This window comes from Oryctolagus cuniculus, chromosome 8 (assembly GCF_964237555.1).
Source record: "Oryctolagus cuniculus chromosome 8, mOryCun1.1, whole genome shotgun sequence".
In the NCBI taxonomy this organism is placed as follows: domain Eukaryota; kingdom Metazoa; phylum Chordata; class Mammalia; order Lagomorpha; family Leporidae; genus Oryctolagus; species Oryctolagus cuniculus.
In genome coordinates, this window is record NC_091439.1 from 948,337 (window position 1) to 1,193,996 (window position 245,660).

The 245,660-nt window shown below is 55.0% G+C and overlaps 10 protein-coding genes across 23 annotated transcripts in view; 5 read left to right on the forward strand and 5 right to left on the reverse strand.

The window, feature by feature from the left end:
- Positions 1 to 907, reverse strand: part of SLC39A14 (solute carrier family 39 member 14) — a 45,856-nt gene extending 44,949 nt beyond the window's left edge. For 2 of the 3 annotated variants that reach the window (XM_051836781.2, XM_051836780.2), the window contains exon 1: positions 728 to 907. In XM_051836781.2, the coding sequence (XP_051692741.1) occupies positions 728 to 892 (165 nt within the window). In that variant the 5' untranslated portion in view covers positions 893 to 907. Of the gene's footprint in view, positions 1 to 535; positions 581 to 727 lie in introns of those variants that run through there. The other variant, XM_070047324.1, reaches the window with a different exon arrangement.
- Positions 908 to 11,926: 11,019 nt separating this feature from the next.
- Positions 11,927 to 103,252, reverse strand: PIWIL2 (piwi like RNA-mediated gene silencing 2). Of its 3 annotated transcripts, none has more exons than XM_008249876.3 (23): positions 103,144 to 103,252; positions 101,497 to 101,738; positions 98,672 to 98,759; positions 98,392 to 98,530; positions 97,714 to 97,920; positions 97,055 to 97,165; positions 91,727 to 91,844; positions 85,620 to 85,744; positions 84,727 to 84,807; positions 84,378 to 84,491; positions 76,779 to 76,967; positions 76,194 to 76,278; positions 75,446 to 75,535; positions 72,977 to 73,117; positions 60,194 to 60,307; positions 59,053 to 59,241; positions 57,051 to 57,152; positions 56,440 to 56,556; positions 55,248 to 55,336; positions 54,296 to 54,401; positions 15,824 to 16,077; positions 14,315 to 14,422; positions 11,927 to 13,783 (listed from the first exon to the last, which is right to left on the reverse strand). In XM_008249876.3, the coding sequence occupies exons 2-23, from the start codon at positions 101,686 to 101,688 to the stop codon at positions 13,627 to 13,629; spliced, it is 2,916 nt and encodes a 971-aa protein (XP_008248098.1). In that variant the 5' UTR covers positions 101,689 to 101,738; positions 103,144 to 103,252; the 3' UTR covers positions 11,927 to 13,626. The 3 variants fall into 3 exon arrangements, with proteins under 3 accessions (XP_008248098.1, XP_051692693.1, XP_051692694.1); XM_051836733.2 differs by lacking the exon at positions 103,144 to 103,252 and adding an exon at positions 102,838 to 103,122; XM_051836734.2 differs by lacking the exon at positions 103,144 to 103,252 and adding an exon at positions 102,016 to 102,263.
- A 23,934-nt stretch (positions 103,253 to 127,186) lies between these two features.
- POLR3D (RNA polymerase III subunit D) lies at positions 127,187 to 133,925 on the reverse strand. Of its 2 annotated transcripts, none has more exons than XM_017338327.3 (9): positions 133,792 to 133,925; positions 133,388 to 133,557; positions 132,220 to 132,263; positions 130,734 to 130,885; positions 130,501 to 130,625; positions 130,232 to 130,400; positions 129,641 to 129,906; positions 127,990 to 128,142; positions 127,187 to 127,881 (listed from the first exon to the last, which is right to left on the reverse strand). In XM_017338327.3, the coding sequence occupies exons 2-9, from the start codon at positions 133,550 to 133,552 to the stop codon at positions 127,759 to 127,761; spliced, it is 1,197 nt and encodes a 398-aa protein (XP_017193816.2). In that variant the 5' UTR covers positions 133,553 to 133,557; positions 133,792 to 133,925; the 3' UTR covers positions 127,187 to 127,758. The 2 variants fall into 2 exon arrangements, with proteins under 2 accessions (XP_017193816.2, XP_017193817.2); XM_017338328.3 differs by having other exon boundaries at positions 133,750 to 133,884.
- A 10,455-nt stretch (positions 133,926 to 144,380) lies between these two features.
- Positions 144,381 to 154,620, forward strand: PHYHIP (phytanoyl-CoA 2-hydroxylase interacting protein). Of its 3 annotated transcripts, none has more exons than XM_008249880.4 (5): positions 144,381 to 144,944; positions 148,050 to 148,235; positions 149,305 to 149,479; positions 151,076 to 151,193; positions 152,609 to 154,620. In XM_008249880.4, exons 2-5 carry the CDS (start codon positions 148,071 to 148,073, stop codon positions 153,141 to 153,143), a joined length of 993 nt encoding a protein of 330 aa, XP_008248102.1. In that variant the 5' UTR covers positions 144,381 to 144,944; positions 148,050 to 148,070; the 3' UTR covers positions 153,144 to 154,620. The 3 variants fall into 3 exon arrangements, with proteins under 3 accessions (XP_008248102.1, XP_008248101.1, XP_008248099.1); XM_008249879.4 differs by lacking the exon at positions 144,381 to 144,944 and adding an exon at positions 145,101 to 145,264; XM_008249877.4 differs by lacking the exon at positions 144,381 to 144,944 and adding an exon at positions 145,693 to 145,883.
- A 4,640-nt stretch (positions 154,621 to 159,260) lies between these two features.
- Positions 159,261 to 197,985, reverse strand: BMP1 (bone morphogenetic protein 1). Of its 4 annotated transcripts, none has more exons than XR_011378151.1 (21): positions 197,678 to 197,985; positions 189,701 to 189,796; positions 189,401 to 189,493; positions 188,003 to 188,179; positions 187,725 to 187,842; positions 187,348 to 187,526; positions 186,901 to 187,006; positions 185,578 to 185,702; positions 185,234 to 185,349; positions 175,604 to 175,706; positions 174,084 to 174,200; positions 173,813 to 173,958; positions 173,511 to 173,706; positions 172,247 to 172,372; positions 171,571 to 171,731; positions 171,128 to 171,308; positions 167,647 to 168,453; positions 163,678 to 163,805; positions 163,228 to 163,441; positions 161,143 to 161,393; positions 159,261 to 159,878 (listed from the first exon to the last, which is right to left on the reverse strand). XR_011378151.1 is itself a non-coding variant. In XM_017338316.3 (21 exons), the coding sequence occupies exons 1-21, from the start codon at positions 197,847 to 197,849 to the stop codon at positions 159,744 to 159,746; spliced, it is 3,066 nt and encodes a 1,021-aa protein (XP_017193805.3). In that variant the 5' UTR covers positions 197,850 to 197,985; the 3' UTR covers positions 159,261 to 159,743. The 4 variants fall into 4 exon arrangements, 2 of the variants coding, with proteins under 2 accessions (XP_017193805.3, XP_051692725.2); XM_017338316.3 differs by having other exon boundaries at positions 167,647 to 167,772; XR_011378152.1 differs by lacking the exon at positions 189,401 to 189,493.
- Positions 197,986 to 198,708: 723 nt separating this feature from the next.
- SFTPC (surfactant protein C) lies at positions 198,709 to 201,760 on the reverse strand. Of its 2 annotated transcripts, none has more exons than XM_008249865.4 (6): positions 201,609 to 201,760; positions 200,149 to 200,307; positions 199,760 to 199,882; positions 199,449 to 199,550; positions 199,039 to 199,186; positions 198,709 to 198,905 (listed from the first exon to the last, which is right to left on the reverse strand). In XM_008249865.4, the coding sequence occupies exons 1-5, from the start codon at positions 201,648 to 201,650 to the stop codon at positions 199,046 to 199,048; spliced, it is 567 nt and encodes a 188-aa protein (XP_008248087.3). In that variant the 5' UTR covers positions 201,651 to 201,760; the 3' UTR covers positions 198,709 to 198,905; positions 199,039 to 199,045.
- Positions 201,761 to 207,046: 5,286 nt separating this feature from the next.
- On the forward strand, positions 207,047 to 214,282 carry LGI3 (leucine rich repeat LGI family member 3). 2 transcript variants are annotated; one of them, XM_051836768.2, is made up of 8 exons: positions 207,047 to 207,388; positions 208,088 to 208,159; positions 208,800 to 208,871; positions 209,173 to 209,244; positions 209,322 to 209,408; positions 209,951 to 210,120; positions 210,307 to 210,471; positions 213,181 to 214,282. In XM_051836768.2, the coding sequence occupies exons 1-8, from the start codon at positions 207,183 to 207,185 to the stop codon at positions 213,996 to 213,998; spliced, it is 1,662 nt and encodes a 553-aa protein (XP_051692728.1). In that variant the 5' UTR covers positions 207,047 to 207,182; the 3' UTR covers positions 213,999 to 214,282. The 2 variants fall into 2 exon arrangements, with proteins under 2 accessions (XP_051692728.1, XP_008248103.2); XM_008249881.4 differs by having other exon boundaries at positions 209,337 to 209,408.
- A 5,767-nt stretch (positions 214,283 to 220,049) lies between these two features.
- Positions 220,050 to 223,218, forward strand: REEP4 (receptor accessory protein 4). The gene is made up of 8 exons (XM_051836762.2): positions 220,050 to 220,301; positions 221,057 to 221,129; positions 221,560 to 221,636; positions 221,722 to 221,842; positions 221,929 to 222,042; positions 222,312 to 222,453; positions 222,563 to 222,717; positions 222,811 to 223,218. Exons 1-8 carry the CDS (start codon positions 220,270 to 220,272, stop codon positions 222,874 to 222,876), a joined length of 780 nt encoding a protein of 259 aa, XP_051692722.2. The 5' UTR covers positions 220,050 to 220,269; the 3' UTR covers positions 222,877 to 223,218.
- A 2,993-nt stretch (positions 223,219 to 226,211) lies between these two features.
- On the forward strand, positions 226,212 to 229,000 carry HRURF (HR upstream open reading frame). Its single transcript, XM_051836763.2, has 2 exons — positions 226,212 to 226,353; positions 228,544 to 229,000. The coding sequence occupies exon 2, from the start codon at positions 228,896 to 228,898 to the stop codon at positions 228,998 to 229,000; it is 105 nt and encodes a 34-aa protein (XP_051692723.1). The 5' UTR covers positions 226,212 to 226,353; positions 228,544 to 228,895.
- A 56-nt stretch (positions 229,001 to 229,056) lies between these two features.
- On the forward strand, positions 229,057 to 243,549 carry HR (HR lysine demethylase and nuclear receptor corepressor). Of its 2 annotated transcripts, none has more exons than XM_051836760.2 (19): positions 229,057 to 229,187; positions 230,285 to 230,938; positions 231,538 to 232,297; positions 233,423 to 233,573; positions 233,657 to 233,844; positions 235,188 to 235,355; positions 236,102 to 236,191; positions 236,303 to 236,418; positions 237,688 to 237,769; positions 238,104 to 238,267; positions 238,393 to 238,629; positions 238,791 to 238,956; positions 239,089 to 239,158; positions 239,309 to 239,439; positions 239,580 to 239,699; positions 239,798 to 239,913; positions 241,526 to 241,690; positions 242,089 to 242,217; positions 242,373 to 243,549. In XM_051836760.2, exons 2-19 carry the CDS (start codon positions 230,324 to 230,326, stop codon positions 242,436 to 242,438), a joined length of 3,534 nt encoding a protein of 1,177 aa, XP_051692720.2. In that variant the 5' UTR covers positions 229,057 to 229,187; positions 230,285 to 230,323; the 3' UTR covers positions 242,439 to 243,549. The 2 variants fall into 2 exon arrangements, with proteins under 2 accessions (XP_051692720.2, XP_051692721.2); XM_051836761.2 differs by having other exon boundaries at positions 235,191 to 235,355.
- Positions 243,550 to 245,660: the final 2,111 nt, after the last annotated feature.

Sequence of the window (245,660 nt, forward strand, 5' to 3'; positions counted from 1 at the left end):
CAGCTCTGGCCGGCACCGATCCGTCAGACCCCCACGCCCACCCCGGGGGGCACTCGGCCCTCACCGGCTCAGGCCGGGCGCCCTCTCGCACGTCCAGGCCACCCAGGTCGGACCCCAGATCCTCAAAGAACCTGCAAGCCGGAGCTGAGCACAGTGTGGCTTGAGCGGAACTCGGGGTCCCAGGGCGACCTCCGGGATGGGTCCAAGAGGGGGCAGCCTGAGCCGGACCGCCGAACGCGCTCGGCACTGGCCAGAAATAGCCCAGAGCCTCCCTCCCGGGTCGGGCGGGGTGGGGGCGGGGTGGGGGAGCGCGGGTCGCCTCCGCCGCTCTCCGGCTCCAGCTGCCCATCCGCCGATCACCTGCAGCCGGAACGTGGCCTGGGAGGGAGCTGGGGGGAGGGGATACCGGTCCTGGAAAGCAAAGTCCAGGAGGCGCCGGCCCCCCCACCGTCCACGGCAGCGGCCCCCGGGGCTGCCCATCCGCCCCGCGTGCCCCCCGCACGCCGGGTCCCCGCCTTCCAGCGCCGGTACCCACGTTCCGGGTGCCCGTCTCCGGCTCACGCATCTCGCGCCCCGCAGCAGAACCGGCCGCGCGCCTGTGACCTCGCCGCCCTCCATCGCAGCACACGGGGACGCGTCCACGCGCGCAGCCAGGCTCCGGGTCCCAGGCACCGCGGAGCCCCCACTCCCCGCCCCCAGCCGGCCGCGCGCGCGCGCTCCCGCTCACCTGCAGCTCCGGCGGCCCCGCGCACTCGCCCGCCAGGCCCCGGCGGCCGGCGACAGCAGCAGCAGCAGCAGCAGCACCAGCAGCCGCGGCGCGGTCCGGCCGTGCGTCCCCGAGCCCTGCCCGCGCCAGGCCCCCTCCCTGCGTGCGGCCGGCCCCGCCGCGCATGCCCGGCTATATACCCCGCGCGTCACGGCGCGCCCCGCCCTCGCCGGGGCTGCCACGTGGGGCGGCGCTCGGAGGCCGCTCGGCCCGGTGCTGCCGCCCGGCCCGGCCCGCAGGCCCCGCCTCCCGCGGAGTCCCGCCCCGGAGACCTTGGCCCGCGGCGGCGCCCCACCTGCGCCGTGCATGCGTCTGGACACGTCTTCTTAACGAGCCTCGCGCGCGCTGCCGGCGCCGGGATGCGCTCCCGGCAGGCGGCGGCGCCCCGGGGTGCTGGCTCTTTTGCCTCTTGCAGCCGGCCGAGAGTTCAAGTTCCGGGCTCACTTTTCAGACTAGCCAGCCCTTGCGGGCAGCCGGATCTACTAGCCCGAAGCCTGGGCACGTGGGTCTCTGGGTGCGGGATGCCCCGGGGATGGCGCGGAGCGGGCCTGCTGAGGCGGGTGGCGGGCCTGGGAGAAGTAAACTTGCTGGGAAAACGAGCCGCCCCTTGAACTTGCCCTGGTCCGGTTCCCTGAGCGGCCAAGCCCGCCGGCGCCTGGCCTGGGAGGCCCGCGGGGGGGTGGGGGGCGATCCGGCCTGGCTGCGGGCAGCCCAGAGGCGCCCAGCTGGCTGCGGCTGCAGGCAGGGAGGGTCCGGGGGACGGCCCCCCACGATGGCGGTGGGGCGGGTCCCGGCTCCCCCACCTCCCGCCCCGCCAGTGGCAGGAAGGCCCTGGGGCTGGGGGGAGAGGGGGGAGAGCCAGCCCTGGAGCCAGGAGAGAGGGCAGACCAGGTTCTTTGTCTCCGGGCAGAGGCACTAGCTGGGTGCTGAGTTTCAAAACTCAATTATCCTCGCCCTGTAATTACGGTGCTGCAGTGGGCACGGCCGCAGTGATGAAACCCGGCTCGTTGCAGAGTAATGATACCTCTCGCAGCGTTTCCCTCGGAGCCCCTCATCTCCCAGTAACCCTTTCAGCCTTTAACGTTGCGTGGGCCCTCAGTGATCCAGTGCCCACTACCGAGATACAGTAACCCCCCCCCCAGGCCCCCAACCCACGGAGCTCGGGGCCTCCCCCGGCCTTCGCAGGCGGGGTGTCCACACGCCCCTCCCAGGGCCTCTCACAGCATCCGCACTTGTTTGCCACCAGGCTAGAGGTACCGCTGCTAAAGTCCACATACGCAACCCCGAAGCCGATAAGCTATCAGTAACCCATTAGGGGACGACAATTAATTATTAACACGGCAGCTCCAAATTAAAAGGTCTTCAACTCTGCCCCTCCACCCCCGCGAAATCCTTTATGTCCTCTGAAAATCCTACCCGGTTGCCACGTTCTACTACTGGGTGTTTGGTGCCTGCTGCCAGCTTTGGGGCCCCAGTCGCTCTTCTCTCCACTTAAAGCGCTGCCTGTGCTCTAGCCACTCCCTCCCCTTCGTCGGAATTCTCACTCTCCACGCACTTCTAACTCCCCAGCGCTTCCTGAATCTTCCCAAGGATATTCGATCCACTCTTACACGTTTTTCTTTCCTCTAACCCACATTCTAAATTATTTAACACTGGGGCCGGGGCTGTGGCACAGTGGGTTAAGCCTCCGCCTGCAGCACCGGCATCCTACATGCGTGCCAGTTCCTATCCCGGCTGCTCCTCTTCCGATCCAGCTCCCTGCTAATGGCCTGACATAGCAGTGGAAGATGGCCCAAGTGCCTGGGCCCCTGCACCACATAGGAGACCTGAAAGAAGCTCCTGGCACCGGCTGTTTGCAGCCATTTGGGGAGTAAACCTGTGGATGGAAGATCTTTTTCTCTGCTATTCTACCTCTCAAATAAATAATCTTTAAAAAAATTTTACACTGCAACTCCAGTATAAATAACACCACAGTGGACAAACATTTCACAATGCCCCTTAAATGTGCACTGCATTAGTATCTTACATTGTAGTTCAATTTTTTACAAAAGTGGTGGGGCCAGCACTGTGGCATAGCAGGTAAAGCCACCGTCTGCAGCACCGGCATCCCATATGGGCACTGGTTTGAGATCCGGCTGCTCTGCTTCCCATCCAGCTCTCTGCTATGGCCTGGGAAAGCAGCAGAAGATGGCCCAAGGCCTTGGGTCCCTGCACCCACGTGGGAGAACAAAAGGAAGCTCCTGGCTCCTGGCTCCTGGCTCCTGGCTCCAGGCTTCAGCCTGACCCAGCCCTGGTCATTGCAGCCATCAGGGGAGTGAAACACAGGAAAGATCCTTCTCTCTCTTTCTGTAACTCTTTCAAAATAAATTAATTTGTTTTAAAAATGGTGTTAAACCCACTCCAATGATTCACGATCATTGTTGGGTTGCAGCCATAAAGCTGAAACTATATAGTTTGAGGGCCAGCGCTGTAGTGCAGTGGGTTAAAGCCCTGGCTTGCAGTGCCGGCATCCCATATGGATGCTGGTTCAAGTCCCGGCTGCTCCACGTCCAATCCGGCTCTCTGCTGAGGCCTGGGAAAGCAGCAGAAGATGGACCCAGGTGCTTGGGTCCCTGCACCCACATGGGAGACCCAGTGAAGCTCCTGGCTCCTGGCTTCAGATCAGCTCAGCTCTGGCTGTTGCAGTCATTTGGGGAGTGAACCAGCGGATGGAAGACCTCTCTCTCTGCTTCTACCTCTCTGTGTAACTTTTTTTTTTTTTAAAGATTTATTTATTTGAAAGACAGAGTTACAGAGAGAGGTAGAGGCAGAGAGAAAGGTCTTCCATCTGCTGGTTTGTCGCTCCCCCTCTTCGTGGAGGAGCAACACAGGACCCTGCGCTGTTCTTTCGTCCGCTCGGCCCTCCCCGGGTTTGCTGCTGGTTCTTCCCGGGTTGGCTACTATCCCTTCCACCTCCGTGGAAGGGCAGTTCCCCCTGGCCACATTCCCCACTTCCGCAGGGGAGCGGCACACCGCCAGCCGGCTCTTCTCGGGGGCTGCACAGGTGTTCCTTCAGCTAGATGTTCCCCTTAGATGTTCCCTAGATGTTCGCCTTAGATGTTCCCCTTAGATGTTCCTGGTGCATGCCGTCTCTCTCCTCCTTTATAGTCCTCCTCTGCCAATCCCAACTCGGCTGCCCACACGCCGAGTACGCTGCTCTCCTCCAATCAGTAGCAAGTCCTACAGTTTATTGGTTGAACTGGAGGCAGCTGTGCGGAAGCTGTTTACTTCTCTCCCAGCGCCATATTGTGGGAGAGCAGATGCATAGAATAAGTCTTAATTCCAGTAACTCAGTCTAGTCCGGTTTGCTCCCCACACTGGTTCACTTCCCAGATGGCTGCAATGGCAAGAGCTAGGCCGATCTGAAGCCAGGAGCCAGGAGCTTCTTCCAGGTCTCCCACATGGGTGCAGGGGCCCAAGCACTTGGACCATCTTCTGCTGCTTTCCCAGGCCACAGCAGAGAGCTGGATGGGAAGCGGAGCAGCCAGATCTCAAACCAGTGCCCATATGGGATGCTGGCACTTAGGCCAGGGCGTCATCCCACTGCGTCACAGCACCGGTCCCCAACTCTTTCAAATAAATAAAATAAATCTTTAAAAAAAACTATATAGTTTACTTATTCTTTTTCCTTAAAATTACTTTAGCTATTATGTCCCGGTTGTACTATACCCTGAGCAATAAATGTACCCTTTATGGACATTCTGAAATGTTTTTAAAGTTCTATTCTTTTGAGAACGGTAACAGGTGAATGACTAGAGCATTTCTGATATTTTTAAATCTGTGAAAATTTCATGAACCTACAGCAAAAGTTACTTTTCCTTAATATTCAGTTGAGCAAAGATTAGGTACACAACTGATGTGTCACATAAGAAGTGCATGCATGAAAGTGCTTTCTAGAACCAGTTTGTCACTGTATCTCAAAGTCGGCACTGTGTTTCAAACGGTCAGTGTTGGCAAGCAGCCGTGCTATGACAGGACCCCGGACAATGCACAGTGACCGTCGAGACCTGTGTTTCGAGCTTTCGCGTACAATTCCCACACTCGTTACTAGAGCCGAGAAACGCCCATGCGAGTGATCGCCATGTGTACCACGTATGGCTTACTCACCAATCTGAACTACGGCAAGAAAGATCCCCTAAGTGTGTACGTGTGCTGCGTGTGAAGAGACACCTGCTCAGCACGCCCAAGACGACGCAGTGAGAAACCTCAGGGGGAAGCAAGCCTCGTGCTCCCGGACCTGCTGCGTCCGAGCTCACACATGACTTGACAAGGGAAGCCGTTTTGTCAGGCAGCGAGAACTGTGGCGAGGCCAACAAGCCAGGCCATGCCAAGCCGAGAACACACTGTGAAGAATGTACCGGAACCTTCCCAGGTATTTTGCTGCTTTCCATCAAAAATAGTCAACATGACACAAAAGCCACTTTGTCTGTTATGCAATGAATGAGAGGGTTTGTGCACTCAGTGACCTATCTGTAGGTGTAGGACAAACCTGTCTCTTCGTTCTGCATGCTAGAGGCTGTGCAAGCTCTCAGTGGTGGCTTCCAACCTATTGCGTGCGCTCGTGTCAATTTCTTTGGTGCAGTTGCAGAATCGGAAGTTTGAGACCCAGCAGGTTAAGTCACCTTGATTACAGGAGGCTCCTGCACAGACCCGACGCCCTAACGCAACACCTTGCACATAACAGAGTCTCAATAAATATTTGCTGGGTGGGAGAACAGGCCAGCTCACTGGAGGTTTCACGTTGGGCAATATTTAAGGGAACGGAGCACAGAAATCGGGCACTTTTGCTGTTCCCGGTGCCCTTCCGATAAGATCCCCCAGCTGCCTGCCAAGAGATGGAGACAGACTTCCCATAGATGAGGAAGGGAACGGCTTTGAGCAAGAGGCCAGAGCAGGAGACCCCAGCCCTGACTGGCAGCTGGCGAGGGTGGAGCCTCCTCGCTGGTTTATTCTGCCAAGGTGGACAAGTGGATCGCTGGGTGGGGTGGGGACAGGGACTCTTCCCCTCCCCAGCTCTTGGGCCAGCTCAAGGCTGAGCTGGGTGAGCTGGGTTCGGCTGCAGACAGGTTACAGCTTTCCTTAACAAGGAAGAAAATCACGTCGCTTTGTATTAAAATGTACACACACCGGGGTTTGCAGAAGACAGGTCCCTACAAAGGAAATAAGAAAATGAGGTTTTATGAGGGGCTGTTGTGTGGAGTGACCGAGCCAGAGCCACAGCCACAGCGGAGTTACTGGAGCTCAACACAGTGGAATCAAGCAACTTGTAAAACGGGCCAGTTTTCCTAGAAACAGAGACTCATAGCAGCCTCTCCGAATGGGCCACATCGACCTGGGCCAGCGTAAAGAAACCTCCTGTAGGACCACCTTGGGAATGATTCCAGAAAGAGCCCATTCGAGGCCGGCGCCGCGGCTCACTAGGCTAATCCTCTGCCTTGCGGCGCCGGCACACCGGGTTCTAGTCCCAGTCGGGGCGCCGGATTCTGTCCCGGTTGCCCCTCTTCCAGGCCAGCTCTCTGCTGTGGCCAGGGAGTGCAGTGGAGGATGGCCCAAGTGCTTGGGCCCTGCACCCCATGGGAGACCAGGATAAGCACCTGGCTCCTGCCATCGGATCAGCGCGGTGCGCCGGCCATTGGAGGGTGAACCAACGGCAAAGGAAGACCTTTCTCTCTCTCTCTCACTGTCCACTCTGCCTGTCAAAAAAAAAAAAAAAAAAAAAGTCCATTCGACCATGAACCCGACTTGTTTTTTCTTTTTGGTAACGCTAGCCGACTTCAAGTCACCGATGAGCATGGACATCTATGGTGAGGCGGTAGGAGTGTGCTTCCCACCATTCACTCCAAATCCTTGCCCCCATGTGAGGCGAGAATTCAAAGCAGAGGCCTGAGGCTGGTGTGTGAGTGAGAGCAGGATTATGTAAAGCGAGAATACATTCGGGCTGAGTGTGGGAGGAGAGATGCCTGCAGGGAGAGGGCGCAGAAGGCACGAGGGGCGCTCCCAAGCCCACACCCCACTACGGCACGGAGGTGGTGCCGTAACTGGGCAGACGCGCAGGCTGGAGTGTGGGCTGCGTCCCAGGAACCCAGGCTTTCTAGGAGCTCATTATTAAGAGATTTGTGGATTGACTCGAAAGCCAGAGGGAGAGACAGACACAGATCTCCCATCATTCCCCGACAGCTGTGCAGTAACCAGGTCTGGGCCAGGCCCCCCATCTGGATCTCCCGTGGGTGACAGGGGCCTGAACATCCGGGCCACACCACCTGCTCTTTCTCAGATGCATTAGCAGGGAGCTGAATCGGAAGTGGAGCAGCGGAGACTTGAACGGCCGCTTCAACACGAGATGTCCCAGGCAGCGGCTAACTCCCTGCGTGTTCTCCACATTACAGTGGTGGGAGAGAAGGGACGTTTCTAAGGTTTGCCTACATCCACATTTATTGGCATTGGCCCCCACTCTGCAAGGAGAACAGCTCCTCAGAGGGCAATCCATGCCTTGGTTTTAGGCAGGCAGACATTCCCCAGTATTTAGCTCCAAAGACTCCCCATGCTACGGCGGCTCCTTGGGGTGGCACGTTCTGAATCCTTCCAGATGAGCTCAGGCAGATCGCACAACGAGCCCGAAACAAAAGCCAGCAATTGTCACCCCACAACTCCGATGAGCATTGATTATCCTCGGGAGGAACCGTGGCCTTCACGGCAGCTTTCCTGAGCAGGGCCACAGCCTTTCCTGCAGCCTACCGAGCAGATTTCTCGGGTACCTGCTGGGGGCGGGCTGATTTTCTATGTCCTGGCTTTCCAAGTGTGTGTGGGGGGTCTGAAGTAATACAGAAGGGTCTATGTAACTCAAGTCCAAGGACTCACGTCCTACTACCCCACCTCCTGTCAGCCAGTAGTTCGACAGCAACACCTTCAGAAGCCCCCACTGTTAACCCTGTTACCTGATAGCTTCAGCCACTCCCCTCCCGCCCCCTCAAAATACTGGAAAATAAAACTGGGCTCTACGGCACGTAACCTACAGCAGTTTGTGCATGTCCCCTAGTTTGTGGGTGTCCACTTGCTCAGAATGTGCCCTGCGGTCCCTGCGTTCTGTGACGCTGGTAGTGATGTCTCCAGTCATTTCTGGCTTCAGCTAACTTTTTTCTTGGCCACTCTAGCTAAAGGTTTGCTCACTTCGCTACACTTTTTGAAGAACCAACTTGCGGTTTCGTTCATTTTTCTTCTGCTGGTCTGTTCTCTATTACTTCCTGCTCGGATTGTATTTTTTGAAAACATGCTTTTTGTCCTTGCCTGTGAGTGTGTAGCCGGCCAACAGAAGCACGCTGCCGGGTGGGGGACATTTTCATTACCCCTTTGGTCTTTTTTTAAAGATTTATTTATTTATTTGCAAGTCAGAGTTACACAGTGAGAGGTCTTCCACCCACTGGTTCACTCCCCAGTTGGCTACAATGGCCGGAGCTGCACCGATCAGAGGCCAGGAGCCAGGAGATTCTTCCAGGTCTCCCATGTGGGTGCAGGGGCCCAAGGACTTGGACCATCCTCTACTGCTTTCCCAGGCCACAGCAGAGAGCGGGATTGGAAGTGGAGCAGCCAGGACTTGAACCAGGGCCCGTAGGGGATGCCGGCACTGGAGGCGGCAGCTTTACAGACTACGCCACAGTGCCAGCCCCAGTGCCGGACCTCCTCTTCCCTGGTTCTCCTTTCTACCGTTCTGTGATACAAGCCTCAGGAGCTTCTGCAGTCTGGGCCATTTTTTTTTAAACATTTATTTACTTGTAAGGCAGAGAGAGTGAAAGGGAAGGAAAATCTTCATCCACTGGTTCATTCCCAAAATGGCTGCAGTGGCGGGGGCTGGGCCAGGCTGAAGCCAGGCGCCAGGAGCTCCACCCGGTCTCTCACACGGCTGGCAGGGGCCTTCTCTGTTGCCCTCCCAGGCGTGTTAGCAGGGAGCTGGATCAGCAGCAGAGCCACAAGGCCGGCCCCCTGTGCCAATCCTGATGTTTGTCCTTCCACGCGCTGGTCATAAAAGCCCAGAATACACGGGTTTGCGTGGCTCAGGTTAGGGACTCTCGTGGGCGCCTTTTGGCCCCATCCACATCCCTGGCCACACAGCCGGTTTCCTGGCTGTCCCGGGGTGGCTGGCAGGAGTCTCCTCATCTCCTTCCAGGTCCGGCTCTCTTCCCCCAGGAGACAGGACTCATGCAGCCATTCTGCACCTGGCAGGGTCACGGCCACTCTCACATCCTCGCCTGCAAGGCCTCAGGGCCCCCGGGGGCAGTGTTGGCATCGACTGCTACCACTCCGGCTCTTTTCTTGTCCTTGAATTTTCTTCCTCCCCCTCCTCTCCCTTCTCCCACCTGCCCGCCAAGCTCGGGTACACTTGAAAACGTGTTTGTTCTGTCCTGGCCACAGTTTCCTTGTCGGGCTGGCCAACGTAGTTTGCCACATTGTCAGAAGTCTCCTTAGCTCCGTCTAGAGCAGTCTTAGGTCCATGACAAAACTGAGAAGGGACAGAGATTTCCCAGCTGCCCTTGGCCCTCACATACAGAGCTCCACCGTCAACACCACACCGAGCGTGGTAACACCGGTTACAGCTGAAGCAGCCTCACCAAAGCCCACGGTTCACGGCGGGGTTCATTAGTTGAGCCGTAGGTTCTGTGGGTTTGGGCAAATTCCCGATGTCACGTGCTGACACTCATGGCTTCACTGCCCCCCCAACCCTCTGTGCTTCACCCATACGCGGTCCACGGCCGCTGGAATCACACAGTATGTGGCTTTCCCAGGCGGGCTTCTCTCCCCAACTTGCTAGCACTGAGCAATGCTGTCTGGACGCCCGGCAGCTTCTCCAGTCACTGCAGGATGTCTTGGGCACTTCCAAGACTGGGCAGTTACGAACAAAGCTGTGTAGACACGTAACACGTGTGCAGGGCCTTGTGTGGACGCCGACTTCCGCTTCCTTTGGGTAAACACTGAGAACTGTAACTGCTGGCTCCTACGCCAAGCGCACCGTTCCTGTGGCTCCACATCCTCGCCAGCATCTCCCGCTGTCGGCCGTCGGCGCGGGACTGCAGCCACTCTAACAGGCGTGCAGCGGCGTCTCGCCGCCCCCGTCTGCGGTGTCCCGAGAGCCGTATGGCGCCCAGGTGTTCCCTGGCTCGTCTGCCCGCCGTGTGTCTTCTCTGGTGGACCGTCCAGCTGTGCTGCTCATTGTACATTTGCTTATTATTCTTACTGCTGCGTCGGAAAGAGGTCTCTAGCCTGAATGACGGCACTCGCTCAGCGGTGGTTTGCAGCATGTTTTCTCCCGGTCTGTGGCTTATCTTCTCATTCTCTTAATTTTCATTTATTTTTTTTTTTTAAAGAAAGAAAGAAGGAAAGAAGCCTAGACAGGCAAAGTTACTAAGAAATTCACAGACGTCTAGGCACAGAGCCAGATAGAGACAGAGTCTCCTCCAGAATCCAAGTGTCTGAATCGTTCACTGCAGGTCCAAATTTTGAGGCGTTTCAATACAAAAAGCTAGTCGTTTCTGAAATTCCTTCTTTCTGACACCATTCACAAACCGTCCAAGTGAAAAGGGCCTCACAGCACTGTGTGGACGTCACGTTCCTTCCTGCGAGTTCAAGAAAGGCTGTGCCGTGTCCGCGCGGGACCTCTAACCCGCGGAAAAGCTGTCGCGCTTTAAGCAGTCGTGGTGCTGAGCAGCCATGGTGTTTGGGGAAGGCAACCACAGGGTTACAGGCGCCACGGGGTGCACGTCACACAGCGTGTACGTCACACCGAGTGTACGTCACTCAGAGCGTACGTCACACAGCGTGTACGTGACACAGCGTGTATGTCACAGGGAGTGCACGTCACACAGAGCGTACGTGACAGAGCATACGTCACACAGCGTGTACGTCACACCGAGTGTATGTCAGAGTGTACGTCACACCGAGTGTATGTCACACCGAGTGTACGTCAGAGAGTGTACGTCACACCGAGTGTACGTTACACAGAATGCATGTCACACAGAGTGTATGTCATACCGAGTGTACATCACACTGAGTGTACGTGACAGAGTGCATGTCACACGGAGTGTACGTGACAGAGTGTACGTCACACAGCGTGTACATCACACAGCGTGTACGTCACAGTGCGTACGTCACACAGAGTATATGTAAAGAGGAGGAGGCATTAAAAAACCAGAGGGGGGCCGGCGCCCCGGCTCACTTGGTTAATCCTCCGCCTGCGTTGCTGGAATTCCATGTGGGCACCGGGTTCTAGTCCTGGTTGCTCCTCTTCCAGGCCAGCTCTCTGCTGTGGCCCGGGAGTGCAGTGGAGGATGGCCCAAGTGCTTGGGCCCTGCACCCCATGGGAGACCAGGAGAAACACCTGGCTCCTGGCTTCAGATAGGTGCAGCGCCGGCCATAGCGGCCATTTGGGGAGTGAACCAACGGAAGGAAGACCTTTCTCTCTGTCTCTCTCTCTCACTGTCTAACTCTGTCAAATAAAGTTTTAAAAAATTTTTACCAAACCAGAGGGGGCCGCTGTCGTGGCGTGGTGGGTCAGGCCAGCACCTGCAACGTGGGCCTCCCGCTCTGGAGCACTGGCTCCGGTCCAGCTGCTCTGCTTGTGATCCAGCTCCCTGCTAACGCACCTGGGAAAGCAGCAGAGGACGCCCACGTCCTGCACCCACATGAGAGACCCGGATGGAGCCCCTGGCTCCTGGCTTTGGCATGGCCCAGAACTGGCTGTTGTGGCCACTTGCAGAGTGAAACCAATGGATGGGAGATTCCTTTCTGCCCTTTTCTCTCTGCCCTTCAAATAAATCATCTTAAAAATAAAAAATAAATTTAACAAGCAGTGAGAAAAGTGGATCTTTAGGAAGCTGGATCTCCACTCCTCAGGCTAATAAACAACAAAAATACCTGTGTGAGAGAAGAAGTCTAAAGAACACAGACGTGAAATGCCGCATCCCAGAGAGAGCCTGCTGCGGTCTTTCCAGTAAGTTCACTGCCCCAGGTCACCAGGGAATCACCTGGCTGTGCCCGGGGCTGTGCCTTCCGCTGAGAGTACCGCATGGGGGGTTCTGGGAAGTAAAGGGCTCTCAGCGCGGTAAACGGATGGCACTACTTCAAACACGGGGCCACGTTTCTACAGTCTTTTTTATTTCCCACCTCATGATACAATCATTTGGCATTAAAACTGAAAAACAAGGCAAGAAAACCAGGAATAAAAAGTGAAGACATTTTTCTATTATAGTCAAGCATTTGTCTGGGCTGATTAGCTAACAGAAAAAGAATAGTAGGAAACCCAACTTCAAATGTGAAATTCAAAATGCTTCCAAAGAAAATCAGAAATCAGCTCTGCTCACCCCGAGACCAGGAGCTCAATGAGTGTGAGGCCACAGGGTCTGAAGTCCAGGGCTTAGCCTCACCCCTGTCCCAGACTCCAAACCGACCCGGAGAACCGGCCAGACTCACTCCTCCCAGGCCTCCGCCGGGCACTGCAGCAAACTAAAGACCTTCTTCTTGGTTTTCTTGTTTTAAGCTGAAGTGTCTCTTCTCACACACTGTCACATAAAATGGGGATTTCCACTCTGTTCTCCTCCCTGCCACCTCATCCAAAAATAAAAACAAATCTGAGAAGCTTACATAAAACTGGCTTTTAAAACTCAATAAGGCAAGATGTGTCAGAGTTACACCTGACGGGTTTGAAAGAAGATTTTAAAACAGGGAGATGGGGGGTAGGGGACCAACCCAGAAAAACAGTGCTTCCCCAAAACACTGAGACCGGCAGGCATGGTGACAACCACAATTTCTAAATTGTGATGTTTGGACTTCGGTAGCAATGCCGTGTTTTTCCAAAGCCAACTTCTGGAAATCTCAACCTGGATTCCCAAAAACTCCTAGCAAAACGAACCAGCCGCCAGTTAGAGGCTGTTGTGCAAGACAGATGGGCAATTCCACTTGCAAAGGTTCACCAACAGAAACCAAGGCCGCACACGGGGGCCGGTCCAGAGCACCTCCCGCTCGCCCCAACGCTGCCGCTCTGCGTTTCTCCCTGCGTCCTGGCTGCAACTTAATCAACTGAGACTCACGAAGATCCGCCACGAGGAGGAAACTTTGGCGTCTGCATAGCAGGAGCAAAGCAAGAAATCAACACGGGCTCCCGTAAAGTGACCGAAAGGTTAAAAAAAAGCCCAAAACCCAAAACCAAAGAACCTTCATCTGGATCCTCTCAAGAGGCCAAGGAACAGCTGAGAGCCACCTTCAACCCCAGCTCGAGTCGCAGGCCAAAGTCACCGAGGCCTGGCCGCGCCACAAGCTGGTTTCGCTCCATGCCTTTCCCAACAGCCACCGCTCGCAGCGGGGCCGGGAATGTGCTCCGCAGGCCTTTTCCATCGCTGCTCCAAGCTGCCTGGATCCAGCACCTCGTGCGCTAAGAAGCTTGCAATGACTTCATCTATTCTCACCTCTGGTGCCAGAAATGGGAATGGCTTAGTAAGCACAGCTTACGGGTGCCACAGCGCTTCTGCAGGCTTCACAGCTCACGCCGGCCTGGGGGGTTCTCAATGGTTCCCCTGTATTTGCTCACTCCATCTGCCAGGCAGGACTACTGCCCTTTGCCCGACAAAGGACACAAGGAAATTTCTAGCTGAGACTTAGAAAGAAACTTGCCTCCTGGTGACACCAGGTTTAAAAGAACAAAAGAAAGCTTATTCTCCAGGGCTGGAGAGAGGGAAAACGCCAACACCAAACTCCACTTGAGCCTCTGTGGGTTCTGCAAGAGTCAAGCTGAGTTCAGAAGCCGGATCTCTTCCGACCAGCCGAGACCCAGTGTGCAGTCACAGGAAGAACAGGTTCTCACACAGCTGGATGGCCGGCTCATGGTGCAGGATCTGTCCAGACAGGAAGGCTAGCTTGTGGGCATATTTGCAAGGAGCTGGGACTCGGATGGTGCCGGGCCAATTCCAGTACATGTGGCACAGTTTGAACGTCAACCTGTAGGCCAAGAAGAAGACACGATCCTTATCACCCTCCGCCGTCAATCTGGGCAATGCTTACTGCCTTCGGGGATGCTGCTGCTGCAGCCGACTCACCCGGACGGGCATCGAGGAATCCACGCTACTGCTAAGTGCAACAGCTCCTACTGCGCTGTTCGTGAGGCAGAGGACGTGGGAGAACTCCCTTGGGGCGTTTCCCTATTTTTATGTCGCAACGAGGAAAATAACACAAAAAGTCTATTTTGTCTACAACAATGGCTGCAGAAGGGTGAGCCCCCGGCAGAGTGACGTCAGGGGCTGTGCGGCTCCGGGGCAGCTGTATGCTCTCATCACCCGGAGCAGCCTCCTACAACACCAGTGACCGGCGCGTCAGAGTCTTTGAAATTTCTTAAGTGATCTCACTGCAAGACTAGGCTAACTCTTGGGAGAGGGATGAGCCAGTGTCGTCACCGGGGCAGGCAGTGCCTCACCTCAGCCAGCTGCCAGAATTACGTCCAAGTGAGAAAGAGTGAGTTACTCATCAACTCACCTCTGCATGTGGTCAGGGCTCAGGTTCGCCGTGTTGAGCACGCAGACATAATGTGTAGGAATGCCACAGCCCTGCCGCACATGGTGCGCCAGAAGGTAGAAGTCCACCCTAGCCAGGGAAAAGCGCAAATTAGCGATATGGCCAACGCGCACAGACAGAGCTACACAAGTCTCAGAGGTCATTCTAGTTCCTCTGCTGACGCTCAGAGAGGTCAAGTGAGTAGACCAAGGACATGTCAAACCGAAAGACCAAACCAAGATCAAAAATCAGGTCACTTTTGGCCAGCGCCATGGCTCACTAGGCTAATCCTCCACCTGCGGCGCTGGCACACCGGGTTCTAGTCCTGATTGGGGCTATGGATTCTGTCTCGGTTGCTCCTCTTCCAGTCCAGCTCTCTGCTGTGGCCCGGGAAGGCAGTGGAGGATGGCCCAAGTGCTTGGGCCCTGCACCTGCATGGGAGACCAGGAGAAGCACCTGGCTCCTGGCTTCGGACTGAGGCAGCGTGCCAGTCGTAGCGGCCATTTGAGGGGTCAACCAATGGAAGGAAGACCTTTCTGTCTTTCTCTAACTCTGCCTGTCCAAAAAAAAAAAAAAAAAAAATCAGGTCACTTCATTCAACAGACTATTTAAGAATGGTGGTTGGGGGGCTGTCGCCTAAGATGCTGGAAACCCATACTGGTGTCAGTTTAAGTCCCAGCTGCTGCACTTCTGATCCAGGTCCCTGCTAATACACCTGAGAAGGCAGCAAAAGACGGCCCAAGTACTTGGGCCCTGCACCCACGTGGGAGACCCAGGTGAAGCTCCTGGCTCCTGGCTTAGGCCTAGCCCAGCCCCAGCCATCGTGGCCATTTGGGATGGCCAGCAGATGGAAGATCTCTCTTTCTCTCCCCCTCTATGTAACGCTGATTTTCAACATAAATGAATAAATTTTAAAAAGGAAAAGAGAAAGAATGGCGGCAGGGCCTTTGCATAGTGGTGCACACGGTACTTGGGAGGCCTACATCCTGTATCAGAGCGCTGGTTTCAAGTCCCGGCTCCACTTCTTGTTCTAGTTCTCTGCGAATGTACACCCCAGGAGCAGCAGGTGACAGCTTGGATCACTGGTTCCCTGCCACTGACTTGGGAGACTGGACTGAATTCCCAAGCCCAGCTTTGGCCTTGCCCAGCGCTGGCTGTTGCTGGCATCTGGGGAGTGAACCACAAGATGGACGTTCTCTCTGTCTCTGTCTTTCAAAGAAATAAAAATGAGTTCTGACACCTTTATAAAGCAGCGGCAGAAACCACCTCCCCCGCGTGTAGAAGGGTGAGCCTGCGCTGGGTTCCATATTTGGTCCCTAAGACGTGAAGCGGTTATGGCTGCTGTTGTTAGACTTGCTTTCTCACCAGTAGGACCTCTGGGATTTCACTCCACACCTCTCCAGGCAACCTCCCTCCCCATTCCAGCACCCAGGAAGCAGATGGGCACCCACACTCGGCCTTCCCCAGACGCCTGCTCTTCCGCCCACTCACCACTCGCAGCTGGTGATGGTGTGGTCGACCACAGTGCCAGGGGCGGGCGTGACGAAGTGCTCGGCCGCAGCCAGGTACAGGTTGGTGCTGATTTTCTTCTGCACCACGAACACCACCATCTTGGGCTGGTAATTCTCAAAGGCCTCAAAGCACTTCTGCAGCTGAGGAATCTCATAGTTGGCCACGGTCTTCAGCTGCCCGTCAGACACCCCATCGCGGTACACCACGATCTTCTCCGGCAGGCAGTGGTTCACCTGAAACGACACTGTCCGTGAACAGCCTCCCGGGGCCCGGGGCTGAGCTCCGCAGAGACAGGCTCACTCCGATCGCTCGCACGACCTGGGGACGCAGCAGCCTGCCCAACGCTTCAGTGTCTGCAGAGCGGGGGGAGCCTCTGGGCATTCCTAGCCTGGTCTAAAACAGGCCTGGTGCAGCAAGGGTGTTGCAAAACAAAGCAGGCAAGGATGAGTCACAGCTCCACAGCTCCCCTCAGACAGAGTGGACAAAGTTAGGGGTGGTGGTCAAATGACAGGCTGAACCATCTTCCTTCTGCCTGGACTGAACGCTAACAACTGCTTCGGCAAAGAACAAGATAGGTGTTAGGGAAATGCTAACATCTCACCACGGTACTAGAGTAAGTTCAGTTGCTTTTGACATGGGAAGTTCCCTTAACAGTTCTTTGGGTTCTTTAGTTTTGGGGGTGGGTGTTGGGCACAGTGGTTAAGATACAGTGTAGGGGTGGGCGCCGTGGTGTGTAGGTTAAGCCGTGGCCTGGATGCCCACATCCTGTGTCAGAGTGCCTGGTCTAAGTCCCGGATATTCTGTTTCTGATCTACTTTCCTGCTACTGTGCAACAGACGAGGGCTCAAGCAGTCGGGTCCCCGGCACCCACGTGGGAAGCCGAGATTGAATTCCGGGCTCCTGGCTTTGGCCTGGCTGTCGCAGGCAACTGGGGAGTGAACCAGCAGATAAAAGACCTCTCCCCGTCTGTCTTTCTCCCTCTACCTCGCAAATAAAAATGAAAAGAAAAAATACTCTTTTGATTCTACGTGAATGTGGTTCATTCTAGGTTTTTGTTCACAACTTCCCTCAAAAACTTACAGTATGCATTAAGTTTCAGTATGAATTAAATATGTACATAGTATTCTTATGTTACTGATAGGAAAATTTTATTTCAAAGAACCTTTTTAGGAATAAATAGCTGGAATCTTCTTGAACTTGACATTCACCGTTCCAAATATCTCACAAAGGCCCCCTTTTCTCCTGAGTCTTCAAGGCCTACATTTCCAAACACCTAATTCATCTCCACAGCCTTGAGACTCAACTCACTGCCCTACTTTCCACGTTTCTTCATGTCTAGCACCTGCTGCACATTTCGGGGATCACAGCACTTGAGGCTCCTCTGCCTGCACTACGACACAGTCTGCTGCGACTGCTGGTTCAGGCGTCCTGCCCTAGCGAAGGGCTGCGCGCCCTCAGCACTAAGGCACCTGGGCAGGTAACTCCTGCAGTGTTGGGGCACTACCGGGCAGGTAACTCCTGGGCTGGGAGCTGTCCTGTGCTCGTGACACCCACGGAAAGCAGCGCCCATGGTCCTCTACACTGAACGCCAATGGCAGTCTCGCAGCTCCGGCCAGAAATGTCTCTAGACCTTTCCCACTGGAAGGACAAGGCTGCCCTCAGGTGAGAAGCACCAGAGGAAGCCACCACACATAGACGACGCAGCCACGTGACCCTCCATGCTCTCAGTCTCCAGGAGCAGCGCTGGGCTCGCTCTTTGAGTGGCAGCGCTTCCTCGGGAGCCAGCCCCACTCGGGCCCTTTCCCACGGGCTCCGCCTCCCACCAGCATTGAGTTCCCCAGATCCCTCAGTTTCCCTCCTGCACACTCACACACTTTCTCGTAGACCCCCAGCCGACAGCTCTGCTAAGAGGGTGGTACCACGTACTCAGGTCTGGAAGGCACAGCCATTTTACAGAGGAGGAGACAGTACAGTGGATCCAGTCAGAAGACCTAGAACCGAGTCTGACTCCATGGCTCCTTAACTATGACCTTGGAGACTCCTAACTATGACCTTGGAGACCTATGCTCCTAACTCTGACCTTGGAGACCCCATTTCCCCAGCTGAAAAAATGGAAAAAAATTATCTCTTCACCTTTGTATCACGGCTAAGGGGGATAAAGTAAAATTATATATACCACCCATATATTTTCATATAACTAAAAAACTGTATACGAAGTAGAAACAGGGCTTGATCAGGGAACTACAGATATTCTGAAGTACAGAGCAGAGCTATAATGAAATCAATGGAATGAAAAACAGAAATTAAATCTGTCAGAATAGTCACTGACATCACCCCCTTCTCTGACATGTGCTAACTAGATACTGAGTGTGAAGCACTACATTAGGCCTTATGAAAGCTTCCAGCAGAACACCAAAGACATGGCTTCAGGTACCAAGGAGTAGGAAAACTAAAAATAATCAAGGGTTTGATTTGCTGGGTCATCCAGTCTACTTCACTCCACAAAAAGGCTTAAGCAAGACGAACCACAAGACCCAGACGTAAGTGCTAAGTTTGTGTAATAAAACCACTTCAGCGCTCTGCAGATACAACAGTAAGGTGGCGAACTCCTGGAGAGCAGCCAGTGTTGAGGTCTCCCTGTGTGGCTCCATTCGTTCACAGAACACACACTTGATGCTGACCTGGTAAGAGCCGCGCACCTGTCTCAGAAACTTAAAGCATGATTTCGATACTATACAAATCCTCAGGGAACTCAAGTTAGAACTAGGGAGACAGATCAGTAAACACCCTTCCTAGACAACACACGGGGGTAGGTGTTTGTGGGGCAGCAGGTTAAGCTGCCGGCTGCAAGTCGGCATCCCACATGGGCACGGGTTCAAGTCTCAGCTGCTCCACGTCCAATCCAACTCCCTGCTAAAGTGTCTGGGAAAGCCAGCAGGAGACAATTCAAGTCCTTGGGTCACTGCACCCACATGGGAGACCCAGATGGGAGTTCCAGGCTCCAGGCTTTGGCCTGGTTCACCCCAGCCACTGTGGCCATTTGGGGAGTAAACCAGCAGGTAGAAGATCTCCTCATTCTCCAAATAATTCTTCCATTCTTTAAAAAGAAGTTAAAACACCACCATAAAGGAGTTAGTTAAACTGCTGTGGGAATGGAAGAGTGGAAGGGATTAACTCCCTGGTGAAGAAACGGTGCCATGGAAGAACGAGGCAACAAGTTGGGTGGCAAACAAGGATGAAGGAGTAGGAGGGGCAGAGGTCTAAATGATGCTTAGACGGGTTAGGAAATCAATGGCGCTCAACCTGTGTCATCCATCGGTCCTACTTCAGAAACATTACTCTAGCAACAAACTACGAAACAAACTGAAGTGTAAGAATCGATAGTAAGAGATCACCTCCAGTTTAAGATGTTAAGACAGACAGTCTTCATTTTCAGGGTAACATCATAGAAATAAAACAAAAATCACACATATCTGTGGGACTACTGCAGACACGCCAATGCAAGACAGGCTTGATATAACAATCTCTGGAGAGAGGAGCTTTCCCAGGGCAGCAGTGAACCTCTGAAGCTCCCAGGGCCAACGGCAGAGGAGAATGTAGGCAGGAGAGGCCCGAGCACGGAGAAACGGTACCAGGTCAGAAAGAGGCCAAACTACTAGCAACGGTGGGGGCCGGAAAGGCAGACTGGAGTCTGGAAGATCACCCAAAACAATAATCATTAGCTTAAGGTAACCCTCCACCCAAACCTCCTCCCATTTCTGCCAAGAAGTGAGGCTGAAACTGAGCAAGAATCAACACAGTCTCACATACTCCCGGCTGCCTGGATAATCCAATGTCAAAAGCAAAACCTTGGCCCACTTCCTCCCTGCTCCAGGGCCAGACGCCAGTCTCGTCTAACTCCTAGGAAACAGCAGCAGAGACCGAAATAACCAGAGCTGAAGTCAACATTCTTTCTTTAAGATTTTTATTTATTTGAGAGGTGGTCTACAGAGAGGGAGACAGCAAGAAAGGTCTCCGTCTGCTGGTTCACTCCCCAAATGGCCCCACCTGCCAGAACCGGGCCGATCCGAAGCCAGGATCCAGGAGCTTCCTTCAGATCTCCCAAGTGGGTGGGTGGGGGCCAAGTACTTGGGGCATCTTCCACTGCTTTCCCAGGCCATTAGCCGGGAGCTAGCCTGGACTTGGACCATCATCCACATAGGATGTTGGAGGCGGAGGCTTAGCCTACTACGCCATAGCGCCGGCCCCCAGAGGTCAATATTCTATGGATCAAATCACACGTGGTCACTAATGCTCCATGGAAGACAAGGCAGACGCAGCCGTCAAGGACGTACTGTTTTGATTTTCACACCCAAATGGGAGGAAGCACTGACGTTCAGAGTTACAAGCTGGGTATGAGCGTCCCCCAGATGCAAGGCAGCCAAGTGGGCAGCTGGACACATGGTCCAGGAGCTCCGTGGGCAGCCGGACACATGGTCCAGGAGCTCCGTGCATGTCGTGAGCTGGAGCAGTGATTCCCACTGCATACTCCGGGGAGACCCATCCCAGCCCCTGCTCCAGAGGGGTCCTAAGACATTGTCACAAACTCCACAAGAGCCAAATTCCTTCCGTCATTCTGGCAGCATCTCCCTGGCCTTTTCCCTTTCATTCTTTCACACACACACGACAGGATTTTCCAGACAGTAAATGGTGCACGGCATCACGGCAGGTTAAATGTGGAAGAATATTTATCCACATTTTATTAACTGGTCACTAAAGGCATTTGGCTAAATTTTTTGCAAAATGTCAAACAACAGCACCGTTCTCATCAAAACTTATTAAAAATGGTCTCTGTATTAACATGTACTAAGTTCACTGCTTTTTGTTTAAAGATTTTTTTACACACCTGAAGGCAGAATGACAGAGCGAGAATCAGAAAGAAAGAGAGGTATGTTCCTTTGGCTGGATCACTCCCCAAATGGCTACAACAGGTAGGTCTGGGCCAGGCTGAAGTCAGGAGCCAGTAACTCCACCCATGACTCCCATCTGGGGTGGTGGGGATCCAAGCACTTGGGACATCTTCTGTTTCTTTCCCAGCTGCATTAGCAGGGAGCTGGATTGGAAGCTGAGCAGCCAGCACCTAAATCCAACAGTCTTACATGGCACCACAAGTGGTGGCTTAACCAGCTATGCCACAAGACTGGCCACTCTACTACCACCACCATTTAAGATCTATTTATTTGAAAGGGATAGAGAGAGGGAGAGGGGAGAGAGACGGGAGAGGAAGGGGAGAGGGAAGGGAAGGGAAGAGAAACTATTATTTTTAAGGAAATTAATAAACAGTGAAAATTTTAACTTCTAATGTGATTAATTATTGACATAGGCTCACACAGTCCTCAAAAATACACGAGATGCTAAAGGGGTCCTTGGACCCAAAATTCTGAGAATTGCTGGACTTCTAGATGTAACTCTAAATACAGATATTAAAGAAAATTCCTATGTGAGCTTAAGGATGATTCGGATATCAGACCAAGACTCCTGAGGACTTCTGAGGGACTCGCGACAAGCGGAAAAGCCGGGCAGCCTATAAAAGGACCCTCCCCTCAGAGCAGACAGCTGGGGGCCGGGGAATCAGCCGAGCCTGTGAAGCCATTTCCCCTGGCGGTGTTTGCCGAGTCCACAGCGGCAGCTGAGCGCCGAGGGCGCACAGCATTACTGAGATGTCACCTGACACGCTGTAAAACTCAGCCTGTTGAAGTGGACGTTCAGGGGCGGGTATTGGTGCTGTGGGTAAAATGCCACTTGGGCCATCCTCTGCTGCTCCCAGGAAACATAGCAGGAAACTGGACTGGAAGTGGAGCAGCTGGGCCATGAACAAGGACTCCTGCATGGGATGCCCGCTCCCAGTATCTAACTTCAGAACACACCTAGCAGTCAGTCCCCACTGCCTCCTCCACACACTCCTGGAAGCACTAATGTAGCTTCTGTCTGTGGAGTAGCCTCTACTGGACAATAAAACCGTGTAATACACGATCTCTTGGACCTACGTTCACTTAGCATGATGTGTTCACAACTCATCTACGTCGAACTATGTCTCAGTTGCTCACTCCACGGCACAGACATAATCACATTTTGTGTATTCAGCAGTTCATGGGCATTTGGACTGTCTCCATTTTTGGAGACAACGGTGCTTGGAACATCTGTATACAAGTGTCTGTGTGGACATCTGTTTTCAGTTCTCTTGGGTATATATCTAGCACTAGCATTGCAAGCTCATAGGGTTAATCTGTTTATCCCTCCATCAAGTTTTTATTATTTCCTAGTTTTACTGCATTGTGGGCAAAATAAAAAACACTCTCAAGGTTACTTCTATTTCTTAACATTTACTGAGATTTGTTTTGGGAGCTACGACGTGATCCTGGAGAAGGCCCCGGGGGTTACTGAGAAGACATCTCTGCAGCTGTTGGCTGGAATGTTCTATGATGTCTGTGAAGTCCAACTGTCCTAGGGAGCAGTTTACCTCAGCTGCAGCTTTCTTGATTTTCTGTCTGGATGACCTGTCCAGTGCTGAAAGTGGTATGTTAAAGTCCCCTGTTGGAGTATGGATGTATGTATATACATATGTATGTGTGTGTGTGTGTGTGTGTGTGTGTGTGTATGGAGAGGGGAGAGGGAGGTCTTCCATCTGCTGGTTCACTCCACCAAATGGCTGTAACAGCTGAGGCTGGGCCAGGCTGAAGCCAGGAGCCAGGAGCCTCTTCTGGGTCTCCCATGTGGATGCAGGGGCCCCAAGCACCTGGGCCACCTTATGCTGCTTCCCAAGGCGCATTCGCAGGGAGCTGGGTTGGAAGAGGAGCAGCTGGGACTTGAATCGGCACCCATGTGAGATACCAGCACTGCAGGCAGAGGCTCAGCCTACTTCACTACAGCACTGGCCTCCTCTCTAGCAGTTTTGACTTCTTATTATTTTAGGCAAGTCTATTAAAGATTTTTGTTTTATGGTTGCCATGAACCTCATAAAAAACATCTTTTGGTTAACAAGTTATTTTGAAATGACAGCAACCTAAGATGGATTACAAAGAAATCTTTAACAAAAATTCTACTCTTGCACTTCCTTTCTCCCCACTTTGGGAATTCTTGTTGTGATTGTAAAATTATATAATGCCTCTCTTTTTTGGCGAGGGAGGGAGGGAGGGAGAGAAAGAGAGAGAGAAACAAGAGAACGCCCATCACTGATTCACTGTGTAAACGCCCACAAAGGCTGGGGTGGGCCAGGCCAAAGCCAGGAACCCAAGTAGGGGACTCAACCCAGTGTCCCACACTGTCAACAGTGACCTAAACACTCGAGCCTTCACCTGCTGGCTTCCAGGATCTGCATTAGCAGGAGGTTTGACTCCGGAGCTGGAGCCAGGACTGCACAGTCAGTTCTCCAATACGGGACACAGGCGTGCCAACTGACATCTTAACCACTAAGCCAAACACCTGCCCCATAGAAGGTCTGTTTAATGACGCTAGCTATTTTTAATTGTTTTTTCAGTCTTCACACTAAAGAGATGAATGGTTCACACACCATGTTTCTAACTGCACAGCACTCAATTTTTGTGTAGTTACTCTTACCAGTGAGTTTTCAACCTTCTGATATTTTATTCTTATTCATTTGCATCCTTCAGTTTGAAGAATTTCTCTTAGCAGTTTTTTTCCCAAGGCAGGTCTGGTAGTGATAAATTCAGCTTTTGTTTTGGAATGCGTTTTTCATCTTTTTAAGATTTACTTATTCATCTGAAAGGCAGAGTTACAGAGAAAGACAGAGAAAGAGACAGAGGGAGAGAGGAGAGAGAAAGCGAGAGGTATTTTCCACCCACTGGTTCATTCATGTGGAATACGGTGTCGCAGCACAACGCTGGCCCTGTCTGGACTGTCCCCTCGCTCTGTTGTGTCCAAAGGACAGCTTTCATAGGCCCAGCATTCTGGGCTGATGGTTTTTTCCCTTCAGTGCTCATCCCATTCCCTCCCGGCCTATGAGGTTGCTGCCAACAAGTCTGCAGACAAACTGAATACCCTCATGTGTGCAGCTTTTCTCCTGTGGCACTGTGAATCCTTCAACTTTGGAGAGCTTGAGGACAGTAAGCTCTGAGGTAGGGCTGGTGGAGTTCAATCTGCCTGGTGACCTCCGCCCTTCCCCGAGGCATGGAAAGTTCTCTAATGCCTCTCTGAATTCGCTTTCTACCCCTCTGGCATCCTTAACTCCCTCTTGTATCTGATTAACTCAGATATGTGCTCTTTTAATGTTGTTCCAAAATTCCCATGCGCTTTCTTTGTTCTCCTTGGCTCTTTTTCTCCTACACCTGTGTGTTTTCGAATAGTCTGCTGTTTAAATTCAATTGATTCTTTATTCTGTTTGATCTATTCTGCTATTGATGCCTTCTGAGTCACTTTCAATTGCACTCAATATATTTTTAAGTTCCAAGGATTTTATAAATACACTTAAAATTTTTTATTAATTTGAAAGTGAGACAGAAATTTCCCATCTACTGGTTCACTCCCCAAATGCCTGCTACAGCTGGGGATAGGCCAGGATGAAGACAAGAGTCAGGAACTCAATCCAAGTCACCTACACGGGAGGCTAATGCCTCCAGAGTGCACAGTAGCAGGAAGGTGGAATCGAGGTGAATGGGATGTGGGCGTGGCACACGGCAGCCTCACCGCTGTGCCCATGTCCACCCTGACTTAATCTCTTCATTGGGCTGGCATAGCACAGCAGGCTGACCCACTGCTTGCGGCGCTGGCGTCCCCTATCAGAGCACCAGTCTGAGTCCAGGCTCCCTGCTACTGTGCCCTGGGGAAGCAGCGGAAGGTGGCCCAAGTACTTGGGCCCCTACCACCTATGTGGGAGCCCCGGATGGAGTTCTGGGCTCCTGGCTTTGGCCTGGCCCAATCCGGGCCATTTGGGGAGCGAATCAGCAGATGCAGGATCTCGATCTAACAAAATAAATAAATCTTTTAAAAATGTTTTCTTCCATCTCTCTTTTAAGTCTATTACAGTATTAAATTGTTTCTCTGTGTTCTCTTTAAGCTTGTTGAGTTTCCTTTAAGAAAGCTGCTTTGGATTTCCATCCTAGACTTGGCAAACGTCCGTTGCTAGCTGCTGGCTTCTAGCACCTTGTTTTGCCAGGTGGGGTCACGGTTCTCGGGAAGGCCTTGATGCCTGCTGGCATACAGTGTCATGTACTGTGCAGGGTTAGGTGTCTTTTCCAGTCTTTCCAATCTGGCTTTGGGACTGTCCTTCCAGAACCCAAGCAACCTGCTCACTTGCTGTAAGCCTATGGACGGCTCTGCCGGATCAGCAATAGGTGGCATCCTGAGCCGTGGTGTGCCACAAGTCTGCTACTGGTGTGTTGTCACTGTTTCAGACCGGTAAGGTGACCAACCCAGATCTGACCCAGATTTACAACTGATGTGATGGACAGAATGAACTAGGCCATGCTACTAAGAAGGAACAGTCAGTCCCTGAAAGCCTTCTCCATAGACAAGGGTAGACCCAGACACCTAGTGCTGTGGTTACCAACACAATGCCAGGTCATCCCTGGAGCCCACGGCCCTCGAGGACTAGGGACAGGAACAAAGTCCACACTACTATGGGCTGTCTGCTGCTGAGGTGGACTCACAGCCCCAGGGCCCCTGCAGTTAGTCACGGGTGATGCTAGCTGGGATCTAAGTCCAATCAACTGCACCCATGGCACTCTTCTATGCACCAGGGTGGGGCCAGGGGCTCTACAGGCATTGGCCTGGGGACAGGAATGACTATACCTGCCAACACCAGGCAGTGAGTCCCAAGACACAGCTGGGTGGCTTCTTGCTGTCTGCCCAAGTTTGGAGGTGGGATGATAAAGGCTGCCTCTTCCGTACCCAGGCTAGCACTACCCTGGGCTACACCTAGACTTCACAGTCTTGAGGCTGCACGCCAGGCAACCACGAGGCCAGTGGTGACGCACATCGCACCTGATGCCAAGGCGAGCCCAGAGGCTTTGTCTGCAAGCACGGGACTGTGTTTAACTCTCTCAGGAACTGCCAAGCTGCTTTCCAAAGCAGCTGCACCGTTTCTCAATACCAACACCACACGAAGGTTCTAATTTCTCCACATTGGCAGTAAACTTACTATCTATCTTCCTTATTTTGGCCACCTTAATGTTTGGGAAGAGGGGTCACTGTATGTTTTCAGATTAACAGACTGTTTTCCAAGAGAACTTTTCAAGGTTACCGAAAAACTGGGGCAACAGTATAGAGCTCCTATAAACACTCCACTCGTCAAACTGCTTTCCTTACTATCTCCATGCTGCCTTAGGATGGTATATTTGTTAACAACTGATGAACAAATATTAGTACATTAGTATTAATTCAAGCACACAGCTTATGTCAAGATTCACTCTTTGCATAGTCCAGCTGTATAGTTTTTGACAAACAGAATGTCATGTATTCATCATTACTGTGTCATACAGAATATTTCTACAGCTCTAAAACAAAACACCTGTGCATCCCCTGTCACTCTCTCTCTCATCTCGAACCCCTGACAACTACTGCTCTCATTACTGTCTCCAAACAATGCGCCTGTCAGGAAAGTCACTGTTGGCATCACATACGTTACCTTTCCAGATTAGCTTTTTTTCACCTTAGCAATAAGCATTTAAGGTTCTTCCATGGCTTTTACAGGTTGGATACCCATTTCCTTTTAGCACTAAGTCAGAATAACTGCACAGATGTGCCAGGTTATTCACTCACGGTATCCAAGGATACCCTGGCTGCTTCCCAATTTTGACAACTCTGAGTCAAGCTGCCAGATCATTCACGTGAGGGCTCCTGTGCTGATACTGTCCTCCATTCATGTGGGGAAGAAACAAGGAGCACGACCACTGGGTCGCTTGTTAAGATTATGTTTAGGTCTTTTTTTTGAAAGATTGATTTATTTGAAAGTCAGAGTTACAGAAAGAGAGGGAGGGACAGAGAAAGAGAGATCTCTACTATGGTTCACTCCCCAAATGACTGCCATGGCCAGGGCTAGGCAAGGCAGAAGCCAGGACCTTCACCTGGGTCTTCCTTGTGGATGGCAGGCACCCATGTACAGGGAGCTGAATCAGAGGTGGAGCAGCCAGGACACCAACTGGCGTCCATACTGGATGCCGATGTTGCAGGCAGTGGCTTCACTCACTATGCCCAATGCCAGCCCCAGGGTTGTGGTTTTTTGCTTTTTTCTCTTTTAAATTTTAGTTTCATTTTACTTAAAAGGGAGGGAAAGAGATAGTTCTTCCATCTGCAGGTTTACTCTCCAAATACCAGCAACAGCCAGGGCTTGGCCAGGCTGAAGCCAGAAGCCCAAAACTCAATCCAAGTCTCCCACAGGGTGGCAGGGGCCCAAGTAACTGAGCCATCAGCTGCTGCCTCCCACCGTGGACACTGGCAGGAAGCTGGAATCAGAAAGAGGCAGGACTCGAACCCAGGCAGTCTGATTTGGGATGTGGGCATCCCAAGTGGCATCTTGACTGCTTTGCCAAATGTCTGTCTGTAGGAGTGTTTGTTTTAGTTTGGGAAGAAGACACACACACACACACACACACACAGCTCCTATTTGCTGGTTTACCCCTCAAATGTTTGCACAGCAAGGACTGGGCCAGGCAGAGGCAGGAGTCAGACCTCAACCTGGCTTTCCCACATGGGTGGTAGGGACCCAGCCACTTTGGTATCATCTAGTACCTCCCCTAGGGTGTACACCAGCAGGAAGCTGCTGCAGCAGGACTGGGAGGACAAATACAGACATTCCAACAAGGGACGTGGGCTCCGCAGGCAGTGCTCCGGCCATGCTCGTGGCCGCCAACCCCCCCTTACACACACATTACACGCGTCTCACTTTCATAGTCAGCTGCCCAAGTAACTGTACCAGACACCGTGTGAGTGAGACCCCACGGCTCTGCGTGCTCACCAGTATTCGGCACTGTCAGCAATGGAATTCTGACCACTTTCACGGACATGTCATTTTATTTCCCTGTAGTTCTGACTTCCAGTTCCCTAAGAACATAGAATGCTGGGCATCCATTCAAACGCTTGCTTGCCATGTGTCAATATTCTTCGAGAAGTCTGTCCCAGTCTTTTGGCCATTTTCCAGTCAGGTTGTTCATTTTTCAATGCTGAGTTTTAGGAGCACTATACCTACTTTGGTAATCGTCCCTTATCAAGAACACGCGTCACCACACTTTCTCCGGTGCACGGCTTGTCTTTTCATATTGTACCAGTGTCTTTTTTTTTTTTTTTTTTTTTTTTTTTTGACAGGCAGAGTGGACAGTGAGAGAGAGAGAGAGAAAGGTCTTCCTTTGCCGTTGGTTCACCCTCCAATGGCTACCGCAGCCGGCACACCGCGCTGATCCGATGGCAGGAGCCAGGTGCTTATCCTGGTCTCCCATGGGGTGCAGGGCCCAAGCACTTGGGCCATCCTCCACTGCACTCCCTGGCCAAAGCAGAGAGCTGGCCTGGAAGAGGGGCGACCGGGACTAGAACCCGGTGTGCCGGTGCCACAAGGCGGAGGATTAGCCTAGTGAGCCGCAGCACCGGCCTTACCAGTGTCTTTCCCGCAGTTTTAATTTTAATGAAATCCACCTATCGTGTGCTGTCTCTAGTCTCATATCTAAAAATAAATCACCAAACCCAGGGTCACCTAGATCTTCTCCAGTTACCTTCTGGAAATGCTAGTTTTGCATTTTCAATACGTGTATGTGGCCAATTTAAATTAATTTTAATTTTTGTGAAAGGTCAGAGGTTGGTGAATACAATCTTCTCCACACGGACGGCCAGTTTTTACAGAACCATCTGCTGAAAAGACCCTGGTTTTTCCATTCAACGCTTGTTCGGCTTTGTCAAAAGCTCACTCAACTCTGTGTGGGTCAACTTCTGGACATTCTGCTCTCTCCCACTGACCCACTTGTCTGTTCGCTGACACCCTGCAATCCTGATTACTGTGCTTCGTAGGTAAGTGTGGTGGAATGAGGTGAAAAGGTCATGCCAAGATGGCCACTGACAAAAGAAACTGCCTGACAACAGGCCATGATTGGATGGCTTCGAAAACCACATGACAACAGAGGAAACCACATGATAACAGAGCCTGACTGACAGCAGGCCGTGACTGAATGGTTTCAGAAACTGCCTGGCGACAAGAGCCTGACTGGCAACAGGCTGTGATTGGATGGCTTTGGAAACTACCTGGCAACAGGCTGTGATTGGTTGGGGCATAGACTGCCCCTCGACTGGATTGGCTGGTCTTGGCTATATAAGCTGTTGTACTAACTCAAATAAACGAGTCTGCGGGCTGCTCGCCTCAAGCCTGCTTTCACCTGACTCCCAGGGTCTGTGTGGTGACCTCTTGCCCCCACCACGCTGCTCCTCTCAGAAAGGAATCCACCGCAACATTGTTGAGAAATCAACTGCAACAGGTAAGTACTTCACTTGGTGTTATCAGCCCTCCAACATTGTTCTTTCAAATTACACCTGCCACCCTGCATACTTTGTTCTTCCTGATTGTGCTGTTACCCTTTGTCTTTTGCCTCTTCATATCAACCTTAGAATCAGTTTGTCGACATCTAAAAACCCAACGGCTGGGACCTTGACTGGGACTGTGTCAGGGAACACTGAATCTATCCATCTAAGTTGGAAAACGAGTTCTCAACTTCATGCTACTGAGTTTTCCTGTCAATGAACGTGGCGTAGCTCTCCATTTTTTAATTTTTTTATTTTGCCAGGCAGAATTAAAACAGTGTGAGAGAGAGAGACAGAATTATAGACAGTGAGGCCGAGACAGAAAGAAAGGTCTTCCTTCCGTTGGTTCACTCCCCTAATGGCTGCCACAGCCAGCGCGGCGCTGTGCCGATCTGAAGCCAGGAGCCAGGTGCTTCTCCTGGTCTCCCATGGGGTGCAGGGCCCAAGCACCTGGGCCATCCTCCACTACACTCCTGGGCCACAGCAGAGAGCTGGCCTGGAAGAGGGGCAACCGGGACTAGAACCTGGGGTGCTGGCGCCACAGGCCTAGTGAACCACGGCACCAGCCTAGCTCTCCATTTATGTATTCTCTTTTTAAATGTGAGTGCTCTAGCTTTATTTACATTAGTCAATCTGGCTTGTAATTTGTTAGACTTTATACCTAATTATCCTAATTTTTGTGCTGATATAATTGATATTTATTTTATGGCATTTTCGTTCCACTCCAACTGTTCATTGCTAGAACATAGGAAAACTGATTCTCTATATTAACTTTGTGGTTTAATTCTTCTTAGCTTATTTATTTGAAAGGCAGAGAGACAGAAAGAAGGGAGGAAGGAGTAAGGGAAGGAGAAAACAAGGGAGGGAGGAAGGGAGTCTCCCTTCCACTGGTTCATCCCCAAATACCCACTGAAGTCAAAAGGGGGAACTCAATCCAGGTCTCCCACATGGGTGGCAGGGAGCCAGTTACTTGAGCCACTATCTGCTGCCTCCCATTAGCAGGAAGCAGAAATGGAGACTGGAGCTGGAACTTGAACCTCACACTCCAACACAGGATGTGGGTGCCCCAAGAATTAGCTTAGCTGCTCTGTTAGGTATCCACCCCTGTATGTTAACTTTGTACCCAGAGTTCTGAAGATTGCATTTCTCACTAATGTAGCAGGATTTTTTGTTTTGATTTCTTAGGATTTTCTATATAATCACACTATCTATAAACAAAGCTTTCTTTACACCCTCCCAATCTGTATACCTTTAATTTCCTTTTCTTATTGTATTTGACTTTTTTTTGTTGTTGTTCATTTGACAGGTAGAGTTATAGAAAGTGAGAGAGACAGAGAGAAAGGTCTTCCTTCCACTGGTTCACTCCCCAAATGGCCACTATGGCTGGGGCTGCGCCTATCCGAAGCCAGGAGCCAGGTGCTTCTTCCTGGTCTCCCATGCGGGTATAGGGCCCAAGCACTTGGGCCATCCTCTCCTGCCTTCCTGGGCCACAGGAGAGAGCTGGACTGGAAGAGGAGCAACCGGGACTAGAACCCAGTGCCCACATGGAATGCTGGCAACACAGGCGGAGGATTAACCAAGTGAGCCACGGCACCAGCCCTTCTTATTGTGTTAGTTGGGACTTCCAGTGTGAAGTCAGACAAGAGTGGTAAGAGGGGATATTCTTTGTCTAGTTCTCCATCTTAGGGGGAATGCATGTAGTTTATCACAATTAAGTACATGTGAGGTTGGCCAGCTGTAGAATTTTTGTTGTTTTTTAAAAGACTTGTTTGATTTGAAATGGAGAGAGACAAACAGGCAAACCTTTCATCTACTGATTCACTCCCCAAATGGCCCCAGTAGCCAGAGCTGGTCCAGGCCAAAGCCAGGAGCCTGGAATTCCATCTGGGTCTCCCACATGGGCGGCAGTGGTCCCAGTACTTGAGCCGTTAAGTGTATCTGATGGCTCCCTGAGGGAACCTTAACAGGAAGTCTGAATTGGGAGCAGCACTGGGACCTGAATGCAAGCACTGGGCTATGGAAGGCAGGCATCCCAAGATGTCTTAACACTGCACCAAACTCCCAGTCCTCCACGAACTTCCTGGGGTGCCCCTGACGGGGGTCTAGCGTCCAGAATACATAAAGAACTTAGAAATCCACCAGAAGAGACAACTTAAACTTGGACAAACATTTGAACAGACATTTCTCCCAAGCTTATTATGCACACAGACGACACACACTTGAAAAGAAGCTAAATACCATTAGTCATTAAGGAAATGGAAATAAAAACCACAATGAAGTTCTTCATGTTAAAACCAGATAAAAACATCACAAGAAAGTTACGAGCCAATATTTCTCAAGAGCACAGATTGCTAACGCGACTTTAATAGTATAAACAGAATCACACACTAGGCCTGTGCCAAGCTGAATAATGCCCCTCCAAATTCATGCCCACCTGGAACCTGTGCATGGGACCTGAGTGGGAAGCAGGGTCTTTGCAGGCATAATCAAGTTAGGACGGGTGAGACTGGATTAGAGTGGGCCCTAATCCAATGACTGGTAACCAAAGAGGGAATTCAGACACACGTGCGTTTGCAGGAAGCTGAACTGGCATCCCAAATGTGCCATACCTCCCACCCTCCAAGTTATATCATAATCTCCCTTTCACCTCTTTGACTCACCGGTTATCCAGAGGTTCTGTTCAATTCCAAGATGTTAGTGAATCTCTCAAATTCCCCCTATTATAATCACATTCTACATTAAGAATGTATTTTGTATGATTTTAATCTTTCAAGTACTCTGGGTCTTGTTTTATGACCTAATAGGTAGTGCACCATGAAAATGTACCACATACTTTCAGAAGGAATGTACTCTGCTGTTGAGTTGAAGGCCCTACAGATGTCTGTGGGTACAGCAGGAGCACAGTGCTGCTCAGGCTGTCCACTTCCTTGTTGGTATTTTATCTAATCACTCTACCCAACAGTCAAAGTAGAGTTCCAAGGTTTCTAGTTATTGTTGTTTGCACTGTCTACTTATCCTTTCAATTGTGTTAACTTTTGTTCTGTAGATTTTGTGGTCTCTGCTTAGATATACATATGCTTACAACTGTTATATCTTCCTCTCTTTAATTACCAGCTTCTGTTAATACCTACCACAGGCTAATTATGAAAGGAGTTTATTTTGGCCTATGGTTTTGGAGGTTTACAATCCAAGATCAGGCAGTACCACGGGTCTGGCCTGTGATGAGGAAGGTGGATGCTGACAGCCATGCAGAGGAAGAATCACATGGTAAGCCAGGAAGCAGAGAGAGTATGGTGGCTAGGCCAAACTCAGAATCACACAACCAACCTGCTCATGAGAACAATCTTCCAAGGGCAATGCCCCCAACTACCTAAAGACTTCCCACTAAGCAACTGGAAAACATCACCAGTGAAATAAGCCAGTCCAAAGGACCATATGTTCTCCCTGAACCATGATCATTAACAGAGCATCTAAAAGGCAATCTACAGAAGTGAAGTTGACACTTGGAGATGCAATGACTTTGAACAGTCCTTGTCTCAACTGTTGAGATTTTTTTTCCATAATTTTTTGAACTCTTTACTTAGAACAGAGTTAATCATATGTGTATAAAGTTAATTGAAAATAGGCCTTGGTAAAAAATAAGAATGGGAATAGGAGAGGGAGGAAGAAGTAGGGTGGGAGTGTGTGTATGGTGGAAAGAATCACTATGTTCCTAAAGTTGAACTTCTGAAATGTATGAAGCTTATATTCCTTAAATAAAAGGTTTCTGGGGGAAAAAATTCAAAGGCCCAAGAACATTGGGATACCATTACTTCCTATTAAATACAGTATGTTAAGAAATTTAAGTTGTTCACAATCATACACAATACATATATTTGCACACAACATTATTTAGGTGGTATGTATTCATTTAAATTTGCCCTCATATTTTTCCCTTTCATTGCTATTTATTCCTTGAGCCATTTCTCAATTTCTATCTTGGACAATTTACCTTCTATCTAAGCAACGACTTTTTGTATTTTCCTTCAGTGGAAGCCTCCTGTTGCCCACATTCGTGGATTCCTGCCATCCGTGTGGGAGATCTAGATGGAGTTCTCAGCTCATGGCTTTAACATGACCTAGCCCTCGCTGGTCAGGCAAGTGGGGAGTAAACCAGAGAATGAAAGAACTCTCTCCTTCTCCCTCTCTCTCTGGCTCTACTCTCTCTCATTCTGCCTTTCAAATAACTAAGTAAATATATTTTTAAGGATTTATTTTATTTACTTGTAAGGCAGAGTTAGAGAGACACAGAGATCTTCTATGTGCTGATTTACTCCCCAAATGGTTGCAACAGCTGGGGCTGGGCCAGATCAATGCCAGAAGCCAGGAGCTTCTTCCAGTTCTCCCATGTGGATGGCAGGGGTTCAAGCACTTGGTTCATCCTCCTCTGCTCTTCCAGGTGCATTAGCATGGAGCTGGATCAGAAGTAGAACAGCTGGAACCTGAACTGGCGCCCATATAGGATGCCAACATCGCAGGCAGCAGCTTAACCAGCTACAACACAACTCCAGCCTCTAAGTAAATATTTTTTAAGAAAAGTCCAGTTTTCAACAAAGAATTGTAGAGCATGCCAAGAAGTAGGACAGTATAATCCATACTTTTTAAATTTTTTTAAAAGATTTATTTATTTATTTGAAAGTCAGAGTTACACAGAGAGAGGAGAGGCAGAGAGAGGGAGAGGTCTTCCATCCGATGGTTCACTCCCCAATTGGCCACAATGGCGGGAGCTGTGCCAATCCGAAGCCAGGAGCTTCTTCTGGGTCTCCACATGGGTGCAGGGGCCCAAGGACTTGGGCCATCTTCTACTGCTTTCCCAGACCATAGCAGAGAGCTGGATCGGGAGTGGAGCGGCCAGGACTAGAACCAGCGCCCATATGGGATGTCGGCGCTTCAGGCCAGGGCATACCTGTCGTGCCACAGCACCAGCCCCCATCCATACTTTCAAAAAAAAAAAAAAAAAAAAAGGCAGGCAATAGACAGAAAATGTCCTACAAAAAACCAAGATGCTATTACTAAAAGTTTTACATTGAAGTATGTTATTGCAAAATTAAAAAGAAAAAAAGGAGGATGAGGGAGGGAGAGAAGTATCACTATATTCTTTGATTTGTATTTATGAAATAAATGAGCAGCCAGCACTGTGGCGCAGCAGATTAAGGCCCTGGCCTGAAGCGTCGGCATCCCATATGGGCGCTGGTTCAAGTCCCGGCTGCTCTTCTTCCAATCCGCTCTCTGTTATGGCCTGGGATAGCAGTAGAGGATGGCCCAAGTCCTTAGGCCCCTGCACTGCATGGGAGACCTGGAAGAGGCTCTTGGCTCCTGGCTTCAGATTGGCGTAGCTCCGGCTATTGCAGCCATCTTGGGAGTGAACCAGCAGATGGAAGACCTCTCTCTCTGTCTCTACCTCTCTCTGTAACTCTGTCTTTCATATAAATAAAATAAATCTTTAGGAAAAAAAAAAGAAATACATGAAATCTGTTCTCATTATATCAATAAAATTAAAAAGATTTTAGGGATGGTGTTGTGGCCTAACGGGTTAAGCAGCCATCTGTGATACTGGCATCCATATGGTGCCAATTCATATCCCAGTTGCTCCACTTCTAATCCTGCTCCCTGATAATGGCCTTGCAAAGCAGTGGAAGATGGCCCAAGAGCTTGGACCCCTGCACTCTTACAGGAGACCTGGAAGCAGCTCCTGGCTCAGCCTGACTCAGCCCTGCTGTTGTGGCCATCTGGAAAGTGAACCAGTGGATGAAGATCTGTCTCTCTAATTCTGCCTTTCAAATAAATAAATCTTAAGAAAATATTTTTAAAATATTGTTCAAAGAACAAAAGGAAATCATATCTTAAGATCTTACAGAATGTATGAGAACATATTTTACCAAATGAAGACTAAAAATAGATAAAAATTACAAGAAAGAACCAAATGGAATTCTTGGACAGCAGAGAGTAATAATTGAGAAGAAAAATTCACTAGAGGGACCTGACAGCAGATCTGAGTAGGCAGATAAAATAGCCAGTGAACTGGAAGATCTGTCAATGGAGATTTTATCTGCTATGAGGAAGAGCTAGGAGGGAGGAGGAGGACACTGCCCTTGAGGCCTTCCAGGCCCAGCAAGCACAGCTACATACAAATACCCGGAGTCTGAGGGGGCAGCAGGCGGGAAAGAACAGCTGAAGAAACAGACAAGAACTTCCCAGTGTCGAGGAAAACATCAACCCACACGTCCACGAAGATGAGGAACACAAAGTGGGATAAACCAAAGCTCCTCCGTGGCCTGCAGCCTGCTAGACCATTCTGCAGAGACCGGACTTCCCGGCCTGCTCAACTGCAAGAAACCTCACACCCTCCACCCACTGGCTTCAGTTCTTGGGGGAACTCTACCGCACACTTATCACAGAAAGCAAGAGACAACAGAGCTATAGAAAACCAAAGGTTTATGGCCGGCACCATGGCTCACTACGCCAGTCCTCCACCTGCAGCGCTGGTACCCCGGGTTCTAGTCCTGGTTGGGGCGCCGGATTCTGTCCCGGTTGCTCCTCTTCCAGGCCAGCTCTCTGCTGTGGCCCAGGAAGGCAGTGGAGGATGGCCCAAGTGCTTGGGCCCTGCACCCACATGAGTGACCAGGAGAAGGCACCTGGCTCCTGGCTTCAGATCGGTGCAGCGCCGGCCGTAGCAGCCATTTTGGGGGTGAACCAGTGGAAGGCAGACGTTTCTCTCTAACTCTCTCTGCCTATCAAAAAATAAATAAATAAAAGGAAAAAAAACCCAAAGGTTTTTATATACTATTAAAATGTGGTATTAATCTGAACAAAATTGCTACAAATTAACATGTCAGGAAAAGCATCAGATAAAATTTAACTTTTTTTGATTATAAAACACTCAGGAAATTAGGAATAGAAGGAAATTTACTTAACATAATAAAAGGAATTTATGGGAAATCCACAGTTAAAATGATACACAATGGTGAAAGCGTTGCCTTTCAGACCAGGAAAGACAAAGGTGCCCGTTCTCACCGCTGCCGTCACACACTGTAGTAGAAGTCTCAGCCAAAGCAAGTACGGAACAAACTAAGCATGTGGGCAAGCAGGGGAAGGAAAGAAACAGCGTCCAAACTGCAGAGAACACTCTCTGCAGACGACACAACGCTGTCATAGAAAGCTGCAAAGAACTCTCAAAACTACTCTAGAGCTCATACACAAATTCAATAAAGCTACAGAGTACAAACCCCACACACAAAACCCGCTGTGCTCTGACAGACCAGCAAAGAATAAGCCAAAAATACAGTGGTATCCAAAAAAATACACTAAAAATATGTAAGAATAATTCTAACCAGGGAGATGAAAGACAGACATGGAAGCTAAAACACTGCTGAAACAGAAAACCTGAGTAAATGGAATGGTGTTCTGTGTCCTTGTACAGAAGATTCGCTGTTATTGTACTAAATATATTATTACTGTACTCTGCAAGTGATCTACAAACTCAAGAAAAGTGCTATCAGAATTCCAATGGTAATGCCTATTCTCAAATTCATAAGGAACTCAAAAGGATCCTGAAGAACTAAACAATGCTGAAAATAAAATACAAAGTAGGAAAGGTTTCATTTTCCAACTTCAAAACATTCTACAGGGGCCAGCGCTGTGGCACAGCGGGTTAACGCCTTGGCCTGAGGTGCCCGCATCCCATATGGGCGCCGGTTTGAGACCCGGCTGCTCCACTTCCCATCCCTGCTATGGCCTGGGAAAGCAGAAGAAGATGGCCCAAGTCCTTGGGCCCCTGCACCCACATGGGAGACCCAGAAGAAGCTCCTGGCTTCAGATCGGCGCAGCTCTGGTGGTTGCGGCCATCTGGGGAGTGAACCAGCAGATGGAGGACCTCTCTCTCTGCCTCTGCCTCTCCTCTCCTCTGTGTAACTCTGACTTTCAAATAAATAAATATTAATAAAAATACTACAAAGCAACAGCAACTACAGCAGTGTGGTGCTGGCCTAAGAAGACACATATACAATGAGACAGACGGAAGAGTCCAAAAAGAAGCCCAAACACCAGAGATGCTTGACAAGGATGCCAAGGTCACACAATGCAAGAAGAGAAGTCTCTGCAACAAACGGTGCTGTGACAAGCAGACACCCATGTGCAGAAGAGCAGACTTGCACCCTATGCTGCCCTCAGGGCGGACCAATGACTAAACATAGAAGGTAAAATCATAAAAGTTAGAACACAACACAGGGATGGGGCAGGCATCTGGCATTTGCGAGTGAACCAGTAGGTGGAAGATCTCCATCCATCTTCCCCACCACCCCCTATCAAGTAAAGATACATTAATCAATCAAAAAATGGGCAATGGAACTGAGTAGATATTTCTTTATTCGAAAGGCAGAGCTACAGAAAGAGAGGGAGAGACAGAGAGAGAGAGAATCTTCCATAAAATGGTTACTCCCCAAATGGCCGCAACTCCCTAAATGTCAGGCTGAAGCCAAGAGACTGGAACTTCTTCCGCATCTCCCGTTAGGCAGCAGAGACCCAATCCCTTGGGCCACCTTCCACTGCTTTCCTAGGCACATCAGCAAGGAGCCAGATGGGAAGTGGAACAGCCAGGTCTCAAACTCGTGCCCGTATGGGATGCGGATGCACAGGTGTCAGCTTTACCTACTACGCCACAATGCTGGCCCCTTGAAGAGATTTCATCAAATAATGATACAAATGGCCAAACAGGCACACGGAAGCCATCAGCAGCACTGGTCATTAAGAAAGGCATGTCAGTGAGACACAGGTAGATCTGGCCCCGTGGTTGAGATGCTGATCAGTGCACCTCTACCTCGCATCACGACTCCCACTTCTGGCTCCTGAATCCCCTTCCTGCTAGTGTGGACCTGAGGCAGCAGTGAAGGCTCCAGTGGCTGCATTCCTGCCACCCATGTAGGAGACCTGGACTGTACCCCTTGCTTGAGTTTCAGCCCCTTGGTCGACGCAAGCATTTAGGGCATGAACCAGTGGACTGGAGCACCCTACCCCCGACACATAAATAAATTTTTAAATGAAACTCAAAATTTAATTTCATAGTGGCTATTTAAAAAAATCAGTGGGCCTCTGCTGGGGATGCTGCCATGCCACACCAGTTTAAAGCAGTCACTCTGCTTCCAATGCAGTTTCTTGCCAATGCATCCAGGAAGGCAGCAGGTGAGGGCTGCTATCAGCCATGGGGGAGACCCAGATGGAGTGTCAGACTCCTGGCCTGGCCCGGCCCAGGCATTTGAGGAGTGAACTGGTGGGTGGGAGATCTCTCTCATGTACTCTTGCTCCACCTTTCAAGTAGATGAAAAAATAAACATGAAAAATATTACTTTTGAAAACCACCAGAAAACAGCTAATACTGGAAACGATGTAAAGAGACTGAACATTGTTGGTAGGAATGGACGAAGGTACAGGCCACTGTGGAAAATGGCTTGGTGGTTCCTCAAAAGTTAAAGATTAGGGGCCGGTGCTGTGGCACAGAGAGTTAAAACCCTGGCCTGAGCGCCAGCAATCCATATGGGTGCCAGTTCAAGTCTCAGCTACTCCTCTTCCAATCCAGCTCTCTGTTATGGCCTGGGAAAGCAGCAGAAGACAACCCAAGTACTTAGGCCTCTGCATCAACGTGGGAGACCTGGAAGAAGCTCCTGGCTCCAAGATTTGGATCAGCTCAGCTCTGGCCATTGCAATCATTTGGGGACTCAAGCAGTGGATGGAAAACCTTTCTTTCTCTGTCTCTACCTCTGTAACTCCTTCAAATAAATAAAATAAACCTTAAAAAAAATAATCACTAGGGGTCGGTGCTGTGGTATATGGGGTAAAGCTGCCGCCTGCAGTGCCGGCATCCCATATAGGTGCTGGTTTGAGTCCCAGCTGCTCCACTTCCGATCCAGCTCTGCTATGGCCTGGGAAAGCAGTAGAAGATGGCCCAAGTCCTCAGGCCCCTGCACCCATGTGGGAGACCTGGAAGAAGCTCCTGGCTCCTGGCTTTGGATCGGTGTAGCTCTAGCCATTGCTGCCATCTGAGGAGTGAACCAGAGGATGGAAGACTTTCTCTCCCTCTCTCTCTGCCTCTCTGGGAATCTGCCTTTTAAATAAATAAATAATTAAAAAAAAAAAAAAAAGAATTACCAAGTGCTCCAGCAATTTCATACCTAGATACATGTACACAAGAGGATGAAAACAAGTACCCAACAAATGCACGTGCAGGCAAACTCACAGCGGCATTCTCTACGATAGCAAAAAGGAGGGAACAGGGCAGACGCTGGTGCGACAACGTAGATGCCACTTGGTACGCCCACAGCCCCGATCCCAGCGCCTGGGCTGGACTCTCAACTCCACTCCTGGACCCAGCTTCATGATGCTGTGCACCCAGGAGGGGGCAAGTGATGGCAGAAGTAGGCGGGTCCCTGCCATCCACATGGGAGGCTCAGGCTGCATTTCTGGCTCCTGACCCAGTCCCAGCTGTTGTGGGCATTTGGGGAGTGAACCAGTGAGTGAGCAATCCCTGTCGATGACTTCCTCTTTCTGAATGTCCAACACGTGAATAAATAAATAAACTGCGGAATAAACTTATAATGGAATATTACTCAACCACGAAACAGAATAAAGGATTGATAAATGCTCCAATGTGGATGAACCTTAAAAACATCATGCTTGGTGTAAGGTCACATATTTTATAATTACTGGTGTAACATATGCTCAATTAGGCAAAGCCACAGAAAGAAGATTAGATACTACCAGCAGTAGGGGAGAGGTGAATTGGGAATGATTAGTTAACAGGTACAGGGCGTTTTTTTTGGGGGGGTGATGAGAGTTTTGAAGTTAGGGTTGGTCACTGTACAACACTGTAAATACACTAAATGTAACTGACATGTATTTTGTATCCTTTTTGTTTTTTCTCCATTGTATGTCCTAAATTACATGTTAGTTACATGTTATTTTATTTCACTGCAATTCAGAAAAAATAAGAAATCAGGGCACGTCCAATGCTCACGTGGAATACCTCCTTCTCGGGTGGGAAGGTGACTGGAGGTGGCGCCTGTCCCCATGAAATGAGTGTTTGTGGGCAGCTATGGCAACAGGGCAATGGGCTGAACCCAGACCTCCTCTCACACCCGCTCAAGCACAAGTGCTGACCACATGCAAGCGCAGATGGCCATGGGCAGATTCCCAGGGAAGGCCCCCCGAGTACATGGCAAGCTGAACTGACCATGCTAACTCCAGGGGCCACAAGAGCTCCTGCCAGGGACACTGATTCTGGCCTGGCCCTTGCATACCTGCTGGTGGATGCACGTGCACAAACTAGTTTATAAAAGGACTAGCACAGAAGCCACTGCACCAACCTTTCTTCAGACCAAGGAACACACGTGCATCCTCACAGAGACCGCCTGACAGAGACCTAGTACGGGAACTGCAACACTTGTTGAAGGTCTAGAACGTGAAGAACTGGCGGACATGCTCCCATGACTGCGTGCTCACACACAGCATGAGTGGGGCTACACGACTGTCCCCTCTCCTGCTGGATCTAGGGCAAAGGGGTTGGAAGGCCGGTGGTATGTCTACGTACTCCTTTTCACAGGGCCCTGACACTGGCACAACTAGAGCCGGCTCTTCCGTTCTTTAGTCCCCTCTGCGTGACCTCGGCACTTTTTCCCTGCCTGATACTGTGGTCCTGGGACCAGGGCTGTAACTGCAGGAGCCAGAAGCTGGGAAGATCACTCTGAGTGACTAGGGTTGCCATAGCAACATAGCAAACTTGCTGGTTTAAACAACAAAGGAAATCTTTTGTCTCAGTTTTGTAGGGCGGAAGGTCAAGGTCAAGTGCCGACAGAGCCGCTTCTTCTGAGGGCCCTGAGAGGCCCTGCTTCTCCCCCTCCTGGTTCCCGTGGTCTCACAGGCGGTGTATGTTCTGTGTCTTCCGTCATCCTTCCTCTGTGTCCAAACTTTTCCTAAGGACACAGTTACACCGGATTAAGGTTCACTCCAATGACCTCCCCCTCACTTGACCATCTGTAAGGATCTTATTTCTTCTTTTAAAGAAATATTCATTTATTTTCATTTACTTGAAAGGCAGAATGAGAGATGGGGGCGGGCAGAGGGAAGGAAGGAGGGAGAGACAGAGACAGAGAGAGACAGAGAGAGACAGAGAGAGAGAGAGAGAAATCTTTCATCTGCTGCTTCACTCCCCAAATGCCTGAAACCACCAGGGCTTGGCCAGGCAGAAGCCAGGAGCATGGCACTCCATCCGGGTCTCCCACGCAGGTGCAGGGCCCGAGCACGCAGGCTGCTGTCTGCTGCCTCCCAGGACGTACCAGCAGAAAGCTGGGTTAGAAGCAGTGTAGCCAGGACTTGAGCCAGCTTTCTTATATGGGATGTGGGCATCCGAAGTGGCAGCTCAGCCCACTGTGTCACAGGCGTGCTTTTTTCCACCACAGACCCTATTTCTCAATAAGGTCACATTCACAGGTACTGCAGATAGGATTTCATTTTCTTGGGGATACAATTAAACCCACAATAATCCCTAAGCAAGCAACTCCACCTCCACCTGACACTGTGTTAGAGTGGCTAAGGGCCTTCACTCCATCTGGCCAGGTGAGGTGCGCAGGGATTTCAGCGATACCGCCTTGGTCACACAGCCCACTGGTCTCTACTTACATTACCCTGCTGTTGTATGGATGGGAGCGACCCGAGGGAGAGAGACTCGGCTGCACTAGCAGCAAGTACTGCCGGCAATCTAGAGCAGCACAACGGCCAAAGCTAATGCCCGTCCAAAGGTGCAAAGGCCCGGATGTCAGTGGAGAAAAGGAAGGTTGCTGGGCGTACACACAGGAACAGACAGCCATGCAGTGAGAGAAATACAGTGTTACACTGGTGGATCAGGAGATGACACTGTCTGGTAAGCCAAGAAAATCAGACGCCTAAAGAACTAAAGCCACGTTGCCGAGAGGACTACTATCCGGGAACCTGCCAATGCCAAGCGGAGCCTGCAAACCCAGGTGGCACAGCTCTGGGAGATGTTTTGGCTGTGCAATGTAATGATGAACTGGACTAATTATTCATACTGTATCACTAACCGCATGATGCTAATCATGTTAGTCAGAGTCAACTAACTCATGTCAGCAGGTCTTTTTTTTTTTTTTTTTTTTTTTTTGACAGGCAGAGTGGACAGTGAGAGAGAGAGAGAGAAAGGTCTTCCTTTACCGTTGGTTCACCCTCCAATAGCCGCCGCGGCCGGTGCGCTGCGGCTGGCGCACCGCGCCTATCTGAAGGCAGGAGCCAGGTTCTTCTCCTGGTCTCCCATGGGGTGCAGGGCCCAAGCACTTGGGCCATCCTCCACTGCACTCCCAGGCCACAGCAGAGAGCTGGCCTGGAAGAGGAGCGACCGGGTCAGCAAGTCTTAGGGTGATACTGATCATTGACTGTACTGGGAAACGGGGGCAAAGCTCCCTCAGGCGGTTGCACTACAGGAAGCAAACCTGGCCCGAGCAGACTGCACGTAGCTAACCTCTATGCACAGGTTTACTGAAGTTCCCATGCTGGTTAGTCAGGGTGAAGTCATCACATTAGTACAAAAATTTAAGAAGGGGGCAGGTGTTTGGTGCCAGTTCAGCTGCCAGTTGGAAAGCATATATCCCAAATCAGAATGCCTAGGTTCCAGCCCCTGCTCCACCTCCAGCTTCCTGCTAATGCATACCCTGAGGCAGCAGTCGGCCCCTGCTACCCACACGTGAGCCCTACATTGAGTTCTGGCTTCCAGCTTTGACCTGGACTAGCATTAGCTACTACAAGCATTTTGGGAAGTGAACTAGCGGATGGGAGCCTTCTCTGGTTTTTCTTTCTCCCTGTCTCTCAAATGAATATAATTTTAAGTGTGCATTCATGTGGGCCAGTGCTGTGGTGTCGTGGGGTAAGCCTCTGCCCACGGCGCCAGCACTCCATATGGGCACTGATTCGAGTCCTGGCTTCAGATCGGCCCGGCTTAGGCTATTGAGGCCATTCGGGGAGTGAACCAGCAGATGAAAGATCTCTGTCTCTCCATCTCTCTAATTCTCTCAAATAAATAAATAAAATATTTAAAAACAAACAGGCCAGCACCGTGGCTCACTAGACTAATCCTCCACCTTGCGGCGCTGGCACACCGGGTTCTAGTCCCGGTCGGGGCACCAGATTCTGTCCCGGTTGCCCCTCTTCCAGCCCAGCTCTCTGCTGTGGCCCAGGAGTGCAGTGGAGGATGGCCCAAGTCTTGGGCCCTGCACCCCATGGGAGACCAGGATAAGTACCTGGCTCCTGGCTTCGGATCAGCGCGGTGCGTCAGCCGCTATGCACTGGCCGCAGCGGCCATTGGAGGATGAACCAACGGTAAAGGAAGACCTTTCTCTCTGTCTCTCACTGTCCACTCTGCCTATCAAAAAATAAAAAAAATAAATAAAAAACAAACAAACAAGAGTATATTCACGGAGGGGCTGGTGCCATAGCCTAGCAGGTAAAGCCACCGACTGCGGCACCAGCATCAGGTACTGGTTCGAATCCTGACTGCTCCACTTCTGATCCAGCTCCCTGCTATTATGCCCAAGAAAGCAGCAGAGGAATGGCCCATGTACTTGAGCCCCTGTACTCACATGGAAGACCTGGAAGAAGTTCCTGGCTCCTGGCTTTGAATCAGCCCAGAGCCAACCATTGCAGCCATTTGGGGAATGAGTCAGAGGATGGAAGATCTTTTTCTAACTCTGCCTTTCAAATAAATAAATACATCTTTTTTTTAAAAAGTGTATTCATGGAATAAAAATTGTTAAAAATTGAAAATGTGTGCAATGGCTTCTTAGCAAAGATTGGCTGCTGGCTGCTGTTGTTTCAATCTTTCCCTCCTTCATACTGGCTCCTCCACACGTCAGGCATGTTTGTGATGATACTATGACTGGGTGTATCACATAAATGCTACACTAAATGTAGACTGCCAGACAAGTATGGCTGTGCTGTACGAGAACTCTAGTCCAAGTCAGGGGGTGACTACAGGGAAGAATTTACCTCACATATAGAGAAGTCTGCCCTTTGTCCATGGCTTCTGGAAGCTGCCTCTAAGGTCTAGAAACAACACTTCAGTGGTGCCTTGGGTAACACACAGAGGGTTGAGAAGGATCACACCTGTGTACTGAGCCCCAGGGAGCCTCTGTGCACCCAGGCTGAGGGGGAGGACTATCCATGTGCCACGCACAGGACTCCTCCTGGACTCAGGTACACACTTCTTCCCTGGGCTAACTATAATCCACACCCTCTTCCTAGTATGAACACAACCACAAGGACAGCTCTCAGGGAGTTCTGTGGACTGCCTTCAGTAAGTCATCAAAGCGAGCACGGGGGTGGGCATTTGGCCTGGGGATTGGAATGTCCACATGCCTGGGCTCCATTCCTGCTCCTCTCCTGATTCCAGCTTCCCAGTGATGAGCACCTGGGGAGCCGTTAGCTGACGGCTTGAGTTAGCGGAGTCCCTGTCCCCGCTGTGGGAAACTTGGATTGAATTTAGCTCCTGCCTTTGGCCCCAGCTGGGGGCTATTGTGAATGTCGGGGGTGGGGGGTTGGTGATGGTGGTGGTGGTGGTGGTGAACCAGTGGGGTCTTTCCCTGCCTCTAAATAACCCAAGCATGGAGGCTGATGCTGTGCTGTTCTGGGTGAAGAGGCTACCTGCGATGCCAGTATCCCAAATGGGCACCAATTCACACCCCAGCTGCTCCACTCCCATGCCAGCATCCCAAATAGGCATCAGTTCATGTCCCGGCTGCTCCACTGCTGATCCAGCTTCCAGTTAGTGGCCTCGGAAAAGCAGCAGCAGATGGCCCAAGTGTCTGGAACCCTGTCATATGCATGGGAGATCTGGATGAAGCTCCTGGCCCAGCGCTGGCTGTTGTGGTCATCTGGGGCACAAAACAGAGGATGGAAGACCTCTCTGTCTCTCCCTCTTTCTCTGCAACTCTTTCTAAATAAATAAAATCTTAAAAAAAGCGAGCATGATTTTGGGAAATGTCCTGCCCCACCTTGCAACTGGTATCAGATACAGTGCAGAGGGTCACTGTGACACCTACACCCCATATTGTGTCCAATCCTGCTCTCTACTCACAACCTAGTGGGTAGCAGATGATGGCCCAAGTAGCTGGGCCCTTGCAACGGATGTGGAAGATTCGGATGGAGTTCAGGGCTCCTGGCTTTGGCCTGGCCCAGCCTGGCTGTTGAAGGCATTTGGGGAGTGAACCAGCAGATGGAAGATGATCTCTCTCATTCCCACCCTTCTTCTCTCACTCTTTTAAATAAATAACCGTGAACAAAATTTTAAAAAGCAGTCTCTAGGACTGTTCCCTTTAACTTCATTGTTGGTTCCTAAACTCCCACATTAACAACCAGATCTCTAAAATTAGTATTTACAGAAAGGAAAATAAAGGAAATTACAAAGAAACTAGAATTAGAGAAAGATATGAAAAACATGAGAGACATTAGAGACTTAGGGGCCGGCGCTGTGGTGTAGTAGGTGAAGTCGCCACCAGCAGTGCTGGCATCCCATATGGGCACCGGTTCGAGACCCAGCTGCTCCACTTCCAATCTAGGTCTCTGCTATGGCCTGGGAAAGGAGAATAAGATGGCCCAAGTGCTTGGGCCCCTGTACCCGCTTGGGAGACCCAGAAGAAGCTCCTGGCTCCTGGCTTTGGATGAGTGCAGCTTCAGCCATTGCGGCCAACCTGGGAGTGAACCAGGGGATGGAAGACCTCTCTGTCTCTCTGCCTCTCCTCTCTCTGTAACTCTGACTTTCAAACAAATAAATAAATAATTTTTAAAAATTAGAGACTTAAATATACAAGACCAGAAAGAGCAACCAGGAATCATGAGAAGAAAGCATCAAAGAACTCGCAGAAGAAGAAAATTCGGTAGAACCACAGGAATATTTCCAGATTAAAAGGGCCCAGTAAATGCCCAGTATAATAAATGATAAACACCTACCCAAAGGCACATTGTGCCATTCCAGAATGCTGAGAATAAACAGATAAACAGAAAGAGACAAAAAAAAAAAAAGTCACACACAAGGCATCAGAAGTAAGCTGAAGACTGTTAACAATACTAGAATACAGAAGACAGGGAAGCCATGCCTTCAAAATTCTGAGCAGAAATGACTGACAACCCCAAATCCTATATAACAAACTATCAACCTAGCATGTGGGATGGGTAAAATAAAGGTAGCTTTAGACATTTAAAAACCTCTATTTTTTCAAGAAGCTACTGGAAGAATCATTCAAAAACAATAAAATAAACCAAGAAATGTAAAGATATTTCCACACAGAAAACAATCAAAAGAAAGCTCTCAGATGGTAAAGGAAAATCCCAAGCCAATATATAAGCATGGAAAGTAAGCAGTTAGGTCAGACTGCTCTAGGATAATGAAGAGTTCTAGTAAGGAGATCTCCAAAATAATAAGGAATTTATGGATTACTAGGTGTGGCTGCACTGTAAGGAAAGTTCTGAAGTTCTCGGTAAATAGACAGAAAACTAGGCAGAGAAAAAGTGAGGCAATTACTAACTCCAGGGAAAAAAGCCAAAAACCGTACACCATTTGCAACCATAGTATGTGATTTAAGGGTAATAATACCATGAACACTAACAAGCGATCTAACTAGATTTTACAGCACAATCTTCTGGTCACTCCAGGGAAGGAGTGAGGGTGTGACTGCCAGTGCCGTGGGAGCCACATCCTCATTTCCACAGCAGGAGGATCAATGCCTCAAATCAAAAGAGCAAAGAATGTGTGATTTAAGGGTATGGAGACGCATGCCAGAAGAAAGCTACAACAAAGCTGAAAGTGTTGCCTCTGGAAGCTGAACAAGGAGGTGGGAAGGAACAGACTGGGAATCTGCTTTTCTTTATATGCTTTTTTGACATTGTTACAGGTTGAACTAATCCTCCAAAAACTACGTTCAAGTTCTAATCCTCAGTACCTGTGAATGTGTCCTTATCTGGAAACAAGTCTTTGTAGATATAACCAAAGTAAGATGAGGTAACACCAGATTAGGTTGGTCTTAGATCCAATGACTAGAGTCATTCTAAGGAAAGCTACAAGGACAATGCAGAGACACAGAGAAACACTGCTATGTAACCGTGAAGGCTGAGTCTGGAACATTACCAAAGAATGCCAAGAGTGGCTAGCCACAACCCGAAGCCAGGGGAAGTAAGGAGCATTCAGAGGGACCACGGCCCTGCTGACTCCTGCATTTTGGACTTGTAGCCTCAGAGCTGGGAGACTGCATTTCTCTTGGCTACCCAGTTTGTGATATTTGTTACAGCAACTCTAGGACACTAAAACAAACGATTTGACACTTAGACTACATATATGTGAACACGTACTGTGATACTGTGAAACACATACATCCAATTCTCATCCTTTTTCCTGGCACACAACTCCTAAAATCCTTATGCTCTCCACTGTGATGAGTGTCTTTTTATATGCTAATGAGTTGACCAGCAGCTTCCAGGCAGGCTCAGGATGGTGGCCAGTCAACAGAAAGGTGACAGCATCACAGCTCGGACTTTCAGCTCCATCCCCAAACCACCAGGGAGGGGCTGTAGGTCGCTCTGATCGCCAACAGCTGATGATTCCATCAATCATGACTACGTGATGAAGCCTCCATAGGAATCCAAGAGGAAAGGGTCCAGAGCGTCTCAGTAAGTGAACAGGTGGAAGTGCCTAGAGAAGACAGGAAGCTACATGACCCACCCCCCATAAATCGCCCTATGCATCTGTAGCCTTTGTGACGTCCTTTGTAATAAACCAGCAAACGTCGTTTCCCCGCGTTCTGTGGGTCATTCAAGCAAGTCAATCAACCCCAAGGAGGGGACTGTGGAAACCCTATTCACAGCAGGTTTATCAAAAGCACAGATAAAACGTGGTATCTGAAAGGGGTGTAGACTTGGGAACCGAGTGCTTGAACCGTGGGATCTGATGCTATCTCTGGTAGGCAGTGTTAAAACTGAATTGAATTAGAGGACAGAACTCCTCTGCAGAATTAACTGCATGTGTGGTATGTGCTGAAAAGCCATACACATCTGGTATCAGGGTGATCCGTTTTAGGAGTATACAAGAAACTGGGTTTGTTTTTTTCCCTCTGTATCATCTCTCTCTCTCTCACTCTCTCTCCCTCCCTCCCTCTCTCTCACATACACACACACACACACACACACAATTCTGATGAAAAGAGAAAAGTGTTTTCCACAGAATAAAAAAGCCTGTGTTGCCATCTCTAATTCTCCTCTTGTAATTTCTCGCCACCCATTGCAATCAGGGTCCCACCCTCACCGCCTCCCACCATGTTGACAAATCCAACAGTTACTTTTCTGTTCTGATCTTATCCACTCACCAGAAGTACCTGTAAGAGTTGTCACCTTCCCCTTTTACAATGCTTTCTTTTACTGGCTTCTGTGACGCCCTCTCCTTGTTTTTTGTTTTGTTTTGTTTTGTTTTGTTTTTCCTTAGTCTTCAGCTACTAAATAGGAGTATTTAAGTGCCCAGGTCTTGGGCTGCCTTTTCTTCATCTAATTTTCTCTCTGGGTGAGGTAGCTATATCTAAATGCAGATGGCTCTTCCCAGAACCCCACACTACCCTACCTCACAGCTCCACAGAGAGGCCAAACCCAGCAAACCTAACAAAATAAAAACATAAACTCTTGACTTTTTCTCAATTTTACATTTTCTAAGAGAATGGCACTAGTAACCAAGTTCAAGCCAAACATTTAGAAATTACTCCTCATGCCTCGTGCACTCTTCTCCCACTGACATTTGCAAGGTCAACAAATACTGGCACTTCCACCCCAAGAACAGCCCTTCAGGCAGTATTTTTCTTTCCATCACTCCCAACCCAAGCTACCTGTTTTTGCCTAAACTCAAAAACAGTAAAATCCCAACTAAGAGACAAAAACATAATCTGACCACTTCTTGCCCTACCAGTGCCTTGAACTTGTTCAGTCCCTGAACACACCACACCACCAAGCTTATTCCCACCTTAAAGCCATTGAAGTGCCAGCCATTCCTTTTGCCTGTGTGCCTCCCTGCACATGGCTGGCTCTTCCTTGTTACTCAGATATCAGAAAACAGGCCCTCCATGACAACCCAACCTAGAGCAACTACCTAGCCACTTCTTTTACCATATCACTTTTTTTTAAAAGATTTATTTTTATTTATTTGAAAGACAGAGTTACAGAGAGAGGTAGAGACAGGTCTTCCTTCCGCTGGTTCACTCCCCAGGTGGCCGCAACGGCCAGAGCTGCACAGATCCAAAGCCAGGAGCCAGGAGCTTCTTCTGAGTCTCCCATGTGGGTACAGGGGCCCAAGCACTTGGACCATCCTCTACTGCTTTCCCAGGCCATAGCAGAGAGCTGGATTGGAAGAGGAGCAGCTGGGACACGAACCAGACTAGAACCAGCGCTGCAGGCCAGGGCTTTAACCCACTGTGCCACAGCACCAGCTCCACTATATCCCTTTTGAAGTGTACCAAACAACAATTCAAAATCTACACCTAGGGGCAGGCATTTGGCACAGCAATTAAGTCGCTGCTTAAGATGCCTGGATCCCATATGGAAGTGCTAGTGTAAGAACCAGCTGATCTACTTCTGATAGAGCTTTCTGCTACAGCACAGCCTGGCCGGCAGCAGATGGCCCAAGTACTTGGGTCCCTGCCACCCATGTGGGAGACCCCGCTCGAGCTCAGGCTCCGGGCTTCAATGTGTCCAAGTCCTGACTGTGTTGGGAATGTAGGGATCTCTGTCTCTTCTTCTCTGCCACTCAGCCTTTCAAATAAGATGAAAACAAATATTAAAAAATTATACATTATTATTATTATTATTATTTATTGACAAGCAGAGTTAGACAGTGAGAGAGAGAAACAGAGAAGACGGTCTTCCTTTTCTGTTGTTCACCCCCCAAATAGCCGCTACAGCTGTCGCGCTGCGCTGATCCAAAGCCAGGAGCCAGGTGCTTCTCCTGGTCTCCCATGGGGTGCAGGGCCCAAGCACCTTGGCCATCCTCCACTGCCTTCCCAGGCCACAGCAGAGAGCTGGCCTGGAAGAGGGGCAACCGGGACAGAATCCGGCGCCCCGACCGGGACTAGAACCCGGGGTGCTGACGCCACAGGTGGAGGATTAGCCTAGTGAGCCTCAGCGCCGGCCCATAATTATTTTTAAATGTACATAACGCACATCATTATATAACATACAGACAACTACATAAACAAAAAAAAATCACCCCCAGTAGAACAGAAGCCGTGGGAAAGCGTGGCCTCACCTTTTCTGTCCATCATTGTTTCTCCAGTGTCTAGAACAGTGTCCAGGGCCCAATAATCATTTACTAAACAGTTACGTAATGAATGAATATGGACCGTGTGCCAAAAAGGAAAATGTTACTGGTAAAGCAACTTCTGAAAATTCAAGTGCCTGGCTTCAGACAGGACAGCCATCACAACTTGAAGCTTTGTTGTAACTTTAGAGACAGCAAGAGAGAGTACACACAAGAGCAAGAACAGACTCCCCCCTGTGCTGGTTCATTTCCCAGAGGCCCACAACAGCTGGGGCTGGCTCAGGCTGGAGCCAGCATCAGGAACTCAATTCAGGTTTCACGCGGTAGTCTGCACTGCGGCCTCCCAGGGTCTGCACCAGCAGGAACCTGGAGTCAGGAGCCAGAGCTAGATACGAACCCCAGGGACTGTCTTCTGGGGGGCGTGGCATCCTAACCTGCATCTTAGCTGCCAGATAAACACCTGTCCTATATATATAACTTACACACGTTTTATATATGTATAAAAGATGCGTATTCGTTTGAGAGAGACAAGAGCTCCCACTGCTCTCGTCACACCTCCTGCCCACCACAATGGGCCAGGAACTCAGTGCAGTTCTCACTCATACGTGGTAAGAACCCAGCTACTTCAGCACCACCACTGCCTCCCAGGATCCACAATTGCAGGAAGCTGGAGTCAGGAGCTACGGCTGGGTCTGTAGGTATCTTAACTACTAGGCTAAATGCACCCCCTTCTCCATGGCATGCTTTTAAGGGAAGTGTATCCACCAAGGAAAATCCCAACACAGCAAAGGGAAATTAGAAAAATCAACTATTTAAGGAAAGGATAGAGGTGTGGGCCCGGCGTTGTGGTGTAACAGAGCCACTGCCTGCAATGCTGGCATCCCATTGACGGTTTGAGCCCCGGCTGCTCCACTTCCATCCAGCTCCCTGCTCATGTGCCTCAGAAAGCAACAGAAGGGGACTACAGTGTTTGGACCCCTGCAACCCACATGGGAGACCTGGAAGAATTCCTGACTCCTGATTCCTGGCTTTGGCCTGGCCCATCCCTGCCCATTGTAGCCAGTTGGGGAGTGAACCACTGGATGGAAGACCTGTGTGTGTGAGTGTGTGTGTGTAACTCCTACATATAAAAAATATTTAAAACAAGATATTTAGGTGCATTTTATTATTAAACATGAATCGAGTGGACAAATCAAAGACGCAGAGTGGAGAAGATGCACCCAGACTAGCAATCAATGATGTAAATGGAGACAAAGGGGCCGGCGCTGTGGCTCGCTTGGTAATCCTCCACCTGTGGCGCCAGCATCCCATTTGGGCACCGGGTTCTAGTCCCAGTTGCTCCTCTTCCAATCCAGCTCTCTGCTATGGCCTGGGAAAGCAGTGGAGGATGGCCCAAGTGCTTGGGTCCCTCCACCCGCGTGGGAGATCAGGAAGAAGCTCCTGGCTCCTGGCTTCAGAGCGGCATAGCTCCAGCCATTGCGGCCATTTGGGGAGTGAACCAATGGAAGGAAGACCTTTCTCTCTGTCTCTCTCTGTCTCCTCTGACGAAAGAAAGAAAGAAAAGAAAGAAAAGAGAAAAGAAAGGAAAAGGAAAAGGAAAAGGAAAAGGAAAAGGAAAGGAAAGGAAAGGAAAGGAAAGAAAAGAAAAGAAGGAAGGAAGGAAAGAAAGAAATGAAAACGTGTAAAACGAGAACTATTTAGAGGTATGGGAACATCAGATAAAACAGGCAACCCAGAGGAGTCAGAACCGTACACAAGGGCATATAATATGCTTTTGGACCACGATGGAATGAGAGAAGTTCTGGAAGAAACATGATGAAAACAATTTAAATATGAAGATTTGTTCTGCTAAGGGCAGAACAGTTGGTAAAGTAGCAAAAGCAGGTACAAGATGAGGGTAACAGTAAGGGTTTGAATCAAATGAAACTTGTTGATCCAGAAAACACTTGGGTGACTAGTGTTATTCTAGACTTAGAATAAATATATTTTCTCTTTGACTTGGTTCAATGGAGCTTAATAAATATTATTTAAGTTCATAGCTAAGCTAAAAAAAAAGGCAAAACAAACTGTTATTACACTTAGGACAGATATGTGGCACTAGAAATTCTATGTAACACATCAAGAGGAACGTCCCCAAGAGGCAGCTGTGTGCGCGGCACTGTAGAGAACGGAAAAGTAACCGAGCCAATGCCTGTGCTGCGGCAGAGCGCGCCCTCGGAAAGCAGCCATGACATCTCCAAGAGCTCATGTTCTTCTAGATCCTTGCCACCCTCAACTTGCAAGTGGGATCTATCCCTCTCCTTCAACCGAGGTATAGCTCAACAAGCAGAATGCAAGAATAACACTGCAGCACTTTCATGGCAATGGCATAAAAAGCAACATGACTTCCACTTGGCTCTCTCCATCTCACCGATTCCTCCTGTTTGAACCCAGCCACCATAGTGTAAGGAAGCCCAAACAGTCCGTGAGGAAAGAGCTGGAGTCCACTGTGCACTGCCCAAATTCCTGACCATGAACATCACCCCAGCTCAGTGTACACCACTAAGTTTTAGGTTGAGGTGGTACAGAGTCATCAATAACCAACCAGTGCTCAACTAATTCACAACTCAGGAGGAGAAACAAATAAGAACACAAATAACAACCCTGGCAGGAAACAGTAACTACTCACAGAACACACCCCTGGGCCGGGGAGAGGAGTATAAAGCAACAATTCTAGCTAGGGATGGAAAATGGGGTTTCATGGAGGTCATCTCAAAGCTGGGTCCCAGACCACAAACAGGACCCAAAGGAAAACAAGAAGAAACGGGAAGACCCGGCAGAACTCGGAGACAAGGCAGCATATCACATGGACCCTCTTGCAGACAAGTGTGAATTTTTTTTTCTTTTTACAAACTCTGTAACACCTACACAGCATCAAACTGTTTGCAGAACACTGTGAGGAATAAAGCATAAAAAGACGAGGTGGATTCTAGAGACTGACTCAATGATACCAAACCATAGATTTCTTGCTGTTCGATCTCCATGCAAGGGGCTGACCCTGACCTGACCCTGAGAACGAAACCCACTTATCAGAGCTTCCTTTGATGTACTGGCCAAGACAAAAACCCATGCTTTGCAAGCTCACTGTTCGACCCAGTATCAGATTAATGACAGCAATTCTCCAAGGTTCACATTCCTTGGAGTTCTAGGGGGTGACTGACAGGGAGGCATTTGTCTTGAACTAAAATGAAAAGAGCCAGCGCCTAATGACGGCCATAAAAAGCTGAGTACACGCATAGCTTCTTTAATTGCTGAAACCTACCCCAACTTCCCTGATAAGGGTATGAAGATTGTGGCTGCAGGCATCCCGCTGACAACTTGGGAAATAAGAATTACTTACCAAACCAAGGCAAAGCATGTAGTTCTTTGAGCTGTTCTGGACAAGTGGACGGCTGAAGGCCGCACCTTTGCGCTGTGGGTCAGCAACGACACTGAAGACACTGACCTCTGACTCCCGATCCCGCTCACTGCATCCAACTTCCTGCTGAAGTGTTCACCCAGGCAGGCCTTTCTGTAAGACCCAGCAACTACACGACTTCCGTTCTCACCTCATAGAACTTTTTTAAGGAGCCCACCAGGCACAGCTTCAGGCTGTCGACAATCTCCTGATGCGGCATCTGGAATACCACTCGCGAGTACCACTTTGTAAGGGTGCTGGGGCAGGCGAGTGGAGAGAGACAAAGATGAACAAGCAGTCACAGGGGAGGCCTGTGTCTGAGTGTCAGCACACACAGGTTTCTCTGTGAGTCAGTCCACCAACAGACATCCAATAAACACATTCATGTTACACGAGAAACATGCAGTGATGGGGGTTATGTGTATTTAAGCCATGTTCTAGAATGCAACAATGCACATATGACTGCAAATATTAGCTACAAAACTGCATCCCATAGAGAAACTTTAAATTTAACTACCTACCTTAGATAGCCACCAACACAGGAGGAGTTAGTGACATAGCCTAAAATAAATTCTATGCAGCAGTTAAGAAAGAACTGATTGAGATATATTTGTATCGACAAGAGAACGTCCAACATATCATCACTTAACTGAATAAAACAAGCTGGGGAACAGTATGTACAGTAATATTCCATTTGTGTAGACAGGAAACACACACATGCATCTGTATGGTGCATATATAACACATACAAGCAAACGTGCTAACGTACGCACAGAGAATCTGAAGCATACATGCATTGACCCTTTGGTGATGGTTAACAAAAGGTGGATCCTAAAGAAGTTTCACTTTCCAATCTCCACAGGTACTTGGAATGAGCATATTTTATTTTTATAATCAGAGAAAACAAAAGAAAATCATTTCTGGGGGGGGGAGCCAACTCTAAGGGACAGCCCCCTCCTTGGAAGAGGCAGCACTGCAGCTGGGAACAAACCTACACCCGTGCCAGTCTGGTAACCAGCAGTCACAACAAGAGAGGCACGAGGGACCCAGAGCCCCTCACACCACACTACAGACACCTGAAACAGAACGGCAGCAGCACTTACAGATTGATGCTCGCAACGAAGCCCACCACGGAGCGCATGCCCCTGCTGGGGTCGTGGTAGACGTCCATGCCAATCACCATCAGCTGTTTCTGGGGGTGAGACAAGACAAAGGCAACCTCCAAACCCAACTCCATCACCCCATGCTTAATTACTATCCACAGCCCAAAGCAAACTCTCCCTACTTTCACACATAACGTAAGTTCTGAAAAGGAAAAGACAGACTGCAAGCAATCTGACAGTTTTTTAAGGCTTATTTTTTTTACTTGAAAGGCAGAATTACAGAGAGAGAAGGACAGACAGAGCAGCTGGGAGTTGAACTGGAGCCCATACGGGATGCCTGAGTCACAGGTGGCAGCTTAACCTGGCAGCCCCAATCTGACAATTGTTCAACACAATAAAACGTCACAGTTCTGCCCGGGGATCAGCTAACGTCTCCTGCAGAGAGGACGCACAGTGCCTGTGGGCCTTGTGGGCCTTGAGGTCTCCAGGCACTCTTCCACCCGGCAGCACAGACAGCACAGAAATGAGGGTAGCTGTGTTCCAAAGAAACTCTGTTTAAGGACACTGAAATACACTAAAAACTTTGCTTCACATAATTTTTACATGTCATGAGCCATTAGTCTTATTTTAATTTTTTTTTCAGCATTTAAAAATGTAGAAATACTTTAGTTCCTGGGCATGGATCACACACAGGCAGGGAGCCACCCAGACTTCTGGGTAAGCGCTGATGAACGGAAGGAAGGGTGACCAGATGAGGAAGACCAGGAAAGAGCTGGCAGAACTCTCTGGGGAACTGAGGTGAATCAGGACGCATCCCAGGGGCCGGCGCTGTGGCACAGCGGGTTAATGCCCCGGCCTGAGGCGCCGGCATCCCATATGAGCGCCGGTTCTAGTCCCGGCTGCTCCACTTCCAATCCAGCTCTCTGCTACGGCCTGGGAAAGCAGTGGAAGATGGCCCAAGTCCTTGGGCCCCTGCACCCACGTAGGAGACCTGGAAGAAGCTCCTGGCTCCTGGCTTCAGATTGGTGCAGCTCTGGCTGTTGGCGGCCAATTGGGGAGTGAACCATCAGATGGAAGACCTCTCTCTCTCTCTCTCTCTCTGCCTCTCCTCTCTCTGTATAACTCCGACTTTCAAATAAATGATTAAATCTTTATTAAAAAAAAAAAAAAGACGTATCCCAACATCACTCACCAGAGGAATATCCACTCCCCACAGCTCACCACCCAATTTACAGTTAATCTGAAGTAGAATTTTCTGGGCCACACTCCGGAGTCTGGTGGGCTGGCCGATGGTCCGGACATTGATGACCTACAATGAAGGGACCAAAAGGCATGAGGAAAAGCAGGGCATGAGTAACCTCACAGAGAAGGCAGACAAGTCTAAAGCAAATACCACACTTTCTTAGAAAGGCAAGTTAGCAGACGATAGCTTTTAAGTCAGTAAGTCTAATTCTAGGGCTTCCAGCCTGTGCACACACACATACAAAACACAAACCCAAACAAGCAGCCAGCTGACAAATAAAAACTTTCAAAAGGGTATGTGCATAGCGGAACTGTAAGTCCCTTAGGGAAACAGCTTTCCCCTTTCAGAACAAACTGCTCGCAGAACCCAGCCCGTGAAACCACCCGGTGACTCAGCCTCTCAACAAGCAAGTCGGTCCTGGGGAGCGTGAGGGCAACACTCATCAGGAGAGATCTGCAGTTTTCCAGGCTCCTCTAAGCAGCTGAACCTCTCGCCAGAAGGCTCTCCACAGCCTGGCTTCTGCCAGCTACTTCAGCTCCTCCCGCCCCAGTGGCACTCACCTGTGAGGGCACGGGGGCCTGCACACAGCACAGCTTCTTGATGGCCCCGTAGAGGTCATCGCGGGTGCCCATGATGATGCACACGACCATCTGGATCTTCCCCTGCATGAAGCACAGCACAAGCTGAGTCAAGCTCGGGGGCTCTCGGGGACTCCACAGGAATCCAGTCAGGGGCTGTCTAGGAGACGGGGGACACGGACCCAGGAGAAGGTCCTGCAGTCTGAAGTAGCACTTGTGTGGCTCAGGGCTGCTCTGTGCTGATAGCTAATGTGTTGCCATTGACTACCCAGAGCTGGCTGTGATTACTGAAGATTTACTCACTAGTAGATCTGAGATGTCTGGAAAAGGAGGAGGCTTCAAAGCATGCAAGGCTTACATTACTTACTGCTTTCAGTTCTCGCCAGAGTTGTTAGCACTCTAACTAGGCAACTTGTTAGATTCATTCCACACAACTGAGAAAAAATGGGATGCAACACTCAGGACGGGCTCCGCGCCCAGTGCAGGAGGGAAGCTGCTGCCAAGTCCCTCAGTGTGCAGTCCTCACTCTAGTCAGGAGAGTTTACCACTGCTAGCAGCCTCCGTCACCCAGCCTCCTCATCCCTCACTGCTCAAGACCAAACACAGGGCCTTCCGGAGTCTAAGAGACGCAGCGCTCGGCAAGCTGCCAGCCCTCGGTGCTGCAAAACGCGTGAATGAGAAGTCAGGAACGACGGCTCCAACTCCAGACTGGAGTTAGGTCAGACTTCTCAGAGGACACATGTCCCAGAATTACATCACAGTCATGTGGCCCGCTGTGCACTGGGAGCTGATGGGGGACCCAGCAAACAGGCGTGTTTGTTTCAGGCCCTACGAAGATAATACATTTGTTTGTTTAAATCAACCTGTAAGCACACACTGCTGTACACATATGCAAATCCAGACTTGACGATGCTGGGTTCCATCTCCGGTTCACTGCAGTAGCCCCGTACAGGCCCGCTTCATCCACTGATGTTACTCTTCTATCTGATGTAGACATCGGCATTTGTGATCTCTCAGAATATATATTAAAACCAGAATGCCCTGAAGGTGGCAGAGAGACAGCAAGACCAATACAAGAAGTTTGGTAGACATTATGAATGAAACCCATGTCCACCAACATGAAAATTGCTGACTGTAGCTCTCATAAAGGAAACATGAGAAGTTATGAATGGAATGAGCTGATGTACCAAGCTGAGTTATTCCTCTGAGAGCGGACCAGAAAGTATCAACCAGCAGGCCCCAGGGAAGCTATGACACAGTGTGGCTGCGAGGTAAGGAGGAAACTGGAAACAGAACAGAACCCGAGAAAGCAAGCACACAATAGCGCTGCTATGAATGAAAGACCCAGAGTAACGGAGCAGAGAGAGAACACAATCAGATTCTAGCACTGCTCTCCTGAACAATTCTCTCCACCAGTCTGTAACTCAAGGGCGAGTGACTCCCCAGAACTTTCCATCTGCCTTTGTTCTCTCCATAATCGTCTTACTTTTATTTACTAACAGATAAGAACAGAAAGACCTCAGCTACTGAGCTGTGAGTGCTATGACCCGCTCAGCCCCAGCACCCTCGTCAGTTAGTAGGGCCCAACTGATGGGCCACCTGCCAAGTTTATCACCAAAGCAACTGGACTCTTGAGCCAGACCTCACTGTGACAGCTCAGTACTGAATCGTGCAAGATGGCACCTGGCCCAAGGAGTTGCTTTCTGAGTACAACATGTTCTACAGATAATGAACTAAAGTTACGTCAGCCTTTCTCACAGCCAATTCTGTGAGAAAAATAGTGCTAGAGTGGGAGAGAGTGCCAACATAGAATGAAAGAAGCAAAAGTAACCAACAGGCACAAAGAATACTTTTTCAGTCCAGTATTTCATGTGTACATGAGTGAGACAGAGGTTCCTAGACATCAATAACAGACAAATAACTGAGTAATTATAATCAACTATCCAAGCACTTGACAGCAGGGATCCTCAGATCCATTAGTTACCTCGACTCCCAGCATGGACTGGATGGTTCTGATATAGGTCTCGATTCGGTCATCCTTCAGTTCAACCCAAGCCGGAGGGCTCATGCGCATGCCAATGGGGCCGGCTATCTTCTCTAACATGTTAACCAGTTCTCGGGCCTGATCCGTCGCTCTCTTTGGGTAAAAAAGTGCCCAGAAATGCATGGGGATCTAGGAACAACCACAAGCTAATTTGTAATACTTCTCACAACTTAAGACATTCTAAACTTACACTCAGGAGATTTCACTCTAAAGAATAAATCATTCTTCGCTCCCTCTGCTTGAGTTCTGCCGTATCTAACTCGTATATTAACAGGGACACAGGTGATGAGCAAACTGTGGCATAATATGAACCAGCACACAGACGCTGAGAATGAAAGCTTGACAATCATGTCCACAGTCTGGATAAAAATCCCCAACACAAGGCTGCACAAGGAGAAGCCAGACACAAAAGTATACGCTTCGACTCCATGTCATATGTGGAGTACAAAAATAGCTGAAAACAATCTATGCAATTAGAAGTCAGAGAGAGGTTATTCTGTGTGTGTGTGTGTGTGTGTGTGTGGTGAGTGGCAAGAAGCAACTGGCAGCATGGAGGGGGAAGCCTCTGGGACTGGGAAGGCTGTTTCTTAACCTTGTTATTATACACGTTTGTGAAAATCCATCAAGTTATACACTGGTCAGTCTATCTTTTATTGTATTTCAGTATAAATTAAAAGAAAAAAGATACCAGGTTCATGAAAAACATTCAGTAATAATTACACTTTATTATTATATTATTATTATATACACATATATTAATGCAAATAGCTAATATATTAGTTGCCCTGGTGGGGCACTGTTGTAATCAAATTTGACTTCTTTCCTGGATAAAAACACCCTCCAGGAACTCTTGGGAGAAAGAAGAAAGGGAGAATGGGTAACAGGCTGGCATTTTAGGAGTTACCATAGCAACCTACTTCCTGTTCCTGTCTGAAGTTAGGCAAAGGGCTTAGCGCTAACCACTTACCAACCGCACTGCTCAGTGGTAATTCACACTGGGGTTTTACTGGGCACTTTCAACAAGGACACCCTAATTTCCACATCTATAGGAACACTGGGTCTCTCTACCCAAGTCACTTACGGTCAAGATGGAAAGGTCTCTGGTTACTTCCTTAATCCAGTTTAGATCCTGGGATGTGATAAATGAAGTATTTCTTAAATTAATTCTTTCCATGGGTAGAACACGCCCTTCAATCTAAACAGAAGATATGAAACAATTACTATTTTGAAAAACACTGCTTCTGTTCTCTTGGGGTCTGGTCATCTCCACCACAGACCCCGTCCCTATTAAAACTTTTCAGAGTAGCAGCAAGAAGCCCCTAGCAGTGGAGTCCACTCCAGTAAAAACCTGCACATATACAGACAAGATCTTAGAGGCACTGCTTTCTCTATTGAAGCTTCCAGCATGTACAAGAAAGAACTCAAAAACATTGTCTCCTTAGAACCATGGATGCAGAGAAATAACCTTTGACAACTTTTCAAATCTTCACTTACTTATTCCTACTGTGTTTGAGAGCCAGACAGATATATTCCATCTGCTGGGTCATTCCCCAAATGCCCACAACTGCCAGGGCTGGGGCAGGCCAAAGCCAGAAGCCCAGAACTCACCCCAGGTCTCCTATATGGGTGGCAGGGATCCAACTACTTGAACCAGCACCTGCTTCCTCCCATGGTGAGCACTAGCAGGAAGCTGGATCAGAAGCAGAACTCGGCATTCTGATAGAGGAGGTGTGCATCACAAGTGGCGTCTTTAAGATTTTATTTATTTGAAAGGTAGTGGTAGTATGGGGGGGGGGGGGAGGGAAAGAGATCTTCCATCTCTGGTTCACTCCCTGACTGGCCACAACGGCTGGAGCACACCGATCTGAGGCTAGAGCCAGCAGCTTCTTCAGGGTCTCCCACACAGGTGCAGGGGCCCCAGCACTTGGGCCATCTGCTGCTGCTTTTCCAGGCCATAGCAGAGAGCTGGACTGGAAGAGGAGCAGCCAGGACACTTAAGCGGCACCCATATAGGATGCCGGCACTGCAGGCAGAGGCTTAGCCCACTACACCACAAGGCTAGCCTCATTATTTTTGTAAGATTTTATTTACACAAGTGGCACCTTAACTGCTTTATCAAATGTTGGCTCCAAAAAGACTAAGATTTTTTTTATCATCTTTATTTGAAAGGCAGAATTGCAGAGAGAGAGAGAGAGAGAGAGAGATATCCATCCATCCATCCACTGGTTCATTCCCCAAATGGTTGCAATGACCAGAGCTGGGTCAGACCAAAGCCAGGAGCCAGGAGCCTCTCCTGGGTCTCCAACATGCATGCAGGGACCCAAATTCTTGGGCCATTCTCCACTGCTTTCCCAGGAGCAATAGCAGGAAGCTGGATCAGAAGTGGAACAGCTGGGACTGGAACCAGCACCAGAACGGGATGATGGTGTAGCAGGTGGCACTTTACCTACTATGCCACAACACTGGCCCCCAAAGTTCTGCTTCTTTAAAATTGTGGGTTTCAGATGCCAAATTTCTTAACCCACTATGCCACAGCACCAATCCCTCCAAAGTTTTTTTTTTTTCAATACATTAAAAAAATTATTTGAGAAACAGAAAGACAGACACGTGAGACAGAGAAAAGAGTGAAGTCTCATTCACTGGCTCATTCTCAAATGCCTGCAACAGCTGGTACTGGGTCAGGTCAAAGTCAGGAGCCAGGAATTCAGTCCCGGAGCTCCTCCATGGGTGGCAGGAACTCAAATACTTGAGCTATCACCTGCTGCCTCCCAGGGTGTGCGTTACCAGGAAGCTGGAGTGGAGAGTGAAGCCCTGGCTACAACCAGGCACCCTAATATGACAAGTGGGTGTCCCAGTCAGCATCCTGATTGCTAGGACAAACCCCTCCCTGCCCCTGAAAAGTATTTTAGGGGAAAAACATCTATTTAAGGGAAAAACTGAAAGCAGAAAATTCAAGGCAGGATTTTTTAATAAGGCTAACCACAGACTAATATTTTACTTTACACAGGAAAAAAAAAGAGAAAGAAAAACATATATAACGAAAGAACAAATTAAAACAGGGAAAATATATCAGTTAGATCTAAATGTCCAAAAACAGGAAATAAGCTGATACATGAATATACGGTTTACTCTGTGATCACTAAATCCACTTTTTAACTGCACATAATACAATCCTGTTCTTACAAAAATAAACAGTAATGCATAGATCATAAAAACCGAATGAGCCCAAGCTTACCAGTAATTATCTCTACAGGAAGTGTAATTACGGAGAACTTTGACTTGTTCTGACCTCTACTGTCTGCTTTTTTTTTATGATTTATTTATTTACTTGAAAGGCAGAGAGACAGAGAGAGAGGGAGATATGGAAAGGCACAAAGAGACACAGAGAGATCTTCTATCTGCTGGTTCACCCCTAAAATGGCTGCCAATAGCCAGGTCTGTGGCAGACTGAAGCCAGGAGCCAGGAACTCCATCTGCTCTCCAATGTGGTAGCAGGAGCCCAAGTACTTGGGTCATCATCCACCGCTTTCCCAAGTGCAGGGAAAGCAACACAGTGGCGGTGTGTGGGAAGCAGAGCAGCCAGGATTCAATCAGCACTCCAATACGGAATGCCAGCATTGCCAGAGCTTAGTCCACCTGAGCCACATCAGTCCCTGTGTGCTTTTCTCACTTAATGTAACACTTTATCTACAATAAAAAAATTTAATTATTTCTTAATTTGTCTACAAATAGAAAAATATATTAACAAGGGTGTAAGAACCATACTCACATTCTTAAAAGTAACTTCTAGGGGGCAACTGGCAGTAGAAAATAAAAGCACTAAAGTACAAGTCCCTTAATTATTTTAGTCTCATAAAAGTGACCTCAGAAAATAAGTAATAACATATGCAAAGATTTAGTTACAAATATGTTCACTGCCCCACTATTTATAATAGGAAAACACTAAACTCACTTTGCATGTAAAAGGATAGGGAATTGTTGCTTAAATCCATAAGGCAGTCATTAACAATCTTTAGAAGAATGTTAACATGGAAAACCATTCAGAGTGTATCAATAAGAAAACCTTTGACTACATACCATGTGCATGCTCACACATGAGAGACTGACGGGTATTTTCCGAAATGTTAACAGTGGCAATCCTGATGTAGAAGCAACACAGGTAGACTTTTTTCTTTGGCTTATTTTTTTGCATGTTGGAATAATATTAAACAATATGAAAACTTAACCAAGGTGTTATACTAAATTAAAGAAGACACAAGGAAGGGCACTGTCACACAGAGTCCTGGCTATTCTGTATTTCTGATGCAGCTCCCTACTACTGCACCTGGGAGGCAACAGGCGATGGCCCACAGGTAGTCGGGCCCCTGCCACCTACACGGGAGACCAGAATGGAGTTGCTGAATGGAGCCTAGACCAGAATGGAGCCGAGCCTAGTCCTGCTGTTGCGGCCATCTGAGGAGTGACTGAGCAGATGGAAGACCTCCCACTGTCATTCTGTTTCTCAAATATATAAATAAATCTTCAAAAACAAGATGCAAACAAGCAGTACAATCATAATTTTACAAAAAAGTTATTCTCAGAGAAAATAATTTTAGAGGAAGTAAATACAATGAAAATATTTTTTGTATGTGCCTAAAATAAATTTTTCTGAGATAGCACCATTGGGTTTTTCTGTGTTCATATTAATTTTTTAAAAATTTTTTCCCAGAAAACTTATTTAAGGTATGCAAACTTTGATGCACTTAATAAATACAACTTTAGGAACAGTGATTCCTCCCACCGTACCCACCCTCCTACCCACTCTCTTAACCTTCTTCCTCCCTCTCCTCTTCCCATCCATACTTTTTACTAAGATCTATTTTCAATTAACTTTATACACATCAGATTTACTCTATACTGAGTTCAACAAACAATAGCATCATTGGGTTTTATCATTTTTATTTATTATTTAATACATCAATACTGTATTTTCTTCTGTACATTTTCCAATGTCTCCACATTTTCCTTATTGACTGCAATTTTAGAACTATTTTTTAACATTTACTCTTTAAAGATTATTTATTTGAAAGGTTGAGAGAAAAGAAAGAGAAGGAGCAAGAGAGAGATCTCCCACCCACTGATTCACATTCCCAAATGCCTGCAACAGTCAGAGCAGGGTCAGGATGAAGCCAGGAGCTGGGAGCTCCACCCAGGCCTCCCCTGTGGGTGGCAGGGACCCAAGCACTTGAGCCATCACCAACTGCCTCCCAGGGTGTGCATTAGGAAGTGGAGGTGGGATCTAATCTCAGGCACTTGGATATGGCCTGCAGGCATCCCAGGCAGCAGCCCAACCTGTTGCAACACAGTGTCTACCATACTATGTGTTATTTTTTGAATGAAGAAAAAAAAAAAAAAGAAACAAGGAGTCAGTACAGAGTGCAAGAGGACTACACAGTAAGGAAAGAAGTAATTATTTTGGTATAACCTCAAAAGAAAAGGGGAAATAGCAAAAATTTATCAAACACACTTGCTGTATGTCAGATAATACACTGAAATATTACCATTTAATTATTTTAATTCAACTACTACCCTTACTTTATTATTAACTTTAATTTTTTTAACCTAGAAACCTTGTATAAAGTATACAAACTTCATGCATTTCATATATACAAATTTAGGAATACAGTGATTCTTCCAACCCACCCTCCCTCCCACCATTCTTACTTCCTACTGAGATCTATTTTCAATTAACTTTATACATATAAGATTAACTCTACACTAAGAATCCAAAAAATAGTATGAAACAACAACGAAACTGTTCAACAGTCAAGACAAGGACTGTGCAAAGTCACTGCATCTCAAAGTATCAATTTTACTCCTAGAGATTACCTTTTAGGCACTGTATTTGTTGTCAGGGAGAACACATGGTGCTTGTCCTTTTAGGACTGGCTCATTTCACTTCTAAATGTTTTCTAGTTGCATCCATTTTGTTGGAAATGACAGGATTTTTTTTGCCACTGTGTAGTTTTCCGTGGTGTACATACACCATAATTTCTTTACCCAGTCTTCACCTGATGGACATTTGGGTTAACCCCATCTCCTAGCTATTGTGAATTGTGCTGCAATCAACATGGAGGTGCAAACAACTCTTTAACAGGCTGATTTCATTTCCCTTGGGTAAATTCCCAGGAGTGGGGTGGCTGGTCATGTGGTAGGTCTGCTCAGATGTCTGAGGTTTATCTCCATACTGTCTTCCACAGTGGCTGTACCAGGCTACATTCCCACCAACAGCAGATTAGGGTACCTTTTTCCCCACCTCCTTGCCAGCATTTGTTCTTTGTTGAATTCTGTAGAAAGACATTCTAACTGAAACCTCATTGTGGTTTGATTTGCATTTCCCTGATAGCTAATGATCTTGAGCATTTTTTCATGTGTCTGTTGGCCATTTAGATTTCCTCTTTTGAAAAATGTCAGTTCAAGTCTCTCCCCATTTTTTAACTGGATTTTTTCGTTGTTGAGTTTCTTGAGCTCCTTACAGATTCTGGATATTAACCCTTTATCAGCTGCATAGTTTGCAAATATTTTCTCCCATTCTGTTGGTTGCCTCTTCACTTTGTTAAGTGTTTCTTTTGCAGTGCAGAAGCCTCTCAAGTTGATGTAATCCTATTTGTCAATTTTGGCTTAGATTGCCCACACTTCTGGGGTCTTTTCCAAGAGGTATCTGCCTATGCCCATGTCTTACAGGGTTTCCCCAGTGTTCTCTGGGTAGTAGAGTTAGGTCTTTCGTCCATGTCGAGTGGGTTTTTGTGTAAGGTGCAAGGTAGAGGTCTTGACGCATACTTCTGCAGGCAGAGATCCAGCACCACCTCTTGAAGAGACTGTCCTTGCTCCAAGGAGTGGTTTTAGCTCCTCTGTTGAAGATAAGCTGGTTATACATAACTGGACTGATTTTAGTTGTTTCTACTCTATTCCATTGGTCAAACCACCTTTTTTTTTTCCCCCAGCACCAGGCTGTTTCGATTATAACAGCACTGCAGTATGTCTTGACATCTGCTAATATGATACCTCTGGCTTTGTTTTTGTTGTATAAGATTGCTTTAACTACTCAGGGTCTCCTGTGTTTCCATATGAATTTCAGCATCATTTTTTCTAGATCTGCTTGGCCCAACCAACCAAAAAAAATTGTATTTTTTCTGGTTTAGGAATTAAGGTGATGCTGGCTTCACAGTAGGAGGTGGAAGATTCCCTCCCTTTCAATTGTTTTGTATAGCTTGAGAAGAATTGGAGTTCTTTAAATGTCTGGTAGAATTCAGCAGTGAAGGGGCTGGTGTTGTGGCGTGGCAGGTAAAGCCGCCGCCTGCAGTGCTGGCATCCCCTATGGGCACCTGGTTTGAGTCCCAGCTGGTCCACTTCCAATCCAGCTCTCTGCTATGGTTTGAAAAGCAGCAGAAGATGGCCCAAGTCCTTGGGCCCCTGCACTTACATGGGAGACCTGGAGGAAGCTCCAAGCTCCTGGCTTTGGATCGGCGCAGCTCCAGCTGTTGAGACCAACTGGGGAGTGGACCAGCAGATGGAAGACCTCTCTCTGTGTAACTCTTTCAAATGAATAATTACATTAAAAAAAAAAAAAGAATTCAGTAGTGAAGCCTCCAGGACTGGGTTTTTCTTTGTTGGGAGGGTCTTTATTACTGATTCAATCTCTGTCTTGGTTATTGGTCTGTTTAGGTTTTCTGTGTCTTCATGGCTCAATTTTGGTAGATTGTATGTGTCCAGGAATCTATTCATTTCTTCTAGGTTTCCCAATTTGTTGGCATACAGCTCTCTGTAGTAATTCCTGATAATTCTTTTTATTTCTCTGGTATCTGTTATTACATTTCCTTTCTCATCTCTGATTTTATTAATTTGTGTCTTCTACTTTTCTTTTCTTTGGTTAGTTGGGCCAATTGTGTATCAATTTCATTTTTTCAAAAAACCAGCTCTTCATTTCTCTGGTTTTTTGGATTGTGTTTTAGGTTACAATTTTATTTACTTCTTAATTTTTAAAAAAATTTGAGAAGCAGAGTTACAGAGAGAGACAGACAGAGAGAGAGGTCTTCCACATACTGGCTCACTCCCCACATGGCTTCAACAGTCGGAGCTGAGTCGATCTGAAGCCAGGAGCCTCCTCTGGGGCTCCCACATGGGTGCAGAGCCCCAGGCATTTGGACCATCCTCTACTGCCTTCCCAGGCCACAGCACAGACACTGATCAGAGGAGAAGCAGCCGGGACATGAACCAGGGCCTCCATGGGATACTGGCGCTGCATGCCGAGGCTTAGCCCACTATGCCACAGCACTGACTCTTCTAATTTTAATTATTCCTTTCTCCTACTAATGTGGGGTTTCGTTTGCTGTTTTTCTAGACCCTTGAGATACATTGATAGCTTATTTGGTGCCTTTCCAATTTTCTGATGTAGGCACGAACTGCTATAAACTTCCCTCTTAAAATTGCTTTTGCTGTATCCCGTAAGTTTTGATGTCATATTCTTATCTTCATTTGTTTCCAGAAATATGTTGACATCTGATTTCTTCTATAACTCACTACTCATTCAAGAGCATGCTGTTTATTCTCCATGTGTTTGATATGTCCTAGAGACTTGAGTTGTTCATTTCCAGATTGCACTGTAGTCAGAGAAGATGCATGGTATGACTTTGAATTTTCTGAATTTGCTGACTTGCTTTATGGCCTAGCATGTGGTCTATCCTAGAGAAAGTTCCATGCGATGGTGAAAGAATGTGTATTCCGCAACTGTACAATGAAAAGTTCTGTATATATCCATTAGGTCCATTTGGTCTGTAGTGTTGATTAATTCTGTTGTTTCTTTGCTGATTTTTTTCTGTTTGATCTGTCCATTGCTGCAAATTGGGTACTGAAGTTCCCCATTACTACTGTGTGTGTGGAGTCTATGTCTCTCTTTAGACATTAACATTTCTTTTAAATAGCCAGGTGCCCTATAACTGGGTGCATATCTGCTTATTATGATCACATTTTCCTGTCACTACATAGTGCCCTTCTTTGTCTCTTTTAACAGTTTTTTGTGTTAAAGCCTATTTTGTCTGATATTAGGATGGTTATATCAGTTCCCTTTTTTTTGGTTTCCATTAGCATGGAATATCTTTTTCCACCTTTTTTAAAAAAAACCCAAAGATTTATTTATGTATTTATGCAGAAGGTAGAGTTATAGAGGCAGAGAGAGGCACATAGACAGGCACAGAGAAATCTTCCATCTGCTGATTCACTCCCCATATGGCTGCAATGGCTGGAGCTGGGCTGATCTGAAGCCAGGAGTCAGGAGCTTCTTCTGGGTCTCCCAAGTGGGTGCAGAGGCCCGAGGACTTGGGCCATCTTCTACTGCTTTCCCAGGCCATAGCAGAGAGCTGGATCGGAAGTGCAGCTGCCTGGACTAGAACCTGTGTCCATGTGCAAGCGACGACTTTACCTGCTACGCCACAGTGCCAGCCCCTTTTTCCATCCTTTCACTCTCAGTCTGTGGATATCTTTGTTGTTAAGAAGTGTTTCCTGTAGGCAGAAAAAATAGATCTTGTTTTTCAAACCATTCTGCCAGTCTGTATCTTTTAAATGGAAAGTTGAGGCCATTTTCATTCAAAGTTACTACTGGTCCTAACATTTTTGCATAGTTACTCCTTTTATTTACTTTGAATTTCCTTTGTACTTTTACCGGGAGATTTTTCTACCTTCACATTCTTTCATAGTGATGGCCATATTTTTGTGTGTAGCACATCCTTAGCATCTTTTGTAAGGCTTGGCGGGTGGGACAATTTCTTTCAATTTCCGTTTATCATGGAAGGTCTTTATTTCACCTTCATTCATAAATGAGAACTCTGCAGGGTGCAGTATTCTGGGCTGATAGTCCTTTTCTCTCAAGACTTAGAATATATCTCATCATTCTCTCCTAGCCTGTAGGGTTTCTGATGAGAAGCTGGCTGTGGGTCTGACTGGAGGTCCTCTGAAGTAATTTGGTGCTTTTCTCATGCACATTTTAGAATCTTTCCTTTAGGTTTTTCCTGTGGAGAACTTGACTGTAAAGTGTCAGGGGGAAGATCCTTTCTGGTCATGTCTATCTGGAGTTCTATGTGCTTCCTGTACTTGGATATCCCCTTCTTTCTCCAAATTGGAGACGTTTTATGTAATTATTTCACTAAAATAGGCCGTCTAATCCATTCTCTTTCCATGCATTCCGGAATTTCTAAGATTCAGATATTGGGCCATTTGATAGTATTCCATAAGTCTCAAAAACTGTTTTTAATTTTTTTTTTTTTTTTTTTTGGTCTGACTGTAAAGTTTCCAGAGATTCACCTTCTAACTCAGATATTCTTTCTTCTGCCTCACTGAGTCTGGTGTTAGGGTTTTCCACCACATTTTTTATTTGATCTACTGAATTCTTCATTTCTAATATTTCAATCTGATTTCTCTTTAAAAATCTCAATTTCATGGGAAAATTTTTATTCATGTTATGTAAGGATTTCTTAAATTCATGAACTTGCTTCTCATTACTTCCAAGTAATCCTGTGATTAATTTTTTGAATTCTGTTTCTCGCATTTCATCAATCTCTTCATCTTCACATTCCACTACTATAGTGTTGTGGTGTTCCTTTAGGGGTGCATCATGTTGTCGTCCTTATTCTTGTTTCTTGAATTTCTGGGTTTATTTTTAGGGATTTGTGGAGATACTTGGTTTTTCTGTTTGTTTGTTACTCTGATGACTTTTACCTTTGGTCTATTCCTCTGTGGCTTAGTGGAGTGTCTGCTCTCTCTGTGCATACCCAAAGGCATGTGCTGGGTGTGGCCAGGGAGCTCTGGTTAGTGCTCCAGGGTGAGGGGAGTGTCCAAGGTGAAACTCAAGTTGGGTGCTGCAGAGCTCTGTTTTCATCAGAGGGGAGGTTTTGATCAGCTGTACTGGTACAGTCTAATCATCACCTCCCCGCCTCCAAGGTGACCAATGCCCGGATGCTAGCCTCAGTGGGTGTGATATTCATACGCACTCCAACAAGGACCACCCAAAGGATCTGTGCAGTCCTCAGTATGAGCATAGATCCCATTGCACTGACCCACTCCGGGCAATCAGGGAGCCCCGCCTGTTAAACAGAGGCAGAGACTCTTCCAGATGCAGCCGCTTGTGGGTACTCGGTCCAGGTAGCCTAAGTACCAGAGCCTGTGACGTGCTGGGAGCCTGGGGGCACCTCACAGTCCTCTGTGAGCACTCAGACTTGTCAATCCTCCCAGCCAGACTCAGGTGTCTCCTCTCAGCTGGTTGCTGGGCGCACGGACTGAAGCTTGCACAGCTGTTACATGTGTCCAAGATGGCGCCCACCCTATCTCTGCTAGTTGCAGGTCGCTGCTGCCAAGGGGGCGGTGAGATAGACGTGCCCCTTTTCTCCCTCTAGGTTGGCAGGTACACTGTCCCCCACAGGGTCCAGGCTGGACTCATGCCAGGCTCTTCCCGCAGCTTTATCACCAGTGGCTTGGGCCGCTGCTGCAGGCCAGCACTCACCTCATCTCCGAAGCTGGTGCTGGGGCTCTCGGCTGCTGGGGCCAGTGGTGTCTGTGCTCGTGCTACGCGTCTGCACCCTCCACGCAGACCCACAGCATCTCTCTAACTTCCATGGAGTTTCCACTGCAGTTTTCCTGCTAACCCTTCCCCAAGATTACACTCTGCACCACCTTCTCGTAGACTAGAGCAGTAAGCTCCCTCCCTTTCCGCCATCTTGGAACCCCCCCTTACTTTACAGACATGGAAATGCAGAGGTGCTACATAACTTGCTCAGAGTGAGGGTTCTCTGAAAAGTTCATAGAAAGTGAAATTAAAGGTGAGTTCAAGGACAGGCGTTCAGCCTGGAGTTGAGACACCCACATCCCACAGTGCAGTTCTCTGGGTTCAATTCTACGCTCAGGCTCCTGACTCTGGCTTCCTACCAATGCAGACCCTGGAGGCAGTGGGGATGGCTCAAGTAATCGGGTTCCCACTGCCCGCCTGGGAGACTCGGGTTGCATTCCCAGTTCCTGGCTTGGGGCCAGCAGCCAAGCCAAGATTCTGGAGAGTGAACCAGCAGGCAGGAACACTCTCTACTACCCACTCTAAATACATTAATCCTCTTCAAAAAGATAAGCTTATTTGTTTATTTTGAAGTCTAAACATATGGGAATCACTGAAAATACACATTAAGAAAACCTATACGTGGATTTCAAAACACTGTTGCACCCAAGTAAACTCATCTTTTAATTCCATTTTCCCATAAACCTTATGAAACATCCTTATAATCAAAGTGGCAAATGGTAGAATTAAAATTTGAAGTCCCAATACCTCTCCACCAACCCCGCTGTCTGCCCTATGGAATACATCAGCACAAGTCAACAGCCCACTCAGGCAAGCCTCAGGAAGAAAGTGCCCCTAGATGATCACATCTTACAAATGCAAAATTCTTATGGAAAGAACAACAGTAGTTTAGTCAAGGAAACACAGGGTAATTATTTGGGGGGGAAACTTGAAAAGAAAAAGGAAAGACATATAGCACCTTAAGAATAATTGGGGGCCGGCGCCGCGGCTCAATAGGCTAATCCTCCACCTAGCGGCGCCGGCACACCAGGTTCTAGTCCCGGTCGGGGCGCCGGATTCTGTCCTGGTTGCCCCTCTTCCAGGCCAGCCCTCTGCTGTGGCCAGGGAAGGCAGTGGAGGATGGCCCAAGTGCTTGGGCCCTGCACCCCATGGGAGACCAGGATAAGCACCTGGCTCCTGCCATTGGATCAGTGCGGTGTGCCGGCCGCAGCGCGCAGGCCACAGCAGCCATTGGAGGGTGAACCAACGGCAAAAGGAAGACCTTTCTTTCTGTCTCTCACTTTCAACTCTGCCTGTCAAAAAAATAAAAATAAAAATAAAATAAAAGAATAATTGGGGAGCCCAGCAGCATTGTAGCCCTTCAGGATAAGCCTCCACCTGCGGCACCGACATTCCACATGAGAGCTGGTTTAAGTCCTGGTTGCTCCACTTCCAAGCCAGCTCCCTGCTAATGCACTTGGGAAAGCAGCAGAGGGTGGCCCAAGTGCCTGGGTCCCTACCACCCACATAAGAGACCTGTATGGAATGCCAGGCTCCTGGATTTGGCCTGGACCAACCCTGGCCATTGAGGCCATTTGGGGGAATCAATCAGTGATGGAAGATATTACCTCTCTCTAATGCTGCCTTCCAAAGAAATCTCTCTCTAAAAAAAAAAAAAATAGGTATAGGGACCAGTGCCTGTGGCTTAGTAGGCTAAGCCTCCACCTGCAGTACCAGCATCCCAAATGGGCACCAGTTCGTGTCCCAGATGCTCCTCTTTTGATCCAACTCTCTTCTACGGGTTGGGAAAGCAGGGGAAGATGGCCCAAGTTCTTGGACCCCTGCACCCGGGTTGGGGACCCAGAAGAAGCTCCTGGCTCCTGGCTTCAGATGGGTTCAGCTCCGGCCATTGAGGCCAGTTGGGGAGTGAACCAGCAGATGGAAGGCCTCTTTCTCTCTCTTCCTCTCTATCTCTTAAATAAATAAAAAAATCTTTTTTAAAAAAGATATAATTAGGGTTGGGACCCTGAAAATAAGCAAATGTTAGTCAAAATTCCTTTTGCTATTTAGCCAGAAATGAGTACCTCCTTCTCTTGGGAAATGATACTAGCAAATTAAGTCAAGACAATTTAAGAACCATGACTGGAATCGAGAAACAAAAAAACAAAACTAGAATGTAAGAACAAAGCAAAGCTTCGAAAGTCAGAGTACATCAGGAAGTCATTATCCAGTGTCACGAAGCTCTGAACCTTTGGGTACACTGTCTGCTACCCCACCCATCGCCTGGTTTACCTTATGCACATCCTTTTGAAGACAGAGGCCCCAGCGTGTCAGCTCACTGTTGGCTGTCTCATTCTTCGAAATTCTCTGTAGCAAGCATTCTAATGCATTGTGGTGCTGCTTTGGGCTCAGGTTGATCTGCTGGGTCAAATCCTAAACAGAATCCAAATGGGGAGAGTAAGTTTTAAGTATTCACTTCTCCAGTTGAGGGTAACAAACCCCAATGTCACTATGATGCTATCAGGAAGCAGCACTCAGGCTTGCAGTCTAGACTGTTCTGTCCTACATCTCAATGCCAGGTTTCCATTCCCAGGACTGGCTCCTGACCCAGCTTCCCACACTGGGAGACAGCAGTGATGGCTCCAGGAACTGGATTCCTGTCACCCAAGTGGGAGACCTAGATTGGGATCCTGGCTCCTGGCTCCAGTCCTGGTCCAGCCCGGGCTGTGGTGAGCATTTGTGGATTAAACCACATGACAGAAGCTTTGTCTCTCCAATAAAAAAAAAAAAATTGTTTCCAGAAGAATCTCCTTCCCACTGAAACCATCAGAAACTTTTAAATATCGCCAAGGAAAATATCTCAGGAATACAAATGAGGTAAAAAGTTAAAATTTACTAATAAAAGAATTTTAAATATTATTGATGCTTCCTTGTGACATCTGAACTTTCTATCTTTCTCAAAGTGAATTTGAAATTCCAAGATATTCCATGAGACAGGAGCAAAAGAGACTTGATTTAAAATTAAAGAGACCTGTTTAAAATTTGCGAGGAGAAATATCACAGGCCAGTCATCCAGCTTTACATAACAGAAAAGTATCTTCACTTTTTTAAAAAAGATTTATTTATTTATCTGAAAGAGTTACAGAGGCTGGTGCTGTGGTGTAGCTAGGGTAAAACTGCTGCCTGCAGGGCCAGCATCCCATATGGGTGCCGGTTCGAGTCCCAGCTGTTCCACTTTTGATCCAGCTCTCTGCTATGGCCTGGGAATGTAGTAGAAGATGGCCCAAGCCCTTGGGCCCCTGCACCCACTTGGGAGACCCCGAGAAGCTCCTGGCTCCTGGCTTCAGATTAGTGCAGCTTTGGCCACTGAGGCCAATTGGAGAGTGAACCAGTGGATGTAAGACCTCTCTCTCTGCCTCTCTTTCTCTCTGTGTAACACTGACTTTCAAATAAGTAAATAAATCTTTTAAAAAAAAGTTACAGAGAAGGAGAGGTAGAGGCAAAGAAAGAGAGTGAAAGTAAGCTTCTACCCACTGGTTTACTTCTCCATTGGCCAGGTCAAAGGGAGGAGCCAGGAGCTTCTTCCAGTCTCCCATATGGGTGCAGGGGTACTAGGACTGGGGCTATCCTCTGCTGCATTCTCAGGCACATCAGTAGGGAGCTGGATCAGAAGAGGAGTATCCAGGACTATGGGAGTAGTCCATATGGGATGCCGGTGTTGCAGGCGGCAGCTTTACCCACTAAACCATAGCACTGGCCCCAACTATCTTCACTCTTAGGCTTTATGTCATGCTATGCTAGCCATTCGGTGCCACCATGATTTGCCAGTGTTTGATGTATAGCAGGTGCCTGCTCCATGTGTAACTGAGAAGTATCTAACAGGTACATGAAGAGTTGGAATCACATGGTGAGTTCTTTGTTGTTTTAGGACCCATGAACTGTATGGCCACGGTTCAGTAAGTCCACGAGGTTACAAACAGAGCACTGTGACCATAAAATTATTAGGCAACTGGGAGTCATAAGGAAGGGGACTTGACCCACACAGTCAAAGCAGAAGGACTGCAAAGCAAACATGACTGAAATCTCCTCCACGAACTTTGAGCCATACTTCAGGCTCATTATGATGTTAAAAATCCTATCTATGTGGCATAAGGGTCCAGGACGGACAAGGGCTGGAAAGCGAGGCAGCAGAGCGCGGCTCTTCCAGAACAGGAAGACAGCATTTGTGGAGGTCCAGCACCCACACCACCTGCTGCACGCTGCCCACCACCCCTCCCCATCTCTGCTCTCGGCTCTGTCCTACGGGAGCTGACGCAGCGTCCCCAGAGCCTCAGCACCCCATCCATGGCCCCTGACTCGTTGGTGGTGTGCCCCATTATCTCTTCCACACCTTCAAATAAACCGAAGGTTTAGAGAAATGTTAGAGTAATGCCCCTCTCTCAAAGAACCTCATCTATGGTCCCATGACCAGTCTACAATCAGCCATCTACTCAGTGAGGATGAAGACAGAGTTGTTGGTTTCCTCTTGCCTTACAATTCAGTCCCTCAAAGGGAGCTGCGATGTGCCTTTACACACTGGCGTAGAAAGAGACAGGTAAGACGTTTCACAGAGAGGAAGGGTAGGAGCTGAAGAACAGATGTGTCCAGGTAACAGTTCAAGCCAGTGTCACAGCCGGAACTGGCCTGGCTCTAACTCAAACTGCCATCCAAAACGCCGCTGCTCAGAGCAGGGGCTCCCTGCCGAGAACAGCAGACTCCAACCTTCATGGCTCTGAAGTCCTTCTTCATCTTCTCTGGGATTCCAGTCATGAAGGAAAGCTCAGGCAGCAGCAGGATTTCACCTTTCAGCAGCTTTGGGGAAAGAAGAGAGGGCAAAGTAAAGGAGTAGAGAGAGGATGCGTGGTTCCTTGACCCATATGAGATGTGCCACAGCCCAGGGCTGGCCCTCAGTGACCCGACTTGTACACTGAGGAATCTAAAACCCTGGAAATGAGGGCAGGGGATTCGAGAAGCATTTTCCTGTGCTCAGTGAGAATACATATAGCCTGCCAAATTGTGGAAAGGGGCATATATTGAAATTGTCCAAAGGAAATGAAAACTAGAAAAAAAATTGTCTCTCTTAGACCTCCAGACAATGGTAGGAATACAGCTGATGAGGTTGTGTGTCTCTACCTCATCTTACTCCGCTCTTCCTTTAGTCTTAGTAGCTCAGCACAGGGGAGACAGGAGACAAGAGACTTCCCCCAGCCTGTACCTGTCAAAAGAAATGTCTATACTCCCGCCCGAATGAACCCAAAGCTTTAATCCTGAATCACAGGAAGCTATCCGTTCCTTCTATCCAAACTCTCAGGTGGCTAGTGAGCTCCTCCTGTAGGGACCTGAGAGACAAATGAATGGCACAGCCACGAACAGCCTTCCCCAACTGTGCTGCAGTCACTGCTCTCCAGCTCTCACAGAGCTGATGGACAGATGAAGACCGGGGTGGGAAGTGCAAGCTGACCCCACTCACCATGCCATGGTTATTCTGTCTCTCACTGGGCCTGTGAATCAGCAGTGGCTGGTCCTCTTCCTTCACCGTGATCCCGTAGTTTTTGCTAAAGCAAGGTGGAGGCAAGAAAACATTTCAAAAGCGACATACCATAGCAACACAGTCCAAGTCTCTTAACAGGACTGAGGTACACATCCACATAACAGCCCTGTCCAGGATCCATGGGAAAGGTCATAATATATTTGTAAGTGGGAAAAGCAGACTCATATTACACCACCAATTAAGCAGAAGAGCAATAAGGCTAAATTACAGGGTGTAGGGAATGGAGAAGTAAAATGAGACACATAACTTGAATTTTGTCTCTCCAAACGGACACCTAACAGAGTCAGCACAAGACAATTCAAAACCCTGAGACCAATTTATATGCAGTAACTTTCAAAGGCACTAAAAGAAAATTGTAAGGGTAATATATTCAGGTCAATTCCCACCAATGAACACATCCAACATCACTAATTCAAGTGCTGTGGAAGTGTCAGGCTGAGTGCTGTCACAGAGCTCAAACACCCTGCTGAAGGATGGGGCCCGACTCCCCCGCCCTTCTCCTACCTGTAGTACTCCAAGAACGTGATCTCCTTGCCGTCAGACATCGTGAAGCTGTCTTTGGGAGTCTTATTCCAATCCACATCATCAATGCGATAGGTACGATTGTTGTATCGGGTGATAACAATATTGCCCACCAGCAGCTTACTACACTCATCCTGGAAGTTTTCCTTGTTCTGCTGATACATGGCATGCCTTTGAAAAGGAAGAAAGCCCTGTGGGTTATGTTTGTTTACACAAAGAAATAATACCGGGATGGAAACTTAAAAAATAATAATTTAGGGGTCTAATCACAGTGAGCCTGTGGCACCACAAAGCTCCAACTGTGTTTTCTGATAGACTTCTTGATTTCTTGATGCTTTTATTTTTTAAACATAAAACTGTCAACAAAAATAGTGAAATAAATCATTAAGAGCAGCAACCACATATTAAAATATTCTCTGTCTTCTTTAAGGTACTTTTATTAAAACAAGCACTGGTTTTCATCATTACTAGGATACAGCTACAGGAGGCACAGTGACAGTATTCTTTTTAACTGTATTTGCTGGAGGAAAGCACCAAACCTGTACCTATCAGAACATACTTGGTAAGATGCTAAAGATGAAGAACGAGATAGCCCACACAGACACCTTGCGGAGAGTGCCATGAACAGGCAACGGAGGAACTCACAGAAACCACACGGAAAGACACGCAGGGAGCCAAGGAGTGTCAGAGGCAGCTGATGGCTGGAGGAGGAACCTGCCCAGCAGACCGGCTGGGGCTGGGGAGTGAGCAACAGCCCAGGCAGAGGAAGGTAGGAAGGGGTAATCTTGCAACTGCAGTCGGGAAAGTCAGTGGGAAAATGGAGTAAAAACTGACGTTTATCCTGGTACAGACTTCTTCAAATCCATGCAGAGTTTTTCCTAATACATATTTTCCATGAGATTTACAAAAATCACTTAGCACTGTGATAGAACTGGGTGTTTGCCTTATACATTGTTGATGGGATGTAAATGAGTTTAGAAAACTCACACTGTGGAAAACCGTGTGGAAATTTCTTTTCTTTTTTTTTGACAGGCAGATTTAGACAGAGAGAGAGACAGAAAGAAAGGTCTTCCTTCCGTTGGTTCACCCCCTAAATGGCTGCTATGGCCAGTGCGCTGCGCCGATCCAAAGCCAGGAGCCAGGTGCTTCTTCCTGGTCTCCCATGCGGCTGCAGGGCCCACGCACTTGGGCCATCCTCCACTGCATAAAGAACTCTGACAACTCAATCATAAACACACAAGCCGATTAAAAAATAGGCAGAGGATCTAAGTAGACATTTCTCCAAAGAAGATACACAGATTGTCAACAGGGATATGAAAAATACATGGTATCAAGGGTCACCAGGGAAATCCAAACCCAAATCACAAGAAGGAAGCACCTCACAATGACTAGCATAATTAACAAGTGTTGACAAGAAGGCAGACAAACTACAATCCTCATATACTGTTGAGTGGGAATGTAGCCTGGTATAATAACTGGTCAACGGTCTGGCCACTCCTTAAAAAGTTAAACATACACCCTATCATCTGTTCCTAGCATTTCTGTTCCTAGATAGCTATGCAAGAAAACTAAAAACATATAGCCCAAAAATACCACACACCAAGGTTCATAACAGCATTAATCATCATAGTCAAAAGGTGAAAACAGGGCCAGCTGTGGTATAGCAGGTGGGGCCACCGCCTGCAGTGTTGGCATCCATATGGGTGCTGGTTCAAATCTCGGCTGCTCCACTTCCATTCTGGCTCTCTGCTGTGGTCTGGGGAAGAAGAAGATGATCCAAGTTCTTGGGCTCCTGTACCTTCATGGGAGGCCCAGACGAAGCTCCTGTCTCCCGGCTTCAGATCAGCACAGTCTGGCCACTGCAGCCATCTGGGAAGTGGAGCAGCGGATGGAAGACCTCTCTCTCTTTCTCTCTCTCTCTCTGCCTCTGCCTCTCTGTAACTGCCTTTCAAACAGATGAATAAATCTTAAAAAAAAAAAAAAAAAAAAAAGTGAAAACAACCCAAATTTCCATCAACTGATGGAATGGGTAAACAGAAGTCAGTATACCTGGGGTCGGCACTGTGGCAAGCAGGTGAAGGCGCTGCCTGCCAGCTCGGCATCCCATATGGGCAATGGTTCATGTCCCGGCTGCTCCACTTCCAATCCAACTCCCTACTATGGTCTGGGAAAAGCAGTGGAAGATGGGCTAAGTGTTTGGCCCCTGCCACTTATGCAGGAGACCTGGATGAAGCTCCTGGCTCCTGGCTGTCTGCAGAATGAATGAGTAGGTGGAAAATGTCTCTGTCTCTCCCTCTTTTTTTTAAAGATTTACTTATTTATTTGAAAGAGTTACACAGAGAGAGGAGAAGCAGATAGATAGGTCTTCCATCCGATGGTTCACTCCCCAGTTGGCCGCAATGGCCAGAGCTGCGCCGATCCGGAGCTTCTTCCAGGTCTCCCACGTGGGTGCAGGGGCAAGGACTTGGGCCATCTTCTTCTGCTTTCCCAGGCCATAGCAAGGAGCTGGATCAGAAGAGGAGCAGCCGGGACTAGAACCAGTGCCCATATGGGATGCCAGCGCTTTAGGCCAGGGCATTAACCCACTGTGCCACAGCACCAGCCCCTCCAACTCTTTCAAACAAATAAATCTTTTTTAAAAATATGGTAATATCCATTCAGCAGACTAGTATTCCATGATAAAAAGGAATAAAATATTCTTACCTATTACTACACAAATGGATTTTGAAAACATGATGTCAGGTTTATCTGAAATGTTTGGAATATGAAATTAGTGGTTCCTGAGGTCTAAGGGGGCAGGATAAGAAATTGGAAAGTGATGGCTAAGAATTGCAAAGTTTCTTTTTGAGATAACAAAAATGTTCTAAAATTGACTATGGTGATGGATGTACAACTCTGTGAATCTGAAAACCACTGAGCTTTAAATGGGCAGACTGTACAGTATGTGAAGTATATCTCAATAAAGCTATTAAAAAGATGAGGCATATTCACATTACCTTACATATATATTTATATTAATAGATCCATCACCTTAGTTTCTATGGGTTGAGGACTTGAGGGAGAGGGGCCAGCGCTGTGGTGTAGTGGGTTAAGCCACTGCCTGTGATGCCAGCATCTCATATAAGCAACAGTTAGTATCCTGGCTGCTCCACTTCTGATCCATCACCCTGCTAATGCCTGGGACAAGCAGCAGAGATGGCCCAAGTGTCTGGGCCCCCGGCACACATGTGGAAGACCTGGATGACGCTCCTGGCTTTGGCCTGGCCCAGCACTGGCCAGTTCAGCCATCACCAGGTGGGAGATCTCTCTCTTTCTCTGTCTTCTCCCTCTCTAACTCTGACTTTCAAAATAAATTTGGGGCTAGCGCTGTGGCGCAGCGGGTTAACACCCTGTCCTGAAGCACCAGCATCCCATATGGGCGCCAGTTCGAGTCCCAGCTGCTCCATTTCCGATCCAGCTCTCTGCTATGGCCTGGGAAAGCAGTAGAAGATGGTCCAAGTCCTTGGATCCCTGCACCCATGTGGGAGACCCAGAAGCTCCTGGCTCCTGATCAGTGCAGCTTCGGCCAGTGCAGCCAACTGGGGAGTGAACCGTAGGGTGGAAGACCTCTTTCTCTCTGCCTCTCCTCTCTCTGTGTAACTCTGACTTTCAAATAATTAAAATAAATCTTTAAAAAAATAAAATAAATTAATAAGTCTTTTAAAAAGAGACTGACAGAACATGGGAGGCTTAGCTGGGTGCCCCTGGTTTGGTCTCACACAGCTGCAGGCATCTCCAGGAGCAACCGAGGATGTTTCTAGACTCGCTTCAGTGCACTGAGCAGCAGTCTGCTGTACGGATTTGTCACCTTTTGCTTACCCACTCATCAACTGATAGAATTTCAGGTTGTCTCCACATATTGGCTATTTTGAATATTTTATGCTGTTTTGAACCTTGGTGCACAGTTTTGTTTCTTTTGTTTTGTTTTGTTTTTGGCACCTGGCTTCCCCCAGGGTGAGTACTCAAGTACACAGCACGGCAGGGGCACACCATACTGAAGTCCCAACCTCCACACTAGGGAAGAGGATCACACAGAGGCGGCCACGTTAGGTACTGGGAAACAAGGACGCCCTCCTTGACCCAGGTCTAGTCAGGCTCTTCTGAATCCCCTTGCCAACCAGGCTTCTGTGAACAACTCTCGACTGACTGATCTAGCAAGAATGGCTCTCCATATCTGGTCCAAGTCCTCATTCCCCACCACCCTCCCAGGGATACGTGATTACCCTGGCCTGCAGGTACAAGGAATTCAGTCAGGTCAGTTCAGCAGAAATCCCCTGCCTGCTCAAGTTTCCCACTGATAACTCTCCACCCGCTGAGCTCCACTCTGCCTCTGGGCTCTCAGCACCACTTCCTCCTTGGGGCTGTATTTGGAGCTAAGTCTAATCCCTCTCCCCAACTACACATCCCCCCTACCATGGTTCTGACATCTACAGTAATGTGCCTGAAGAAAGTCTGCCTTACTTTTCTTTAGTATGTGCCATGACCATTCTTTAACAGAAACTCTACCTAGATACATTATAATAGCAAAATTTCTGAAAACCAAAAATAAACTTTTTAAGAAAATTAGAGAAAACAATTAACACTGGTAGCTGATTTGTCAATGGAAACAATACAAACCAGAAGATAACAAAGTTTTCAAAGTGCTTAAAGAAAGTAACTGCCAAATCCCAAATGCTATATTAAACACAAGATAAAAAGATGGTTTTAGATAAAAACCAAAGGAAGGGGCTGACGCTGTGGCCTAGTAGGTTAAACATCAACCTGTGGTACTGGCATCCCATATTGAGTCCTGGCTGCTTCACTTCCAATCCAGCTCCCTGATGATGGCCAAGGAAAGCAGGAGAAGATGGTCCAAGTACCTGGGCCCCTGCAACCACATGGGAGGCCTGGAAGAAACTTCTGGCTCCTTGCTTCAGATCAGCCCAGCTCCGGCTGTTTTGGCCATTTGGGGAGTGAACCAGCAGATGGAAGACCTTTCTCCATCTCTCCATCTGTAACACTACCTCTCAAGTAATAAATAAATCTTTAAAAATAAATAAATAAATAAACTGAAAAAATTTATCAACAATAGATTCCCTCTGTAGGACATACTATCAGTCATTTTTAAAGCTTTATTTATCTACTTATTTATTTATTTATTTATTTATTTGAGGGACAGAGTTACAGAGAGGCAGAAGCAGAGAGAGAGAGAGGTCTTCCATCTGCTGGTTCCCTCTCCAAATGGCCACAACAGCCAGAACTGAATCTATCTGAAGCCAAGAGCCAGGAGCTTCCTCCAGATCTCTCACATGGGTGCAGGGGCCCAAGGACTTGGGGCATCCTCTGCGGCTTTCCCAGACCACAGCAAGGAGCTGGATGGGAAGTGGAGCAGCCAGGACTCGAACCAGTGCCCAGATGGGATGCTGGCGCAGCAGGCTGGGGCTTCAGCCCACTGTGCCACAGTGCCAACCCCGAAACAAAGCTTTTCTTAACTTCAAGAAAATAACTGCTCTGGATTTATCAGGGAAGCAAAGCCTGGTTGAATACAGCTGGTGGGAAAATCAACTGAATAAATCGTATACAGGGTAATTTGTCATAATACATTTAACTATCATATAAACATGCAACTCCTCCAGATAGTTCACTGCAAAGGAAATTAAAAGGTAAATTTATTATAACATAACAATTTTTTAAATCCATTATTTTTTTATAGTAAGTTATTTCTCATGGACTTTTTAAAGACCTCTCATATGCATGGATTTTAAATATTTGCACCAAAATAAACTTATTTTTTAATTCCATTTCCCAAAAAGTTTTAAAAATTTTTAATTTTTTTTTATTTGAAAGGCAGAGTAACAGAGGGAGAAAAAGAGAGGTCTTCTATCTGCTGGTTCACTCTCCAAATGGCCACAACGGCCAAAGCTGGGCCATCTGAAGCCAGGAGCTTCTTCCAGGTCTCCCACGTGGCTGCAGGAGCCAAGGACTTGGGCCATCTTCCACTGCTTTCCCAGCCCACAGCAGAGAGCTGGATTGGAAGTGAAGTAGCCAGGACTTGAATCAGCACCCATATGGGATGCTGGCCCTGCAGATGGTAGCTTTACCCGCCACACCACAGCACCAGCTCCCAATATTTATTTTTATTTGGAAGAGAGAGACAAGGAGAGATCTTCCATCTTCCCATTCATTCCCCAAATGGAAGCCATGGCCTGGGCTGGACCAGGTCAAAGCCAAGTCAAGAAGCCAATCTGAGACCTCCTACGTGTATGGGAAGGACCCACTACCTAGGTCATCACTTGCTGCTTACCAGGGGTGGCGTCAGCAGAAAGCTGAACGTGCGCTGAGACTTGAACTGCACTGCACTCCAAAATGGATACCGGCATCCCAAGGGAAATCTTTGCTGTGCCATACACCACCCTCCACAAACTTTCTGAAGTCTCCCTGTGTATTTAAAAGCCTCTAAGATGTTCAGTTTTTTCACCAAATATACTGTCGTTAAAACCAATAAAAGCGAACATGCACTTAAGATTTCACACAAGCATTAAAAATTATACACATCGGAGCTGGCGCTGTGGTATAGTGGGTAAGGCTGCACCTGCAAAGCCGGCATCCCATATGGGTGCCAGTTTGAGTCCCAACTGCTCCACTTCTGATCCAGCTCTCTGCTATGGCCTGGGAAAGCAGTGGAGGATGGCCCAAGTGCTTGGGCCCCTGCACCTGTATGGGAGACCCAGAAGAAGCTCCTGGCTCCTGGCTTTGGATCGGCGTAACTCTGGCTGTTGCAGCCATCTGGGGAGTGAACCAGCAGATGGAAGATTTTTCTTTCTCTCTCTCTGCCTCTCCTTCTCTCTGTGTGTGTAACTCTGACTTTCAAGTAAATAAATAAATCTTTTAAAAAATTATACACATCTATATTTACTATAGTTATACATACATACATTGTACATTATTAAACAAAAACTCAGAGTGTGTGTGAATATCACACCAAGTCTTTTTTTAAAAAATCATTACTTATCTTGATCCACTTAAAAGGCAGAGAAACTAAGAGAGACAGAGACAGAGAGAGGGCTTCCACCTGCCAGGTCACTTCCCAAATGCTGATGCCCGCCACAGCCAGGACTGGGCCAGGCTGACACCAGGAGCCCAAACTCCATTGGGGTCTCCCACATGGGTGGCGGTGGCAGGGACCCAAGTACCTGAGCCATTAGCTGCTGCCTCCCCGAATGCATCGGCAGGAAGCAGGATCAGAAGTGGAAGAGCCACAACTCTAACCAGCACTCTGATACGGGAATACGAGCATTCCAAGTAGCCTCTTACCCTGCTGTACCACAACACCCACCCCAAACCAAGCCTTCTTAAGCACAGATTTAAGTAAAATTCTTCAGAACATAGCAGACACATACTCAGATGCCCATCTCAGCAGGTCCTAGGGACATTGCGTTCTCTCAAGCCGTTCTACAGTTAGAAGACCACACAGAACAATGTCTGATCTGAATCACCCCCGGCGACTACTAGACCCTTCAGAGAACTACCAGCATGCTCAGGGTAGATCCCATCGACACTCACATGACATCCAGCACGGAGTCATTCCGAATAACCTTGTGGGAGACATCAGCCAGCAGGAAAAGGCCTCCATCCGTCCTCCGGATGCTAGCTGCATAGCCTGGCCAGATCTGCAACCTAAACAGAGACAGGCAGTCTTTATACCCCAAGGATCTAAGCAGAGGGCAGACCCCACACTGCCCTTCCCTAAAAACAGGGACAGAGGCCTAGGAAAGGCCACTGTACATTTGCTTAAAAAAGCCAAACTGAAGATGAGGTTTACCTGGTAACTCTGTTCACTACCACAGACACTGCAGAGATGCCTTACCACCAACAGCATGCCAAGGTGAGAACGGGAGAAAACGCCACCCACCTGTGCTGCTGCAGCACCATGGCACTCGTGGGGTCGTAGAAGTTCCTCCCTACAAGCTTCATGTCCAGAAGCTTCATGACCCTGAAACCAAGAGCAAGAATGGGTTGTCTAGCAGAAGAACAAACCACGCGCTAATACCCTTGCTGCACTTTCCTCTGGAAGCCTAAGGGTCAGAAGTGCTTGTGCTCTCTAGGCAGTGCAGCGTTTGTGCTGAGAACACTCTGGGAGAGAAAGCAAACTGCCCACAGTGTTAGCCCTGGAGTACATGCAACTGCGCAGCAGCCAACCAAACAACGAGCTCGTTTCCCGGCTTCCTTCCGTCACGCTCCACCATTAACCAAGAAGAACAGGAGAGCCACTTCTAAGTCTGTGAACGGCAGTATGACAAAGCGAGCTGTTTGTTCCTGAAGTTCTGTTTACTACAGAGAGATCTGATTCTAGTTCATTAAATAAGAGGCAGTTAGGGAATGACAGGTACAGGAAAATTCCAGACTCTCAAATAAGTTAAAGAATTATGAGCCATCTGTATTCAAAAAATGGACGGGACTGGAAAAACTCTTCCAGGAAATACTTCTGCACACCACCTCCAAGCAGCCCCTTGCTAACTGCACCATCAGAAATGCACTACAAACATTGCTTTCAAAGTTCCTGGACGAATCCAAGGGAACCCCATTCTCTTAATCAGCCATCTCCACATCTGATTTCACATACCTGACTCTGCCTATCACTTGTAAGATAATTTTTGAGCTAAGTTAGCACCAATGACACCCACTTGTTTATTAGAAGTTTCCAAACCCATCTAATTACACACCGGACTGCATGCAAGCTTCGTGAAGGTCACTGCAAATCCAAGAGTGAAATGAAAGGAGAGTAAGACCGAGCTATTTTCTCACCGGCGGAAAACAACATTGTAGAAAGGAATGCACAGATCTGAGCAGGGCTCCAGGATCTTTGTCAACTGAATCTTAATGCTGATCTCGGCGTCATCGGTTTTCCTTTGGCTTTTTAATTCAAGAACCTAACAAATAAATACACACAAGACAAAAGATAAAACCATCAAGTGATAATTTAACCCAACGGTGTTCCAGAGAACACTGGAGTATCTTAAAGATTCCTTCAGGGCGGGTATCGGGCGCAGTTAAGATGCCACACAGGACACCCACTTCCAATTTCAGAGTACCAAGGCTCCAGGGCCAGTTCCGTTCCCAATTCCAACTTCCTGCTAATGTGTTTCCTGGAGGACAGCAGCTCAAGACTGACTTCCCAGCTCTGGCTTTGGCCTGGCCTAGTCCTAGCTGTTGCAGCTTCTGTAGTGTGAGCCAGTATGTGGGAGATACCTTTCTCCTCCTACTCCCACCTTTCAAATAAACAAATTAAACAAAAGTTTTCTCTACTTTCGCCTCACTTTACTGACCACAACGGCAAAATCACAGCCTAACAACATGGAGTCAAATGTATCTGCTGGATATTCCAAGACGGCAGCACAGGGCAAGGGCTCCCTGCTCGGGGCGAAGGGAAGACAGCAGCAAAACGTGGCCCAAGTGCACCCCAGGGGAGAGCAGCAGAGATAGCTGCAGTGGAAATGCTACAGAACAGGGGAGCCGCGGAGCGACCTGAAAGGGGCAGATGCACAGCACAGGGTGTGGACACAGCCCACGACCACTGCAGCCAAGAGCTGGAGGGAGCGCCAGCTCCAGAGCGAGGTGGACCACACTGCAGCACCTCCTCTGCCACTGCTGACGGCCGGCCAGAGGCAGAGCCTGGGGGAATACACTTTGAGTCTGGCCTGGAGCCCTAAGGGGGAGGGGGTACAGGCCTAACCCAGTGAAAAAAAGGGACCCTTCCTCCCCCCAGCCTACACCAGTGCCTGGCAGCTGGCTGGGAGAGAGCACTATTCTGACAGCAGCAGCAGCTGCGCCAGCTCTTGTGTGCACGCCATCTTGACAAGAGCAGCAGCTGGGGCAGCTCAGGTGAGCACCCGGCACAAGGTGGGGAGAAGGTGCCATTTAGGAATCAGCAGTGGCTGCAGGGACTCTTGTACACACATGTGACCAGGGATTTTACCATGGGGAAAAATCCACGTTCCCCACCGACTGAGTCTGGCGGGGAGGATTGACAGGGCATGGGCACCCATGTAGGAATGTGAGATGCATCCACCTTGCAACATGTCACAGGCTCTGGGCTCAAATCACCAAGGTGTGGCACCCACCAGCAGCTGGCTCTAGGAACATCTCTGCCTCTCCATGGACAGGGCAGGCTATCGGGACAGGGTGGATCTCTGAACCCCATGACTGTGGGAGCCCTGTGTGCTGAGATGGTAGGAACTCTGACTGCATGAAAGGGCAAAGAGTAGCTGGGCAGTCACTGTGTGTGGCACCAAAGGCTCAGAGCTCGCTGACTGCCGGGGTTGGCCACGACAGCAGGATCTGTGCTCACAGGAGAGCTGCACAGATCCTTTGTGAGGTTCATGTGGCAGTGCTGGTGAGTGCTGTGCCCACTGTGGGCTAACTGGAAGAGAGGAGGTGAGCGTGTGGTTATGACAACAGAGGTGAGCATAGCCCCTTCCCTACTGACAACAGAGAAGATCTACCACTCCAAACCTGGGTGTCACTTTGGATTCTCACCCCGCCCTGGAGCACTGAACAGAGCTCCACGGTCACGCCCAGCACACACCTCTGGGTATTCACTGAAAGAACAGGTACTCCACTAAGCCACAGAGAACAGTTCAAGGATAAAATCCGTAAGAGAAAACCAACAAGTATTCTCACAAATGCCTAAAAACAACTGCAAAAATAACAATAAGGAAGACAACATGGCACCCCCAAAGGAACACAACAAAACTTCAATATTAGATTATTGTGAAGATGGAGGCTGGCACTGTGGCATAGCGGGTAAGGCTGCCACCTGCAGTGCTGGCATCCCTTATGGGCACCGGTTCGAGTCCTGGCTGCTCCACCTCCACTCCAGCTCTCTGCTGTGGCCTGGGAAAGCAGTAAAGATGGCTCAAGTGCTTGGGCCCCTGCACCTGCATGGGAGACCAGGAAGAAGCTCCTGGCTTCACACTGGCATGACTCCTGCTGTTGCGGCCATTTGGGGAGTGAATCAGCAGATGGAAGATGGATCTCGATCTCTCTCTCTCTCTGCCTCCCTGTACTGCTGCCTTTCAAATAAAGCACTTGCCTTTCAAAAAAAGAATGTGAAGATGAAGAGATTGATGAAATGCCTGAAAAAGAATTCAAAAGAATGATCATAGAATTACCCAGAAGCAATGAGAAGCAAATTCATCCACACAGGACAATAGAAAAATTCTCCAATTAGATTGAGATTTTGAAGAGAAATCAAACCAAAATTTTAGAGATGAAGAATTCAATATGTCAAATAAAAAATACAGTGGAAGGCCTTAACAACAAACTTGGTGGTGCGGAACAAAGAACATCCAAGTTAGAAGACAATTCTTTGGAAATTTCTCAGACCAAAAAAAAAAAAAAATAAGAAGAAAAAGAAATTAGAAGAACTAAAAACAGCACTGGAGATTCATGGGATTCTATCAAACAACCCAACATATGGGTCTTAGAGTTCCTGAAAAGTGGAAAGAAAGCATAGATTAGAAGACCTAATCAGTGAATTAATTACACAAAGTTTCCCTAACATGAAGAAAGAAAGGGACGTCCAAGGCACTCAGAACTCCTAACAGACATGACCAGAAAAGACCTTCACCACAACACACTGTAGTCAAACTTTCAACAGTAAAACATAAAGAAAAGGCCAGCGCTGCGGCTCACTAGGCTAATCCTCCGCCTTGCAGCGCCGGCACATGGGGTTCTAGTCCTGGTCGGGGCGCCGGATTCCGTCCCGGTTGCCCCTCTTCCAGGCCAGCTCTCTGCTGTGGCCAGGGAGTGCAGTGGAGGATGGCCCAAGTGCTTGGGCCCTGCACCCCATGGGAGACCAGGAAAAGCACCTGGCTCCTGGCTCCTGCCATCGGATCAGCGTGGTGCGCCGGCCGCAGCGCGCCGGCCGCAGCGGCCATTGGAGGGCGAACCAACGGCAAAGGAAGACCTTTCTCTCTGTCTCTCTCTCTCACTGTCCACTCTGCCTGTCAAAAAATAAAAAATAAAATAAATAAATAAATAAATAAATAAATAAAAAAAACCATAAAGAAAAGATTCTAAGATGTGGGGCTGGTACCGTGGTGTGTGGGTTAAGCTTCCACCTGTGGTACTGGCATCCCATACGGGTGCAGGTTCGTGTCCAGGCTGCTCCTCTCCCAATCCAGCTGTCTGCTACAGCCTGGGAAAGCAGAAGATCGCCCAAGTGCTTGGGCCCCTGCAACCACACAGGAAACCCAAAACAAGCTCCTAAATCGTGGCTTTAGATAAGACCTTTCTCTCTGTCTCTTCTTCTCTCTGTAACTCTACCTCTCAAATAAATAAGTAAAAATCTTTAAAAAAAATAAACTTCAATGTAAACTTTTTAAAAAATCAGTAGCCTTTGTATACATTTAGATTGCCATGGCTGAGAAATAGTTTTTTTTTTTTTTTTTTTTTGACAGGCAGAGTGGACAGTGAGAGAGAGACAGAGAGAAAGGTCTTCCTTTTTCCGAAGGTTCACCCCCCAATGGCCACTGCAGCCGGCACACTACAGCCGGCGCACTGCGCTGATCCGAAGCCAGGAGCCAAGTGCTTCTCCTAGTCTCCCATGCAGGTGCAGGGCCAAGGACTTGGGCCATCCTGAGAGAGAACTTCTAAGATCAACCCCATCCATAATACTACAGAAAAAAATAAATACCCTGGAATACATTTAACTAAGGGGGTGAAAGATTTTTACTATGAAACTTACAAAATACTAAAGAAAGAAATATAAGATGCAAAAAAATGGAAAAATCTCCCATATTCATGGATTAGAAGAATATCAAAATGTCCATACTATCAAAAGCAATTTACAGATTAAATGTGATATCAAATTACCAACAATATTCTTCGCAGAGTTGGAAAAACTTGGGCCCCTGAACCCACATGGGAGACCAAGAAGAAGCACCTGGCTTCTGGCTTTGGATTGGCGCAGCGCCAGCCATGGCGGCCGTTTGGGGAGTGAACCAACGGAAGGAAGACCTTTCTCTCTCTCTCTCTCTCTCTCTGTCTACAACTTTACCTGTTAAATAAAAAAAAATTCATATGGAAACACAAGACACCCTGAATAACTAAAGCAATCTTAAACAACAAAAACAAAGTCAGAGGCATCACAATACCAGATTTCAAGACATACTGCAGGGCAGTTATAATCAAAACAGCATGGTACTGGTCCAAAAACAGACATGTAGACCAAGCCAACTGAACAGAAACTCCAGAAATTTATCCACACATCTACAACCAATCTTTGAATAAGGAGCTAAAATCAATCCCTGGAGAAAGGAACATCTCCTCAACAAATAGTGCTTGGAACTGGATCTCTGCGTGCAGAAGTGTGAAACAAGACTCCTATTTTATACAAAAATCAACTCAAAATAGATCAAGGATCAAAATCTACAACCTGAAGCCATCAAATTACTAGAGGAGAACATTGGGAATACTCTGCAAGACATTGGCACAGGCAAAGACTTCTTGGGAAAGACCCCAGAGGCACAGGCAATCAAAGCCAAAATTGACAAATGGGATTACATCAAGCTGAGAAGCTTCTGCACTGCAAAAGACACACTCAGCAAAGTGAAGAGGCAACCACTGGAATGGAGAAATTATCTGTAGACTATGCAACTGATAAAGGACTGATATCCAGAATCTATAAAGAGCTCAAGAATCTCAACAACGAAACAAACAATCCAGTTAAGAAATAGGCAAAGGACTTGGACAGGCATTTTCCTAAATAGGAAATTCAAATGGCCAACAGACACATGAAAAAATGCTCAGGATCATTAGCCATCAGGGAACCAGAAATAGAAACCACACAGGTTTCACCTCAGCCCAGTCAGAATGGCCCTCATACAAAAATCAATCAATCAACAATAAATGCTGGCAAGGATGTGGGGAAAAAGGTCCCCTAATCCACTGTTGATGGGAATGTAAATTGGTTCATCCAGTTTACATATTGGAAGACAGTATGGAGACACCTTGGAAATCTGAAAAGAGATTTGTAATATTACCCAGCAAACCCACTCCTGAGAATTTATGCAAACTAAATGAAATCAGCATATGAAAGAGTTATCTGTATCCCCATGTTTACTGCAGCTCGAGTCACAATACCTAAGAAACAGAATCAACCCAGGTGTCCACCAGCTGATGACTGGGTGAAGAAATTATGGTCTATACACTATGGTACATTACGCAGGCGTAAAAAAGAATGAAATCCTGTCTTCTGCAACAAAATAGATGAAACTGGAAACCATCATACTTTGTGAAATAAGCCAGTCCCAAAAAGACAAATACTGTATGTTTTCCCTGATCTGTGGTAACTAACAGAGTACCAAAAATGTAATGGATAGGAGTGGAATTGACATTTTGAGGTTGACTGTTTACAGCCCTGAACAGTATTTTTCTTCTTCTTCTATTTGTTGAACTCTTTTATTTAGTGTAGGGTTAATCTTATGAGTATAAAATAAACTGAAAAGTAGACTATTGTAAAAATTATGAGCAAAATTAGCAAAGGAAAGAGAAGGAAGTGTGGGAGCTTGGGCAGGAGGGAGGGTAGGATAAGTATCACTATGTTCCTAAATCTGTATACATAAAATGTATATACCTTAAATAAAAATGTTTAAAATACATAAATAAAACTGATTTGGTAAGAGAACCCAATATAGTTTGAATTTGAATTCTTTATCGCTGAGGTCAAAGGCTTCCAGCCACTGCTCTTAAGTGAGAAGGAACTTCTTAAAGAATTCAAACAGTCCTGTGACGCTCTGCTGACCTCTGCCTGCCCTCTGTAGCTAGGGAAGCTCGAGTCTATCATCCCCAGCACTCCAGACAGCAGTGTCTCCGGTGCCATCCCCAGTGTACTTCCTGTGTGGTCTCACCTGCTGAAGCTTAACGGGCAAATAGAGAATGGATCCATCAAAAGCAGTGACGTTCCCGGTGACAGCCTGGTGGTCCTTTAGCATGCCAAACCTCATGCTTTTGCACTCCACATTGGGGCTAGGGAAAAATAAAGATGATGCTTACCTCAATTTGACTCAAGCAACAATCCTTACCACAGCTACCCAACAGGTACGTTAGGGAAGCAGTCATTTGTAACTGCTGCCCCATCTAGTGGTCATATTTAAAAATTGTATTTCTGACTAAAAGCCTTGGCAGAAACATTAGAATAGAAAAAACTCACAATTCCATTCCTGAAAAACTGCCTTAGACTGTCGAGGTGTGTTTTTCCAGACTCTAGACCAGGGATCTGAAAGTGTTTTACACAGAGGGCCAGACAGTAAATACCTTAAGCTACACAGGACGTTCAGCTCTGCTGTCACTGCACGACAGCAGCCATAGACAATATGTGTGTGGCTATGTGCCAATAAAACTTTACTACTACACAGTCAGTGGGCCGGGTCTGACCTTTGAACCAATCACAGTTTGCTAATCCTTGCTCTAGAGTCTTCAGAGGCACACAGGTTTTAGAAAGAGTGTTTTTGCATGTGTTGAATGGCGTGCAGAAGACATGGATTTCTAAGTATTCGGACTGTGGACCTGGACCTTTGAAACCATAAAGTGGAGGTGGTCCTGGTCGCTGAATTCGGTGAACTGGTCATCCTGAAGTATGTGACTATTTTTGACTACTGGCAATTTCAGCTTTTTATCCACTCACTGTCATAAATCTTACAGCTTTGAAAAATTCCAGCAGCTCCTTTATACAATGATTGTTCCAACAGGTCATAGGAAAGTTTAAACAAATTCTAGGCTACAAAGGGTCAAACATGTTAAAGTACATGAAGAAAAGAAAATCAAGTGACAATCTAATAGTTATCCCCAAAACTAAGCACTGCATACTAACAACACATTTCTTTCTTCAAGATTTATTTATTTATTTGAAAGTTGAGCAGAGACACAGAGCTCTTCCGTCCACTGGTTCACTCTCCAAGTGGCACAGGGACCAGGGCTGGGCCAGGCCAGAGGCAGGAGCTCCTTCCAGGTGTCCCATGTGGCACCCTCTTCCATCTTCTGCTGCTTTCCCAGGCCATTAGCAGGGAGCTGGATCAGAAACGGAGTGGCCAGGACACCAACTGCTGCCCTGAAGAGTCGCTGGCAGCACAGACGGCAGCTTTACCCACTAGGCCACAATACCAGCCCCGAAGAATACATTCCTTAAAGAAAGAAAAAGTCACACGCACACAGAGCTGTGCTCCCAACCTAACACTTCAGCGTGTCTCCCTACTCTGCCTTCACATACTTCAGGATGACCAGTTCACCGAATTCAACGACCAGGACCACCTCCACTTTATGGTTTCAAAGGTCCAGGTCCGCAGTCCGAATACTTAGAAATCCACGTCTTCTGCACGCCATTCAGTGCATAGATTTGTGAGGTTCTTACTGCTTCCTGCGTCATAAACATCTGCCAATACCCTTGCAGAAAGGATTCTCCCCGCTCTGTAATTAAGCTCACCTCTTCCCTTGACATTCCACAACGGCCTGTGCTTTACTAGGGCTCAATTCTGCCCTCCTTTTTAGCCCCTTCCCTTCACCTACCATACATGTTCAGCTCTCTTTCTTCCCCAGTAAAGCAATCTTGCTAACCTCTTTAATTATCATCCTGGTATTTCATTCCTCTTTACAAGCTTTTAAAGATTTATTTATTTATTTGACAGGCAGAGTTAGAGAGAGGGCAAGACAGAGAAAATCCTCCATCCGCTGTTTCACTTCCCAAATGGCCATAACAGCCAGGGCTGGGCCAGGCCAGAACCAGGAGCCAGGAGCCTCATCTGGGGACCCAAGTACTTAGGCCATCTACTGTTGCTTTCCCAGGCTCATTAGCAGGGAGCTGGATCAGAAGTGGAGCAGCTGGGACACGAACCTACATGCAATGGGATACTGGTGTCACAGGCTCTGGCTTAACTCCCCACTAAGCCACAGCACCAGCTCCCCTTCCCCCCCCTTTTTTTTTGTATAGCAAGTAAACTCTGATTTGTCTAAAGCTTTTCTTTATTTCTTTATTGCTTTACTTGGAAGTCAGAATTAGAGAGAGAGAGAGATCTTACATCTAGTGGTTCATTCTCCAAATAGCCACAATGGCCAGAGCTAGGCTGGTCCAGAGCCAGGAGCTTCTTTTGGGTCTCCCACATGGGTGCAGGGCCCAAGCACTTGAGCCACCTTTCACTGCTTTCCTAGGCACATCAGCAGGGAGCTGGATCAGAAGTGAAGCAGCTAGGACTTGAACCAGTGCCCATATGGGATGCCAGTGCTGCAGACGGTGCCTTAACCCACTGTACCATAGTCTCTTTACAAACTTTTTTTTTAAGGTTTGTTTATTTATTTGAAAGGCAAAGTGACAGAGAACCACAGGCGGAGAGACAGAAGTCTTGCATCTGCTGGTTCACTCCTCCGATGGCTGCAAAGGCTGGAGCCTGGAGTTTCCCATAGGTCCCCCACATGGGTGCAGGGGCCCAAGGATGTGGGCCATCTTCTTCTGCTTTCCAAGGCCATAGCAGAGAGCTGGATTGGAAGAGGAGCAGCCAGGACTAGAACCAGCACCCATATGGGACGCCCACGCTTCCGGCCAGGGCTTTAACCCACTGCACCACAACGCCAGCCACCCCAAATAACTACACTTTAAAAATTCAAACTTTCTAGCACAGATGTTTTGAAAAACAGTATGGAAAATTCTGAACAAACTTAAGGTGGTGCAGCAGGTTAAACTGTCACTTCTGAAGCCTGCGGTGCCAGCTGAACACCAAAGCTGCACTTCCAATCCAGCCTCCTGCTATGCACCTGAGAAGGCAGCGGACAATGGCCCAGCTACCTGAAACCCTGCCACCCACATGGAAGACCCAGATGGAGTTACTGGTTTCAGCCCTGCCCAGAACTGGCTGTTGCAGTCATTTGGGGAGTAAATCAGCAGAAGGGAAGATCTTTTTCTTTCTCTCTACTCCAACAACTACCACATTACCTAGTAATCCTACCACTGGCGATAGAAAGGGACTTCAAATATCTGTGGAAAAATGGAATTAAAAGCTAAGATTAGGGCCCGATACTGTGACGTAGTGGGTAAAGCCACTGCCTGCAGTGCTGGCATCCCATATGGGCACTGGCTCAAGTGCCAGCTGTTCCACTTCAGATCCAGCTCTCTGCTTTGGCCTGGAATAGCAGCAGAAGATGGTCCAAGTCCTTGGGCCCCTGTACCCGTGGAAGAAGCTCCTGTCTCCTGATCAGTGCAGCTCCAGCTGTTTTGACCATCTGGGGAGTAAACCAGTGGATGGAAGACCTCTCTCTGTCTCTACCTCTCTCTCGCGCTCTCTCTTGCTCTGTCTCAGCCTCTCTGTAACTCTTTCAAATAAAATGAATAAATCTTTTAAAAAACAAATACAAAAAGGTAAGTTTAGGGGACCAGCACTATGGCCTAGCAGGTCAGGGCTCTGCCTGCAGTGCCAGCATCACATGTGGGCGCCGGTTCAGGTCCCAGCTGCTCCTCTTCCAATCCAGCTCTCTGCTGTGGCCTGGGAAAGCAGTAGAAGATGGCCCAAGTCCTTGGGCCCTGCACCCGCGTGAGAGACCCCGATGAAGCTCCTGGCTTCGGCTTGGCTCCGCCCTGGCCATTATAGCCACTTGGTGAGTGAACCAGCAGAGGGAGACCTCACTGTCTCTGTCTTTCCCTCTTTTTTAAGTAAATAAATCAATCTTTGAAATAAGATCAAAATAAAATTTACTAAGACAGACTTTAAATATTCTCACCAAAAAATCTAAGCAGGTAAGGTGACAAATACACTAATTAGCTTAGCTTAATCTTACTGCAACATATACATATTCAAGACATCACATTGTACCCCATAAATATATACATTTTTCAAAAAATCCAGACTTTTCTTCTTTTCTCAATAAATGTTCTTAAAGATTTATTTATTTGGAAAGCAAAAACAGCCATCTTCTGCTGCTTTCCCAGGAGCATTAGCAGGGAGCTGGATCAGAAGTGGAGCAGCCGGGACTCAACCAGCATTGCAGGTAGCTGCTTAATCTGCAGTACCACAGCACCAGCCCCATGGAATGTGGACCTTAGACCACCTGGGGAGCCCCTTATGAAAGGAACACCAAATCCCATACAAAACAAGTCAGGGGCGGGCATGTAAGCCTAGCCATATGATGCCCATGTCCCATGTTGGAGTGCCTTGGTTTGATACCCAGCTCTGGCTCCTGGCTCCAGCATCCTGCTAATGCAGACCCTGGGGGGCAGCCGGTGACAGCTCAAGTGATGAGCTCCTGACACCCCAACACAAGAGACTTTTTAGCAATCCTGGCATCTGGCTTGGGCCCAGACCAGACCAACTGGACCCAGCCTTTGGAAACATTTTGGTAATGAATAGTGGTTGAGAGCTCTCTGTCTCAAAAATGTCCTGCAAGTGAAAGGCCCTAAACTTAGCCTTAACTAATTTCATATTAAATCCACTGCTGGGGCCGGCGCCGTGGCTCACTTGGTTAATCCTCCATCTGCAGCGCCAGCATCCTATATCGGCGCCGGTTCTAGTTCTGGTTGCTCCTCTTCCAGTCCAGCTCTCTGCTGTGGCCTGGGAAGGCAGTGGAGGATGGCTCAAGTCCTTGGGCCCTGCACCCCATGGGAGACCAGAAGCACCTGGCTCCTGGCTTCGGATTGGAGCAGCACTGGCCGTGGCAGCCATTAGGGGAGTGAACCAACGGAAGGAAGACCTTTCCCTCTGTCTCTCTCTCACTGTCTAACTCTGCCTGTCAAATAAATAAATAAATAAATCCACTGCTAGCCTCATAAACCTGCACCTGTCAAATTAAAACATTCGGTGCAGCAGTTGAGATGTTGCTTGCGACGTCCGCATCAGATATCAGACGCCTGGGATCGAGTCCTGGCTCCGCTTTCAACTGCAGACTCCTACCAGTGTGCAGCTGGGAGGCAGCAGGCGGATACCCAAGTACTTGGGTCCCTGCCAAACATGTGGGAGATCACATTTGTCTCTCTCTCTCTCTCTCTGCTTTCCAGACAAATAAAAAATTAATAACCTTAAAAGTTAAATTGAATTGGCAACATATATACACAAGAACGTCAACCTTCAACCTCCTGCCAGGATCTGAGTGCATGCACTACTGCGTGGGGAAGCTCATCGGGAATCACACAGAACCATATCCAGTTTTTCCATTACTGCCATCCAAGAAACAAATAATACGAAGAAAACTGCCATACATACCTGAAAGTCACATGATACTGATAGACTGCTTCGTTATGACACTGTATTTTGATGAGGTTCAATCCCAAAGACTGAGGAGTTCCCTTTGATCCCTGCTTCACAAAAATCTCTCTGAAAAATAAAAAAGTTTTTAAAAGTAACCACCTATACCCAAGCCAAAAAATGAAACATCCACCAACCCACACCACCACCACAGGTTTTCTCATACTTTATTTAGACACACAAATGAAGAACCAAGACATAACAGCACGCTCTGAAGGCCAGATGATAAGCTCCAAGCAGTGTCTACTTTGTCTGCCTAGTAACAGCACTGCAGTAGCTAGGCCAGCTAGGAACCCAGGAATTAGCTGCACAGAGGAAGGTGAGGGATTCAAGTGTTTTTCATAACTGACTGCTTTATCTTTGACTTGGCAAAGATCTGACCTGGGCAGGACAGGCCCACCAGGTTTCACAGTCCGCTCGCTGGTACAGTCTGCATACTCACAAGGAAGCCCGCCTCGCTCCAGCAGCCGCCACCCCACCCGCCCCTCTCCCCACTGGCAGCACCCATCGCCCCAGGACGTCCCCCACAACAGACAGCACACAGCAGCCCCACGCGGGGATTCCACAGGCGGCCCCCTCCTCAGGCTCCTGGCAGGAAAGGGGTGCCCAGGACTTACTTTTCCTTGGGTTCTGCAGTCAGGCCCAGGGGGCGTTCCGGAAAGTGCAGTGAAGACTGGGGCAGGGGTGAAGGTGGGGACAGCCTTGGGGGATTCCGGGAGGCTGGGCCGAACACACGGGGAGGCTTTTCCACTGCTCTGCCCATTCCACCAGCCGCTCTTCCCAGGGGTAATGAAGACGTGTCCGAACTCCCTCTTCCAAGCATTCTGAAAGGCAGCAGAGGGGCAGGCGAGGGCTTTCTCCATCATGCATCCATGCCCCACCTGGGTTACTCTCCACACTACCTTCTCATCTGCAGCAGACAGCAAAAGGGGCCAAGCACAGCCTTGGGAGCCCCTCGAAATCTAACCCGCCAACATGGCTCTGTCACCAGCTGCTCTGAACACCGACCGTCAGAGCCACCTTCCACAGCACGAGGGGAAGTGCGACACAGTGAGACGGAAGAACCACAGTGATCAGCTTCACTTGTCACGAGGGCAAACGCCCCCTAGGGAGCTGCTTTGACCCTCTCTCCAATGACTGCATCCGCAACTGCTGGCTGCTCTTGGAAAACAGTCACTTTTTAATATACAGCCACACATCACCTCTCGTGAGATAGTACAATCCTGGGGCTTTCTCTTTGGACTTAGATATGCCACCTGAACGTGATGATTGCATGCGAAGGTAACCTTACCTACCTATTCCAACCAACAGAAGCTTCTGCCATCTTGCTATCCCCAGCTGCCAACACTGAAGGATCCGGAAAGGTCAGACGGGGTTCCTCTTTCTCCTTGCGTAACAAGTTAGCAGACAAGCCTCTACCTAAAATGCCTCTTCCTGCAAGAACCAAACCCCAGGTGTAACTGCGACTTGAACACACTTTACAGCACAGCAATTTTTCTGAAGATGCACTGCATGGGTTTAGGAACAAAGTCAACACACACACCAGCAGAGTTTCTCAAGCCAGCTCCCGCATACCTGAAGGAGGCAGCTCCCGTCTCGGAGACGTCCGGGACGCGGTGTCAAGGCCCAGGCCACGGAACATGGAGACTAAACCCACAGACTCCTGTGGAAAGCCAAAAAGTGAAGTTCTTCCAGGATGTTGTTTAAAATCCCATGAGGCACAAATGCAGCCTGGCAGTCACAATGCCCACATCGGAGTACCTAGGCTCAATACTTGGCTCCAGCTCCCGACTCCAGCTTCCTGCCCATGCACACCCTGATAGGTAGCGGTGATGGCTCAAGTGACTGGGTCCTCACGACTCAAAGGGAGAACTGGACTGAATTCTGGCTCCCAGCTGCCACCCCACCCAGCCCAGCTCAGCCCTGGTCACTTGGGCAAGTAAACCAACAGATGCAGATCTCTCTCTCTCTCCCCCACCCTCATTAAAACAAACAAGCCTCAAAAACAGAAATAATACCTTTAAGACGGTTTTGGTAAGTCATAATCTTTACATTTGATAAATGTTATAAAAAGAAAAAAATACTATTTTTTTCTTGAACACTTATAATCATATCCTAGGTTTTCAACCATGACCAGTTACATTTTCAAGTCCATGATTCAGGGCCGGGATGTGGCACAGTGGATCAAGCCCACTGAGAGCACCTGTTCAAGTCCTGGCTGCTCTGCTCACCTCCAACCAGCTCCCTGATAAAGCCTCTGGGAGCGCAGGTCACGCTGGCCCAGACTCAGCCCCCTGCTACTCACACAGGAGACCCACATGGAGTCCTAAGCTCCTGGGTTTGGCCATTTGGAGAGCAGATCTCTGTATGTCTCTCCCTCTCTTTGTCACTCTGCCTTTCAAATACATATTTTTTTTAAAGTCCATGACTTGAGCTATAATGAAACAAAATACAACAGAACAAAACGAACTTGTCTATTCTTCTGGTTTATTTCCTGTATACCCAAGTAAAGAGAACATGCATACTGGTTAATAAATGCCCAAAACATCTAGATGAGGCCGGTGCCACGGCTCACTAGGCTAATCCTCCACCTGCGGCACCAGCACCCCGGGTTCTAGTCCCGGTCGGGGCGCCGGATTCTGTCCCGTTGCCCCTCTTCCAGGCCAGCTCTCTGCTGTGGCCCAGGAGTGCAGTGGAGGATGGCCCAGGTCCTTGGGCCCTGCACCTGCATGGGAGACCAGGAGAAGCACCTGGCTCGGGCGCAGCGCACTGGCCGTAGCAGCTACTTGGGGGGTGAACCAACGGAAAAAGGAAGACCTTTCTCTCTGTCTCTCTCTAACTATGCCTGTCAAAAAAAAAAAAAAATCTACATGATTTAAGGGTATGAGGGGTTTGGGTTTTTTTTAACATCCATAATTACTGTCCTAATTTTTTCTTCTTAGGAAGTATTACATTTGACACTGTAAATTCCACTTAAAATTAACCTAACTGCTTCATCAAGTTCTTCCTATATTTGCTAACTTTTTCTTTGACATAAATTAATTATAGACAAATACTGTCCATTTTAAAATTTTCTATTTACCCTCTACTGCTATGTATTTATGGGATACATACAATAGTTAATTCCATACACGTACACAATGTATAAAGATCAAATCAGGATAATTAGCGTTTTCATTTCCTCAAGTATTTCTCATCTTTTTGTGTTGGGAACTGTTACTCTTCTAGCTATTTTAAAATATATCATAAATTGTTGTTGACTACCTTACTGTACAACATGACACTAGAACCAATTCCTTCCTTCTAACTCTTCTTTTCCTAAAACTACCATCTAGTTAGGAAATCAGAATGCACACACATGTACATGTTCACAAGGCAGTAGGAACAGCTGAAGATCTAAGATCTGGATACTCTTTCAAAAGAAACAAATCTAACACTCACAGGTTGAGCATCCCTAATCTGAAAATCTAAAATACAAAATGCTCAACTTTTTCATGCCACAACTGGAAAATTTCACACCTGAATTCATGTGACAGGCTACAGTCAAAACACAGGTGTAGGGGCCAGCATTGTGGTACAGCAGGTGAAGCCACTGCCTGCGATACTGGCATGCCATATGGACACCAGTTCACACCCTGGCTGCGCCACTTCCGATCCAGCTCCCTGCTAATGGCCTAGGAAAAGCAGAAGGCGGCCCAAATGTTTGGGCTGCTGCCACTAACGTGAGAGACCCAGATGCACTTCCTGGCTTTGCCCTGGCCCGGCACTGGCTGTTGCGGCCACCTGAGGAGTGAACAAGCAGATGGAATATATCTCTGTCGCTCTCTATAACTCTCCCTTTCAAATAAATAATTAAATATTTTTTTAAAAAAACAGGTATATTAAAAATAGTATGTAAAGTGACCCTCAGGCTATAAGGTATAAATGACACATAAATGAATTTAGTGCTTAGACATGGGTCCCATATCCAAAAGATACACTGTGTACATGAAAGTATTCCAAAATCAAAAACAAAAATCAAACTGCAATCCAAGATGCAAATACGGAATATTCCTCCTGTAATGCTCTCTGAGGCAGGAGTCAGACTCAGGATGAAAACTAAGGGGAGAACAAGAGGCTCTATCCTGAAAACCGCCGTGAAGGAAGGTGGGGGAGGGCGGAGGCTGGAGGACTAAGGCACTTACCCAAGCCCACCCGGCATTCACTCAGCCACTTTCTCTAGACTTGCAATTCTAAGCGTTGACCTCGATGCCTAGAAGGTGCAAAAACTTCGTGAAGAAAAACAAACTCCCTTGTCCTTGAGTAAGTCTTCGCGGCTCTCTAGGCGCCCTGAAAGCCACTGCTTCCTCTCATCACACAGGAAAGACAAACACTACGACTGCACGTTCGAGCGGTCTTACCCTCGGCGCCGGTCCACTCTGTGTGCCCGCTTCCTCCGGCTTTGCAAACATGTGGCCTCGGCCCACAGGTCCTGCCCTGCCCAGGGCGGGCTCCAGGGGTTTTGGAGCTTGTGGCCAACAGCCTGGCATCCGGACACACTGAGACAGGTGGACCGGGGCAGGGCCCCTGAATGGTGGCCGGACGGGATCCATTCAAACGCTGCGGAGGAGGACGCTGTGTTGAGCCTTCTCTGGTTAATTACCTGTCAGCATTCGGAAAAGGTTAGAGATTCCCAGCTGGTTTCTTTCCTCTTTGAGAAACAACGCATTTTCAAGTTAGACTTCCAAGGCGGGCACTAAGCTTTTCTGTGAGCGCACAGTATTTGAAACCCCTTCTAGGCCCAAGCCCTCGATGAACTTGAGCAGTCCTCAGAAAACTCAGTGCTCTAAGTCAACTACCCATTGCACAGGAAAGCAGCTTGTATGCATGGGAATGATTTGGGCTGATCAGTTAATAGTTCCTAAGCACCACCAACCAACCTTTATGGGTTCCGCCTTGTTTTCGGCCTCTTTCCTACGCCGGGGTCCCAGCTTCTCTCCAGCCTGTATTCACATTGAACTCATCTCCTTGATCCTAGCTCCTTCTCTCAATTATTCTCCAATTCATTTCTATGAAACTCTTCTTTCAAACCCCACCAGAACTGAGGTCCCCAGGATAGGGAGCCGACTCTCACATAGCTTACAGCGACCCTTTCTCTCCTCCAAGTAACTAGGCTTGGAGCCTTCCCCTGGCCCTCCCCCTAGAGCTGAGGCCCCCAGCCCCCTCCCCCCGAATCACTTCGTGGCCTACAGATGCTGGGACTCTCTCGTCGGGGGGAACCTCTCATAATCCTGTCCTGGACCTCATTGCTGAAGAAATCTTCAAGCGGAAAGCAAGCCTCTCCCGACTCTGGAAACCCTGTCTTAAGTCTTAGCTGTGGAGAAATCGGCCCGTGCATACAAAGACTGACACACGAATCCTGAGTCAAAAGGGCAGGTGGAGGTAATTCAGGAACTTGCAAAAAAAATTAACTACACTCCCTTCTTTAATGCTCTACTTGCAACTGGGAGGCAGGACACGCCTCCCTCCCGGGGTTACTACAGAAGCCGCCCCTCTAGCCGCTAACACCCCTGTTCGGTTGGCCTGGAATCTTCGTTCTACAACCTGTGTGGGTGGCGCCCTCGCTGCCACGGCTTAGTCTCCTACCCCACGCGTCCCCGAGCCCCACCACCGCGTGCGGCCTTTCACAAGCACCCCCTTCCCAGGCCCTCCTTTAACGTGGACTTCCTCCTCTGCTTCCTTAGGGGCCACGCGGGGCCTACCTTCTCAGCCTTCCTGTGGGCCACGCGGACCCCAAGCCCAGCGCCGGGAGGCAAACTCCTTTCTTCCCGTTTTCCCCCAAACCAACAACCGTGCTGGGGTGACGCCCTAGATCCTCAGGCCACAGCCCCGCCCGGTCCCCGCGCCTCGCGGGCCGCCCACGCACCCGCAGCCTCGAGTTAACGACTTCCCGCCCCCACCCCGCCGAGGAATGGCGGCCCTTCCAGCCTCCTGGGGCGGGAAGGCGCCTCGCCATGCGCTCAGTGAGGCTGCCCACGCGCGACCTCGGCCCTCCAGGGCTTCCGCACCTGAGCTGAGTCCTGTCGCTTCAGCTGGCCCCACGGAGCCTCACGAGAACCGGGAAGCTCAACTACCTGCCACGCGGAAAGAGCCACAGGCCCCAAATACTAAGTTCCGGTCACGTGGTGTGGGCAGGGCCTGAGCCCATAGGCTGAAGAAAGTGCCACACACAAGATCCTACCATCTCATTGGCTGCTTTGCAAAAGGGACTCGTCCTTTTGAGTCATGCGGGCCGAGTCCATCTCAAAGGGAGCTGGGAGGTGTGAGCTGGTGGTGTCAAGTGTTTGATGTCCTGGCCGTGTGTTCCAGGGTCACCCCTGTAAACAGGACGTGCCCCAGCTCGCCCAGTTAGAGGATGTGGAGACGTAGGTGCTAAGCGGGACACGGTTAACTTGAGTGCACGTCCGAACACCTACTGGCGTTGACCGGTGCACTCCACTTCCCGTGCGTGCAAAACAGGGTTAAGAGCGCCCGTTCATCGGCCTGTGTGGACATGTGCACCCACTGATGAGACAAGGCGTGCAAAGGCCCACAGTCAGCCTCACCCGAATTTGATCAAACAAGAGTGTTCCCCTAACTGGACGGAAGTAGCCAGTTCTCCTCCGGTCCCAACTGTTTCGGCAGTAAGCACGCCCAGGTTTAACAAGATGATTAGCGTCAAGCTTGAGGCTTGAGCTGCTGATGTGCCGCCGTTCAAATGCTCTGCATGGGGGCCGGCACTGTGACACCCCTTGCCATGCCAGCGGCCCGAATCCGAATGCCAGTTCAAATCCTGGCTCCGGCGCTTCTGATTCCCTCCCTGCTAACACACCTGGGAAAGTGGTGTGTAATTGGGCCCCTGCAACCCACACGGGATACCTCAAATGGAGTTCCTGGCTCCTGGCTTTGGCCTGGCTCAGACCTGACTGTTGGGCTGCTTTGGGGAGTGAACTGGTAGATGGGAAATCTCTTTTTTTCTTTCTCTCCCTCTCAATGATTCTTGCTCTGGCTGTCCCTCTTTCAAATAAATTTAAGGGAAAAAAATGCCCCTTCACTCTTTGTAGACATCATGTTTAACCAAGTGAGGCAGGAGACAGCTGAGGATTCACTGGGAAAGCAGAGAAAGGCGAGTTCCAAAACTTTCTCCATATTCTGTGTCTCTGCCTCTTAGCCACAACCTGGAGACTGGAGACAAAGAAAGGGTTAACTGGAGAAGCTGAGAATAAGAAATTGTAAACTTAAAAAACTTTCACATAGAAGCTATATATAGATCTTATAATAGCTCCATGAGATACACACCTGCGACCTCAAAACCACACTAAGGGACCCCCATACCCAAGCCAACATCTATGGCTGGCATAGTGGCACAGCAGGCTCAGCCTCCGCCTGTGACACTGGCATCCCATACTAATGCCAGTTTTGGTTTTTTGTTTTGTTTTGTTTTGTTTTTGACAGGCAGAGTGGATAGTGAGAGAGAGAGACAGAAAGGTCTTCCTTTGCCGTTGGTTCACCCTCCAATGGCCGCCTCGGCCGGCGCGCTGCGGCCGGCACACTGCGCTGATCCAATGGCAGGAGCCAGGTACTTCTCCTGGTCTCCCATGGGGTGCAGGGCCCAAGCACTTGGGCCATCCTCCACTGCACTCCCTGGCCACAGCAGAGAGCTGGCCTGGAAGAGGGGCAACCGGGCCAGAATCCGGCGCCCCGACCGGGACTAGAACCCAGTGTGCCAGCACCGCAAGGCGGAGGATTAGCCTAGTGAGCCGCGGCGCCGGCCAACTAATGCCAGTTTGAGTCCTGGCTGCTCCATTTCCAATCCAGCTCCCTGCTAATGCACCTTGGAAGGCAATGGAAGATGGCCCAAGTGCTTGGGCCCCTGCCACCTGCGTGGGAGATTCGAATGGAGTTCCAGGCTCCTGGTTTTTCCGGGCCTAGCCCTAGCCTTTGCAACCATTTGGGGAGTGAACCAAAAGATGGAAGACCTCTCTCTTTCTCTCCCTAATTCTGCATTTCAAATACATAAATCTTTTTTTTAAAAAAATACTATAAAATCACAGCCCCCAATTATCTTCAGGGCCTCAAGTCCCTGCCTCAACCGCAGCTTTGATTCTTGGCCTCTTTCTTTCTTAAAAAGTGTACTTTCCTTTCCTATAAGAAACCCTCTGCTGTTATTATCTCTACAAGCTTCATGAGCTCACTGCTGAGGCTCAGAAGAACCTGTGCCTGGCCCTTGCCTTTCTACTCTCCACTCCCACAACAGTATTAAGGAAAGATGCAAGTGTTTGTACCTCACAGCCTCCCTAGCTTACATGACAATGCTACTGTTAATGTACACAAAGGGGTCCGTGCGCTTGTTTGGGGGGGGGGGGGTGTCACTGAATAATCAGCCTCAGGTGAAAGTTGTTCAAAGTTTTGTTTACTGGTGACAAGCAAAGGAGACAGCAGAAAGGTAAAATTCACTTTGCAAACTGCTTCGCTGGGGCTGGTGTTGTGGCACACGCAGCAGGTAAAGCCACCACCTGGGACACCAGCATCCCACATGGGAGCTGGTTCGAGCCCCAGCTGCTCCACTTCTGATCCAGCTTCCTGTCAATGCGCCTGGGAAAGCAGCAGAAGATGGCCCCAGTGCTTGGGCCCCTGCACCCACGTGGGATGGAGCTCCTGGCTCCTTGCTTCAACCTGGCCATTGTGGCCATTTGAGGAGTGAACCAGTGGGTGGAAGATCTCTCTGTCCTTCCCTCTCTCTCTGTAACTCGCCTTTCAAATAAATAAAATAAATCTTTAAAAAGAAAAAAAACTGCCTGAGAAGCAGTTTGCCAGGCTTTTATAGCAAGGGTCAAAGGATGTTCAGGATGTAGAAAAGGAGGAGCGAGAGGGCCCTTTGCCTCCAACTGGGTGCCTGGTGGTCTGGCCCTCTTCAAATAAAGTCAGTGTTGCAGAGTTGCATTCCCAGAACATCCTCTGAAAGCCAAGCTCAACTTTGCAAACTGCTTCAGTTTCTCCGCTCTGTTCCTGTGCCTCCCACTCCTGCCTGAATCCCACACCCTGTTCACCTTACGTTACAGCCAGTTCCTGCACAACTGCACTCCCAGTGACACGCACTCCCCTGCAACCCTGATGCAGGAGTACCAGCTCCTGTCCTTTTAGGAACTCTCGCCACACCTTGCGGGAAAAGTCACTCCATACACATGAAACAATGGTATTTTAAGGGCGGGATTCGGCAAACCTTCTGGTTGAAATAGGGCAATGGCAACTCTCAGTTTTCTGCACACGTCTCTTTTGGAAGCACCATGGTGCAGGCTGGGTTCTCTGGATTTCTGTATATTATTCGTGAGAGATCAGAGGACCTCGGTACAACAGTTCTAGCCGATCCATCTATCATGGGATACTTCTTATTTTGCCAAAGGGGCAATCCATATAGTTTTGGAATTGATTAGAGATAAAGATAGTTGAAGCTCTACGAAACACGGGCATCTGTTTAAAGCTTTCCGAAAATAATCAACTTGTCCTATTATATACTCCATCAAGGTACTTCAATTGTTCATTAACCATTCCTAGGGTGTTCATGACAAATATCACACACATTCTCGCCATATACAAAAAAGAGAAGTTATGTGAGGTGATGGATCTGTTAGATCGCTTTAATCATTCCACAATATAAGTATATACCAAAACATAACATTATACCCTACAAATATAAGAAATTGTTATTTGTCAATTAAAAGGAAAAATAACACACACACATAACAAACCTTTTTGAGTTAAATTACAGATGGAATTTTTTTAGGATTTATTTATTTATTTGAAAGTCAAAGTTACACAAAGAGAAGAACAGACAGGGAGAGATCTTCCACTTGCTTGTTCACTCCCCAGATGGCCACAAAGGCCAGGGTTGTGCCAGGCCAAAGTTAGGAGTCAGGAACTTTTTTGGGGTCTCCCACTTGGGTGCAGGGGCCCAAGTACTTGGCCCATCCTCCACTGCTTTCCCAGGTACATTAGCAGGTAGCTGGATCAGAAGTGGAACAGCCAGATCTCGAACTGGCGCCCATACGGGATGCTGGGGTCACAGGTGACAGCTTTATTTGCTACACCACAATGTCAGCCCCTGTTTGTTTCTTTGTATATTTTAAAGATTTTATTTATTTATTTGAGGGGGAGAGTTACAAACACAGAGGAAGGTCTTCCATCCGTTGGTCCACTCCTCAAACGGCCACAACAGCAGGAACTGGGAAGCCAGGAGCTTCTTCCAGGTCTCCCACATGAGTGCAGGGGCCCAAGCACTTGAGCCATTTTCCACTGCTTTCCCAGGCCACAGCAGAGAGCTGGATCAGAAGTGGAGCAGCAGAGACCAGAACCAGTGCCTATATGGGATGCTGGCACTGCAGGTGGAACCTCAGCCCATTATGCCATAGTGCTGGCCCCTGTTTGTTTTAACTCAAGGCATAACACCAAACTGTGTCCAAACTGGCCCTACCATAAGAACCCCTATGTGGGGGCCGGCGCTGTGGTGTAGCAGATAAGGCTGCCACTTGCAGTGCCGGCATCCCATATTGGGTGCCGATTCGAGATCCGACTGCTCCACTCTCTGCTGTGGCCTGGGATAGCAGTAGAAGATGGCCCAAGTGCTTGGGCCCCTGCACCCGCGTGGGAGACCAGAAGATGCTCCTGGCTCCTGGCTTCAGATTGGCGCAGCTCCAGCCGTTGCAGCCAGTGAACTAGCAGATGAAAGACCTCTGTCTCTCTCTGTCGCTTCTCTCTCTGTGTGTCACCTCTGACTTTCAAATAAATTAATTAATTAATTTTAAAAAACCCACAAGTGTATACAACCTGGATCTTTGCAGGCAGCTCTGACCTTGAGTACTCGTCACTTTGTCTCCATAAAAGTGCGTCCGTTCTGACCCTGTATTCTGATTTGGTGGTGGTGGAGCTCAGAAAAACAAGATCACCAGAACCAGAAAAAGCTAAAGACAGGAAATTACATTGCCAATTTGGCCTAGACATTCCAGGGAGCATTTCATCTAAAGTGAGTCCATGGCCGGCACCATGGCTCACTAGGCTAATCCTCCACCTGCGGTGCCGGCACCCCGGGTTCTAGTCCTGGTTGGGGCACCAGTCCAGCTCTCTGCTGTGGCCCGGGAGTGCAGTGGAGGATGGCCCAAGTGCCTGGGCTCCTGCATGGGAGACCAGGAGGAAGCACCTGGCTCCCGGCTTCGGATCAGCGCAGCACCAGCTATAGCGGCCATTTAGGGGTGAACCAACGGAAGGAAGACCTTTCTCTCTGTCTCTCTCTCTCACTGTCTAACTCTGCGTGTCAAAAAATAAAAATAAAGTGAGTTCATGTTCATAGTGCCTCTGCGTTCCTGGCAGAAGTAAATGTAAGTTCTCCCAGGGAAAATGCACCTCTAACTGGGATTCCAAGGCTCCCGCATTAAAAATGTCAATAAATCTAAATCAAAAATAGGATCAGGCTGATTAATAAGAAGACAACTCACTCACAACAACGGCAGAAGATATGGATATCTTTCACCAGAGAAGATACACAAACGGCTAACAACAGAAAGGATACTCGACAGCATTCTCTAACTGTTGGAGAAATGCAAACTGAAGCCAGTGTATATCATTTCACAACTACTAGAACGGCTGTAATAAACCAGATAAAAACCCTGATGGTCGGTTTCATGTGTCAACCTGACTGGGCCACAGGATGCCCGGATATTTGGTCAAGCATTGCTCTGGAGGAGTGTTTCTGGGATAGTAAGTAGGCTGCCCTCCCTTGATGTGGTGGAAGATCTCTATTTGTCTCGCTCTCTCCCTCTGTTTCTCTCTGCCTCTCAAATAATTTTTTAAGTGTTCATGGACTAATAGAATTAAAAGATAAGCTTATTTTGCTGCAAAAAATTTTTTAAATTCATGCATAGTTTTTCATAATATGCATTTTCCTCGAACTTTTGGAAAACCTGTTATGTGTAGATTTCAAATTTTTTTTTTGGACAGGCAGAGTGGACAGTGAGAGAGAGAGACAGAGAGAAAGGTCTTCCTTTTTCCGTTGGTTCACCCCCCAAGTGGCTGCTACGGCCAGCACGCTGTGCCGATCCGAAGCCAGGAGCCAGGTGCTTCCTCCTGGTCTCCCATGGGGTGCAGGGCCCAAGCACTTGGGCCATCCTCCACTGCACTCCCGGGCCACAGCAGAGAGCTGGCCTGGAAGAGGGACAACCGGGACAGAATCCGGCGCCCCAACCGGGACTAGAACCCGGTGTGCCGGTGCCGCAGGTGGAGGATTAGCCTAGTGAGCCGAGGCACCAGCAAGATTTCAAAATTCTTTTACACCAAAATAAACCTTTTGTTTTATTATATTTTAAGCACTTGGGCCATCTTCCACTGCTTTCCCAGGCCATAAGCAAAGAGCTGGATCGGAAGAGGAGCAGCCGGGACATGAACGGGCACCCATATGGGATGCCAGTGCCACAAGCAGAAGCTTAACCTACTACCCTACAGCGCTGGCCCCACGAACTGGTCTTTCATTTGCATTTCCCACTAATGTTTTAAAGCCCTGCACATGCGTGAAGAAGCAGCTTGTTTAGAAGCTGGTGCCCCCCAGCTCAGAGGAAGGCCAGCCTCTGCCTCACTCCGTTCCCTACCTGGTTACCTGTAATACGGTTTCAGCTGGCTTCAGGCAGTCTTACAACCTGGGTATGTCCATCACTTGCGATTTCTGTTTTTGATGATCGTTCCGAGCACCACCTTTTTATTTTTTAATTTTTTTATTTATTTTTTACAGGCAGAGTGGACAGTGAGAGAGAGAGACAGAGAGAAAGGTCTTCCTTTGCCGTTGGTTCACCCTCCAATGGCCGCCACAGCCGGTGTGCTGCAGCCGGCACACCGCACTGATCCGATGGCAGGAGCCAGGTACTTATCCTGGTCTCCCATGGGGTGCAGGACCCAAGCACTTGGGCCATCCTCCACTGCACTCCCTGGCCACAGCAGAGAGCTGGCCTGGAAGAGGGGCAACCGGGACAGAATCTGGCGCCCCGACCGGGACTAGAACCCGGTGTGCCGGCGCCGCTGATTAGCCTTTTTATAACAACAGTAAGTGAACTGTGAGGACAGCAAAAACGTCTTACATTGGTTCCAGAATATTCTGGCCAGGCCTATAGCCGAGGACGTAGACGTATATTGATTGCATTTGCACTGAGAGATTTGTGTTTACTAAAGAGAACTTGGTATTCAAGACATCCCTGGGCTAGAGGATTTCCAAAAACAGATCTCTCCTGAGAACTGCGAACTATGGGAAGAAATAAAAGCCATTTTTTTCTGAAGTTACGAGAGGAAACTCTGCCATCTCTCATGGGAGTGGGAAAACACGCAGAGGAGCAGCTCCAGCTGGGGGTACGGGGCAAGTGCACTGGGCGCATGGCTCACCTTTGCTGCACTGGTTTGTTTTTTTTTTTTTTTTTACAGGTGGAGTTAGACAGTGAGAGAGAAAGACAGAGAGAAAGGTCTTCCTTCCATTGGTTCACCCCCCAAATGACCACTACGGCTGGCGCACTGCCCTGATCTGAAGCCAGGAGCCAGGTGCTTCCTCCTGGTCTCCCATGCAGGTGTAGGGCCCAAACACCTGGGCCATCCTCCACTGCCTTCCCAGGCCACAGCAGAGAGCTGGCCTGGAAGAGGAGCAACCGGGACAGAATCTGGTGCCCCAACCAGGACTAGAACCCGGGGTACTGGCACCGCAGGTGGAAGATTAGCCTAGTGAGCCGCGGCACTGGCCTGCACTGGGGATTTTTATAGGGATTTAGTAACACTGTTTAAGAACCACTGGGACTTAATGAAATCCTGCCTGAGAATATAATGCATGCTATGTAGTTTATATTATGCACCTGCTACTCTGTGTCTTCTGGGTGTGTAAGAATGTAATTCGCACTTACTCTAGGAACCACAAAGACCAATTATTGAAACTTTTAAAGATTTTTTAAAATTATTTAAAAACACCCTAAGGGCAAGTGTTTTAGCCTCATGGTTAAAACAGTGGGTTAGAATGTCTGCATCCATGGCCGGCGCCACGGCTCACTAGGCTAATCCTCCACCTTGCGGCACCAGCACACCGGGTTCTAGTCCCAGTTGGGGCTCCGAAGTCTGTCCCAGTTGCTCCTCTTCCAGGCCAGCTCTCTGTTGTGGCCCGGGAGTGCAGTGGAGGATGGCCCAAGTGCTTGGGCCCTGCACCCCATGGGAGACCAGGAGAAGCACCTGGCTCCTGCCTTCGGATCGGCGCGATGCGCCGGCCGCGGCAGCCATTGGAGGGTGAACCAACGGCAAAGGAAGACCTTTCTCTCTGTCTCTCTCTCTCACTGTCCACTCTGCCTGTTAAAAAAAAAAAAAAAAAAAAGAAAGAAAGAATGTCTGCATCCTGTATTGCAATGCCTGCATTTGATTCCATCTCTCACTCCCGAGAATCTTCCCAGTAATGCAGACCCACTCATGTGGGAGACCTGGATTGCATTCCCAGTTCCTGGGGAGTAAGAAACAATCAACATTTTTCCACATTTGAGAAAAATTACCATAATAACCAAAAATTCTACATATTGAGAACTAGCTTCAAGAAATGAAAACACATGTCCATATAAAGCGTGTGTGCAAATTGACAACAGCCAAAAGCTGAAAACAACCTGTATGTCCACGGTTAAACCAGATGTGGTAGAGTCATAGGACGGGTGGATTCGACAGCACTTGGAACAGAGCTGGGTCATGCAGTGCTTGACGACAGAGACCTGTTCTGAGAAATGCATGTGCAGATGGCCTCCCCATTGTACAGGCATCACAGAGTGCACCTGCACAAGGCAGCGAGGGCCTGGGGTAGGTCAGTCACTCAACAAGGCCTCTTGATGCGCTTAAGGGGCCTGGGAAACACAGGTGGATGAGGCTGGTGCATCATTTTATGGTACCTGTTTGCTTTTTGCTGACAAGGAGTAGTATGTGCTAAAATAAGGATAAGAAATAGAGTAGGGGTGGGCATTTGGGCAGCAGTTAAGATGCCCCCAGAGTACCTGGTTCCAGTTCTGGCTCCACTTCGAATCTACGTTCCTGATAATGCGCCCCCTGGAGGCAGTGGGTGATGGTTGAAATACTTGGGTCCCTGCCACCCAGGTGGGATATCCAGATTGAGCTCTGGGCTCCAAACTTTGGCTTGGTGCAACCCTGGCTGTTGCAGGCATTTGGGGAGTAAACAAGTAGATCGAAGATCTCCATTTGTCTCTGTCTCAACCTTTCAAATACAATGAAAAAGAGAGAGAGAGAGCAAGAGAGAGAGAGAGAGAGAAATATAGTAACATAATACATGAAACAATAGCATGGTCATTTGTTACCATTTTTAACAATTATTATGTCATGTGATATATGTATGTGCTAGACTTGTACATGACTGCAAGTGAGGTCGGTCTGCACCAATATCACCAGTAATGGGTTGTGCTATGATGTTACCATGGTTACAATGTCCCAAAGAAATAGGGATTTTTCAGCTCCATTGTAATCATCTGAGCCCACAGTGGTATATGCACTCTGTCACTGAATGAATGGGACATGATGGCACCACACTATGTATGGCTTGGATGAAAATATTATATTAAAGTGAACAAGCCACACACAAAGGCCACGTACCGTATGACCTCGTTATGGGGAATGTCTGCAAGGGGGAAGTTTATAGAGACAGAATGGTGATCAGTGCTTGCCTGGGGCTGGGAATAGAAGAACTGGAACTGGACATGGAGAGGAGAACTTATTAGGATGATGAACATATACTTAAAAAAAGAAGTATGGTAATGTTTGTACCATTGCTTAAATTTATCAAAAAGTATTAAATAAGGGGGCCGGCACTGTGGTGCAGTGGGCTAAGCCTCCGCCTGCAGTGCCGGCATCCCATATGGGCGCCGGTTAAGTGTCCTGGCTGCTCCTCTTCCAGTCCAGCTCTCTGCTATGGCCTGGGAAAGCAGCAGCAGATAGCCCAAGGCCTTGGGCCCTTGCATCCAGGTGGGAGACCTGAAAGAAGCTCATGGCTCCTAGCTTTGGATTGGCGCAGCTCCAGCTGTTGCGGCCATTTGGGGAGTGAAACAGCGGATGGAAGACCTCTCTCTCTCCCTCTCCCTCTGCCTTTCTGTAACTCTTTCAAGTAAAATAAATACATCTTTTTTTAAAAAGTATTAAATAAGATACATTTTATAACATACAAAATATACTTCAATAAAGGTGTTTTACAAACACATTAGCAGACAAGCAGAAGCTACAATGAGCGTAGAACCAGACCCAGAAAAACTTCCAAAAATAGAACCACCTGACACAGAATACAAATAAAGAACCTCGAGAAAGAAATGTGGCAACCGAAACAACAATTAAGAGCAAAGGTTCTTGCCGGCGCTGCGGCTCACTAGGCTAATCCTCCGTCTTGCGGCGCCGGCACACCGGGTTCTAGTCCCGGTCGGGGCGCCGGATTCTGTCCCGGTTGCCCCTCTTCCAGGCCAGCTCTCTGCTGTGGCCAGGGAGTGCAGTGGAGGATGGCCCAGGTGCTTGGGCCCTGCACCCCATGGGAGACCAGGAAAAGCACCTGGCTCCTGCCTTCGGATCAGCACAGTGTGCCGGCTGCAGCGCACTAGCCGTGGCGGCCATTGGAGGGTGAACCAATGGCAAAGGAAGACCTTTCTCTCTGTCTCTCTCTCTCTCACTGTCCACTCTGCCTGTCGAAAAATTAAAAAAAAAAAAAAAAAAAAAGCAAAGGTTCTCAAAGCTGACCTGGCGGCACCTGGCTTCGGGTGCTGGGGCTGCTCCCAATTCCAGCTTCCTGCTAATGCAGATGCTAGGAGGCAGCAGGTGATGGTTCAAGTGACTGGGTTCCAGTCACTTATGTGGGAGATATGGATCAAGTTTCTGGCTCCAAGGCCGGCGCCGCGGCTCACTAGGCTAATCCTCCGCCTAGCGGCGCCGGCACACCGGGTTCTAGTCCCGGTCGGGGCGCCGGATTCTGTCCCGGTTGCCCCTCTTCCAGGCCAGCCCTCTGCTGTGGCCAGGGAGTGCAGTGGAGGATGGCCCAGGTGCTTGGGCCCTGCACCCCATGGGAGACCAGGAAAAGCACCTGGCTCCTGGCTCCTGCCATCGGATCAGCGCGGTGCGCTGTCCGCAGCGCGCCGGCCACGGCGGCCATTGGAGGGTGAACCAACGGCAAAGGAAGACCTTTCTCTCTGTCTCTCTCTCTCACTGTCCACTCTGCCTGTCAAAAAAAAAAAAAGGTTTCTGGCTCCTGGCATTGGCGTGGGCCCAAGTCACAGCTGTTTCAGGCATTTGGAATTTGGGGAGCGAATCAGCAAACTGGAGTGTGTGTTCTCTCTTTCTTTCTTTCTTTCTTTCCCTCTCTCTCTCTCTCTCTATATATATATATATATATAATCTGCTCCCCAAATTAAAAAAGGTATATTTGAAAAAATAGAACTCCTAAGAATGAATAATAGAACTGAAATTACATACTCAGAGGAAAATCAGACAATAGAAATAGCTGAGGGGAGACCTCGTGAATTAGAAGGTGAGTCAGATGTATTTACCCAGAACGGAGCACAGACACAAAGACCATGAGAAGGGAAATATGAGAGGCTGAGAGAGGACACAAAACACAGAGGCAGAAGGTCCCAGAGTGTGAGAGCCAGGTGACACAGAGCAAAGACGACCTTCAGAGCATTAATGACCAAGAAACTTTTCATATCTGACGAGTCAAATCTTTAGATTCAGGAAGTCCAGTAAATCTCAGAGAGAAACAAAAAAGAAATCTGCATTCAGCACATCACAGTTGTACTGTCCGATAAGAAAGTCAAAGAAAACATCTACAAAGGAGAGCACAAAGTGAAAACGCACAGTGGATGAGAAGGAGACTCAGTAACTATAAAAAACCCTGGAAGGGATTGGTCTACGTTATCCACAGGCCTGACAGCCTAAGGGAAGAAGAATGTCAACCTATAAATTATACTCACATATACAGTGAAGTTTTCTTCCCAGATCAAGGGGAAAATAAAGCATTTCAGGTAAACACAAACTGACAGGTCTACTTCCCACAAACCCTTTCTAAAGGCATTTATTAACACCAAGATGAACATCAAGATGAAGAAAAATGGCCCCAGGTGGACAGTCTGGGGAGAGGTAAAAGTCACAAGTGACCCGGGTGACTGACTAAAGTGACAGTAATAATGTCTCACTGGTGGGTGACTCCTCTGGGTTCCTCTGAAGGCAGCGACTGGGACGAAACTTCAGCACACGGATCGGATCCTACTAAGCAGCACCACCCCAGGGACCAGGAGTGACGGGCAGGGGCTGAGTGGCGCAGGGACGAGGGTGCTCACTCAGGGATGATTTCATAAGCTGGCTGCTGCCTCCTCCCTCAGGACCATCTGCAGCACGGGTGGAGCCTCCTGTCCCGCAGGAGCAGCCGTCGACTGCCCCTCTCCTTTGATCAGAGTTTCATCCCAAGGAGTGACCGTCCCCCACAGCTCCTGGGTGTACCAGCAGGTCCTCGGGCTGCCCACGCCTTGGCCCAATGGAGAAGCCTCAGGGGAGGAGGCAGGAGACGCAGAGGGCGAGCCTGGGGTACCCTCAGCTTGTGTCTCCATGGACCAGGTGGGTAACCAGAAAGAAGGGGTTGCCGTAGCGTCGGCACAGTGCTCAGGCTCTTGGGCTCACCCTGAGCGCCCCGCCATCGGCTGCCCTGGCTATGAGGCTTTGGGACCTGGTGGGCCACACCAGCGGCAGCACAGGGTCCCTGGCCTGCAGGTGACCTCATGGGACTTCTCAGGTGCCACTGTCAAACGAGCCAATGCTCGTTTCCTTTCGCTTCCTTTCCTATTTCTATGTCCAGATCCTGTTGATGCTGTCCCTAGCAGGGGTGGGGACCGGCTGGTCAGCAGGCTGTATAAGGCCTGTGAAATCATCCGGTCTGGCCCTGCCAAGGCGACAGCAGGTAGGACTCGAAATTCACTAAATTGAATGCAGGCTCATTTTTAAGTTGATCATTTGGCTTGGCCAGCAAATGATGTTACACATATCCACATGCCGAAGAAATCAAATGTGTGCACCTCCCATCGGTAGAGGAAAACAATAAAATGAGAAAAACCCAATCAAGCCAGACAAAGGGTTGAAAACAAAAAGGCACAGAAAATCTGGACAAAAAGAAAGCCCAAAGTAGCAGAGATAAATTGAAATGTGTTAGTAATTAGAACTTTCCAATTTTGTCAGATTTGATTCTTTAAGACTTAGCTATACGGTGTTTGTTTATGATAGAAAATGATTGAAATTCAGATGATAAAAATAAAAAACAGGAAAGCACTAGCACTCCCAAAAGAAAGAAATCTCACATTGCTGAATACATATCAAGCAAAATAACTTTAAAGCAAAAAGATTTATTAAAGAGCAAAAGGATCAGTTAATAATGATAGGGGTTTCAGAGTTATAAAAATTGCAAATTTGCACACATTCAATAACACAGCATCAAACATATAAAGCAGAAACTGACAAACACAAAGAGGAAGCAGAAAAATCGACCAACAACATGGGAGATGACAATCTCATATTCATTGATTGAGCAAGCAATATTCAGTAATGTAACAAGATTTGAATAACAGATAATTACTTCATTGTTTTTCTCCTGTTCTTGGTGTTCATTTAACAAATATTTATACAAAGCTTATTTATTTATTTATTGAAAGGCACAGTTACAGGCAAAGAGAGAGTCAGAGACAGAGAGAGCTCTTCCATCCATTGGTTCACTCCCCAAATGGCCAAAACAGCCGGAGCTGGGCCAGCCTGAAGCCAGGAGCCAAGAGCTCCCTCATGGTCTCCCACATGGGCCCAGGAACCCAACACTTGGGCCATCCTCCACTGCTTCTCTAGGTGCACCAGCAGAGCTGGACCGGAAATGGAGCAGCCAGGATTCAAACCGGTGCCCCTACAGGATGGCAGCTGCAGCCACCACGCCACGGTGCTGGCCCCCAAAGCTCATGATTTAGTAGGCATAAGGGGTCTAGAGGCAGAGTGGTGTGTGGATCACTTTACTCAAACGCAAGAACAAATTCCACGCCATCTTTGATGACTCTCATCATAAGGGTAAGTCCCCACAGAGTGCATGCAAACAACAACCTGTTATCTCCAGGTACTTAAGGTGGCCCTTGTCGGAGGGTCACGAGATCCACTGGTGGTGTTTCCTTGTCACCCACCCTAAGGTGCCAGTCACCATGATGTGGGGACAGAGGCAAATCCAAGCCTGGCTTCCACACACCCCAAAGGTGCTCACGGTGTGTGATTCTTTGACGGCCTTGCCATGGAAGCTGACAAGAGGCCGATGTGCAACCCAGGGAAGGTTTACTGGGGGCTGACGCTGCAGCAGCCACAGGTTCCCCACACTGGGAACTGGGCTTGGGCAGGGAGGCGTGGCGGCACACTGTTGGCACGCGGCACTCCAGTCCGCACCGGCCCAGTATTCCGGCTCACCCTCTTGGCACAGGACATCTCGATCCACGCCGGGCCTGGTGTGCTACACAGGCACTGCTGTTTCTTCTCATTTACAACACACACAAAATGGCAGGCCGGATCACTTCCGCCACCCAAGGGAAGTCAGGTGAACTGCACTGGGGTACTCTGGGCATGCGCACACGCAGCAGGGCGTGTGTGGACGATGCTTGGTCCTGATTGGTTTGGAGCCGGGTGGAGCGGCCTGCAGCTGGACATGGACCCGTGTTAGCTCGTGAGGGGTTTGATTCTCCGAGCCCTGTTTGCATTCTGCCTCAGTGGTGCTCCCGGCGGGCAAAGTGGTGTTTACTATCGCTGGGTTCCACAAACAGGACCCCGTATCAGTCTAGGGACACAGGTTGACAGCACCTCCATTTCCATCCAAGCCTTCTCACCCTCTGTTAGTCACCGAGTCCAGGTTAAACCCCCCCTCAAAACGGGAGAATCAGTCAGGAGGCCTTGAGGGGCGTGTGTTCTGATCTGTCAAGTGCTCGGTGGCAGAAGAGAGAAAAGAGAGAGAGAGAAATCTCCCATCTATTGGTTTCTTGCCCAAATGCTTGCAACAGCTGGGACTGGGCCAGGCTGAAGCCAGGAGCCTGGAACTCCATCCAGATCTCCCACATGGGTGGCAGGGATCCAGGGCTTGAGCCTCGGGGTGCTCATCAGGGAAGCTGCTTTGGGAAGCAGAGCACGTCTCAAACCCTGGGGCTCTGCAATGGGGTGTGTGCAGCCCGAGTGCCAGGCGTTCCGTTTTGATGGGAACCCAAGGCAGGAGCTGCTTCTCCAAACGGGTGCACTTGTTAGCCACATCACGGGGGTGGGGACCTCTGGGTAGGGTCACCTCTCTTAGACACACACCCCAATCAGCAAAGTGACCCATCAGAGAGACTTTCAGCTCAAAAGAGTGGTGAGAGTTGTGGGATCCCAAAGGCAGCCGCACCCCTCTACATACAGCAACTCCCGATTGGTATAATCGCTTTCGGTGTCTACAAGCATCTGTAGTACCTTCGTGTCAAACGCCAGTGACAACTCTATGCTGTACAGGGAGCCGCAAGGCTAGGACTTTGAACTGGCTCACAGCCCTACCCACAAGGTCAGCCCAAACCTTTCTTTTCCTGGGAAAAGGGCCAGGCACTCTTCCCCCGGGGGAGACTTTCTACCCAGATCCATTTTCTTGCTGGCATTTGCTCAGAGGTGTGGTTCTGCTTCCTGAACACATACAAGCTCCACGCGAGGCCTGTCGTGCCTTTGTTCTCCCAACCAGCACTTACCTGGTGTCTACTATGTGCAAGTAACTATTTTCAGTCCTGGGGATACGGTCAGGAACAAAACCATCTCAACTCTACAGCTTGTGATCCAAGGAGACGAGCAGACAAAAAAGCAAACGGAGTCTGTCAGACAGCAATCCATGCTATGAAGAGAGAGAGCTGAGAAGCGAGCATGAGGAGTGGCAGGAGTGGGAGCTCACCATTCGTGGAGGGTGGCCAGGGAGTGGCCTGGGGGACAGGGGTGCAGAAATCTGGGCAAAGCGGGTCCTAGACAAGAGGAGGCAGAACGCAAAGTCCCGAAGCTGGAGCCTGCCAGCTGCAGAATGCAGTGGCAAGACCCGGGTGGCTGGTTTTAGATGCCCGGAGAGAGAGGCACAGGCAGTCACACAGGGGACGGGAGGGTCCCATGCAATCTTCCAGACGGGACAGCCTCTGGCTTGCACTCTGAATGAGATGGGGAGTGGCTCCCGGGATTTCTCTAACAGCTCTGTTGAGAACAGACCGGGCAGGTAAGGTGGGGTGGTGGTATAAATGCAGACGGATCACTTAAGAGACAAATGTAAAAATCTGACAAGACAGGATATGAGTGGTCCAAGTGAGTGACAATTCTGGAAGTGGGGAAAAGTGTTAATATACTGAGTGGACTTTTTTTTTTTTAAGATTTATTTATTCATTTGAAAGTCAGTTTCAGAGAGAGAAGAGACAGAAACAGATCTTCCATCTACTGGTTCACTCCCCAGATGGCCACAATGGTCAGGATTGGGCAAGCCTGAAGCCAGAGCTTCGTTTGGGTCTCCCCATGGGTGGCAGGGTCCCAAGCACTTGGGCCACCCTCTGCTGCTTTCCCAGGCCATCAGCAGGGAGCTGGATCATAAGTGGAGCAGCTGGGACTCAAATAGAGGCCATATGGGATGCTGGCATCAGAGGCAGTGGTGGCTTAACCTGCTTTGTCACTATACCAACCCCTGGGTGGACTTTTAAAAATTATTACTATTAAAGATTGATTTACGTGAAAGGCAGAATTAGAGAGGAAGAAAGACAGATTTTCCATCCATTGGTTCACTCCCCAGATGGCAGCAATGACCAGGGCTGGGCCAGGCAAAAGCTAGGAGTCAAGAACGTCTTCCAGGTCTCCCACATGTGTAGAGAGAGGCCCAAGGACTCGGGCCATCTTCTGCTGCTTTCCCAGGCACATTAGCAGGGAGCTGGACTGGAAATGGAGCAGCCAGAACTCGAACTGGGCCCATATGGCATCACAGGTGGTGGTGGCTTAACCTGCTGCACCACCACACTGGCCCCTTAAAAATTATCTTGAAAGTATAATCACCACACTATTATCACAACCAAAAGAAAATGAATAATCATTCAACGTTATCAAATATGTAGTCAACATACAAATGTCCCTGACTGTCTCACTTTTTTTTGTTTGTTTGTTTGTTAGAATCGATGAAGACAAACATAGTTGGACATCAGCGAAAGCGGTGAAAACATTTCATGTAGTTAACTACTGAGAGTGGGAGGGAGGGCTGAACTCCATCCTGATCTGCGAAGGGGTGATGGGTTTCTTCAAGGAGACCAAGGGAGCAGGGAAGATGACCAGAGAGCGGCTCCAGTGGAAAATACGAAGGGCAGGTCAGTGCAGAGGCAATCAGACCAGCAATTGTGGGTCCTAGGATATTATTATGCATTATTATACTGGGATTCCATCCTCCGCCAGAGATGAGACACAGGCGCTGTCCTTCAAAATGTCTTTCCCAAGGCATGGGTTTCAGGCCCCTGTAGAAGACACTGCTGAACTGTAGGAGACACAGACCCCTCTCAGCACGCAGGAAGGAATTGCAACCCTAAGAAACACTCACAGGGCTCGTGTCAGGTACCAGCTGGAACGAGTGGTCAGCCCTGAGGTTTTCCAAACGGGAACTCCCAAGGGGCTGAGTTGTCCCAGGGACCCGGCCCTAGGTGGCCAGCAGGCATGTGAAAGGTCGGCCAAGTCTCTGAGTGAGATTTTTGTGATTCTGAGTTGGGATCGAAGTGAGGCCCAGCCACCCACTGGTCCACTCCCCAAATGACCACAATGGCCTGGCCCAGCAAGGCCAAAACCAGGAGCCAGGAGCTCCCTCTGGGTCTCTCACTTGGGTAGCAGGAGCCCAAGCACTTGAGCCATCTTCCACTGCCTTCCTAGGTGCATCAGCAGAGAGCTGGATTGGATGTGGAGCAGCTGGGACTCGAACCAACGCCCATCTAGGATTGCCGGCATCAGAGCTCCTATTGCCACAACACCAGCCATTTTTAAATATATACACATATATTAACTGACACATAGTAACTGGGCATATGTATGGGGTACAGTGTGACATTTCTTTTTTTTTTTTTTTAACAGGCAGAGTGGACAGTGAGAGAGAGAGACAGAAAGGTCTTCCTTTGCCGTTGGTTCACCCTCCAATGGCCGCCGCGGCCGGCGCACCGCGCTGATCTGATGGCAAGAGCCAGGTGCTTCCCCTGGTCTCCCATGGGGTGCAGGGCCCAAGCACTTGGGCCATCCTCCACTGCACTCCCGGGCCACAGCAGAGAGCTGGCCTGGAAGAGGGGCAACCGGGACAGAATCCGGAGCCCCGACTGGGACTAGAACCCAGTGTGCCGGCGCCGCAAGGCGGAGGATTAGCCTATTGAGCTGCGGCACTGGCAAGTGACATTTCAATACATGTATGCAACGTATAATGATCAGATTAAGGTCACTGGCCCACCCACCACCTCATTTATCATTTCTTTGTGTCGGGGAGCAAATGGCATTTCCCCAAATCTTTTGTGCAAGGTCCTGGGTGTGGATTGGATTTCATCAACTGAGATTTGAAAGGTCAAAGTGCAGGCCATCTTTCTTTTCTTTTTTTTTTTAATTTATTTTTTTTTTATTTTTATTTTTTTGACAGGCAGAGTGGACAGTGAGAGAGAGAGACAGAGAGAAAGGTCTTCCTTTTGCCATTGGTTCACCCTCCAATGGCTGCCGCGGCCGGCGCGCTGCGGCCGGCGCACCGCGCTGATCCGATGGCAGGAGCCAGGAGCCAGGTGCTTTTCCTGGTCTCCCATGGGGTGCAGGGCCCAAGCACCTGGGCCATCCTCCACTGCACTCCCTGGCCACAGCAGAGAGCTGGCCTGGAAGAGGGGCAACTGGGACAGAATCCGGTGCCCCGACCAGGACTAGAACCCGGTGTGCCGGCGCCGCAAGGTGGAGGATTAGCCTAGTGAGCCGCGTCGCCGGCCATGAAAGGTCAAAGTACAGGCCATCTTTCTACCACTGGTTGGTTCCTGCACCCAAGGCCATGGTGTGAGCTTGACTGTCCCATCTCTCGGATCCGGCACCCAACCTATCGGCACAGTAAGCTGGCTATCTTCAAAACAAGTGTCTGCAATCCAGCTGCTTCCCACTGCCTCCATGCATCCCACTCAGATCCAAGACACTCTCAGCTTCGCCTGGGTGGTGTGGCAGCCTCTGAGTGGGTGGCTCTGCTTCTACCTGTGCCTTTCCACACCAACAAGGGGTCCCCTCTAAACCTCAGTAGCACCTGCCACAGCTCCCTTGCACTGGAATAAAGCTGAAGTCCTTACAGTGCCTTACATGCACCCCTTTCTTTCCCCTCCAACCCAACCTCCTTCCCACTGGACCCTCTGCCCAGAACACTCTCCCCACCTCCTCATCCTGATGCACTCCCTCAAAGGACACCCCCTAATGAGGCCTGCCCTACCGACCACAACACGCCTCCACCACCCGCTCCCCCTTTTAGACTCCCCAACACTTGTCAGCTTCTAATATCCTATGTGACTTTCTCACTCGGGCTTCCTGTTTCCCCTCAATGGCGTGCATGCCCCACCAGGAGCTGGCCACTGTCTCCTGAACTCCTACAACTGTAGCCAGCACACAGCAGGTGTGCAAGCCCCACTCTTTACAGCTGAAGCTGTGTGATTTCCCCGCTGTCTGGTCTGCAGTCAGGGCCCTCCGTCCCCGAATGCGGAGGGCTCCTGAGTGGAGGAGTGGCAGCTCCCCTAGAGCGCCAGGCCATTGGTGCATGGTGCCATGCCTCCTGGAGGCGCGTTCCGCGGCTCACTCCTCCGGCCTTCCGATGAGTCTGTACTCGCTCCTGGATTAAACCTGTCTGCTCAGAGTACCCAGAATGGCTTCTCTTTTCCCACAGAACCCTGGAAAACACACGAGATAAAGTCCGCAGGCCAATGGTGATCCATACAATACAGATGGCCATTAACCTACGCAGATCCAGCTCAGGAATTTCCGGCTTTCCCAGGTGTGGAAGCAGTGGGTGGGCTGTGCTTTGAGCCTGAGGCTTCTCCTGGACTAGAAGCACACAGCATGATCCTCACTGGTGACACCGGGTAGCAGCAGTGGCTGCAGCCCCCAGTGGGGGTGAATTCAATGCACTTCCACTCATGGTGGGTTTAGCAAACATAACCCCATGCAAGTCAAGACACACCTATGTAGTTTTTTTTTTTTTCCTGACTGGGTCTTAAGCATAAATGGGCCAAAGCAAAAGTGCACCTGCTCATCAGCTTTTCGGAAGATGAACCAGCGACCGTGCCAGTGCAAGGGGACAGAGGCAGGCCTCCGAGGAGCTCGGGGAGAAGCTGGCTGTCCTGGGGCATGCATCTCCCTCACCTCAGGCGACACCTGTGAGAGCCATCCCTACTCAGGCTCCCAACTCCAGAGGCAGGGACCTGTGCGGCTGAGCCGCAAGCTAACAGGAGCTGCGAACGCCTCCTGTGTCACGAGGAGCGGAGGCCTGGCTGTGGACACACCCTGAGCAAGGGGCGAGTGAGGCCCAGCAGCCCAGGCTGAGCAGACTGGCGGCCTCTCCTCCCTGGGCACCAGACCTCAGGAATAAGCCACTTGCCCTGCAGAAAGCTCTCTCTACTTCTGAGAGCCCAAGTCAACGAGACCGGGTGGGCCATCCCGAGAGTCACAGGACTCAGCTGGCGCGGAAGGATCTGACAGACGAGATGCAGGTTCACACGGCAGAACTGCACAGCTGGGCTCCCGGCTGTGGACTCTGCATTCCTGGACGCAACCACCCTCACACTGCAGTACTGGACACGTGCAGGCTTTATCCCCTCGCCCTTATGCCCTAAACAGTGGAGCCCGACAACTATTCACACAGCACTCTCATTGTGTTAGGTACTGCAAGTGATCCAGACATGACCTGCAGCACGCAGAATGTGTCGCTTCCAGGCGATACTGCATCGTTTGATACAAGACTTCAGCGTACTCAACTGTTGGTATCTGCCTATGTTGGGGGGTGTGTCCTGGAACCCGTTCCCCCTAGGACCCCAAGGAATAACTCTATACCCTCACGAGTGGACACAGGACAGCGAGCGCTTGGTGCAGTGGGAGAGATGTGCCTGGGATGCCTGCGTCCCATATCAGGGTCCTGGGTTTGAGCCCCCTGCTCCACTTCTGACTCCAGCTTCCTGCTAATGTGCGCCCTGGGAGGCGGCAGGTTTTAAGTACTTGGGTCCTTGCCACCAAGTGGGAGACCAGGATGAAGTTCCTGGATCTGGCCTGGTCTAGGCATTTGGGAGTAAATCCAGCAAACGGATCTTTCTCTGTCTGTCTGCCTTTCAAACTGAAAAAAAAAAAAAAAAAAAAAAAATTCAAAATGGTAAAAAAAAAAAAAAAAAAAAAAAAAAAAAAAAAAACCTTCTTCCAGGCCCGGTGCAGGGGTACGCCAGTCTACCCACCCCCCTTGCTAGTGCCTGGTCCCAGGAGAGTGGCCCAGCTACAGCTGCCGGTCTGCTGGGGTATGTGAAGGAGATTCCTCCCTGACCAGAACAGAAGGAGAGATATTTATCACTGTCCACTCTGCTTCCTGCTTTGGACACTGCTATTTGGTAAAATGATGCTCAGAGCTGTAGTAGCTCTGATTTGAACCAATGAAGATGTCTAACAGATTAAAAAAAAAAAAATCTTGATTAACACTTTGGCTACCGTCCAATCGGGAACCATCTCTCTCTCCAGACTTCTTGCTGCGCGAGATAAAGATCCTGACTGTGTGAGCCACTGTCAGTCAATTTCTGTTATTAGTGCCAGTGACTTCCTGTTATAGGCACTTATCTGTCTGGCACCAAATAAATGCTTCATGTTCACTCTAATTTAAAAGCAACCCTATTTTTTTAAAGCTATTATTATTTCACCCTTAAACAAAATACAAGAAATACAATGAGCTTAGGGAGGCTAAGTGACCTCATTGAGGCTAGATTCAAACTCTGACTCTGAAGATGAGACTGTCAGTTACTCACAGAGCTAAAAGATGAACAAGCCCACCCTTCTCCCCACCTGACAAAGTGTACACACAGATGCAGGTAGTGAGAAATTTGCATCCATTTGCACTCAAGATAAGAATTTTGCTTCGGGCTTTTCTCCTGTTATGTGCACACATTTACGGTGGAAATGTATGCTTCAGACAGCCAAGAATGCGCCCCCGCCCCCTTTTATTGATGACGTCTCATTTGTGCATCAGGGATCTAGAGAAAGGACTTGGTCGTGAGCTTCAATTCCAGAGATATTTGATATGGGGAAGCGAACATGTAAGGGGTCAACACGCTTCCTCGGACGTTCTTGGAAGAGTCAAAGGATGAAGGACTTGTGAAATAGCAGACACGTAACAACAGGGGGCACCGGGTTAACATGGAAGGCAAAAGGGTATTTCTGAACCAAAGAAACAGCAGAAGGGACTAAAGGGGAGTCAACGTGTGCTGGGACCCGGGGCTAACCACAGCTGTCTTGGGGAGCAGGAGCAGGTGTTTCGTAGTGGTTAGGATGGCCACATCCCCTATCGAGGACCTGAGTTCGATTCCCAGCTCTGGCTGCGGAGTACAGCTTCCTGCCAGTGTGCGCCCTAGGGGGAGGGGGGCGGCAGTGCTAGTTCCACTGCCTGGATTCCTGCCACCACGGGAGACCTGCGCGCAGTTCCCGCTCCAGGAGTTGGCCCAGCCCAGCCCCAGCCGTTGCAGGCATCTGGGAAATGAACCAGCGAGCAGATGGGCGCTCACTCACTGCCTTGCAGATGACGACTTCTTGAAGGGCTCAGTCTCAGAGCACACGGGCCTCCCACAAGCTGTTTCCAAGGAACACTTCCTGCTCCCGCTCTTCACCATGAAGAGGAAGCAGAACAGCGCGCTGCAACCGAGGCCTGAGTAGGGGCAACCAGGCCGCTAAGCATTCAATCCCCTCTCAGGACTGCTAGCTGTGCAGAGCTGGGGCCTCGGCAGGAAAAACCCGAGTAAATAACAGGTTGTAGCAGCAGAAAAAGCCCGGAGGGAGGCAGGAGGCGGCAGCTGTGGTCCCTCCCTGGCCCAGAGGCAGCGTGCTAAGGGCAGCTGTGCCCGCCCAGCTAAACCAGAGAAACCCTTGGTCCTGCTGATGAGGGAGAGGCACAGAAGCTGCTCCACCCGGGACTGCAGGGCCCAACACCTGCTGAACAAGCTCCCAGTCCCACCGACTCAGCGGCTGGTGTGGCAACTGGAGACAGGCCTGAGGGGACGCCCCCGGTGAGGCTGGCCAGGAACTGGACATGCCTGCCAAACTCCAGGCTGCTGGAGTGGAAGGTCACGTGTCAGCAACCCCCTAACTTCTGTCTTACCAAAGGTTCGCTTTTTATCAGCAGGATTTGACACAGTGCGGTAATCACTCTCTCTGAGCGGGCCCAGGAATATTTCAACAGAAGCTGTAGGAAAATGGCTACTTAGGTCCTGCAGGGAATGAATCCTAGGCCCACCCAAGGTGTAGGGTGTGGGGAGAAACCGGACTTCTTCCCATTCTTCCAACGCCATCTTCGCCCGGTAACACACAGGAAGCACTTGGCTAAGAGTAACCAGGAAAAGGGCCAGGACCCAGGGTGAGGAAGATGAAGAGAGGGGCAGGCGTTCGGCCTAGCAGCCCAGACCCTCGCATCCCGCACCGCAGGGCCCAGGTCCAGGCCCCGGCTCTGGCTCCTGACTCCGCGTCCTGCTAACGCACACCCTGAGAGGTAGAGGCGGCAGGATGGCTCAAGTGATTAGGTTCCTGCCACACGCGCGGGAGACCCAGACTGCGGTCACGGCTCAGCTCCAGCTGCTGTGGGCATTTGGGGAGTGACACAGCGGATGGAGCTCTGTCTGTCTCATAAACAAGCAAAAATTTTTAAAAGAAACAGTGAAGGCACAAAAGTGGGGAGTGTGCGGTTCTAGTCACTGGAGGGACAGGCAAGCTCTACGTTGCACAAACACAGACTCAGGCAAGGAAGAGGAAACAAACATTTATTGAGCGCCCACCAGGTACACGTCTGGCTGTGTGCAAGGAGCTGCCACCTAGAGAGCTCCATTCGATCCTCACGCCAACCCCGCGAGGCAGGTGCTAGCCCCACTTCCGTCCGATGAGGAACGTGAGGTTCAGAAAGGTTAGGAATGGACGAGTCCTCTCATCCACACTCCACCTCTGCTCTCGCCCACACGGCCTCGTGGGGGAGGGCGCACGGGCAAAGGCCAGGCCTTTCCACACCCTCCTCCCCCGGCCCTGCAGGCATCGAGAGGAGGGGCCTGTACTTCCCCCACACCCTCACCGGGGACGCAGCTGGCTGCAGATGCTAAGATATAAATACAAAAATAAATAGCAAGGACTAGGCCCCAGCAGCAAGGATATGCCACATCCACACTGCGGGAGGGAGCCCGGGGGCCCCGGGGTGCAAGTGGGGCGCCAGCTGCCAGAGGCCCGAGTGGGCAGGCCACACAGCCCCCTCTGGGCCACAGACTCCAGAACAAAACGCCTGCGGCAGGCAGCAGCCGTGGGCAGGCGCAGCTTCCTCCATCTGCTGCTCAGCGGTGCTTGTGATCCAAGAGGGACTCGAAGTCAGGGGAGCAGACGAGCTTGTGCTTCACGTGGCCCAGGACCGTCAGATCCCCCGTCCTGCTGTCTCCAAGGCCCACGGACACCAGCTCCTGCCAAGCGACAGACGGGGTGAGAACCCCCAGCTGTCCCTGGCCAGCGGCTCCCGTTCCTCGGGGCTCGAGCCCTGCCCGCCTCTCCCTGCGGCACAGGGTGCTCACCTGCAGGAAAGAGCAGGCGGTCCCCATGGTCACGTCCAGAGTCACCTTGCCCAGGAGGAGCTGCACCTTCCCTGATCTGCGGATGAGCAATTTGCCAACCTGCCCCTCCGTGAGGTCAGCCAGGGCACACGTGTTCTCTGCCTGCCTGGCTTCCTGTGGAGAGAGGAAGGGGGTGCAGACTGGGCAAGGAGCTCTCTCCTCCACCCTTCAGGAACAAACCCCAATCTCCCAGGGGAAGGCACTGGCAGCCCAGACCAGGGTAAGGCCCCCAGAGAGGGCCTTTTCCAAGGGCAATCTGCCATCGGTTAAAAGACAAAACCTGGGGTCGGCACTGTGGCGTAGTGGGTAAAGCCACAGCATGTGGTGCTGGCATCCCATATGGGCGCCGGTTTGAGTCCTGGCTGCTCCACTGCCAATCCAGCTCCCTGGGAAAGCAGTGGAAGACGGACCAAGTGCTTATGCCCCTGCACTCACATGGGAGACCCAGATGAATTTCCTGGCTCCTGGCTTTGGCCTGGCCCAACGCAGGCCAGGCCATTGCAGCCATCTGGGGAGTGAACCAACAGACAGAAGATCGATCTCTGTCTGTCTCCTTCTAATTTTTTCAAATAAATAAGTAAACCTTTAAAAATAAAAAAAAAAAATGGCCAAAACACAGAGAAAACAAATGTATAAAACATCAACAGCTGGGGCTGGCACTGTAGCATAGTACATAAAGCCGCTGCCTGCAATGCTGGCATCCCATGGGGCGCCAGTTTAAGTCCCGGCTGCTCCACTTCCAATCCAGCTCCCTGCCAATGGCCCGGGAAAGCAGTAGAAGGTGGCCCAAGTGCTTGGGTCCCTGCCATCCACATGGGGACCTGGATGGAGTTCCTGGCTTCAGCAAGGCCAAACCGTGGCCACTGTGGCCACCTAGGGAATGAACCAGCAGACTAAAGATCTCTCTCTCTCTCTCTCTCTCTCTCTCTGCAACTCTCTCAGATAAATAAATCTTTAAAACAAACCAACAACAGCTGCAGCTAAGGGATGGGACACAGGAGTCTCTGCCCTTGTAAAAGATGTAAAAATGACTGCAGAGGCTGGCGCTCCGGTGCAGTGGGTGAAACCACGGCATCCCACATGGGCGCTGGTTCTAGTCCCGGCTACTCCACTTCTGATCCAGCTCTCTGCTGTGGCCTGGGAAAGCAGCAGAAGATGGCCCAAGCCCTTGGGCCCCTGCACCCATGTGGGAGACCCGCAGGAAGTTTATGACTCCAGCCTGGCCCAGCCCTGACCATCACAGCCATTGGAGGAGTGAACCAGCAGATGGAAGATCTCGATCTCTCTCTCTCTCTAAAACTCTGCCATTCAGCTAAATAAAATAAATTAAAAAAAAAAAAAAAAAAAAAAAAACCCTCTGGAAAATGAGGCTTCCTGTGGTGCAAAACAGCCTGAAAGCCGTGCAGCTTTTCATAATGTGCACTTTCCACGGATTTTTCCAAGTACGCCTGCATGTTTGAAACTGTTCATTCTAGGAAGCAGGCGCACGTACACGGATTTGGGGCTGGCAGTGCAAAGCCCAGGCTCTGGCAGGTGCTGAGAGTGCATGCCTGCACCTGCACGCCTTCACCCCACCACCTCGGGCTCCCCCAGGGCTCCCCGGGACGCCTACCCGGTCCTTCTCCTGTTTGATGACCACCATCTGCCCGTCCTCGCCCTGCACCTCTGTCTTGATGGGCTTGACGTCCTGGGTGGGCGGCTGGCCGGGGAGCGTGTCCGGCAGCTGGAGGAACAGCAGTTCTTCCTCCTTGGTGAGGCTCAGCTCCCTCAGCAGCTCTGCCACAGACACGTCTTTCGGGAGGCCTGGCGTCCTCCTAGCCGCTCTGGGAGGAGCCTTCATCTTAGCCTCCTCCTCGTCGTCTCGTGGCTCCTCTTTTACTGCCCAGGGTAACAAACACAGAGGAGATACGAAGTGGGCGCCTCCATGCCACCTATTGCCCTGTCCACCCCACTACCGCTCAGCGAGGAGCCACGGGGAGACTGACAACGGTGAGGGGCGAGAGAGAGCACGCGCAGCTCTAAGAGCTAGGCAGGGTTGTCGGAGGCGTGGCCCCCGGGCAGGTCAACGCGGGAATCCTCCGAGAGGGTTTGTATACAGTAATATATTTATAGTACGGGTGTCCAGCTCACACATACGACAGGTGGAACGGGGCAGGGCCTACCCAGGAGCAGCTCAGGCCTGGCCTGAGGGATACCGGAATACCTTTCACAGAGGGCACGTCCACCTCCATGTCCTCCTCCTTGGGGCCGGCCAGCCAAGGCTTCACATCCTGATCCTCGCTCTCCTCCTTAAACAGCCAGCCCGAGTGCGCCAGCGGCAGCTGCACAGGCATGTTCCGGGTGTCGTTCCGCAGCCCAGGGTCATCGATGAACTGCCAAGGCAGAGCTGCGGGGTCACGGGCCGCTGCCCCTCGCTCCTCCCACCCCGGCAGCCCCCGCAATAGCGAACCCCCTCCCCGCCCCGGCACCCACGTCGTCTTTCTCCAGCATGCGCAGGATCTGCTTGGTCTCCTCGTCCGTCTCCCTCTTCTCCTTCTTGATGTTGATGATGTGAGAGGGACCCATATCCGACACATCCACGGTCTTATCCCAGCTCCCTGCGGGAAACCACCCTGTTCAGCAGCTAGCCGGCAGCGGGCGCTCCGTGGCTCCGGCCTGCCTCCGTGGCTCTGGCCCCGCCTCCATTCCTGACCCCTTCCTTGTACCTTTCTTCTTCATCATCTCAGCGGGGCCTTGCTCAAAGATGGAGTGGGACTGGATGACTTCCGGGCGGCCCCGGCCCCGCCCATGCCACTCCCGCTGCCGCTCTCGGTCCCTCTCCCGCTTCTCCTTCTTCACTGTGACCTCCTCCTTGGGCCTGCAAGAGACGGGGGATGCTGGGGACCACTTGGCCTGCCTTTGCCACGCCACTCCGCCAACCGAGCAGAGTTTGTGGAGCCCCACTCGGAGGCCAGCACCCGTCTCGCTGCCCGGATGAGGCCTTTCACTTTGCTGGGCTCTACCTGCTCGCCCAAAAACTTTTTTTTTTTTTTTTTTTTTTTGGCACTGACTGAAAGCAGCAAGGCTGTAATACAAACGAACGTCAAGGCAAGCGTGGTCACATCTGTCTGACCTCCTTCCTGCCACGGGCTATTCTGATAGTTACAACATCATTCTCAGGCCATACACAGTCATCAACTTACATTAGCTGCCCGGAGAGTTAACTGAATTGGGAGTTCTGCCCACGGCTGCCTTGGCAGGGTCACACCAGATTTCGTGGGCCACAGATGTCCTGCAAGCCGGACACTCCTCACCCCAAATTTAAACTGTTGCCTTTCAACTCTGGCTGCAAGATAGCATCACTCTGTTTCACTGCAAACTAGTCCAATCACAATTTCTAGAGATGCAGCATTGGGGATCTGTATTTTTTGAAGGCCTGCACTTTAAGAATCACCTGGCATCCTACATGGGCGCCAGTTTGAGTCCCAGCTGCTCCTCTTCCAATCCAGCTCCCTGCTATTGTTGGGAAAGCAGTAGAAGATGGCCCAGGTACTTGCGTCCCTGTACCCACATGGGAGACCCGGAAGAAGCTCTTGGCTTCCGCCCGACCCAACACTGGCCACTGAGGCCATTTAGAGGGAAATGAACTAGCGGATGGAAGACCCACCCCCACCCCCCTCTCTGTAACTCTGCCTTTCAAATAAATCAATCTTTAAAAAAAAAAATCATTTGCAAGCCAGGGTTAACAATCACCAGTGCAAGGCCGGTGCTGTGGCACAGCGGGTTAACACCTGGCCTGAAGTGCCAGCATCCCTTATGGGCACCAGTTCTAGCCCCAGCTGCTCCACTTCCCATCCAGCTCTCTGCTATGGCCTGGAATGGCAGTGGAGGATGGCCCAAGTCCTTGGGTGCTTGCACCTGTGTGGGAGACCTGGAAGAAGCTCCTGGCTCCTGGCACGGATCAGCGCAGTTCCGGCCGTTGCAGCCAAACTGGGGAGTGAACCATCGGATGGAAGACCTCTCTCTCTCTCTCTGCCTCTCCTCTCTCTGTGTAACTCTTTCAAGTAAAATAAATGAATCTTAAAAAAAAAAAAATCACCAGTGCAAAGAATGGACACACAAATTTTTACACTTCTGAGCCATAAGCTAGTTACTTCCCCCACAGCCCCAGCCTGTGCAAAGAAACAAGGGGCAAGTATTCAGGCTACTTACTCTTCCTTGATCTTCCGGCTGATGATATTTGGGGTGAAAGTTTTCTGAAAGCAAAATGCAAGAGTCACTGACTTGATCCGTTCTGACCCCCCAAAGGGCATCTCCTGGGGACCAAGCCCACCCTGAGGCCCTCTGCACACACTGCGCTGTCATCACACCTTCACACAGACACACAGCTGCCTGGCGAGGAGAGCCATCCTGCCACGGCGGCAGCACAGTCACACGGGCAGCAGGGAACCCGACACCATCCTAACTAGCAGCTTCTGCCCTCTGAGAGCCCCACCAGCACCTCCAAATGCAAAGAAACCTGTCTGATGTCTCTCATCTCCAGTCTGCTACGGGGGCCAATCAGTACCACAGGCACACAGCTCTCGCTCAAGGCCCAGGCAGGGAACACAGATCTGCCAGCACTCACAGAGGACATGGTTAGACTGGCACCAGACTGGCCCGAGACACAGGTAAATCTTTCAAAACTGGCTGCTGTCTGCTCTGTCTCATTCCCTGTCACCCCCAACCCTCTGAGAGCTCCTCACAGCCACAGTCACGTGGAAAAGGGCACCGGGCCCCAATGCCATGCCCAGAATCTACCAGAGGATTCTGGGACCCTCTCAAAACTGACAGCGGCGTTTGTGCTTGTCTGGCTATCTTAGGGTTCTTAAAGGGGGCTCCAAACAAACACTAAGGGGTCAGCGGGTCAGTGTTGTGGTGCAGTGGGTTAAGCCTCTGCCTGGAATGCCAGCATCACACTGGGGCGCCAGCTCGGGTCCTGGCTGCTCCACTTCCCATCCAGCTCCCTCTGACGCACCTGGGAAGCCAGAAGATGGCCAGACGCAGTTCCTGGCTCCTGACTTCAGCCTGGAACAGTCCGGACCATCGGGGCCATTTGGGGAGTGAGCCAGCAGGTGCATGCCAGCACTCTTTCAAATACACAGAGCATTTTCTACAACACACACGCACGCACAATGAAAGTAAACCCTGCTCTTTGGAACGTCTGGAACCAGGCGCGATCCTCTGAAAACCACCTCAACAGCTCGTGGCCAGCACCCAGACTTGACTGAGCCCCAACACCACGCCCAGCACACAGCAAGCCACACAGGGGCATCTGCTGAATCTGGGAGCCTGGAGTGCCAAACAGCTGAGTGTCCTGAGAAACGCGCCGGGCGGGTACCTTCTTGACTCCCCCGAGAGTGAGGTCCCTGGAGCGGATGGAGGGAAGGCGGCCCGGCGTGGGAGGGGGCGCAGGCCGCCGCCCGATGAGCCCCCGGGCCCCTGAGAGCAGGGGCCGGGGGGTGCCCGGAGCGCCGGGCTCGCCCGCGGCGCTTCCTTCCGACATGCTGCCTGAGAGAGAGAACGGGCGCCCGGTCACCGGCGGAGACGGACCCGCGAACCCGGGGCGGAACCGCACTCACGTGGCGGGCCGCTCCCCCTGCAACCCGCCCCCGACGCGTCCCTCGGGCTGCGTCTCGGCTCCTCCCCCTCCCACGTGGCGAGGCGCCCCGGACCACCCCGGCCGGAGCCCTTAGCTCTAACCTGCCCTCCCAGCCCCCCGCCAGGCCCGAGGCAGGAACGCACACGCCGCTGGGGCTCCGCAACCGCGCGTCCCCACTTCACAGCCGACGCCACTCGCCGCCGACCCCTAGTCTCCGCGCCGGGCGGAAGTCTGCGTGGCAGCGCCTGGGCGCCGCCATCTTGCCGCGGGGCGGAAGTGACGATTGGGGGCGGGGCTAGGCCACAGTATTTATGAGGCGGCGTCTCGCTGCCCTCCGCCTTCTCTTCCCGGTTCTTCCCGGAGTCGGGAAAAGCTGGGTTGAGAGGGCGAAAAAGCTGGGGTGAGGGGGGCCGGTCCGGGCTACGTTACGGGGCGGCGTTTGTGGGTCGTGGCCTCGGGCCAGGGGTGGGGGCGCCGAGCTCCAGGCAGCGCCTTGGCGACCCCCACCCCACGGGGCAGTGGGGACGGGGGCGGAATTCGCCGCGACTTAGCCGCTCGGAGCAGTGGGGTCGCGCGTCGGGGTGGAGTGCGGGGCCCGGCTGCAGCCCCGGGCAGCCCCGGCTGCGGGCGCTGTGTGGTGACCTTGGGGCGGTCACTGCCGCGGGGCAGCGGCGGGGCGTCCGGGGTGGGCTCAGGGGCGTCTCCGGAGCGGCTGCCCCGTCCCCCGTTCTGGGCTCAGGGTCGCCCGGGTCCTGGAGAGAAGACGGAAACCGAGTCTGCTCTGCCGCGGGAGGGACGGATCCGATCAGCTTCTGTCGTGACTCTGGCCCTTGTGATTTGACGGGAAAAGTGTCCTTCGGGGATGGCCGGAGTTCTGGGGTCCTGCGCCCACGTGGGAGCCCTGCCTACGGCTCCTGGCTTCGGTTCCCATCCCAAATGACTGTAACACCCTGGGCTGGGCCAGGCAGAAGCAAGGAGCCTGGGCCTCGTGGGATGCTGGTATCACAGGCAGCAGCCTGGAATTTTTTTTTTTTTTTTTTTTTTTTTTTTTTTTTTTTTTTGTAAGGCAGAGTTAGAGAAATCTTCCATCCGCTGGTTCACTTGCCAATTGGCCACAAAGCTGGGATCTCCCACGTGGGTGCAGGGGCCCAAGGATTTGGGCCATCTTCTACCACTTTCCCAGGCACATTAGCAGGGAGCTGGATCACAAGTGGAGCAGCTGGGACTTGAACTGGCGCCCACTGCAGGCAGCGCCTTTACCCACTGGGCCAGAATGCCAGCCCAGGGACTGGATCTTGATTTACCTGTTTCCCTGTTTGGACATTTGGATTTTTTTTTTTTTTAAGCAACATACATAGTGAACATATGGTGTGTTAAACTTTTTTCTTCTTTTGAATTATTCCCCTGGGAGAGATTTCCACTTCGGATAACAAGCAGAAAGATGTACATTTCTTTCTTTCTTTTTTTTTTTTTAAGACATTTATTTATTTGAAAGAGTTAATACAGAGAGAGAAGGAGAGAGAGAGATGTCTTCCATCCATTGGTTCACCCCCACAGTTGGCCGCCATGGCCAGGGCTGAGCTGATCCGAAGCCAGGAGCCAGGATTTTGTTCCAGGTCTCCCACATGGGTGCAGGGGCTCAAGGACTTGGGCCATCTTCTACTGCTTTCCCAGGCCATAGCAGAGAGTTGGATCGGAAGTGGAGCAGCCAGGACTTGAACTGGTGTGCATATGGGATGCCGGCACAGCAGGTGGCGGTTTTACCCACTACGCCACAGCGCCGGCCCGGAAGATGTACATTTCTTAAAAGTAAACTTTATCTTGAGATCATTGTAGATACAAGTGCAGTCCTAAGAAACAATGCAGGAAGATCCTAAGTTGTGTGCACCTTCTAGACTAATAACATCTTGCAAAACTCTACTATAATGTTACAGCCAGAATGCTGTGTCTGGCGCAGTTAACATGTAAGGCATCCGCCAGCGCCGCGGCTCACTAGGCTAATCCTCCGCCTGCGGCACCGGCACACCGGGGTTCTAGTCCCGGTCAGGCACCGGATTCTGTCCCAGTTGCTCCTCTTCCAGGCCAGCTCTCTGCTGTGGCCCGGGAGTGCAGTGGAGGATGGCCCAAGTGCTTGGGCCCTGCACCCACATGGAAGACCAGGGAAGCACCTGGCTCCTGGCTTCGGATCAGTGCGGTGCGCCGGCCGCAGCAGCCATCAGAGGATGAACCAATGGCAAAGGAAGACCTTTCTCTCTGTCTCTCTCTCTCACTGTCCACTCTGCCTGTCAAAAAAATGCAAAAAAAAAAAAAAAAAAAAAAAAAAACCATGTAAGGCATCTTCCTCAGCACAAGGACCCTGCTACTTGCCCTTTTATATCCACGCCTCCGCATCCCCTCCCCGCACCCCTCATCTGTTCCTCATTTCTGTAAGTCTGTTACTTCAAAAGTGTTTCGTGAACGGAATGCTACAGTGTGTGACTTGGTGGGATTGCTTTTTTCACTCAGCATCGTTTCTTGGAGATTGTCCAAATGGCTGAGTATATCTGTAGTTCATTCCTTTTTATTGCCGGGTGTCCTTAGTTTGTTTAACCGTTCGCCCTTGGAGAGACATCTGGGCTGTTTCCAGTTTGGAGTTACGGAGAGTAAAGCCGCTGTGAACACGCATGTCCGGCTGCCGTGGGACAGGTTTTAATTTCTCTGGGATGACTGCCCATGAGTGCAGTTGGTGGGGTGTGTGGCAGCTGTCTGTGAAGCTTTGTAAGAAGCTGCCACTTTGCCACAGTGGCTGTGCCACTTCGAACGTGCACATTTTATAGTTCTTCATATTGCTAAATTACTTTCCAAACGGGTTGTATTAAAATGCATCATCAAGAACATGCAGTCACGTCCCACTTAACTCCAGGGATGCATTCTGGGAAAGGCGTTGTTGGCCGATTTCATCACTGTGCAGGGTGTATAATGGTGTAGCCAAGGTGAGGGGTCTCCTGGCTTACAGCTCCTGGGGCCACCATGAGCAAAGCGAGATGACATTGAGCACAAGAGGAAAAGATGCAATCGAGAGATGCAGTAAACACGAGGTGGGGGGGGGGCGACTGCTGCCGGAACGCAGCACACTGGTTTGTTGTTGTTCGTTTTTTTTAAATATTTATTTATTTTAAAGGAGAGGTACAGAGACGCAGAGAGAGAGAGAGAGGTCTTCCACCCACTGGTTCACTCCCCAGATGGCCACAACGGCCAGAGCTGAAGCCAGAAGGCAGGAGCTTCTTCCGGGTCTCCCACACGGGTGCAGGGCCCCAAGCACTTGGGCCATCTTCCACTGCTTTCCCAGGCCACAGCAGAGAGCTGGATGGGAAGAGGAGCAGCCGGGACTCAAGCCAGCGTGGATGCTGGCATTACAGGCAGCGGCCCCACCCACTACATTGTTTGGCAGCAATTTGTTTAATTTGTTTTAATAAATGGAAGTGCTCTCTGTGAGCAGGTGTTGCAGTGTAGGGGTTAAGATGCTGCCTGTATGCACTTTTCTCTGAAGGGAGGGGAGAACTTCCACTTTGCTTATGGCCTTGTCTAAATACTGACAGTCTGTGCTCACAAAAGGCTTCCATAGCCTTGGCAGCTCATGACAAGAGCCTCGGGTGATCACTGATGTCATAAATAAGAGTGTCGATTGTCAAATTAACAACAGAAGTCACTGTGCACTTGCTCCTCATGTTGGACCTCTGTCCTTAATGAGTTGTGCTATGAGAAGTAACTGTAAAACTTGTTCTCAAACAGTAATTTATTCTTTGTGTGTCTGTATGGGTGCAAACTATTGAAATCTTTACTTAGTATAGAGTTGTTCTTCTGTATATAAAGTTAATTAAAAGTAAATCTTAAGAATGGGATGGGAGAGGGAGTAGGAGGTGGGATGGGAGTGGAGGTGAGAGGGTGAGTATGGGGGGAAGACCCACTGTATTCCTAAAGTGGTACCTATGAAATTTGCATTCATTAAATAAAAAACAAACAAGGGGCTGGAACTGTGGCGTAGCGTGAAAAAGCCACTGCCTGCAGTGCTGGTATCCCATTTGGGCTCCAGTTCGAGTCCCAGCTGCTCTACTTCTGATCCAGCTCTCTGCTATGGCCTGGGAAAGCAGTGCACCCACATGGGAGACCTGGAGGAACTCCTGTCTTCTGGCCTTGGATTAGCACAGCTCCAGCCATTGCAGCCAACTGGAGAGTGAACCAGCAGATGGATGACCTCTCTCTCTCTCTCTCTCTCTCTCTCTCTCTCTCTCTATAACTCTGATGTTCAAATAAATAAAATAAATCTTAAAAAAAAAAAAAAGATGCTGCGTGCAATGCCAGTATTCCTTATGAGCACTGGTTCCAGTTCCAGCTGCTCCACTTCTGATCCAGCTCTCTGCTAATGCACCTGGGAAAGCAGCAGAAGATGGTCCAAGGGCCTTGGACCCTGCACCCATGTGGGAGACTCAGAGGAAGCTCCTTGCTCGGCTTCAACCTGGTGCAGCTCCAGTCATCGTGGTCTTTGGGGAGTGAACTAACAGATGGAAAATACCTCTCTCTCTCCCTCCCTACTCTCTCTCTCTCCCCCTCTCCCTTTAGCTCTGCCTTTCAAATAAACAAAAAGTAAAAAAAAAAAAAAAAAAAAGAGTACACTCTAGAATAACAGTAAAAAGTCTAGAAGACTAGAAACCTTAAACCAATGTCATAGGCCTTATTACCAAGTACTGTAACAAGTGCTGTGCATAATTGTATGTGCTGTATTTATATATTTTCTTTTTTTAAAAAATAAAAAACATTTATTTAAGAGGTAGAGTTAGAGAGATCTTCAGTTTGCTGGTTCACTCCCCAAATGGATGCAGTGGCCAGGGCTGGGCCAGACCAAAGCCAGGAGCCAGGAACTCCATCTGGGTCTCCCACATGGGTGGTAGGGGCCCAAGTGCTTGGTTTATATTCCTTCACTGCTTTCCCAGGTGTGGTAGCAAGGAGCTGGATCGAAAGTGGAGCAACCAGGAGTCGAACCAGGACCCATGTGGGATGCTGGCATTCCGGGCAGTCGTTTAGCCCAGGATGTACTTTTATATGGCTGGCACATAGTAGGTTTTCTACACCTGCATCCCCCACAGACATGAATACCATGTTGCACCACCATCTTATGGACAACCCTCACATCACTGGGCAACAGGAGTTTCTCACTCCTCTACGATCTCTCAGGACCACCATCATTGATGAGGACATTGCTATGCAATGCGTGACTGTGTGCGTACATACCTGAACAGCTGGTATATAAGAATATACATATTGTGTTGCCATATCCATTTGAGTGTTGGTTCTTCAAATGTAAGGCTTTTTGCCAGTCAAATAATAAATTAATTTTAAATTCATATTTTGTTATATAGGTTTCTAAGCACACCTTCTCCAGCCTCTTTTCGCAATATTGGCATTACAAAAAACAAACCAATACCCTTCCTTTCCCACACCGAGCTCCACGCGGTGGCCCTTACCTTCTAACTGGAGTGTCCAATGAAATGGCTTTGATTTTGGTGCCGGCGCTGTGGCACAGTAGGTTAATCCTCCTGCAGCGCCGGCATCCCATATGGGCAGCGCTGGTTGAAGTCCCAGTTGCTCCTTTTCTGATCCAGCTCTCTGCTATGGCCTGGGAAAGCAGTGGAAGATGAAGCGCTTGGGCCCCTGCACCCATAAGGGAGACCAGGAAGAAGCTCCTGGCCTCTGGCTTCAGACCGACGTAGCTCAGGTCATTGTAGCCATCTGGAGAGTGAACCAATGGAAAGAAGACCTTTCTCTCTGTCTCTCGCTCTCACTCTCTGTAACTCTACCTCTCAAATTAACAAATAAAATCTAGAAGAAAAAAAAAGAAATGGCTTTGATTTCATTCTCTGGGCTTTGAGGTTCATTGGTCTCTTAGCAGCATCTAAGTTTTTGTTTTGCTTTGTTTTATTTATAAAGATACTTACTCGTTGTAGACAATTTGGGAGATTTTAGAAGCCATTGAGTGGAAAATTAAAATATAAATAAAAATAAATATAAATATATAAATTAAATATAATAATATAAATATATAAATTATTATATATAATATATCATAATATAACATATAATATAGATATATATATAAATATGTTATAAATTAAAATAAAATATAAATAAATATAAAATTAAAAGGATATTTGATATGGAGTTCTAGAATATGCATTTGACTCTTAATATGCTAATAAACATATTTCTGAATTTTTAAACATTCTTCTAAATTGTGGGTTTTGATGGCTACATTGTACTCACACTGTTGTCTTGCACCATACTTTTTTTCTTTTTAAAGATTTATTTATTAATTTGAAAGGCAGAGTTACAGAGAGGCAGAGAGAGAGAGAGAGGTCTTCCATCTGCTGGTTCACTCATCAAATGGCTACAGTGGCTGGAGTTGGGCTGATTCTAAGCCAGGAGACAGGAGCCTCCTCCAGGTCTCCCACATGAGTACAGGGGCCCAAGGACTTGGGCCATCTTCTACTGCTTTCCCAACCAATAGCAGAGCTGGATCAGAAGTGGAGCAGCCGCGACTTGAACTGGTGCCCATAAGGGATGCTGGCACTGCAGGTGGCAGCTTTAGCCACTACACCACCGCGCTGGTCCCATTGCACCATATTTAACCAGTTTCCTTCGTACAATGTTTATTGAATTTCCACAGCATTTTTCACTCCCAAAAGGACAAGAGGAGACTAAATCACGCTTTCCACCCCTGACATTTTGGAGTTACTCCCCTAACAACTATGTTATAATTTCCCTTCAGAAGCATTCTCCAGTCTCCCTTCTAATTAAGCTAATATGCTTTATTTTTTTAAGGCCTATTTTACTTGATTAGAAATGCAGAGTTACCGGGAGAGGGGAAGAGACTGATTGACAGGGAAAGAGAGAGAGAGTGCTCAATCTCCCATTTGCCGCTTCATTTCTCAAATGGCCGCAACGGCCAGGGCTGGGCCAGGCAAAGCCAGGAGGAGCCAAGAGTTTCTGCTGCGTCTCCCACATGGGTCCAGGGGCCCATATACTTGGGCCATCTTCACTGCTTTTCCCAGGAGCATTAGCAGGGAGCTGGATGAGAAACAGCAGCCGGAGATACAAACCAGCGTTCCGATATGAGATGCCAGTGTTGCTGGTGGTGACTAACCCACTGAGCACAACACCGGCCCTGTGTTCCTGAGATTCTTGAGGGGCACTGAAAATAAGACATGAACAAGGAACTGTTTCTGAATGTGCAGCAGGAGGGCAACTCGCTTCTTTATGAGTAACGCTGCTTTATGGTCCCTCCACGTCTCGTTTCGCTCGCAATTCTTTTTCATCGTCGCGCTCCAGTTTTTTCCCTTGAAATCCTTTGCCCTTGCAATATTTCGTTAATGTCTCGCCCATAGCTTTTCGGAGTTCTCGACATAGAGAAATTTGTCTTGAAATTTGTTTCTTAAAAACGTTATATTTTTTTCGTCTACTTGAAAGGCAGAGCAAGAGAGAGAAAGATTTTCCATAAATTGATTCATTCCCCAAATGCCTGCAACAGCTAGGGCTGGGCCAAGTGGAAACCAGGAGCCCAGAACCCCATCCAGGTCTCCCAGGTGGGTGGCAAGGACCCAAGCACTTGAGCAATCATCCACTGCCTCCCAGGACACATTAGCAGCAAGCTGGATCAGAAGCAGAGTAGCTGGGACTCACACCAGGCACTCAGATATGGGATTCGGGTACCCCAAGCGGCGGCTTCACCCGCTATGCAACAATGCCCACCCCTATTTTCAAGAAGCTCAGGAAAATCATTATTCTCTTCGTTGGCAGAGTAAATGCTCAGAGACCTGTCGTGTTTTAGACTCACTTTAATATTCTTTATTAAGCTCAAAACACGTGACTGCTAGGGGATGTCTATGTGGGGTGTCAAAGACATAAAGTACGTAAGCACTGGGAAACCCACGCAGTTCTTATACATGCGCCATCGAGGGCCGGTGCGCGTTCGCTGGCCCCTGAGCTCCCTACACTTAGCTCAGCCATGGGGAGAAGCCATCACGGGCCAAAGCGAGCTGAAGACTGCAGCCTGGTTCTCCGTGACAGCCAACCCTGCCCCTGCTCTGCAGCCTTCTGCCACGAAGCGTCTGCACTTCGCACTCACTCAGATACGGAGTTGAATTCCAGTTGCGCTACTTGTGGGCTGAGTCTCCCTCCCCACCAACCCACCTTTTAAAAACTGAGGTGGCTGAATCTACCTCCTGCAATTGTTTTCAGAACCACATTCTTGGCACTGTCTTGATCTTTAATGAATGCATTCATTACTATTGCAATTGTAGCTTAAATATAACACTTGCTGTGTTAACTCCCAGCCATGCACTAAGGTAGATTATTGGATCTCAAATTTCCCAGCTTTAACGAACATCTACTCTTATTTCTTTTCCACCACCACCCACTCTCTCCTCCCCAGATTATTTTGAAACAAATCACAGATGTCATATACTTCATCCATAAATATTACAATATGTATCTCTAAAGGATAAGGACTCCTTTAAAAAAACCACGCAGTAGGGGCCAGGGTTGTGGCATAACAGCATCCCATATGGGCACTGGTTCAAGTCCTGACTGCTCCACTTCCTAACCAGCTCTCTGCTAATGGTCTGGGAAAAGCAGCAGAAGGTGGCCCAAGTGCTTGTGGCCATCTGGGGCGTGAACCACTGGATGGAGAACCTCTCTCTCCCCCTCTCTTTCTGTAACTCTTTCAAATGAAATCTTTTCAAAAAGGTAATGCAATTATCATTATCAGAACTACTGAATCCTAAATATTATGAAACAGCCAGTTAGTATTCAAATTTCTCCAATTGTCACATAAAGGTTTTTATATAGCTTATTTATCTATTGAAAACGTGTTTTATGTATTTGAAAAGCAGTGTTACGGAGAGGCAGAGGCAGAGAGAGAGGTCTTTCACCTGCTGCTTCACTCCCCAGATGCTGCAACAGCCAGGACTGCAGCACGCTGAAGCCAGGAGCCTGGAACTCCATCCAGGTCTCTCACACGGGTGGCAGGGACCCAGATACTTGAACCATCATGTGCTGCCTCCACGGTGCCCATTAGCAGGAAGCCGGAACTGGGAGCAGCAGCCGGGACGCAAACCCGAGCACTTGAACATGGGGTGCAGGTGTCATCACCACTAGGCCCAACGCTTGCCCCTCTTAAATGTTAAGATGCAATGGTGTTGTCCTCTGATTAAAACGGGAACACAAAGCAATGCATCCCGGCGGCTGCTGGGCCTCAGAGGTGACTGGCCGTGTTCTCTCTCCTGGTCTGTGCAAGAGTCTGTCCAGGCAAGAGCAGGCAGGAGCGGGGAGAGGCTTGTGCCTCGGCCTGACTGTGCCCGCGCACGGCTCCACAAAGGGCCTTTCAGGTGGCCAGCGTTCACTGCCAAGGGACCCGTGGGCCCCCGCCCTGAGCAGGTGGGGCAGACAGGGCGCCGGGACCAGTCTGTCTGTCTGTCTTTCACAGCAGGGAAACCTGCCTTTCCCCACGTTCGGACAGCCCCTCGGGTCACCCCAGGCACGGAGTTTCAGTCCGGATGTCTGGCTTCGTTCAGCCCCTCTTGAGTTTCAACATTTCATCGCGGGGCTGTGAGGGGCAGGGCCGGGGGCCCGTTGAATCCCGGGGTGGGAGGGGATGGGGGAGGGAGCCGCATCCCGTGGTTCAGGATCTGACCAGACTGGTTTCAGGCAGGCGTGCCTTCTGCTTGTTGCATTCTCCGAACTCCTCCCCTGTGACTGTCACACCCCTGACCTTGGCTGCCAGAGCCTACAGCACCCCCCGCCCTTCCCGTCCCCAACCATGAACGCTGCCTGTGTTTCTGTGCGCTGGAGCTGTCACTTCCTCTCCGAACCCTCACGGGTACCCTGAAATGTAACTGCGTGTGGGGACTTTGAAAGTTGGTGGTGGTGGGGAATAGAATGAAAACATGTCATGCATGGCTTTTCCCAACACACACGTGTTCCATGAACTTTTTGAAGACCCCTTGCTCTGTCACCATGTCACCGACCCGTCCATCGTTTCCACCGAAGACTTGTGTGGGCTCCCCAGAGGCAGACACTGTCACTGTGACAATGACAAAGCTCAGACAGGCGCCTGGCGCTGCCTCTGAGCCAAGCCCAGAGCTAAGTGGGTTACATAATGATGGCATTCCACAGGGACAATAAGCCGGTGTTATCCCATTTGACAGATGAGGGACCCAGATGAAGCCCCAAGGGGCTGAGTCACTCGTCCAAGGTCAGGCAGCCAGAAAGTGATGAGGCAGGAGGGTTCACAGCCTCCGGGCGCCCTGCACCCGCCCCCCACAAACCCTCTGCTGGGTCATCCCAGTGGCCCCTGTGGGGCCCTCACTTGCTGCTGGTACTAGGACAGTCTCAGGACTGGCTTCCTCCGAGTGCGTGGGGGGCTCGGCAGGCTCCCCCTTCTGCCTTCTCCCAGCCATGCACTAAGGTAGATTATTGGCCAACATCTCTTGGTAGAGTTGGTAAGAAAATGGAGCCACGGACCCATGGAAGCCTCTGCTGAGGATGGGGTCCACCGACTCAGGTACCCATCTAGACCTTTCCCCTACACTGTCTTCCTGCCCGCCCCCGCTTGTCTGGGGGCCCAGGCCCTTGGACTAAGCTCCGCCCCTCTCCCAGCATCCTAAAGTTTAGGGGCTGCACTGAAGTCGAAGTCGGGAGGTTTCCAAGGAGGGGGTGTGTTGAAGGGACTTCTGGGGGCACCGCTTGTCCGGGAAGAATGGGGGAGAAGTGGCAGCAGCTGCCGCGCGATCTCCAAGGACGTCGGTGTAGCTCCCCGGGAGACCCTCTGCCCTTTCCCCTCCCACCCAGCAGGCGAGCAGGGACTAAGCTGGCTGATTATCACCTGACGCAGCGCAGCCGAGGATCCCATTGGTGGAGCCAGATTTGACTGGCTCTCCCGTTCTCTCTCGCCCTCTCTGCCTCTCCTCCACGCCGCTTTGATTTCGCTCTCGCCTCTCTGCCTGTGCTCGGCTGGGATCGTCGTCTCACCGGAGGGAGGCAGGGAGGCAGCAGCGCGAGCTGCGAGCTGCGAGCCCCACCACAGCTGCCTGCCTGCGGGGCATGGAAGCTGCCTCCTTGGCGGCAGCAGGGAGAGGAGCGAGCGGGCGTCGCTGCCCGTGACCCAGGCGTCCGCGCTGTCCCCGCACCCGGGGAGCTCATCCACGCAGAGGTCTCTCCTCTCCCTCCCAGCCACGTCTTCGTCTGCAGAGTCCCGTGGACACTGGTGAGTGCCCTCCCCATCCCCTGTCTGTCCCGAGAGGCACTGCCCGGGGTGCCTGCCTGGATGGCTGGGCCCAGCGCCCTTGTCCCTCCCCCCACCCCCCACCCCCAGGCACTTGGCAAAGAGCTTCCCAGTTGGATCCAGTCTCCAGGGCCCCACAGTTACCCCGTGACCACTGTGCTGCAGTCAGCTACGCCAACAGGGACAGCGGCCTGGGGGAGCGTTCCCTCCAGCATTGCCCAGGGCTCTTCCAGACAAGCCCAGGGAAGGAGCACTAGCTGGAGTCCGCAAGGCTGTCTGCAGGCAGTCGGGCTCCTGTGCAGGTTTGGACATGTTAGGGATCACATATTGCTTGCACACATGAAGTACATGCATGTGTGTGGGTGGAGTCTATGGGTATCCATGGGTGGGGGCACCGCTCGTGGTGTGCGTGGGGGAGTCCGTGCCGTGGGGGGCTCTGTGTGCCGAGGTGCAACTCCCAAGCAGGATGGGGTGGGCCGGTGGGAGTGCTGGCAGCTGCCACGGCCTGAGGCAGGTGCGCAAACCTGTTGGCACGGGAAAGATCGGGGCTGGCAGAGTGTAGCCACATTTTCAAAGTGTGTGTCTCTGAGCCTGAAGGAGAGAGAGAGAGAGGGAGAGAGAAAGAGAGGGGGCACAGAACCAGAATGCAGGCGGAGCTGACGCGTGTGGGGACGAACATGTGTGCGCAGGCAGGCGTGTGGGCTGTGTGCTTCTTGTGGAGGTGGCGCACATACATGTTGGTGCCTGTGGCTTCCTCTTTTCCCCAAATATGGCTTAGAAGGAGGGGTGCGTGCTTGTGTGTGTGCCTGAGCCCGTGGACAAGAACATGTGTGCGTCTGTGTGGAGGTGACAGCCCGCGGAGGGGCAACCGTGGCGGCATTCGTAGACCGTGGACGGTGGCAGAAGGGGCCTGAGTGCGTGGTGAGTGTGTGGGAGTGAGGACGTCGGAGGGGCTGGGCGCCCTCCGTGTGTACAGGTGCATGCTGCCTGCGTGTGTGCGCACGCCTGCCTCGGGGTGAATTCACACGGGAGCGTGGGCGCTTTTTTTTTTCCGGGTGCTGCCTCAACCTGTCCCTCACACCCTGGGCGTGGAGCACCAGGGGTCACGCCCACCCTGGCTTTCTGCTCTCAGTGTCACTCTCCCAGAACTGTGGTGAGGAAGAGCTGAGCAGCCTGCCGCCCAGGGTCTTAGCCCCAGGCGCGGCTGCCCCCGCCTCTGGGAGGACTCAGCAGAGGAGGTATCCAGGCAGGAACAGGTCCCTGCCCCAGGCGCAGGCGTAGACAACATCTCCTGGAGCGGGGGAGGTGGCTCAGGTCTCTTGGGTGGGGGTGCTGATGGTGCTGTGTGAGTGTGGGCATATGAGCGGCACACGTGTGTCTCCCGGGATGGAAACTCCCAGTTGCTCCCCACCAGTCCCTGTGGATTACAAATGGGGTAGCTATCACAGGATCGTTCCCACATACCCAGCCCGGTCTGTTTGAGTTTGGGCTGGACCCGGGAGCATCCCTATGCTTATTGAACATAGGATTTCCCCCTGCACAAAGCCCCGGCATTTGGCTCCAGGTGGGAGGCAAAGATGAAATGGGACTTGAGTGACACCTAGGGCAGGTAAGGACTGTCACCCAGCGCCTTCACCCTGTACCTGCCACCCAGGCAGCCCACGGGGTGATGTAGAGGTGTCAGGCACCGCAGCAGGCTTAATTGATGGGAGAGTGTGGGTTGGATCTTCTAGAAGCTACTAATAAAAGTACCTGCTTTTGCAGGCACAAGGTGCTCCCCCCCCCCCAAGCTCCTGGGCAAGGGGAGAAGATAAAGAAGGGAAGAGAGGACAGGAGGTGACACTGCGACATACTGGGGGCTGGGCTTGAGGAAGGAGTGGGGCAAGTGCACGTCCACATGCCCTAGGGGAGCTCCCATCTGCCTCGTGTCCTCCCGTCCACACTCTCTGCTCCGCCGGGTCCTGGATCTCAAGTGAGGCAGGTCAAAGTCGCGGCCAGAGCCAGCCCTTAACAAGAGCACAAGTGAAGGGGTGGTGCCTTGGTCCCTTAGTCCCTAGAAAAGCGCCAGATGTAAGGGTAGGAGCGAAGGAGTGGGAGAGGGAGGCATGAGAAAATGCAGTTCCTTGAAAGGAAAGGAAGGGAAGGAGGAGAAATAAACAGTGGAAACCCCATATGGGTCTGCCTGCACATGCTAGCTGCCTGCGCTGTGCCTGTTACACACACACACACACACACACACACACACACGGGGATGCAGCATCATCTGCACAGTCCTGAGACTCCAGAGCTCACATCATTTGCTGGCTGTGTGGTCCTGGCCATGCTAGCATTGCCCAGCCTCAGTTACCTCATCAGTAGAATGGGGTAATAATAGTCCATACCTACCGAGAGGCTTGCCTGAGACAGTGTTTGTGGAATTATGAGCGTGTGGTTGGCCCCATTAGCTGTCAGTGTTAAAACTGATTATTTAAGAGTCAAGTCAACCCAACCAAGCATTGAAAAAAAAAGCTTGAAGGGGGCGGAGGCCCGAGCTGCCCCCTCCCACCTCAAATGAATCCATGTGAGCCTACCTGGCCCTGGTCCCATAGGATGGCGAACTTTGCTGAGTCACCTCCCCGCCCCAGGTGGGGGGGCCCTCGGAGCCTCATCCCAAGGGTCTTGGCTTCCAGGGACTCCTGGCTGCCACTGCGTGCCACCTGCCTCCCCTCTGCGTGCCAGCTCCTCCCCTCCGCAGGTGCTTCCTGCCTCTCCTCTGCCTCCCACCCGCGCGCTCCACCCCCACCCCTTTCTCTTTTCACGCCTGCTGGCTGAAGGCCCCCACCCTCCTCGGCTCCATCTGCTGCAAATCTGTCCCCGCCCAGCTCATGCAGCGTTCCCACTGCCTCGGCCACCTGTCAGGTGTCATGTGCGCTGCAGACCAGAGTCCCCCGCCCGCGGACACAGCGTCCCAGCCCGGGTCCCTCCGGGGTGCTCGTCCCTGTCAAGTTGATGAGACAGGTGCACCTGAAGGGGTCTTCAAGGTTCCACCTTGCACGGGATGTCGGGAGCAGGACAGGGTACGAATCCTTCCCCACCTGATCCTTGCAGGGGCCGATTCAGAGGGGGAGCATGGAGCTGCTGTCCACCCCTCACAGCATCGAGATCAACAACATCACCTGTGACTCCTTCCGCATCTCCTGGGCCATGGGGGACAGCGACCTGGAGAGGGTCACCCACTACTTCATCGACCTCAACAAAAAGGAGAATAAAAACTCCAACAAGTTCAAGCACCGGGTGAGCAGAGGGGGCACCAAGCGCCGCTCCCCAGCACCCGCCTCCCGCCCTGCTCCCGCCCTGGAAGGAGCAGGTGAAGGGGACGGGTCTGGACTCGGGGTTGGCTGGAATCTAGACCTCTCCCACTGTGTCAGCTCGGGGAAGGGGTCTGACCCCTCTGAGAGCGTGAGCCCCCTCGCTGGTGGGCGACAGGGGAATCATGACACACTGGGGACCGGGTGAGTAATGTTTGCGTGGCGTTTGGCATGATGCCTAGCACAGAACGAGCGCCACAACTGGGACTTCAGACAGGCGGAGAGCCTGGGCCGTGGTGACGTCGCAGGCTGTGACATTGCCTGGGGAGCCGTGTGGCCTCGGGCAGGGCTGCACCCTTTGGCCAGGCACTCCAAGCACCCCGGACCCGTCTCCCTCTCCCTGGCCCTCGCCCGCCTCCTAGCCGGGTGTGGAAGAGGAAGGCGAGGGGGTGCTCCACGGTGCCCTCTCCTGGGTCTAAATCTGGGGTGCCCGGTGGGTGGGGGAAAGGCTCCAGGGGCGTCCACACCTGGCGGGGAGGCAGGGGCGAGGCGGGAAGAGGCTGGCTCCCAGGACCGCAGCCCCGGCGTGGGTTACTCTCCCTGGATGTGGCTCTCCCGATCTGGGTGTCTTTTGGCAGGCCAGTTGCCACGGTGACACGAATGTGCGATGCCGCCCCCTGAACCCTCCCCCTGAAGAATAAGGCATATTTTCCCTTCCTCCCTGGCTTCTCAGCATTTGCTGTTGCCGTGGCGACGGCGCTGCAGTGTGCCGAGCTCTCGAAGTCTCCGCAGAAACCAAGATTTGCTGCCTCCCCACCAGCGGCCCCTCGCTCGGTTCCCAAGAGAACGGGTCGTGGGGGGAGGCTAGTGGAGGGGCACCCGCTGTCTGGCCACCCCAAGCCACCACTTGCGGGAAGCCCGTGGGTCCCTGAGATGCAGATCTTCCTCAAGGGAGGATAAGAGGGGCTCAGGGGAGTGGGGACCTGGAGGGAGCATCGAGATGGGGCGTGATCCCCAGGTGTGACTTGACTTCCCACCCGTACCCCGCTTTGCAGGATGTCCCCACCAAGCTTGTGGCCAAGGCGGTGCCACTGCCCATGACAGTGAGAGGCCACTGGTTCCTGAGCCCCCGCACGGAGTACAGCGTGGCCGTGCAGACGGCGGTGAAACAGAGCGACGGCGAGTACCTGGTGTCCGGCTGGAGCGAGACGGTGGAGTTTTGCACTGGGGGTGAGGCCCTGCCCTTGCCACCTCGGCACATTGGGCTTGGTGGTGGTCACGCGCGGGGCTTGCTCTTAATCCTGCCCACGCTGTGGCCACTGGGCAGCAGGCGGAGGCCACGGGGGAGACACGCGTGCATGAGGTGGCCTTTTCTCTAAAGCCAACAGCAGAGCAGGCACAGCAAGTGTACCGGCAAGCCCCTCCCACGAGGGGGCGGAGTTGCTGCCCTGGCTTGGCCCGCTGCATATTTGTGCAATTGCAACAGAGTACTCCCAACTTTAAAATCCAGCATGGGAACCCTTTCTAAGTGTAGGGCTCGGCGGTGTTGAGTACAGCCGCATGGTTGTGAGAGCACCAGCCCCCAGAACCTCATCTTGCCACACTGAGGCTCTACACCCCCTCTCCCCTGTTACACAAGCCCCTGATTCCCCCTCCCCCTGCCCCTAGCATTCACCATTCCCCTTCCAACCTCGCAAACCCGGCCGCCCTAGAGGCCTCTTGTGAGTGGGATCCGGCCGCATCTGTCCTCTGGGGCCCGGCTTGTTGCTTGCATGCTGGAGAGTGGTCCAGGCAGACCACGCCTTGTCAGTCTGTCCTTCATCCGTGGGCTCTTGGTGGGCCGATCCCACTGCACTTGCACTGAGCTTGCGCCCCTGGCCTGGGAAACTGTCCCTACGCAGTGGCGACACTCCCCCCACCCCCACCCCGGGCTCTCTGAACACAGCTGGACGTGCAGACGCCTGCGTGAGCAAACCCTGGGCTCTGCAAGCTGCGTCACTGATGTCTCAGGATCTGCTCCGCCCCCGGCCCCGCCCCCAGTGCTCCATTCTTCCCGCGTCCACAGTGGGAACTGCTCCAGATCCCTGCGCGTCACGAGGAAGGAGCAGGGAACACGCCCAGCCCCGAGCCCCTGAGGCTGCGCCAAGGCACGTGCCGGCTCTCCTTGAGCTGGCCCACTGTCTTCCAAGGGCCGCTTCTGTCCAGCTGCCTGCAGGCGTCCCCGCTCCGGTTCACCCGCAGAGCCTCACACGCAAACCGGGGAGCTGTCCACTCACCGCTGGCCCAACCAAGCACCCCGGCCAGCCACACAGCAGCCAGGAGGAAGGCGCCGATTCCCCCAGCGGCTGTGCTGTGGCCGGCCCTCCCTGCTTCTCCAGAGATGGGAGACAGAGCCCTTGACCCAGCCCCAAGTCTGTCTAGACCAGGTGTGGAGCCCAGGCTCCATTCTGCCCAGACTCTACCGGAGCCCCCGCCCGTCACGACAGCCGGTTTCCACGTGGGCGGCGTGGGCGGCCTGCTCCCATCTGCCGGACTCAGAGAGCTCTCCTGGAAGCCCCTCGTGTGTCCTCTCCCTCTCCCGACCTTCATTTCCCTTCGTGCACGAGGGTGGCCTGGGATGGCAGGCAGTCCCCCGGTGCAGAGAGCTTTTCGTCTCTGGCAGCGCAGGTGCAGAGGTGACGAGAGCGGCCAGCACGCCGGTCCCCATCTGAGTCCGGGGCGCGGCTGGGGCTGTCAGGTCCCCTCTGCCGCTGGAGGGTGGGGTGAACGTGGGTGTGTGGGCCGCGCCGGGGGCTGCGAGCCCTCACTCTACCTGGGCGCTTGCAGATTACGCCAAGGAGCACCTGGCGCAGCTGCAGGAGAAGGCTGAGCAGATCGCCGGCCGCATGCTGCGCTTCTCCGTCTTCTACCGCAACCATCACAAGGAGTACTTCCAGCACGCCAGGTACGCGCCTCCCTGGAGCACCTGCTCCTGCCCTGGCTGGCTCAGGGGCCCCGAGCCCTCCCGAGGCCGGACTGGCTCTGGATCAACCACCCCTTTGGGACTGGGCTCAGGCCAGGCAGGTCGAGCGCCCTGGGGACAGCGCCCCCTAGTGGAGCACCATGCCAACAAGCCTGGGGGAGCGAGCCCCCACCGGGCTCAAGCACCACGGGTCAGCCAGTTCAGGCCCTGTAGCCCCCGGGGGGGGGGGGGGACATGGAAGCTTCTAGGGAGCATCAGGCCTGGTGGTTTGCAAACTGGGTGCTGGGGAGCCTGGAGGCCTCAGAGAGGCATCCTAGGGAGCCCCTTGGATTGGCGGTTGAGAGGACTCCGAAGGTGGGCTTGGGGGACCCCTGCCTGTCGTCCAGAGCAGCCGCAAACTCCTTTGCATGTGTGCTTTTTTTTTTTCTGGGGGAGAAAGAGGAGGACTCTGCCATCCAAAAATGCACGAAAGTTCATGGTCTGCGCCAACCCCCCTGCCCTTGGGTGAGGAGCTGAGGCCAGGGAGAATATGGGGCTGTCCCATCCAGCCAGGGGCAGCCAGGACCGGGCAAGGGTGAGGCGAGACCAGGATGTCCACCCCCCACCTCCCACCAACGAGGTCAGGCAAGCCGCTGGCACTGTGTGCATCATGGCAGCCAGCGGGCGTGGGTGTTCTCAGCTCTCCGCAGAGCAGGGAGGCCCTCGGAGGTCTGTGTGTGTTACTGAGAGGCAGTGTTTAATTGTGGGGTCCCTCTATCAGCAAGAAAGAGAACCGGGGAGCCCCCGTGACATCTTGCTTCCAGATATTACGGCTGGAGGCGCCGTGCACGCTAAAGGGAACCTCAAGTCTGGCTGGGAGAGTCTAGAAGATTTGCTGCAATCCTCTGTGTGATTGCAGAGCAAATTTGCACCCTGCGCACAGTAGGCCAGCAAGTATTTGTCAAATGCACGTTCCTGAGGTTCTGCAGGGGGGTTCAGAGAAGAGCAGATCCCTCTGCCCAGCTTGAAGGAGGATGGAGGGGAGACGGGCAAGCCAGGCAGAGGCAAGATCCCTGGGGGGCTGCAGGCTGTTACCCAGAGGGAGGTAACAGGTGAGCGACAGGGAGCCAGAAAGACCTGACTGTGAGAGCCTTGCTGATCACACCAGCCCCCTCCCGGGGGCTTCCAGCTGGGGGCAACAAGCCCAGATCTCTTCTCTGTGCAGGAGTGGGCTGGGTGAGCCCATCCCCGCTCTTCCATTCTGGAACACTCTATTTGTGACTGCTGGAGGCAGCCGGCTGGTGGGCGACGGGGCTGGCTCGCTGCCTCCTGACCAGGTGCAGCAGCCCCGGCTAACCAGAGGCCTCTCCTCTCCCTCCCCCCTCCCCCCGCTGTGCGTCTCCCCCGGGGCTCGGCAGGACCCACTGCGGGAACATGCTGCAGCCTTACCTAAAAGACAACAGCGGCAGCCACGGCTCCCCCACGAGCGGCATGCTGCACGGCGTGTTCTTCAGCTGCAACACCGAGTTCAACACTGGCCAGCCCCCGCAGGACTCCCCCTACGGCCGCTGGCGCTTCCAGATCCCCGCCCAGCGTCTCTTCAACCCCAGCACCAACCTCTACTTTGCGGACTTCTACTGTATGTACACGGCCTACCACTATGCCATCCTGGTGTTGGCGCCCAAGGGCTCCCTGGGCGACCGCTTCTGCCGCGACCGCCTGCCCCTCCTGGACATTGCCTGCAACAAGTTCCTGACCTGCAGCGTTGAAGACGGGGAGCTGGTCTTCCGCCACGCCCAAGACCTCATCCTGGAGATCATCTACACGGAGCCCGTCGACCTGTCCCTGGGCACCCTGGGGGAGATCAGCGGGCACCAGCTCATGAGCCTGTCCACAGCTGATGCCAAGAAAGACCCCAGCTGCAAGACCTGCAACATCAGCGTGGGCCGCTAGGGACCCCCCTCCTCGGGGCTGGGGGCTGGGGAGAGAGGGCGGGAAGGCTGGAGATGAGTGGCAGAGCTTCAGGGAACTGGTTTTCTCTCCCCTGCCCCCCTTGGTCCACTCCCTGCACTCCACCTGTCTTGCCCCGTCTCCCACCCCCTGGCATTGCAGGCAACAGACGGTGGTGTCCCCTTGATGAGTGGCGCCCAGCCCATGCCCAGCGGACTTGGGGGGCTTCTTAGCCTCTGTGGGCTGGGATTCTGGAGCACTCTCCCTGCCTCTGGGTACCCTGTCCTGTGGTTCCCTGCGGTCTCCCAGAGGCCCTGGCTGCCTCCCTTGCTCTCCCAGGAAGCGTCTCCGGGCCAAAGGCCATGCAAAGGAGACACAGATGGCCTTCCTCAGCCCCACCCCACTCAGGGCCACCCCAGAACGTCCCCTCCTGGACAGCTGGGCTGTGGGGGCTTCCCCCAGAGGGCCTAGACCCCTGCCCTCTATATAAATAGTCTCCTGCTCCAGCGTCATGCCCTGGCTGCTCCCTGCCCCCAGACCCTCTTCCTGCATGGGGGAGCTGCGCTGCCTTCACCCCCCTGCCCACGTGGGCGCTCCTCCTGCTCTCTGGGAAGGAGCCCTCTTTGTTCGCTCGGCTTTGGGGGCTCCAGGCTGGTGGGATTTTCCCCCTTCTCCCTGGAGCCGACACCTACTCCAGTGTACCTCTCCTGGCACAGGAAGCACTGGGTGGGGGGTCTAGAACAGCAGCCACTGGGGGGTCGAGGAGGGGGCTGGAGACCCCTGAGACCCAGAGACCCCTTCCTCAGCCAGGAGTGGGCCACCTCGTGCCCTGATGTGGCCCACCGTGGACGTGGAGGACTCGGGGGGGCGCTTCTGAAGAGGCCTGGCACCCCACCCGGCTGTGCACTGGACTCGCTAGCTCTGCCACGGCGCTGTGACTGTGCCCGTGTGTGATCCGGACTGTGGATGCCGCTCTGCGCCCCGCCCCCTCCGCCCGCCGCCACCCCTGCCGCCCTGCTGGCTGTGTGTGGGGGGGTCCCTCCCTGGGGAGTCCTTGTGAAGTCCCTGCCTGCGTGTTCACCTACTGCCTACTGCTGCACCGCTTGCAACGGCAGACTCAGCAAAGCACCGGAGAGACCCGGGAGCGGCTCATGGAAGAGAAAGCGCTCCCCACCGGGTGACTTTCTGGGGTGGAGGGCGGAAGGGGCCAGCGAGGCTGTGCCGCGGAGGGTGGGGGGCCACGGCTCACCTCTCCTGTGGCCAGGGAGCGGTGCAGTCAGCTGTCTCCTGGGGGTGGGTCGGGAGGTCTGAATCGTGGAGCAGGAGAGGACAGGGCCCCAGGCCCTCTTCCCGCCCCCATGTCGCTGTGGGGTGGCCCACCGCCCTCTCTGGCCCGGCGTCCTCCTGGGGCTGGGCCCGCCCGCCTATGCTGTGCTTGCCGTGTGCACCAATAAAACCACCTCGGCCAGAGGGGCCCGCCTGCCTCGGTCCACTTGGGCTGCACAGACTGGGCGGCGGCTGGGCCGTGGGGACTTCTGGGGCTCTGAAGGCTGGGAAGGCTAAGACCCCAGTGCCAGCGCTCACTTCCTGGACGCACAGCCCCTGGGTCTCTCATGGGGCGCGTGAACCCCGGGCCTGGAGGCGCCACCCCCTGAGCCCATCCCCCTGACAAATGCTGGAAACACAGCCGCGCTCTGGGCTCTGGGAGGCTGGGACAGAGGCGGGCAGCTGTGCCGTCCACAGAGGAGCTGGGGTGGGGGTGGGCCCCGGGTCGGGCCGCCTGAAGCCTCTGCAGGGGTGCACCCAGACCCCACTGCGAGTGCAGAGCCACGCCTCCGGCTCGGTAGGGACTTTGGAGGTCATTCATTCCCACCCCGTGCTTCCCGTCTGGGGAAACTGAGGCCTCCTCGGAGAGGTTCCCTGATGGCCCTGAACTTCTCTTCCCTGGGAGCCACAGGTGCCACCCCCTCCCCCGCCAGGTCTGAGTCACCTCTGCGTCTGGCATTATATTCCAGCAGCCTCTGCGGGAGAGGGAGTGTTCTAGAACAGTCAGAGGCACCCGGCCGCCACCTCCGCTGGCTGACTCAGGGCCAGCGTTGTGTCATCCTTCGCTGGGCACAGGAAGGAGCTAGAGGGCACATGGCCGCTTCCGAGGACCTACTGTGCGCCAGCCAGCAGGCCGGTGCCTGCAGCACGTCAGCCCCTTTAGCCTGGGCCGTGTCGTCCCACTTAGCGGGTGAACAGAGCGAGGCACAAAGGGATGAACGGGTAGCTTACAGTCTGCAGCTTATAGTCCGTAGGCGGCCGTGCCCAGGCTCTGACCCAGAAACCAGGGCCTTCCCACCTTCCACCCCGTCTGTTTGCCTGCCGGTGTGCCGGGGCCACCTGGGACTAAGCCCTGTCCGGACACTGTGCCTTCCAGGGCCTCCTCCACCACCCGCGAACGCTGGGCCGGGTCCAGATACCGCTAGGGGGTGCTGTGGAGTCATCAGTGCCGTGGGGTCTGGTTTCATAGGCGCGGTAGGAGCCCTGGACGTCAGGAAGTCCAAGGTCAGGGTGACCGCAGGGTCCCCCCTCCTGTGTCTGAGCAGACCTGCCCAGGACGCTGCCTCCCGCAGAGCAAAGAGGGGCTGATCTCAGTCTTCCTTGGTGCGCCTTTTGGGTTCCTTGGTAAGAAAAACTGGTTCTGAGCCCTCTGCGTGGGAGACAGAGGCATCGGATGGAGGCAGGGCCGGGGTTGGGGGCCCTGTGCAGCCTCCTCCAGAGAGCCTGTTCCCCGTCCTCTGTCCAGATGGCTGCCCCCGGCACACGGCCAGCACCGGGCTGCTCGGAGCACCCGTCAGCCAGAGCTGGGTCAGCGTGGACGCCGAGCCTGCCCTGGGGCGCTCCCCAGCCTGAGCCTAATGTGACCGGAGGAAGGAGAGGAGTGTGTGCACACCTGCACATGCGTGCCCTCCGTGGGCTGGGTCAGAAGCCCACAGGCAGCTCCAAGGGGCAGGACAAGGGTGGGCTGCAGACTTCCATGCAGCAGAGGCTCCCTGAGTTAGCTCCATCTCCTGTGTGGGCAGCGAGGGAATGGGAGGCCCTGGGGTACAGGCCCGCCCTCCACCCGCCTCTGCCCGACACACACACTCTCCTCCGCACCTCTGTTCCCACCTTTCCTCCCGGGCCAGCCATTCTCCCTACAGTCCTGGGTGGATGAGTCCCTGCCCCCTCCAACACCGAGGCCCCTCACCGTTTCACCCACAGAAAGGGATGGAGGCCCTCGGGAAGCTGAGCCAGGAGGTGATTGGTGGGAAAGCCGCGTGGCCACAGCGTCTGCCGGAGATCGGGACCAGATGTCGCCGGGGTGGGGGCGGGGGCGGGGGCGGGGCAGGCTGCGGCAGGAGAAGTGGCAGCTCTGGTTGGCAGGAGGCTGGGTCGGGGGCCTGGAGGTTCTCTGGGGGAAACATCTGGCTGCCCTCTCCCCAACTCCCCCAATCAGGCACTACTATTTTTGCAAACTGGAGCAGCGAATCTTTCACGGATTCCAGAATCAGCCTGTGCGTGGGGACAGTTGAGCACAGGGTGTGATTTGGGAGATGCCCAGGGAGGCCACCAGCTGGCCAGAAAAACACCCCCTGCTGCCCGCACAAAGCTCCTCCCGGCTGTGCATTAGCACTGCCCCCTCCAGCAACGGTGGCTGCGCCCTGAGCTCCCAACGCCTGACGGGAAACGCTGCACCCAGAGGTTCCCTTGGAGCACGGGAACAAAGCGGTCAGAAACGAGAGGCTTGTCTGGACCAGGAAAGGAACAGCAGGTGCGCTCCCGGTGACGGTGCAGTGACAGCTCACTCCAAAGGCCGTCTCACCCTTGACCATGAGGATGGTGGTAGTGTCAATATCTAGGCACAGAGAGGGGAAGTGACTCACCCAGGGTCACACAGCCACCAGACGTAGAGCCACGTGTGCTCTCCAGCCTGTGACCTTCATACTACTGAGAAGGGTGTGCGGCCGAGGGGAGGGGCAGGAAGAGGGAAAAGGAGAGTGAGGGGTGGAGCACCCCACACCTCTGCCTTGGAGGCTGGACCGGGCTTTCTCCTGGCTCTGAGGGACAGGTCACTGGTTTGGGGGAGCAGAGGCCCGGGGAGGGGACAGCTGGCCAACAGCTCCTGACTGCCAGGCTCCTGCCGCCCTAGAGGGAGGTACAAACTGGGAGCTATGCTAATCTCTACCCTGGCCCGTCTCTCCCTGTCCCAATGAGACCCCCAGGGCTTGGAGCCAGCTGGAGAGCCAGGGGGCTCCCCGACCCCCCATCACCCAGCTATGGGCAGCTGCTGAAGCCGCTCTCATCTAGACCCCAGGAGCAGCCGGAAGGTGAGGGTGGCCTGGGCCAGAGAAACCGAGAGACAGACAGACATCTCCCCTCCGCTGGTTCACTCCCATAATGCCTACAACAGCCAGGGCTGGGCTGGGTCCCAGCTGGGAGCCAGGAGCCCATCTTGGGTCTCCCACATTGGCTGGCAAAGACCCAACGACTTGAGTCGCCACCTGTGGCCTCCCAGGGGGCTCATTAGCAGACAGCTGGAACGAGGAGCTGGAACCAGGACTAGAACCCAGATGTTCCAATACATGACACGAGCATCTTCACCAGTGTCTAAACCGTCAGCGGCCTGCCCCTGTATGTTAACCTACTGACTCCTGACATGGTCTCAGCCAGCTCTGAGCAGCCTCCCCCGCCCCAAGGAGGGAGACCCCCGCTTGTCCTCCTCCACCTGTCCATCATCCACGCTGGGGGCTGCCCGCTGCTCCTCTGGGCATGGGGGCATAGGAGCTAGGTCTGTAGTCCTTGGAGCTCCCAACATAACTGTGGCCACTGAGAGAGATTCTGCTGTGAATTCTCGCCTACATAAGTGGGTATGCCCAGGTGTGGGCGAGGCGCCCAGGTGGCTCCAACCACTGGGGGACGGGGCAAGGGGTCTTTCCATTCTGTTGCTGGCCCATCATGCTATCCCGAGCATCCCCACCAGAGAAGGAAGCCAGGAGGGGTGGCCGTGACCTCACAGCCTGGGACTCCACGGGGCCATAGCAGTAGCCCTCTGGGTCTCTCCCGCTCCCTGCCCCGTCATCAGGCCTGCGGGACAGAGCTGCAGCCTGCATTCCTGGAAGAGGGTGCTGAGCACGTGGGGGATATGAGTGGCATGTCTGGATCCACGGCTTTCCGCCTACAAGGTCCACGTGCCACACGGCTGCCCAGGGGTCCCCCCCAACACTGGGTCCAGACTGACAGCATCTGGTACGCACTGGGGCCAGCACGAGGCCCACAGTCCACTGAGAGCCCAGGCATCGGCCTCTCCAGAGTGTGGCAGCTGCCAGCCCAGACGCAACAGCGGGCTCCTCTCTAGGGGTCTCTTCCCCCGGGAGATCCACACAGAGCCAGCAGGAGGTCTCTCTGGAAGGCCTGTTTTCTCTCCTCTCCTGGCCTCGGGACGGCAGAGGCCTGGGCCTCCCCGTTGGCAGGGGAGGGAGGAAAGTGGCGGCTGGACCAGACGCAGCCTGGGGTCGCCTGGGGAGAGGGACCCGAGCTGGAATGTTTGCTCAGTGGCTGCCTGACAAGTGTCTGGCTCTTGCCTGCACAAGAAGGGGACCTGCAGGGGCCAGTGCTTCGTGTGTGGCCATGCGACAGGCAGGCCTGGGGGCCCGACCCAGCTACCGAGGCTTTTCTGGCTCCTGCTGGGTCCCCCCCTCACTCTGCTCCCGCTGCCAACACCCTGCAGCGCCCCCCCTCCTTCCACCCAGATGGACACACAGCGCGAGCCCCTTTTACATCCCTCCTCCCTCCCCACCCAACAGCCTCTTTATAGAATATGTGGGAGGGCCATGGGCAGCAGCCAGCCTGCTGACTGCAGTGTGCCGGGCGCCTGTGCGAGAGTGAGTGTGTTTGTGTGTGTGCCCGAGTGTGAAATCACACCCTCCAGGGACCTGGAAAGGCAAGAGGGAAGGGTGGCCAGCAAGGCCAGGTGTGCTGGCTGCACGCCGGCCCCAGCCGCAGCCAGCCCGCACATCTGCACCAGGACACACACCCTCCCCCCAGCCCCCACACTCCCACACCCCCACTCAGCATCCGGCAGGCCACGGGAGGTTGGCTGTAACACTTTCTGTTTATTGGCCGGGGTACCCCCGGTGTGACTGACCAGCCACTGGGCCCGAGAGACGCCCTTGTCTTGTTTCTCCTGCCACTCCCCGCCCCCACTGTGGCCCCTGGGGGACAGGCACGGACACGTGTGCCCAGTGGAGGCTGGAGGAGGGTGAGAGACGCACGTTACAATGCAGACACCGCCGCCGCCGGCTGTACACAACGCAGCGAGCAGAGCTGGGCGGGAGGCGGCAGGCGCTACGGGACAGCCCCTGGGCCCGGCGGGGCCTCCCGGGGAGGGACGGTCACTTCAAGTGTCTCAGGGAGCGAGCTGGCTCCCTGGCCCTGCCCCCTCGCTCTGGCTGTGAGGATCGCTGATGAAGGAGTCCAGTCCCCCCACCTCCGGGGACGGCAGCACCTGCAGGTCCTGGCGCCTTCGCTCACCCCGACCCTGCACTGTCCGGCCTGGCTGACCGAGGGCAGCAGCCGTCACTTCCTGCTGTGGAGTGTGTCCTGGAACTTGGTGCTGGTGTAGCGCAGGTGGAAGCCTTTTTTGGTGATGGTGTCATCCGAGTGGAACCTCACCAGGACGGAGTCTCCAGCCGAGTAGACCTCCTCGGGGGGCTGGTGGAGAAGCGAGAGGGGTGTGAGGGAGGCAGGGGCCCCCCGACCCTCCCCACTGCCCTCAGTCCCTGTAAGCAGAGCTTCTTGGTGGGAGCCGAATGGGGTGCCTGGGGTGTGGAAGGAACATGGGGTGGAGGAGTCTGTCTCAAGTTCACGGTCAGTCTCTGCAGATCTGGCTTCACAGTCCGCTCCAGGTAGCGCCCCCTCCCGCCCACTCAGGGTACAGCGGCCTGCAGAGAACCCTGGTCCTCCAGCATGAAAGAAAAAGGTTTCTGAGCCCCTGGGGGGCATTTTTAGTTACTGTGCCTGGATGGGGCTCCTGTCTGGGGGGAGGGGAAGAAGCCACCTGGGGACACCTGGCTGGGTGTGCGGCTCTGATGGAGGGCAGAGTGGGGAGGGCGTGCTGGCTTGGAAGCCAGCAGGCAGAGGGGCTGTGCTCGCCTCCCGCTTCCCACTCCCTCTCCCCAGCCGCTGCCAGTCACGCAAAGGCCTGAGTTTGGCTCCCAAGGGGAGGTTCAGCCAATGCTGGGCCCAGCAGCTGCCGCAGCTCCCGGGAGCCCTAACCCTCTCCTGGGCCCCAGACTGCCCTGGAGCAAGGCCAGGGAGGTGAGACAGAGTACATGTGAGCATGTGAGAGGAAGCATGTGAGTGTGTGTGTGTGTGTGAGAGAGAGAGAGAGAGAGAGAGAGAGGGAGAGAGGGAGAGAGGGAGAGAGGGAGAGAGAAGCCACAGACTCGTTTGGGGAGGCAAATGAATCACGCATGGGGTTAGCCACTGCCGTTACACAGGGAGGAAGTAATGCTCAGGGCTTGCCTAGACAGCAGGAGCAGGGCTTTGGGGGGACTTCCCAGTCCCTGGGGAAGAAATGGACAGAGGAGGGGGTAGGAGTGGAGGTGGAGGTGGGTTAGGGCCTGGTTCAGTGACTCAGCTCAGACCCCGCCCCATCACTGGCTGCCACTTTACAGAATGTTCTAGCCCTCCCGATGTGTAGGAGGGCCACGGGCTGCACCTTCTGAGAGCGGCCTTGAACAGGGCAAGGGGGCGTAGGGGGCCACAGGCACTCTGTCCTGCTCCCCAGCCCCCACCAAACAGGTCCTGGGCAGGGCCTGGCCCTGAGGCTGTAGGAATCTCTCCTGCCCAGATTGCGGGGGTGGGGAAGGCCCAGGGAGACTGGCCACTGGAGCCCCCGCCCCCAGCCTGCCCAGGAGCGCAGGCATGCCGCCCACATCTGTGCTGGGCCTCTGGCGTGGGGCTGGGAACGCACCCCGGAGCCGCAGTAGCGCCCCAGCCTGGGGGCGGTGCTGTCGTAGCCATCGAAGAGCTCCATGTAGTCGTAGCCACAGTCGCTCTCCTCCTCCACCTCGAACGTCTGGAACACGAGCTCCACGCCGTAGCCCTCCTCGGCCACGATGACCCACTCACAGTCCACGCCCCCGGGGTAGTTGTTGTCTCCGAACTGGGCGTGGGAGTACAGGTCCTTGGTCTTCACGTCTGCCCGCACCTGGCCCCCACACTCTGCGGGGACAAGATGGGCCACCACACCTTGAGCGCCGCCACCGGCCAGGCACGGGGCTGCACCCTCCCCACCCCTGCCCTGGACCCCCGTGGCCAGACGGAGGCTGGCGGCAGAGGCCTCCTGGCCAGGGACGGGGCCCAGAGCAGGTGCCTGGTTGCTCCACCTCCAGGAGCTGACCACTGGAGGGGGTGGGGGCGCTCTGCGGGCCGAGGCTGTCTAAAGGGGACACTGCCAACTGGCTCCAGGGCAAGCAACACTGCCCAGGAGCTTTCGTTTTCGAAAAGCTGCGCATCTGGGTTTTCTACAAAAACGGCTCATTTTAAAACAGTGGCTCAATGTTGTACCCCGCCGTGCAGGGACGGCGCTCCCAACCGACAGCCTGGGTCTGGCATTCAAGGTCTCCGGCTCCAGCCCTTGTCTGCAGCCACCGCTGCCCTCACGCCATCTGGTCACCTGGCCACACCCTGGGCCGCACTGGGTGTGGCTCTGCAAGGGCCCCTCCCCCACCAGAAATGCCTCCACCACTGCCCGGTCCAGGAGGCCTCGGCGCCTTTTCTCTCGCCCTGCTCTGGTTCTGTCTCGTGTTGCAACTGCCTGGGCCTGCGTGACTCCTGGGCTGTGAGCTCCCAGCGGGGGAGGGGCTCAGGCCAGAGTCACCGCCCTGCGCCCCTGTCTTCTGGCACAGAGGAGGTTCAGCCAACAGCAGCCGAGGGGCCGGCGCTGTGGCGTAGTAGGCTAAGCTTCTGCCTGCAGTGCCGGCATCCCATATGGGCGCCAGTTTGAGTCTGGCTGCTCCACTTCCGATCCGGCTCCCTATTAATGGCCTGGGAAAGCACAAGTACTTGGGCCTCTGCACCCACGTGGGAGACCCGGAAGAAGCTCCTGGCTCCTGGCTTTGGATCGGCCCAGCTCTGGCCATTGTGGCCATTTGGGGAGTGAATGGTAGACGGAAGATCTCTCTCTCTCTTCCTCTCTGTCTCTGACTGCTTCTCAAATAAATAAGTCTTAAAAAAAAAAAAAAAAAAAGAAAAGGAGCTTAGGCAACCAATGAATGCAGAGGAAGCCCCTTGATGGCTGGTTTTTTGTTTTTTGTTTGTTTGTTTGTTTGTTTGTTTTTTGACAGGCAGAGTGGACAGTGAGAGAGAGAGAGACAGAGAGAGAGGTCTTCCTTTTTCCGTTAGTTCACTCTCCATTGACCACCGCGGCCGGTGCACCGCGCTGATCTGAAGCCAGGAGCCAGGTGCTTCTCCTGGTCTCCCATGCGGGTGCAGGGACTTGGGCCATCCTCCACTGCACTCTCCGGCCACAGCAGAGAGCTGGACTGGAAGAGGAGCAACCAGGACAGAATCCGGCACCCCAACCGGGACTAGAACCCGGGGTGCCGGCGCCGCAGGCGGAGGATTAGCCTAGTGAGCTGCAGCACCGGCCCTTTTTTTTTTTTTCTGCTTGGTTCATTTCGTGACCAGCACTTAGGATGCCAGCTGCCACATTTTACTAGATAACTGCAGAATGAATGAGTGAATGAGTGAATGAGTGAGTGAGTATGGGGGGGGCTGGAGAATGAGGAGGCAACTGCACTTTCAGTGGGAGCTGTAGGGTACTTCCTCCCCATCCCAGCTGCTCTAGCTCCCCCCCCAGCAATCGCCATCACCGCCCAGTCCTTTCTGACCCTGACCTGTGACCCTCCCCCAGCCCCGCACCCCTCGGCGCCCACTCGGAGCCCCTGGCCTGGTCCCCAGGACACACTGGCATGCCCCGCCTCCTGGGCCGCAGGGCCCCGTGTGTCTGAGCTGACACGGGCTCTGCAGCCCCCCAGGGCGGCAGGGGCCCCACCTGTGGAGTGCTGCACCTGGAAGCCCTTGCGCTGGACCGAGTTGTCCGAGTAGAAGCGCAGGAACATGCGGTTCCCGGTGGCCAGGACGGGCTCGGGCTTCTTGGTGCCACAGAAGCGCCCCAGGACAGGGGCCTTGGCGTCGCGGCCGTCAAACACCTCCAGGTGGTCGTAGGCGCATTCGGGCTGGGACTCGATGTCCATCTCCACGAAGGTCTGCAGGGCGCGAGGGGCAGGCAGCTTAAACACGCGGCTGGGAACAGGGGCGGGGGCCCAGGTGGTCCCAGGAACGGGCAGTGCTGGGAGAGGAGGCTGTGCCCAGGCAGCAGCTGGGTGCCGGGTCCCGGGGCTCAGCCCAGCCCCCCGCCCCCAGGCTGCAGGGGCTCTGGAGGTGGCACCCACAGGACGTGGAGGAGCAGGGGTGCCCATGCAGCTGGGGGCCGGGCACCTACCAGCTTGACCCGGTGCCCGGGGGTGCTGGAGATGGCCCAGGTACACTCCTTCTTGCTGGGGTACTTGTCGGGCCAGTTGGGGCTGGTGAGGGTGCCGCTGGTGGACGTCACCTTGTGGTCACAGCCAGCTGTGGGGAAGTGAGTGATGGCACCTCCTGCAAGAGAGGCCCTTACCCACCCCGCCCCCACTTCCCCCATGTCTCCTGTCTTGTTCCCCTGCAGGCCTGCGGGAACACTAGCTGGCTGCTGCCTGCCGCAGCCCTCAGTGTGACCCCGCGGTGCTCCCCCGGGGCCACCCCTGCCCCCTCCTTGCACCTGTCACCGCCAGCATCACAAGGACTTTGGCACCTGACTCAATCCTCCCCACGCCCGCTGCCATGAAACCCTGGGTGATGTCAACCACAGCAATGGCCGCCCCCACCCCAGGCTTCGGCACAGGGCACCGCCCGCTCCGCAGCCGCTTCCGGTTCCTCCAGGGAGCTGATCCTTCACTCAGTATGGCTGGCCCTTGGCGTCCACAGGGGAACGAATGTTCCCAGGACCCACGGCAGACAGCAAGGTCTGCAGGTGCTCAAGCTGCTTACATAAACGGGCATGGATTTTGCACAGAACCCACGCTCATCTTCCTGTGCGCTTTTTTAAATTAATTTATTCATGAGAGGCAAAGACACAGAGGGAGACAGACCAAGAGCTTCCATTTGCTGGTTTATTCCCCAAATGCCTGTAAGGGCCAGGGCTGGGGCAAGTCACAGCTGGCTGCCCAGAGCGTGCGTTAGCAGGAAGCTGGAACCAGCAGCAGAGCTGGGCCCTTGAACTCGGTGTCCCAAGAGGCATCTTAACCAGACACCTGCCCCCCGTGGCACATTGTACATCCCAATGCAACGTAAGTGCCACCTACAAAGTGCCACAATATACTGGTCAGGGGACAACGGCTACAGCAGAAGTCCCAGTGCTCAGGACAGCTAGGGTGGGCTGACCCCACGGATGGAGAAGGCACAGGTGCGAGGGCGGACTGGGTTAACCTCAGCCACCCTCCTCTGCAGCTGGAGGCAGGGCCGAGCACCCACACTCCTCGCCAGCACCCTCAGCGATGGCAGTCCCCAGCCTGTCCCCTGGGAAGTGTGGTTTGGGGCAGCTATTAGGCCATTGCTTGGGATGCCCACGTGCCGTATCTGAGTGTCCAGGTTTGAGTCTCGCCCCCACTTTCCACTCTGAGCACCCTGGGAGGCAGCAGGTGACAGCTCAAGTAGATGAGTCCCGCCCTCCATGTGGGAGGCCCAGATGGAGCTCCAGGCTCCTGGCTTTGGTTTGGCCCAGCCCTGGCTGTGGCAGGCATTTTTTTTATTTTTTAAGATTTATTTGAGTGGTCAGCGCTGTGCCACAGTGGGTTAAAGCCCTGACCTACAGCACCAATATCCTATATGGGCACTGGTTAGAGTCCCAGCTGCTCTACTTCTGATCCAGCTCCCTGCTAATGTGTCTGGGAAAGCAGCAGAAGATGGTCCAAGTCCTTGGGCCCCTGCACCAGCGTAGGAGACCTAGAAGAAGCTCCTGGCTCCTGGCTCCAGATCGGCACAGCTCTGGCCGTTGAGGCCATTTGGGAAGTGACCAGTGGATGGAAACCCCCCCCCCCCCGTCTCTACTTCTCCCTATAACTGTCTTTCAAATAAATAAAATAAATCTTTCAAAAAAGGAGATTTGAAAGGCAGAGTTAGAGAGAGAGAGAGAGAAAGGGAGACTGGTTCATTCCCCATATGGCTTCAATGACTGGAGCTGAGCCAGGCTAAAGACAGGGGCCAGGAGCTTCATCTGGGTCTCCCATGTGAGTTGCAGGGGCCCAACTATTTGGGTCATCTTCCGCTGCTTTCCCAGGCACATTAACAGGAGCTAGCACAGAAGCAGAGCAGCTGGGACTCGAACCAGCATCCACATGGGATGGTGGTGTCATAGGCAGCGGCTTAACCCACTGTGCCACAACACAGTTCCTGCTGCAGGCATTTGGGGAATGAATCAGTGGATGAAGATCTCTCTGTCTCTCCCTGTCTCTCTGTCTCACTCTCCCCCTCTCTCCCTTTCTCTCTGTTGCTTTGCTTTTCAAATACATAAACATTAAAAAAAATAATAATAACGCGCATCCCAAACAGCTTGAAAACAGATACCGATCACCAAGGGCCGTGTGCTCCACGTGGAAAAGTGGGCAGCCAGGGCCCTGCTGGGCGGAGGAGGAGAAAGGGACGGGCAGGGCGCAGGCTGCACGGCCAGGCCCACGGCCAGGGGCTCACCGAATGCACGTACAGCTACGAGGGCCAGGCCGGCACAGCCCTTCAGGCTGCAGGCCAAGCTGCTGTCTCTGCCCATCGGAGCCTCCACGGCTTCATGCGGCCACGCCACCCTCCCCACGTGGCCGCCGCCCATCCCTGCCTCTGTCTCCCAGCACCTCTGCGTCTCTCGCCAGCTAGACTGTGAGCTCCCTGGAACACAGGGTCTCCTTTCTGGAGCTCCTGCACCCAAGGGAGCGATCGTGCGTGCTTCCAAGTGAGGCAGGAGGCCGGATGGGTAGATGGGCATCTTCCCACGGCTGTTTGTCCTTGGAGGTCTCCTCCCCACCGGGAGCGGACAGAGCAGACAGCACCAGAACACAACCCCCTCCAGCTAAGAGGTGGGGGCCCTGGGAGTCAGCGAGACTTGAGGGGGGCTGCGTGGGAAGCCCACGCAGCGGGCCAGGGCTGTAGCAGGTGGCGTCAGGGATGGTGTGGGATGGCATGGGAGCATCCGTGGCCCAAGATGCTGGCAGCACGAGTGTTTTGGGTTCTTCCAGGTTTGGGGCAATGTGCGTAGACGCGGTGAGGTATCTCAGGGTGCGACCCGAATCGGAACACGGAATCCATTTACACGTCACACAGAGCCTCTGCGCGGGGCCGCCAGGTGGTTTTACCCGGCCTTTCCACGTAGCTGCCTTTTCTCCGTGAGCTGTCACCGCGGTCACGTGTGGAGTTTGCCACCTGTGAAGTTCTGGATTCTTGGGGTGGGGCTGCGGGGCTCCGGGGTCAGGAGTGGGACCCAGCATGACAACAGGCCCAGGGGCACTTGCTGCCAGGTTAAAGGGCCCCGGCACTCCTCGGACAGAGGGCTTCTTTTTCCCTAAGTTCACACAGAAGCACCCGGGGCACTAAGAAGGTAACAGCCACTCAAGGGCACACAGCTCGCCAAACACAGGGCTGGAACAGGCGCCCTGGCTCTCGTGTCTGTGCCCTCAACCAGTATCCCATCCCCTCCCTCTTGGGCTCTGAGCCACTGTCCTGTCCATCGTGCTGGAGGGAGGCCGTTAGAAAGAGAAACACTCGGGGGCTGGCGTTGTGGCACAGCAGGTTAAGCCGACACATACCAGGGCATGGCTTTAAGTCCCGATGCTCCGCTTCCGATCCAGCTCCCTGCTAATGCACCTGGGATAGCAGTGGAAGATGGCCCAAGTGCTTGGGCCCCTGCACCCATGTGGGAGACCCAGATGGAGTTCTGGGCTTCTGGCTTCCCCCTGGTCATGGTGACCATTTGAGGAGTGCATCAGCAGATGAAAGACCTGTGTGTGTGTGTGTGTGTGTGTGTGTGTCTCCCTCTGGCTATCATTCTGTCTTTCAAACAAATAAATACATCTTTAATTAAAAAAGAAAGAAAGAAAAACACTTAGATGCGGGTCTTAGAAAGCCCTAACGACTGTTAAGAGCTGGCAAGATGGAGCCCCGGTCCGTCTGTCCCCTGCGGGCAGAGACCAGAGCTTGGACGCTGGGGAAGGTGGAGGGAGTCCCTGCGCCACATGTGGGAGGCACAAGGTGACCCCCACGGTTGCTCGGGTCCGGGAGCCTGAACTGAGGCTGATGGAGAAGGCACCGCTGGCCGTCCGGACGCTCCCCAGCGCGGGGCCGCCCGGGGCAGACGCCGCACCGCCAGCCTGGGTCTCGGCACAGTCCCTACCTTCCTTGCAGTCGTGTTTGTTGTCGTGGAGGACGAAGCCGCTGCGACACTGGCACTCGTAGCTGCCGAACGTGTTGACGCAGTCCTGCTGGCAGCCGCCGTTGTCCTTGGAGCACTCGTCCTTGTCTGCAAGGGGAGCACACGGGCGGCTGGGTCTGTGCAGGGCCCAGGGCTGCCTGCTCCCGGGGCACGCGGCCGGGCTGCCTCCCTCCAGGAGACAGACAGCTGGGCAGGGGTGGGGGGGGGGGGCAAGGCGCCGATGGGGGAGGGGGGTGGAGAGTTGGGGTGGGGGGTCCCGGGCACTGCATCGAGCGGAGCCAGCTGAGGGGGCCCAGCTGTGGGAAAGAGAGCAGAAGTGGGCTGGAGGCGGGGTGAAGGGTCGGAGCTGACCGCCGGGGGCACCCTCTACCATTACCTGCTTACTGGACAGACGGACAAGTGGAAAAACAGACACACGGACAAGCAGACTGCAAGAGAAAGGAGCAGGACGCGGGGGTCCCTCTTTTACTTCACAACGGGAAATGTCACAGACACCATCAAAATGGGGGGAGGGGTGGGGGTGGGGTCCCCCTGTGGCTGTGAGGGACCAGGAGGAGAGGAGAGCACCAGTTCTGTGCGGCCGGAGGCGGCGGCCGGGGGCGGGGGGCGCCGCAGCCCCCAGCCCATTCGTCCGAGGTGAGGTTCCTGAGTAACACGTAGGGTCTGGGAGGCCTGGCCGGCCTCACTGGGGGGTCCGGTTTCTTTTCTGCACTCGGAATTTGAGCTGGTGGGGGCGTCCCCGGGGGGGCTGCAGAGCTGGCCTCTTTTCTGAAATGAGAGAGAGAAGGAGAAAAGGGACCGAGGGGTGGGGGTGGAGGGCGGGGGCCCAGGGGAGGGACAGCAGTGGAGACCAGGCCCGGGGCCACGGGGCGGAGCGGGGAGGCAGGCAGGGCACGCATGCGGGCAGCCATGCCCGGCGCAGCCAGGTCACGGAGGGCTGGGTTAGCAAGGGGCAGGGGAAAGAGGCGCAGCAACAGGGGACAGGAGACAGCCTGTGGCAGGGAGAAGGCCTGGGGGGCACGCAGGACCGAGGCGCGCACTCGGGAGGAGAGGAACCAGGAGTGGTGGGCAGGGGGCTCGTGGGAGCTGCACCCCCAACGGCAATCCACACCCGTGGGCCAGCACTGCAACATGGCCGCTCACTGTGCACATGGGTGCAGATACCAGGACCCAGACAGACGCACACGCGTCACCCGCCCACCTGGAGACACACGCCGCTGCCGGCTCCCACGGCCAAGGGCCCTTCCAAAGCCCGTGGAAAGATGTGATTAAAAGATAAAGCGATCTGAGGCGAGACAGGATGGAAATGCACCCGTGGATTTTTCAGAGTGCCCACTTTCCACGAAGTTTCCAAAGAGCCCTCGCCCATGTGAGGAAGCGTGCGCGCGCGCACACACACCCGTGCACTGACACACAGGATTGCACGTGGTGCGGTGTGTGTAGGCCTCGGCCATGTAGCCTCAGGTTTGTCTGTGGGCACTGGGGGGCCGTGTGATGGTCCACGGGCGAACCCCAAGGGAGAAAGCCACCCGATGGCAGCCAGCCGGCCGGCCGGTGGCAAAGACCTCCTGGGCCCCATCAGAGAGGCCCTCGGGCTGCAGCATCAGCTCCCAGAAGGCTCTGTTTCTCTAAAGCAGATGGGCCAGACCCCTGGGGACGCACAGGGGTCCCTTCCCAAGGGCTCCTGCTCAGGAGGCTCATCAGAGGGGAGGGAGCGAGGGCTGCCTTTGCACTAACCCTGCAGGGATGTAGGGGTCAGGGGCACCGCAGACATCCCTGTGTGCTCTGCAGTAAGGGGCCCAGCAAAGACTCCCCGGGCCTGTTTCCACTCCTTTTCCTCCTAGTTGTACCCTGAATACCTAGGACTGTGCCTGGCACACAGCAGGGGTAAAATAAGCGCTCACAAATGGCCGAGTGAATGGGTGTGTCCTTGGCTGAGTGACAAGTGGGGGCGGCCAGGTCAGCGTCCTCGGGGGGCAGGGGACTCTGGCACAGGTTGGGAGCAGTGGGCAGCCTCACCTCGGAGCCCAGGGGGCAGCTTGTGGGAGGGGCAAGGGCACAGAGGGGGCGGGCGCGGGCCTGGACGAGGAGATGGCACTCACCCTACAGTGCCCACATGCCCCGGAGGGTGGCGGGGGTCCCACTGAAGGTCTCCGGCTCTTTCTTCTCCTTCTTGCCTTAGGGTCTCCTTGATGGGTGTCCCAAGTGTCCAAAAGGCCCCCTTCTGGGGGAGGGGGCCACAGACAGAGGCCCCACGCCCTGGGGGGCTGCACTTGATGCCCACCGGTGAGGGGCCTCGCGACGGGGCAATGCGTGTGCACCCGTGTGTGTGCGTGCTTGCAGGTGTGTGTGAGCATGTGTGTGTGCAGGGCTGAGGGTGGGGTGGCACGGGGTCACGCAGGGGGGCAGGGCAGTGACTAGGCCTGACAGAGGTAAGTGCCAGCCCCCTCCCACCCCACCTCACCCCAAGACTGGAGCAACAGAAGGGCAGGAAGAGACGAGAGTAAGCAGGTAATGGTATCCCCGGGGCAGCCCACCCCCGAGCACCTTGGAGGAGCTGGGCACAGGGCAGGGAGGGACTGGCATTGCGTGGGGGCGGGGGAGGGGTCTTAGCAAGCAGTGGGGCGGGGCGGGATGGCTTTGAGTCAGAAGCTCAATGGGGCACTTTAAGCAGAGCAGGGTGGCTGGCAGTGCCAAGCAGGGAACCCGTGCACAGGGGCAGGTGCATGGCATCCAGGTGGGGCAGGCAGGGGAATGCAGGGCGGCCACATAGGGGCTCGAGGATGCAGGACCCTGGGCGAGGAGGGGGAGAAGGGAGGCAGCGTGGACGCGGCCGTGGCCTCCTGCTTCCTGCCCACCCCATGCCCGGCCCACCAGGCGGGTTGGGGATGAGGACCCCCGGGCGGCTCGTCCACAAAACCACCTTGCCCTGGCCAGCCCTGGGGCCTCCCGCTTTCCCCACCCTCCACCACAGGGCCCCCACACACACCCTGGGTGCCCGCCCACTGCCTCTGAAGACACCGCCCCCGCCCCCTGCAGCTCAGAGAGGCTGAGGCCTCCATTGATTCGGATCCTGCGGGCAGGCCTGGGTGCTGAAAGGTGGAGTCCCAGCACGGCTTGCTCGGGGCCTGATTAGAAGTCTGGCCCCTGCCAGGGAATCTGGCCCACCTCACCGGGGGCAAATATCCTCCTCTTCCCCACCCTCCCGGCACTGGAGCGCTTGGAGGCCTGCCACTCCCTTGAGGGTGCAGAATCTGGGAACTCAGATGCCTGAGGGCCTGGCCCGGGGTATGTGGCGGGGGGGGGGGGGGTGGCAGGGAGCAGGTGCACCAGCTCCACCATCAGGCACCAGATGGGGCTGGGGCGGGGAGGGGGGGGGGGTGGGCAGCGCCAGGGGGAAGACAGCCGTGTGCAGGGCTGGAGCGGGGCAGCCCGGGGTTACCTGAGAAGAACTGGGCCTTGAAGCCCTTTTTGGACACGGTGTTGTCGGACTTGAACTCCACGCGCATGTTGTTGTACTGGGAGGTGATGACCTCAGGCTTCTCGGAGCCACAGAACTTGCCGTGCAGCTTGGAGTCGGCCGTGAGCCCGCTGCGCACCTCCACGAAGTCGTACTTGCACACCTGCCGGGAAGCCCAGCTCCAGGCTGCCTCCTCCAGGAAGCCTCTCCTGACCACCCCACTGGGGGGAAGCTCCCTGGCCTGTGGGCTCTGGAGCCTTTGCCTGCCTACTGCCCCGGATCGGATCTTCCCTCAGGCCTCCCTGCCTCCCTGAATGGGGTGTGGTCCCTCATCCCCACTCTCAGAGTGCACTCGGAGGACAGGAAGTGGGCACGAGCTGGGCTCCCATGCCTCCCGCCCCCTTTCAGCCCCAGTGGGCACTCACGTCGTTGCCCTCGGTCTCAAAGAAGTCGAACTGCAAGGAGATGCGGTACTGGGTGGGTGCCACCAGCTGCCAGATACAGTTCTTGTTCGGGGGGTACTCCTTGGGCCAGCCCGGGCTGGTGATGGAGCCATTGAGCTTGGTGAGGAACCCACCGCAGGCAGCTGGGGGGGGGCCGGGGGGGACATCAGTCACCAGGAGTCCCTACTGCCTACTGCCTACTGCCTACTGCAGGGCAGGGCCGGGCTGGGGTTTGGGTCTGATCCGTCTGGGACGGAAGGGAGTAGGCAGGGTGAGAGTGGGTGTCCGGGGTTGTATAAGCCTGGGTGTTTCTCTGTGGGAAGACCCCACAGGCCAGGGGTCTTCTGAGAGGGAGAAGGGGGAGGCAGGGGCTCCTGGGAGCCCCTGGAGGCTCGGGAGAGGGGGCAGCTCGGAGAACCCGCTGACGCCTTAGCCTGCAGTGTGGTCACCACACTGACATTGCTTTGCAGGTCAAGGTCAGCGTTAAAGCCAAACCCCAAGCCAGCCTGCAGAACACATGGCAAGTGTGCATTCTCGCCGGGGTTCTCCAGGAGCTGGGAGGAGGGCACGGGCAACTCCGGCCAGCTCCCCAAGGCTGGGGACGGCATCAGGACGGTGCGGGCAGGGCTCAGGGGAGAAGGGGGTCGGGCCCGCGCACCCTCACAGCGGCGCTTGTCGGGGGCCAGCTCGTAGCCGGGGTCACAGCTGCACTTGTAGCTGCCCAGGGTGTTCAAGCATCGCTGCTCGCAGCCCCCGCGGTTGGGCCGAGAGCACTCGTCCACCTCTGCGGAGGAAAGAGGCGGGATTAGAGACCCTGCAGGCTGCCGCCGGGCCCTCGTCCAGCCTCTGCCGGAGGGTCAAGTTCACGATCCCCCAGGCTTTGCGTCTACCTTCCAGCGTGGGGGAGTCAGCGGTGAGGCTCACCTCTCCACTCAGCTGTGGACAAACCTGCCTCCCAGCCCCCCGAGGGTGCTAGATACCCCACGATGGGCCCCAGAGCCTCCCTTCTGGGCACATGGACTGGGCTGGCGGCCAGCACCATTTCCTGGCGCCTCTCCTGTGCTGTTCCCCTCACTAAGTAATCTTCCTCCATCGCTCTTTCAGTCCACACACGCAGCCTGTGGGGGAAGGACTGTTACCGCGCCCATTTTACAGATGGAAGACTGATTCAGCCCCTCCCCCAGGGGGTGGCGCTTTCCCCCAGCAGCCCCTCCCCCAGGGGGTGGATCTTCCCCCAGCAGCCCCTCCCCCAGGGGGCGGATCTTTCCCAGCAGCCCCTCCCCCAGGGGTGGATCTTTCCCCAGCAGCCCCTCCCCCAGGGGGCGGATCTTTCCCCAGCAGCCCCTCCCCCAGGGGGTGGATCTTCCCCCAGCAGCCCCTCCCCCAGGGGTGGATCTTTCCCCAGCAGCCCCTCCCCCAGGGGGCGGATCTTTACCCAGCAGCCCCTCCCCCAGGGGTGGATCTTCCCCCAGCAGCCACTCCCCCAGGGGGCGGATCTTTCCCCAGCAGCCCCTCCCCCGGGGGTGGATCTTTCCCCAGCAGCCCCTCCCCCAGGGACGGATCTTTCCCCAGCAGCCCCTCCCCCAGGGGGCGGATCTTTCCCCAGCAGCCCCTCCCCCGGGGGTGGATCTTTCCCCAGCAGCCCCTCCCCCAGGGACGGATCTTTCCCCAGCAGCCCCTCCCCCAGGGGTGGATCTTCCCCCAGAAGCCCCTCCCCCAGGGGTGGATCTTTCCCCCAGTAGCCCCTCCCCCAGGGGGGTGGATCTTCCCCCCAGCAGCCCCTCCCCCGGGGGTGGACCCTCCCCTCAGCAGCTCCTCACACACCTGCGTCCCTCCCACAGTCTGCGCTGGCCCCAGTAAAGGAACACAGGCGACGGACTGGCCGCGGGGATGGCAGGACGCGGCAGCAGGGAAGCCCGCACCTTTGAAAAAGTTGACAGCGAAGCCGGCTTTGTTGATGGAGCCGTCGGAGACGAACTTGAGCCAGAGGCGGCTGGAGGTGCTCTTGATGTCGTCGGGCTTCTCGTAGCCGCAGTAGCGCCCGATGAGGGCGCTGCTCTCGCTGTGCCCGTCGCGCACCTCCAGGTAGTCGTAGGCACAGCTGTCATGGCGCTCGATCTGGGCGGGCGGGGACACGGTCAGCGGGCGGACAGAGCTCTGGCGGCGGGGAGGTGGGGGGCGTGGGGGTGGGTTTCAGCGTCCCATCACGGGGTCCCCAACCTACCTCGAAGGACTGGAACGTGAGGCCCACGTGGTAGCCCTCAGACACCTGGATCCTCCAGATGCACACCTTGCTGGGCCGGTAGTCATCCGGGTAATTGGGTGACTGGATGTGGCCATTGTCCTTCTTCACGTCACCCCCACAGATGGCTTTGGGGAAGAGGGTGTGGCTAATGAGCACGCTCTGCCCTGCTTGGCAGCCCCTAGCCCCTGTGCCCCAGGCTGGTCCTCCCCAGCAGGCCCACGGCCTCTCCCCGTGGCCCCGTTCCCTGTACCTTCATAGACTGCGAAGAAGCCCTTTCCAACCCAGTTGCTGCTGCTGCGGAATTCAACCCAGAGGCGGCTGTCGGTGGAGACGATGGGCTCGGGGAGCTTGCCCCCGCAGAAGCGGCCTGTGTGACAGCGGGGAGGAGCCCTGAGACCCGGCCTAGGCCCCAGCCCCCTCCCCCCCGCTGCCTCTCCGGGAGGCTCAAGCCAGCCAGTTCCCAACAGGAGGCAAAGGTGACTTCTCATAAGAGGCCAGTGTCCCCTGAGTGCCACGCCCCTGGAGGGCAACATTCTCGTATCCCTGCCACCACCTTTCTCCAGGCTAAGGAACAATCAAGACAGGAGCTGAGCCCGCTCTGCGCATGCCAGCCAGGCAGGCTTTCGCGGGCTCAAACACAGCGGATAACCCCCAAGGCCCCGAAATAAATCCTGGAACCCCAGGGCGGACCGAGTCTGAAAAATGTCCTCCCCTAGCGGGAAAAACCGGCCAGGAAGCCCACCTCATGGGTGAGGCTGGCCATCTGTGGGTTATTTGCAGTCGGAATGGACCCGGGAGGACGGATCTGTGTGGCCAACAAGGCTGGGTGTTTCCCAGCTTCCCACAGGGACAGAGGCTGCCGGCCTAGGAATGTGAGCTATGAACAAGAAACCAGGATCTTGGAAAGGTTAACACGTCTGCAGCCGACAGCTGCTCTGGGTGACTAACCGGTGGGGGGGGCTAGGAGGAAGGGGAGGATGGGGGTGGGGAGCCAGGCTGCTTCCGGCACAGGCCGCAGAACAAAGGTGTGAGCGCGCAAGAGCCCTCCAGGACTGCATCCAGACCAGAGGGGCGTGGCTCATCCTCCCTGGACTTCCAAAGGTCGTGGGAAATGCATATGATGACGAAACTAGGCACAGATTTCAAAACCGCTTGCACCAACATAAACGTTAACTGTCTAGCTCTGTCTCCCTGGAGCCACTGCGTAGTCGCTCGAGTGTGGTACAGGAGCCTCGGGCAGCACCGACCCCCTGTGCCGAGTTCATTACAGCACCGTCTGTTCTGTGGTTCTGACCCACTTAGTCCCCACGCGCTCTCTCACACACTCCCCCGCCCTGCCCTGCCCTGCCCCTGCACGACCAGGGACAAAGTGTCCCCAGAAAACAAGGCCCCGGGGGGCAAGCGGCTGGCCTGACCCGTTTATAACAAATGTCTCTGAAGCCAGGCTGCTTGGGGACACCCACAAGCCAGATCATGTGACAGAGCAAAGGGAGCCTTGAAAGCACCTGGGATGCTCAGAACAGCCCCCGGGGGCCCCCGTGACTCCCCCCTGCACCGGTCCAGTGAGGCCTGGAAGCCCGTACCGACTGTGAAGGGCCAACCGGGGACACAGGACTTGCCTGAGGTCACACTGGGACTGAGGACTCCAGGGCTCCTGGCCCCACAGCCTGGCCAGGTGTTGGCCCCAGGAGGAGAACAGGGAGGGCGGGGTGTGAGTGGTTCTAAGGACCCAGCTGTGGTGGCGACGCAGGAAAAAGGGGGGGCCTTTACCTCTTAGGGGGGCCTTCCTCCAGAAGCCGTCCCGCACCTCCACGTAGTCATACCAGCACAGGCGGCTGCGGTACAGGTCCATGGACGTGAAGTTCAGGATGATCTGGGGGACGGGGAGGAAGAGGGTTACGCTGCTCCCCACGTCACATCACCGCCTCCCCTGCCAGCATCACCGCCTCCCCCGCCAGGTGCGTGACCACTGCAGCGCCTCCTGCAGGTGGGCTGCAGGCATAACAACGAACACGGGGAGGAAGAGGGTTACGCTGCTCCCCACGCCACATCACCCCCCTCCCCCGCCAGGTGCGTGACCACTGCAGCGCCTCCTGCAGGCGTAACAACGAACAGTCACCGGGGAGGGCCTGGGGGCGCCGGGGTGGGGGGGAGAGGGGAGGAAAGGAAGGCCGGGTCACCAGCAGTACCTGCAAAGGGACTTGCATCAGTTCACGGGAAATGAAGTTAACTTTGGTGCAAAAACTTTCAAGTCCAGGCAGGTTCCCGCCACCCCCCACCCCCACCCCCACCAAATGCCTTTTCGGTGAGCTTTTTGAAGACCCTGCAGGTTTACTGAGCCTGATTCTGGGCAGAGGGTAGGCTGACAGCAGAGGGCATGTCTTGCTCTCAGTGGGTCTAAGATGCCCATTGCTGTCCTAAACTAGATCAAGGTATGCGTGTGGAAGACCCCGTGGGAAAAGCTCCCAGCTCTGCATTTCCTGCTGAGCCCTGGGGGGACCACCCAATCTCCCCGGGCCTCAGTGTCCTCGTGGATGAAGGGGGGAGGAGGGGTGAGTGCCTGGAACCCTGGCCCGGCACCTCCTGCGGCTCACCAGGTGCCCATGGCTACCTCAGCTCCACCTTGCTAAGGCTCAATTCTCCCCAGCAGGTCTTCCAGGAGGGAAACCATGGCCTTGGCTGTTCCTGCAGGGAGCCCCAGAGCCTGCTGGGTACTCAAGAGTTTTCCCACAAACAGGGACCCCAGCAGGTGTTCAGTGCCACCTACAAGGCAGGTGCAGTGACACTCAATGCTCCCAGCGGGTCTGAGCCTTGGGGAGGGGTCCCCTGCTGGAGAAGGGCGGGAGGCCTGCTCCCCCCACCCCCACTGAGAGTCAGAGCAGAAGCCAGGATGAAAAGGCTTCCGAGGCAGGGAGTAGGGGGCAGGCATTCGGCCCAGCAGGTGTGACACCGGGGCTCACGCTGTAACGCCTTGACTCAGCTCCCGACTCCAGCTTCCTGCTAACACACACCTTGGAAGGCAGTGGCGATGGTTGGAGTGGTTGGGTCCCAGCTACCCTTGTGGGAGACCTGGATCGAGTTCTGGACTCCTGGCTCTGGCCTGGCATTTGGGGAGAGTGAACCAGGATGGGCGATCTCTCAAATCAATCAGGAAGAGGAAGACCTCAAGGCGGGTCTGTTGTCGAGCAAGATGACAGTTCTGGACAGTGCACTTTGGACCACTCTTGTCATCACTATTCCCCACCCCACCCCCACGGGAAGGCCTTATCGCTCTACCTCCCAGCGTTCTGTAACACGGAGGCAGTAAATCTGGAGAGAGGAGTGATTTGCTAAGACCCTTGTGGCAACCTTCTACCCTCCTAGCAAATGGCCACACGGGGGGTGCTCACAGAGGAAGCAAAAAGGGCCCAGGGCTGCGCCACTGTCACAGCAAGTCTCTTCCCCCTCTGCGGCTCCTTCCCTCCACGGTGCTCACCAAAAAGCTCCAACCCTGGTGGAGCCCAACAGCCAGCGCAAAGGTGGCTGGAGGAGACCATGGAGCCGGGCTGATCCCCCCCCCCACTCCAAGTTCAGGCCACTCAACCGCTGCGTGCCCAGTGCTGTAGGCGCCCCCTTGACACCCCTGGGCCTCGCTCCACTCTCCCCTCCCACAGGGGTTAGCCCAGCCTTCCCTGCACCTAACTGGGTGCCCACCCGAAGCTCCAAGCAGGCCTTGGGTGATGCTAATCACTCCTCTCTCCTGCTCAGAATGGGTGTCACTCATGATGAAATGCAAAGTCCCTTCCTTCCAAAGGCCATTTCTCGTCCTCGGTCCCTTGGCTGTGGCCACACGAACCTTACCAGACCTGACACACCAAGCCTACTGCAGCCTCAGGGCCTTTGCACTTGCTAGCTTCCCGCCCCGTGTGTCCCTTCGCTTCCTGCCAGTTTCTGCCCCAACTCACGCGACCATCCCACACAAAATCAGTAACCCTATCCCATCCCCGTCCCCCTTCCTCTGGCTTGTCACCTCCGAGCTGGTGCACACTGAGGTGGGGGGGATCTGCTATTGTCTGTCTCTCCCTGCCCTGCACCAAAATCTGAACTAGGAGGGCAGAAAGTAGGTCCATGGCATGGCTCCCAGTAGGTGCTTAGGAAATAATTCTTGGGTGGAATTTTGTTTCCAGGAATCTACAGATGCTTCCTTGCCCAAGCATGGAGAGGCAGAAATTTAAAGCTAATTATTGTAGCTTTCTTGGTAATAATGAAACCTTGGAAAAACTGATCAAGCATCCAGCAGTAGAAACTCAATAGAGAAACAGAGAACAGAATGCTAAGCAGCCAGGAACGTGACCGCGTGAAGTCTGTGTGCCGACGTGGACGAGGACCACGTTCAAGGTGAAGTGCAAAGCAAGCTGCAGCTGACCCGACCTGTGTGGACGGGGTCCCTTCTGTTCTGTGTGTCCACACATACATACACATGCACACACACCTGGACAGACCTGGAGGGACACCCGAGTGTCACCAACACTGGCGCCTCCGAGGAGGGGGACTCAGAGGATCAAGGGCGAGAACATTCACTTATATGCGTTTCTAGATGGTTCCAAAGTCTTACACGTGCACGTTATCTTTGTATCTAACAAATAACAGAAATATCTTTTAAAAGAGGTGCTGGGGTAGGCGCTTGGCTGAGTGGCCATGACACCTGCACCTCGTATCTGAGTGCCAGGTTCAAGTCCTGATTCCACTCCCGATTCCAGCTTCCTGCTAACACACAAGGGGCCGGGGTGGAGGGGCTGCCAGGTGATGGCCTGAGTATTTGGGAGCCCAGATGGAGTTCTCAGCTTCTGCCTTCAGCCTGGTCCACTCCCCGACATTGTAGGTATTCGGGGAGTGAACCGGGAGACGGAAGCATTATCGCTTGCTCTCCCTTTCTCTCTCTCTCTCTATATATATTTGTCTGTAAAAGGAATAAATAAATAAAAATCTTCCTTAAAGAGCCAAAAAGCAGCTGCTGGGTGGAAGAAGGAACGGAGAGGCCAAGTGAGGGTACTCGGGCTCCTCGGTTCCCAGCCTGCCCCATCCCTACCCCCACTCCACGTGGCGGCCCTGGGCCCGCCCATCAATGCCGCTCAGAGCCATGCCGGCTGGCAGAACCCCCCAAGGGGCCCACCCCAGACCTCCAAAGGAGATGAGAGGCACTGGAACCCCCTCGCCCGGGAGGCCCGGTGCAGGCTATATTGGGACCGGAGGTGTCTAATTAAGAGTCGTCCGGCATCTGTCATGTGGACACAGCTGTGCCTGGGTGGCAGCACGCTGCCCACGGCCAAGGAAAACCCCGCCAGCTCTGCCACTTCCTGGCTGGTGACTCCGAGCCTGTGGTTTCGCTCCCCGCAGCCTCGGTGCCTCGGCTCACGGCTCCACTGGGCAGCGGGGGTGGGGGGGCACGGAGCGACACACCAGCTGGGAGCTTCCGGGGACTCACTGCCAGACCCCTCGCCTGTCTGTCCAGGAAGCGGAGCGGGTCCGAGCGCTGGTGACGCAGCGTCTGGCTTCGGCGTGCTCCTGCCGCCCAAACGGGTGCGTCACTGCCGTCTCTTATCTGCTGGTGGGCTCTACCGCCACCCGCCTCACAGGGCCTTAGGGAATTAACCAAGGTGGACACTCACAGCCGGCACTCAGCACATGCCAATTTCCCTACGGAAGTTGAATGGGTCTGAACCAGCTCCCAGCAGTAGAGAGGCCAACAGGGAGCCTGGGGGAAGCGCTCAGGCATCCTCAGTGAATGGGGTAGGACCAGACAGAACAGCCAAGCAGCTGCTGTTGGCCATGTCCTCACCACTCATCCTCACAGGAGCTCCACGAAGGAGGTGCCATCCCTGGGCCCATTTCACAGATGGAGAAATAAAGGCACAGCAAGGTTAAGCGGCTTCCCCAAGGTCACACACTCAGCAGCTAGCACAGCTGGGAGTCAGACCCAGGCATGTGGGGATCTTAAAGGTACATACACCTTCAGCCCCGCCGCCGTGGGCCTGCCAATCACCACCACACTAAGTAAGGCCACAAGCTCCCACGTGGCAGGGACTTAGGAGGAGGTGGGATTTGGGCTGGAGCTTGAAGAACAGGGCGGATGTGAGTTGGCAGGGACGGAAGTGAGAGTGGATAACGCCAGCTAGGAAGACGTCCACGGCCCTTATCTCTGTGGCTCCTCTGCAAGGTTCGGCCCACTGACCGTGACCTCCTGGGAAACCCCCTCCACACTAGGGCTCTGCCCATTGCTCGGGCGCCAGGGACATCCTCCTCGGCCAGCGGCTCAGGAGGTGAGCGCGGACTCTGGGGGCGGGGGGCTGTACTGCTTTTATTTATTTGAAAGTCAGAGTTGCAGAGAGAGAGAGAGAGGGAGACACACACAGAGAGAGAGAGAGAGAGAGAGAGAGACACTCTCCATCCTCTGTCATTCCCCAGATGGCCCCAACACCCAGGGCTGGGCCTGGCCAAAGCCAGGAGACAGGAGCCTCACCAAGGCCTCTCATGTGGGTGCAGGGGCCCAAACGCTTGTGCCATCTTCCACTGCTTTTCTCAGGCCACTAGCAGGAAGCTGGGTTGGAAGTGAGGCAGCCAGGACTCGAACAGGCGCCCAGAGGGGATGCCAGCGCCACAGGCTGGGCTTTTACCTGCTATGCCACAATGCCGGCCCCGACGTGCGCGTTTGTCTAAGATTTTCCTGTCAATCACTGGCATTTGTAGCCGTGAGCTGAGAACTGAGAGGCGAGTGAAAAACAGCCTCTCGGCCGCCAGAATGGATGTCAAAGTCCACTTGTTATGGCAGGCGGCTGCATTTAAGGTTTGCAGGGAAAGGCCACAGTCTAGAGCTAAAAGCTGCTTCCACGTGAACGGGGCAGACTCACTCAAGCTCTTGAGCTTTAGTTTATTTATTTTTTTTAAATTAAGATTTACTTAATTGTTTGAAAGGCAAAGTTAGAGAGGGCGGGAGGGAGAGACAGAAAGAATCTTCCATGTACTGGCTCTCTCCCTAAATGGCCGCAACAGCCAGGATTGGGCCAGCTGAAGCGAGGAGCCAGGAGCTTCTGGGTCTCCCACGTGGGTGCAGGGGCCCAAGCACTTGGGCCATCCTCTGCTGCTTTCCCAGGCGCATAGCAGGGAGCTGGTTGGGAAATGGAGCAGCCCTTATGGGATGCTGGCGTCGCAGGCGGTGAGTTAACCCATGGCGCCTTAGCGCCGGGAGTTCCCTCGTCTTGTAGGGCTAACAGGTGCTGGCTTTGAAAACATGGCAGGGAATGAGGGAGTCATGTGTGCCTGGCACGCAGCTGCTGACCAACACAGACTGGGTGCTATCACCCCGCTCCCCAGCCCTTCCAATGTGTGTGTGCCCACGGCGCTGTGCTGGGCTCACCTACAAGCCTGTCCCTCATCCAGGGCTCTGTGCCTTACGCCCTTCTACGGCCGTGCCCGGATTCACCTGGCATCTTGACCCCTAGCCCACTTCTCTCCCCGGAGCTCCAGGCAGGCCTCTGAAAAAGGCAGGGAGCTGCCAGGGAATGAGGGTGCGACAGCAGAGCCGAGCAGGGGGGCTCCCGGGGCGGGGCCCCGCGGCCTGTGGATGGCCCGGGTGTCAGCCAGGAACAACAGGAAGGAAGCTGCTCCTGATCCGGTCGCCATGGGGGTTAAACTCTGGACAGGAAGGAAGACGGTGCTCTCCGTGACCCCAGCCCTGACCCCACGCTCCACGGAGCAGGAACTACCCTGTGCATCTCTGTCCCCACAGGGTTGCTGAAGGCGCCATTGCTAAACTGAAGTGGCGGTTGGAATGGCACAGGGCGTGGGGACGCACCCATAAGGGGGCTTCCTGAGGTGTGTGGAGGGGCTGGCCGTGGTGACACAGCAAGTTAAAATGCCCACTGCAATGCCTGGGTCCCGTATCCCTGCTCTGCTTCCGGCTCTCTGCTATGGCCTTGGGAAGGCAGCGGAAGATGGCCCAGGTGCTTGGGTCCCTGCCACCCACACAGGAGACCCAGATGGAGTTCCTGCTCCTGGCTTCCCAGCCACTGGGAAGTGAACCGATGGATGGAAGATCTCCCTCTCCCCCCCTCTCTCTGTCTTTCAAATAAGACACAGGGAGTGGCCGGCGCCACGGCTCACTAGGCTAATCCTCCGCCTTGCGGCGCCGGCACACCGGGTTCTAGTCCCGGTCGGGGCACCAGATTCTGTCCCGGTTGCCCCTCTTCCAGGCCAGCTCTCTGCTGTGGCCCGGGAGTGCAGTGGAGGATGGCCCAAGTGCTTGGGCCCTGCGCCCCATGGGAGACCAGGATAAGTACCTGGCTCCTGCCTTCAGATCAGCGCGGTGTGCCGGCCGCAGCACGCCAGCCGCGGTGGCCATTGGAGGGTGAACCAACGGCAAAGGAAGACCTTTCTCTCTGTCTCTCTCTCTCACTGTCCACTCTGCCTGTCAAAAAAAAAAAAAAAAAAAAAAAAAAAAAAAAAAAAAAAGACACAGGGAGCAAGCATTTTAGCCTAGTGGTTAAGAGACCAGTCATGGGGCGGCCGTTGTGGCTCAGCAGGTTAAGCCGCAGCCTGCAACCCTGACATCCCATAATGCTAGAGTCCTGGCTGCTGCTCTTCTGATCCAGCTCCCTGCTAATGCGCCTGGGAAGGCAGCAGCAGATGGCCCCTGCCACCCACAAAGGGACCCCACTGGAGTCCTGGCTGCAGCATGGACCAGCCAAGGCAGCCACTTCCAGAGCGAATCAGCAGAGGCGAGATCTTCCTGCGTCTCCTCTCTCTCTCTCTCCTCTGGCGCTCTGCTTTCCAAGTAAATAATACATAAATCTTAAAAAAAAAAAAAAAAAGACACTGGCCACTCGGCACATCGGAGTGCCTGGGTCTGACCCCCAGATCCAGCTCTGACTCAGCTTCCTGCCCAACAGACCCTGGGAGGCAGCAGCCAGGGCTCCAGTCACGGGCTCCTGCCTCCCACGTGGGAGCCTGCGGTTAGACTATGCCCAGCTCCTGGCTTCAGGCCAGTCCAGCGCCAGCTGTTTCTGACAGCTGGGGCGAGAACCACCAGATGGGAACTGTCTCTCTTTTCCTGGAATAATAAGTCAAACTTTTAGAGAGAAGCTATAACACACATAAAGAACGTGATACATGGGGCCGGCATCATGGCATAACAGGTTAAACTGCCGCCTACCATAGGGGTGCCAGCCCAGCTCCCTGCTACTGCCCTGGGGACAGCAGTGGAAAATGGTCCAAGTGCTTGGGCCCCTGCACCCCCATGGGAGACCTGGAAGAAGCTCCTGGCTCCTGGCTTCAGCTCAGCCAGTTCCAACCATTGCAGCCATTTGGGGAGTGAACCAGCAGATGGAAGACCTCTCTCTTGCTCGCTCACTCTCTCTCTCTCTCTCTCTAACTCCACCTTTCAAGCAAATAAATAAATCTTAAAAGAATGTGACACGTGCTTGGCTGCTCCGTAACTGTTCACTCTACTGTTCTTTGTGGGGGAGACTTACACAGCCGGGGTAGCGGGGACCCTGGGGAGAGGGAAGAAGTCAGGGTGTGGCTGGATTAAAAGAGCAGAGAGTGCAGTTTTAGCGTGAGATCTGGAACGCGAGGCTGTGCGGGGAAGGGATGGGCTCGCTTTGGAGCGGAGGTGGTCGATCGCCAACCAAGAGAGATGACGGAATCACTCAACCCTCAGCGACAACTCCGTGCGTGAGCGCGATCTTGCAATGAGGACAGACACGAAGGAGCAGCGCTTGGAAGGGAAACGGCCGGCGGGGGAGGGCCGGGGAGCACGCCTCTGCGCTGGCGTCCGCCCCGGTCCACAGTGGCAGCAGAGCCAAATAGCTTGCAGATGTGGTCAGCGGGTGTCATCTGCAGAACTCGGCACAGCAGCTTCAGATGGGGGTGCGAGTGTGTGTGTGAGTGTGCGTGCGTGTGTTCGTGAGCATGTGTGTGCATGTGTGTGGGTGTGTGTGTTCACGCATGCGTGTGTGTGCGTGTGTGCATGTGTGTCTGTGTATGTAGGGGAGTGGATTCAGGGAACAGCAAGCCAGCCGGCTGAATGGCAGTCCTCAGTTAAACAGACCATCAGCAAAGACACACTCGGCTGCTTGGCCGCCTGGGCTCCCTGGAAACAGGGCCCTTCCAACACATCTCTCCTACTTGTTCAAAAGGGCCGGGCCCACTGCGGGAGCGGCGGACCTGGTGGAGTGCACGCGCTCCCCGCTTTAGAGCCACTTCCTGTGCCGGGGACAGGCGGACGACAAGGGGGCGGGCTCAGGTGGCGGTGACCTGGCTGGTGCTGCGGGGGGAGGGGCAGCGGCATCACTGCGGGTGGGGATGCGGGGGATGCGGGGCCTGCGGCTCCACGGCCCAGCGTGGAGGGAGGTCTGGATTCTGCTTTGGTCCACGTTCTGCTCTAGGTCTGGACCGAAGACCAGGGTGAAGACCCAGAAGACACGCTGGGCACAGGAGCAGGAGGCAGAGGCAAGAGCGATGGCCACCTGCTGGCTGGGGACACTGACTCCCGGTGGCCCGGATGGACCCCCTGGGATGGACAATGGGACCAATCAGGCTGGAGGCTTCGCTGGGACAGGAAGCAGCACGTTCCACTCAGGATCACAGAGTCCTGTAGCTCACCCTTGGGAATTTGAAATGCATGACACCCAGCAGGCCCAGGCTGCACACGGCGAGCACAGGGACAGATCAGCGTGCCCCCCAAACACTTTTTGAGGGCCTCGGGGAAACAAGGAGAACCCTGCAGAGGGAGGCCGGGCCCCTTCTACAACAGCATCCACAAGTAACAGGCAGGGAAGGCTTCCTGGAGGAGGCCACATTCAGACCATGAAGATAGGGACAGCTTCCACCCACTTCCTGGTCTGCGGGTGGCAGTGAGTTGAGAACCAGGAGTGAATCCCCAAGGTGACAGGGAAGGTGGGAGCTGAGACTGTGCTCTGGACCAGAACGGAGCCACAGGTGACAGGCGGCCAGCGAGCTGGGGGCAGACGACCAGGCCCAGCAGCCGCTGGGGGACCCTGGCGTGTAGGAGCAGAGGGTGAGGGCAAGCAGAGGCCAGTGTGCTGGAGGCTTCCTCAGCTGTTCCCAGGGAGAGCTCGTCAGGGCTGGGAAAGGCCCGGAGGGGACAGCCGGGAGAGCCGGGAGCGGAGGCTGGGCCTAACCCCCCGTGCCTGGGTTTGTATGGAAGTCACAGCACAGGCGGGAGCACTGAACGAGGGGTCGAGCGCTGAGGAAGGAGCAGGTGCTCAGATGGGACCTGCCGGGTAAACGCACACAGTGGTGCCACCTACGTACGAGTGCCGACCGACACCGACTGTGAGGCGAGGCGCGGGTGGTGGATCGCCGGGCCCCCTACGCTGGGGGTCCAGCAGAGGAGGGAGTTACCTTCTCCCCCGGCGTGACCGAGATGCGCCAGACACAGTGCATGTGGGCGGAGTAGCCGTTGGGGTACTCGGGGGAGGAGAAGTTGCCGGTGCTGTCCTGCAGGGTCTCTCCACAGGCTGTCAAGGAAAGGGAGTGACTGGGCAGCTGGACCCAGGCGCCCCCAGGCCTTCACCTCCCGGCTCACCCTCCCCCCCTCCTGCCGTCCCAGCTGGCGCTGCCTTGGAAACCGGATGCCCTGTCGTCAAGGCAACGCGGGACCCAGCACCACCCAGCTCCCCTGGACCCGTGCGTGGCTGCTCCCTGGCCTCTGCCGCCCTCCCACCCGCGCCCTGCCCTGCCGAGACCTGGGCACTTGTAGAGCTTGCGGGCTTGTGCGATGTCGCCCTTGCTGAGCCGGGTCCTCTGGCCAATGGGGGGCTTCACCCCGTTCACCTCGTACTTGGGCACAATGGTGTCCAGGAAGATGCCCCTGGGGTGGGGGGAGAGAGGGGGTGGGGTCTGAGGGGAGGTGGGCCGGCGTGCCCGTGGGCACCCACAGGGCGCGACCCTGCCCAGCCGACATTCCTCGTCGGGGTCAGGGACGGGCGGAGCTGGCTCACCCTGTCATTACACTGCCCACTGCCCGGCTGCCATCGTGCCCCGTGGCAACTACACCACAGGAGCCAGGGCAGCCCCAGCAGTGCTGCGGGAGCTCAGAGACACAGGCCTGCTGCCCCCGACTTCCAGGCCGGGCCCCTCCCCCTCCCCCAGCCGCTGCTTCTGTGGCAGACCCCGCCCTGACTAGGCTTCTCCCAGGATGCTCTGCGCCGCCTCCCCGCCCTGCTGGCTGGACAGCCAGGGACACCGCCTGGAACCAGGCCAAAGGGCAGGTGCCACGGTGGCCGCCTAACCTTGGGGACAGCCCTGCCAGCTCCCGGTCCCTCCTGCGACATCCTGGGGGTCTCCATCCAGGCGGCACAGAGCAGGCAAAGGGCAGCAGGCCGCCGCCGGCCTCCCCAGGGCCCCTGACTCACACCCAGCTGGGCGGTCCACAGCAGGGGGTGGGAAAGGCCAGGAGGGGTCTGGGTGTGGGGGCGATGAGCTCAGCGTCTTCCTGGCCTGAGCTCCCCCAGGTGGGGGGCGGGGTCGGGTACCGGCAGTAGGAGGAGCAGTAGGAGGAGAGGTGGATGAGCAAAGAGCCGGGCTTGGGGGAAGCCCAGTTCCCACACTCTGCGGGAGAGCAGCCAGGAAGGCAAAGGCCAGGCCGCCACTTTTGGGGGTCCTGGCTGTGACTTCTGGGAACTGGGATGTGCTGGTCAGCTGGAGGCAGGCCAGGGAGCAGGCTGTATGCAAATAAGCCCATTGCAAAAACAAGGGGGGGCATGCCCATAGCTGGCTGGGGCCAGCAAGCTGACAGAGGAGAGAAAGCTCAGCTCCTCGTGGGCCCCCGGGCTCCAGGTGGCCAGGCTGGATGTCAGCTTGCTGGGGGCCAGGTAACCTCCCGTGTGCACAGCAGTGGGTGGAGAACCTAGGTGTGGCCAGGGACAGCAGCGCGTGGTGGGGGAGGGTGCCCACAGGCTGTTCCCCTTGGTCCCCGCCCCTGAGGGCAGGCTGGTGCAGGGCGCAGGGCACAGGGCGCGAGGCAGAAGTGTGGGGCCGCCCCAGAAAAGGCCGGGCCCGGCTCTCACCTGGAGAAGGTGTTCCGGGCGTAGTGCATGATGCTGTCAAAGTCGTAGGTCTCCCCGAGGGACTCTACCTCCTGCACTTCCATCTTCAGGAAGTTATACTCCTGCCCTGCGGAGGCCAGGACAAGGGCGTGGGCGCAGGTCCTCCCTGTTCTGTCCAGCGGGAGGTGGGGGTGGGGCGGCGGGCAGAGCACCGGCTAGAGGGAAGGCCCGGGGGACATAGGAAGGAAGGACCCATCCCTAAGCCATGGCTGGGGAGGCGGTGAAGGGAAAGGCCTGAGACAGCCGTCGGGGCAGGGCAGCTGGACCCCAGCCCCTCCGAGAGGGGGGCCCGAGGGAGCCACGCTACCAGGCGTGTGACCACTGCCCAGCAAGCAGAGACGGGAATTCCGAGGTGACCGAGAGCTCCCACCCACGCCAGGGGACCCCAGGGCGGGCACAGGTGTGTACCTGGCTGGATGTTCTCCCGCACGATGGACACGTGGCGGTCCCGGTCCGGCCGCGTGTGCTCGTGCCAGAAGCCAATGACATGGCCCAGTTCGTGGACCACGATGCCGAACTTGTCACAGTTCTTGCCGATGGAGATGGCCTGGGGGCCCCCGCCGCGGCGACCCACGTAGGAGCAGCACCTGGAGGGCGGGGCCAGCTCAGGGGGGTGGTCCCGAGCTGGGGGAGTGCATCCACTCAGGGGCGGGGCCAGGCTGCAGGGGGTGGGCAGGGGGGCGGAGGGGCGGGGAGGGCCTGAAGCCGATCCCAAGGCTGTGCCCGGGGTGGGACGCGGGTGGGGGCTGTGGCCCAGGGTGCGGTGCCCGGCGGTCCGTGCTCACCCGCAGGGTCGGTAGGTGAACACGATGTAGCTATCCTCGTCGGTGCGCTCCAGGAAGGTGACACAGGTGTGCTTCTCCCAGTGCCTCATGGCTTGCCGGAAGACTGCCCGCTGGCTGCCTAGCAGAGGGGAACAAGCCAGGCTGTCACGGTGTCCCGCTGGGCCCTCCCTACCACGCCCCCCCCCCGCCCTGCTCCCGGAGCGCCTGTGGACCCCCAGGTCACCCCAGGCAAGCCCCAGGTGCAGGCTGGGGCCCCCCCACCCCAGTCCCATGCTCACCAGTGAAGTTGCTCCCAATAACAAAGGGGATGACCCCATCGGGCCACACGCGCTCCGGTCTGGAGGTGGCTGCCCGCCGGCTCCGGCTCCGGCTCCGGGCCCGGCCTCTCCATCTCCCACGGGTGTCCCTCTGAGGCTGCCCACGGGTGTTCTGGCAGGTGGTGGTGGAAGAATTTTCTGGAAGGCCGAAAGGAAGGGATTGGGGGGGGGGAATGAAGGGGGCACGGGGAGGCTTCTGTACTGACACATTTGCCTGCTTGCTGAAAGTGATTTGTCACCGCAGGATCAATACTCTCAGGGCTTTCGGGGTCATTCGCAGACACGGGGAGCGCTGTGAGAACCAGAGTCGCCGCGCGTGCACACACCCGGTGGACACAGCGCCCTGCCGCGCCCGCTCTCTGTAAGCCAGGGTCTCTCTGGAAACGTATTTAGCGCCAGTCTTTCTCTTTTGCTGACGGTTCTGACGTTCATAAGGCCCCCGGGCACAGGGCGGAAGGTCTGAATAGCGCCCCCAAGGACCTGCAGGCCGCCGCGTGCCGTGCAGAGAACAACAGCGCGTTATATCAGCACGTGCAACATCAAGGGCTCAGTCCTGGCTAATTTGGCGTTCTCGGGGATGGCGTGTGCCACAGCCAAATAGCTCTGTCGTGCCCAGAGCGGCTCCCACAACTCGCCAGAACTCGCTGTGGCTGCGCCACAGCACGGTGGAGCCCGGAGCCCTCACCTGGGGCAGCTGAGGCTGGGAAAACGTCGCCTCTCGCCCTGTAACCCTCACCACCCAAGGTGTACACGGGGCTGTGCGTCCCCTTCGGTCCCCCAGAGTCTGGTTTCCACTGGACACGCCAGCTCTGTGGGATGCGGGCGAGCGCCGTTCTCCGCGAGTGGCCCAGGGGGAGAAGCTCAGGCCCCAGCTTTGGTCTGACTCACCTGGTGGACTGGGGGCAGAGCTCTCTGCGGGCTCTCAGCACCGCGTCCCAAGCCTGCGACGTGCCGCCGAGCAGCGACAAGGCTGGGAAGACCACCCGGCCCTACCCTCCCTGCTGCCACCCTCTCAGCCACACTCATGTGCTGGGTGGGTGGCGAGGGGCTTGGGCCACAACCAGGGATCTGAAGGACCTACCCGGGCCAGCTGCGAGGCAGACATGTAAAGGAATCATTGCATTACAGCGTGCTAGGCAGGACGCGGACAGCGTGGCCACAGGGATGCAGAGGGGTGCCGTGCTGCCCAGGGGACAGCTGGGGGGGAGGGGTCACAGGGGGGCGTCTCAGCTGGATGCGCAGAAGCCAGGAAGGGTGACAGGGCCGGGACAAGTGTTGCAGAGGAGGAATGAGAAGGCTTGGGGTCCAGCCCCAGTTCTGCCACGGGCCGGCTGTGGGACACTGGGCAAGTCACTATACCTCTGCGAGTCTCGGTTTCCGGACCTGACACGGCCCTTTGAAGCGGCGTGGGGACAGTGGAGTTACATAACACTCTTGAAGGTGCTTTGTGAACTGTCAGCAGGAATAATGTTGGTGTTCAGCTCCCGGCGATGCCTACACTGACCACTCCTCCTCCCAAGGGAAGACCCGCCCGGGTGCTGGGTTCAAGCTCACGGCCTCTGTCCTGGGAGGGCCTGGCCGGGAACAGGGAGGGCCCTTGTTTCCCCAAGTCTGCAACCGGTTTCTGGGCCGGCGAGGGCCGGACTGTCCCTGGCGTACCTGCGGCTCTGATGGAAGACGTGCGGGCCGCGCGTGGCATCGCCCGGAAGGCCCACAGGTCCTCCTCATCCAGGGCGATGTCTCCGAGAAAGGCCGCTGGAGAGGAGAGAAGAGGCAGGGGCATGGTTAATCCTCTGACCCAGCACCCCGCCGGTGGCTCCGGCCCCAGTCCCCACTGCACCCCGGGTCCCCAGAGGTCATCGGAGGAGGAAGAAGGGCAAGGAGGGCTGGGCTCTTGGAGTTTCTTGTTAAACCTCCAGCAGAGAGGGGGCGGGTGTTGGGCACAGAGTTAAGCACGTACTCGAGACACCACATCCCCTACTGAAGGGCCTGCTTCTCATTCCAGCTTCCTGCCAGTGTAGACCCTGGGAGACCACAAGTGATGGCTCAAGTCATTGGGTCCCTGCCACCCATGTGGGAGACCCACACTGAGTTCTGCGGTTCCTGGCTCTGGCCTGACCCAGCCCTGGCTGTCACAAGCATTTAGAGAAAAAAAAAAAAAAAGACAGCAGATGGGAAATCTCTCCATGTCTTTCTCTTTCTTTCTCTCTGCCTTTTAAATAAAAATAACTAAATATATTTTTTAAAAAACTCAGCTAGGGCTGGAGCTCTGGCGCAGCAGGTAATGCCACCGCCTGTGACACCAGCATCCCATATGGATGCCAGTTCATGCCCGGCTGCTCCACTTCCGATCCAGCTCCCCACTAACGCGCCTGGGAAAACCAGTGGAAGATGGTTCATGTGTTTGGGTCCCTGCACCCACGTGGGAGATGCAGATAAAACTCCTGGCTCCTGGCTCAGCCCTGGCCATTGCAGCCATCTAGGGAGTGAACCAGAGGATGGAAGATCTCTCTCTCTCCCTCTACCTCTCTGTAATGCTGACTCTCAAATAAATAAAACTTAAGAAAAAAAAAATCCTAGGCAAGTAGATGCCCAGCCCCTCGCAGACTGAATTCCACGAAGGCACAGTCAGGTCACTTGTTGCATCACGCTTGAGCCAATACTTACTTAGCCCCCGCGGGGGGCCAGGCACGGATCCAGGGACTGGCAAGAGCTGCCGGGGAACCAACCTCCAACCTTGCACACAAGTAAACAGATCCTGACCCAGAGAATCCCAGCTGCCAACGAGCACTCTGAAGAGAACGAAACCGGGGCAGATGGCAGCGTGGCTCCTCGTGGGCCCCCACCCTGGGCGCTGTGCTGAGCGTGCGATGTTCACGCAGCAGATGCAACCAAGGGGAGGGTGGGAAGTAAAACCGCAGGCCACACGGGCACGGGAGCAGACAGGCCTGTGCGGGAAACTGAGGCACGCCCTGGGAGCTTCCCAGCTGGGAGGAGAGGGCCCGGCGCCTCACAAGCCACTCGAATGCCAACCCCCAGAAACGTCCGCAGGGAAGCCTAGGAGGAGGACCGTCTCTGGAGCTAGGGAGGTCTATCTTCCTTGCGAGACGTCTGCAGCGTGAGAAGCAGAGGCCGTCGAAGCGGCTGCTTTTGGAAAAGGGCTCCACCCGCAGGGACAACTGCTTCCCATCCTGCCGAGCGCTGTTAACACACGGACTGTGTTAACCCTGTGTTAAACCTGGACTTGCATCCAGGCTTCCCCTGCCCAGCTGGCCCCACTGGCCAGACACGGGCTGGGGGGGTGGTTTTCCACGGGCGTCTGGTTGCAGCCACACCTGTGCCATCCAGGCAGAGCTGCACAAGTCGGGCACGGACATCCCCACACACAGACCAGTGCCCACCAGTGCCTGGGTGGAAGGCACTGGATGAGCCGTGTGAATGAATGAAACACCACGCCGCCACGGACACCCTGCTCAACCAGACACGGATCAGCAGAACGTGGGACTGCCACGAGCCGTCCCCGAGCCCCCATCCACTCCACAGGGGGAAGAAACAGGCCCAGAGCCAAAATGGTTTTTAGCCAAGACTGCACGGCCAGTCGCTGGAAAGGCCGGGCTTATAAAACTCAAGCCTCCCCACTCCCCGGGCAGGGACCACTGCATTCAAGTCCATATCCTCTCCAGAATCCAACTGTAACTACATAAATGCAAGAATCGGCATGCACGGGGCCGGCGCTGTGGCACAGTGGGTGCAGCCACCACCTGCAGTGCCAGCATCCTGTATGGATGCCAGTTCAAGACCTGGCTGTTCTACGTCTGATCCAGCTCCCTGCTGTGGCCCGGAAGTGCAGTGGAGGATGGCCCAAGTGCTTGGGTCCCTGCACCCGCGTGGGAGACTAGGAAGAAGCACCTGGCTCCTGGCTTCGGATCGGCACAGCGCCAGCCATAATGGCCATTTAGGGGGTTACCAACGGAAGGAAGGCCTTTCTCTCTGTCTCTCTTTCTCACTGGCTACGACTCTATCTGTCAAAAAAAAAAAAAAAAAAAAAAAAAAACCACACATATCCATGTGTAAGCTCCAAACACACAAACCAAGCCCAATGCCCAGGAAGCCCGACAATGACACTTTACTGCTGAGGTCCGTGCAGCACTTTCTGGTTGACCAGGTGCTCTGCCATGACCGAGGGCATGGAATCCTAACCCTCCCCCCAGCCAGCCACAGTCTGCTGAGGGTCCCGACACCAATGCTGGGACAGAGGTGCAGACCGCACCCCACCCCCCGCCCTCCTTTTCCAAATCAATGCTTGCCCAGCAGGGGAAATGACTTGCTCAAGGCCCCCAGCTTGATGAGCAGCCGGTGGGTCAGCACAGAGGTACCACGAGGACGAGGGATGGGAGGCACTTGCAGATTCGTCCATGCCAACGTCTACCTCCCTGCACCACTGCTCGGACACTCACCTCCCCACTCCCACATCTACGCCACCCCTGGGTCCGGTCACCCCTCAGCGTCCAAGAGGGCTGCTTCCAGGACTCCCCTCCCCCACATACCCCAATCCCCGGATGCTCAAGCCCCTCATGCAAAACAGTACCCTGTGTGCACAGAACCCACACGCATCTTTCCGTATGCACAAAACCGTCTCTGGTCGGGACACCGAACACCATGGCAATGCTTTGTAAATAGCTGTCACGCTGCAGGAGCAGGTGACAAAGCGAAAGGAAGGTCTGGATGTGTCCAGTACAGGAACAGAAAATTTTTTTTCCTATTTTCCATCCTTGGGCGGCTGAGTTTGCCGTTGTAGATGCCAGGGGGCGGTGGCTGACCATTCGCAGCAGCCTCTGGGCTCCAGGGTCAGGCAGCCGGGCTGCCGCTCGCCGGCAAGCCGTGGAAACTCCATTAAGCCTCCACGGAGAGGGGCTAGGAACAGAGGAATGAGGCCCGCCCGGCGCCTGGAGCAGAGCGAGTACCCCCTACTGGGCCACTCTCCCAGTACCCCAACAACAGCGCCCAGAAGCTCCAGGCCGACGCACCCCCTTCTCAGGGCACACGGGGTCAGCTGCCCCTGTCCCCTGCTTGAGGCCACAGGCCAGCACAGACCTGTGGGTCCCAGGGCAGGCAGAGCACAGCTGGGAGCGGGCACCCCGTGGTGGGAATGTCATGGCCGAGGAATGCGTGGGAACAGGGTAGGGGTGGGGAGGGGTGGGCAGAGAGCCTGTGGCCAGGAGCTGGGCCTGAGGGATGAGGTCACCAGGGAATCTGGGTGCTGGGGGGGGGGGGGTCCAGGATGCCCTCCTGACGCAAAGGAAAACCCCCGAGGTCAGGGCCAGGGCACTGATAATTCTCCACAGGGATTGAAGTTGCTCTCTGCTTCCCGGCAGTCAACGAGCCAGACAGGGGCACTCGTGGCTGCTCCACAGGAAGTGGAAAGCCACATCCCTGCGCCTGGCCTGGGAAGAACGTTTCCTCCTCCCGGCGGCCTCTGGACTCCAGCCTCTGCAGCCCTGGGCACGGCAGGGCATCGCCTCGCGGGGGCACAGGGCGAGCAGCCCAGCGGGTGCCCCTGTCCCACGTGAGCACCCCTTCTAGCTGGGGAGGATGCGCCCTAGGCCTCGCGGACACACAAGGGCCTCACACTCACACCTACTGCACAGGTGAACAGGCGGGAGCGCACTCACACACTCGGCCCCGGCATCATCAAACCCGCAAAGGGCGGCAGGTGCACACACCTCACTAGCCACACCCCCCAAAGACAGAAGGGCTTGGAAATGGCTGGGGGGGAGGGGCGTGATGAGGGCCAGGCGCTGAGGCTCCCAGACTAAACTGCTGGCTGAGATGCCCACGTGTTACATCAGAGAGCCCGGGTTTGAAGCCCTGATCCAGCTTCCTGATTGTGCGCACCCTGAAAGGGAGCCGGTGGTGGCTCGGGCGCCTAGTGGGTCCCTGTCACCCACACAGGAGACCCAACTGGAGTTGCCGGGCTCCTGGCATTTGGGGAATGAACAGGAATGAGAGACAAGAAGACTGAGAGACACACAGCGCGAGAGATTGTCTGCGGCCCCGGAGCAGCCCGTGTCACTGTCTCTCCGATGTCTCCTCCCCAGATCCATGGTGAAAGCGGAACTCTGCAGAGTGTCTGCTTCCCGGGAAGACCACCAGTCCCCTCATCCAGAGCCCAGGGCACTGTGTGGCTCTGCGTCCTCCCTCCAGGCACTGGGAGAGAAGCTGACTCAGGGGGGCAGGGCACGGTGGGCGGGTGACTCACTCGGCGCGTCTGCGAGGGGCTGTGCTCTGCGGAGAGCGGAGACGGCCTCCTGACCTCCGGGGCCTGCCTGCTCCGCTTCGCACACCCTCTGAGGGCCACGTCACTGGCTCTGGACCACGCGGGAATCCACCGTGGCCCACAGCCTTCCTCTGGGGGTCCTTCCCGGCTGGCCATCTGGGGCAGCCAAACAGGGCTGGGCATCACGGGGGCAGGACGCCCCCTCGAGTCTTGGCATCTTACCTGGAAGTCCCCCAGGTGAGGGAGAGGGGGAGCAGGCTTGGGGGCCAGCTCTGAGCATACCCCCAGACCTCCCTGGCTTCCCATGCCTGGGACCCCTATGGGGGATCAAGGGTCTATACACCGCCCTTGCTGGGACAGTAACCGTACCTGTGACAGGAACAACCAGACAGACTTCAAAGGAAGGGGATCTGGCTCTCCTTGAGACCCCTGAGAGGTCACAGGAAGCTGGGGGGGGGGGGTGATCTCATTCCAGGCCCTCAGAAGAGGAGAGAGCTGAGTGGGCAGAGGTCAGCTGGCAGACCAGTGCTGTCACCTGTTGCAGCCAGAGGTGCAGCCTGGGCACCCGTGTCTTGAGGGCAGGGCCATGGAATCTGTTAGAGAGCGGCACGTGTGTGCAGAAGCCTGGAACGCCTGTCCCAGCTTCCTCCAGGGGTGGGCAGCGGGTCAGATGCATCTGTCACACCCAAACGGGTTGCCTGCCGTGACCCTGCACTTGGCCTGGTCAGGCCCGGGACCGCTTGGCCACCCCCAGGCCTGGCCCAGCTCTGCGCCAGCCTCGCTTCACCCTGGTGGAGAGCCTGCTCCCCCGCCCTGCCTCGCTGGAAGCTCCAGTTCAGCTGGCCCCACCCTAGCATGAAATCTGAGACCGGGTCTAGAGCCCTCAGCCTCTTGCTGTTCCCCAAATCACTCCCATTTCCTAGCACAAGGGAAAGTCGTCAGAATGGCTTCCCACCCAGTTGTTTTTAAAAAAATATTTTATTTGTTAAAAGGCAAAGATACAGAGAGACAGACAGACAGAGATCTTCCATCCGCTGGTTCACTTCCCCAAATGGCCACAATGGCCACAATGGCCAGGGCTGGGCCAGGGTGAAGCCAGGAGCTGCTTCCAGGTCTCCCATGTGGGTGACAGAGCTGAAGCTCTGCAACAGAGCCCTCCTCTGCTGCTTTCCCAGGCACATGAGCAGGGAGCCAGATGGGAAGTGGAGCAGCCGGGACTTGAACTGGCGCCCACATAGGATGCTGGCCCTGCAGGCAGCAGCTTTATCCACTGAGCCACAATGCTGGCCCCTTTCAACCTGTTCCTTAAGGCCCTGACCCAGACTGTATCTGCCATGAAGACCTCGTGACCCTTCTCAGTGCCCCCCACCGTGCACGGCCCCCAGCCAGCTCTAGGGCCGCAGAGGGGGCCAGAGGCACCCTGCCCTGAGACGCTGCCCACACGGGGGTCTGTGAGCTATGTCCCTGTGCGTCTCCAAGGCTGGGGCCTGCCTTACCTGTCTCTGCCTCTCCCACAACAGGCATTCGTGGGGTGGGCTGAGCTTGAGGCCACAAGAGACAGAGATTTATTTTTTTTTCTTGGTCAGCTTTTGGAATACCTGCGTGTCCACAGGAGATACCTTGGGGCTGGGACTGATGAAGTTCCCGTGGGTTTCACTTACACCTTCTAACACGTGGCCAATTCAGACATCACTCTTGATAATTTGGGGCACGACACAAAGTCGCATGGTATGGAATCTTCCACCTGTGGCGTCCTACCAGTGTCCCCCCCAGAAGTTTTGGCTCCTGGATTTTGGATTCGGGAGGCCCTCCCCGCAGATCGGCTGACGGCGATGAGTGACACAGGATGGGGACACTCTCCTTTCCTGAAGCCAAGCTCTGTCACATCCTCTCCAAAAATAACTGAAGTGACAGTCTGACGCGCAGCCAACAGGGGGTGGGAAGCCAACATTTATTTAGTACTTCCAGCATTCCTCCCACCGAGACACGGTTTCCTTTCCCAGGTGAGGTCGCTGGCGTCTGGGCAGCACAGGTGAGGTGCCCACTCGGGGCAGCCCCTCCGTGGCCAGTCCGGGACGCAGAGCCAGCACTGCCTGCCTCCCGTGCCCACGCTCCGTGCTCGCCGCCTCCCGCCCACCCCCTGGCGCCCAGCGAGAAAGAGGACAGCTCCCAGCTCCAGTCCAGCAGGTGTGGAGGAGGAAGGGCTGAGGGACTCGGCTTCTCCTTCCTCCCACTCGTGAGTCTCCTATTCCTGTCTGGGATCCACTTGCCCACAGAGGAGTACCAGGGCAGGGAGCACCTCGAACAGAGTCCCCGTGGGGTCAGGACCAGAGCGACCTGCCCCTCCCCCCCCGCCCCAGTAGGCCCCTTGCACCCAACACACTAGGAATGGTGCCACTGCCCTGGCTCCGGCTAGTTCGTGACGGGCTCAAGTCTGAGCTACAGGCAGGAGGCAGAGGATCAGTTCTGCTATCTTGTCCCGCGTGTCCCGCTCATCGGACGGGACCCAAGTGCCTGGCCACCCCATCGCTCCAGGGGAAGGACCCTTGTGGCCCGGGCAGGAGTGAAGTTGCACAGGGTCTCATGCACCCAGGACACACACACACACACACACACACAGTGGGGCACACGGCTGCCCATCCACCTCTGGCGCACTGACACAGAAAAGTCAGGGTTCTCTTTGTGTTTCCCCGGCTCCCCACCCTACCCTGGGCCCGGGAGGGGCCTCAGGGCACGACAGGGGCAAAGGAAAGTCCCCCCCACCCCCGCCTGGGCTCCCTGCCTTTTTGACATCTGTCTCCTGCATTCCCCATAGGAAAGCTGCTGCCACTGGCACCACGCACGGGATACCCAAAGAGCCAGATCCCAAGGGACCCCTGGAAAAACTCCGTTCCTCTCGGTGGGCTGGGGTGGGGGTCCCGGGAGCCCTGCTCCCAGGAGATGCAGGCCTCCGAGCGAGAGGAGGGCAAGGGGGAAGGCACGCCTGGCACACACAGACACACAGACAGACACACGGTCTGGCCAGCAAAGTTGCTTGCAAAAGCCTCGGCTTCCCCGCCGGCTGCTTTCTCCCGGGACCCAGGAAGATTTCCCCGGGAATCCTCGCTGAGGACAGCGGGCAGCGGCAGCGGCTTCCACAAACTGCAGCAAAACTTCGCTCCTCAAAGTCCCCCAAACTTCCCCTCCCTCTCTCCCTCGCTCTTTTGTTCCCCACTGCATTGCCAACCAGGCAGCTCCCGGCTTCCCACACTGGACTGTCCCCCCCCCCCCACTCCAACCCCAAACCCTAAGCCCGCGCGCCCCGGACGCCCGCCCGCCCGCCCGCCTGCAGGGGGCCCGGGCCGGGGGGCGGCGCTTACCCGCCTTGCAGGGGTCTTTGTAGTTCAGGGGCTCCGGGTCGTCCTCCTCGCCCAGGTCATAGGTGTAGTCGGCCAAATCCAGCGGCCGGCCGGGGCGCGCGGGCAGCAGCAGCAGCAGCAGCAGCAGCAGCGGCGGCGGCGGTGGCGGCGGCGGGCGGGCCACGCCGGGCATGCTGGCGGCGCGGGGCGCGCGGGGCGCGCGGGGCGCGGGGCGGCGGTCGCCCGGCGCGGGAGCCGGCGGGAGGGAGGCGGCCGACGGCGGGCAGGGGAGGCGCTGCCCTCGGGCCGGCGCGCGCTCGCTCGCTCGCTCGCTCTCTCGCTCGCTCCCCCCGCGCCTCCCCTTCCCTCCTTCCTGTCTCCCGCCCCCCGCGCGCCGGCCGGCCGCCTCGCCCTCGCTCGCGGCCCGCTCCTCCGCGCCTCTCCCCGGCCTGCTCCCCTCTTTCTCTCTCGCCTTTTGCTCCCGCTTCGCCTCCCTCGCTCCCTCCTCCCCCCCCCCCCCTTTTTAGGGAGAGGAGCCCGCTGGAGGGCGGGTTCTCGCCCGAGCCTGGCCCGCCTCGGGGCCGGGACTGTGCGGCCGGGCCGGGCCGGGCGGCGCGCCAGCCGGGGGCGGGGAAGGCGACGAGCCGCGCCGCCCCGGAGGGGGCTCGGGGCTGTCCGGGGCCCGGGAGGGGCGCGCGGCGCGGCAGCTCCGGGCAGGGGCCCCCTAGCGGCAGCTCTCCGGCCGGCGGGACACGCTGTCCGGTCGCTCACTCGCTCTCCCCCTGCCGCCTCCGGCCGCGGCGCCCTGCGCTCCGCTCCCGGACCCGCGCGCTCCCTCCTGTCGGTGGCCGTGGGGCTCGCCATCTCTCTGCCCTCCCCGGGTCTCGCCGTCCGTCCGGAGGCTCCACCTGGGGGCGCCTGGCGCCCGCGGACGGCTCGCGGATCGCGGCCCCACTGCCCCTTCTGCGTCGCCCCGGGGCGCACCCAGTCCCCCAGCCCTCGGGGACAGAGGCGGCCGGCCTGCGCGCGCGTCGCAGGACACGAGTCCGAGCTTTGTTTTCAGTCAGCTTGCTTTATTCTCCTGTGGCGGGGGTCCCCCCACCCCTGGGCCCTGGGGGCTGCCTCTCCCCGCAGCTCCGGTCGCCCACGGCCGGCCCTGGAGGTGCGGGCAGACGCAGCGTCCTGCCTCTTGGCGGAAGACCCTTCTGCTGGCGGGTCCCTCCTGACCCCCTCGGGGCTTCCGCAGACCCTGCGTGAGAGGCAAAGGCACGTTGTCCTGTCTGGTGCCCGATGGAGAGGGAGAGGGAGTGAGCCTGGCTGGGTCCCCAGCGCCTGGTCCGCCGCAGGTGGCCGGTGGCCCAAGCCCTCCTCCACCTGCTCACCTGAGTCCTAGATGTAGATGAGAGGCACCTCCCCACACAGGGTGCTCACGGCCGCGCCCAGGAAGGCCAGCTCTCCTCCGGAGGACGCCGGGCCTGCGGCTGGCCCCTTGTCCTGGCCCCGCTGAGTGGGAGGCTCTGCAGGGTTGGCCTGGGAAGAATACCAACTTGGAGTCTGGGGACCCAGAGCCTGTCACACCTGGAGCCCTTATTGGTGGGACCTTAGGCAGGGCTGCGTGGGCTCAGCTGAGGCCATGCACTTGGAGGAGGGGGAACAGGTAGGGGAGGCAGGTGCAGGTGAGGATGGAGAGGTGGGCACTCACTTGGGCATGCCTTACAGGTGACAAGTACCTTCATCATCTCAAGTGTGGCCTGGGAGGCAGACAGCCCCCACCCCTCACCCACACACCCACCTGGAATTTTCTAGCCAGAGCCTCCAGACTGGGGATGCTGTCTGGAGCCATCTTCATGAGGTAGCAGCAGGTTCCCGGGGCTGGCTTATAGGCGATCAGGAGCTGGGTGTGACATGCTACAGGTCAGTCGAGAGGCCCCCTGCCTCGCTCACTGCCTACCCCTGCGCTCACCCAGCCCCTGGGTTGGACACAGGAGTCCTGTTGGAATCTGGGTTTCAGGCCTTCCCTCTACCCCCCACCCAGGGAGAGGGGGGAGAGGCGGATGTGATGAAGCGGCACAGCCTGTGGCCCTAGGGGTGCAGGCAGCCTACCCGCTGGTAGTCGCAGGTGACAATGCCGGTGGAGCCGATGGGGAAAGTGGCCGTGGTGCCCGCCCACTCGCTCAGTGCCAGGCGCTGCTGGACCTCCGGCGCCCCGATGCTCATCTCTAGGACCTGGGGGAGATGTTCCTGGCACTCCTGTCCCCCACTCCAGTGCCCATGGCCCCCTCCCCTCTCTTTACCCAGATGCAGTTTCTTTCTCTGCAGAGAGAGCTCAGGGGCCCGAGTGGAAGCCCAGGCCAGGTTGGCCCGCCCCCATCTCCGCCCCTCTCCCTCCACACTGCACCCTGGCATTCCCCTGGCCCAGCCCACCCAGCTCCGGGGCGGCTTGCCCCCACCCTCACCCACCCGCTGCTCACCCCAGCCCCGCGCCTGCTCACCATCTCGGTGTGTTTCTGGCTCATGTGGAGCCCCATGAGCAGGGCCCCCACAATCACCACGACCACGAGGACCACCACGACGACCACGATGAGAAGACGTTTGAGGTGCACTGGGCAGCAGGGGATGCCGAAGCGGCCCCGGGGAGCTGCTGAGTAGTCCTGCCGGCAGGGGGCAGCAGTGAGACCCGTGCCAGCTGGACACCTCGGCCACACGCACACTCAGAAGGTTGGACCACCAAAGCCACACAGACGCACACACACACACTCAGAGGGATAGACAGCCAAAGCCACACACACGTGCTCACACAGACACACTCAGAGCCAACACCACACGTGCACACACCCACTCACACACATGCACCCAGAGGGATGGACAGCCAAAGCCACACACACGTGCTCACACAGACACACTCAGAGCCAACACCACACGTGCACACACCCACTCACACACATGCACCCAGAGGGATGGACAGCCAACGCCACACACACGTGCTCACACAGACACACTCAGAGCCAACACCACACGTGCACACACCCACTCACACACATGCACCCAGAGGGATGGACAGCCAACGCCAATGCCACCCATGTGCAGGGGAGGGCTGTGACGACCAGAGGAGGCTCCCTGGAAGAAGTGACCTGGATTCTAGCAAACCCAAGGCCTCGTGTGCAGGGACCCAGGGTGGCCTGTTTGGCCAGGGCTCGTCTCCTGCTATTTCTCCGAATTCCCTGGCACCCAGCCATAGCCAGACCCTGTGTTCCACAGATGGCCCAGGCTCGCCTACACTGCCGTGCCTTCATCCACACTCCCCCACCTTCCTGCAAAGCCCTCCTGCTCTACCTGGACAGCTCCTCTGTATTTTCTGGCTCTACCTGCCTTCTCTCTGGAAGCTTCGTGCAACCCCCTGAGTACTCAGTGGCTCCTCCCTCCACTACCCTCTCCATTTTTTTAATAAAAGAGACCTTAGATTTGTGTTTAATGCTTTATTTATTTGTTTGAAAGGCAGAATTTCAGATTGATAGATAGATAGAGATCTCCCATCCATTGGTTCATTCCCCAGTGGCCCTGGGCTGATCCAGGCCAAAGCCAGAAGCCTGGAACTCCATCCAGATCTCTCACATGGGTGGCAGGGACACAAGTACTCGGGCCATCCTCCACTGCTCTCCCAGGCACATTAGCAGGGAGCTGGATCAGAAGCGGAACAGCCGAGACTTGAACCTGCGCCCATATGGGATGGTGGTGTTGCAGGTGATGCCTCAGCCTGCTGTGCCACGACGCTGGCCTCCCGGCCCACTCCACTGACCAGTCCCTGTGATGGCCGTCACCTCCTTATACTGGAATTATTGTCTCCCCCAGGGACTCTGTCTCAGTGGCCTTAAGAGTCCCCATCTTAACTAGGAGGGTGGAGGAGGCAGGGTCCCACACACACCTGCACACACGCGCGCTCCCATGCACTCACCGGTGGGCTCTCCATCAAGGCCTCTTTGCTGCCCATGTCCATCTTGCCACAGGTGCCCGCCTCTCCTCGCCTCCTGGGTATGACCAGGGCTTTATATGTGCTCGTGCGGAGAGAGGGCAGAGGTGAAGGACCGGGCCCCCTGTCTGCCAGCCAAGTCCTTGACTTTGAAGCCTGTTTGTTCCTGGCCCTCCAGAGCCAAGGCCCTGATAAGCCAGCTACAAGTGCCCCCAAGGGCCCTTGGCCCTGGCACGTGAGCTCCCTCTTCCCGCACGGCAGCGAGCCTGGGTGTGCCGAGCAAACTTGCCCCTCGGCCATCGGCAGCGCTCACCATGGGTGTCTCCTGGCCGGCCTGCCTGTCTTGCTGGCACCTGCCCTCGCAACCCTTGTTCTGCTGCCAGGCGGAACCACTCAGGCGGCCAAGGGTCTGACCGCCCGCCACACCTGCCAGCAGAATTTCTAGGGGTGAGTTCGGGGTAGGGGGCGGAGGAGCCAACATCAGCAGACCCTGAAAGGATTTAGGGTGGGGGCGCAGGAGGGCTCCTGGGTGTGCACTTCTCTGGGAGGGCCGGATTCCCGCTCTATGCATTCCGCCTCACACGTGGCCTGCCTGACCTCAGGCTAGCCCCCAGTCATTCTTTTCTGTTTGGAAACTCTGTGCCCGCCAGTGGAAAACTCTTACTCATGTGCACTGCTCCACTCTTTGCTAGATGGCAGACGCGGCTCCCTCAGCCCCGACGGCCTTGCACAGGGCTGGGTGTGGTTACTGGCCGCCTCCCAGTCTCCCTGTTCTTAGCTGTGCCTGCTTGCTCCACACTGCCGATCATCGCCAACATCCGGCTGCACTCTGCATTTCATATTCTCTGGTACCAAGGGCATTCCAGAGGGCTACTCACCCCACTCTGTCCCCTTTCTGACCTCGTCACCACCACCCCAAACCCAGCCGCCATTCTCCCTCTCCTACGTCCTTCCCCAAAGCCGTGGCCGTGGCTCACTCTCAGATCGGCCGCTGGCTTCGCGGGGGATGGTACCTTTCCGCCTGGGCTCCCCTTCCCTCTGGGAGCCAAGTGAGCTGGGAAGCCCCTTCACCTTGGAGCTGCCATGAGGGTGTCAACTCAGAGCCCAGCACCTCCCTCTCCCGGCCTCCTCTCCTTGAGCGTATCACTCCTAGCCCTGTCCCCTGCCTCACTCACACCACGACCCTGCCTTCAGGCCACCAGCTGGACCCTCCCCACTCTCCAGCCCTGGCACAAGGACCCTCTCTCCTCTCCAGGTTGCACAACAGCACGACCTCTGCTCTGAGGGCCCCTGAGCAGCCCCAGGAGGAGAGAGGAAAGGAAGTGTTTGCTCTCACCGCCTTCCTCACTCCCAAACGCCCCTTTAAATATTTGCCAAAGCCTCCGGCAGCCACAGAGGATCCCCCGATGGGTGAGAGGACAGAGGAGGAGGAGGGGGCACAGGGAGCAGGAAGAGACCAACATCCTCCTCTCGGCTCAGCCTCAGCCGAGTGCAGGTGTCAGATGTAGGAGCCGGCCCAATGGCCGTGCCCACCCCTGCCTGCTCCCCAGAGCCCCCTCCGCCCGGTTGTCCTGGCAACGCTGGGATCAATGGCTGACTCAGGAGTACTGGGGCTGAGCCAGGTGGGCAGCTTGCCAGGGAGAGAGCCAGCAGGAGCAGCAGGCACCTAAGGGTCCCTGCAGGCATCCTGTGGGGGCCGTATCATCCAGCTGTGGGGCTTGTTCTGAGTGGGGGTTATCAGAAAGGGCTGCCAAAGTCACTGATTTTCTTGGAAAGCCTCGGCTCTCTCCTGGGTCCTCAACCTCCCCCCTCCCACCCCCCACAGGCCACCCATCCTTGGGCTGAGGTTCTTACAAGGTTCATGGCTATTTTAAACTCTTTCTTTCTGGGGACTGGTGCTATGGCATAGTGGGTAGAGCCACTGTCTGCAGTGCCAGCATCCCATATGGGCGCCAGTTCAAGTCCCAGCTGCTCCACTTCCCATCCAGCTCCCTGCTAATGAGCCTGGGAAAGCAGTAGTGGATGGCCCAAGAAGCTCCAAGTTCCTGGCTTCAGATCAGCCCAGCTCCAGTTGTGGACATTTGGGGGAGTGAAACAGCGAATGGAAGACCTCTCTCTCCTCTCTGCCTCTCTGTAACTCTGCCTTTCAAATAAGTAAATAAATCTTTTTTAAAAATTAAAATTTTGTTTTTCTTTTTGAAGATGCTCCATTTTGTTACATTTTATTTTCATGCTATTTGTAAAGCAGAGAAAGACAAAGATCTTCCATCCACCAATTCACTGTTCCCAAAAGCGCACATAGCAGCTGGGGCTGGACAAGGCCAAAGTTGGGAACTCAGAATCAAGCTGGGTTTTCCATGTGGGTGTTGGGGACTCAAGGACTCGAGCCATCACTTGCTGCCTCCCAGGGAGCATGTTAGCAGGAGGCTGGATCAAAAGCAGAGTAGCTGGGACTCAAACCCATGCTTTCAGATAAGGGACACAGGCATGCCAAGCAGCTTGTTAACTCTGGGCCAAACACTGGCTCCTTCATGGCTTTTTAAAAGCACTCCCTGGGGGCCAGCACTGTGGCATAGTGGGTAAAGCTGCCATCTGCAGAGCCAGCATCCCTTATGGGTACTGGTTCAAGTCCTGGCTGCTACACTTCCAATCCCGCTCCCTGCTAATGTACCTGGGAAAGTAGCAGAGGATGGTGGTCCAAGTCCAAGACCTAGATGTAGCTCCTTGCTCTTGGCTTTGGCCTGGTCTAGTCTTGGCCATTGCAGCCATTTGGAGAGTGAACCAGCAGATCGAAGATTGATTTCTGTCTGTCTCTCTCTTTGTCTTTCTCTCTCTGTCTCTCTGTGTGTGTAACTTCACCTTTCAAATAAATAAATAAAGCTCTAAAAAAAAAAAAAAAAAAACCCTCACTGTTGCCTTCAAGTTTCACAAATGAAGTCTGGATGCTGGCACCAACCTGGTCTGGGTCTTGGGAGCCATGGAGGAGGGAGGGAGGGAGGCCCTCTAGGGTACCCCCAGACCGGCCCCTGTTACAGTCTTCTCATCTCCTGGCCCTGACTGAAGCCAGCCCCAGTACCTCTCTCTGAACTCACCTGTGGCTCTGTGCCCACACCTTGGCCGCAGTGACCTTTCTCTGAAACCCTGCACACACGCCGCTGTTCGTCGGCTCCATGGGGCCTGGGGGGCCCTGTCTCCCCGCCCCGGGAAGGAAGGCTGCACGCTGGCCCTGGGCTCCCGGGAACCTGCCACAGCGCCGGGAGCATGCACATGGCACACACTTCTCGAGGCGCAGCGACAGGACTCCTGCTGGATCCGCCATGCCTCCCGCCTTCAGTACCTGGCGGTCTTGATGCTTCTGCTGACCCAGAACAAGTCACCCCGCTTCTCAAGGCCTTAGTGTGTTCATCTGTGAAATGGGACCAGTGCTGCCTGTCCCATCCACACCAGCGACATCACGGGCGCGCCACTCCAGTTGGCATTGTGCTTATCATCTCCATCATCTATCTCATCTCCCAAAGCCCCCCTTCCCGGCTAAGCATGGGCCCTGGACTCCCCACCTTTTGCCCGCCTGGGTTCCCCCAGGAAGCATGGGTGATGGTAGCCACCCCTTCTGTGTGTGCCTCCCCTGGCCTCCTCCCCGGCCCCTCAGCTGCAGGGAACGGGGTAAGACGCTCTCACTCTTTCCTTTGTGTGCTGGGCAGGGCCGTGCCAGGGACGGTGGGGACAGTTGCTCAGCTGCCCCGGCCACCCTCCCCTCCCCCACTGCTTCGCTTCCCAGGGGCTGGCGTGGGGAGGGCGGCACAGGCAGCTGGACAGGCAGTGACGAGTGGGCATCAAAGGGCAGGGCAGGGGCAGGGGCATCCCTGCCTGGGAGAATGTGGGCTTGAGCTCAGGTCTGTGAACCCTCTGCTGGCAAAAGCTGCTGACAGCTGGAGCCGCAGCATGAGCCGGCAGACTCCAGGCCCTGGACTAATGGGGAAAGGGCACGCACTGGACACGCAGGAAGCTGCCCCCCAGGGCCCCCTCGCCCCGCACCTCTGAGCCCCCCGGCCCAGTCACCTCCTCCCCTGGGAGGTGACATAACAAGGAGCAGTAGTCCTCAAAGGCTTTGGTTCCAGGACCCCTTAGCACCCTTAAAAAGTATTGAGGCTCCTTCTATGTGGGTTCTAGCTGGTGTTATTGACCACTTTAATATTTGCTGAAAATATCAATAAACCCATCCTGTCTGGATTAGAACATAAGTCACACCCGCTTATAAAGGAAAAGAACTTATTTTTTACAAAGCAAAACAAGGAAATGTGAGGAGTGGATTGTTTGACACTCTTGCAAATCACTTTTCATTTCAGACTGAACAGAAGACTCACCCTGTAGCTTCTGGAACATTCCAGGGGACTTCCAGAGGGCCCGCCAAGTGACAAGGACAAACAACCTCGTCACATTGATTTAGGAAAATCGTTTGAGCTCAGAGGCTGCCCGAAAATATCTCGGGGACCCCTGGTCTCCCAGGGACCCGCTTGGAAGACCCGAGCATGGCTGTGAGCTTGACTCATCACAGTCACTTTCAGGTCCTGGTGCTGGGACCTCCCCTCTCTTACCTGGGCAAAGGGTTCACACCTCCTCCCTGTGGAGGCTGACAGCGGTAAGTACCTAGGCAGAGCACACAGCACGGCAGGGGTGGGGGGTGGGGGTCGTCACCAAGCCCTGCTCCACTCCTCTTCCCCACATTCCCAGTTTCTGCATTTGTTAAGCCCGGGTTGGACTGGAAAGGAGCCAAGGCCCTCCCTAGCCCCAACAGGCAGCAGCTGTGTGGTGAGAAATGTCCCAGAATTCCGCAGATTCCACCTCTGCCCCACTGGCTGCATCCCTCTCTCAGCTGGGCAGACACAAAGGCCCATTCTGCTGGTAGCTGTGGAAACACGTGAATACACATGTCAGCACTGCCAGACTGGGTACACCCTCGTGCTTCTGGTCCCGCACCCCAGTCAACCTGGGTGTACACGTGTCGCTCACAACATGCCCCGGTCACATCCACGGATACACAGGGCAGGTGCACCCCAGGGGCCCCAAGTGTCCATTGGCGACCCTGCGCGTGTGTTCTGCAGGGCCAGGTGTGCACAGTCATGCCCAACCCACGTGGGCACAGGAACGCCTCCCACGCGTGCACCACGCACGGACGCCCCGGCTGCCAGGCACAAGCCCATGGCTCGGGAGATCGCTCGCTCAGACGGGCACATAGCGGCGGCAGCGCTACCACCCCGTGCGTCGACGGCTCCCGGGCCCCGGGCCTGCCGCCTCCGCCCCCGTGCGCGCCCCCGCCGCCGCGCCGCAGTCCGCGTCCACCCGCCCGGTCAGCCCTGGGCTGCAGCTCCGGGCTCCGCGCGTCTCTCCCGAGCCGCGCGCGGGAGCGAGCAGGGGAGGGGACCGCAGTCGGCGGAGTTCATTCTGCGCCAGCCGGCAGGCGGCCCCTAGCTGCGGCAGCTGCCGGTGGCCCGGAGGTGCCAGCCCGCGCGGGTGGCCCTGCCCGCGGGGAGCCGGAGGGAGCGCTTGCAGGCAGGCGGCATGGCGGGGCTGCGGGCCCGCTGGGGCCCCGCGCCGGGGCTGCTGGCGCTGTCGGTGCTGGGCTTCTACCTAATGCTCCAAGTCAGTTCCAAGAGGCCCCCCAAGACGCCCCCCTGCCCGCCTAGCTGCTCCTGCACCCGGGACACCGCCTTCTGTGTGGACTCAAAGGCAGTTCCCAGGAGCCTGCCCTCCGAGGTCATCTCCCTGTGAGTGTCCCCTTGGCCTGGAGGGGTAGGGGTGGGGGTTGGGGAGTAAGGCCAGAAGCCCTGCTCTCTCTTCAGAGTCTGGGCACCAGGGGGACTCCCGGGGCCGGGCGAGGGTGGGAGTTCTTGGGGGGGAGGTTGCAGATGCCTGGCAGGGGTTTCTGCGGTCGGCGGGCGGGAGCAGTGGCCACGGCAGGGGTCCCACCAAGTCCCATCACCACCATCCGCATCAACGAGACCTACTGTGCGTGGTGCTGATGCTGGGGTGTTTACAGGAGCCTGTGGGGCCCTGCCTGTGATGTCACTCCAAGGGCAGAAAGGCCCCTTGTTGGAGCTGGGAGGGCGGCAGTGGGTGGGGTGGGGGGGAGGGGTGGGAAGTAGCCTGGCACCGGCCAGCCGCTGTGCACCCGGCCAGGCCAGCCTGCCACTTGCAGCAGGCTGCTCCAGGGCCCCCCACGCTTGCCGGAGGGACCAGAGGAGCCCTCCCCCACCCCTTGGCAGCACACGGCACTTTGCACGGTGACGAAAGTGCGGGTGATGGAGACTTCCTTGAGCTGAGAGGCCCGGGGGCTGCTGCTGCTGGGAGGGCAGTGGAGGGTGGGGGGCAGAGAAAGGGGAAGTGGAGGCCAGCAGCCCCTGCCCTCAGCCCCGCCCAGTCCCTGCAGACCACCCCCCTCCAGTACCGACGCGTGTCCCCTGCAGGACCCTGGTGAACGCCGCCTTCTCCGAGATCCAGGACGGAGCCTTCTCGCACCTGCCTTTGCTGCAGTTCTTGTATGCACTGAGCCGTGCCGAGGAAGCCAGGGCGGGTGGGGCAGGGAGGCGGGAAAGAGCCAGGGAGAGGAAGAGCAGAGGGAATGGAAACGGAGGTGCAGGTGGCCCCTGCTTTTGCCTGGATAGGGGTACCCCCCAGAGGGCGGAGCAGCCTGCAGTCAGGAGGAGGGGTCGGGCAGAGTGGGAGAGGAGAGGGGTGAACCGCGTGCCTGAGCCCAGAAGGGGCTGTGCAGGGCGGGACAGGGCCTCTCTGAACTCTCAAGGGAATCGGGGGTGATAGCTTGGGCCACCACCAGAGGGGACACTGGGCGGCAAAGGGGGCATCTTAGAGACAGGCCAGCCCAGGGACCACGACTTGAAGAAGGAGCAGGGAGCAGAGAGGGAGGGAGGGCAGGAGCTGCTGGCCTGGGTCAGGGTGAGGGTGGGGACACAGGAGGCGCCAGAGATGCCTGCTCGATTATTTTTAGGAGCAAACAAGGACCCTGGGCGGGGAGGGGGGTCTTGGCTGATCTTGCTGCTCAGGGCCTCAGGGGTCCCCACTCCCACTGCAGGGGGTCAGCCAGGCTCTGGTGGGGCGAGGCAGCAGGCTGGGGCCTGGGGTGTGCCCTTGGCAGCTCTGATCCTACCTTTGTCTCCCCAGGTTACTCAACTCCAACAAGTTCACGCTGATCGGAGACAACGCCTTCACGGGACTGTCACACCTGCAGTACCTGTGCGTGGGAGGGAGAGAGAGGGGTGATGGGAAGATGGAGGGGGCAGGCGGGGTGGGCTGAGGGGGCTGAGAGCCGGGGTGCAGTGAGAAGGCTGGGGAGGCCATGGGAGGTGAGAGCCCTCGAACCCTCTGCAGGACCCCAGCGGAGGGTCATTCTGTCCACCCCCCTGCCTGCATGGGCCTGCTGATGCCCTACCCCACTGCAGCCAGATGATGGTCAGGGACACAGGCCGCACCCTAAGCTGGGATGCAGGGGGAATTCCCGTCTGGGGGGCCTGAGGCAGGTTCTCCTTTTCTTTAGCTTCATTGAGAACAATGACATCTGGGCGCTGTCCAAGTTCACCTTCAGAGGGCTGAAGTCCTTGACACACCTGTGAGTACCGCACCCAGCAGACCGAAGCCTCCTGTCTCTGTGGCCTAGGCTGCAGGCACGACTTTGGGGTGACCCAGGGGTCTCTCTTGCAGCTCGCTGGCCAATAACAACTTGCAAACACTGCCCAGAGACATCTTCCGGCCCCTGGACATCCTGAGTGACTTGTAAGGCCTGAGTCCAGTTGTCTGGAGGGAGGGGGTGGGAGTCGGAAGTGGGATAACCCTAGGACTTTGGAAAGAAGGTAGGGCTTGGGTTTGGGGGGCCACAGAGAAGTTGGGGTCAGGTTAGGTATAGGCAGCTGTCTTCTAGGTTGGGGTTGTTCGAGACAGCCATGGATCTGGTCCAGATGCACAAGACACTGTGTGTGTGTGCATTGCAAAAACTCACGGTCATTCAAGCTATGTCTGATTTGAATTGACACTGGAGTCCTATGGCATAGCCAGAATCATCATCCTTATTTATATGAGAACATAAAAGTCTCGGTTGGTGGGGGGTTTGAAGGAACAGGGATGCAGGTTGTGCACTGCAAAAGGTCTATGACCAAGCCTTCACGCTTCGGGCTGTGTCGCCCCCATGGGGAACCTCCCCCTGCTGAGCCACCTCCGCCAATCTGCTTCTGAGACCAGGGTGGGCAGAGTGGCTGAGAGCCTGCCCCTGTGTGTGTGTGTGTGTGTGTGTGTGTGTGTGTGTGTGTGTCGCGATCCAGGGACCTACGAGGCAACGCCCTCAACTGCGACTGCAAGGTGAAGTGGCTGGTGGAGTGGCTGGCGCACACCAACACCACCGTGGCCCCCATCTACTGCGCCAGCCCACCCCGCTTCCAGGAGCACAAGGTGCAGGACCTGCCGCTGCGGGAGTTTGACTGCATCACCACGGGTAGGAGGGGCCCTGCCTCGGGCATCGGCCAGGTTACTCCCCACCCCCACCACTCTGCAGGCGCTGCCCAGCCCCTCTGGAAAGCCCCAGCCTCAGCCAGGCAACCTGCCCCGCCCAGCAGGCTCCTCCCTCCCTCCCCGCCCCTGGTCCCGAGCTGCACCTGCCGACTCACCTCTGGTCCCGCAGATTTCGTGCTGTACCAGACCCTGTCCTTCCCAGCCGTCTCGGCCGAGCCCTTCCTCTACGCCAGTGATCTCTATCTGGCCCTGGCCCAGCCCGGCGCCAGTGCCTGCGCCATCCTGAAATGGGACTACGTCGAGCGGCAGCTCCGAGGCTACGACAGGATCCCAGGTACCTGAGTCTCACGCGGCTGCGTTGGCCTAGCTGGGGGCGTGGGGGAGTGGGCACCATTGTTCAACCCTGTTGAGTTCGTATGGGGCAGAGGGGTAGAGGAGAGGAGCTGCACCCCCGCCCACAGGAACTTTCTAGTCTACACGGATGACCCAACAGACAGCAGCTAGGGGGAGGCATGGATGTAGCACGAGGTGGGGGCCTACCCAGGGCCATCAGGGAAGGCTTCCTGGTGGAAGGGGTACCTAAGCTGAAGTGCGGAATCCTAAGGGAGAGGGGAGAGGGGAGAGTCAGAGGTGATGCGCAGGTTCTGGTTTAAATAGCCAGGGAAATTCAGGAGGAGACGGGAGTGGCTATAGTCGTGAGGGCTGAGGGAGACCCAGCTAGAAGAGAATAAGGAGAAAGGATGTGGCGTGCACACAGAGTCAGGAGGTGTGCGACCGTGTGGGGGTGTGTGTGCACATGCATGAGTGTGCATGAGCCATATGCAGCCCAGGGGCCACAGCATGAGATTCTGGGTGTGGAATACAAATGAGACCAGGGACTGATGAGTACATCAACTATTGTGGTCTACAGTTTTTAAAAAATATATATTTATTTTTTTGAAAGGCAGAGTTACAGAAACAGAGGGAGGGACAGAGAAAGATATTTCCATCTGCTGGTTCACTCACCAAATGACCAAAGCCTAAAGCCTGGAACTCCATCCAGGTCTCCCACGTGGGTGGCAGGGGCCCAAGCACTTGGGCCATCTTCCGATGCTGTCCGAGGTGCATTAACCAGGAGCTGGATTGGAAATGGAGCAGCCGGAACTTCAACTTGAACTGTTGCTCCTATGGGATGCGGGCAGATGCTCAACCCACCACAGCACCTTGGCCCTCGTCCCTGTTTTAGAACACTTCCTGCCGGAGCAGCAGGCACAGTGGGGATGGGGGAGAGATTGAGAGAGGAGTGAGCTGACCCACGACGAAATAGAAAGCTTGCATTGCCCTGACGTATTAGAGAATTTGACTTCAGCATAGAAAACCTTCCCCGGCCAGTGCCGCGGCTCAATAGGCTAATCCTCCGCCTGCAGCACCGGCACCCCGGGTTCTAGTCCCGGTTAGGGCGCCGGATTCTGTCCTGGTTGCCCCTCTTCCAGTCCAGCTCTCTGCTGTGGCCCAGGAGTGCAGTGGAGGATGGCCCAAGTGCTTGGGCCCTGCACCCACGTGGGAGACCAAGAGGAAGCACCTGGCTCCTGGCTTTGAAACGACACAGTGCCAGCCATAGGGGCCATTTGGGGGGTGAACAAATGGAAGGAAGACCTTTCTCTCTCTCTCTCTCTCTCTCTCTCTCTCTGTCTATCTCTGTCAAAAAAAAATTTTTTTAAAGATAAGCTTATTTTTGTGCAAAAAAAATGTTTGAAATCCAGGTCTAAAAAGGGGTCTTTAAAAGGTTGTGGAAAATGCATATTGTGAAAATAAACTGTTTGTGGATTTCAACAACTGTTTGCACCAAAATAAACCTCTTGAACCCCATTTTCAGGAACTTTCTGAGGGCTCTTTGTGTACATTCTTGTACAGCAAGGTGCTTCTGGGAGTCGGAACTCTGGGGAAAGGTCTTCATGCACTCCTGTGCCTGGGGTGTCCCTGAGCCTCATCCACCTGCGGGTGTGCTCCAATCCCCCCCCCCCCCCCGCTTGGTCACCTGCTGGCAGGCTAGCTTGGGCCAGGCTAAATGGACAAATAATAGGGATAGGCACTTGGGACACCCAGCTTCCCGTATTGGAGAGTCTGAGTCCGAGGGTGGCTCTGCTCCCGTGCCAGCTTCCTGCTGGTGCAGACCACAGGAGGCAGCAGGGGATGGTGGTTCAAGCACGCGGGTCCCTGTCTGCATTGAGCTTCCGGCTCCATTGCGGTCATGTGGGGAATGAGCTGGTGCACGGAGCTCTCACTCTGTCCTCATCACTGTCAAATAAAACACTTTTTATAATTATTTTATTTATTTGAAAGAGTTACAGAGAGAGGTAGAGCCAGAGAGAGAGAGAGAGAGAGGTCTTCCATTCAGCTGGTTCACTCTCCGAATGACTGCAACAGCCAGAGCTGAGCTGATCCGAAGCCAGGAGCCAGGAGCTTCTTCCAGGTCTCCCACATGGGTGCAGGGGCCCAAGGCTTTGGGCCGCCTTCTACTGCTTTCCCAGGCCATAGCAGAGAGCTGGGGCAGAAGAGGAGTAGCCGGGACTCAAACCGGCACCCATATGTGATGCCAGCACTGCAGGTTGGGGCTTTACCCACTACACCACAGCGCTGGCCCCTCAAATAAAATAAATTTAAAAAACATTTTTAAAACAAAATAAAATTAGCAGGGTCCCTTTCAGTGTGATGAGCAGAGGTAACACTTGCCGAGAGTACGGTGGCTGCCCACACTGAAGATCCAGTGGCTGGCAGCAGGATTCAGCAGTGGGTCACTGTCCAGGGACACTGACCTGGGCTCTTCCCATTGCGTCCTGGGGCAGGGGCAGAGCCAGGGTGATGCTGAAACTGCTGACTCACCGTGAGACAGGGTCACGGAGTGCTCAGGGGTGGAGATCAGGGTGGGTGCAGAGCCCGGTGCTGGAGGGGACCTATGTGCTTCTGTGAGCGGGTGGGATGCGGGGTGGGAGGGAGGGCAGCTGGCGGCCAGTCTGACCCCCCCCCCCCGCCGCGGCCTGGCCACCTGCCTCCGTCCCGGCAGCCCCCTCGGCCGTGCACTGCAAGCCCATGGTGGTGGACGGCCAGCTGTACGTGGTCGTGGCCCAGCTGTTCGGCGGCTCCTACATTTACCACTGGGATCCCAACACCACGCGCTTCAGCAAGCTGCAGGACATCGACCCGCAACGTGTGCGCAAGCCCAACGACCTGGAGGCCTTCCGCATCGATGGCGACTGGTACTTCGCCGTGGCCGACAGCTCCAAGGCGGGCGCCACCAGCCTCTACCGCTGGCACCAGAACGGCTTCTACTCCCACCAGGCCCTGCACCCCTGGCACCGCGACACGGACCTGGAGTTCGTGGATGGCGAGGGCAAGCCGCGGCTGATCGTGTCCAGCAGCTCCCAGGCGCCCGTCATCTACCAGTGGAGTCGCACCCAGAAGCAGTTTGTGGCCCAGGGGGAAGTGACCCAGGTGCCTGACGCCCAGGCCGTGAAGCACTTCCGGGCGGGCCGTGAGAGCTACCTGTGCCTGAGCCGCTACATCGGCGACTCCAAGATCCTGCGCTGGGAGGGCACGCGCTTCTCCGAGGTGCAGGCCCTACCCTCCCGGGGCTCCCTGGCCCTACAGCCCTTCCTGGTGGGTGGCCGCCGCTACCTGGCGCTGGGCAGCGACTTCTCTTTCACCCAGATCTACCAGTGGGACGAGGGGCGACAGAAGTTCGTACGATTCCAGGAGCTGGCCGTGCAGGCCCCCCGGGCCTTCTGCTACATGCCTGCTGGAGACGCCCAGCTGCTCCTGGCCCCCAGCTTCAAGGGACAGACGCTGGTGTACCGACACGTGGTGGTGGACCTCAGTGCCTAGCAGGTGCCGAGGCCACTTGGGCTTCCCCCCACCCCGGGGCGGGCGCCTCTCTGAGGGCGGCAGGTGCACCCAGGCGAAGACACATGGGGCTAGCAGCTGTGTCCGTGCCTTTGACGTGCGCACACTTGGGCGCGCACGGGCTGGCGTGTGGACTGGCCCCGGGGGGCAGCGCTCATCATCCTGCAATCAGCATGACACTTGTATATGCACCGGGCACTGCGTGCTCCGGGTGGGGTCACCTGTGGCCCCCAACATCCGCAGGGTCCCCTCGCTCCCCTCCCCCCACCCCCACCCCCGAGGATGTTAGTGGTGCGGGCGGGGTGCTGGGTCGGAGGACCCTGAGCGGCACCCTCCTGCTCTGCTGTGCGTCCTGCGGACCCTCTGGGCTTTCCTATTGGTGCTCCAGGTGTCTCACCTGCTCAGCCTCCATGTTGCAGGCCCCCCCAGCCTCCTCGGTCGCGCTTCTAGGCACCCTGGCTGTGCGCTGCCCCTTCTGCCTTCGGTTGCGGAAGAAGGCAGACGGGCTCAGTCTCGCACTCCTACGCGCGTCCTCCACTCCCATCTCCACGAGTCACTGCGCATTGAGGGGTGTGTGCACATGCGCAGAACTGCCGCTGCCGCCCGGGCTCCCCGCCGCATCACCTTGCCTCTTCCTGCAGGGGGGCCCACGGTGCCCCTCGCTCCTCCTCGCCCACCCCTCAGCGTGCCTCCTCTGCTACTACTCGGGATGGCAAGGGCGGTGCCAGCCCGGCCTCCTGGGAGCAAAGCCCCCTGGCCCAAAGCAATAATAGTAATAGATGTAGCACAGCCCCGCTTCTCCCCAGCTGTGTCTCCCTGTTCTCCCTGGAGGTTCCCCTGACCCTGAGCCCCAGCCCACCGTGGATCCAACTCCATCCAGACGAAGCCTGTTTCTCCTCCTGTCACTGTCGCCTCCTTGGGCTCCGACTACCCCCTGGGACGTGGACCCCTGGGCTGTGGTTACACACACCTGGAAGAGTCAGGGAACCAGCACGCACCTGAGCCACCTGTGCAGGTGCAGGAGGGGAGTATGGCTGGAGAACACCTTGGGGGCCCCAGCTCCCTTCCAGCCCAGAGGCGCACCCGGGGGCACTGCCTCTCCAGGAAGGCTGAGCCTGAGCCGCCTGCCAGGAGCCTGTGGAAGGCGCAGGTGGGAGCCCAGCGTCTGCTGCCCCCTGCTGAGCGCTGGGGCGCACTGCCCTGGGATGAGAGGCGGGAGCAGCAGGGGCACCTCCCTCCCTGGTGCCCAGATTGTGTGGGGCTCCGTGTGCAAGGGTATCCCGGGCCACTTGGGGGGGGGGCAATGCTGTGACTCACCTGCTTCAAATAAAAAGCTCCACCCCCTTCCTGGCTCTCAGGTGTCATCAAGGTGTCTCGTTAAGGACGGAGCAGGGTGGCTGCACAGAAGGGGCCGTATGACTTCCAGACCCTCCTACTCCTCCTGGCCCCTTTCCCTCGGGGGGAGCAGTGGGTAGCCCCAAGGCTGGCTGGCGCTCGGGTCAGGAGTTCATGGTGATGACACTCGGGTGCTGAGCCAGGGTGACTCGTCTTCACCACCTAGGGCTGACTCACTGCCCCCCCAACCCCGTGATCCTGGGGACTGCCCCATTACCTGAGTCTGTCCATCAGCGGGGCCAAGACCAACCCAGCGGTCCCACCTGTCACCCCCGCCCCCACCTCTGCAGGCTGCCCAGCTGGGGCAGCTTCACAGGTCCTGTCCCCATTCTCCCTCTCCATTCTGCATCCCAACGCTATTTCCACATGGGTGCTGTTCTCTGTCCCTTCTCTGCCACAAGCTTTGTCCAAACCCTCCCTCGCCACTCATTGTCTCAGGCCTCCTTGGATGTCATCCCGCCAACCTGCTTCTCACGCCCTTCTCGTGTGGCTGTAAAACATCTTTCCATTACACCACCCCCAGCCCAGGAACCCGCCTCCGCACCCTTGTTCTGCAACAAGTCCACGCCCCTCTGCCCAGCATTAATGTCCCACTGTATGCGTCCAGGGCCCCTTACCATCTCCAACGACGATGGAGGTTAAGACAGCTGGGGATAAAAGGGGAGGGAGGGAGGAGTCAGATGCGGGCTGTCATGGGAATCCAGCCTACGAGCCATCTTTTCATGGGAAATACATATGAGAAAACTGTGCATGCATTTCACATTTTGCATGCATCCAAATAGATGTATCATTTAATTCCATTTTCCCACAAACATTTTCTAAGATCTGCGTGTGAGTAGCGGAGGTCTTGGGAAAAGCACACAGGCATTGTCTGGCAAAACAGGGGCATTGTTGCACGGTCCCTCCCTCTCCACCCAAGGACTTGAGCACGTGGAAAGCTGAGCCAGTGACAGGATGGGGAAATGATAACCCCTCAGGCAGGGGTGCCCCGCTGGGTGACCTGGGGCAGGTCACTTTCCCTCTCTGGGCCCCCAGGGACCCTTTCCATTTTCAGGTGTCATTTGCCATGTGGCAAGCACCTGTGAGCAGTGCTGCACAGGGGAAGGAGACTCGAGGTGACAGCCCGGGGGTCACTCTGTTCACATGCTGTGCAGTGGCTGTCACGCTGCGCTCTGGGGTCTAGCTTGTGAGCATGTGGACTTAGGCTTGGCCCCTTCACTTCATGTGAGATCTCAAGGCAGGTCAGCCCTTATGCAAAGCAGATAACAAAACCCATTTTCTGGAGTCCTGATTCTACCAGCTCACTAGCTCCTGACACTTAGCCTATGTGGGTCTCAGTTTCTCCACCTACGAGATGGGTATAATCATGGGATCTACTGGACAGCATCATTCATCACGAGATTTAAGGGCGTTGAATATATATCCATATATGGGAGCCCCTTAGAATAGTGTGCCTGGCACGTAATGTGACTCCTATTGGTCCATGGGAAGCTAGGAGGTGCAGAGGCACACAGAGAGGGCAGCTTTGTGGGAGTGGACAGAGGAGTGGCCAGCTGCGGGCAGGGGCTCCTCGTCCCTCCCCAGTCTCAGAGCCTGCGAGCTTTACGTCCTCTCTGGCCTCAGATGCCAGCCAGCCTGCCCCAAACCACTCCTCGTGAGCGGGTGTCTGCTCTGGGTCGCTGCCTCCTTCTACCTCGCTCGTGTGCTCTCGGCTTCGCAGGCACCCCTCAGTCTTCCCATCCTGGGAACGCCTGCACTGTGGCGTAGTGGGCTAAGCCTCTGCCTGCAGACCGGAACCCATACTGGTGCCGGTTCAAATCCCAGCTGCTCCACTTCTGATCCAGCTCTCTGCTATGGCCGGGAAAAGCAGTAGAAGATGGCCCAAGTCCTTAGGCCCCTGCACCCATGTGGGGAACCTGGAAGAAGTTCCTGGCTCCTGGCTTCGGACTGGCCCAGCTCTGGCCATTATAGCCTTCTGGAGAGTGAACTGGCTGATGAAAGACTTCTCTCTCTGTCTCTCCCTCTATTTGTAGCCCTACCTCTCAAATAAAATGAATAAAAAATAAAATCTTAAAAAAGCAGGGTTAACAGGCTCCCGGCCTGTGTGCGAGAGAGGTTGCCAGGGACAGTGGGCTGAGTGTCCCAGACACGGCGGCATGTGTTGTCCCGGGGAGAGAGAAAACCGGGAGCTCCTCCAGTGGCTGGGAGGCTCCATCTCTCCCTTGACCTCTGCACGCCCAGCTTGGGCCTGGCTGCCTTGGTCACCTGCCCTGGAGCTCATCCCTGTGTCCAGAGAGCTGCTTAGCAACCCTGTGGAACCAAGCCACTGTGTCAACAGCTCAAGGGCAAAGGCCACGCCACTGCCCAGGAGGAGGTGACGGTCCCCAGTCCCCTGCAGCCAGCCTCACGCTGTTCCGTGCTGAGCCCCTTAGACTTCTGCGGGCACCAGCAGGGAGAGCGGGGGGCCTTCGTATGAGGCACCGTCGCAGCCGGGAGGGCTCCGGGTGGACACAGGTGAGCTGCCTTCAGCAGAGGGGGTCAGGACAGGCCTGTGATGCTGAGGTCAAGGGCAGGTTCCAGAAGGCAGCCATGCGGGAGAAGGCTCAAGGCTCCTGTGCACAGCCACCCCCAGGTCCTGGAGCTGGTGCCCTTGGCCAGTGACACAGCCTCCCCCCCGCCCAGGACACCTGGAGATGCATGAGGCTGGCACCTTCCCCAGGGGATCCGCCGCCCCCACCTTTCTTGTCCCTCCAGGGCGGGGGCGGGGGTCCCGGGCCGGTTTCACTGCTGGCTCTCACACCCAGCACCACCATAAAATTGATGCTAATAAGTAGGAGCCTGTAATCACGGGTGTTTATCTCTCCCCAAGACGCCTCCTGCCTCCTCCGCAGGGCTCCCATCAGGACTAAGCCATCTTCTGCAAGGATGCTCTCCTAAAAAGTCCCCATAGCCCCGAGGCAGCTCAGAGCAGCTTGGCTCCCACCCTCGCCTCAGCGCACCACGGGGAGCGGGGACAGTGTTCCCCCGGTGTTCAGAGGGAACATGCCGGAGGGCCTGGGGTTCAAGTCCCGGCTCCTCTGCATCCAATCCAGCTCCCTGCTAATGCCCACTCTGGGAGGTGAGCAGGCAGTGGCTCAAGTACTTGGCCCCCCTGCCACCCACGTGGGAGACCAGACTGAGTTCCTGGCTCCTGGTCTCAGTCTGACCTGGCCACGGCTGTAGCAGGCATCCGGGGAGTGAATCTGCAGATGGAAGATATCTCTCCATTTCTCTGGCTTTCAAATACAATGAAAATGATTTTTTAAAAAAACTAAAATACAAAAGTTCATGGAGAATGGAGTCACACGCTAACACAGTGGGCATTTGGCTTGGCTATTAAGATGCCGATTGGGACATCCCAGTCCACACCACAGCACCTGGGCTAGCTCTGCCTCCTGGACGCAGCAGGTGACTGTTCCAGTAACTGGGTTCCTGGCCCACAGGGAGACCTGGGTTGAATTTCCAGGTTGCAGGTGCAGCCCTGGCCATTGTGGGCATTTGAGGAGTGAACCACCAGAGGGCAGCTCTCCTCCTCCGCTGGGTATTTTCCAGGAGCTTTACGAACACCATGCCTACACCTTCCCCCAGGGAATGTTTCGGTCCACGTCCCCCAGCTCTGGGGCTCCCTCAGCCCCTACTGCTGAGCCGTCAGGGCTGGCAGCAGCAATGAACTCCACAGGGTGAACTTTGTACAAACCCCTGTTGCTCACTGGCTGGGGCACCTCCTAATGGAAAGATTTCTTTTAAAAAGATGTGCTGTATTGATTTGAAAAGCAGAGTGACAGAGAGAGGAGAGAATCTTCCATCTGCTGGCTCACTCTCCAAATGGCCAAGCGTGGGGGACGGGGAGCTCGGGCCAGGCTGAAGCCAGGTTCCAGGTCTCCCACGTGGATGCAGGGACCCAAGCGCTTGGGCCATCTCTCGCTGGTGCATTAGCAGGGAGCTGGATTGGAAGCGGCTTCCAAGCGGATTGAATTGAGCAGCCAGGACTCAAAACGGGGCGGGATCGGTGGCTTAACCGGCTTCGCCACATGCCAGGCCTACGCACCCCACAACTGGCGCGCGCGCGCTCCCAGCTACTGCTTACCTCCCAGGGTACTGACTGGGCAGGCCTGGGGGAGAAGGTGTGGGGGAGCTGGGGGCTCACCGCCACTCTCTGGAATCACCAGTCAGCCCGAGGGTGGCAGGAGGGAACCCCCAAATCGCCTTGAGTCCCTCGGCTTCGCCCCTTCCCCTCGGTCAGCCCAGCACCCTGGGGTGGTAATGGACACTCAGAGGAGCCTTCTCCCAGCAGGTGCCCGAGGGTCCCGGGGAGAGCCCCCGCCCTCCTCAGACGCCGATTCCGTCTTATTTTACAGGGGAGGGGAACGAGGCGAGAGGGAAACACGCGGAGAGAAGCCGGCCCGCCACCGCACTTCTTCCCGCCCGACTGCCGGCCGTCCTCGGCGGCTTCCGCCCCCTGCACCTGTCCTCCCAGGCAGGAGTCGCCCCGAGGCGCGCGGCCCCTTTAAGGGGCGGGCCTCGCGCCGGAGCAAGCCCCGCCCCTCGAGGCCGCACTGCGCCTGCGCCGCCCGCCGGCGCGCTGGGGTTGGGCAGCGCCCAGCGCCGAGCAACTTTCAAGTGAGTCGCAGACTCCGCCCCCGCAGGCCGGAGCCGGTGGCCGGTGGCCGGCGCGGTGGGACCGCGGCGACCCGCAGGCGCGCAGGCTGCGACGTGCCGGCCCCGGGCCGGACTCCCCGCCGCCGGCGACCCCGCACCTGCGCTGACCGGCGCGGCCCCCACGTGGGCGTGTTCCCGGGGCGCTGCCCTCCCCTCCAGCATGGTGTCCTGGATGATCTGCCGCCTGGTGGTGTGAGTACGGCCGCCTGAAGACACCCCCCCCCCACCGCGTCCCCAGGCGCCGCCCGGGGTGTGGTGGGCCGGGGGCCTGGTGGTGGGTCGGGGGCCCTGCGCGCCTCCCCCCTGCACCGCGAGGGGAACGGAGCTGCGGGCAGCCCGCGCACGCTCGGCCCCCTCCCCTGCCCTCCTGGGCTGCTGGCGACCCCTCCCCCCCGGCCCTGCAGACAGGTGCGTGGGCCGGGGGCCCTGCGCTCCTCCCCCCTACACCGCGAGGGGAATGGACTTTGGGCCCTCTCCTGGGCTGCTGGCGACCCCTTCCCCCAAGCCCTGCAAGCAGGTGTGTGGGCTGAGGGCTGCAGGCGGGCACTGCCCCTTGGCGAACGCCCGGTGATATGGCACGTTGTGGGCTGGGCGGGGGAAGCCAGGTGCCTGCCTCCCAGGTGAGCGAGTCACGTGACTCAGCCTCCTGGCTCTGTGCTGCCCGTGCATCCCTGGCTGGTGGCCCTGGGCCCGCTCACATGGCCGTGGGAGCCTGTTGGGTGGCTGTGTCCTGGCTCCGTCGTGCACCCATGGGCCACCGGTGCAGGCCCGGGCAGGCCGGGGCTGTTTGTAAACAGCGGGGTGGGGAGGTGGCCTCCAGGACACTGACTCAGGCACCTCGGGTTGTGCAAGCCAAGCGGGAAAAACAGGGCCGGCGCTGGCACCCGGCACCCCCTCCAAGCAGGGCAGGGTGGGGCCCCTCACCCACCCTGTGCCTCTTCTTCCAGGCTGGTGTTTGGGATGCTGTACCCTGCCTATGCGTCCTACAAAGCCGTGAAGACCAAGAACATTCGTGAATATGTGAGTGGGGCAGGGGCTGAGCTGGCTGCCCCTCCTCCGGGGCGGGGGACAATGACCCAAGTGCACCTGCAGAGACCAGGCCCGGCCACATGGCCGTGGTGCAGGGGAGAGGGTGCCACCCACCGCGGGGCTCCCGTGGGCAAGGTGTGTGAAGGCTGAGCTGGTCGCCCCTCCTCCGGGGCGGGGGACAATGACCCAAGTGCACCTGCAGAGACCAGGCCCGGCCACGTGGCCGTGGTGCAGGGGAGAGGGTGCCGCCCACCGCCGGGGCTCCTGTGGGCGAAGCCGGCCAGGGGTGTGTGCAGGGCTGAGCAGCACCGGGGAACGCAGCAGTGCAGCAGGGCGGGCTCTGTGGAATCCAGGCTGGGCCAGACAGGGCCAGGCCTGGCTTGGCCGCTGACCCCCGCCCTGCCTGCCCGCCCACCCGCAGGTCCGCTGGATGATGTACTGGATCGTCTTTGCCATCTTCATGGCGGCCGAGACCTTCACCGACATCTTCGTCTCCTGGTGCGGGCATGGGGTGTTTGCGGGGCAGGGGTGGCCCACAGGCCACGCGCGCCTCCCGGCTCACCTGTGCCCCCGCCCCCACCAGGTTCCCCTTCTACTACGAGATCAAGATGGCCTTTGTGCTGTGGCTGCTGTCGCCCTACACCAGGGGAGCCAGCCTGCTCTACCGCAAGTTTGTCCACCCGTCCCTGTCCCGCCACGAGAAGGTACCCGCCCCCGCCCCGGGGACCCCCTCAGGGTTGGCAGAGGCGGGGGCAGGCGCCTGAACCGCCCTGGTCGCCTGGGTCCACAGGAGATCGACACGTACATTGTGCAGGCCAAGGAGCGCAGCTACGAGACAGTGCTCAGCTTCGGGAAGCGGGGCCTCAACATCGCGGCCTCGGCCGCCGTGCAGGCCGCTGCCAAGGTGCCCTGGGCAGCCCCGCCCCAGCAGGATGTGCATACCCCGCCCCGTGCCCCCCATCCTGAGCAGGACATGCAGTCCCCCCACCCCCGCCCTGAGCAGGATGTGCAGCCCCCCCAACCCCGCCATGCTAAGCAGGAGTGACCTTGACCTAAGGTTGCCAAGTTGCCGCGTGTGGGTGTGCTCACAGGCGCATGCACCAGTGGGTGGTGGACGGTCAGCCCCGGCCGGCTCCGCCCCCTGAGTGCCCTCCCTGGCTCCCGCCCACACAGAGCCAGGGCGCGCTGGCCGGCCGGCTGCGGAGCTTCTCCATGCAGGACCTGCGCAGCATCCCGGACGCCGACGCCCCCGCCCCCGGCTACCAGGACCCCCTCTACCTGGAGGACCAGGTTCCCTGCAGGAGGCCTCCCATCGGTGAGTGGGCAGAGGGACGGCCGAGAGCCGTGGCCTCCCCCATGGCTGGCTGCTGGAAACCCCGCGTCAATGCCCGTCCTGGCCTCCCCTGGGCCTGCTCTCCCTACAGGGTACCGGGCCGGGGGCCTGCAGGACAGCGACACAGACGAGGAATGTTGGTCGGACACGGAGGTCGCCTCCAAGCCGCCTGCCCGGCCCAGAGAGAAGCCGCTGAGCCGCAGCCAGAGCCTGCGGGTGGTGAAGAGGAAGCCGCCCACGCGGGAGGTCGGTGGAGGAGGGTGTGGGGAGGGGGAGGGGGCTCTGCCAGCCCTGCCAGCCCTCCCCTCTCACTGGGTGCCTGCTCTCCCCCACCCCCAGGCCACCTCGCGCTCCCTGAAGGTTCGGACAAGGAAAAAGACGGTGCCCTCTGACATGGACAGCTAGGGTCAGCAGAGGCTGGCCTGCTCTTGCCTTGTGCCCTGCAGGGCACCTGTGCCAGCCACCTGCTGGCTGAGAGCTGCTGGTGCCAGGGGCCCTGCGTCAGGGCACCCACACTGTACCAAAGCGGGCTGGCCCACGATCCTATTTATTGCCTCCCCCTGGGTGTGGGACCAGGACCCTCTCTGACCAAAGCTGCCCCCAGCTGCCTGTGTTCATTCCTTCCGAGTGCTTGACAGCCTTTGTCCCAAGGCCTGGTGTGCGTGGTGAGTCCCGGCTGTGTGGTTTGTGTCGGCGAGTGAGGTCAGGCTTGTGAATGTTTTGTTAAATAAATACAGAAAGACCTTGTGTTTTCTCCCGATGGGTCTCCCACGCCTCACATCACACACACTCAGCTGAGCAGCCTGCGGCTGGCCCGGCACAGCCTGGGGTTTGGAATGCGGGGGACACGGAGCCATGGACAGCGCCACGCGGTGTGCTCCCAGGGAGCACCAGGGACACTTGGGGCGGCTGTCTGAAGGGGAGTCGCAGTCTAAGAAGCCTCCAGTTAGGAGGGGATGGGGACGGGGCCTGACCTGTGGGGGTGTGGGAGTAGGCCCTGCAGGGAGAGGTGGGGAGGGAGGCCGGCAGGTGCCTCCTGGGACGCTGGGTTCTCTTACCCGGAAGGGCAGCAGTGCCTTCTGAGGAGTGGCCACAGGAGGGCAGCAGCTGCCTCGCTCTGTTCTGCCCTCAGCTCCCAGGTCAAGGAGGGCGGTGCTGGGAGACTGGCCAGAGCCCCGCCCTGCCGGGCCTGGCTGCTGGCTGGCTGCAGGAACCATGCAGAATCCGGCGTGGCCTCCATTGGCCCTCCCTGCTGTTTGTGGTCACTGGTCCTCGGCCTGCGCCATCCACAGAGCCTCCCCTGCCCCCCCGGGAGCCAGGCTGCTTGCCTGGGCTGGCTGCGTGCCTGCAAGCTCTGGGGTCAGCCAGCGCTGGCTCTGCCCCCGCCACCCTTGGACTCCGCTGGGCTGCACGCCGTGCCCGGGACTGCTCTTCCTTCCTGCTCTGGGTTAAGCAAAGAAGTGGGGGAGAATGAGAGGAAGGGAGACAAGGTGGCAGCCCGGGGAGGCCCGGGGGAGTACGGATTAACTCCTGGCGTGGGGATTATCCGGGGTTTACTTGGAGGTGGCACCTGACCTGCCGGGCGCTTGGGCTGCTGGCGCACTGGTGCTCGGCCGCGTCCTTCGTGGCCGTGTCTCGGGTCCGCGGGGCTGTCTCCTCATCACGTTCATGTTCTCAGACAATGTTGATCATCATCAAGCATCTGCCAGGCCAGGGACAAGTCAACACTGTAGGGAGGCGGGGACTAGTAATGGCCGCCCCGAGCCCCTGCCCTGGCCAAGGGGCACAGAGGACGCGAGTGATTTGCCTGAGGTGGCACAGCTAGTGAGAGAACGAGGCTTTGAACCAGGCCGTCTGGCTCAAGTCTGCACTTAATCACTGTGCAGGCAGGACCAAAGACAACAAGGTGTTTCTTGCCTGGGAGGCAAAGAGCAGGAGGCTAACGTGTATGGTACATCTGTGAAATCCTCCCAACAAGCCAGGCAGGTTGAGGCCATACCCATTTTACAGATGAAAAACTGAGGCTCGGAGAGAGCTGCAGGAACTTGTCCCCAGTCGCTCGGCCCCCGAGCTCCAGGGACGCCGCCTCCTGCTGGAAGTCAGCCCGGGAGGTGGAATGGCGGAGTCTGCCCAGGGGAATTAAAGGCAGAGCGTGTACTGCCCAGGTCAAGTGCAGCACGCATGCAGGAGAAGGGGGAGTTGGGGTGAGGCCTGGGTGTGGGGCGGGAGGGGGCTTCCTCCTCCCGCATTGCTAGGAAGGCTGTGCAGAGCAGGCAGCGAGGGCTCCTGGCTGGGTTGGTGGTGCCCCCATGTTATCCACCAGGGTCTCAGGGTTCCGGGGCTGGGCCTGCTCTCCCTCCTCCCCGCCCAGCTCTCACACAGACACCGTCTCCCCGCGCCCCCCGGGGAGCCCTCTGCCGTCCCCCTGCGGCCTTGCTTCCAGAGGGCACACCGCCCCCGGTCTGGCAGGGACCTCTTTGCGTCAGGCCTTGTACTCTCTCCCCCACCCCAGGGGTCTTCCTCACCATTCTGTCCCCGCCTGGAATACACGGTCTCCCCAAGGGGTGACTGGTGGGTGATGGCGTGTGAGTAGCTCTGCTCACCCCCTGATTTCTGTGCTGGTCACCGGGTCTGACTCCACAGCGAGACCAGCCTCTTGTTGTTTGCTGGTAGGAGCGACCATGCTGGGTGCCTTGCGCTCTGTGGCCCGCCAGAGCCTGAAAAATGCCCTGGGTTTGGTGAATGGCTGACTGCCGTTGTCCAAGTTCCAGGCCATCCGAGGCCAGAGGGGAAGGAGCGACCACAAGTCCAAGGGCTCCACGGGGCGTTTCTGGCCAAGCGGACATGTGACCCCGAGGCTGGGGTGCCGGGGCTTCCCTCTGAGCCGGTCCGGCCCCCAACTTCTACCCAGCTGTCCCGATGGGGCCCCTGTACTCCGGCTGGGTGGGGGGCTGAGGCCAGCGAGTCCAGCCCCTGCAGAGCCACACACCAGGTCCCCTGCAGCCGCCCCTGCCCACCTGGCCTGCCCTTGGCTCGAGCACCTCCCAGGTGTCTCATCCACCTCCCTGTGCTTCCCGGTCTGGGGCTCCTGGGGTCCTGCCTCTGGCCTCCGGGTCATGGCTCACACTGGCCCGCATGGCTGTATTTTTAGCCACCACTCGCAGCAACCTGATGAGGCCTCTGGTTCCAGCACAGCCTTGGCCGGGCCTGGGCCTGGGCCCCGCTCCTGCCCACCTCCAGGGGGGCCAAGTGACCACTCAGGTCTCTGAGCCCCCTCCCCCCACCCAGCCTCAGGGACTGGGGGTGCCCAACAGTTGGGTAGGGGGCGACACCCGGGGGCAGGGAGGAGGGCTGGCTGCCTCCAGCCAGAGCCAGGGACACCAGGGAGAGTCCCTGGCCTTGGGCAGAAGGGAGAGGGCTTTCTCTCCTGGGTGAGAGGGGAGGGCTCCAGACAGGAATTGGGTCAAGGATGTGGGTAGGTGGGTGTGGGGGGGGTGGCCTAGGCCACAGAGCTTCCTCCTGGCTCCCAGAGCATGTCCACACTTCCCCCCCGCCCCTCCCCCAGGTCCTGGGAGAATCCCCCCGGGACTCCCCCTCCCCCGGGGTGGGGGCAGGGTGGGGGGAGGCCAGACTCAGCTGTCTGGAGCATGGAGGGGCTGGGGAAGCAGGGCTAGGTGCCCAGACGGCCGCGTGTGTGGGAGGGAATGTCCTCAGATGCCCTCAACCCGGCAGTCCCCGCTCTGACGTGGGTGCCCCCCCTCCCCGCACGGATTAGTGGCAGCTTTGGCCTGGCTCTCCGGGGCTCCTGTCCCCCGCCCCGCCTGCCGCCCACCCCCGGGCAGGGGGCTGCTCACCCGCCCGAGGGGCACAGGGCTGGCCCAGGTAAGGGGCTCTGGGGATGGTGAGTGCTTCCTGCCGCCGCGGCGCCTGTCAGCGCGTGCAGAGTGCGTGTCAGCAGGAGCGCGTGCCAGCGCGTGAGGGGCCGGGGTCGGTGCGGGCTGGGGCCGTGGCGCCAGCTGGCTTGCTTTTGTGCAGGCATCTGGCATGGTGTCGGGTGCGCCGTGTGGCTTCTCTGTGCGTGTGTCTTCTTCTGTGCGTCTCAGCTCAGCTCCAGCCTCGAGCCCGGAACATCCCTGACAAGGGACTCTGCCGGACCGTGGCCTGGGCTGGGCAGCAGGATGGGGAGCCGGTGAGGGGGTGGGAGGAGGGGGCCTGCCCCCGGCCCCACGAGCCCGGGCCCCGTCAGGAGCCTGTCCTGGGAGCCCAGGTCCAGTGCAAGGACTTAAGCCAACAGGGGACATGGGGAAGGGGAGGTACTGTCCCAATTCCCCTGGGACAATCCCCAACCCCTGGAGGATAATGGCAGCCAGCCCTCGGGCCTCTGGACAGCCCTCTCTCCTATCCTGGCCTCTTCCAGGCTCCAAACTCCAGGAATGCCCACCCCTCAACCCGGCCAGACTCTCCCACAGCTCTGGCTCCCGAAGAGGGAGGCCAGAGGACATGGGGTGGGGTGGGGGACCCCAGGCACACCCCTGCCCGCAGTCTCACCCCAGAAGCCCATCTGGGAATGGGAGGCCAGGCCTAGGGGCCTCGGGCTTCCAGTTCACGTTAGCCTCGCCACCATCTGTCCATCAGTCATCCCCCTCCCGGGCACTCTTAGGCCCCCGGCACCCCAGGGGAGCTTGGGAGGAAGGGAGTGTTAGTAAACAACCCTACCAGCCTGCCCTGCACAGAACCTGCTTCTGACAGTAGCCAAGAGTGGGGGTGGGGGCTCCACGCCAACGCGTGCCACGTCCCTCGTTGGAGGCCAGCCCCTGCAGACCACCCTGCCCCCTCCCGGGACCCCTCCTGCACTGCCCTGACTGCTCCAGCCTCCAGGGAGCAGGCTCTGGGGGCTCTTCACCGCTCTGCTGTCCAGGCACGGGGCTGGGACCTGGGACCAGGCTGGAAGCCCCCAGAGCTCATCCCCGGGGTCCAGATGGGGGGGGGTTGGCAGTGGGGACACTCCTGTCCCCCAGGGGCGGGGTGAAGGCCACGGAGGGTGACTCCCACGGGGAGACTGGGGAGCCGAGGGCCGGGGGTGGGGCGGGGGTACCTGCAGGGAAGGGAAGCGCCCACTGGGCGTGTGGGTTTCTGTGTGCGTCTGAATCTGTCTGTTTGTGTCTGCCCTGGAACCACCCCCGCAGAGCAGCCGGGATGCTTCCTCGGGTGGAGGGTGCCTGGCTTGCCCATTTCCTCCCTACTCGCTGCTCCCTCCCAGGAGCCACTCCCATGGGCTCCTGTCCAGCCCGGCCTGGGAGCCCTAGGAACGCTGGGGACGGGGCAGAGCCCCAAGACCCGTGGCTGGGGCACAGAGGGGGCACTCCTCTGGTCGCATCTCTACTCTGGACACCGGGCCAAGCCGGGGCCCTTAGACCAGGCACCAGCCAGAAAGAGCCCAGACCCTCCCGCACCTCCTACGCCCGTCGCTTTGGGCTGCTGGGCCCTGGGAAGGGGGTCAGGAGGGGGTCTGGGTGGGGAGCTGCAGAGAGGGTGCTTGGCCAGGTGGGGATGAGGCGCAGCAGACACTGCCGGCTGATGTGCCCAGGTGCCAGAGGCGGAGAGGACCCGCCGGCTGCGGCCCAGCAGCCACAGGCCAGCTGGCGTGGGTCAAAGTGCCCATCACTGACCCGTGAGAACCCGACTGCCCCTGCCAGCTCTGGCACGGCCCCCTCCCAGCCAACCCCGCCCGAGCACCCCGGGGGGCACCCCGCCCCTCCGTGGCCTGGTCCGGCCCCTCCCACCCTTTGCTCCAGTTCCCGGGCTTGGCACCTATAGTGGGGGTGCTGCCCGCCTGCCAGGCTCCGGGGCCGGGCCCACGGGAGGGTGGGGCGGCTGGGAAGCTGGCACGCTGCCCCGGGGGAGCCTCTCTCGGCAGGCGCCCGGGTGCCGCGGGGGGGAGGGGGGAACAAAGGGCTCATTCTCCCCGTGCGCAGCCGGTGGCATCGCCGGGGCGTTGGCGGAAGCCCCCGGGGCTCAGGAGGGGGCAGGCCCAGGCGGGGCCGCCGAATCACGGGCTCCTGTTTCCCGCAGGGTGCTGGAGGAGGAAACCGGCGGGGCAGCTTCCCCACTCTCAGTTGCGCGTCTGGCGATGGCGATCGGAGGTCCTGAGGCGCTCTCCGCCGCGCTGTCCCTCCATTAGCCGCTCCGCGCGGTGCTGCGCCCTCGCTGGTGCCTCTCTCCGGGTCACGGGATCGGCCCTCCCGCCGCTCCAGGCACGACCCCCTCCCCCGACCCCTCGGCCTCCCCCCCCCCAACTCGGACACCTCCGACCCGGGGCGCGCGTTCCCCCCGGCCCGGCTCGCTCTCTGCCTCCGGGGGCCTCCCGCTCCCTAGCCCCGGTCCGGTCCTCCCGCGGCGCAGCAGCACGGAGTCTCGGCGTCCCATGGCGCAGCCCACGGCCTCGGCCCAGAAGCTGGTGCGGCCGATCCGCGCCGTGTGCCGCATCCTGCAGATCCCGGAGTCCGACCCCTCCAACCTGCGGCCCTAGAGCGCCCCCGCCGCCCCGGGGGAAGGAGAGCGCGGAGCGCGCTGAGTAGAGCGAGCGGGAGACCTGCGTCTTCGCCCGCCGGCCGGGAGGCCCCGGAGCCGGCCCATGGGGAGCGTGCGCCCGGCGCCGGCCACGACGACCGCCGCCGCCGCCGCCGCCCGCGCCGCGCCCGGCCCGTGAAGCCCAGGTAAGCGCGCGTCGGTGCGCCAGGGGCGCGCCTCCTGGACGCTCGCGAGGTGCGAGTTTCCCGGGCACTCTCTGGGCTGAACTTGGCATCCCAACTCTGAAAGCCGGGGTGCCCGGCGCGCTCAGCGCTGAGGCTCCGGCACCCCCTCCCCGGCGTCTTCGGGCCGACCCGCGCGTGCCGCTGCGCGGGTGCCACCTGTCATCCTGGTCCCTTGCACGCACGTTCAATTTTCCCTCCCTTGCCTCTCTCTGGGGCTCAGCCCGCTTTCCCCGCCTCCTGCCCTCCCCACCGCCACCACCGGGCCAAGGCTTCAGTTCCCAGCGGCGCCCTGGCACTGCCGCTGAGGCTGGGGCCGCTTGCCCCAGCCCTGCCCAGGCTGCCTAATGCCCCTCGCCCATGCTGATTCACCCCATCTCCTCTCCCTGCGGGGCCCGGGCCAGAGATCCCAGCCCCCGCACGTGTTCTGGGACTCAGCTGGAGAAACCTTGGGAAGAGACGGCTCTGGGCTGCCCAGGTGTAGGGGGAAGAGAGCAGCCAGCAGCCCTGGCTCAAAGCCCGCCCCCGTAACTCCAGCCAGCCAGCCAGCCAGCCAGGCCTGCGCTTCTCAATCCTGCTAGCCCGCCTGGGGGCTGGGAGCAGGCAAGCAGCACCCTCAGAACCAGGGGCTGCAGCCAGGGGAAGGTCCTTGAGCCCCAAGCCCTGTGGACACCAGGTCACACACTGTCAGGGCCAGGACCCAGCCTTTTCATCTCCCCAAGTCAGTGCAGTGCACTGAGCCGAGCTCTCGGCTTCTTGCTCCTCTCCCTTCGCTGTGGCATGAGACCAGGTTCCTGGCTTCATGGGGCCAGAACGGGTTACCCCAGAAACTCAGCCTCTGGCCAGGGCTTTGGCCCTCGGGGGCGAGAGGCTGCCAAGTTCCAAGGATTTGGGAGGAAGGGGCACATCCCGGCCAGACAGGACCCTTGGTGGTGTGGGGGCAGCGTGCACGGTGCCCAGCAGCCAGGTGGGCACTGGCCTTACAGGTTTGAGCTGCCTCGGTGGTCCGGGGCGCTGCCCACTCTGCCAGGTGGTGAGGTGCTTTGCTGGTTATGCTGCAGGGAGCCCCTCTGGGAGAGCCCCATGAGGGCAGGAGAGTGATGGAGAGTATGCCCAGCTTCCTGAAGGACACCCCGGTCTGGGAGAAGACGGCCCCTGAGAACGGCCTTGCGGGACAAGAGCCAGGGCCCCCGCTGCGGGATGGCCTGCACCGTGGGGCGCTGTGCCTGGGACAGCCTGCTCCCTTCTGGAGGGGCGGCCTGAGCACCCCGGACTCCTGGCTTCCCGCCGGCTTCCCCCAGGGCCCCAAGGACACGCTCCCACTGGTGGAGGGTGAGGGCCCCCGGGGTGGGGAGAGGAAGACCAGCTGGCTGGGCAGCAAGGAGGGGCTGCACTGGAAGGAGGCCATGCTCACGCAGCCGCTGGCCTTCTGCGGGCCGGCGTGCCCACCTCCCTACGGCCCCCTGATTCCCGAGCACGGCGGCGACCAGCTCAAGAGCGACCCTGTGGCCTTCCGGCCCCTGCACTGCCCGTTCCTCCTGGAGACCAAGATCCTGGAGCGAGCTCCCTTCTGGGTGCCCACCTGCTTGCCACCCTACCTGGTGTCCAGCCTGCCCCCGGAGCGTCCATGTGACTGGCCCCTGGCCCCGCACCCCTGGCTGTACGCAGGGGCCCAGCCCAAAGTGCCCGCTGCTGCCTTCAGCTTGGGCAGCAAGGTGAGCGCTGGAGTGGAGAGGGTCCCTGGGTGGGCGTGGTGAAAGAGGAGGCAGCATCCAGTGCAGGGGGCGAGCCCCGGAGTGAAGCCCATGCAACCCCTGCCCTGAGCTTTCCCCTGGGCCTCCCGGTGCCCTTAAGCCACGGCAGCCGTTGACTCACCCATTTTCCACCCAAGGTCAAAGCCCTGAACACCCTGCCTCGGGAATGGGCGGCTTTGTCCTGAGCAAGCTCGGGCAGGGCGTGGGCGGCGGGAGGCAAGACCCCCTCAACTGTCAGAGGGAGACACAGGCAACCTCACGGCCTCGTCTGGGGCAGCTCCCCACACCCAAACCGACATTGGAAAAGATTGAAAAAAACCAGAGTGGCTCAGGGCACGCAGCAGGCCAGAGAGCGCCTGCGTGTCCTCTGGCCGTGGCGGGCCTTGACTGTTTAGTTGCATATGGGGCATCCAGGGCAGGGCCTGGGTGGGGAGGGCCCCAGGGTGGTAGGGGAGGCCCTTGGTGGGGCCCCCAGAACCTGTCCTTTCCCTGCGGGGTTCTAGCTCTGCCCATGGGGAGGCAAAGGCAGTTTCAGCGTGGACCCCTTTGCCTCTCTTCAGGGCTTTTACCACAAGGATCCGAGCACACTGGGGCTGGCCAAAGAGCCCTTGGCAGCTGCAGAGCCCGGGCTGCGGGGCTTGGGCCCCGGTGGGCAGCTCCAGCGAACCGGGGAGGTGGAGCGCCCCGAGCTCCCGCCGCGGAATGGGGAGGCAGGAGCTGGCAGGCAGCAGAATCTTTGCCCGCTCTTCCTGGGGCACGCAGACACTGTGCCCCGGAGCCCCTGGCCCCCGTGTCCCCCAGGCCTGGTCCATACCCTTGGCAACGTCTGGCCCGTACCAGGTGGTGGGAGCCTTGGGTACCCGTTGGGGCCCCCAGCCACACCGAGGTGCCCCTCTCCAGGACCTCCTAACGCCCAGGGCGGCGGCTGTTTCTCCTCCCACCCACCCGATGGAGAAGAGAGCCTCAGCCCGTGTGGAAAGTGCCAGGAGGGCCTGGAGGGGGCTCCCGGTGACTCCGGCGAGGAAGTGAGCAAAGCCGCCAGCCCCAGGGCCTGCCCCCCCAGCCACCACACCAAGCTGAAGAAGACGTGGCTCACGCGACATTCTGAGCAATTCGGGTGTCCAGGCGGCTGCCCTGGCAACCAGGAGAGCCCGGCCGCTCAGCTGCGGAAGAGGGCAGGCAGCCCTGAGGTGCACGGAGCCGCGGGGAGCCCGGCCCCCAAGCGCCCACCTGGCCCTGTCCCAGGCGACGCAGGCCAGGAGCTGCTGGACGCATCGGTGGGGAGCAAAGCAGAGGCCGCACGGCGTGAGGACCAGAGAGGTGATCCAGCAGGGGGCGCTGCAGGGGCCTTTGTTCGGGAGGGGGCCGAAAGGCTGGGCTTTGCAGGGCAGGGCCTGGGGATCCCACCCTGGTGGCCAGGTTCTCGGCCTGCACCCCCATGGCTGTCTGGGAGCTGCTCAGCTTCCTCAGACCAGAGCCTGTTGGCGGGGGGGGGGGGGGGGCTCCTGTCCCTCTGTCTCCATCCAGTTCCCCCTCCCCAGCCCTGACGCAGCCAGAGTGCCCGCCTCCTGACTTCGCTGATTGACAGATGCATGACCTTTGGGCCGGTTACTGCACCTGGCTGGCCTCAGTTTTTGGGTCTGTAAAACAGGGATAGATGAAGAAGGCGGCAGAGGTGCCACGCCGTAATAACTCATGTTAAGGGCTCTGGAAGAAGTCCCTGGCACTTGCTGGGCACTAGGCGTACGTCCACTGCCCGCATCCCTTGCGCCGTTGCCAGTCCCTTCGGGGATCATCTCTCCGAAGGACCCCCACGCTGCCCCAGGCACCCTGTGTTCTGCCTCATTCCACCAGCTGGATCATGAACACTGATACTGAACTCAGCCTGAGTGACAGTCTTGGCTTCGTCGTGGACCCCTCTGTCACACCGTGTCCCTCACAGAGGGGCCTGGCTGTACGGTGCCAACCTCCGTTCTCTGGCACCAGACTCCCACACCTGCTGTGGGTCTGGCCACACCTGCCAGAGGCGTGGCCTGAGCAGTTTCTGGCCCCTTCACGTCTTGGGTGGCTGCCCCTGTGGCCTGCATGGGCATCGTCTGGCCTTCTCATTTTCCAACGTCCTCTATCGTGTTGGGGTTGTCCCCTTATGTCATCACGCAGCTGGCTGTGTCACGGAGCCCTCGGGGGAGTTGTCCCATGTCTACACTGGCTGAACCCTGCATCTGTGTGCCCACAGTTTTGGTGGGCCTGACGCAGCAGACGGCCCTTCCCTCACCTGTCTGATCGTGTCAGGGCACTACCTGTCTCCCTGCCCAGCCTCTGTGCCTGCTGTATGGCTGCCAGGGCCACTCTGACTCAGGCCTCATGGGGAGAGAGCTAAGGCAGAGGCTGGGGTTTACATGAACCCAGGGACCCTAGCCTTCTGACTGGCTACTTTATCCTCAGGACTCCGGGATGGCAGGGCTGGCCTCCAGGGTCCAGGGCTTCGGGATGTACCCTGTCCAGCCCTCTCGGCAGGCACTACTCCATGCCAAAGCTGTGTCCAGGCAGCTGGAGAGGCCGGAGGGCTGAGCCACCCCTCCCAGCTGGTGCAGAGGTGAGCCCACTGCCCCTGGACGCTGCCCCGCCCCGCCCCCGGCCCTGCACCCCCTCCCTCACCTTCCTTCGCTCTTTCTCCAGACGGCCTTTGGCAGGGGAGGCGTGGCAGGAGGAAGCTTCGGCCCCCAGCTCGGAGGAGGGAGGAGCGGCTGACCCGGAGGCGCAGCTCCACCTGAGCCTTGCCAAGCACCTGCTGAGTGGTCTGGGGGACCGGCTGTGCCGCCTGCTGCGGAGGGAGCGGGAGATCTTGGCCTGGGCACAGCGTGAAGGTGAGCGAAGCTCAGGGGCTTGTGGGGGAGGGGGCCCCCTCCCACCTGCCCTGCCTGTCGCCAGGCCTGCCAGGACCCATGGCTGTCAGCGCTGAAGTTTCTGGCTGCGGGGTGGTGGTGGCAGCGGCGGGGAGGGGGGGACCTGGGAAATAAAGGCTGGTCTAGCCCAATCCTCTGTGAGCTGGAGGACTTGGTGGGAAAACCAGACTGAGTGTGCCGGAGCCCTGCGAGCTGGGGAGCTCAGGAGGGCTTCTGGTAGGACGGGCGGGCGTTCGGCAGGTGCAGGCAGGGCCTTCGCTCCGCTCCTGGGGCTCCGGGCTCTTCCCCCGCAGCCCTTTCCCAGCCCTGAGAGGCCCTTGGCGGCGTCCTCCCGCCCCGGAGAGGCCGGGCAGGGAGAGACTGGGCCCCTGCCCTTCTGCAGCCGCTCCAGCCTGGACTCCGGCATGTGCCCCCACTCCGGAGTCTCACAGCTCATCCTTCCTGGCCCTGGCTGTTCCCTTGCTCTGGGATGCCCCGCCCCTCCCTTCCTCCCTGGCCCCACCCTATGGGGGCCGCCTGCATGCTCCCCACCGCTGCCTCCCTCCTGTTTCCGGTGAACCCCCCTTGGCCCTCATGGTGCAGTGTCTGAGCCCATCTCCCTACCTGGATTGGAATGTGAGCACCAGGAGGCGGGGCTGAAGCCCACCAGCTCTGAGTCTGCCTGCCTACCAGGCAGTGAGTGACCAGGGGTTCACGCTCCTTAAATCGTCTTCCCTAAAGAAAAAAAAATCTGCCTTGGGTGAGAGCAGGAGGCGCCTCTGAGGGTTTGCCCTGCTAATATGAGGCCTTTTAAAAATGCTTACGGGAACTGCAAGTTCATTTGAAACCTATGCACGGATGGATGGCAAAAAGAATTCTGCAGCCAAACGTTGGCTTACGTTTTTGGTCTGTTTTTCCGTGGACTTGTAGAAGGGCCTCCCAGAGACTTGAGGCCCCCTGGACGAAAGGCACGGGGGGGGGGGGCGAGGATTTTGAGTCAGGTGGCATGTTGGAGGCGGTGTGGTTTAGTAACCCACACCAGCAGGGAGAGCCTGGGACAGCACCGAGGGCGGGGCAGGAAGGGGGCAGCTGAGGCTGTCCCAGGGAGGGGTTTGCTGGACAGAGTGGTTTCTTGCCAGGAGGCCCTTGTCTGGGCTGTTGAGGAGGTAGGGGCCACCTTTAAAGGGCCTTTGGGGAGCGGGGCACCATGGGACACCCTCCAGGGGTACTGCTCTCTGCGTCTCTTGCTCTAGCTGTCTGCAGGCTTCCCGCTAGGGGCCAGTGTTGTCTTCAGCCCTCTGACCCCGTTCTCTCTCTGTGGTCAGCAGGTCAGGGGCCAACCGTGAGCGAGGACAAGCCAGGCAGTCCACGCTGCTGTAGCCGTTGCCACCACGGGCTCTTCAACACCCACTGGAGATGCCCCCGCTGCAGCCGCCGGCTGTGTGTGGCCTGTGGCCGCGTGGCAGCCGCCGGGAGGGCCAGGGAGAAGGCAGGTGAGACGGGAGGGAGGGGCTCCCTGGGGCTGAGGGGTGAGACAGAGAGCCGGGCCATTTGTAGGGGGGAGGGGTGGCGGAGGCCACAGCAAGGCTGGTCCACAGCACGGAGAGCGTCCCCACCCGGTGCCCAACCTGCCCGCCTGCCCATGGCCAGCGCTGCTCACTGCCCCTTAGAGTGGCTCTCTCCCTCCGCCTAGACCAGAGTGCCACGCTCATGTCCTTGCCGGCCCTTAGAGAAGCCCGGTGCCTCCTCTGTGCCTCCCACTGTGCTCAGCTAGCACCTGTCTTAGCCTGGGCTCACTCTGTGACATGGGTATTGTGGCCTCCGATCTTCAAACAAGTGAAATGCAGAGTGGCGTCGGCGCCGGGATGGGGCGCCGAGTCTGCCCTGTTCCCTCCACGGGTCTCTCAGCTTTCTCTTCCTTGGCCACCTGAGGACTCCCAAGTTTCCCCGTGTTCCCATAGATGTGGCCAAACGGCGTTCCAGGATGCGCTGTGTTCTGGAACATTCTCTTCCGTATGACCGCCCTGGGATCTTGCAAAGTGTCTCCGCGTATTTAAGGTCTCCGTGTTCTGTAAGCAGAGACTCCTGTGTTACGGTGTGAGCCGGGCTTCCCAGAAAGCACCGCTTGGTGAATTCTGGAGCCTTGATTTAGATGTCGCATCCTTGGCCGTCTTCCCTGACCTCGGCCTGTGGTCGCCTTGCATTCTGGACCTGCAGCCTCTCCCTTCCTACCCCACAGGCGCTCAGGAGCAGGCCACACAGCACTGTGCCCAGGAGGCCGGGCACTCCGCCTGCTCCCTAGTGTTAACCCAGTTTGTCTCCAGCCAGGGTGAGCCACCGTGGAGGGGTGGGGCGTGCAGAGGGTGTGTCCTGTCTGGTTGTCCATGCCCTTGTCACCACCAAACTCCCTTTCTCCCTCCCACCCCGCCTCCACGCCCAGCCTTGGCAGAGCTGAGCGCTGCAATGCACCAGGTCTGGGTCAAGTTTGACATCCGGGGACCTTGCCTCTGCCAAGCTGATGCCCGGGTGTGGGCTCCCGGGAATGGAGGCCAGCAGGTAAGAACCAGGGCCTGGCAAGGTGGCAGGGGATGCTGGTGGGACTGTGACCCCTTAGGGGGGGATGAAGAGGGACAAGGGAGCCAGTGACCTCAGACGGCTTCCTGCCTTCCCTGGGATTAGGACCCAGGCAGCCAGCTCTGGCACCTGGCCCACCTCCTCCCCACTGGAAGTCCTCGCTCCCTGCCTGCCGAGAGTCCTCCCCCACGACCTGCAAATCCTAGCACAGCACCTGCCACTGGACGCTGGGTGCCCTTTTGGAGGGTCCCCGGGCTCCTTCAGGAAACATACGTAGCAGGCATTCCTGCAGCATCTTAGCAAAGTTTGCGTGAAGTTCATGATTTGACTATAAAACTTGTCCACGCAACGATGGATGCACCGCGTGCGTGTCACATAGCCATCGTGGAACATTGGGCAAATATGGACAAGTGTAAGGAACACAATGCCGTGGCCTCGGACACTTCCCAGAGCTGCTCTGGTCTGTTCCCTCCCAGTCATTTGTCTGCCTATTTATTCGTCTGTTTTGCTACATGAGGGGACTTCCAAAAGTTCATGGAAAATGGAATGAAAATAGAAGGTTCTTTTGCTGCAAAAAAAGAAATATTGAAATCTACGCATAGTTCTTTTCCTAATGAAATGATTTATTTATTTATTTGAAAGTCAGAGCTATAGAGAGAGGAAGAGAACAGAGAGACAGTGTGAGAGAGAGACAGTGAGAGAGAGAGAGAGAGATCCTGTGATTGAAGGCGGCAGCTTTACCCTGCTACACCACAGGGCCGCCTCTGATGCATAGTTGTTTTTTATTTTAAATATGTATGTATTTATTTATTTGAAAGTCAGAGAGAGAGGGAGAGATGCTTGTTCACTCCCCAAAGGGCCGCAATGACCAGGGCTGGATCAGGCCAAAGCCAGGAGCCAGGAGCTTCATCTGGGTCTCCCATGTGGGTGCAGGGGCCCAAGGCCTTGGGCCATCTTCCACTGCTTTCTCAGGCACATTAGCAGGGAGCTGGATAGGAAGAGGAGCAGCCGGGACTTGAACCGGTGTCCATGTGGGATGCCGGCGTCGCAGGCAGCATTTTGCGTGTGCTTTCAGAGGACCCCTGTGTAGAAGTCCACGAGCAGCTCCGTCCTGCCTCGCAGCCCTTCTTGCTCCTAAAAACGCAACATTAGGACTTGCGAGAGCCCATGCCTCCTTCTTGTAGGTTGAGTTGTGTCTGCCGTGTTTTAAATCTCTGGTTGGATGGGGGGGGTGGCGGATGGGTTTAACAGAAGGAGCCGTCAGAGAAAACTGCCCCAACTGCTCAGCCTTCCTGTAATGGGGACATCACCAGGACCAAGGACATCAAAGAGGGTGAGCGGCCCCCCTGGTCCCTCGGACCGTGCAGGGGGAGGCTGGGCCAGACGCAGAAGCAGGAGGGGAGCAAGCAGTAGACGTCTCTAGGAGAGATCTGGAGCTGCCAAGAGACCCCCGGGCCCAGACCCCTGCTCTGGGCCCCGCCTTCTTCATGTTCAGGAGATTTGGGGGGGGGGGTTAAGAGATCCTGGGGCAGATTTGGGGTGGGGAGTAGCGGGGAGGGGACAGCAGGCTCAGCCAGGGGGTGAGGGCAGAGCACCATAGGCAGAGAAAGACAAGGGGCAACACATGAAGCCCCTCACCAGTCCCCTCCCTCCCACCCCCCCAACAGAAACCCCAGACTGCGGCGAGAACTCAGCAGATGAGCGTGCGGGCCGGGGGCCTCTGCCTTGTCCATCTCTCTGCGAACTGCTGGCTTCCACCGCCGTCAAACTCTGCCTGGGGCACGAGCGTATCCACATGGCCTTCGCGCCCGTCACGCCGGCCCTGCCCAGCGTAAGCAAGGCCGCGAGGAAAGGCTGGGGGACTACCCCCTGGGGGCGGGGACCTCCCCCCCCCCCCCCCCCGCCAGGCCCATGGCTTCTGAGCCTGCGCCGCCCGGCATCCCCTCCTCCCCGCAGGACGATCGCATCACCAACATCCTGGACAGCATCATCGCACAGGTGGTAGAGCGCAAGATCCAGGAGAAAGCCCTGGGCCCTGGGCTTCGGGCCGGGCCGGGCCTGCGCAAGGGCCTGAGCCTGCCCCTGTCTCCAGTGCAGCCCAGGCTGCCTCACGCCGGGGCTCTGCTGTGGCTGCAGGAGCCCAGGCCCGGGCGCAGCCTCCATCTGTTCCAGGAGCACTGGAGGCAGGGCCAGGTGGGGCTCGCGCGCTCTCCTCTCTCTCAGCCCTCCTGCCCCTTGGGCCCCAGGGCATCCAGGCGGGCAGCAGGGTTGAGTCCCGGTGCTATTGGCGCCGCGCTGCGGGCACGCCCCGCACTCACGCCCCGCCCCCCGGGGCCTCCTTCCTCCCACCTCAGCCCGTGTTGGTGTCAGGGATTAAGAGGACGCTTCGAGACAGCCTGTGGACCAAGGAGGCCCTCGGAGCGCTAGGAGGCCAGGTGCAGGTGCTAAGCCCCCTGGGCCCTCCCCAGCCCACGAGTGTGAGCAGCACAGCCTTCTGGGATGGCTTCTCCCGTCCTGAGAGTAAGCACCCCCCCAACCACGGGCGGAGGAGGGAGTGGGCGGGGCCTGAGCCACAGGTACCGGGAGTGCGGGCGGCCCGGGTGGCATGTGCTGCTATCAACGGGCCGGGGCCCTTTCTGTCTCTCTCCTCAGTTCGCCCCAGGTCGGACGAGGGCTCCATCCTCCTGCTGCATCGCACTCTAGGGGAGGAAGACAGCAGCAGGTGTGCGCCGTAGGGGGCCCAGCCCTGGCTCCCTCGCCCCCACCCCCACCCCATGCCGCTTGCTCCGTCGGTCCCCCCAACCCCGGGCGTCTCAGCGGATCCCTGTGCCTGGCTGGGCCTGCTGGGCATGACTCCCTCCCCTCCCCACAGGGTGGAGAACCTGGATGCCAGCCTGCCACTCCGAGAGTACTGTGCCCACCACGGGAAACTCAACCTGGCCTCCTACCTCCCGCCAGGCCCGTCCCTGCAGCCACTGGAACCCAAGCTCTGGGCAGCCTATGGTGAGTGCCCCCTGCACCCCCGCCCACTCCCCGACCCCTGACCCCTCCAGCATCGGGCACTCGTTTGTCGGTGCCAAGGTCCTGAGGCCTGAGGCACTTCTCTTATTCCGCTGCCCCCTCCTCCCCCCCACCCGGTGCAGGTGTGAGCCCACACCGTGGACACCTGGGGACCAAAAACCTTTGTGTGGAAGTGGCCGACCTGGTCAGCATCCTGGCGCACGCCGAGGGCCCGCTACCTGCTTGGCACCGGGCACAGAAAGGTGGGGCCTGGGCCGGAGACAAGGGCGGGGACAAGCTACTGAGGCAGGTGCCCATCTCCGCCGCCCCTGGGCCCGCCTGAGTGGTCTTTCTCCAGCAGATGTCCTCGCAGGCCTGGACGGGGAGGGGCTGTGGTCTCCGGGCAGCCAGGTCAGCACTGTGTGGCACGTGTTCCGGGCACAGGACGCTCAGCGCATCCGCCGTTTCCTGCAGATGGTGAGGAGGCAGCCCGGAGCCCGCCCCCTGCCCATATACCCGGCCCCAGAAGCTCCGCCCCAGGAGCAAGCTCCTGGCCCCGCCCCTCTGTACGGACAGGCGGACAGGCAAGGAGCAAGCAGACTGGGCTCAGAGAAGGAGCAGGAGGCGGCGGCGGAGGCGGGGCGCGGGGCTCGGGTCGCAGTGAACAGCCGTGACCACCGTCACACTGGGCCGCTGCCTGCCCATTTTGCTAGGAGAAAACCGCAGCCCGGTGGGAGAGCTGGGATCCGAGCCATGGCGGCCCCAGACCCCGGTCACCGTGCTGTGCTCTTCCTGGGGGCTCTGGCCAAGGGCTGGCAGGAGGACCAAGGGGAGCTCCTCTCTCATCTCCACCGAATCAGAAGGGACTTCCTGGTGGAGGTGCCAGCCTGCGGGGGGCTGAGGAGGCAGCGTGGCAGGGGAGGGAACCACTGGACCAGGATAGGACAGGGCAGGAGAAAGGGGTCATGGGAGTGGAAGGGAGGCACAGGCTCCAGGAGGGGCAAGAGGTCAGAGTTAAGGCCAGGGCAGGCCCCAGGTTCCAAAATCCAGCTGAGCCCTGATTGTGCTGGGGAAAACTAAAACAACTCCCAAAGATGTGCACATACACAGAGGGGAGACAGCACACCTTTATAAACCAATGGCTTCCCCTGGGCCGGGCTGGGTGTGGCTGACCGTGGGCTGTCCCGTGTGGCCCAACCCGATGACTCAGGGAGGAAGGTCTGAGACGCATGCTCACTGGCTGGCCTGGGAAACCCTGCGCTTGCCCCAGGATGGACTTGAATCTTGGCACCCAGCTGGGACTCCCCTCGGGTCTGAGCGGCCCCCTACCCCATGCCCCGTGAGCCATGGGGTCAAAGGCAGAGGGGCTGGCTGAGGAGGGTGGATTTCGCTGGTGGCCAGTGGTAGTATGCAGCTCTGCAGGTGCTCCATGGGCACCCCTAGCCCCGACAAGGCCCTGCCAGCCCAAGGAGCTCTCTGCTCTTTTGGGCTTGGGAAGCCCCCTGCCCCTGCTCCCCCGTGGCCGCACCTGCTGCAGGGGCCTCAGCCTGTCCAGCCACTGGCAACCAGAGCTTGTGGGTGGCCTTGTGTTTTCTGGATCCGGGCTCTCAGGAGAAGCTGACGAGAGCTTGGGGTTGGCTCCCCAGGGACTGAGCCACCTGCTCATCCATAGTTCAGGCCAACTCAGGTCCTGGGTTAAGACCCGCTGGTATAGACGGTGTGTGAGAGCTGGGGTCCTGTGCAGCGTCTTCTGGGGTGGCCGAGAAAGGGGTACCATTGAGAGGACTCAGAGGGGCCAAACGTGGGGTGCTGGAGCCCCCGGAAGGCATCCACCCTCAGGGAAAGCAACGATGTGGCCCCACAGCTCCTGTGCCTTGAGCCTGGTCCTCTTAGCGCTGTGGGGGCACAAGTTTGCTCTGCCAGCCCGACTGCCCTGCTCACCACGGGGGCCCTGCCTTTCCTCCCAGCCGCTCCCAGCCGCCAAGACTTTGGATGACTCCGGCTGTGTCCCGTGCCCCAGGCCTCCCCTGGGGAGCCCACGCCCCCGTCCTCCCAGCCTCCCTGTTCATCGGCCCTTCTCTTCTTTGAGGTCTGCCCCGCCGTGGCGGGCACCCTGGAGCCCGGCGCCCCGGGCAGCTGCTACCTGGACACAGGGCTGCGGCGCCGGCTGCGGGACGAGTGGGGCGTGAGCTGCTGGACCCTGCTGCAGGCCCCTGGAGAGGCTGTGCTGGTGCCCGCGGGAGCGCCCCACCAGGTGCTTCCCTGGCGGCTGCAGTGCGGGGCGGGTGGTGTGAGGAGGGGTGGGGGTCAGGCTGCCAGGGGCGCTAGGGTGTAGTACACAGAGCTAGGCATGATGGGAGGTGGCGCCTGGCACAGGGAGGAGAGGGGCTGAGTGGTCCCCTTGAGGGGTTCAGCCTGCTAGTATTGGCCCCGGGGATGGAATCTGGTCCTGGCCACGCCCCCTACACCCATGCACTAGTATACTGATGGGGAGGACCCTGTCCCCTCTGGCATCAGGGTATCTGGGGCTGGCCCCAGGCCCTGTGCCCCCTGGGGACTGGGCAGAGGGCAGCAGGAGGAAGCAGGGACAGGGGGAGAGGGCAAGATCGTGAGCCTCTGCTGACCCACCCGCCCGTGTTCTTCCTGGCACAGGTGCAGGGCCTGGTCAGCACGGTCAGTGTCACCCAGCACTTCCTGTCCCCCGAGACCTGTGCCCTCTCTGCTCAGCTCTGCCACCAGGGACCCAGCCTGCCCACTGCCCACCGCCTGCTTTATGCCCAGGTGAGTGAGACCCTCCCCCTGCCGCCAATGCAGGGTGCGGTGGGCATAGCAGGTCCAGCTCTGTGCCAAGGCAGGGAGGGAACGGGGTGGAGGGGGCTGGAGGTTGGGGACTAGGAACGTGGTAGAAAACCCTTTGTCTTCTCTCTCTGTTCTAGATGGACTGGGCGGTGTTCCAAGCAGTGAAGGTGGCTGTGGGGACATTACAGGAGACTGACAAATAGGGGAATCCCAGGTGTCAGAGGTCAGGGCAGGAGCAGGTAGACCAGGTGCTCAGCCCGGGTGATGCTTCAGCAGGGAATGAGGCTGGGGAGCTTGGGGGCTGTTAGTCACTCTCACAAGCACCACAGGCAGGGCACACGGTTCCTGCTCCCTGCCCAGAGTGCCACCAAAGCTGCACCTGCCCCACCCCGTATCCCCCTCCAGGGCACCAGGCCTACACGGGGGGTGACTAACTCCCTCCACCCTACCCCTGCCGCCTCCCTTGGGGGACCTCACAATCATTCTGGCTTTAGCAACTCTTACTTCTGTTGCCTCATCGTCTGCCCTTGAACTCCGCTTCTACCTCCCAGGTACCCCCTGGGCTCCCCCGCCCCGCAGCCCTGCACACTGCAGGCCGGTCTGCCAGAAGAGCCGGGAAGTATGGGGTGGGCAGGCGGGAGGGAGTGCCATGGGCCACGTCACCCTGTCTCACTTCCTTCTCCCCGATTCCTGATGTCCACTGAGGCCCGTGTGGTGGCAGCCCCCAGCGTGGGGGCGGGGAGGGGAGGCGTGCAGTCTGCTCTGGGGCAGGAGTTGGGGGATGGGAGGAGATGGGGACCTCAAACAGCACCGCCTGCTCTTCTTCTGGGCGCCCGGGCCCCTGCCCCCTCCCACGGAGGAGCAGATGGACCCCCCCCCCCCCAGGGGGACGCTTCGTGGAGATGCTCCTGACCGTGTGGCCATGGAAGGCAGAGCCCTGGGACCAACAGCAAGGTGGCCTCTCTCCTCCCAGTGGCTGCAGATTCCAAAGGCACACCCCTTCTGTCTCTCCTGCGCACCCTGACCCGGAGACCCAGGCATGGGGCCCAAGGGAGCCCTTGTCCAGTCCATCTGCCGCCGTGGCCACAGCCACCTCCAGGTCCGGCTGCCTGGGACAGCTTCATTCACAACCTCAGGCAGCTCCCGTCTCCTCCCCATGGCCCCTCTGGCCAGACTCTGCCTTCTACTCCCTCCCTGTGTATCTCAGCCCCAGACAACACCCTGGCTCTTGTCATACCTAATTCTTCCTGCTCTGGTTTGGGGAATGGTGTGTTTTTTTATTATTAAATAAAAATTTTTTATTATAAGTGTAAAGTGCTTTGAAAACCTTTAGAAAATAACAAACTCACCTTCAAGGCTCTCGCTACTCACCCCTGGCCACAACCCAACCACTATTACTGTGTCGGTAAATTTCCTTCTAGTACGCTCCGCAAGGATCTGTTGTATCCAGGACGTTTTGTACTTGGTGTCTCCCAGCACTGTTGTAATCGCTTTCTGTATGGCCCTAACCTTCATTTTAAGCGGCTGCTTCTAGTCCATCCAGTGGCTTTGTCATGATCTACATAACCATCCTCGTCTGAAAACAGATTTTAGGTTTCTTCCTGGTTTAGAGAGCTTGCTGGTTTTCACGTTTTCTTGGTATGAAGGGAAAAACTGGGAGAACTTTATGTTACCATGCGCCTGTCTGCACTGGCCACTTTCAGTCGGCTTTCACACGCCAGAAGAGGGAGCCGGCAGGTGGGGGTCACCAGCAAGGTCAGTGCAGATCTGGGATTTGAACCAGGTTTTCTGATCAAGGCTCCGCACGTGTGAGAGTTCTCGCCGCTGAGACGCTGCTCCCGCTTGAGCACTTTTAGAGCCGATCAGGCACCAAATGACACGTTCCTCCCGACATGTCAGCTGCCGAAGCCGAATCCCGCCATCACCCCAGACCAGGGCCCTTCCCAAGGGAGGGTGAGGCTCTGAACTGTGTCCATTAGGGGTGCCGACGGCCCAGGCACTGTCCCCCTACCCCCACCCCCCCTCCCAGGTAGGTGCAGGATTTGCGAGTTTCACGGGGAATGGGAATGGGGGTTTCAGTGCAGTGGTTAGGACGGGGGCGGGGGCGGGGGGGGGTGCCTGCTTCTCGTTCCGGAGTGTCAGGGTCCGAGGCCTGGCTCTGCTCCAGGTCCCGGCTTCCTGTTCATGAGCACCCTTGGAGGAGGCAGCCGGTGCTGGTTCAAGTACATGGGTCCCTGCTACCCATGTGGGAGACCCAGGTTGAGTTCTGGGCTCCTGGCTTTGGCCTGGCCCAGGCACTAGCTGTGTGGGCACTTGGGGGAGTGAACCAGTGGGTGACAGTCTTCTCTTTCAAATAAATAAGTATTTTTTAAAAGTTCGTGGAAAATATGTGTTATGAAAAATACTATGCATGGATTTAAAAAAATTCTTCTTTCATTCTGTTCTCCATGAACTTCTTGAAGTACCCTCACATCTGGTCTCTGTAAACAGCAGGTGGGTCAATGCCCATTTGCTCCAGGGCTGGGCCTGGGAACAGAGCCAGTCCCGGTGGGGGCTGACCCTGGCCCTCGGCTTGGGGCACCAGTGCCCGGGAGAACCTTGGGCCTCTGCTTCTACCGGGGTCCGCAGTTCAATGTCCACCTTCTGCCGCCAGCCCAGACACCACTGACACGCCCGTCACAGAGCTGGCAGGGAGCTCGGCGTATACGTAGTCAATGCCTTTTTTTCCTTCTCTCTTCTAAAATCCTCAGATGTTTTGTGCTGAAATAATTGTGGTCCGACGGCCGTGTCACCAAGATAGCACAGAAAGCGCCCAGGTGCCCCTCCGCCAGCTTCCCTTAAGACAAACATCTTCCATAAACCCAGTGCCCTCGGCAAAACCAAGACAATACCATCACTGCGTCCCACTGAGACGTCCCGGCTTGCCCACTCTCCCATCCCTGGGTCCGGCAGTTTGTCCATGTTTGACCTTGGCTCCCCCCAAGGTCATTCAAACAGCAAGGAGGCTCTGCCACCAGGCTGCCCCCTCCTGCTGACCACTCGGCCAAGAGCCAGGGCTGCTGCCCTGGAGAGGAATCTCGGGCTACAGACATCTCTGCCCTGCCCTGCTCACCCGTCCATGTCCATGTCCACGTCCATGTCTGCGTTCCTGTGCTGAGGCTGCTGACCCCAGGCCGCCCAGCTCACGTGCGCCAGTTGGGGCACTCATGTCCAATAGGCGGGGCGGCCGCCCGCTCTGGCCTCTGGGAACGGAGGCCACGGGGCAGATTTGAAGATTCCGGAGAGCTTCCGTATCTGCCCCCCCACCCCCCACTTTGTGTGTCTCCCAGGCTTAACCCAAGCAAGCCTCTTGGTGCTGGGGAGGGCGCTCCCCGCCAGGGCCCGCAGGGCCGCTGGACAGGAGGGGAGCGCTCTCTTGGTGAGAA

Bases quoted from the DNA above. Each gene is read 5' to 3' on its own strand.
- REEP4 (XM_051836762.2), top strand. From the start codon at position 220,270: ATGGTGTCCTGGATGATCTGCCGCCTGGTGGT. The intron at 221,130-221,559 runs GTGAGTGGGGCA...GCCCACCCGCAG, and splicing joins CCAAGAACATTCGTGAATAT to GTCCGCTGGATGATGTACTG. The intron at 222,043-222,311 runs GTGCCCTGGGCA...CCGCCCACACAG, and splicing joins CCGTGCAGGCCGCTGCCAAG to AGCCAGGGCGCGCTGGCCGG.
- HRURF (XM_051836763.2), top strand. From the start codon at position 228,896: ATGGCGCAGCCCACGGCCTCGGCCCAGAAGCTGGTGCGGCCGATCCGC.
- HR (XM_051836760.2), top strand. From the start codon at position 230,324: ATGGAGAGTATGCCCAGCTTCCTGAAGGACACCCCGGTCTGGGAGAAG. The intron at 236,192-236,302 runs GTGAGCCACCGT...CTCCACGCCCAG, and splicing joins CCAGTTTGTCTCCAGCCAGG to CCTTGGCAGAGCTGAGCGCT. The intron at 242,218-242,372 runs GTGAGTGAGACC...TCTCTGTTCTAG, and splicing joins ACCGCCTGCTTTATGCCCAG to ATGGACTGGGCGGTGTTCCA.
- PIWIL2 (XM_008249876.3), bottom strand. From the start codon at position 101,688: ATGGATCCCGTCCGGCCACCATTCAGGGGCCCTGCCCCGGTCCACCTG. The intron at 59,242-60,193 runs GTAAGTGACTTG...GGTTGTTCCTAG, and splicing joins GAGACCTTTCCATCTTGACC to ATCCCCATGCATTTCTGGGC. The intron at 13,784-14,314 runs GTGAGTTGATGA...CTTGGCCTACAG, and splicing joins AGCCCTGACCACATGCAGAG to GTTGACGTTCAAACTGTGCC.
- PHYHIP (XM_008249880.4), top strand. From the start codon at position 148,071: ATGGAGCTGCTGTCCACCCCTCACAGCATCGAGATCAACAACATCACC. The intron at 148,236-149,304 runs GTGAGCAGAGGG...CCCGCTTTGCAG, and splicing joins CCAACAAGTTCAAGCACCGG to GATGTCCCCACCAAGCTTGT. The intron at 149,480-151,075 runs GTGAGGCCCTGC...GGGCGCTTGCAG, and splicing joins GGTGGAGTTTTGCACTGGGG to ATTACGCCAAGGAGCACCTG.
- BMP1 (XM_017338316.3), bottom strand. From the start codon at position 197,849: ATGCCCGGCGTGGCCCGCCCGCCGCCGCCACCGCCGCCGCCGCTGCTG. The intron at 189,494-189,700 runs GTACGCCAGGGA...TCCTGCTGACAG, and splicing joins GTCTTCCATCAGAGCCGCAG to TTCACAAAGCACCTTCAAGA. The intron at 185,350-185,577 runs GTCTCGGCAGGG...TTTCCTTGACAG, and splicing joins CAAGCTCTACAAGTGCCCAG to CCTGTGGAGAGACCCTGCAG.
- POLR3D (XM_017338327.3), bottom strand. From the start codon at position 133,552: ATGTCGGAAGGAAGCGCCGCGGGCGAGCCCGGCGCTCCGGGCACCCCC. The intron at 130,626-130,733 runs GTACAAGGAAGG...GGTTTCCCGCAG, and splicing joins TGAGATGATGAAGAAGAAAG to GGAGCTGGGATAAGACCGTG. The intron at 127,882-127,989 runs GTGAGCACCCTG...GTCGCTTGGCAG, and splicing joins CCGCCTGCTCTTTCCTGCAG to GAGCTGGTGTCCGTGGGCCT.
- LGI3 (XM_051836768.2), top strand. From the start codon at position 207,183: ATGGCGGGGCTGCGGGCCCGCTGGGGCCCCGCGCCGGGGCTGCTGGCG. The intron at 208,160-208,799 runs GTATGCACTGAG...TTGTCTCCCCAG, and splicing joins CTGCCTTTGCTGCAGTTCTT to GTTACTCAACTCCAACAAGT. The intron at 210,472-213,180 runs GTACCTGAGTCT...CCGTCCCGGCAG, and splicing joins AGGCTACGACAGGATCCCAG to CCCCCTCGGCCGTGCACTGC.
- SFTPC (XM_008249865.4), bottom strand. From the start codon at position 201,650: ATGGACATGGGCAGCAAAGAGGCCTTGATGGAGAGCCCACCG. The intron at 200,308-201,608 runs GTGAGTGCATGG...CCCTGCCGGCAG, and splicing joins CCTTGATGGAGAGCCCACCG to GACTACTCAGCAGCTCCCCG. The intron at 199,551-199,759 runs GTAGGCTGCCTG...TGTCACACCCAG, and splicing joins TCACCTGCGACTACCAGCGG to CTCCTGATCGCCTATAAGCC.